This window comes from Macaca thibetana, chromosome 1 (genome assembly GCF_024542745.1).
Source record: "Macaca thibetana thibetana isolate TM-01 chromosome 1, ASM2454274v1, whole genome shotgun sequence".
Classification (NCBI taxonomy): Eukaryota; Metazoa; Chordata; class Mammalia; order Primates; family Cercopithecidae; genus Macaca; species Macaca thibetana.
The window spans coordinates 26,608,692-26,893,737 of NC_065578.1; the positions used below are offsets into that span (position 1 = coordinate 26,608,692).

General features: G+C 45.6%; 7 protein-coding genes, 1 long non-coding RNA gene, 1 other non-coding gene and 7 pseudogenes across 18 annotated transcripts in view; 12 read left to right on the forward strand and 4 right to left on the reverse strand.

The window, feature by feature from the left end:
- Window positions 1-4,826: 4,826 nt before the first annotated feature.
- On the reverse strand, window positions 4,827-16,849 carry IFI6 (interferon alpha inducible protein 6). 3 transcript variants are annotated; one of them, XM_050796727.1, is made up of 6 exons: window positions 16,696-16,849; window positions 13,839-13,940; window positions 13,025-13,102; window positions 12,793-12,942; window positions 6,587-6,672; window positions 4,827-5,221 (listed from the first exon to the last, which is right to left on the reverse strand). In XM_050796727.1, exons 2-5 carry the CDS (start codon window positions 13,906-13,908, stop codon window positions 6,623-6,625), a joined length of 348 nt encoding a protein of 115 aa, XP_050652684.1. In that variant the 5' UTR covers window positions 13,909-13,940; window positions 16,696-16,849; the 3' UTR covers window positions 4,827-5,221; window positions 6,587-6,622. The 3 variants fall into 3 exon arrangements, with proteins under 3 accessions (XP_050652684.1, XP_050652674.1, XP_050652664.1); XM_050796717.1 differs by lacking the exons at window positions 4,827-5,221; window positions 6,587-6,672 and adding exons at window positions 10,633-11,048; window positions 15,449-15,524 and having other exon boundaries at window positions 16,696-16,818; XM_050796707.1 differs by lacking the exons at window positions 4,827-5,221; window positions 6,587-6,672 and adding an exon at window positions 10,633-11,048.
- PPP1R8 (protein phosphatase 1 regulatory subunit 8) lies at window positions 13,198-196,619 on the forward strand. Its single transcript, XM_050795795.1, has 8 exons — window positions 13,198-13,201; window positions 175,657-175,730; window positions 177,588-177,648; window positions 184,002-184,155; window positions 186,608-186,828; window positions 188,782-188,926; window positions 192,564-192,628; window positions 195,192-196,619. The coding sequence occupies exons 2-8, from the start codon at window positions 175,675-175,677 to the stop codon at window positions 195,543-195,545; spliced, it is 1,056 nt and encodes a 351-aa protein (XP_050651752.1). The 5' UTR covers window positions 13,198-13,201; window positions 175,657-175,674; the 3' UTR covers window positions 195,546-196,619.
- On the reverse strand, window positions 20,170-20,269 carry LOC126944511 (uncharacterized; annotated as a pseudogene).
- Window positions 31,383-32,028, reverse strand: LOC126939149 (charged multivesicular body protein 1a-like; annotated as a pseudogene).
- Window positions 39,565-39,664, forward strand: LOC126944597 (uncharacterized; annotated as a pseudogene).
- Window positions 68,619-107,356, forward strand: FAM76A (family with sequence similarity 76 member A). Of its 4 annotated transcripts, XM_050795842.1 has the most exons (10): window positions 68,619-68,759; window positions 70,078-70,142; window positions 72,829-72,930; window positions 75,457-75,511; window positions 76,859-77,011; window positions 87,860-88,017; window positions 91,980-92,066; window positions 99,079-99,214; window positions 103,775-103,876; window positions 104,735-107,356. In XM_050795842.1, exons 1-10 carry the CDS (start codon window positions 68,679-68,681, stop codon window positions 104,819-104,821), a joined length of 1,026 nt encoding a protein of 341 aa, XP_050651799.1. In that variant the 5' UTR covers window positions 68,619-68,678; the 3' UTR covers window positions 104,822-107,356. The 4 variants fall into 4 exon arrangements, with proteins under 4 accessions (XP_050651799.1, XP_050651803.1, XP_050651787.1 ...); XM_050795846.1 differs by lacking the exon at window positions 91,980-92,066; XM_050795830.1 differs by lacking the exon at window positions 72,829-72,930.
- LOC126958429 (thioredoxin domain-containing protein 17-like) lies at window positions 82,119-82,504 on the forward strand (annotated as a pseudogene).
- LOC126958138 (ribulose-phosphate 3-epimerase-like) lies at window positions 83,343-87,853 on the forward strand (annotated as a pseudogene).
- On the forward strand, window positions 118,058-170,089 carry STX12 (syntaxin 12). 2 transcript variants are annotated; one of them, XM_050795982.1, is made up of 9 exons: window positions 118,058-118,328; window positions 134,576-134,645; window positions 138,487-138,586; window positions 146,446-146,583; window positions 155,087-155,130; window positions 157,001-157,106; window positions 163,125-163,197; window positions 165,558-165,640; window positions 167,883-170,089. In XM_050795982.1, exons 1-9 carry the CDS (start codon window positions 118,211-118,213, stop codon window positions 167,979-167,981), a joined length of 831 nt encoding a protein of 276 aa, XP_050651939.1. In that variant the 5' UTR covers window positions 118,058-118,210; the 3' UTR covers window positions 167,982-170,089. The 2 variants fall into 2 exon arrangements, with proteins under 2 accessions (XP_050651939.1, XP_050651948.1); XM_050795991.1 differs by lacking the exon at window positions 167,883-170,089 and adding an exon at window positions 165,803-166,527 and having other exon boundaries at window positions 118,074-118,328.
- Window positions 170,176-170,276, forward strand: LOC126944843 (uncharacterized; annotated as a pseudogene).
- LOC126945413 (small Cajal body-specific RNA 1) lies at window positions 179,569-179,734 on the forward strand. Its single transcript, XR_007722441.1, has one exon. It is a non-coding gene; the product is annotated as a small Cajal body-specific RNA 1 (non-coding RNA).
- A 22,553-nt stretch (window positions 196,620-219,172) lies between the features above and the next one.
- Window positions 219,173-233,911, forward strand: THEMIS2 (thymocyte selection associated family member 2). Of its 2 annotated transcripts, XM_050794957.1 has the most exons (6): window positions 219,173-219,303; window positions 222,837-222,977; window positions 227,214-227,624; window positions 229,515-230,590; window positions 232,845-233,001; window positions 233,417-233,911. In XM_050794957.1, the coding sequence occupies exons 1-6, from the start codon at window positions 219,210-219,212 to the stop codon at window positions 233,470-233,472; spliced, it is 1,935 nt and encodes a 644-aa protein (XP_050650914.1). In that variant the 5' UTR covers window positions 219,173-219,209; the 3' UTR covers window positions 233,473-233,911. The 2 variants fall into 2 exon arrangements, with proteins under 2 accessions (XP_050650914.1, XP_050650920.1); XM_050794963.1 differs by lacking the exons at window positions 229,515-230,590; window positions 233,417-233,911 and having other exon boundaries at window positions 232,845-232,981.
- LOC126958304 (uncharacterized) lies at window positions 230,605-232,734 on the forward strand (annotated as a pseudogene). The gene has a single exon (XR_007727160.1). The product of XR_007727160.1 is annotated as an uncharacterized LOC126958304 (transcript).
- Window positions 233,912-238,420: 4,509 nt separating the features above from the next.
- On the forward strand, window positions 238,421-240,096 carry LOC126958531 (uncharacterized). Its single transcript, XR_007727212.1, has 2 exons — window positions 238,421-239,009; window positions 239,341-240,096. It is a non-coding gene; the product is annotated as an uncharacterized LOC126958531 (long non-coding RNA).
- The window catches only part of RPA2 (replication protein A2), a 342,664-nt gene continuing 297,245 nt past the window's right edge, over window positions 239,628-285,046 (reverse strand). Inside the window, exons 2-10 of one of the 2 annotated variants that reach the window (XM_050795800.1) lie at window positions 260,543-260,601; window positions 260,176-260,282; window positions 252,997-253,098; window positions 252,750-252,863; window positions 245,621-245,695; window positions 244,998-245,114; window positions 242,316-242,423; window positions 242,038-242,132; window positions 239,628-240,336 (exon numbers count right to left, since the gene is read on the reverse strand). In XM_050795800.1, coding sequence (XP_050651757.1) covers window positions 240,252-240,336; window positions 242,038-242,132; window positions 242,316-242,423; window positions 244,998-245,114; window positions 245,621-245,695; window positions 252,750-252,863; window positions 252,997-253,098; window positions 260,176-260,282; window positions 260,543-260,601 — 862 coding nt within the window. In that variant the 3' untranslated portion in view covers window positions 239,628-240,251. Of the gene's footprint in view, window positions 240,337-242,037; window positions 242,133-242,315; window positions 242,424-244,997; window positions 245,115-245,620; window positions 245,696-252,749; window positions 252,864-252,996; window positions 253,099-260,024; window positions 260,124-260,175; window positions 260,283-260,542; window positions 260,602-285,046 lie in introns of those variants that run through there. The other variant, XM_050795801.1, reaches the window with a different exon arrangement.
- SMPDL3B (sphingomyelin phosphodiesterase acid like 3B) overlaps window positions 270,408-285,046 on the forward strand; it is a 22,062-nt gene continuing 7,423 nt past the window's right edge. Inside the window, 3 exon segments of the mRNA XM_050795766.1 lie at window positions 270,408-270,642; window positions 277,178-277,391; window positions 281,128-281,225. Of these exon segments, the coding sequence (XP_050651723.1) occupies window positions 270,582-270,642; window positions 277,178-277,391; window positions 281,128-281,225 (373 nt within the window). The 5' untranslated portion in view covers window positions 270,408-270,581.

A 285,046-nucleotide genomic window follows, 5' to 3' on the forward strand; every position in this document is an offset into this window, starting at 1 on the left:
GGCCTAGCTTCAGGGGCTTGGCCTCTCCAAAACCCCTCCTTAGCCACTGCCTAATTTGGTCTGGGTCCCCCTGCAGTTTTAGGGAGTGACCAAGTACAGATGGAAGGGATGACTCCTGTTATTCAGCCAGCTCTTAGCTGCTGCCAAAGCACAGCTGGTGAGTCCTCACTGTGGGCGGGACCCAGCCTGGGGAACAAAAGCCATAGGACACTTCAGGACCTCATGAGGCTTAAGAAAGAATTGGCCTGGAAGTACGGCAAGTAGACAAGAGGCACCAAACTGAGGGGCAGAGGAAAGAGGTCAGGCTTTGAAGTTAGACCTGGCTTTGCCACTATCTTGCTGTGTTATCTTAGGTAACTAGCACCTCAGTTTGTGCATCTGTAAAATGGGAAGAGCAACTCCTGTTTTATAGGGCTGGCATGGGGGTTGAATGGGGCAACAGAAGTCCAGTCTGAAAGTGCTTCGTTCTTAGCCTCCCCACTCCCAGACTGGGGACCTGCTATCCCTGTATTCAGCAGATGCTGGTTGGCTGCTCCTGGGCAAAAGGGAAATGGGCTATGATGGTGTCTCAAGTCCCAGGCCTACAAATAGATCCAGGCTGTGGGGGATCTGGCCAGTGCTGACACCTAGGGGCTCTTTCAGGGCCAGGTGAGCCTGCACACGCCCTCAGGACAGTTGAGTAAGTCCTGGCTCTGCACCAAGTACCTCAGGCAAGGTAATCACTCTCTCTGGGCCTCAGCTCCTGGGAATCTCTTGGGCAATGGTTGGGGGTGGGCAGGAATCAGAGGTCTTCTAATTGCAAATGGAGTGGGCTGCTTCAAGAGTAGTGAGCTCCCGGCCGGGTGCGGTGGCTCAAGCCTGTAATCCCAGCACTTTGGGAGGCCGAGACGGGTGGATCACGAGGTTAGGAGATCGAGACCATCCTGGCTAACACGGTGAAACCCCGTCTCTACTAAGAAATACAAAAAACTAGCCGGGCGAGGTGGCGGGCGCCTGTAGTCCCAGCTACTCGGGAGGCTGAGGCCGGAGAATGGCGTGAACCCGGGAGGCGGAGCTTGCAGTGAGCTGAGATCCGGCCACTGCACTCCAGCCTGGGCTACAGAGCGAGACTCCGTCTCAAAAAAAAAAAAAAAAGAGTAGTGAGCTCCCTGCTTCTGGAAGTATGTAAGCAATGTAAGCAGGGACTGGACAAGCACTGGGTAGAGATTCACTTGCTCATTAATTCAATAAACTCCTATTGAGATTCTATTTTGGCCCAGGGCCTATGGCCATCGTTGTCATTAGGAGATATAGTGACAAGGCATCTTTACCCTCCTGTAACTTACATTTTTTTTTTTTTTCAGACAGAGTTTCCCTCTTGTTGCCCAGGCTGAAGTGCAAAGGCACGATCTTGGCTCACTGCAACCTCTGCCTCCCAGGTTCAAGCGATTCTCCTGCCTCCGCCTCCCAAGTAGCTGGGATTACAGGGATACGCCACCACGCCCGGCTAATTTTGTATTTTTAGTAGAGACGGAGTTTCTCCATGTTGGTCAGGCTGGTCTTGAACTCCTGACCTCAGGTGATCCGCCCACCTCAGCTTCCCAAAGTGCTGGGATTACAGGTGTGACCCACAGCACTCAGCCCTTTTTTTTTGAGATGGAGTATCACTCTGTCGCCCAGGCTGGGGTGCAGTGGTGCAATCTCAGCTCACTGCAACCTCCGCCTCCCACGTTCAAGAGATTCTCCCTCCCTCAGCCTCCTGAGTAGCTAGGATTACAGGCACCCACCACCATGCCTGGCTAAATTTTGTATTTTTTTAGTAGTGATGGGGTTTCGCCACGTTGGCCAGGCTGGTCTTGAACACCTGACCTCAGGTGATCCACCCACCTTGGCCTCCCAAAGTGCTGGGATTACAGGCGTGAGCCACCACACTCAAGTTTTTTTTCTTTTCTTTTTTTAAAGACAGGGTCTTGCTCTGTTGCCCAGGCTGGAGTGCAAATGGCTTGATCTTGGCTTAACTGCAGCCTCAACCTCTTATGCACAAGTGATTCTCCTGCCTCAGCCTCCCGATTAGCTGGGACTACAGGTGCATGCCAGTATGCCCAGCTAATTTAAAAAAATTTTTAGTAGAGGCCAGGCATGGTAGCTCATGCCTGTAGTCCCAGCACTTTGGGAGGCTGAGGTGGGTGGATCACCTGAGGTCAGGAGTTCAAGACCAGCCTGACTAACATGGAGAAACCCCGTCTCTACTAAAAAAAAATACAAAATTAGCCAGGCGTGATGGTGCATGCCTGTAATCCCAGCTACTTGGGAGGCTGAGGCAGAAGAATTGCTTGAACCCAGGAGGCGGAGGTTGCAGTGAGACGAGACTGCGCCATTGCACTCCAGGCTGGGCAACAAGAGTGAAATTCCATCTCAAAAAAAAAAAAATATTTTTTTTAGTAGAGATGAGGTCTTGCTATGTCGTCCATGGTGGTCTTGAACTCCACGCCTCAGCAATCATCTCACCTTGGCCTCCCAAAATGCTGGGATTGCAGGTGTGAGCCACCACTGCCAACCCATAACTTACATTCTAATGGGGAGACATTAAATACTGCCAAGAAAGTGTGTGCTCCATATTGCAAGGGCTGCTCATGAAACTCCAACCTCCAACCCCTAGAGAAACTGACTTCTAAACTGATTTTTTTTTTTTTTTTTGATATGGAGTCTCGCTCTGTCACTCAGGCTAGAGTGCAGTAGTGCAATCTCGGCTCACTGCAACCTCTGCCTCCTGGGTTCCAGCGACTCTCCTGCCTCAGCCTCCTGAGTGGCTGGAACCACAGGTGCATGCCACCATGCCCGGCTAATTTTTGTTTTATTTATTTATTTATTTGAGACGGAGTCTCGCTCTGAGGCTGGCTGGAATCTCACAGCAAGCTGCATGCCACCCCGAGTGCCTACAGGCTCGCCCGGCTAATTTTTTGTATTTTTTAGTACAGATGGGGGATTTTGCCATGTTGGCCAAAGGCTGGTCTTGAACTCCTGTATTTTTACCTCAGGTAATCTGCCCGATTTGGCTTCCCAAAGTGCTGGGATTACAGGCGTGAGCCACCACGCCTGGCCCTAAACTGAGATTTGAAGGACAAATACCAGTTAAGTAGGGAAGGGATGAGTATTTAGGTCTGAGAGAACAACAGGTGCAAAGGCTCAGAGGCAAGAGAGACATGTATTTTCAAGGAGCTGAAAGTTCAACATGGTCAGAGGGAAGGAGGTACGAAGGGGAGTGGCTGCGCTGAGTGAGGTCAGCAGTCACTCACCAGTCCTCAAGTGAACTGAGACCCACATTAGGGGTCAGGATCCACCCTCTTCCATGATGGTCAGGGATGAGGAGTTAGCCAGGTAAAATTTGTGAGGGGATGACTCAGGGAAGAAGTGATCCCAGCAGAGGTTTGTGTCACTGGGAGAGAGGAAAGACAGCTGAAAGTTGAGTCTGGCTAGAGCCTGGCTGGGGGCTTGGCTGAGAAGAGAGACCTTGGTATTGTGGCCTGTGGGCCTTGCCAAGTGGCCTGAGGGCCATACGGAGCCACTGATGGTTTTGTGCAGGGGAGTGACTCAACCTTGGTAGGAACATGCAGGAAGGTTGTCCTGGGATGCCCTTTAAGGTCTCAGCAGACTGAAACCTCACAGAGCCTCTGGGGAGCCCAGCCATCTTAGGCACAACCTCATTCGAGCCATCAGGGAGGATAAGGAAACTCACTTGTCAGAGGAACTTCAGAGAAGTGAAGAGACAGGTTAGAGGGCCCTGAGCTGGGAGGTGGGGAGCATGGGGAAAGAAGAGGGTGAGGGCTCAGAAAGGCAAGAGCCTGGACACCAGGAGGCGGTGCCTGCTCTTAGCTGGCCACTGACTCCATGATTTAAGAAGGCCCAGCCCCCAGGACCCTGGAGCTGGAAAGACAACGGATTCATCCTAGGATGGGGGAAGCCTCGCCCCCTGAGGTTAAGTGAAATTGCTGTAAGACACAGAGCACATCAGTGGCAGGATTAGGAAGAAACTAGTAACCCTGGAGCACCTAGCACTAGCACCCCTAGTGCAGGGTACTTCCTACCGCGCATCATCTAACGCAGGTGTCGCTTCATTTTACAGATAAGCGGACTAATGTCCAGGAGGCATGGACTCCTGTTCTGGGTTACACAGAGTTAGGGCCAAGAAACCAGGTCTGCAGGCGCCTAGTTTCCCGCAGTTCCTCTGGGTCTGAGTTTGGGGTGGTGGGGAAGAGGCGAGCGTGTCAAGGAGGGTGCGGGGGAGGGTGGGGCTGTGTTTCTGGGACTTTCCTCGCTGAGGTCAGAGGCCCCGAAATAGACGCGCTGCAGCGAGCGCCCGGAGGCCCGGTCACACCCTGTGCCCGGCCCGCCGCGGGGAGCGGTCCAGCCGCAGCGCACTAGCCCTTCGCCGTCCCACTGACCCCCAGAACCGCGCGAGCCTCGCGAACCGCTCGGCGCCCGGTCTCCACCTCGCCGGTTTCATGAACGTGACCCGAACGACCCTGACGCCCTGAAGCCCGCGTGGCCGCCCCACCGCGCCACCGCCGTCTGCGCGGAGGCCAGGCCTCCCCCTACGCCAGCCGCTGCCACCATCTCGACTCCGACGGCTGCGGCAGTGGGTGTAGCCACCGCGCTTGCCAATCAGGAAGTCAGGGCCGGCTCCGGACTCGCCCCTCTGTGACGTCACTCAGCCAGCCCCGGATGCCCCGCCCAGTGGCCTTGCCTGGGAAATGCGACGGGGTACCAGTGGGTGCTGGCCCTCAAAGGGTGAAAATAACTCCCAGGTGAATTGCGCGCATTATAACTGCTCTAAGAAACGCAGCCAGGGCATTTTGAAATGTATTTATTCAATCACTCCTCTTCCAGCCATTTATCTGTCTGTCTGTATGTATGTCTGTCCACTCAGCCAAAGTAATTGGGCGCCTCCTGTGTGCCAGGCGCTGTACTGGGCTCTGGCTATAAAGAAAGATGAACCCTCTGCTTGTCCTCAGGGAGCTCATAATCTAGGGTGGAAGCCTGATGGTAACAAATGCTCATGCCATCGTTTTTATTGCAGTCATGATTAATTCTGGGACGGCGAGATACAGGCTGCTACAATAACCAGGTGTCTAATTTGGATTGGGGCTCAGGTCCCTGGAGAAGTTACATCCAGCCTACTCCTGAAGCAACAAGTGTTCCAGGCAGAGGGAAGAGCTTGTGCAAAGGCAATGAGGCTAGCAGGCTGGAAAATAAGGGAAAAGAAACGGAGTGAGATGAAGCTCTGGAGGTTTAGGGGAGCGAATTATTGAAGACGTTGGAGGCCATAGTAAGGAAATAGAATTTTCTTCTAAGTGCTATGGGCAGTCACTGGATACTTAGTGTTTTAAAATCTCCCTACCTCTGTGCGGAGAATAGACAGGAGCGGACATGGGAGTAAGAGTGGACACAGGGACACCTAGGAGGTGCCCTCCAGCATGGAAGGTAGTAAGCTAGATGAGAGGGAGGCTACCGTGGGTGGGACATGAACAGACTCAATAAATAATTAGGAGATACAATCCTCAGGCAGGTGGGTTGATGGATTGAAAATGGGGGTGGGTGAGGCAGAGGGTGTTAAGATTAAGTCATTTATTCATTGAACAATTATTTATTGAGCCCCTCTGGATGCCAGGCACTGTTCTACAGAGGCAGACTCTGGGTTCAAATCCTTGTCCTGTCACTTGCTAGCTGCTTGCCTTAGGGAACTTATTTAACCTCTCTGTACCTTGATCTCTTCATCTGTAAAATGCAGATCCTAAGAACACCTGAGAGAATTATTGCAACGATGAAAAGAGTTAATATATGTAAACCTTTGGACCTGGGTATTTGGAGTTGGGCTCTGAGGCTGAGGACTTGGACTTGGGTACTTGGGGTTGGGTACTTGGGTCTACTAGTTCTTGGAGTCACCAAGTCTCTATGTCTTTACTGGCTTTATACAGAAAATTAAAAGGGTGACATGCTAGAGCAAGCTGTTCCCACACCGTGAGTGAGACACAGGTATCAGTACAATTTTAAGCTCTCAGGTGATTCCGAGGGGCAGACAAGTTGGCAATTACTGTGGTAGAGAGAAACAAGGAGGCAATTTTAAAGTAGGTGGTCAGGGAGGGCTTCTCTGAGGAGGTGACATTTGAGTGAAAACCAAAGAGGGCAGAAGGAGCCATCATTGAAAAGTTAGGGGGAAAAGCCTTTGGGAAGGTGTCTGGCCTAGGCACCTGCATGCCTGGAGGTGCCTTTGAGCCAAGTGTGAAAGACTGAAGGAGAAATGGGCTTAGTTTGGTGGATTCCAAGGATGAGTGATCATGGCCGAGTGAAGACCCCCACCCCTTCTGCAGATCAGAACCTGGAGCAGCTAAACCACGCTGTGCCCTGGTAGCTGTGGGTGCTGGGAGGCAAGCTCTACTGGTTCCTCAAGAATTTGTGGTCAGGCTGAGGCAGGCAGATCACCTAAAGTCAGGAGTTCAAGACCAGCCTGGCCAACATGGCAAAACCCCGTCGCTACTAAACATACAAAAATTATCCAGGCATGGTGGCGCATACCCAGCTACTCAGGAGGCTGAGGCGGGAGACTCACTTCAACCTGGGAGGTGGAGGTTGCAGTGAGCCGAGATCACGCCATTGCACCATTGCACTCCAGCCTGGGTGACAGTGAGACTCCATCTAAAAAACAAACAAACAAACAAAAAACAAAATAAAAACAACAAAAAAAACTAGCTGGATGTGGTGGTCCATGCCTGTGGTCCCAATTGGGAGGCTAAGGTGGGAGGATCACTTGAGCCCAGGAGGTCAAGGCTGCAGTGAGCCATGATTGCACCACTGCACTGCAGCCTGGGTGACAGAGCAACACCCTGTCTCAAAAAAAAAAAAAAAAAAATTTCTCCCGTGGGGCCACGCCATTTGTTGACACAGATAATGAACCGCTGGGCCCCTGCCAGCTTCTGACTTGGCACTGGACGTTTCTCTGGGAACTGGTGCTTGGAGCGGGGAAATGGGAGCTGGATATTTGAGGCCAAGTACTTGGGGCTGGACTTCTGGGGCTGGGTTCTGAGACCGGAGACTGGGACTTGGATACTGGGGGGTAGGTGCTTGGACTTGCTTTTTGGAATAACCAAGGCTCCATTTCTTTACTAGCCTCTACAAATGAGCCTGTCCCCTAACCTGACTATCCTTTCTGTGGCTTCACGGCACAGAACTTCACAGTTGTGACCTTACCTTGTCTCAGCTGTCTGTTCCATGGAGACCCAGAAGGAGGGAAAGAGAAGTCTGTTGTGGGCCTCTTCAAGGGTCCTTCCTGGGACCCCTTTTCCTCCCGCTAAGCCAGGAAGCTCATGCTCCCTCATCTTCCACCCCTCCCCCAGCCATCTGCTTAAAGGAAGTGGCTCCTCTGTTCTTCACAGGAAGCCACAGGCCTCCCCTGCCTCGGCAGCCTCCCGCTACTGTTGCCCCAGGCCCTCGGCTGGCCCAGACCCCCCTTTCCAGGCAGAATCTAGTGATGCCTCATTCCCAGCAACCCCCTCTGCTGCCCAGCCAAGAAGTGCGTGTGGCGTGCTCCTCTCGTTAACTTTCATCCTTGTGACTTGGGTCTGGGAGCGCAGGCAGTGAGCCTGGAGGTGAGACCTGACTGCAGAGAATCCTGAGTGCTGTGCTCGGGAGTTTGGAGATGCCCAAATTGTAGGACTGAGGACTTGGAGAAGAGAGGAGGAGGTGGGCTCTGGAAGGATTCTCTGATGGACCACTCGTGAGCTTCAGGAGCTCCTGCTGCTGAGCAGGGGCAAGGTCTACTCATTTCCGTCTCTAGCTAACCTTGGTGGGGCCTGCCCCAGGGAGGGCTGTTGGTAATTGTGGAGCTGCTCAAGGCTGATGAGGGCTGATGGATTCCAAGATAGGACTGTACTGCCACCTGGTGGTCAGATAAGCACATAGCACCATGAAATTTTGAGTGCCCCTACCGGGAGAATGGTGATTCAAGGGTATGGGGGTCCTGAAAGGCTCTTAAAGAACAAGGAAATCCCTAGATTAAAATATTTTATTTAAGAGCAAGACACTCCTAACTTGAGCACTTGAGCAAGACATTCTAGGTCTGGACGAGAGTCCAACTCCTTCCCTTCTCCATTTTACAAAGTGGGAAACAGGTCCATAGGAAAGTGATGCGATCAGAGGGCCTCTACATTGGCAGTCAGAGATGGGATCTATTTTTGGATTCTTTTTTTTTTTTTTTTTTTTTTGAGACGGAGTCTCGCTCTGTTGCCCAGGCTGGAGTACAATGGGGTGATCTTGGCTCACTGCAACCTCCACCTCCTGAGTTCAAGCGATTCTCCTGCCTCAGCCTCCCAAGTAACTGGGACTACAGGCATGCACCACCACGCCCGGCTAATTTTTCTATTTTTAGTAGAGACGGGGTAGAGACAAACCCTGCTAGTTTCTGGTTACCCTCATTTGTGACCAAACATGGGCATCACCCCACACCGTCACCCACTTTAGTCACCAAAGTTGGCACTACAGAGTGGCTTTTGGCTGCTTCCAAAAATAAAATTCATCCTCAGAAAGCCAGGATCTGACAGGGCTGAGGGGACTCAGAAGCATGTGCTTCAGGCTCAGCAGATGTTTTAGAGGAGGAAGCTCTGGAGACCACGATATCCAACACCCTCACCCTAGTTTCGAAATCAAGGAAGAAGGCCAGGCGCGGTGGCTCATGCCTGTAATCCCTGCACTTTGGAGGTCGAGGTGGGCAGATCACTTGAGGTCAGGAGTTCGAGACCAGTCTGGCCAACATGGTGAAACCTTGTCTCTACTAAAAATACAAAAATTAGCAGGGCATGGTGGCACACACCTATAATCCTAGCTACTTGAGAGGCTGAGGCACAAGAATTGCTTGAACCCAGGAGGTGGAGGTTGTAGTGAGCCAAGATCGCACCACTGCACTCCAGCCTGGGCAACAGAGCAAGATTCTTCGTCTCAAACAAAAAAAAAAAACAAGGAAACTGTACTTAACTTGTCTGAGGTGACTCAGTCCTGGAGCTGGGCCGGGACTCAGCCATGTATCTCTCTGAAGGTTGCTGCCAGGGAGGCATCTAAAAGTGTATTGAGGCCAGGCGCTGTGGCTCATGCCTCTATTCCCAGCACTTTGGGAGTGATCCTCAGGTGGATCACCTGAGGTCAGGAGTTCAAAACCAACCTGGCCAACGTGGCGAAACCCCTTCTCCACTAAAACTACAAAAATTAGCTGGAGGTGGTGGCAGGTGCCTGTAATCCCAGCTACTTGGGAGGCTGAGGCAGGAGAATCGCTTGAACCTGGGAGGCAGAGGCTGCAGTGAGCCAAGATCACGCCACTACACTCCAGCCTGTGCAACAGAGTGAGACTCCGCCTCAAGAAAAATTTTAATTACTTAACAGTGCATTGAGCATCTCTGGACTTGTGATAGTGAATTCTGGTGTGCGTTCACCCTTCTGCCACAGGCTTTGTAGATGGGATGATTGTGGTCCCTGAAAGCTGGCAAGGGTGAGGGTGGGTGAAAGGAGATAGGGGTGGGAGGTGGTGACAGGGAAGGAAAAGGTGGGGTCCTCAGTGCACCATAAGCCCCAAGTAGGTAGGAACTGGGTTCCATCCACGGTGGTGTCCTTAGCCCCCGCAATCACTTGAAGAATGAAGGCAAGGAGTTATCTCGCACAGGCCGGTCCCAAGGGATCCTGGGGAAGGTGGAATCTCCCTATAAAGAACTGGTCATTTCCAGTGTCATTCAGCCTGAGGCCTGCTGAGGCCTCAGATCTAAAATTCCGGGGCAGAGCTGTCCATCTCTCTGGCCTTGATGCTGTCCAAGGGAATAAGTGGAGGGGGCTTCTTCTAAGGGCAGAGACCCTAATTTGGTGCCAACTTTGGAAGAAATGAAGAATATGGTCTGTGAGCCCCAGAGAGTAAACCCTGACTCCAAAGTCATATGATCTAATTCCTGGTTGTCACTTGGCTGTTTCCTCTTTGTTTTAGGCAAGTCCTTAATCAATCATAACTGACATTTACAGAATGCTTCCTATGTGTTTGGGTTGTCCTTTACTTCCTATTCAGAAGGGCTATGAACTCCATATGCAAACTGTTCTCCCTATCCCCAGAGTCCTATGAGGAAACGGGGGCCTTGCCGAGCCCTCGAAAAGCTGCTGTTACACCCTTTCCCCAGAGCAAAGGGCTGAGTTTATTCTCCATCTGAGGGTGATCACTAGCACTTCTTGAGAGAATAGAGACCTGGCTTCTCCATCTCTGCCTAATCAGAGAAGTACCTGGAAGCTTCTCTCAGTGAGAAGAAACTGAGTTCTGCCTCCCCAAGCACCCTGTGGAATCGAGTCTGTCCATTTAAACAGGAGGCCCTGCTAGGCAGGAGTCCAGAGAAGGGGATGTCTGAACAGAGTCTGGAAGGATAGAAAGGAGTTTTTCAGGCACATGAGCTTCTGAAGACATTCCGGGTAGAGAGACCAACATTTGCTAAGGCCCAGAAACAAAATCAACTGGTTGTGTTCCAGGAGCTGTGGTTGACTCGAAGGGAAAATGGGAATGGGGGTGTGTGGATGGCACAGGCCAGAGCCAGATTGTTTGGGTTTCTCACTGCAAACATGATTGACAGCAGGACAAAGTGTTTTCTGGAAGAAGTTTATTCTGTTTTCTTATCTAGGTTGTTGGGGACAGTGATAGAGAAAGTTCTGGATACTGGGCATGGTCGGCACATGCTTGTAATCCTGCTTGGGAGGTTGAGACAGGAGGATCACTTGAGGCTAGGAGCTGGAGGCTGTAGGGCACTGTGATCGCATCTGTGAATAGCCACTGCACTCTAGCCTGGACAACATAGTGAGAACCCATCTCAAAAAAAAAAAAAAAAAAAAAAAAAAAAAGCAAAGTTCTAGATCCTAACTGGAAGAGTTAGGCTAAGAAGGAAGAAGAGTTCTGGGAGCTGCTGGCTACTCTTCATCCTCCTCACTATCGAGATACTTGTGGGTGGCGTAGCCCAGCAGGGCACCTATTTTACCCATGGCGATGCTGCTGCCGCCAGCCCCTGTAAAGCAAACACAGATGAGTCAGTGGGGCCCAAGCGCCAGGCCCCGGAATCCAGATGTCTGGAAACCATTGGTTGAGTCCAACTCCTCATTTCTAGATGGAGAAACAGAGGCCCTGAGAGGGGATGGCACTACCACAAAGTGAGTCCCATTTTTACCTTGCCTTGACATCCCACATCACAGATGTGTTTCTGTGATGAAAAAGGCAAAAATAATGGCTCCTTCACTGGATGTCTGCCATGGAAATGCCATGTTATTAATCATGTCAACAGCCACCTTCATGGAGCTCTGTGTGGGTGTGGGGGGTTCACAAGCCGGGGATCATTTCATCTTGTCACAGCTACGTGGCATGTGAGAGGACAACTATTTTATAGCCCAGAGGTGTCCCTGGGCTCGCCCACACTCTTCCCCTCCCATTGCAGGGGTGTGGCCCCCTCTGAGCAGGGCTCTCTTATTTTGGGCTGGTTCTTTGGGCTTTTGCCATTCAGAATTGAGAGAAGAGAAAATGCAAGGTTCAGAAAGGCAGAGAGGGAAGTTTGTCGGGGGCAGGTTTTCTCCAGGATTTTGGAGGCCTCAGAGCGAGAGAGAGTGGTGGGGGTAGGCTGGGGAGAGAGGACAGAGAGGGAAGTGAGGCCATTTTTTATGAGTCACTCTGGGCCGGCACAGTGGCTCATGCTTGCAATCTCCCACTTTGGGAGGCTAAAGTGGGACGATTGCTTGAGCCCAGGAATTCAAGACCACCCTGGGTAACACAATGAGACCCTGTCTCTAAAAAAAAAAAATCTGGTGTGGTGGCGGTATGCGCCTGTAGTCCCAGCTACTTGGGAGTCTGAGGCAGGAGGATAGCTTGCACCCGGGAGTTCCAGGCTGCTGTGAACTGTGATCATGCACTGCATTCCAACCTGGCTGTGTGAGACCTTGTTTTGACCTTTATCTATGATAAGTAGATCAATAGACTGATCAATCGATAGATAGAAGAGTCACTGTGAGCTCTATCTGTTCCCTCCATGGTGTTCAAAAAGTGCAAGTCAAGACCACGTTTGGTGTGAGATTGATTTGAGTTACTCTACCACATTTCTTTGCTACTGTGGTCTCTGAGATTGAGCAGATTCAAAATACGTTAAACTGAGGATGATCACCCCAACGCACCGCTGAGAGAACTGAGGCTTGTTGTGATTTGGCCAAAGCATCAGTGAGGCACCCAGCCTTTGAGACTGAGAATGGGGTTTCTGGCATCATACTGACTGGGTCAGAATCTAGGCTGTGGTCTAAACTAGCAGGGAGACTTGAGTAAATTACTTAATTCCTGGCCGGGCACAGTGACTCACACCTGTAATCCCAGCACTTTGGGACTCCGAGATGGGCGGATCAGCTGAGGTCAGGAGTTTGAGGCCAGCTTGGCCAACATGGTGAAACTCCATCTCTACTAAAAATACAAAAATTAGCCTGGCGTGGTGGCGTGTGCCTGTTATTCCAGCTACTCAGGAGGCTGTGGTAGGAAAATCGCTTGAACTCGGGAGGCGGAGGTTGTAGTGAGCGAGATCACACCACTGCACTTCAGCCTGCCTTGGTGACACAGCCAGACTCCGTCTCAAAATAAATAAATAATCACTTAATTCCTGGTAAACTACTTAATTGCTTGAGTAAATTACTTAATTCCTGAGTGCTTCAGTTTCCCCATATGTATGATGAAAATAATAATATTAAAGAACGTTCTACCAGGGGCCCTGGCCCCGCACTCACCAACGCTCTGCAGCGTGGCCACTAGCCCCCCGGCGGGGACGCCGCCCCCATTCATGATCGCAGACCAGCTCATCAGCGAGGCAGCCACCGAGTTGGCCGCGATGCCGGCGCCGGTGAAGCCCAGCGCAGGCAGCCCGGCGACCGCGAGTCCTGGAGGAACAGGAGCGGGTGAGAGAGGGCCCTCGGCAGAGGCCCGCCCCACCTGCCCGAGATTCTCCCCCTCCAGACCCACCTCCTCCGATGGCCATGAAGGTCAGGGCCTTCCAGAACCCGGAGCCGCTGTCCGAGCTCTCCGAGCGCTCTTTCTTGCCTGCAGGAGAGCAGACAAAGCGTAGTGGGGGTGTTGGGGTGGAATGCAGGGGTCCCCTGCTCTGTGTCTGATGCTCAGGACCACTCCTGGAGGCGGGGGCCACCGCTCTCCTACTCAGAGAGCCTCACAGAGCGGAAGGGACTTTTCCCTGGGTGCCGAGCCTGGCACAGAACTAGCATTGAATAAATTTCGGTAGGATGGAGGAATGAACAGAGTAGTGGGATTTGAATCTGGGACTCTGGCGACACCAACCCTGCACTGTCCGTTGAAATGAACCCTGCCAGGGTCTCTACAGAAGCACGCCAGAATCTCTACACTCGGGACCCTGAAACTCTCTCCCTTATCCCACCCTCCTCCCATCCCCCAGCACCCTTATTTGCCTCCTTACTTGTCCCCTTACCTGCACCCTTATCTGTTCCCTTACCTGCACCCTTACCAGCAACCTTACCCGCATCCTTACCGGCATCCTTACCTGCACCCTTACCTGCACCCTTACCGGCATCCCTACCTGCACCCTTACCGGCATCCTTACCTGCACCCTTACCGGCACCCTTACCTGCATCCTTACCGGCACCCTCACCTGCATCCTTACCGGCACCCTCACCTGCATCCTTACCGGCACCCTCACCTGCATCCTTACCGGCACCCTTACCTGCATCCTTACCGGCACCCTTACCTGTATCCTTACCGGCACCCTTACCTGCATCCTTACCTGCACCCTTACCCACATTCTCACCTGCCTCCACCCCGCTGCAAGTGAAGAGCAGCAGGTAGCACAAGAAAAGCGATACCGCCTTCTGCCGCATGGTGGCGCCGCGCGCAGGCTCCGTCGCTAGACCTGCGAATAGGCGAGAGGGAGATGGTCACCGGAGCATTTTTGGAGCTCATCAGCTCCGTTGTTTTCCCTTCCAATTCGGACTGAATCAGTAAAAAGCAGCGAGGTGCGGTGAACGGAATCCAGGATCCCTCTCAGGAGCCTCGGGAATCCGTTTCCTCTCCGCATCAGTGGCAGAGATGTCCCTGCCCCAACCGGTGGGTGTGCGGATTCGCACGGTGTTTACCGCAGATGTCAATATCATGACTGTGGTTGTTCTTGGCCTTGTACCCAAGTGACCTTGGGCAGGATACCAGGGTACTTTGCTTCTCTGGGCTTCAGTTTATTTATTTCTAAAATTAGGGTATTAATAGAGTCTATTTCAGAGGGTACTTGTGAATTTAGTAACTGTTCCACGCTGTATCCCCGGCACTTTGAACAGTGCCTGACGCATTGAATTTGCTTAAAAAAATTTTTTTTTAAGATAAACTCATTCTTACAATGCATTGAATATCTACAGGCACCAAACATTGGCCTCACATCGATTTAATTTTTTTCAGAAAGAAAGTACGGAAGGGCGTGTGGAAAAAGAAACTCAGTTTCCCTCACTGTACAAGAGGCTTCTGATAGCAGATGTGTGGAGGTTCCTCCCCACCAGCAAGCAAGCAATCAGTCCTCTGGTGAACACCAGCTGAGGGTCCCCAAATTCCATTCTGACACCACTATGGGTAGATAGTGGCCGATCGCACATGTTGAGGGTTCAGTCCCCCAGACTGCCCATTGAAAGCCCTAGGTTGTTTGACCTGTGCTTCTGACTGACTATAGATTGGGGTTCCCACAATTCCCTTCTGCAGTTTTATTAATTTGCTAGAGCAGCTCACAGAACTCAGGGAAACACTTTGCTTACATTTACTGGTTTCTTTCTATAAAAAAAAAATTGATCTTGTGTTGTTTTGAGACAGGGTCTCACTCTGTTGCTCAGGCGGGTGTGCCGTGGCCCCATCTCAGCTCACTGCGACCTTCGCCTCCCAGGCTCAAGTGATCCTCCCACTTCAGCCTCCAGAGTAGCTGGGACTACAAGTATGCACCACCGCACCCAGCTTTTTTTTTTTTTTTTTTTTTTTTTTTTTTTTTTTTGAGACAGAGTTTCACCATGTTGCCTGGTCTTGAACTCCTGAGCTCAAGCAATCTGCCTGCCTCAGCCTCCTAAAGTGTTGGGATTACAGGCGTCAGCCACCACACCCAGTCACATTTACTGATTCCTTATGGATATTACAAATGCTGCAGATGAAGAGATGCACAGGGCAAGGTATGGGAGAAAGGGCATGGAGTTTTCATTCCTCTCCAGAAGCACCACCCACTGGGAGCCTCTTTGTATTCCGCTATCTGGAAGCTCGTCAAACCCTGTCCTTTTGTGTTTTTGTGGAGGCTTCATTACATAGGCACGACTGATTAAATCATTGCCCATTGGTAATCAGCTTTACCTTCAGCCCCTCTCCCCTCCCCAGAGGAAATGCCAGCCATCACTCAACTTATTAGACAGTTAACACTCAAAAGATATTTATCACTTTGAAGATTCCAAGGATTTTAGGAGTTGTATGCCAGCAACTGGGGGATGAAAAAATATATTTTACAATATCACAAGGGATAAAGGTCACACAGCAAATTGTGCAACATGGGTATACATTCAAGACTGTCAAAATTCAGAACCTATGCTCTTTCCTTTATACCACAAAACTGGAAAATGCGTATGCCCTCAGACTCACCTCTAACGCGACCTTTGTCAGCTCAATGCCATTTCCTTAAATTAAAAAGAAAAACAAGAAACTCCTCTCAAGTATTGAGTACTTAGCACTTTATGGCATGCAGTCCACGTGTATCTATAATGATACCATGAAGTCGGTACCATTGTTATCAACCACATGTTATAGGTAAGGAACTGAAGCTCAGAGAGGTTAAGTAATATTCCCAAGGCTGCCTAGCCAGGTCATGGAAAAGTCAGGGTTTAAACCCACAATTGGCTAATACCCAAAGCCCACTTTTTTTTTTTTTTTTTGGAGACAGAGTCTCATTCTGTCACCCAGACTGGAGTGCAGTGGCGTGATCTCAGATCACTGCAACCTCCGCCTCACAGGTTCAAGGGATTCTCCTGCCTCAACCTCCTGAGTAGCTGGGATTACAGCCATGTGCCAGCATGCCCGGCAAATTTTTGTATTTTTAGTAGCGACGGGGTTTCACCATGTTGGCCAGGCTGGTCTCGAACTCCTGATCTTGTGATCTGCCCACCTTGGCCTCCCCAAAGTGCTGGGATTACAGGTGTGAGCCACCGCGCCCGGCCCCGGCCCCAAAGCCCACATTTTTAACAACCATTCCAGATGGCTTCATCTATCCTCAAAGATGAACTCACTGTCACATTTGATCCTATAATAAAGGGGCTTCTAAAATCATCCAGTCCTTTGAGCAGGTAAGGCAACTTAACCTTCCTTCTACAGAGGAAGCAATTAAGGTTCCAAGAGGTGACAGGGCTAAGGCCACAGATGGCTGATATTGCACCTGTAACCTGGGTCTCATGCCTCTTGGGGTTTTGTATCCAGTCTCCCTAAAATCTCCAACCCATCCTCTTAGACAAGTCCCAGCCCAGGGCACTAAAAGGGACCCAGGGATGCTGCTCCCTGGAGAAGGGGCCTCCTGGCTCTCAGAACATGAGATTTACAGGCAGGCAGGCAGCCTGGCAGAGGGTGGCAGCTTGATGCCCACACTTCATAGCTCCTGAGTTTACCTTGGAGGACAGAAGAGAAGCAATCTTCAGCCCGGAGCCTGCTGATAGATGGGCACAGCGGCGAGTAAACGGTTCTCTGGCTGAAGGCTGGCTTTTTATCATCACTTGCGGATCCTCCCACGTCTCACCCCAGGCAGCCAATCCCTGCCGGAGTTTCTATTTCTGCACTCTGCAGTTTCCTTTTCCCCTCTCTCCCAGCCCCTGCGCTCTGCAGTTTCATTTTCCCCTCTCTCCCAGCTCCGCCCAGCAGAAGCATTTGTGTGCTGCCTGCTGGCAGAAAAATACACTTCAAGCTGAGGACTTTTGGAGCCCCTAAGGGTATTCAAAGCATGTCACACTATGGTGACAGCTACGGCCATACTGGGCTTAGTGAAGCCTGATCACCAGCTCTCCCTGGGGCACACAGGCCTTTCACCCTTCAATCCAACTGATAAACAACACCTACCATTTATTGAGCACTTGCTGCATGCCAGGATCTGTGCAAAGTGCTCTATTTACATGATCTTTTTCCAATCCCACAGTAGTCATGTGACACACCATATGCTGTTTATAATCCCCCAGAACTTTAGAAATTAAGTCACTTTGTTCCATTGTCTCTCAGGCTGGCTGCTTCTGCGGCATGGGCATATGGTAAGACCAGTGAAGCCTGTGTTCGTGTGGCCATCATGATACATCTTGAGTTTCAAGATGGGTCCTCTGGCCCTAGGTAATGAACTGAGCATTCTTTAAAGCCTTTGGCTGGTGATGCTTGAAGCACTATAGGTCAGAAATGCAACCTCCATTTGGAAAACATAGAAATTCCGGTAAGGATGAATCATTGCCTTCTCCCAAGTGGAAGGGGTCTGAAATAATTGACCTGCCACCAGATGGCTGGCTATTCTCATTGAGCAATTTTGCCATATTGCTACCTGCTGCTGGAAGATTGGCTACATTTTGGCAATTGCCAGATCAGTTTTTGTGAGAGGGAGCCCAAGTTGTTGGACTCATTTCTAACCCCCATCCTTACCTTGCAATAGACACTCATAGGTCCATTGCAAGGCAATAGTGGGGCTAAGTTGAGAGGCTGGCTGACGTCCACGGGATGGGACATCCTGCCCATCGGGCTGTAAATCTTCCTCTGCAACAGGTGATCTCTGGTCGGCATTAACATGAGACACAGAGATCCACGTGCTTTATGTCCATTCAGAGTTCATTCTTATGCCCCAACCCACACCTGCTTATTCCCAATCTTCCAATCTTGTTCCATCCATGCCTTTGACCGACCAGCCAAGACACTGGCCACTTATTAGGAATTGGTGTATGCCTGTACCTCAGTCCATCTCTCTCTCTCTCTCTCTGCATACAGAGGGAACAACACGGTATACTGCTCCTAGTTCTGCCCCCTGGGAGGATTCACTATTATTCAGGGCCACCCCCAACTGGAGCTGTAATAGAGTGGTCCATTTCCAGCTGGTACCAAAATATTATACTGACTTATCTGTGAATTGGGTTCGACTCCTTTCCTCCATTATCTGTTGGTTGCTGGGAACACTCCATGAGGCCATATATGTGGGTCAAGGAGAAAACCCAGAGAGACAGAGTTGGGTGCCACAGGACTCTGAGCTCCCCGTTTATTTAATTTACTCATGCCTTTTAGACCCCTTTTGCTCAGCCTTAAATATACCATTTCCATCATATATTTTTTGTTTTGTTTTGTTCTTTGTTTTTTGTTGTTATTGTTTTTGTTTTTGAGACAGTCTTGCACTGTCCCCCAGGCTGGAGTGCAGTGGTGTGATCTCGTCTTACTGCAACCTCTGCCTTCCGGGTTCAAGCGATTCTCCTGCCTCAGCCTCCCGAGTAGCTGGGATTACAGGCACGCACCACCATGCCCAGCTAATTTTTTTTGTATTTTTAGTAGAGATGGGGTTTTGCCATGTTGTCCAGGCTGGTCTTGAACTCCTGACCTCAGGTGATCCGCCCACCTCTGCCTCCCAAAGTACTGGGATTACAGGTGTGAGCTGCTGTGCCCAGCCTCTTTGTTGTTTTGTTGGTTTGTTTGTTCGTTTGTTAGAGACAGGGTATGATTGTATCACTCTGTTGCCCGGGCTGGAGTGCAGTGGTACAATCATAGCTTACTGCAGCCTTGACTTCCTAGGCTTAAGAAATCATCCCACTTCACCCTCCCAAGTATCTGGGACCACAGGCATGTGCCACCACACTCAGCTAATTTTTATATTTCTTTTAGAGATGGAGGTCTCACTACATTGCCCATGCTGGTCTCCAACTCCTGGTTCCAAGTGGTCCTTCTGCCTCGGGGTCTTAAAGTGCTGGGATTACAGGCATGAGCCAATGTGCCCGGCTTCCATCACATATGGAATTGCTGCTCTACCCTTCTGATCATACCCAACTTAAGATGTATAGCTACCTGGCATCCAGTGGTGAGATGCATAGTCACTACTGGGGCTCAGTGGCACATCAGGGCCTCTTTTCCCAAAGGGACCACAGTAACCATAGCCTTACTCCAGAATCCTAAGAATCCTAACTGCAATTCTCCTGTGTGGACTTCCAGAGACTCTCTACAGAATCCTATTTTTTTTCCTCCCTACAGAATCATTATCCGTCTTTACACAGATACATCCAGCAACGCTGCATCTTTGGATCATATAATCAGAGGTGGCAGCATAGCTTGTTTTGTGGCCTGAACCTGCCACACAGTTAAGAGGAAAGAAAAAACCAAAACGACCTAATGTGCCTTTTTTTTTTTTTTTTCCTTTTTGAGATGGAGTCTCACTCTGTCACCCAGGCTGGAGTGCAGTGGTGCGATCTCGGCTCACTGCAAGCTCTGCCTCCCAGTTTCACGGCATTCTCCTGCCTCAGCCTCCTGAGTAGCTGGGACTGCAGGCGCCCGCCACCATGTCCAGCTAATTTTTTGTGTTTTTAGTAGAGATGGGGTTTCACTATGTCAACCAGGATGGTCTTGATCTCCTGACCTCATGATCCACCCACCTCGGCCTCCCAAAGTGTTGGGATTACAGGTGTGAGCCACCGCGCCTGGCCCGCTTTTTCTATTCTCTCACTCAACGCAACAATCACCACAGACCAGATGTGTGGGTGGGGTTTTTTCCCCACACCCCAAGCAGCAGACACCAGCTGGGTGTCCTCTGATTCAATTATTATTATTATTATTATTATTTGAGATGGAGTTTCACTCTTGTTGCCCAGGCTGGAGTGCAGTGGTACTATCTCGGCTCACCGCAACCTCCACCTCCCCGGTTCAAGCGATTCTCCTGACTCAGCCTCCTGAGTAGCTGGGATTACAGGCTTGCACCACCACACCTGGCCAATTTTGTATTTTTAGTAGAGACGGAGTTTCTCCATGTTTGTCAGGCTGGTCTCAAACTCCCAACTTCAAGTGATCCACCCAAAGTGCTGGGATTACAGGTGTGAGCCACCTCGCCCAGCCTCAATTCTTTTTTTTTTTTTAATTATTAAAATAAAAATATGGAATGCTTCATGAATTTGCACGTCATCCTTGCACAGGGGCTATGCTAATCTTCTCTGTATTGTTCCAATTTTAGTATATGACGAAGTGAGCACTTTTTTCTTTTCTTCAGACAGGGTCTCACTGTGTCACCAAGGTTGGCTCAATCACAGCTCACTGCAGTCTCGACCTCCTGGGTTCAAGCAATCCTCCTGCCTCAGCCTCCCGAGTAGCTGGGACTATAGGGGTGCACCGTCATGCCTGGATAATTTTTGTATTTTTTGTAAAGATGGGGTTTTGCCATGTTGGCCAGGCTAGTCTCAAATTCCTAGGCTCAAGGAATCTGCCTGCCTCAGCCTCCCAAAGTGCTGGTATTACAGGCATGGGCCACTGTGCCCAGCCTCCAATTCAATTCTGACATTGTCTACCTGCAGAGAGCATTGATCCTACAAGTTGAGGGACTCCTCAACACTGACCCTCAAAGACACAAATCAGGGCTTCTGTAACTTCCGACTGGTTGCAAGTTGGGATTCCCATAACCCCTTCTTTGGGTTCGATTAATTTGCTAGAGAAGCTCCTAAAGCACAGGGAAACACAGTTAGCAGTTTACCATACAGGAAATTACAAAGGCTACATGAAGAGATGTATTGGGTGAGGTATGAGGGAATGGGCACAGCGTCCTCTAGGAACATCCATGTGTTCAGCAATTGGGAAGCTCTCAGAACCCTGTCTTTTTTTTTTTTTTTATGGAGGCTTCATTACATAAGAATGATTGATTAAACCATTGGCCACTGGTGATCAACTTAACTTTCAGTCCTTCTCCCCTTCAGTGGGTGGAGCTGAAAGTTCCAGCCCTTTAACCCTGCCTTGGTCTTCCCAGTGACCAGCCCTATCCTCAAGCTACCTAGGGACTGCTAGCCATCAGTCAATCATTAGTATACAAAGCATGGTGGCATACACCTATAGCCCAAGCTGTTCAAGAGGCTGAGGTGGGAAGATTACTTGAGCCTAGAAATTCAAGTCCAGCCTGGGCAACACAGTGAGATTCCATCTCTAAAAAATAAACAAATACGAAATCATTAGTATACAAAAAGCATCACTTTGGAGACACCAAGGATTTTAGGAATTGTATGCCAGGAAATGAGGTGTGGGGGAATGGGCACAGCGTCCTCCAGGAACATCCATGTGTTCAGCTGTTGGGAAACTCTTGGAACCCTGTCTTTTTGGTTTTTTATGGAGGCTTCATTACTTATTTCAAATATCTATTTCACAATATCACGGTCCACCTCTGGTTTTCAAACACCACCCCCCCCTTTTTTTTTTTTTTTGAGATGTGGTTCTGTCGCCCAGGCTGGAGTGCAGTGGCATGATCTTGGCTCACTGCAGCTCCACCTCCCAGGTTCAAGTGATCCTCCTGCCTCAGCCTCCCAAGTAGCTGGGATTACAAGCATGTGCCACCATGCCTGGCTAATTTTTGTATTTTTGGTAGAGACAGGGTTTCACCATGTTGGCCAGGCTGGTCTTGAACTCCTGACCTCAAGTGATCCACCTGTCTCAGCCTCCCAAAGTGCTGGGATTACAGGCATGAGCCACTGCACCAGGCCTTCAAACCTAAATTTCTTTGTTTTTTTCTTTTTAATTTTAATTTAGGTTCTGGGATACACGTGCAAAGTGTGCAGGTCTGTTACATAGGTATACGTGTACCATGGTGGTTTGCTGCACCTATTAACCCATCCTCTAAAAACCTGAATTTCTTACATCAAAAGTACATACAACTTCCCAGCTACTTGGGAGGCTAAGGCAGGAGGATTGCTTGAACTGGGAGGTGGAGGTTGCAGTGAGCCGAGATTGCACCATTGCATTCCATGCACTCCAAAACAGAGCAAGACCCTGTCTAAAAAAAAAAAAGGACATACAATTCAGAAGATACTGCCATAATTAACCAAGCATGGTGGTGCCCACCTGCAGTCCCGGCTACTCAGGAGGCTGAAATGGGAGGATCGCTTGAGCCTGGGAGGTCGAGGCTACAGTGAGCTGTGATTGTACCTCTGCACTCCAACCTGGGTGACAGAGCAAGACCCTGTCTCAAAAAAAAAAAAAAAAAAAAAAAAAGGAATTAAAATGAAATAATAATAATGGGCAGAGAGATATCCTCCTCAAAGTAATAGTTTGATAGAGAAGTGGAGTGGGTAATTGAAACATTTCTTGTCTAAAATAGGGGGAGATGAAAGCATGAAAGACTGGCTTGCATGTTGCTCACACAACACAAGTGGAGACTAAAGGAGTGCCCCTGCTAGATTTTCCTCATTGTTTCCAATAGACCAGGAAAAAAGGGAGTGAGGAGGATGCTGTTATGATTATTCAATTCTTGCCAAGGGAGGAATACACTGGTACAATGGCCATAACTGTTTTTCTTTCTTCCCCAAATCACTTCAAAAACATTTTTTTCCCCCTCCTCTACCTGATGTAGTCCTAGGATCAGGGCTGCAGCTACGATATCACAGTCCCCACTTGTAGTATCCCTTATAATAAACTGGTAAATATAAGTGTTTCCCTGAGTTCTGGAAAGTGCTGGCAGCAGGGATGATTCCTAAGCAAAAAACTAGAACTACCTTTTTAAACTTTATGTCACAATTCCTAAAGGCCTGATGGAGGTAGGTTGTGCAAAATTGGAGTTAACAATGAATGCAGCCGTACTGCCTGGTGGTAAAAATCGCCTGCAAGTTCTACACTTTTGCTATCTTATCCTATTCGAATTGGAGTGAACTAAGGAAGAGTACTTACTAGACTAGTATTGCTGGCTGCAATGTAGACCAGCACAGTGGCAATCCTAATGTCCCTTCCAAAGGTAAACTCTTTGGATATTAATGGAGAGAAGGAGGAATAGTAGCTGAGGGTAAAGAAATTAATAAATGGCCGGGCGCGGTGGCTCAAGCCTGTAATCCCAGCACTTTGGGAGGCCGAGACGGGCGGATCACGAGGTCAGGAGATCGAGACCATGCTGGCTAACACGGTGAAACCCCGTCTCTACTAAAAAGTACAAAAAACTAGCCGGGCGAGGTGGCGAGCGCCTGTAGTCCCAGCTACTCTCGGAGGCTGAGCCAGGAGAATGGCGTAAACCCGGGAGGCGGAGCTTGCAGTGAGCAGAGATCCGGCCACCGCACTCCAGCCTGGGTGACAGAGCGAGACTCCGTCTCAAAAAAAAAAAAAAAAAAAAAAAAAATTAATAAATGGACTATGAATTGAGGGAAACCCAATATTACATTATCACCTCAAAAGAGTCTCAGAGCAAGAGATGACTTTGTCTGTGGTCAGTTATCCCAGATGTCAGAAAGGGTGATATATATTTGCTGAGATCACTCCTGCTTTTGGAACCTGACAAGATTGAATGGAAGCCTGCAAACCTGAATGACGTCACCGTGGGAGACATTCATACAATATGATGGATGGGACTAACTATTAATGATTGAATAGGATTTTAATAAAGTGGCAGTATCTTTTTTGCAGGGACAGGGGACAGGGTCTTGCTCTGTCACCTAGGCTGGAGTTCAGTGGTGTGATCACAGCTCACTGTAGCCTCAACCTCTCAGGCTCAAGTGATCCTCCCACCTCAGCCTCCCAAGTAGCTGGGACTATAGGTGGGCACCACTATGCTCAGCTAACTATGGCAATATCTTTTGAGTTGTATGTCTTTTTTTTTTTTTTTTTAAGACAAGGTCTCACTTTGTTGCCCAGGCTGCAGTGCAGTGGCATAATCTCGGTTTAGTACAATCTCCACCTCCCAGTTCAAGTGATTCTCCTGCCTCAGCCTCCCGAGTAGCTGGGATTACAGACCCGTGCCACTGTGCCTGGCTCATTTTTGTATTTTTAGTAGAAATGGGGTTTCACCATGTTGGCCAGGCTGATCTCAAACTCCTGACCTCAGGTTATCTGCCTCCTAAAGTGCTGGGATTACAGGCGTGAGCCATCACGCTCAGCTGAAACTCCCATTTTTAAAGCCATCAGATCTCATAAGAGCCATTTACTATCACAAGAACTGCAGGGGAAAGACCTGCCCCCATGATTCAGTCATCTCCCACTACGTCCCTCCCGCAACATGTGGGAATTATGGGAGCTACAACTTGAGATTTGGGTGGGGACACAGAGCCAAACAATATCATTCAACTCCAGCCCCTCCCAAATCTCATATCTTTACATTTCAAAACCAATCATGCCTTCCCAACAGTCCCCCAAAGTCTCAACTCATTTCAGCATTAACTCAAAAGTCCACAGTCCAAAGTTTCATCCTAGACAAGGCAAGTCCCTTCCACCTATGAGCCTGTAAAATCAAAAGCAAATTAGTTAATTCCTAGATACAATGGGAGTACAGGCATTGGGTAAATACAGCCATTCCAAATGGCTGGTTATTTCCATTTTGTATTGGCCAAAACAAAGGGGCTACAGGCCCCATGCAACTCCGAAATCCAGTGGGGGCAGTCAAATCTTAAAGCTCCAAAATGATCTCCTGTGACTCCATGTCTCACATACAGGTCACACTGATGTAAGAGCTAGGTCCCCATAGTCTTGTGCAGCTCCACTCATGTGGTTTTGCAGGGTACAGTCTACCTCACGGCTGCTTTCATGGGCTGGTGTTGAGTGTATGTGGCTTTTCCAGGTGCACGGTGCAAGCTGTCAGTGGATCTACAATTCTGGGGTCTGGAGGATGGTGGTCCTCTTCTCACAGCTCCATTAGGCAGTGCCCCAGTAGGGACTCTGTGTGGGGGCTCTGACCGCACATTTGCCTTCCGCACTGCCCTAGCAGAGATTCTCCATGAGGGCCCTGCTCCTGCAGCAAACTTCTGCCTGGGCATCTAGGCATTTCCATACATCTTCTGAAATCTAAGCAGAGGTTCCCAAATCTCAATTCTTGACTTCTGCACACTTGCAGGTTCAACACCACATGGAAGTTGCCAAGGCTTGAGGCTTGCACCCTCTGAAGCCACAGCTGGAGTGGCTGGGACACAGGACACCAAGTCCCTAGGCTGCACACAGCATGGGGACCCTGGGCCCAGCCCATGAAACCACTATTTCCTCATAGGCCTCCAGGCCTGTGATGGGAGGGGCTGCCACAAATGTCTCTGACATGACCTGGAGACATTTTTCCCATTGTCTTGGTGATTAGCATTTGGCTCCTTGTTACTTACACAAATTTCTGCAGTCAGCTTGAATTTCTCCTCAGAAAATGGGATTTTCTTTTCATTTATTTGTTTATTTATTTTGAGACGGAATTTACTTTTGCTGTCCAGGCTGGAGTGCAATGGCATGATCTCAGCTCCCCGCAACCTCTGCCTCCTGGGTTCAAGCAATTCTCCTGACTCAGCCTCCCAAGTAGCTGGGATTACAGGCATGCACCACCATGCCTGGCTAATTTTGTATTTTTAGTAGAGTTGGGGTTTCTCCGTGTTGGTCAAGCTAGTCTTGAACTCCCTACCTCAGGTGATCTACTCACCTTGGCCTCCCAAAGTGCTGGGATTACAGGCACGAGTCACTGTGCCCAGCCTGGATTTTCTTTTCTATTGCATTGTCAGGTTGCAAATTTTCCAAACTTTAATGCATTCCTCAAATTTGGTTTACAGCATTTCCCTTTTGAAACTGAATACCTTTAACAGCACCCAAGTCACCTCAGAAAATGGGATTTTTCTTTTCTATTGCGTTGTCAGGCTGCAAATATTTCAAACTTTAATGCACCCCTTAAATTTTTTTACAGTGTTTCCCTTTTGAAACTGAATGCCTTTAACAGCACCCAAGTCACCTGTTGAATGCTTTGCTGCTTATAAATTTCTTCCACCAGATACCCTAAATCATCTCTCTCAAGTTTAAAGTTTCACAAATCTCTAAGGCAGGGGCAAAATGCCACCAGTCTCTTTAATATAACAAAAGTCACCTTTACTCCAGTTCCCAACAAGTTCCTTATCTCCATTTGAGACCACATCAGCCTGGACCTTATTGTTCATATCACTATCAGCATTTTAGTCAAAGCCATTCAACAAGTCTCTAGGAAGTTCCAAACTTTCCCATATTTTCTTGTCTTCTTCTGAACCTTCCATACTGTTCCAACCTCTGCCTGTTACCCAGTTCCAAAGTAGCTTCCACATTTTTGGGTATCTTTTCAGCAATACCCCACTCCTGGTACCAATTTACTGTATTAGTCCATTTTCATGCTGCTGATAAAGACATACCGAAGACCAGGCAATTTACAAAAGAAAGAGGTTTAATGGACTTACAGTTCTGCATGGCTGGGGAGGCCTCACAATCATGGTGGAAGGCAAGGAGAACCAAGTCACATCTTACATGGATGGTGCAGGCAAAGAGAGAGCTTGTGTAGAGAAACTCCCATTTTTGAAACCATCAGATCTCGTGAGACCCATTCACTATCATGAGGCCAGCACAGGAAAGACCTGCCCCCATGATTCAATCATCTCACACTAGGTCCCTCCCGCAACATGTGGGAATTATGGGAGCTACAAGATGAGATTTGAGTGGGGACACAGAGCCAAACCATATCACCTAGCTAATTAATTTTTTTATTTTTTGTAGAGACAGGGTCTCGCTTTGTTTCCCAGGCTAATCTCAAACTCCTGGCCTCAAGCCGTCCTCCCACCTTAGCCTTCCAAAGTGCTGGGATTACATGTGTGAGCCACCATGCCTGGCCTTACATTTTTCATACAAGATTGGTGCATAGGTACAGCAATTTGATTGGTTTATGCAGTGTTTCTTTTTGGGAAGGGTGCATTGAAAATTTTTTATAGAGGGTGTAATAGTCATGGGTTTTCTGTTATCTGGTCTAAGCAAAGCAGGACAACAACGGGGAAGTTAATCTACAAAAAGGGTCATTCATTAAGAAGGGGTGTGGTTTTTATCCCTGACATCATGTAATTTTCTCTAGTCATTGTACAGAATATGACAAATAAGAAAGCTAGTTAATCTATAATCTGAGAAACAGAAGTAGTAACCATATGTGACTCAGATTAAGGGAGGAGACTACCCCTCATATTGTCTTATGCTCAATTTCTGCCTCCAAAGAAAGAAGAAGTTAAAACTAAAAGGCAGAAATGAAATCCAGAGGCAGACAGCCCAGGGCTGTGCCCTGGGCCTGGTTAAAGATCGACCCCTGACCTAAACGGTTATGTTATCTACAGATTCCAGACATTGTATGGAAAAGCACCGTGAAAATCCCTGTCCTGTTCTGTTCCATTCTGATTACCGGTGCATGCAGCCCCCAGTCACGTACCCCGTGCTTGCTCAATCCATCACAGCCCTCTCACATGGACCCCCTTAGAGTTGTAAGCCTTTAAAAGGGACTGGAATTGCTCACTTGGGGAGCTCGGTTTTTGGAGACGTGAGTCTTACTGAAGCTCCCGGCAAATAAAGCCCTTCCTTCTTTAACTTGGTGTCTGAGGGATTTTGTCTGCAGCTTGTCCTGCTACTAGATCACAGTCACATCTCTCTCAAAGCTTAAGGTGTCTGTGGGGTTCCAACAAGGTTTACATTTTATTTATTTTCACACTTCTTTGATCAACAGAGCAGCCTTCCAAACAGGATGTTGTCCATTCACCTTGGAACTGCCATCCACAAACCGAGCTGTTTGCTGGCCAGTTGAGAGCCGTTATGGCACACTGTAGAAGCCAGCAGCTCCTCAGGCAAACCAGTCCTAGCAGAAAAGGGGCTCCTTGCTTGTATCTCCTCCTGGCAATCCCCAGGTAGCATGCTCCTGTAGAAGCCATTTCCATTTTATTATGGAACTCTTCTGGACACTGTTGTCCCTATTTGAGTGTTTCTGTGGCATCACCTGAGATGGCATTTCAGGTGTCAAGGTCAGTCACACGGGTAGCTTCAGTTGATGTCCCATAACAAGTTAGTAAGTGCCCCTCAGGTGGAAATTGTTTAGTCCAAAATCTCAGTAGTCTTTGCTTTCAGTGCTCACAGGATTTTCTCTTCTTCTTCTTTTTTTTTTTTTTTTTTGAGACAGAGCCTTGCTGTGTTGCCCAGGCTGGAGTGCAGTGGCACCATCTCTGCTCACTGCAACCTCTGCCTCGGGCTCAAGCAATTCTCCTGCCTCAGCCTCCCGAGTAGCTGGAATTACAAGCACCCACCACCACACCTGGCTAATTTTTGAATTTTTAGTAGAGATGGGGTTTTCCCCATGTTGGCCAGGCTGGTTTTGAACTCCTGACCTCAAATGATCCTCCTACCTTGTCCTCCCAAATTGCTGGGATTACAGGCGTGAGCCACCATGCCCAGCCACTCACAGGCTTTTGTCATAGCCCCAGCTAGTGCTCCGCAAAGAGCTATCAAATGGAGAATTTGTCCCTCTCAGCACTCCAGCTTCTACTCTACAATGTGGGCTTGGGTTTCCATTTAGCATGTCCAACTAAAATTGCCAGAAGGGCGGATTTACGTGCCTTCTGTTTTACAGTTCTAGGTAGTGGGAACAACCCTGTCATATACAATGCCTCTTTCCATAAAACATTTAGGTAAAGGAGACACAAGCACTTTATGTAAAGGCTTTAGGGAAAGCGTGTTTAGACATTCACACTTTCAGAATCCTATTGACCAAGTACGTTTTTTATGTCCCGGGAGCTTCTCTTCTCCACCTCTCCCCAGACCATTTTATTCTCTCTTGGGCAGTAAGTGTTTAGGTCCCTAGCCAGAGGCCAGGCCAGGAGACTCTGGCCTATCTGTCAATCTTACCTTGATTAACCAGTCTGACCATCACCCGAGGCAATTCCAGGTGGGGTTTCTCATTTTAAATCTTTACCTTCCTGCTTTTAAAATTCCTCCAAACTGGAGGAAGTAGAGCAAACTGGTTTTGGGCCTTTAATGTTGAAGACTATCGGAGTATCTTTTTGGTCCACCCAACCTTCAACATGTATTATGACATTTATTTTGGCCAGGTGCGGTGGCTCATGACTGTAATCTCAGCTCTTTGGGAGGCCGAGGCTGGCGGATCACCTGAAGTCAGGAGTTCAAGACCAGCCTGGCCAACATGCCAAAACCCCATCTCTACTAAAAATACAAAATTTAGCCGGGCGTGGTGGCAGGTACTTGTAATCCCAGCTGCTCGGGAGGCTGAGGCAGGAGAATTGCTTGAACCCAGGAGGCAGAGGTTACAGTGAGCCAAGATCGTGCCACTGCACTCCAGCCTGGGTGACGGAGCGAGACTCTGTCTCAAAAAAAAAAAAAAAAAAAAAAAAGACATTTGTTTTCACTGCATTAATTTCCTTTTTTAAAACCTCATTAATTTTTATTTTACTTATACCATTTCTTAATAACCATCTAAGGATTTCCATCCTACTTGGATGAGTCTCATGATTCTCCCCTTTCTTTTTCCTCTTAGTTTCACCCTTATCAGTGTTCTCTTCTTTCCCTCCCTCTCCTTTTTTCATTCCTTCTCCCTCCTTTCTTCTCCTTCCTTCCTTCCTTCCTTCCTTCCTTCCTTCCTTCCTTCCTTCCTTCCTTCTTTTGCTTCCTTGCTTGCTGGGGGACCTGTTTGTTTATTTACAACAGCATTTTAGGAAAGGGGCAAACATGGCTCTCTCCTTCAACAAACCCCTGCTTTGGTGCCCAAGGAGACAGGGCTGAGGTAGCCCCTGCCTCCCTGCCTGGCCCATGGCTCTGTGGAGCCCTGCACCCTCGGGAGGACAAGGTAGCTCCCCAATGCTGTTAATTCCAAAGCTGTTATTTGCAAGGGATAGAAGGACCTTCTTTCAACACCCAGCATGTGGGTCAATTTTGGGGGAAGCTGGAGAGGACCATGGCCAGATGGTGCCTTTGACCTCCACATGTCTAGTACCCACCAATGGGATCTCCTCCCCAGGGGCTCTGAAATCCTGAAAAGAAAACCAAATGCACTGAATGAGGGTCTTACACTTCCCTTCACAAAAGCCACGACACCCCGGCAGCCCTGGTGTGGGCCGCGTAGGTGCAGCGCTGGTGCTGAGGAGGGGCTGGGACTCACCCTCCCCGCCTGCCATCTGCCCTTTCTATTTTGGCAAACAACAACAAAACCCTGGAAGCATCAATAAAATGAAGTAAACTTTAGGGAACAGAAAAAACAAAACAGCAGGCTGTGCCCAAAGCCCTCTCTCTGCCATCCCCCTCTCCGAGTCCTCCTAATGAGCTGCTGCTGGTGGCACCCGCATGGCCACAGCACAGGTTTTCCTCACAGAGCCACTGGCCCAGCTGACGGTGACTCTCCCAAACTCCCTTCATCAGCCACTCTGGCTTCCACGCTGGGAAGGTAGGATGGGTGCAGTCGGGGGAGGCACCCAGGTATTTACAGAGACAGGAGAGAGTGGCACACAGGCAGCATCACCGAGGAAGCCCCACGCACATGCTCAATTCCGGCCAGCGCATGGACAGACGCCCTGCCTAGGGGACACAACAGCACAGCCCACGTAGCCCGAGGCACCCCCAGAGGTGGCAGCTGAGCAAGGATGAGGACCCCAGGGTGGAAATTCCTGGATTTGGAGCTGGGCAAGTTTCTGTCCCCATGGACTGGGCAGCTTTAAGAACCAGGGGAGCTGAGGGCAGGAGGCCCAGGGAGGCTTGGTCAGCTGTCAGGAGCAGCCCAGACCCCATTCCTAGAATGACAGAGGAGGAGGAGGAGGGTCATCATCTGTAAATGCCACCAAGGCAGTGTTGGTTGGCACCCGACATTCTCCAGCACACATGAGCCACTGGTGCCTCTTTAGGCTGTGTCCGTTCACATGGTGGGACCTCCTGCCCATTGGTGGTGGGGGCAGGGTGCATGGCGAGGCCTTCTCCAGGAGCTGCCTGGAAAACAGAGCAGCTCTGACCCCTACTGGCTGACAGTGAGCAGCATGTCTGCTATCACGGAGTCTGAAGGTCCCCGCAGTGTTGGGCAAAAGTTTACATGGAACCCACTGGCCAGAATCCATCGACTCCACAGAGGGCAGAAGAGAACCTGCTGACCTCCCAGCTGTCAGCCCCAGAGTCACAGAAGTCACCCCTACTCAACACCAGGACACAGACCCACCGCCCAACCTAAGAAAACAGGAACAACTCCAAGGCCGCCTAGGCCAGGCAGGTGAGAGGAGCTGGGTGGCAGTGGCTGCCAGCTGCAGCTCTGCAGGGTCAACAGAAAGGCAAGACGCGGTGGGGAGGAGGCCAGGAGCCTTGCGGCACATCACAGAGCAGAGGAGGCGGTGCCCACGGCAGGGTGCGGCTAATTCCTCAGGGCAGCCAGCGCCCTTGACAGCTGTTCCTCCAGGCTTCACACGCAGCTCTCAGAGGCAGAGGCAGCCTTGGGCAACTGGCTGAGCTGGTCTAGGACCTCCAGGCCATTCTCCTTGGCGTTTTGCACAATGGGGCTGTCCACCTGCTCCTGAGGCATGGTCAGTATGGTGGCCGAGCTCATGAAATCCTCCATCACTAACATGTGCATGGCCAGGTTTCACACTCGCTGCTCGAAACTGTCCATCGCTGCAGAGGCCTTCTTCAGCTCCGTGGTGTTCAGGGCCTTGTCTGGGGCTTTGGTTATCTACACCATGTTCTTGGTCACCGCCTTCATGGTCACAGCTGTCTGCACCTCGGGGGCCACTGTGTCCAGGCGGATGCCACGCGGAGCCAGTTCATGCTGCTGTTCTCCTTGCAGGTGGTGTTATTGGCGTACACACGGTGTACTCTACGTTTTTCTGCTGAAGGGACTTCTTCACTTTGGCCTGGTTGGCCTAGGAGTGCTTTTCTGCCTTCTTGTCTGGTTTCTCCAGCTGCTTCACCATAAATTTCAACTGGAACAGGGTATTGTCCGTGGCCAGTGTGACAGAAGCACCCCTTGGAAAGGCAGAAGGGACATGAACTCTGGGAGGCATCAGGTGCCAGTGGCACTTGCCTTATTTTTTAATAACCATTTAAAAATGTTTGCCTTCCTAGGAGAAATCCTTTGATTCTCCCCTCTCCCATGACCTATTCTCTTGGTTTATTGCCTCAATGTTTTTATTACCATCCGTAAGACCCAGGAGGGGAAATTGAGGCAGCAAATTTGATAAGGCTTCTCTGACTATAGCTCAATTTTGCAGTAGTAAGGTTACATGAGGTGCCCATGCAAAAAAGGCTGCCTGAACCACAGCATTTTATCATGACCTGGGAAATAGGCATTGTCATGCAGGACTCCTGTTGACTCCAATAGGGATGGCACTGTGTCCTAGAGGCCAAAGAGACCCGGAACCAGTGAATGAGACTTAGAGTTTACTGAGGGGAACTTACACACAGGGACGGTCCAGTGGTGGCGGACTGGATAGGAGAACCGCTACCTTTTATAAAAGGCATACAGTTGGCCGGGCACGGTGGCTCACGCCTGTAATCTCAGCACTTTGAGAGGCCAAGGCGGGCGGATCACGAGGTCAGGAGATCGAGACCATCCTGGCCAACATGGGGAAACCCCGTCTCTACTAAAAATACAAAAAATTAGCCGGGCGTGGTGGCGGGCGCCTGTAGTCCCAGCTGCTCGGGAGGCTGAGGCAGGAGAATGGCGTGAATCCGGGAGGTGGAGCTTGCAATGAGCCAAGATCGCGCCACTGCACTCCAGCCTGGGTGACAGAGCGAGACTCCGTCCCCACCCCCCCCCAAAAAAAGGCATACAGTTGATACAGCATTTTCACTCAGCACCTTCCACCTAGCAACCTCTACCCAGCAACCTCCATTTAATCCACACAAAGGGATTCCATTCCCTGTATGGCCTGTGTTCCAAGGAATGAGCCAGGGGCTCAGATGTCCCTGAAACTCTAGCCACTCCCGGATTCCTTAGCTCAGGACTCTGAACACACATTCTTCTTAGACCCTAGGATCATTCTCAGGGTATGCTTCAGTTAAGTTATTGCTGTCAGGTGCATCTGCCATACAGGCATCTTCAGTGGTTGAATGCCTGGTCATTGTAAAGCCAGCTCCACATGGCTTGCATATGAAACCGATCAACTGCTTCATCTGGGGTGTTCCATTTGACATTTATAGGGAGTATAGGGACCAAGTGAAAAACTTCTCCTTTGCCCTCTCAAGGATCACTGTAAATTCAACCCACAAAATGCAGATTAACAAAGAAATGTCATACAAATGTATTAATGTGTACATGAGGGAAAATCACGGAGTGATTACCCGACATCCCACTGAGGCCCAAATACTTCTATAGCCTTATTTCAGAGGGGTTGGGGGAGATGGGGAATATAGACAATTCTGCTGAGGGACAATTAATGATTATTAGGAAGAATGAATGGGTGGCGGTGGAGGAATAGAGATTAACTTATAAACGGGCTGGGCATAGTGGCTCACACCTGTAATTTTGATACTTTGGGTGATCAAAGCAGGAGGATTGCTTGAGGCTAGGAGTTCAAGACCAGCCTGGGCAACACAGTGAGACCCTATCCGTACAAACACTTTTAAAATTCGCTGGGCTTGGTGGTGCATACCCGTAGTCAGGAGGCTGAGGCAGGAAGATCTCTTGAATCCAGGAGTTTGAGGTTGCAGTGAGCTATGAATGCACCACTGCACTCCAACCTGGGCAACAGAGAGACACCCTGTCTCAAAAACAACAACAACCACCACAACAACAAACTTGTAAATGGTTCTCTTGGAAAGTGAATGAGCCTGAAAGAGATATTATCTCGTGAATGGGTCTGTTCAAGAATGTGCTTACATTCTTGGTCTTCTTTTCTGTGATAGATAATGAAATAACAGGGAGGAGAAGGAAAAACAATTGTTCTTGGAGAGTCCATTCAGTCTTTATGTAGATAGGGGGAAGTCTCTTCTAGTGTCTGTGGATCTCGAAAGACCTTTAATTAAAAATACTCGTTATACCAGAGGGAGCTATATTTTGGGGTGAAGTTCCCTGAGCTCCCTCAGGAGAGTCTCCCTTCTCAGGGTAAACAAATTTTACAGTGGCTTTTATCCAATCTACCGGGCTGGCTGTTCCGTTAGGAATAACCTCCTGTGTGTATGGATCACATGTAGCCACCTGCAATTGTTCTGTAGTGAGCTGTGGATCCTGCATCAACCTCAACATGCTCTTCCATTCTGCAGTATTTAAAATCTAGTTACTCTTGCAATCCATCTTAGTAATGATTCCTCAGGAAGCTGAAGATAGTAATCTACAAAATAGAACAATTCCTTCACATCGTACCCTCTAGTCTCATAGTGACTTGGTTTTGCCCTTCCTCTACATTGACTGTCTTCTTGGTAACCCAGTTCTGAGTTATTTTCTGTTTCCCTGCGTAAGTTTTCCCTTGTGGGCCGGGCGCGGTGGCTCAAGCCTGTAATCCCAGCACTTTGGGAGGCCGAGAGGGGTGGATCACGAGGTCAGCAGATCGAGACCATCCTGGCTAACATGGTGAAACCCCGTCTCTACTAAAAATACAAAAAACTAGCCGGGCGAGGTGGCGGGCCCTGTAGTCCCAGCTACTCGGGAGGCTGAGGCAGGAGAATGGCGTAAACCCGGGAGGTGGAGCTTGCAGTGAGCTGAGATCATGCCACTGCACTCCAGCCTGGGCGACAGAGCGAGACTCCGTCTCAAAAAAAAAAAAAAAAAAAGTTTTCCCTTGTGGATCAGTTTGCAGGCTAGTGGCTGAAGCTCAGACTCACTGAAATCTGAACTTGGTTTAGCACTAAGGTCTGACCCAGTACTTTCTTTCAATTTCATTTTAGCTATTATAGTTAACAGTAAACAAGAATATTTTTCTTTTTTGCGTATTAGTTTGCATTTCCTTATGCATCCAGTGAATCAACTCTCCAGGAGTTGGTTTTGTCTCTAAATTCCATTTTATCTTTAGTAACTGAGCACAGCACAGCTGTGGCTGTAAACCATGGGTGACCACATGGCTACTCAGGAATCAAAGATTCCTCACCCCCCACTCTCTCATCCTTTCTCTTCCCAAACGACAACTTTCCATGAGCCCAGGCCATTCTAGCAAATCCCACTTACGTGACACCAACTTTGCCAGGGTGGGGGGAAATGACACTCAATGTGCCTGTTCTATTATCTCACTTAACAACAACAATCAATACAGAAGACTTTTGTGACCAAATTTGTATGTGGAGATTTCCCCATACACCAAGCAGCAGTCACCAGCCGGGTGTCCTCTGATTCAATTCGGACACTATCTATCTAGAGATAGTGTTATCAGAAAGGGGTCCTGATCCAGACCCTGAGGGGTTCTTGTTGGATCTTATGCAAGAAAGAATTTGGGGCAAGTCCACAGAGTAAAGGGAAAGCAAGTTTGTTGAGAAGAAACAAAAGAATGGCAACTCCCTGAGGGCCACTGGGTGGCTATTTTTATAGTTATTTCTTGATCATATGCTAAACAAGGTGTGAGTTATTCATTAGGTTTTTGGGAAAGGGGTGGGGATTTCCCAGAACTGAGGGTTCCTCTTCCTTTTAGACCATATAGGGTAACTTCCAGACATTGCTATGGCATTTGTAAACTGTTATGGCACTGGTAGGAGTGTCTTTTGGCATACTAATGCATTATAATTAACATATAATGAACAGTGAGGACAACCAGAGGTCACTTTCGTTGCCATCTTGGTTTTGGCAGGCTTTGGCCAGCTTCTTTACCGCATCCTGTTTTATCAGTGGGATCAGTGAGGTCTTTGTGACCTGTATCTTGTGTTGACCTCCTCTCTCATCCTGTGACTAAGAATGCCAAACCTCATGGGAAAGTAGCCCAGAAGGTCCCACCCTTATTTTACCTAACCCCTATTCAAGATGGAATTGCTCTTGTTCGAACACTTCTGACATATTTTCCCCCTCCCTTTCACAAGGGAACTGTTAAGCCTAAGGGTTGTAGAGGGTTGTAGATCTATCCTCTGTAACTTCTTCAGACTGAATTATTAGGGTCTCTTGTATTCGGGGGAGAGAAGAGCTCAGTCAGTTATGGTGAAGGCCATTCATAACTCTTCCAGGTATCACCTTCTGTTCTGACAAAACGTGCTATGTGAAAGATAATTAATGTTCAATTTAAGAAAATGTTGAGTAGCCTTATTTTGCGTTTCTACACAGAGTACAACAACAATATATTCCACAGCAGTAAAGGAGATAAGTAAAATTATCCCAGTAAACCGAATAAGAAGACTTTTCATGAACTTGACTATTGTTGGAACCAAGTTGTTAGGGGATCACTAGCTGATTCTAATACATGACCAGAATCAGAATACTGATCTAGATTTTTACATTACCTATTTCCCTCTTTTCTTTTGAGCAGCAGCCAGAGATCAATAGTTGATTTACAGGAATAAGCAGGGTCAGTCTAAATTTAAAAAAAAAAAAAAAAAAAAAAAACAACCCTCAAAAACAAGGATGTGATTAGAATCTAGTAAGATGTACAATAGTTTTTGAAACGTAATTTTTTTCTCTCCAGTCCCCATTTTCATTAAAAACAAGTCAAGGTAGGACTGATTTGTTTGCAAAATAAGCTTTAGTCTCATTATGCATGTCCTGATTATTTATATAAAGTGCAGTAAGAATAATTATTTGCCATATAGGCTCCTTTTAAAATTGGCTTTGATGGAACTTTATTCCATAAGTAATCTTAGATTAGACTTTTTTTTTTTTTTTGAGACGGAGTCTCACTCTGTCGCCCAGGCTGGAGTGCAGTGGCCGGATCTCAGCTCACTGCAAGCTCCACCTCCCGGGTTAACGCCATTCTTCTGCCTCAGCCTCCCGAGTAGCTGGGACTACAGGCGCCTGCCACCTCGCCCGGCTAGTTTTTTGTATTTTTTTAGTAGAGACAGGGTTTCACTGTGTTAGCCGGGATGGTCTCGATCTCCTGACCTCGTGATCCACCCACCTTGGCCTCCCAAAGTGCTGGGATTACAGGCTTGAGTCACCGCGCCCGGCCAGATTAGACTTTTTAAAGCTTTGAGCCCAGCCATGAATTTGACTGTTTATTCCTGAAAATACCTGTATGAGTTGAGTGAATTTCTCTCCAAGTCTCAAGATAATTTGGGGTTCCTGGGCTTGTCAAAAAGCGACATTCTTTAATTACTACAGATCAGGAACCCTGTACAGGGATTGCATAAACAAGGTATAAGGCTAGTTTTCTCAAGGGGCTTTTCTTTTTTTTTTTTTTTTTTTTTTTTAACTCTGTAAGTCAGCTTTGATTCTTTAAAGCTGTCTGTATCTGAAAGCACACCATCTCAGTCAAAGCCTTGGTAAAATAATCAGTGTCTCCAACTGTGTCCTGTTATAAAAGAGAACAGATTCTTATTGCACTTATGCAAATAACTTAACTATAGTGCCATAAGTTAAGAGTACTCACAAATAGTTTCCAAATTCTGGTAAAATCAAGTAGAGAGAAAGAAATATGCTCAAAATTTTGCTCATAGGAGTATATTTTATTCAATTGTTAAAAACTATAGATCACTCAAAAGAAAAGTTTTCTTGACTCTGAAAAATAAAACAGAAAGGATAAGCAATATTTTAAGCAAAACATCATAAAAAGATTATTTTGGTCTTCTATCAGTTTAGTCTATGCAATTAATTCCTGTTTTGCTTGATATTTATAATCATATTAGTTTTCCAAGAAAGTCTTGTAAGTTCCTTCTCTCTATTTTAATGGTACACTTTCCAAAGCTGTCAGAGAGCTGCACTTAAGAGTACTTTTCAGTCCTATAACTGATTATAAACCACCCTTTAAAGAGGATCAAAACAAGACAACAATTGTCTGTGGATGACAAAGTCTTAGGGCAGCCACAATTAAAGACACAATTAATTAGGAATTTGGGTTACATCTGTGGCATACAACAATTTTATATAACAATTATAATTATTACTGATAATGTGAAATGTGTCTTATTAGAATTAAAGGGGTTTCCCATAATTTTGGAACACGTACCAATAACACATTTATACAAATACAGCCCAAAGAAAGCCAAACACCATTTCACATTTGACAATGCTGTATAATTTTAGTATACCACATAAGGCAAATATGTCATTTTTGAACTTTAGGAGGGCATATATCTAAAGGATTAATCTGATCATAAAAATATATAATTTAGAATTTGATTTTGGAGTTTGTCAAAATATCAAAAGTTTAAAATACTGATAATATAGAATTTCAGGTCACCATAGGCCGTTCATTTAGCCAAAATGATAACTCAAAGATTTTAAAAAATTGAAAACTTTTACTCATTGATAGAGGAAAGATTTTAGCTTTCTAAATAATCTGTTTTCTCTCTTTTCTTTTTCTTGTAGTTTGCTTAAAAGGCAAACAAAAATCTTTCATTTTTTCAATATTCCATAAAGATCCTGTTCAAGAGAGAAAGCCAAATTTCACCTTTGCATTAGTATACAATTAATAGCAAACCCAATTTTTTTTTTCTTTTCTTTTCTTTTCTTTTCTTTTTTTTTTTTTTTGAGATGGAGTCTCGCTCTGTCACCCAGGCTGGAGTGCAGTGGCCAGATCTCAGCTCACTGCAAGCTCTGCCTCCCAGGTTTATGCCATTCTCCTGCCTCAGCCACCCGGGTAGCTGGGACTACAGGCACCCGCCACCACGCCCGGCTAGTTTTTTGTATTTTTTTTTTTTAAGTAGAGACAGGGTTTCACCATGTTAGCCAGGATGGTCTCGATCTCCTGACCTCATGATCCACCCGTCTCGGCCTCCCAAAGTGCCGGGATTACAAGCTTGAGCCAACGCCCCCGGCCAAGCAAACCCAATTTTAAACAAAACCTTATAGACAAATCTATCCAATCTTAATCAGTTTGACCATAAGGTAAGATTCTCATAAACCTTTTATAATCTTTTATAATTTTCTGTTAAAAAGCAGATCAACAGTGTAAGAAAACCCTGTTGTGCTTTTATTTCAATGTTTGATTTATAGAAAAGCTGAATAATTAAATAATTATTAATTTAATTTTGACCAATAGGTTCACACACAGAATTTTTACAAGATTAATCTTTCACAAACCTTCCATAACTTGGCCAAACCTTCAGCTTTACCCTACCCAACATAAAACAATCCTTTAATCCTCTAAACCAGACCAGACCAAAAATCCCACATTCCCATACCTTCTTATACTTTTTTATCAGAAACATATTCTACTTTCCTTACATACCTTGCATGTAAAACTGTTTCTTCAGTAGTCTTGATTACATGTGTTAGAATGTTAACTCTTAGCAACTTTTATTTTTGGTGAAAAACCTGGTACGTAGGCGATTTTAATTATGTACCAGGTATGGAACCTAGGATACCAGACAAGTGCAGATAAGGTCCAACTCTTTCCAGCATAGCGAGGGGGCATGGCTAACTCCATACATCCCCAGGTCTTACCTAAAATCTAATGGCTCCAAAGTAGGTAAGTTGAACAATTTTCAAAGTCAAAGAAGCAATTTATGACCTTAAAGCATTTAGCAGTACTTGCTTTGGCAGCACAATACTAAAACTGGAACGATACAGAGAAGATTAGCAGGCCCCTGTGCAAGGATGACACACAAATTCATGAAGTATTTTATATTAAAAAAATAAAGCAGCCTCCTTTGTAGCTGGGATTACAGGCACACACCACCACAGCCAGCTAATTTTGTATTTTTAGTAGAGATGGGGTTGGCCAGGCTAGTCTCGAACACCTAACCTCAGGTGATCCACCTGCCTTGGCCTCCCAAAGTACTGAGATTATAGGCATGAGCCACCATGCCCCTCTTCCTTTTAGATCACGTAGGATAACTTCTAGACATTGCCATGGCATTTGTAAACTGTCCTGGTGCTGGTGGGAGTGTCTTTTAGCATGCTAATGCATTATAATTAACATACAATGAGCAGGCCTGCGCGGTGGCTCAAGCCTGTAATCCCAGCACTTTGGGAGGCGGAGAGGGGTGGACCACGAGGTCAGGAGATCGAGACCATCCTGGCTAACACGGTGAAACCTTGTCTCTACTAAAAAATACAAAAAACTAGCCGGGCGAGGTGGCAGGCGCCTGTAGTCCCAGCTACTTGGGAGGCTGAGGCAGGAGAATGGCGTGAACCCGGGAGGCAGAGCTTGCAGTGAGCTGAGATCCGGCCACTGCACTCCAGCCTGGGCAACAGAGGGAGACTCTGTCTCAAAAAAAAAAAAAAAAACACATATAACGAGCAGTGAGGATGACCAGAGGTTACTTTCGTCGTCATCTTGGTTTGGTAGATTTTGGCTGGCTTCTTTACCGCATGCTGTTTTATCAGTGGGGTCTTTGTGATCTGTATCTTGTGCTGGCCTCTTATCTCATCCTGTGACTAAGAATGCCTTACCTTCTGGGAGTGTACCCCAGCAGGTCTCGGCCTCATTTTACCCAGCTCCTATTCAAGAGGGAGTCATTCTGGTTCAAATACCTCTGAATATAGCATCTAATCTCACAGGTTTAGGGCTCGTTCCTCAGACTCCCCCAGCCAGTCACAAGTACAGCCTACAGAACTTCTAATGGACTGGCTTCAAGTTGGGGTCTCCATGATCCCCTCTTTTTGGGTTTGATTACCCCTCTTTGGGTTCAATTAACTTGCTGGAGCAGCTCACAGAACTCAGGGAAACACTTACTTATGTTTATCAATTTTTTATAAAGGATATTACAAAAGACACAGATGAAATGAGGGTGAGAAATGAGGGAAGGGATACAGAGCTTCTAGGCCCTTCCTGGGCACACACCTTCCATGAACCTCCACGTGTTCAGCTATCCAGAAGCTCTCCAAACCCTGTTTTTTTAGGTTTATTTGTTTGTTTGTTTTGCTTTTGAGACTGGGTCTTGCTCCATCACCCAGAATGGAGTACAGTGGCATGATCTTGGCTCACTATAGCCTTTACCTCCCTCCCAGGCTCAAGTGATTCTCCCATCTCAGCCTTTCAAGTAGCTGGGACTATAGATACATCACACTCAGCTAATTCATTTTATTTTAGTTTAGTTTAGTTTATAGAAAGGAATTCCCCCTAGTTGCCCAGGCTGGTCTTGAACTCCTGGGCTCAAGTGATCCTCCCACTTCAGCATCCCAAAGTGCTGAATTACAGGCATGAACCACAACACCTGGTCTCCTTTTTTTTTTTTTTTAATGAAGGTTTCGTGATGTAGGCATGATTGATTAAGCCATTGGTCACTGGTGATCAACTTAACCTTCAGCCCCTCTGGCCTCCCCATAGGGTAGGGGGTTTATGCTGAAAGTCTGAACTCTGTAATCCTGCCTAGGTATTTATGGTCACCAGCCTCCATCCTGAAGCTCCCTAGCAGCTGCTAGCCACCAGTCAATTATTAGCATATAAAAAGACATCACTTTGGAAATTCCAGGGATTTGGGGAGTTGTATGCCAGGAAACAAGAATGAAGACCAAAAACATATTTCACAGTATCACAACAGCCCTCTCTTGCTCTGGACACAGCTCACCATTGACAGCCTTCCAATAGAGAGCTGGAGAAGTATTTGTATGTGTAAATATTCTGCCTGTACAATCTAAAGAGACCCGAACTACTGAACTCCAGAAAATATTACCAATGTGGCAGGACCATGAACCTTCATGTACAGTAGCCCCCACCTTGTCTGAGGTTTTACCTTCCCAGACTTCAGTTACCTTCAGTCAACTGTGGTCTGAAAATATTAATAGAAAATTCCAGAAATAAGGCCGGGCGTGGTGGCTCACGCCTATAATCCCAGCACTTTGGGAGGCCGAGGCGGGCGGATCACGAGGTCAGGGGATCAAGACCATCCTGGCCAACGTGGTGAAACCCTGTCTCTACTAAAAATACAAGAAAAAAAAATAGCCGGGTGTGGTGGCAGGCGCCTGTAGTCCCAGCTACTTGGGAGGCTGAGGTGGGACAATGGCGTGAACCCGGGAGGCCGAGCTTGCAGTGAGCCGTGATCGCGCCACTGCACTTCAGCCTGGGAGACAGAGCGAGATTCTGTCGCAAAAAAAAAAAAAAAAAAAAAAAAAGAAAATTCCAGAAATAAATAATTCGTAAGTTTTAAGTTGTGTACCATTCTTAGAAGCATGGTATAATCTCTTGCCACCCCTCTCTGTCTGCCCAAGATGCGAATCATCTGTTTGTCCAGAGCATCCACGCTGTATAAATAACCTGCCCGTTAGTCATCCACATCATCTGCTCCTGACATCCAACCATCAACATCATTAGGCTCATGATCCAGGATCACCCGAAGCAGATGGTCCTCCTTCTGATGTATCATCAGAAGGTCAATGGTAGCCTAATGCTATGTTACAATGCCTGCACCAGTCACTTCCTTCATCTCATCACATAGACATTTTGTCTCCCCAAGAAGGGTGAGTACAGTATAATCAGGTATTTTAAGACAGAGAACACATTCAAATAATTATTATTACAGTACAACATTATAATTATTCTATATTATTATTAGTTATTGTTAACTCTATATTATTATGTTATTGTTAATCTCTTACTCTGCCTAATTTATAAATTAAACTTTATCATAGACGTATGTATGTATAGGAGAAACATATGTAGGGTTCCGTACTAACTGTGGTTTCAGGAATCCATTGGGGGTCTTGGAACATATTCCCCATGGATAAGGGAGACTCCTGTAATTTATCTCAGGCAAATATGGCGCTTACCATTTCTTGTTTGTGTCTAATTAGCATGATGTTATCAATATAGTTGGACAAGCATGAGGTTCTGTGGAATGTCAAGGCGATTGAGGTTCCTTAAGACTGTATTATAACAGAGAGCTGGAAAGTTAATAAAGCCCTGAGGGGAGAGAGTGAAGGGGCTATCACTGTAACATTGTGATGTAAAAGAAAACTGCCTTTGGTCTACTCTTCTCATGGGTATTAAAAAAACATTCATCAGATCAAAAATCATACACATCTGCTTGAGGTTGTGCTGATACCCTCCAGTACAGATGCCACATCCAGTAGAGAGGAGCTCTGACTGGGGCTATCACCTGATTAAGTTTACAGTAGTCCATCCATCATCCACCATAATCCATCTGTTGTTCCAGAGGCCAGACAAGTGAATTGAAAGGTATATGATGGGGAGCATAACCACAGCCAAAATATTAGATCAGAAATAACACTGTTAAAATAAACTGTAGTGTAGTGTGATGGTTAATTTTGGGTGTTAGCTTGGCTAGGCCATGGTACCCAGATATTTGGTTAAACACTAGTCTAGATCTTGCTGGGAAGTCAGTTTTTAGATAAGATTAACAGTTAAATAAGTAGACTTTGAATAAAGCAGATTACCTTCCATGATGTGGGTAGGCCTCATCCAATCATCTGAAGGCTTTAAGAGAAACAGGACTGACTCCCCCAGGGAAGAGGGAATTCTGCCTGCAATCTGCCTTCAGACCCAAGCTGCAACATCAACTCTTCCTTGGGTCTCCAGCCTGCCTGCCTATGTTGCATATTTGGAACTTACCAGCCTCCAGAATCGCATGAGCCAATTCCTTAAAATAAATCTATGTATTATTTGTGTTTACATAGGTGAGGAATCAAACCCTGAAATCATACCCTGAAGATCTCTTTCGGTGCTGGATGTCAGCCTACGTTCTCTAGAAAGCAGATAATGAATCAAAGGTCGTATGCTAATGCTTTTCTCAGGGTTGCAATCCTAAAGAAGTAAAAGTCTGACTTTGGGATTGTGTTAACTGCTTCCACTGGGCAGTTGCTGGGGAAATCAGAGCCTTCATATCCTTAGTTGGGTCAGACACAAGTGTGTAAGTTGCTGTGGTCTCATTATAGCAGGCTTAATCAAGTTCATGCCAAACACTAGCACTTGTTTCCCCATGAGGCTGAGGCAGCCAATAATATCTGGAGATGAGACAACTATGTTGGCTGCTGGGACCTTCCATTGGGAGGCATCTAAGCTGAGTCTGGCACAGTCAGAGTAAGTAAGGACTTCGGCATTTACTTAGAAGCTATTGGAGGTATTTGAGCAGAGAAGTAACACATCTATCTGCCCAGTGGAGCAAGGATAGAAGTAGGGAGATCAGTTAGGAGTCAATTGCAATAACCCAGTGTATTTGGGTTCTATCGGAGAAGCAGAACCATTAGAAGTTATATAGAATAAGGGATTTATTATAAGGATTTGATCTGATGCAGTTGTGGATGTTGGTTAAACAGTTTATGCACAGCTGCTTCTTGTGGATCTGGTATTGGACTAGAAGTCATCAGGGCAGGTAACTGGAAAGGAAAAATGGACATGAAAAGGGGGAGGACAAGGTCAAAATGGAACCCATGAAAACAAACTAGATCTCCTATTGGTCTCTTCCTACCCATAAGCCTCCAAGTTTGATGATGACCTACAGGAGAAGCTGATGACCTTCATCAACATATACCTAGCCCAGGAGTTTGGGAAGCTGAAGGTAGAAGTCCAGGGGGAGATGGAGTGGCTTTGGGCCCAGCTGCTGCCTCACACCAACAAGGGGAGCCAGCAGATTAATGAAACCATGCATAAACTGCAGTAGCATCTGACTCTATGTCGGCCTTCCAATTGTAAACATGGCTACATCCGAACATCTTCTTTCTAAATTGTGTCCACATCTTCTTCTGGTGGCAAATTCTCACCCAAAACTACACAGGAAAGGAATTTCTAAGAAACATAATTCCATCTTAGCTAAATTGACTACCAAGCCCACTATATCAGTTGAGAAATTAAGATGGCTTGGACCAGAGTATCAGCAACAGGGGTGTGAGAAGTGTTTTGTGAAAGTTGTCAGAATCCAAATAGAATCACCCATTTTGATTAAAAAACCCTGACAAATGGAGATGGGGAAGGCCAAAAAGGGAGTTTTCTTATGCACAAATGCCTGATAATAAGAAATATCACAGAAGACTCTGAAAAAACCACATGCTTGCACAAAGGCCACCACAAACTTATATACACACAAAGATATGTCCGTGAGAACATCTGTCAACTGCTGTCCAACCTCAGACTAGCACCACCCTTGTTATGAATATTTGATCATTGTAACCAAGGATAATTATCTCAAAACAATTATGCAATTCAAATTTTTCCTTTAAAAACCTTTGTCTTCCTTTACCTCTCTGAATATAGACACAGTTTAATATGGCATATGTATTCCCATTGCAAATCTCATTTTCAAATAAAAATCATTTTCTTTTAGAGAGCCTCTCTCTGTCTGTTGTTTAGGTTGACAAACATGGTGTCAGAAGTGGGATCTGAAGCATAATCACTTTCAGAATAAATTGGTGATTCTTGGAACCAGGGTGCAGTACTCCCTTGAGGCCTTTCAGCTCTCCACTTCCACAGCTCTCCTTTTTCTGCCCTGGTGAGTCTTCTCTCAAGCCAAGCCTCTCTCTTTTTGGTAGAAGCTCTTTAACTTTATTTGGGATGTGATTTGAGTAACGTCACCTTAACGAAGAGTGTTGCATCCCTTCTGGGATGATGAAAGACTCTTTGTCTTTTCTGATGAGCTCTTTCTAATGTAAAGACATTTTGTCTTTCTGGTGAGTATACTCTCCTACAGAGCTTATGTTCTGTCTGTGAGGACCTCATATCTTTTCTGGTGAATTCACCTGTAGTTCTGGAAGCCTGGTTTGATATTTTGTTTGGTCTGCATACCTGGCTTAAACCTTTTGTGAACACTCTTATTTTGGTTTGGCTATGCACATCTGTAAACAATTTGGCTCTTTTACTGCCCTCCCCTTAACCTCTGCTTATTTCTAAACATATTTCAAGAGCAAAAATAAACATTCTAAATATGGGCATAGGATGGCCAATTAAAACCACTAGAGCAGTCACCATCATCTAAAACACCAGCCCAAACCCCTGACATTTCTCTGAAAGGGCTTATGGAATTGTCTTTGCTGTTAAGAAATTAATAAGTAATTTAGCTGTCATTAAAAAAATAAATTAATTAAAGTAAATGTAAATAGGATAAATGTTTAGAAATAAACTTTTCATGTAATTTGACATCTTAAGGTTATTATATTTTAAATTAAGCAGTAGATATTCATAAAGTATCTGGATCATTTCCAAATAAGATAAAATGCTACACATTAATTGCTAAACATAGATTCAAGTGTATTTACCTTTGGCTTCCTAAATTTTACAAAAACTGAAAAGATATTTGTAGTTGTTAATAAATATGTCCTGCTCCACCTTAAAAATTATGTTATAAAAAATTTCTAAAAATTATAAAATATGTATTCATAAAATGTTAAGATAAAATTCATAATTTGCTTACTTTCTAGCTTTTCACTAAAAATTAAGGTTGCCAAGAGTTTAAAATTCGAATTAATGTATATAAATCTGTACACACAGTGTAGCAAACAAGTAAAATGTGTTCTTGAAAGTCGGGTGCAGTGCTGTAATCCCAGCACTTTGGGAGGCTGAGGCAGGTGAGTCAGGAGTTTGAGACCAGCCTGGCCAACATGACAAAACCCCGTCTCTACTAAAAATATAAAAATTAGGCACTCATGGTGGCGGGAGCCTGTAATCTCAGCTACTTGGGAGGCTGAGGCAAGAGAACCACTTGAACCTGGGAGGCGGAGGTTGCAGTGAGCTGAGATCGTGCCATTGCACTCCAGCCTGGGCAACAAGAGTGAAGCTCTGTCTCAAAAAAAAAAGAAAGAAAGAAAAAAAAAAAACTGTTCTTCATAAAAAAATTATTTAAAATACATAAAAATGTGTTCTTTATTCAAAAAATAATTTTGATCACTTGAGGTCAGGAGTTCAAAACCAGCCTGGCCAATATGGGGAAACCCTGTCTCTACTAAAAATACAAAAAAATTAGTTGCGCATGGTGGCAGGTGCCTGTAATCCCAGCTACTCGGGAGGCTGAGGCAGGAGAATTGCTCAGGAGGTGGAGGTTACAGTGAGCTGAAGTCGCGCCACTGCACTCCAGCCTGGGCAGCAGAACGAAACTCCATCTCAAAAGTAAATACATACATACATACATACATAATTTTGTATAAATACGAGATTATTTAAGGTTGTTTCAAAAAGTAAATAAATTAAAAAAACAGCAGCCAGGCATGGTGGCTCACGCTTATAATCCCAGCACTTTGGGAGGCCGAGGTGGGCGGATCACCTTAGGTCAGGAGTTCAAGACCAACTCGAGGAATTCAAAACCAGCCTAGCCAACATGGTGAAACCCAGTCTTTACTAAAAATACAAAAAAATTAGCCGGGCATAGTGGCGGGCACCTGTAGTCCCAGCAACTCAGGAGGCTGAAGCAGGAGGACCACTGAACCCAGGAGGTTGAGGCTGCAGTAAGCTGAGATCACACCATTGCACTCCAGCTTGCTGGGTGACAGAGCGAGACTTTGTCTCAAAATAAATAAATAAATAAATAAATAAACAAACAAACAAATAAGAGAGATTTAATTGGCTCCTGGTTCTACAGGTTATGCAGGAAGCATAGCAGCATCTGCTTCTGGGAAGGCCTCAGAGAGCTTTTACTCATGGCAGAAAGCAAAGTGGGAGCAGGCACATCACACATTCAAAGCAGGAGCAAGAGAGAGAGCCAAGGGGAGGTACACACACTTTTAAATGACCAAATCTTGTGAGAACTCACTATCATGAAGACAGCACACAAGCCATGAGAGATCCACCCCCATGATCCAAATAACTTCCACTAGGCCCCACCTCCAGCACTGGGGATTACAATTCAACATGTGATTTGGGCAAGGACAAGAATCTGAACTCTATCAACAGCAAAAGGTGAAATTCCAAGAGATGTACCTGAGAAGCTTCAAGAAGAAAACTCCACCTTGAGAAATGAAATAATCATTCTAAATGAAGAAGACACTATTTCTAACTGGAAACTAGGAAAATTAAATGGAATCTGGAAAACAAAAAAAAAGCTGTAGTTTGGAAGATGGCTGAAAATTTACAGAAACAGGTTTTAGAATTAAAAGTCAAAATCTTTTGCAATTTTACTGAAAGCAGATGAATACTTCAAGAAAAACTTATTGTTCTATCATATGGGACCAAAATTTTAGTTTTGTATCATTATATTTTTAATATTAAAGCTTATTCATTTTTTAATGTTTTAATTGTTAATTTTAATTTTTTTGGAAACAGGGTCTCACACTGTTGCCCTGGCTAGAGTGCAGTGGCATGATTACAGCTCACAGCATCCTTAAATTCTGGACTCAAGTGATCCTCCCTCCTCACCCTCCCAAGTAACTGGGACTACAGGCGCATGCCATCATGCCTACTTAATTTTTAAAATTTTTTGTAGAGACCTGGTCTCACTGTGTTGCCCAGGTTAGGCTCAAACTAAGCAGTTCTCCTGCCTCAGCCTCCTAAAGTGTTAGGATTACAGGGGTGAGCCACTGGACCTGGCTTAAAGCACAATCGTTAGAAAGACCTACAAATAATTCTCTTTTAAGTATATTCAACTTGATCACACATAAAATTTCTTTTATAAATTTATCCTTTATAAACCTTTTATGACTTACTCTGACCTTCCTAAACCTGCTCAGACCTTTTGTTTGTTTTACGTTTTTTCTTTCTTAAATAACCAGTCATTTGACTTTAGGACAAAATTCACTGTTTTAAAAAATTGTTTTGAATACTTTTTTTCTCTCTCTTTTTCTTTCCTTTTGTTCTACTGGAGTCTTCTCAGAAACTTTTCTCTTTTTTTAACCTTTCATAAGATAACTACATCTTTAATCTTCTTTTTTTTTCCCCCTGAGACAGGATCCCACTCTGTCACCTAAGCAGTAGTCCATTTGTAGCTCACAGCAAACTCAAACTCCTGGGCTCAAACAGTCCTCCCGCCTCAGCCTCCCAAGTAGCTAGGACTACAGATGTGTGACACAGTGCCTGGCTAATTTTTTAAAAAATATTTTTTGTAGATATTGGGTCTTACCATATTGCCCAGGCTATTCTCAAACTCCTGGCCTCAAGTGATCCTCCTGCCTCAGCCTCCCACAGCGTTGGGGTCAGACATGAGCCACCATGCCCAGTGATATCTTTTACATCTTTCTCTCCTACTTTCTGGTTTTTAAAAATCTTACTTTTTGCTTTTGTTGTTGTTTGAGAAAAGGTCTCGCTCTGTCACCCAGGCTGGAGTCACTGCACAATCATAGGTCACTGCAACCTTGAATTCCTGGGTTCAAAGGATCCTTCCATCTCAGCCTCCCAAGTAGCTAGGAATACAGGCACACACCACCACACCTGGCTAATTTTTAACTTTTTATAGAGATAGAGTCTCACTTGGTCGCCCGGGCTGGTCTCAACCTCCTGGCCTCAAGCAATCCTCCCACCTCAGCCTCCCAAAATTCTGGAATTACAGGCTTGAGCCACCATGCTCAGGCTTGTTTTTTTTTTTTTTTTTTTTTTTTTTCCCACTGATTTTATTTTATTTTATTTTATTTTATTTTATTATCTTGAGATGGAGTCTCACTCTGTCACCTAGTCTGGAGTGCAGTGGCTCGATCTCAGCTTACTGCAACCTCTGCCTCCCCAGTCCTGCCTCAGTCTCCCGGGTAGCTGCGTCTACAGGCACAAACCACCATGAAGATGAACTGGAATCTATGAAAACAAACCAGATCTCCTATTGGTCTATGCCACCACACATGGCTGATTTTTGTATTGTTTGTAGAGATGGCATTCTGCCGTGTTGCCCAGGCTGGTCTCAAACTCCTGAGCTCAAGTGATCCACCTGCCTCAGCCTCATAAAGTGCTGGGATTAGAGGCAACAGCCACCATGCCCAGCTAAACCTCTTTTCTTAAAAACTACTCAACCTCAGGTACTCTCACTCTGTCACCAGGCTGGAGTGTAGTGGTACGATCTTGGCTCACTGCAACCTTCACTTCCTGGGTTCAAGCAATTCTCCTGCCTCAGTCTCCTGAGTAGCTGGGACTACAGGTGCGTGCCACCATGCCCAGCTAATTTTTGTATTTTTAGTAGACACGGGGTTTCACCATGTTGGCCAGGATGGTTTCAATCTCCTGACCTCGTGATCCACCCGCCTTGGCCTCCCAAAGTGCTGGGATTATAGGTGTGAGCCACTGTGCCTGGCCCTGGCCAGGTATTTCTTTATAGCAAGGCAATAATGGCCTAATACAGAAAATTGGAGTAGGGTATTTCCATAAAGGTACCTGAAAATGTGGAAACAACTTTGAAACTGAGTAATGCACAGAGGTTGGAAGACTTTGGAGAGGTCAGAAGAAGATAGGAAGGTGAGGGAAACTTTGGATCTTCTCAGAGGGTGGTTAAATGGTTGTGACCAAAATGCTGATAGTGATATGGACAGTGAAGTCCAGGCTGCTGAGGTCTCAGATGGAAATGAGAAATGTATTGGGAACTGGACCAAAGGTCACTCATGTTATGCCTTAGCAAAGTCGTTGGCTGGATTTAATTCACGCCATAGAAGTTTGAACTTCACAGTGATGACTTAGGGTATCTGGCGGAAGAAATTCCTAAGCAGCAAAATGTTCAAGAAGTTGCCTGACTGCTTCTAATAGCCTATGTTCAGATGCAGGAGCAAAGGAATGACTTAAAGTTGGAACTTACGTTTAAAGGGAAACAGAGCGTAAGTATTTGGAAAATTTGCAGCCTAGAAATGTGGAAGAGAAAGGAAAAGCTTTTTCTTTTTTTATTTCAATCATTTTTGGGAAATAGGTGGTTTTTGGTTACATGGATAAGTTCTTTTGTGGTGATTTCTGAGATTTTGATACACCTATCACCTGAGTAGTGTACACTGTTCCCAATGTATAGTCTTTTATCCTCGCCTCTTTCCTACTCTTCCCCCTAAGTCCCTAAAGTCCATTATATCATTCTTATGCCTTTGTGTCCTCATAGTTTAGCTCCCACTTATAAATGAGATGTTCAATATTTGATTTTCCATTCCTGAGTTACTTCACTTAGAATAATGGTCTCCAACTCCATCCAGGTTGCTGTAAATGCCATTATTTCATTCCTTTTTATGGCTGAGTAGTATTCCATGGTGTATACATACCACATTTTCTTTCTTTTTTTCTTTCTTTCTTTTTTTTTTTTTTAAGAAGGAGACTCGCTCTGTTGCCCAGGCTGGAGTGCAAAGGTGCAATCTTGGTTCACTGCAACCTCCACCTCTGGGGTTCAAGCAATTCTCTGCCTCAGCCTCCCGAGTAGCTAGGATGACAGGCACCCACCACCATCCCTGGCTAATTTTTGTATTTTTGGTAGAAACGGGGTTTCACCATCTTGGCATGGCTGGTCTTGAACTCCTGACCTCGTGATCCACTTGCCTCAGCCTCCCAAACTGCTAGGATTATAGGGGTGAGCCACCATGGCTGGCCCATAACACATTTTCTTTATCCACTAACTGGTTGCTGGGCATTTAGGCTGGTTCTATATTTTTGTGATTATGAATTGTGGTGCTATAAACATGTGTGCAAGTATCTTTTTCTTTCTTTCTTTTTTTTTTTTTTTGAGATGGAGTCTTGCTCTGTTGCTCAGGCTGGAGTGCAGTGGCGTGATCTCAGCTCACCACAACTCCTGCCTCCTGGGTTCAAGTGGTTCTCCTGCCTCAGCCTCCCAAGTAGCTGGGACTACAGGCATGTGCCACCACACCCAGTTAACTTTTTGTATTTTTAGTAGAGATGGAGTTTCACCATGTTAGCCAGCGTAGTCTTGATCTCTTGACTTCACGATCCACCCACCTCAGCCTCCCAAAGTGCTGGGATTACAGAAGTGAGCTACCATGCCCAACCTATTTATTTATTTTTGAAATAGAGTCTTGCTCTGTCACTCAGGCTGGAGTACAGTGGTGTGATCTCGGCTCACTGCAACCTCTGCCTCCCGGGTTCAAGCGATTCTCTGGTCTCAGCCTCCCAAGTAGCTGGGACTACAGGCGCGTGCCACCACGCCTGGCTAATTTTTGTACTTTTAATGGAGATGGAGTTTTGCCATTTTGGCCAGACTCCTGACCTCAGGTGATCCACCTGCCTCGCCTCCCAAAGTGCTGGGATTACAGGCATGAGCCACCACGCCCAGCCTTGACAGTAACAATCTAGTCATTAACAAACTAGAGCCTGTGGGTCAAATCAGGCTTCGCTGCCTGTTTTTGTAAATAAAGTTTTATTTGAACACAGCCACATTTATTCATTTATGTATTGTCCATGGTTACCTTTGTCCTACAATGGCTGAGTAGTTGTGACAAAGACCATAATGGCCCTCAAAGTCTAAAATATTTGCTATCTGGCCCTTTACAGAAAAGTTTACTAGCCCCTGATCTAACGAATTTAAACTAAAGCCTGGGCACGGTGGCTCACACCTGTAATCCCAGCACTTTGGGAGGCTGAGGCAGGTGGATCATCTGAAGTCAGGAATTTGAGACCAGCCTGGCCAACATGGGGAAACCCCGTCTCTACTAAAACTACAAAAATTAGCCAGGCGTGGTGGTGTGTGCCTGTAATCCTAGCTACTTGGGAGGCAGAGGCAGGAGAATCTCTTGAACCTGGGAGGCAGAGGTTGCAGTGAGCTGAGATCGTGCCACTGTACTCCAGCCTGGGCAAAAGGGTGAAACTCTGTCTCAAAAAAAAAAAAATTTAAGCTAAAATGTAACTGTTTTAAAGTATATAAAATTTGAATATATTTTGATGAAAAAAATAAAAATAAATGTGAAAATTAACACTTAAAATGTTTCATATATTTTTAAAAATTTTTAATTTTTTATAGAAACAGGATCTTGCTATGTTGCCCAGGCTGGTTTCCAACTCCTGGCCTCAAGCAATCCTCCCACCTCAGCCTCCGAAAGTGCTGGGATTACAGGACAGAGCCACTTTGCCTGGCCTATATTTTAAAAATAACTCAAAAATATCTTAAATAATTTATTAAAAATTAAAAAGCAGATAGATGTGGTGTCTTGCACCTGTGGTTCCAGTTACTCTGGAGGGTGAAGCAAGAGGATCATTTGAGCCCAGGAGTTCCAGGCTGCAGTGAGCTATAATTGTGCCACTGTACTCCAGTCTGGGTGACAGAATGAGACACTGGCTCTAAAATAAATACATAAATAGGCCAGGCACAGTGGCTCACACCTGTAATCCAGCACTTTGGGAGGCCGAGGCAGGTGGATCACGAGGTCAGGAGATCAAGACCATCCTGGCTAACACGGTAAAACCCTGTCTCTACTAAAAATACAAAAAATTAGCCGGGTGTGGTGGTGGGCGCCTGCAGTCCCAGCTACTCGGGAAGCTGAGGCAGGAGAATGGCATGAATCTGGGAGGTGGAGCTTGCAGTGAGCCGAGATTGCACCAGGGCACTCCAGTCTGGGCGACAGAGCGAGACTCTGTCTCAAAAAAATAATAATTAAAAAAATAAATTAAAAAAACATAAATAGGCCAGGTGCAGTGACTCACGCCTGTAATCTCAGCACTTTGGGAAGCTGAGGTGGGTGAATTGTTTGAGTCTAGGGATTTGAGACCAGCTGGGCAACATGGCAAAACCCAGTATTTACCAAAAAATTCAAAAATTAGCCGGACTTAGTAGTACACGCCTGTAGTCCCATCTACTTGAGAAGCTGAGGTGGGAGGATCAATTGAGTCCAGGAGGTCGAGGCTGCAGTGAGCTGTGATCGTGCCACTGCACTCCAGCCTGGAGACGGAGCGAGACTCTGTCTCAAAAATAAAATAAAATACAAACAGAAATTATGGGCATTAAAAGGTTTTCAATCAATATTATTTTAAGCTGTTATTATTTTTGAAAATTTAATCAAATCTTATTAATTTAAAAAAATCTTGCCATTTTAGTGTTCAAGATCCATCTAAATGTCAATAGGAAGAATTTGTACCATGCTCCGCCCATATTACATATAGATCTATCCATACACAGATGAGAAAAGATTTGTTCCATTGGCCAGGTGCGGTGGCTCACGCTTGTAATCCCAGCACTTTGGGAGGCCAAGGCGGGCGGATCACAAGGTCAGGAGATCGAGACCATGGTGAAACCCTGTCTCTACTAAAAATGGAAAAAATTAGCCGGGCGCAGTGGCGGGCGCCTGTAGTCCCAGCTACTCGGGAGGCTGAGGCAGGAGAATGGCGTGAACCCGGGAGGCGCAGCTTGCAGTGAGCCGAGATTGCGCCACTGCACTCCAGCCTGGGCGACAGAGCGAGACTCTGTCTCAAAAAAAAAAAAAAAAAAAAAGATTTGTTCCATTGGAAAACATTCCATGCTGCCATGTCTAACTGTTGCTGTGAATACCAAGGTAATCTGCAAACACCTCCCATTTGGAAAAGTAATTGAAACTGAAAGAGAAGCAAGAAAATTGACACTGGGCTCTTCTGGGAAATGATACTCCGTTATGCCATAATTAATTGCATTCATGCTATTGGAAAGGATTTGGTGAATCAATTAATTTGTCTTTTCTCTTAACCTAAGCGTTTCTACCTCTCTGCCCTTCCCAGACTCCAAAGCGGTGTCTGTCTCTGATGTTGGCAGTGATAACAATCTGTAAACCTTTAGAGCAATCAACACAGTCCATTTTTGTTTCTAGAACATAGGGCAAGACATTTTAGAAGCATTCCCTGGGGACTGAATGGTGCAAGTCCTGGAGCAGATGCTTATGATAACGGGTTGTGCTAAATCAGCCCTGAGCTTCAGATGCCGGTGATAGAGACACTCATGTGATCCTTATTTTTTGTGTGTTTGTGATATGTAGAGTCCTCTAAAACACAGGGCCTAGGTCTAAGGATAATAGCAGTAGTAAGGGCTCGGATACTGAGGGATAGTTGAAACATTTTGTCTGCATCTCTTTGGTTTCTGAGTTTGCATAACAGGAGTTCAACTAGAGAAAGGTATCAGTATTTTGATAATGGAGCCAAAAGCTTTTACTGACAGACCAGATCTGGGATATGAGAGAAAAAGAGGAATCAAAAATAACACCAAGCTTTCCTGCCTGAACAACTGGAAAAATGGAACTGTCATTCATTGAAAGAGGGAGGACAACAGAAGGAACTGGCCATTTTTAGACATATCAAGTTTGAGATGGCTATGGACCTCCAAATGGGGATGCCAAGTTCAGAGGAGAGACCAGACTAAAGACAAATTTCAAAATCATCAGTGATAGAAAAGCCAAGAACTAGATGAGATCACCTAGCATGAGTCGAAAGACAGAAGAGGTCCAAGGACTTTTACTGTTCCTCCTAGCTGAACCCCACATGACCTAGCCTCAACCACTCCGAGAGTGGAAGGAATGTGGGTATTGACAGAGCAGGAGCACTGTCATCTTGGACAAACGCCGCCGCTTTAAGTTCCAACTCCCTTTCTAGCCTCATGCGTTTCAAGGAAATCACTTCTCTTCTAACTACAAGCAGCAGAAAGAGCAGACAGTAAACAACAGATAAAACAGCTTGGGCACAGAGGCAGGTGGGGGAAAATCTCTTGGGTAACAGCCAAACTTCACCCTCATACAATGGGCCCCAGTAAAACAGTGGGCCTTAATAAGCACATTCCTTTCCCTTCAGGCGCACTAAGGGAAGCTAAAAGCAGACTCCGGGGATATGCCTGCAGCTGCAGAAAGATGTATGGGAACAGACACACAACTCTCCCTCCCAGATAAGAACAAAGAGATACAGAAGCAGTTCGAGCCTCCGATAAACTCTCCCACCCTGAATCCTTAAAAACTCGTAGTCGGCGCCTCTCAGGTTTGTTTTCTCTAAAATAAATCTGTCTTGACTGGAGAGCCACCTTTTCGTGTTTCTTTCCTCTTTCTTTTTTTCTTTTTTGAGATGGAGTTTTTCTCTTGTTTTCCAGGCTGGAGTGCAATGGCGCGATCTCAGCTTACCGCAATCTCTGCCTCCCGGGTTCAAGCGATTCTCCTGCCTCAGCCTCCCGACCAGCTGGGATTACATGTATGCACCACCAAGTCTGGCTAATTTTTTATTTTTAACACAGACAGGGTTTCTCCATGTTGGTCAGGCTAGTCTCAAACTGCCGACCTCAGGTGATCCTCTCGCCTCAGCTTCCCAAAGTGCTGGGATTACAGGCGTGAGCCACCGCACCTGGCTTCTTTCCTCTTTCTTTAATTCTTACAGGTACCTGGATGACAACATGGACCACAGCCACCAGCAGACGTGGAACATTAGCCCTTAGACAATGATAGAAGGCAAAAGTCAACTTCTAACTTGTTCCAACCACTGAATGATTGTTCATTTTCTTTGTTACAGCAGCCCAACCTTACCTTGGGTGACAAACCTTATGGAGGTTCCCACACCCAAGATAGTTCAGGAGAAAAAGAGAAGGAACAGTTGAAGAGTATGACTCCTTCTGCTTAAGGGTGGCAAAGGGAGCAGCAAAACATTTTCCCCAATGGCCTTGAGCAGAGCAGGTGTGGCATATATTGCTGACAGATATGAAGAGGCCTTGAGGTCCAGATGAGACAGACACAACAGCAAACCACATGGACAGATGACCTTACACAAGATGGGAAGGAGGATGTCAGTGTGGTCATGTGATAAAAACTAGATACTCCTGGGCGAGGCATAGTGGCTCATGCTGTAGTTCCAGCACTTTGGTACGCCGAGATGGGAGGATCGATCACTTGAGGCAAGTAGTTCAAGACCATCCTGGACAATCTAGTAAGACCCTATTACTACAAAAAAAATTTTAAAATTAGCCTTGCATGGTAGCATGTGCCTGTAGTCCCAGCTACTCAGGAAGCTGAGGTGGGACAATCACCTGAGTCCAGGAATTGGAGGCTACTGTGAGCCATGATTGCACCATTGCACTCCAACCTGGGCAACAGAGCAAGACCCTGTCTCAAAATAAAATAAGCTGGGCACAGTGGCTTACACCTGTAATCCCCGCACTTTGGGAGTCTGAAGTGGACAGATCTCTTGAGCTCAGGTGTTTGAGACCAGCCTAGGCAACATGGCAAAACCCCATCTCTACCAAAAATACAGAAATTAGCTGGACATAGTGGTGTGCACTTATGGTCCCAGCTACTCAGGAGGCTGAGGTGGGAGGATCACTGGAGCCCAGGAAGTTGAGGCTGCAGTGAGCCGTGATTGTGCCACTGCACTCCAGCCTGGATGACAGAACAAGACTCAGTCTCAAAAAAAAAAAAAAAAGTAAAAAGGACTTACATACTCCTAACCCACTCCATTTCACCTCCTACACACATTCCCTGGGACTGTGGGACAACCTAAATTATCCCTATTTAAGACCAAATTTTCACTTATATACTAGATCCTATCCCCATTCACCTATCAAAGATTTCGCTCCCACAAGTTTTTCCTCTTTCTCTTGCACAATTTCCCCCTTTACTGTAATAGCCCCCACTTAACAAAAACAAAAAAACAGGCCAGGTGTGGTGGCTCAAGCCTTTAATCTCAGCACTTCGGAAAGCTGAGGCAGGCAGATCACTTGAGGTCAGGAATTTGAGACCAGCCTGGCCAACATGGTGAAACCCTGTCTCTACTAAAAACACAAAAAAAGGCCTGCCGCAGTGGCTCACGCCTGTAATCCCAGCACTTTGGGAGGCCGAGGCGGGCGGATCACCTGAAGTCGGAAGTTCGAGACCGGCCTGACCAACACAAAGAAACCCCAGCTCTACTAAAAATACAAAATTAGCTGGGCGTGGTAGCACATGCCTGTAATCCCAGCTAACTCGGGAGGCTGAGGCAGGAGAATTGCTTGAACCCGGGAGGTGGAGGTTGCGGTGAGCCAAGATTGCACCATTGTACTCCAGCCTGGGCAACAAGAATGAAACTCTGTCTCAAAAACAAAACAAACAACAACAACAACAAAAACACACACACAAAAAATCAGTCAGGCATGCTAGCTCACACCTGTAATCGCAGCTACTCGTGAGGCTAAGGCAGGAGAATTGATTGAATCCAGGGTGCAGAGGTTGCAGTGAGCCGAGATCATGCCACTGCACTCCAACCTGGGTGACAGAGTGAGACTGTCTCAAAACAAACCAACCAACCTTCCCCTGACCCTCACAGCCCCATTCAACTACTGCCCCATTTTTCTGTTTTCCTTTGTAGCAAAATTCCTCTAAAACTTTCTCTATACTTAATGGCTCCACTTCCACACTTCTCATTCTCTCTTTCTCCTCCCCACAACACCCATTCTATCTAAAGACAAAAATTAAAACCCATTCCAATCCTGCTTTTCTTTCTGCCAGGTCAGTGAAACCACTCTTACTAAGGTCAGCAAACACATCTATTCTACCAAAGCTCTAAGCAACCTTTAACACAGCCAATTATTTACTTTCTTCACCTGGCTTCTTAGACTCAAAGCTCTCCTAGTTTTCTTCCTACCTCACTGATTATACCTTCTATCTCATTTGTCAGATTACCAGTCCTCCTTCTGCCACCCCATCCTTGGTTCCCAATCTCCTAATGTTTGGAGTTTCAAGTTTAGGAGCTTACTCAAACTTATTCTGGTTTGAATGTCCCCTCCAAAACTCAGCTTGAAATTTAATAGCAATTGTGATGATATTAAGGGGTGGGTCATTTAAGAGGTGATTAGGTCATCATGATTTCACCCTCATCAATGGCTTATTGCCATTGTCACAGTAGTTTGGCCCCCTTTTTCTCTCTTTCCTGTCCTCTCTCACTATATGACATCTTCTGCCGTGGATGACCCTCATGAGGCTGGTGTCATGCTCTTGGACTTCCCAGCCTCCATAACCATGAGTCAAATAAGCCTCTATTGTTCATAAATTACTCAATCTGTGTTATTCTGTAATAGCAGCAGAAAACAGACTAAGAAAAACTCTTCTCTCTCTTCACTCACTCTCCAGGTGATCTCATGGCTTGTAAAACAATCTAAAATGTTCATGACTTCCAAATTACACCTCCAGCCCTGACTGCTGCTCTGCGCCCCAGGCGTGTATCTCTGTCTATTCATCTCACAGTCATTTCAAAAGTTTCATGGCCAAAACAGAAGCCTTGCTTTTCCCTTCCAAATCTGTCCCTCTACTGCTCTTCCCATCTCAGTAAATTCTATCACTGTTTACCCAGTTGCTTATGCCAACAACCTAGGATGCATCCCTGATTCCTCTTCACTGCTCGTACCAGATCCAATCCCTCACCAGCCATGTAAGTTCTAGTCTTAAAATGTATCCCATCTTCATAATCTTGGACTTGGCAATGGGTTTTTTGTTTTGTTTTGTTTTTTCTTTTTTAATGGAGTCTCACTCTGTCGCCCAGGCTGGAGTGCAGTGGCATGATTTCTGCTCACTGCAACCTCCACCTCCTGGGTTCAAGCGATTCTCCTGTCTCAGCCTCCTGAGTACCTGGGATTACAGGCTCTTGTCACTACGATCAGCTAATTTTTGTAATTTTAGTAAAGACGGGATTTCGCCATGTTGGCCAGGCTGGTCTCGAACTCCTGATCTCAGGTGATCTGCCCGCCTTGGCCTCCCAAAGTACTGGAATTACAGGCATGAGCCACTGCACCCAGACATGGTTTCTTAATTATAACACCAAAAGTACAAGGAAAAAGCAAAATTAAATTAGACTAAATTAAAATAAAAAATGTTTATGCATCAAAGGACACTATCAAGAGCATGAAAAGACAACTCACGAAATGGGGGAAAATATTTGCAAATAATTTATCTGACAAAGGATTAATATTCAGAATATATAAAGAACTCCTATAACTCAACAACAAAAAACAATTTAATTCAAAAATCAACCAGGCACACACTTGTAGTCTTAGCTACTCAGGAGGCTGAGGCAGGAAGATAGATTGTTTGAGCCCAAGAGTTTGAGGCTTCGGTGAACTATGATTGTGCCACTGCACTCCAGCCCAGGTGACAGAACGAGACCCAGTCTCAAAAAAAAAAAAAAAAAAAAAAAAAAAAAATTAAAGTTGCCCTGACCCCTGATTGCTAATATTTTCTAGCCCCTTCCCTGCTTTGCAGCCCTCACCGGACTACCCAACCTGCTGGCACCATGATCTTGGACTTCTCAGCCTCCAGAACTTTGAGAAATAAATGTCTATTCTTTATAAATTAGCCAGTCTCAAGTATTTAACCAGTCTCAAGTATTTTGTTAGAGCAACGCAAAACAGACTAAGACAGGTGGGACCAATCCAAGTGTCCGTCAACAGATTAAAAGATAAACTGTTTATACATACAATGGAATATTATTCAGTCATAAAAAGAATGAAGTTCTTATATATGCTTCGACATGGATGAAACTTGAAAACATGCCAAGTGAAGTACCCCAGACATAAAGAGACAAACATCATGATTTTAGTCACCTAGGAAGGCAAATTCACAGAGAAAGTAAAACAGAGCTTACCAGGGACTGGAGGCTGGATGTAGAGGGGAAAGGAGAGTTATTGCTAAATGGGTACAGAGTTTTTTGGGTTTTTTTGAGACAAGGTCTTGCTCTATCACCCACAGGCTGGTCTTGCTCTGTCACCCGCAATGCAGTGGTGTGATCTTGGTTCACTGCAGTTTTGACCTCCTGTGCTCAAGTCATCCTTCTGCCTCAGCCTCCTGAGTAGCTGGGACTACAGGCACACATGCCACCATGCCCAGCTAATTTTCTGTATTATTGGTAGAGATGGAGTTTCGTCATGTTGCCCCGGCTGGTCTCGAACTTCTGAGCTCAAGCAAGTTGCCTGCCTCAGCCTCCCAAAGTGCTGGGATTACAGGGGAATGAGGGCTAAAAATCTTCCTATTGTGTACTGTGTTCGCTATATGGGTGACAGGACAATAGAAGCCCATACCTCAGCATCATGTAATGTACCCTTGTAACAAATTGTACATGTATCCCCTGAATGTAAAAAAATAAATAAATAAAACAGAGCCACTCCCATAATCCTATGTTCCTTTTCCCTGCTTTATTTTTCAGAACTTAGCATCACCTGAAATTGTATTATTCAATTTCAAATAAATACACTTATTTATATGTAAATATTTATATTTATATAAATAAATATATGTATTTGCTCATATATAATCTGTCTCCTTATCCAGGAATGGAAGCTTTAGGAGGACAAGGTCTTGGTCATTTCATCATTGTGCTTCCAGGACCCAGCACTGTGCCTGATACTTAGTAGATATTCAGTACATGTTTATTGAATAAATAAATTAGAAATTAAATTTAGTTTTTTAAAAAGTTTTATTTCAGCCAGGCATGGTGGCTCACGCCTGTAATCCCGATACTTTGGGAGGTCGAGGGGGAAGGATCATGAAGTCAGGAGTTTGAGACCAGCCTGACCAATATGATGAAACCCTGTCTCTACTAAAAATACAACAAAATTGGCTGGGCGTGGTGGCGCACGCCTGTAGTCCCAGTTATTCGAGAGGCTGAGGCAGGAGAATTGCTTGAACCTGGGAAGTGGAGGTTGCAGTGAACCGAGATCATGCCATTGCATTCCAGCCTGGGCAATAGAGTGAGACTCCGTCTTAAAAAAAAAAAGAAAGAAGAAGAAGAGGCATTGTCTCTTCTCTCTCTGGGCTTCCAAGATACTATTATCCAGTCCCAGGGATTTAAATACCACATACCTGCTGACATTCCCCACAAAACTGTATCTTCATCCCAGAACTCACCTCTAAGAGATATACAGAATAGAGCCTGCTGCTTACGTGATGTCTCCCCCAGATACCCCACAGGCATCTAGAATTTAACATGTCAGAACAAAACTCTTGGTTTTGTCTCTGAAACCCATCCTTCTAGTCTTCTCTTTCGCTGGAAATACTACCACCATACACATAGCTGAACACGTTGACCATAATTTCTTCCTTTCCCTTACCACCTCCCAAGTTCAATCCACCCTTAAGTCCTGTTGATTCTACCTCCAAAATATAGGTTGAATCTGTTCACTTCTTTCCACTGCAAACTTTTAACCATCACCTCTCATTTAGATGCCTGCAATAACCTCCTAAATGATCTCGCTGTCTTTACTCTGGCCCCCTGCTGTCTTTTCTCCTCTTAGCAGTCAAAGAAATCTTAAACATATAAATCCAGACTGGGCATGGTAGCTCACACCTGTACATCTCAGCACTTTGGGAGGCTGAGGTGGGAGGATCACTTGAGCCCAGAAGTTCAAGAGCAGCCTGGACAACAGGGAGAAACCCCATCTCTGAAAGAAAAAAAAGCTTAAAACAAACAAACAAAAAACCCAATCATGTTACTTGCCTGCTTAAAAACTGTCACTGGCTTCTTTCCCATTGTACTTTGACCAAACTCCATATCCATGGCAGGGTTTACCAGCTCTGCACATTTGGCCCTGCTGTCCCTGGTGATGTTTTCACCCACCCTCAGTTATACTGGCCTCTTCTCCATTTCTTGAACATGCCATGTTCTATTCCATCTCAAAGTCTTCCCCTTCTCCTCTGCCCAGAACATTCTTGGCTAAGTCACATGGCTAAGTCCTTCTTGACCTTCAGGTCTTGGCATCTTCTCTGAGAGCTTTTTCCCTGACCGGCTCTATCTAAACGAGTCCCCCTGCCTTATAGCATTGTCTGTCCCTGTGGTGCATCTTTTAATTCACAGTCCTCGCTTCTTGGCTGTCTTTGCCATTACATTGTTGGCTTCACAAGGGCTGGGATCATGCCTTTTTCTTTTCTTCTCTTTTCTTTTCTTTTCTTTTCCTTCTCTTCTCTTCTCCCTTCCTCCTCCTCCTCTTCCTCCTCCTCCTCTTCTTCTTCTTCTCCTTCTCCTTCTTCTTCTTCCTCTCTCTCTCTCTCTCTCTCTTTCTTTTAATGAGGCAGGGTCTCATTCTGTTGCTGAGGCTGGAGTGCAGTGGTGCCACTGCAGCCTCTAACTCCTGGGCTCAAGTGATTCTCCCGCCTCAGCCTTTTGAGTAGCTAAGACTATAGGTGTGCACCAAGTGGTAGAGACAAGGTCTCGCTATGTTGCCCAGGCAGGTTTCAAACTCCTGGCCTCAGCAATCCTCCAACTTCGGCCTCCCAAAGCACTGGATTGCAGGTGAGCCACCATGCCTGGCCATATCATGCCTTTTTTTTTTTTTTTTTAGACTAGGTCTGTCTCTGTAGTTCAAGCTAGAATACAGTGGCATGATCTCAGCTCACTGTAACCACCCCCCTGGTTCAAGCCATTCTCCCACCTCAGTTTTCTGAGTAGCTGGGACTACAGTCCCATGCCACCACAACCACCTAATTTTTTTTTCTTTGTAGAGACAGGGTTTTGCCACGTTGCCCAGGCTGCTCTCAAACTCCTGGGCTCAAACGATCCTTCTGCCTCAGCCTCCCAAAGTGTTGGTATTACAGGCTTGAGCCACTGTGCCCAGCCCTCACGTCTTTTTTATATACCGGTGTATCCCCAATGCTTAAGCCAGAGCCTGGCACAAATGCTCTATAAAGATTTGTTGATTGAATGGACTGTTGATTGAATGGGCACACTCCAGCCTGAACGATAGAGCCAGACCCTGTCTTAAAAAAAAAAAAAAAAAAAAAAAAAAAAAAAGGAGGCATGATATGGCCAGGCTCCCCTGTAATCCCAGTGCTTTGGGAGGCCAAGGCTGGAGGATGCTTGAGGCCTATAATCCCAGCACTTTGGGAGGCTGACAGGGGCAGATCACTTGAGCTCAGGAGTTCGAGACCAGCCTGGCCAACATGGCCAAGCCTTGTTTCTACTAAAAATACAAAAATTAGCCAGGTATGGTGGCACAGGTCTGTAATCTCAGTTACTTAGGAGACTGAGGCATGAGAATCGCTTGAACCCGAGAGGTGGAGGTTGCAGTGAGCCAGAGTTCACGTCACTGAGCTCCAGCCTGGGGAACAGAGGGAGATTCTGTCTCAAAAAAATAAATAGGCTGGGCACAGTGGCTCATGCCTGTAATCCCAGCACTTTGGGAGGCTGAAGTGGGCGGCTCACCTGAGGTCAGGAGTTCGAGACCAGCCTGGCCAATATGGTGAAACCCCAGTCTCTACAAAAATCCAAACCATTTTTCTACTAAAAGTATGAAAATTAGCCAGGCGTGGTGGCACAGGTCTGTAATCCCAGCTACTTGGGAGGCTGAGGCAGGAGAATCGCTTGAACCCGGGAGGCAGAGGTTGCAGTGAGCCAAGATCACGCAACAAGAGCAAAACTCCCTCTCAAAAAAATGAATAAATAAATGAATTAATTAAATAAAAAATAAATATTTGTTTAATGAACGGATCAATTAGCCTTGCACTGAGTGAAGGGGTTATAGAGATGACCCTGATATGATGGCCCATAGTCTGATGAAAACCAATAGGTAATTGTAAAACTGGTAATAGAGTGGAGATCAGAACTGAAGACAGCGGGAACAAAGAGAGGCTCTTACCCCACTGTAGGGCTTGTGTGTGAAAAGGGAGGCTGTGTTTACACGATTCAGTTCACCAACATCTCTCTAGAAGAAATGCAGTTTTTTTTTCTTCTAGTACTAACATATACTAGTGTGCCAAGTTCCATGTACTGTTTCTTGTTTGTTTCGTTTTCAATGTGCTCAGTCATACAACTTCTAAGTAGTAGAGCTGGGATTCAAAGTCAGGCAGTCTGGCTCTGAGCTTGCATTTTTCTTTTTTTCTTTACTTCTTCTCTCTCTCTCTCTTTTTTTTTTTTTTTTTTTTTTTGTGGCAGAGTCTCACCCTGTTGCCCAGGCTGGAATGCAGTGTGGCACAGTATCAGCTCACTGCAACTTCCACCTCCCGGGTTCAAGCGATTCTCCTGCCCCAGTCTCCCAAGTAGCTGGGATAACAGGCACTCACCACGATGCCCAGCTATTTTCTGTATTTTTAGTAGAGACAGGGTTTCACCATGTTGGCCAGGCTGGTCTCGAACTCCTGACCTCAAGTGATCTGTCCCCCTTGGCCTTTCAAAGTGCTGGGATTACAGGCGTGAGCCACCACACCGAGTGGCTTACATTCTGTTTTTTTTTTTTTTTTTTTTTTTTTTTTTTTTTTTGAGATGGAGTCTTGCTCTGTCCCCCAGGCTGGAGTGCAGTGGCGCAATCTCAGCTCACTGCAGCCTCCGCCCCCTAGGTTCACGCCATTCTCCTGCCTCAGCCTCCCGAGTGGCTGGGACTATAGGCGCTCGCCACTACGCCCGGATAATTTTTTGTATTCTTTAGTAGAGACGGGGGTTTCACTGTGTTAGCCAGGATGGTCTCGATCTCCTGACCTCATAATCCACCCGCCTCGGCCTCCCAAAGTGCTGGGATTACAGGCGTGAGCCACCGCAACCGGCCATTCTGTTTTTAAAAAAAGTAATTTGAGGCCAGACGCAGTGGATCACAGCTGTAATCCTAGGACTTTGGGAGGCTGAGGTGGAAGGATCACTTGAGCCCAGGAGTTGGAGAGCAGCCTGAACAACACAGTGAAACCCCGCCTCCATAAAAAATACAAAAATTGGCCAGGCGCGGCAGCTCACGCCTGTAATCTTAGCACTTTGGGAGGCCGAGGCAGGCAGATCATGAGGTCAGGAGTTCAAGACCACACTGGTCAATATGGTGAAGCCCCATCTCTACTAAAAATACAAAAATTAGCTGGGCGTGGTGGTGCACGCCTGTAATTCCAGCTACTCAGGAGGCTGAGGCAGGAGAATCACTTGAACCTGGGAGGCAGAGGTTGCAGTGAGCCGAGATTGCGCCACTGCACTCCAGTCTGGGCAACAGAGTGAGACTCAGTCTCAAAAAAAAAAAAAAAAATTAGCTTGCCATGAAGAACTTGGTGGTGTACGCCTGTAGTCCCAGCTTCTTGGAAAGCTGAGGCTGGAGGATCACCTGAGCCCTGGGATGTTGAGGCTGCAGTGAGTTGAGATTGAGCCTTTGCACTCCATCCTGGGCGAGAGTGAGACCCTCTCTCAAAAAGTAATGATAATAATAATTTGAAATGAAATTCACATAACATAAAATTGAGCATTTTAAAGTGAACAATTCAGTGATAGTTAGTATATTCACCATGCTGAGGCTGGGCATGGTGGCTCATGCCTGTAATCCCAGATTTTGGGAGGCCAAGGCGGGCAGACTACTTGAGGTCAGGAGTTCGAGACCAGCCTGGCCAACATGGCAAAAATTGTCTCTACTGTGAATACAAAAATTAGCCGGCCATGGTGGTGCATGCCTGTAATTCCAGCTACTCAGGAGGTTGAGGCAGGAGAATCGCTTGAACCCAGGAGGTGGAGGTTGCAGTGAGCCGAGATCGCACTACTGCACTCCAGCCTGGGTGACAGAGTAAGACTCCGCCACAAGAAAAAAAAAAAAAAAAAAAAAGCTGGGCACAGTGGCTCATGCCTATAGTCCCAGCACTTTGGGAGGCTGAGGCAGGTGGATCACCTGATCCAGGAACTCCTGAGGTCAGGAGTTCAAGACCAGCCTGGTCAACATGGTGAAATCCGTCTCTACTAAAAATACAAAAATTATCCAGGCCTGGTGGCATATGCCTGTAATCCCAGTTACTCAGGAGGCTGAGGCAGGAGAATTGCCTGAACCCCTGGGAGGTGGAGGTTGCAGTGAGCCAAGATTGCGCCACTGCACTCCAGCCTGGGCGCCAGAGCCAGACTCCATCTCAAAAATAAATAAATAATAGAAAAAAAGTATATTCACCATGTTGAACAACCATTACCTCTATCTAGTTCCAAAACATTTTCATCACTCCAAAAGCCCCTTACCCATTAAACAATTTCCCCACATATTTCTCCATGTAATGTTTTATTTGTATTTGCATATATATTTTGAGACAGGGTCTCACTCTCTCACCCAGGCTGGAGTGCACTGGCACAATCACGGCTCAGGGCAGCCTCGACTGCCCAGGCTCAAGGGATCCTCCCGCCTTAGCCACTGAGTAGCTGGAACCACAGGCACGTGCCATCACACCCAGCTAATTTCAAAAAAAGTATTTTTTTTTTTTTTTTGTAGAAATGGGGTCCCACTGTGTTGCACAGGCTGGTCTTTTTTATTTTTGTTTTTTGAGACGGAGTCTTGCCCCGTCACCCAGGCTGGAGTTCAGTGACGTGATCTTGGCTCACTGCAACCTCTGCCTCCCAGGTTCAAGCAACTCTCCTGTCTCAGCCTCCCAAGTAGCTGGGACTACAGGCGCCTGCCACCATGCCCGGCTAATTTTTGTATTTTAGTCGAGATAGCTTGACCTTGTTGGTCAGGCTGGTCTGGAACTCCTGACCTCAGGTGATCCTCGGGTGATCCACCTGCCTCAGCCTCCCAAAGTGCTGGGATTACAGTTGTGAGCCATCCCGTCCCGACTCGTGTACTGGTTTTGATTCTCACAATGACCTAATTGTACAATTGAGAAAAATGAGGCCATGAGAAGTTCAGTGATAGATCTAAGGTCATGTAGTTAGTAATGGAACAGTGATTTTGAACCTTTGCTTTCTGATCCTAATGATTAATGCACATCTTTGGGGGAACCTACAAAGAAGCAGCCAGATGTGGGTTCAGAGACAGTAAATTTTGTTGAGGCAGGAAAATAGCCATAAGTCAGCTTTTAATTGTAAAAATTGCACGTTGAGGTAAAACTGCAATTAGTACTGTACAGGTGGTTGGCAGAGCCAATAGCAACCTAAGCCCAAGAGCAGCTACAAGGCAGGACTTGGATAGGTCAGCTGTGCAGGAAGCTTTGCCAACGCCTCAAGAACAAGAAGTCTGTCATTCCTTGGGCAGCTCCTATACTTGCCAAGCTGGAGCGAAAGAGAGGCAGAGGAGCCCGGAGGGCGTGGCTTGCCTTCCGGAAGCCAGGCCTTGCCAGGAATCACCAGGTGGTTGCTTGCGAGAGAAGCTCGGAGTGAAACCGGAGAAAACAAAGTAGGAAGCAGGCCTGGGCCAATTGCGGCCCACTCTGATCAGGGCCTGCAGGCCACCTGACGCCTGAGTATCTGTCCAATCCCTCCTAGAAGGATTGCCATCTCTTTAGTCCCTCTTCCGCAGCATAGGGGTGCCCTCTCTGGCGCTCTCCTTTTCTCTCCTAAGGCCCACAGCCCCACAGTTCCCTATTTAGGGGTCTTAAATTGAGGGCACACTTCTAAATTGTCCCTCAGAGTTTCCTCTCCTCCTTTGAGCGAGGCTGGGCGGGCTCCTCCAGCTCCGATTATGGGGAACTTCTTTCCCAAGCTCCCCACCTTCTTTGGGCTTGGGCGGCTGCAGAGTTCCAGTTAACTGTGCGCCGCCTTCGTTCCAATTGTACCCCTAGTGCTCCCAGAAAGCAGCTCCATGGAAACCAAAACATCACAAATCCCCTAAGGTATCGCGAGAAGCGCAGATGCGCCTGAGGCCGTGGAGAGGCGGAGCGAGGGCGGGAACGCCGAGCAAGTAGGGCGGAGCCTGAGCTCTTCCGAGGTCTAGCAGGCCGGGAGCCTGTCCCCTCCAGGCAGCGCCCCCGCGTGACTGCGCTTTACATAATCGCGGCTTCTAGCGTCACAGTGGCGTATTCCAGGCCAGACCGAATCAGAGTGGGCGAAAGCTCCGTGTTCCGCCCCTTCCCACTTGATCGACGTCAAAGCCCACCAGTGAGCGGGCGTCTAGAGTCGCCGAGCCCGCCCCAGCCCGCCCAGGTCCGCCCCGACCCGCCTGCGCCCGCCCGCCTGCCGCAGCCAGCAGCCTGCCGCCGCCGCCGGGTTGTGCCTCAGACTGTCAGATAAATCGGCGGGCCGGGCCGGCGGGTCGGTGAACGCGGCCCGGGCCGGACATGGCGGCGCTCTACGCCTGCACCAAGTGCCACCAGCGCTTCCCCTTCGAGGCGCTGTCTCAGGGGCAGCAGCTGTGCAAGGTGCGCGGGCTGGGGCGGCGGCCGGGAACTGGGGACGCAGGAGGCGCGGCCCGGAGCTCCTGATTCTGTGGGGACGCCCGGCGGGGTCCCCGGAGCAGGGTGTGGCAGGCCCGCCAGGCTGAGGACCCGCACCCACCCCGCTGGGGGCCGGAGGGGCACGTGCGGGAGCCTGGGCCCGGTCCACGCTCCCGCGGCCGGCGTGTCCGGGTGCTTAGCAACCGCGGGGATTGTTCTCGGACCCCGTGAGGTCGGGGGAGGGACAGCGGGTCCTCTGCTTGCCCTGACTGGTCGCCCTCGGGATGCCTTTGCGCTGCCTCCCCCGCCGCCGCGGTCTCCCTGGTCACAGACGAGGGGACCTCCTGCCCCTCCTGGGACTGAACTCCAAAGTTGGGTGCTGCCTGGGAGGAGTGTGTCGAACTCGGGCTCTTCACGGGCACTTCTCGACCAGTTACAGAATCGGAGGTAGCAAGGCTTGTTTTTTTTCTTTAAGCCCCGCACTTTTCGGCCAGTCTCAGAGTCGGAGGCAGCAAGGCTTTATTTTTTTAAAAACCCCACATTCTGGCTCACAGATCCGAGGGATTACTTCTCAGCATCCAATTGGTGGTCTTCGGTCTTCCCTAACTAGCTGCTGCTCAGTTTTTACTCCTGAAGGTCCAACTTCTTTTTCTTTTAAGTTGCTTCATCCCACTTTGACTTTTTAAGTGACTAGAGGTGCTGTGAGGCAACAGTTAAAAAGTCACTAAACTGTCTGAAGAACAATATTGGGGTATTCCCAATAATCCAGAGTTTGTGTCTCTGATTTGCATAACTCATAATTGTCACTTTTGCCTCAGATGGTCATGACTTTCCATTTGCCAGTCTTTATATACCAGGTCTGAGGGAATGCAAGTGCTTGAGTGCCCTTTTTGGCCTCAAAATATGTATATATGATTTTAAGGAAGTTATGTATATATAAATAATAATAATTTTAATCCAGCACTTTCATTTCACAAGTAAACCTCAAAATCACACAGTGGCAGAAGAACCAGGCCTGGAATTCAGGGCTTCTGATTCCCAGTCTGGGGGCTTATTCATATATATGTTTGTTTTACAATTTATGGCTAGTTCCATAAAATCCATGTAAGTTCTTACTTAACTCCCACATCAACAGTAGGGAGGTGATGCCAGTATTACAGAGGAGAAAAATAAGGCCCAGAAAGTTTAAGTGACTCACTCAAGCATAGTAGCTATGCTAGAAATAGTACCCAGGTCGGTTTCCTACTGAAGGCTGTTTCCATTTGTGACTGCCTTTTAAAATTATATCCTCATTTCATTTCAGGAATGTCGGATTGCACACCCTGTTGTGAAGTGCACCTACTGCAGGACTGAGTACCAGCAGGAGAGGTAGAGTTTTGTTGACCATGAAAGATATTATTAATAGGCTTTTTTCCTTTTAAAATCTATAATTGATTGCATTTCATGTACAGATCTGTAATCAGTTACATTGTAACATACAAATCTGTAATCAATCACATTATATACAGACTACAATTGCTAAATATTTAGGTCTGTGATCCATCTTGAGTTAGTTTGTGTGTGGGGTGAGATATACAAATGAAGGGTATATAATACATATATTGTTTCCTAGTTATTATCCATTGATTGCTTAAAACTTTTTTTTTTTTTTTGAGATGGAATCTCGCTCTGTCACCCAGGCTGGAATGCAGTGGCGTGATCTCGGCTCACTGCAACCCCTGCCTCCCAAGTTCAAGCGATTCTCATGCCCCAGTCTCCCGAGTAGCTGAGATTACAGGTGCCTTCTACCACACCCGCCTAGTTTTTTTGTATTTTTAGTAGAGACGGGGTTTCACTATCTTGGCCAGGTTGGTCTTGAACTCCTGACCTCATGATCCACCTGCCTCAGCCTCCCAAAGTGCTGGGATTACAGGCGTGAGCCACCACGCCCGGCCTGCTTAAATTCTTAAAGTTCTTTTTAAGACCCTTGATCATTTTATATTGTGGTTATAATCTTTCTGACAAGAAGAAATCAATCCCACAACATTAAAACATGAGCTTCATGTTTCAATATGTACATATACAGAGATTGAAGAGTGTATAAGCCCAAAGAAGATACTTTTGGAAATGTGACAATCCTGATAAGAGTTTGTTAGCTCTAGTCACATTTGAAACTCACTTGCCATTACACTTTTCCTTGGGCAAATCTCTTTTTTTGTTTGAAACAGAGTCTCTCTCTGCCAGCCAGGTTGGAGTGCAGTGGAGCCATCATGGCTCACTGCAGCCTGGACCTCCCAGGCCCAAGTGATCCTCTCACTTCAGCCTACAAAGTAACTGGGACCACAGGTGTGTGCCACCATGCCCAGCTAATTTTTTAATTTTTGTAGAGATAGGATTTTGCCATGTTACCCAGGCTGGTCTCTTACTCCTGGGCCCAAGTGATTCCTTCCTCCTTAGCCTCTCAAGATGTTGGAATTACAGGCGTGAGCCACCATGCCTGGACAAATCTCATTTTTAAAAGTGTGAAATGGGCCGGGTGCGGTGGCTCACGCCTGTAATCCCAACACTTTGGGAGACTGAGGCGGGCAGATCAGGAGGTCAGGAGATCGAGACCATCCTGGCTAACATGATGAAACCCAGTCTCTACTAAAAATACAAAAAAATAAGCTGGGCGTGGTGGCATGTACCTGTAGTCCCAGCTACTCGGGAGGCTGAGGCAGGAGAATTGCTTGAATCCAGGAGGTGGAGGTTGCAGTGAGCTGAGATTGCGCCACTGCACTCCAGCCTGGGTGACAGAGCAAGACTCTGTCTCAAAAAAAAGTGTGAAATGCAGGTATGAATGGTCAGACATCTTTAGGGGGCATTTCCATAGCAATAAAGTTATTTTTTGGTATAGCAAATTTGACTTTTGCGGAACTTTTTTAAGTGTAGGTGATCCTGCCTTGAGGAGGGTGGGGTCTATTTGTTAATTCATCCATTAGACCTAGAAGCCTATTTTTAATTAGTCATTTCAATTCTTAGAATATCTTCTCCAGGATTTTATCATGGATTTTTTTTTCTTTTTTGAGACAGGGTCTCTCTCTGTCACCCAGGCTGGAGTGCAGTGAGATGATCTCAGCTCACTGCAACCTCCCCTCTCCAGGCTCAAATGATCCTCCCACCTCAGCCTCCCATATAGCTGGGATCAGGGGTGCATACCACCACACTCGGCTATTTTTTTTTGTATCTTTAGTAGAGACGGGTCTTGCCATGTTGCCCAGGCTGGTCTAGAACTCTTGAGCTCAACCAGTCTGCCTGCCTCAGCCTCCCAAAGTGCTGGGATTACAGGCGTGAGCTATCACACCCAGCCTATCATGGATGTTTTCAAACAAAAAAAGGGTTAAAAGAATTAGTGAACACCCATATACCCTCTACTTAAATTCTATAATATACACTTTACTGTATATGCACCTATCCATCTGGTGCATCTCTCTGTCCATCACTATATCAATTCATTTTGTTTCCGATGTATTTAAAGTTGCAGACATCAGTATACATGATCCTTAAACACTTCAGCATGCACAGCATTATTTAGAGGTAAATATTTGTTTGCAGTTTTTTTTTTTGGCAAAATTGGCTTATACTAACATACTTAAATCTTAAATATATCAAGTTTTACAAACGTAGACATCTGTGTAGCCCCAAACCCTATCAAAATACAGAATGTTACTATCACTCCATAGAGTCCTCTCATGCCCCATCCTAGACAATCCCCACACCCTTGCTTCCTCCAGGCAACCACTGCTCCACTTTTCATTCCCACTATAAATTAGTTTTGCCTATTCTAGGACTTCATGTTAGTGGAATCATACAGAATATACTCTAGAAACTTTATATTTTAGTTCTTAAATTTAGGTCTGTGGTCCATCTTGAGTTAATTCACGTGTGGGGTGAGATAGGAACTTTGACCCTTTATTTAAACTATACATACAAATTAATTCAAGATGGATCATAGAGTTATTTTTTCTTTTTCTTTCTTTTTTTTTTTTTTTTTTAGTTGTTATTATTGAGACAGAGTTTTGCTCTTGTTGCCCAGGCTGGAGTGCAATGGCACGATCTCAGCTCACTGCAACCTCTGCCTCCCAGGTTCAAGTGATTATCCTGCCTCAGCCTCCCAAGTAGCTGGGATTACAGGCATGCGCCACCACACCCAACTAATTATGTATTTTTAGTAGAGATGGGGTTTCTCCTTGTTGAGCAGGCTGGTCTCAAACTCCCGACCTCAGGTGATCTGCCTGCTTTAGCCTCCCAAAGTGCTGGGATTACAGGCATGAGTCACCACGCCCAGCCTAGAGTTAGTTTTTCTTTGCATGTTTTTTAACATGTTAGGAGCATATGTATATATTGGCATCTACCCCATTCCTTCAGTAGTAAATCTAGGCGTAAATCGAATTGCTATTCAACATCACAGAATCACTGATGCTAATCCTCTTTCTAGAGATTTCTTTGAATGTCCTTCACTTCTTTTACTGTCTTTTAAAAGTAACAGAAAATTGCCCTGGAAAATAATTTTTAATTTAAATATTTTTTACTCTAAGGTTTTTCTTTTGTCTATTTTAACTTTGTAGTCACTTTCATAGGAATTGTATGGGAAAATGATCACAAAGCAGAGAATAGACTAGACTTTTTTTTTTTTTTTCCGAGACAGGGTCTCACTGTCACTCAGGCTGGAGTGCAGTGGTGAAATTGTAGCCCACTGAAACCTTGGACTCCCAGGCTGAGCCTCCTAAAGTGCTGGGATTACAGGCATGAGCCACTGTGCCTGGTCTTAGATTTTTATGTGATTTATTAGTTTTTAGCCCCAGAGTACTGTTTAAATTGTTCTTATACATAAGACATTCATTTTTACCTCCTCATATGAAGAGTTAGACTTTTTTTTTTTTTTTTTTTTTTTTTTTTTTTTGAGACGGAGTCTCACTCTGTCGCCCAGGCTGGAGTGCAGTGGCTCACTGCAAGCTCCGCCTCCCGGGTTCACGCCATTCTCCTGCCTCAGCCTCCCGAGTAGCTGGGACTACAGGCGCCCACAACCGCGCCCGGCTAATTTTTTGTATTTTTAGTAGAGACGGGGTTTCACCGTGGTCTCGATCTCCTGACCTTGTGATCCGCCCGCCTCGGCCTCCCAAAGTGCTGGGATTACAGGCGTGAGCCACCGCGCCCGGCCAAGAGTTAGACTTTTATTTGAAGATGATTTTTCCCCCAGGGCAGCTTTATTAATTCACACATTTAGGTAATATGACCTCTGGATCTTCACAAGGCAAAGGATATTTTTATTTTTGTCAGTGCTTAACTCTTAGAGAAATCAGAATTTTTTTTTTTTTTTTTTTTTTCTAGACACAGTTTTGCTCTGTTGCCCAGGCTAGAGTGCAGTGGCTCAATCTCGGCTCACTGCACCTTCCATCTCCCAGGTTCAAGGGATTCTTCTGCCTCAGTCCCCTGAGTAGCTGGGATTACAGGCACACGCCACCACACTTGGCTAATTTTTTTGAATTTTTAGTAAAGACTAAAAATATCAACATGGTTTCCCCATGTTGGCCAGGCTGGTCTCGAACTCCTGACCTCAGGTGATCTACCTGCTTCGGCCTCCCAAAGTGCTGGGATTACAGACATGAGCTACTATGCCTGGCCTAAATATTGACAAAGTATTTGATCATAGTGTCTTTTTCCCCACCTCTGGTGTTTTCATATGCCTTTACTTATGAAGGAGAACACAGAGTAAGGTTAGCAAAGATAGAATCTCTGAGTTTATATTCCAAACACACATACTTTATTTGTCACTTCAAATTTCCCAACTATTCATCCGAATTAAGGAGAATTTTTTTTTTCCTGCTAGTCCATTTTAGTATAATATTTTGAGGATGTTCTCTGTATCTGATAATTTTATTTAGTGATACTTGGGGATGTCATAATTAGAAATAACTCACTCTCCATTTTCGCCAAAGCCTTACTTTATTTGAGATTAAAAAATCCATAACCACATAATAATCTTTTTGTTTTTTTGAGATGGAGTTTTGCTTTTGTTGCCCAGGCTGGAGTACAGTGGTGCGGTCTCAGCTCACTGCAAACTCTACCTCCTGGGTTCAAGCGATTCTCCTGTCTCAGCCTCCTGAGTAGCTGAGATTACAGGCGTGCACCACCACGCCTGGCTAATTTTTGTATTTTTAATAGAGATGGGGTTTCACCATGTTGGCCAGGCTGGTCTCGAACTCCTGACCTCAGGTGATCTAACCCCCCTCAGCCTCCCAAAGTGCTGGGATTACAGGCGTAAGCCACCATGCCCAGCCATATAATAATTAAAAGAGTTATTAGAGGCTAGGTGTGGTGTCTCTACTAAAAATACAAAAATTTGTTGGGTGTGGCGGCACGCACCTATAATTCCAGCTACTTGGGAGGTTGAGGCATGAGAATCGCTTGAACCCGGGAGGCAGAGGTTATAGTGAGCAGATTGTACCACTGCACTCCGGTCTGGGGTACAGAATGAGACTCTGTCTCAAAGATATTAAATAAAAATAAAAGAGTTATTAGAAAGATACTCAAACTTCTGTTAACCAAGCATCCAGACCATATTTCACCTTGGCCTTTAGCAATGAGCAAATTCCTTGGACTTAAGGAGGTATCAGTTTTCAGATATTCTAAGAAAAGCCTGTATCTGTTTTTTCCTTAACAGTAAAACCAATACAATATGCAAGAAATGTGCTCAGAACGTGCAGTTGTATGGAACGGTAAGTAGGATATTTTCAAACCTAACAGTGAGTACTAGGGTCTTGTGGAACCTTACCTTCTGTGGCCTACTAATGTCTTTACAATATTTTTATTAGAAGAAATAGTTATGTGTAATATATCTGGTACTGATTTCAGCTTTCACATTTAGCTAATGCTTATTGTTAAGGAATTCCATGCTTATAGTCACACTGCCAGGATTATGATTATAATTTTCCTCGAGAGGCTTCAGTGACCAGTATGGAAAGAGAAAGAGAAAGATGAAATTTTTTTTTTTTTGGTGACCGGGTCTTGCTCTGTCACCCAGGCTGGAGTGCAATGGCGATCTAGTTCACTGCAACCTCCACCTCCTCGCTTCAAGTGATTCTCCTGCCTCAGCCTCCCAAGTAGCTGGGACTACAGGCACATGCCACCACACCCGGCTAATTTTGGTATTTTAGTAGGGATGGGGTTTCGCCATGTTGGTCAGGCTGGTCTCGAACTCCTGACCTCAAGTGATCCACCCACCTCAGCCTCCCAAAGTGCTGGGAGGCAAACTGCACCCAGCAAGATGAATTTTTATAACTTTGACCTCTTTGTTTGGTAATAGTTGACTAGTTATTTTGATGAATGATTCTCTTTTTCTCTTAGTGTTCAGGATGTTATGTGCTTGTAGGCATTCTCCCAACATGTTTATATGCTGATAATAGCAAAGAGGCCTTTTCAGAAATTTGGAAGCCCTTGCTAGTTTCTCCAAAGAGCTGGTTCTATTGAATGTCTCATAGAAGTCTCTGCATACATACTAATGGGTTTTTGTTATTTGTTTATTTATTTATTTAAAAATCAATAGTCCTCTGCAGAAAAACACTTCACATAGTGTTAAGAATTGGGCTTCATGGCCGGGCGTGGTGGCTCATGCCTATAATCCCAGCGCATTGGGAGGCTGACACAGGCGGATCACCTGAGGTCAGGAGTTCTAGACCAGACTGGCCAACATGGTGAAACCCCGTCTCTAGGAAATAATACAGAAATTAGCCAGGCATAGTGGCGGGCGCCTGTAATCCCAGCTGCTCCGGACGGAGGCTGAGGCAGGAAGAATTGCTTTAACCCGGGAGGCGGAGGTTGCACTGAGCTGAGATTGCACCTCTGCACTCCAGCCTGGGCAAGAGAGCGAGACTCCGTCTCAAAAAACAAAAACAGCAACAACGAAAAAGAATTGGGCTTCATTTGGTCAATATAAAAGCATATTTATGAAGTTGGCAATACATTTGTACCATGATTAATGAACTACAAAGTAGGAATTATTGCTTTTTTAAATGCAGTGGTATTTTATGAAAATAACACTTGACTCTTTTTTTTCCCCCTTTAAGCCCAAACCTTGTCAGTATTGCAACATAATTGCGGCATTTATTGGGAATAAATGCCAGCGCTGCACAAATTCAGAAAAGAAGTATGGACCACCCTATTCTTGTGAACAGTGCAAGCAGCAGTGTGCATTTGACAGGAAAGATGATAGAAAGAAGGTAAATTTCTGTGTTTTTCTTGATTTCTTTTCTTCCTTTCAGAGAAATTAAGTTGGGCTGACTGTGTTAAAAACACGTTTAATAGACCAGGCGCGGTGGCTCATGCCTGTAATCCCAGCACTTTGAGAGGCCGAGGAGGCGACTGGGTTATGAGGTCAGGAAATCGAGACTATCCTGGCTAACATGGTGAAACCGTGTCTCTACTAAAAATACAAAAAATTAGCCAGGCGTGATGGCACATGCCTGTAGTCCCAGCTACTCTGGAGGCTGGGGCAGAAGAATCACTTGAACCCAGGAGGCAGAGGTTGCAGTGAGCCGAGATCATGCCACTGCACTCCAGCCTGGGTGACAGAGCAAGACTCCATCTCAAAAACAACAACAACAACAACAAAGAAAAAACAACAACAAAAAAACACATTTAACAAAGAAAGATTTCTCAGTTTCTTTCCTGGTTCTATTATTGACCTTAAAGAAGATATTCATATTTTGTTCATAAAATGTGGACCATTATATTCTAACATTTCACAAGAATATGAATTACAGTGATCACATAAGTGAAATGGTGATTGGCAGAATTCTATAGAATTCTGTAAAGGAGAGATTATAACTTAAGCAAGATGGAGTGGCGTTACAAGTTTTACTATCTGGCTCTTTAAATGTTTCTATCTGTTGAAATTCAAGATTACAAGGTTACATTAGAGGGAAGCTCTATGTGGAAGGGTGTACCTTGATAGAATCAAAATTATTTAGAGCTTGGTCATATTACTCTCTTGCTTAAAATCCTCCAGGGGTTTCCAGTTGTGCTTATAATAAAACTCATATCCCTTCTATGGCCTGCAACCCCATACCCAGCTCTCAGCCTCATCTTGCATCATACTTTCTGCCTCTCACCTTGCTCCAGCCATACTGGCCACCCTGTAGTCTGTCTGACATGCAGATCTCACTCCGACCTTTGCACTGTCTATCCTTGTGCCTAATGTACCTTTCTCTAGGGTCTCATAACCGGCTCCTTATGTCAGCTCTCAGCTCAGATACCACCTGCTCATAGTGACCTGTTACTGACTCCCTCAGTCATTATTTACCATACTATTTTATTGTCTTCATAGCATCTCACATATTGAAAACTAGTCTTGCTTATTTGGTTACATGTTTGTCCACCCCCACTAGAATGTGAGCTCTTTCTCCATCTCATTCTCTGCTTTATTTCCAGTGGCCTGGCACATAGTAGCTGCTCAATAAGTATTTGTTGAATAAAAGATTGCAGTTGAGAAACTCTTTTTCAGTGGCCAGAGGTGCTTTTAGGAGGTGCCTGGGCTCAAGGGTTGATTCTCGCTTACCAAATTCATTAACTTACAATGGAAGGATATAACTTTCCATTGACTAGGATACTCCTGCCTGCCAACCTGGACACCTCTTCCCTGTATCAAGATACTGAAGAATCTGAATTAGTAATCAGGAGGTAGCACAAGCAGCAGTCCCCCCAACTCCTGGGACTAGCTGAATGACCCTGCCTACTTACCCTCATTATGCATCACTTTCTTCATCTTTCTCTGTGGGAATAACAATAGTTACTTCACAAAGACATGGGGAAATGTAATTCAGATAGGTATATAAAACAATGTTGAACCTGGTACATAAAATAACACAGTGCATGGCTCCTGTATTATTACTGATTGGAATAGTTCATTTTTATTAATCTGGTTATACTAGAATTTATTACCTTTCTGCTTTATAAATTACGATCCTGTCTTAAGTGTTTATAGATATTTTTAGACATCTACATGTTCATAAACTTTAGGAGAAAGCTAAATTTAGGGATTAAGAGTAAGGAATTTGGGCCAAGACCAGTGGCTCACACCTGTAATCCCAGCACTTTGGGAGGCCGAGGCGGGTGGATCACAAGGTCAGGAGTTCGAGACCAGCCTGGCCAACATGATGAAAGCCTGTCTCTACCAACAATATTAAAATTAACGGGTTGTGGTGTCTCACACCTGTAATCCCAGCTACTAGGGAGCCTGAGGCAGGAGAATTGCTTGAATCCGGGAGGCAGAGGTTGCAGTGAGCCAAGATCACACCACTGCATTCCAGCCTGGGCAACAGAGTAAGACTCCATCTCAAAAAAAAAAGTGGGGTATCTGGACTCAGAATGTGTGGATTGAAATCTTGGTTCTGTCAGTTATTAACTGTGTGACTTTGGACATGTTAATCTGTCAATGCCTCAGTCTCCACATCTGTAAATGGGGATGATCAGATCTCAGTGTTGTTACAAAGGTCAAGATATTAGTAAAACTCTTAGAATGGAATCTGGTACATGATAAATACTCAGTGTTATCTATGATGATTTGTTTTTGATGGTTTAATTCTCAGAGGATGCTATTTTATTTTATTTTATTTTTTTGAGATGAAATCTCACTCTGTCACCCAGGCTGGAGTGCAGAGGCATGACCTCAGCCCACTGCAACCTCTGCCTCCCAGGTTCAAGTGATTCTCCTACCTCAGCCTCCAGAGCAGCTGGGATTACAGGTGTGCACCACCATGCCTGGCTAATTTTTGTATTTTTAGTAGAGATGGGGTTTTACCATGTTGACCAGGCTGGTCTTGAACTCCTAACCACAAACTACTGACCTCAAGTGATCAGCCCACCTTGGCCTCCCAAAATGCTGGGATTACAGACATAAGCCATCACGCCTGGCCAGTGCTCTTTTATTTCTTTTGTTGTTGTTTGAGATGGAGTTTTGCTCTTGTTGCCTAGGCTACAGTGCAATGGTGCGATTGTGGCTCACCACAACCTCTGCCTCCCGGGTTCAAGCAGTTCTCCTGCCTCAGCCTCCCGAGTAGCTGGATTACAGGCATGCGCCATCGTGCCTGGCTAATTTTGTATTTTTAGTAGAGGCGAGGTTTCTTCATGTTAGTCAGGCTGGTCTGAAACTCCTGACCTCAGGTGAGCTACCCGCCTTGGCCTCCCAGAGTGCTGAGATTACAAGTGTGAGCCACTGTGCCTGGCCTGCTCTTTTATTTCTAAAGTTTATTTTTAAGAGAGAGATCTGAAAAACATGTCTTGTGAATCTGTGTGCAATTTTGATGTTCATTGTTTGCTCTCTTTCAGTGGAGTTGTATTGTTTTGAAACTCTTTAATGAAAGCTCTTACCTGGGGAAGGTCTTACAGGGTGTTTTAAAATTATGCCTTCAAGGCCAGGTGCAGTAGCTCATGCCTGTAATCCCAGTACTTTGGGAGGCTGAGGTGGGCGGATCCCTTGAGGCCAGGAGTTGAAGACCAGCCTGGGCAACATGGCAAAAACCCTGTCACTATTAAAAATATAAAAAACTCGGCCGGGCGCGGTGGCTCAAGCCTGTAATCCCAGCACTTTGGGAGGCCGAGACGGGCGGATCACGACGTCAGGAGATCGAGACCATCCTGGCTAACACGGTGAAACCCCGTCTCTACTAAAAAAATACAAAAAACTAGCCGGGCGAGGTGGCGGGCGCCTGTAGTCCCAGCTACTTGGGAGGCTGAGGCAGGAGAATGGTCTAAACCCGGGAGGCGGAGCTTGCAGTGAGCTGAGATCCGGCCACTGCACCCCAGCCTGGGCGACAGAGCAAGACTCTGTCTCAAAAAAAAAAAAAAAAAAAAAAAAAAATATATATATATATATATATATAAAAACTCAGCCAGGCATGTTGGTTCACGACTGTAATCCCAGCACTTTGGAAGGCTGAGGCGGGCAGTTGAGGTCAGGAGATTGAGACCAGCCTGGCCAACATAGTGAAACTTTGTTTCTACTAAAAATACAAAAATTAACCGGGCATGGTGGCATGTGCCTGTAATCCCAGCTACTCAGGAGGCTGAGGTGGGAGAATCGCTTGAACCTGGGAGGCAGAGGTTGCAGTGAGCTGAGATCGTGACTTTGCACTCCAGGCTGGTTGACAGAGTGAGACTCCATCTCAAAAAAAAAAAAAAAAAAAAAAAAAAAAAAAACTAGTCAGGGTTGGTGGTGCATGTGTGGTTCCAGCTACTTGGGAGGCTGAGGTGGGAAGATCATTTGAGCCTAGGAGTACAAGGCTCCCTCCAGTAAGCTGTAATTATACCACTGTGCTGCAGTGTGGGTGAGAGAATGAGACCCTATCTATAAAATAAATAAAAATAGGCCTTCAAGCCAGGCCTGATGGCATGCTCTGGTAGTTCCAGCTACCCTAGAGGCTGAGGTGGGAGGATCACTTGAGCCCAGGAGTTCGAGTCCAGCCTGGGTAACATAGTGAGACTTTGTCTTTAAAAATTAATAACAGGCCAGGCGCAGTGGCTCACGCCTGTAATCCCAGCACTTTAAAAGGCTGAGGAGGGCAGATCACGAGGTCAGGAGTTCGAGATCAGCCTGGCCAACATGGTGAAATCCCATCTCTACTAAAAATACAAAAATAAGCCGGGCGTGGTGGCACATGCCTGTAATCCCAGCTACTCGGGAGAATTGCTTGAATTCTGTAGTGAGCCAAGATCGCGCACCTGCACTCCAGCCTGGGTGGCAGAGCAAGACTGTGTCTCAAAAAAATAAAATAAAATAAAATAATAATAATAATAAACAGACTTTCAGGCCGTATCCCGTAACCGTGAAATGAACCAGATTGAAGTTTGGTTTCAAAGTTCATTGTTATGTTTCTTAACAAAAAATTAAATGCTTATCATGTACCAGACACTGTTCCAGGTATTAGAAATACACTAATGAACTGAACAGACAAGACCTTACTCTCACAGAGCTTACATTTATGTGTGCAAAAGAGAAATGGGTGAGGAGAAAAATAACATAAATTTTAGATATTAGTGCTATAAAGAAATAAAGTACATGATAGGGAGTGACTGGGAAGTCAGCCTATATTGGGCAATCAGGAGAACCTCTGAGGAAATAGCATTTGAGTGGAAACTAGGATGATGAAAAGGTGGTAGCCATGGGAAGCTCTGGAGGACAAAAATTCCAGGAAGAAGGACCAGCTGTGGAAAATCCGTAAGGCAGGAATGAGCTTGGCACATGATTAGAACAGAAAGAAGGTGGAGTGAACATGGGGAAGAGGAAGGAAACAAGGTTATAGAGGCAGGTAAGGTAAGTCAACATAGGCCATGAGGCACACTGCAGATAGCCCACTACACTACAAGAAGGTGAATGGGTGAAGCTTTGAGGAGTTCAACTGGGCTGTGGAACGCCGCAATGGCGTTTTCACCTACTTTATTGGTTCTAAGGATGCTGGAGGAAAAGCTGGTGCCCCTATTGTATGCATGCTGAACCAGTCGTACGAAAGGGGCTGAAGCACGTTAGTGAAGGGTGTGTGTTCGTCTGCTGCCAAGTAGAAGAAAAGCCTTATTGGAAAGATCCAAATAATGACTTCAGAAAAAACTTGGAAGCAACCACAGTGCCTACACTACTTAAATATGGAACACCTCAAAAACTGGTAGAATCTTAGTGTCTTCAGGCCAGCCTCGTGGAAGTGTTTTTCTCTAAGGATTAAGATTTGATGATGGCAATTATGTCTTGATTTTCTGATTTGTTCTAATGTAAAAAAAAAACTGCATATGGCAGGGTGTGGTGGCTCATGACTATAATCCTAGCACTTTGGGAGGCCGAGGCAGGTGGATCACTTGAGCCCAGGAGTTGGAGACCAGCCTGGACAACATGGCAAAAGCCCGTCTCTACACAAAAATACAAAAAATTAGCGGGGTGTGGTGGTGCGCACCTGTAGTCCCGGCTACTTGGGAGGCTGAGGTAGGAGGCTCACCTAAGCCTGGGAAGTCGAGGCTGCAGTGAGCCAAGATTGCACCACTGCACTCCAGCCTGGGTGAGATTGTGAGACCCTGTCACAAAACAAAAATGCATGGTTGCTTTGAATTCATGTTAGCAATAAATAAATAAATGATAATGTAAAAAAAAAAAAAAAAAAAAAAAAAAAAGGGCTATGGACCGGGCGTGGTGGCTCATGCCTGTAATCCCAGCACTTTGGGAGGCTGAGGCAGGCGGATCATGAGGTCAGGAGATTGAGACCATCCTGGCTAACACGGTGAAACCCTACTAAAAATATAAAAAATTAGCCAGGCATAGTGGCAGGCGCCTGTAGTCCCAGCTACTTGGGAGGCTGAGGCAGGAGAATGGCGTGAACCTCGGAGGCGGAGCTTGCAGTGAGCCGAGATCGCGCCACTGCACTCCAGCCTGGGCGACAGAGCGAGACTCCGTCTCAAATAAAAAAATGGGCTATGGTACAGAGTTTGAATTTTATGGTCTGATGAGAAATCATTGGGTTTTAAGGAGAGAAGATGGACTCATAGGGTAACTTACTCTTGGGAGCCAGTGCTATGGCTTTACCCTGCAAGATTGGCTCGCCCATCCTCAACAGCAACCTGGCCAGTTTAGGGGTCAAGTGCCTCCGTATGCTAGACTCTGGGGCCACCTGGATGTCATGGATGGGCACTTTGTTCCCAATGTCACCTTTGGTTATCCTGTGGTAGAAAGCTTTCAAGAGCAGCTCGTCCAGGACCCTTTCTTTGACATGCATGTGATGGTGTCCAAGCTGGAACAGTGGGTAAAACCAATAGCTATAGCAGAAGCCAGTCTGTATACCTTTCACCTTGAGGCTACTAAGAACTCAGAGGCTTTGATTGAAGACATTTGGGAGAATGGGATGAAGGTTGGCCTTGCCATCAAATCAGGAGCTACAGTTGAGTGGCGCCATGGACTAATCAAATAGATATGGCCTTGGTTATCACAGTGGGACCTGAGTTTGGAAGGCAGAAATTCATGAATGATATGGTGCCAAACATTCACTGGTTGAGGACACAGTTCCCATCTTTGGATAAGAGGTCGATGGTGGAGTAGGTCCTGACACTGTCCACAAGTGTGCAGAGGCAGGAGCTAACATGGTTATGTCTGGAAGTGTTGCTATGAGGAGGAGTGAGGACCCCAGATCTGTGATCAACTTGTTAAGAGATACATGTTCAGAAGCCACTCAGAAACGTTCTCTTGATCAATGAGACCATAAGGTGCCCAATGTTGCTGCTCATGAGATCTCCTTTTTACCAGAAAACAGGAATATTGACTACCAAATCATATTGCAGCTGAGGCAGTACAGCTTTTCTGAGCAATTATTCATTCTAATGATTAAAATTGATTGTGCAGAATATTCTAAGAGGTTAGAAATTGGCATGTCTAACTACATTTTTAGTGAAGCAATTTAATGATTCATGTGGTGAAATACTCAGTTTTTATTGGGAGATTTGATTTTTTTTTTTTTTTTTTTTTTTTTTTTTGAGGCAGGTTCTCACTCTGTCGCCCAGGCTGGAGTACAAGTGGTATAATCTAGACTCACTACAGCCTCAGCCTCCCGGGCTCAGGCGATCCTTCCAAGTAGCTAGAACTACAGGCATGTGCCACCACGCCCAGCTAATCTTTGTACTTTTTGTTGAGACAAGGTTTCACCATGTTCCATGTTGCTCAGGCTGGCCTCAAACTCCTGGTGTCAAGCAATCTGCCTACCTCAGCCTTCCAAAGTGCTGGGATTACAGGTGTGAGCCACTGTGCTCAATTGGTTTTTTATAAAGAGGAAAAATAGGGCTGCATTAAGGTTACAAACAGAAATGTGTCTTAATACCTAAGGAGGGCATATTAGCTACACTATAAAAAAAATTTTTTTTTCCATTTTACAGTAGAGAGAAAAAGAAAAACAGGCCGGGCACAGTGGCTTACGCCTGTAATCCCAGCACTTTGAGAGGCCAAGGTGGGGGATCACTTGAGGTCAGGAGTTTGAGACCAGCCTGGCCGACATGGTGAAACCCCATCTCTACTAAAAATATAAAAAAATTAGCCAGGCGTGGTGGTGGGCACCTGTAATCCCAGCTACTTGGGAGGCTGAGGCAGGAGAATTGCTTGAACCCAGGAGACGAAGATTGTAGTGAGCCAACACAGTGCCACCGCACTCCAGCCTAGGCGACAAAGTGAGACTCCGTCTCAGAAAAAAAAAAAAGAGAGGATGTAATCATTTACATTTAAGAAACCCTTTGGCGGCTATGGGGAAATGGCTTATTGGAGGTAGGGTGATCATTTGGGCAGCTCTTACAGCAGTGAGAGATGAGAATGCCAGCGGAAGCAGTGGAGTTAGAAAGAAGTGAGTAGATTCAGACTGATGGACTTGCTGATGGGTTGGGGGATGGGGAGCAAAGAGGCTTTTGCCGATGAGATAAAACACTTCAGGTAAATGATGATGTGGCCTACCCATGTTCAAGATGAAGCACAAGATCTAATTTCAGAAATAAGAAATGAAAACTGTAAAATTCCGTAATGTATCAGCATATTCCTTGCCTAACCTGAGAAATTCCAACCAGCCCTGCTGCCCTGTCATCTGTCCTACTGTGCCTCCAGTGGTTTTTCAGTCTGAATGCTGCACAGGGACACCACAGCTTCAGAAGGTGGCAAAAGCTACATTATGCTTCCTAGCTTTGGGCCCTGCTGCGTGGTGCAGTTACTTCTGCTCAAAGGAGTCAACTTTTTCTAATTCAAACAGCGCCATGGCAGGCCACCGCCAGGGACTAGGCCCTGGAAGCTGCTTACTCATTGTTCTTTCTCTGGGGACCCTCTTTCCATCTGAGAGATGGTATCCAGCATACCACTTTGTGAACCTTTTTTTTTTTTTTTTCTTTTTTGAGACAGAGTCTCGCTCTGTGGTCCGGGCTGGAGTGCAGTGGCCGGATCTCAGCTCACTGCAAGCTCCGCCTCCTGGGTTTACGTGAACCTTTTGTAAAGTACTAAAACTGAGGTATTGGAGGGTGGGTTTAGGGAGATGTTGGCCAAAGGATTTCAGTTACATAGGAGGAGTAAGTTGAAGAGATCCATTGTACAACATGGTAACTATAGTTAATAAAATGTACTCTTGAAAGTTGTTAAAAGAGTAGATTTTAAGTGTTCTCACCACAGGGAAAAAAAAAAAAAAAAAAAAAAAGTAGGCCAGGTGCAGTGGCTCATGCCTGTAATCCCAGCACTTTGGGAGGCCAAGGCAGGCAGATCAGGAGGTCAGGAGTTCAAGACCAGCCTGGCCATCGTGGTGAAACTCCATCTCTACTAAAAATACAAAAAAAAATTATCTGGGCATGGCGGCAGACGCTTGTAATCCCAGCTACTCGGGAGGCTGAGGCAGGAAAATTGCTTGAACCCAGGAGATGGAAGTTGCAGTGAGCTGAGACCGCACCACTGCACTCCAGCCTGGGCAACACAGCGAGACTGAATCAGAAACAAACAAAAGTTATATGAGGTAATCCATGTTAATTATCTTGATTTAGCCATTCCACAATGTATACATATTTTTAAAAATATTTATTCATTTTTGAGAAAGGGTCTCACTCTGTCACCAAGGCTGTAGTACAGTGGCACGCTTACAGCTCACTGCAGCCTCAACCTCCCAGGCTTAAGTGATTCTCCCACCTCAGCCTCCCTAGTAGCTGGGACTGCAGGCATGCACCACCACAACTGGCTAATTTTTGTTGTGTTTCTTTTTGTAAATGGGTTTTGCCATGTTGCCCAGGGTAGTTTCGAACTCTTGGGCTCATGCGGTCCACCTGCCTCAGCCTCCCAAAGTGTACATATTTCAAAACAACATGTTTTACACAATAAATATATACAAATTTTGTCATTTAAAAAAAAATGGCCAGATGCAGTGGCTCACGCGTGTACATCCAGCACTTTGGGAGGCCAAGACAGGCAGATCACTTGAGCTCAGGAGTTCAAGACCAGCCTGGGCAACATGGTGAAACCCTGTCTCTACAAAAAAAAATACAAAAATTAGCCAGGCATGGTGGTGCACACCTGTAGTTCCAGCTACTCGGGAGGCTGAGGTGGAAGGACTGCTTGAGCCCAGGCGATGGAGGTTGCAGTGAGCCAAGATCATAACACTACACTCCAGCCTGGGCAACAGAGCAAGACCCTGTTTGGGGGAAAAAAAAGAAAAAAAAAAAACCCAACAACTGATTAGGTGAGCTTGGTGGCATGTGCCTGTAGTCCTGGCTGCTCAGGAGGCTGAGGCAGGAGGATTGCTTGAGCCCAGAAGTTTAAGGCTGTAGTGTACTACAATGACACCACTGCATTCCAGCCTGGGTGAGTGAGATCCCATCACTAAAAAAAAAATCCAAAAAACTGTAAGGATGAATTTTATAATTCATCTTCTGTCTTCTCTTCTCCCTGCTGAGTTTTCCTTAATGAGAACCATGGTCTTGTGAGAATTTTACTCTTGTCTGTGTTTGCTAAGTTGAAGAGAAACAAAACAAAAAGATATAAAATTAGCAGCTGAAATTTATTTATTTAATTTAATTAATTAATTTATTTATTTTGAGATGGAGTCTCACTCTGTCACCAGGCTAGAGTGCCATGGTCTAGCTCACTGCAACCTCCACCTCCTAGGTTCAAGCGATTCTTCTGCCTCAGCCTCCTGAGTAGCTGGGACTACAAGTGCACGACACCATGCCTGGCTAATTTTTGTATTTTTAGTGGAGATAGGGTTTCACCATGTTGGCCAGAATGGTCTCAATCTCCTGACCTCGTGATCCACCCACCTTGGCCTCCCAAAGTGCTGGGATTACAGGCATGAGCCACCGTGCCCGGCCCCGCAGCTGAAATTTATTAAGCAACTTTTATGTGCCTGGCACCGTGTTAAGTGCTTTACCTACATTATGTCACTAGATCCTTGTAGCAGCCCCCTGTGACATGCCCAAAGTCACAGCTCATAAGTTTCAGAACTGGGACTGAACCCAAGGGTTCTAGCTCCTAATACCACGTTTGCAGCCACTGCACTAGATTCCCGCTTCTTTATCTTTATCTCCTCATCTTTCAGGTAGATGGGAAATTGCTGTGCTGGCTGTGCACACTTTCATACAAACGGGTCCTTCAGAAGACCAAAGAGCAGAGGAAACACCTGAGTAGCTCTTCTCGTGCTGGCCACCAGGAGAAGGAGCAGTATAGTCGCCTGAGTGGTGGTGGCCATTATAACAGGTAACCTCAAGATGCATGAGATAGGACTAGAAGTGCTGGTAGGTCAGACGTAATGCTCACACAACCATCATGGTACATACCATCTTATATGCATTTTCTATATTCTCTGTAGGTACTAGTCTGTAGGAGGAAACTCATTTGTCATATTTTATAATTCGTATATCTTCCAAGAACCAGAGAGATTTCCATAAAGTGTCAGGATTTCCTGACTTTGTATTGTGTCTGAAATGTTCGTGGAACTTACCCTACTTTGGTTTGTAGTGTTCTCACCCTTAGAGTGGATTCTCTTTCCAGAAGATTGGACATTTCACTTTCTGAGAGATACAGCTTTTCCATGCATATTTAGCCAGGAGGCTAATAGATGTTCTAGGTTTGTCCTGGTGGCACCTAGTCAAAAAGATGTATTTTCATTGTTGTTTTAAACTTACTTTCAGAGTATCTAGTATTGTTAACAGTTCTGGCTCTGGATGGAATCCTGGCTGTGCCAGGTTCTCTGTGGGGATCTTGGGCAAGTTTTCTCATCTGTAAAATGAGGGAAGTAATAGTATTACCTCATGGGGTTGTTGTGAAGATAAATTAGTACATGCACAGTGATTGTTTTTATAACTGGCATATAGGAAATATTCAGTACATTTCAGGTTTTTTGTTTGTTTGTTTGTTTGTTTTGTTATTACCATTATGACTTTGTTTAATCAGCAAGCATTAAGTACTCTCATGGGTCAGGGATGCTGGTGGGAATGAAGAGCTAAGTACAAGTCATGCTGCTCTCCAAGAGTATGCAGTCTGGTAGGAAAGACAGACTTATAAACAGATGATCTTAGTATAATGTAATGGGTACCACAGTGGAAACATGTCAAGAATGCAGACATGAGGGTAGTAATGAACTGCCTTGAGAAGTCGGGCAAGCAGGCTTGGAGAAGAGCTGGCATTAGAGCTGGATCTTAGGGTGAGTTGGAATCCTCAGGGATGGAATGGGCAGAGGCATTCTAGGCTAAGAGAATAGCATTTGCAAAGGCATGGAGGGCATGAGACCACATGGAACCCTGGAGAATTGTAAGGCCTTTTATATTACTGGAGCTTTTGGCTGGGAGCTGGGGAATGGAAGGAAAAAGGGGTCCTGCATCCTGGTAAGGAATGTAAACTTAATCCTAAGGTCAGGGTGTTAGTGGGAAGCTATTGAAGGGTCTATGCAGAGGAGAGACCAAATCTTCATTTAAAAAATTAACCCTGGCTAGTGTGGACAATGCATTGGAGGAAAAAGGGACTGGGGGTTAATTTATATATAAATATAAATTATATAAATTATAAAATTATATAAAATATAAAAGCCTTTTTTCTAAGAGTCTGGGTAAGAGATGTTAAAACAAGAACCTCACCTGAGGCAGTGGCAGTGGAAGATTGAAAAGGCTGATTCAGGAAGATGTTTTGGATGGAGAATTATCAGAAACTTAGATAATCTGATGAACAGACACATGGGCAAGAACTGAGTAAGTAAAGGATAATTCCCAGGTTTTTTATTTGGGTGAATAGATAGATCCTTAACTGAGAGACAATGTAGGAAGCGGAGAGAATATGTTTAGTTTTGAAAGGTTGAGTTTGAAGCATGAAGAATTACTTTTAGGAGCTTAGCCTAGAACTTAGAAGAGAGGTTTGGACATGGGCCATAGGTAGCACATAAGAATCTGGCTGGGCGCGGTGGCTCACGCCTGTAATCCCAGCACTTTGGGAGGCTGAAGCGGGTGGATCACGAGGTCAGGAGTTTGATACCAGCCTGACGAACATGGTGAAACCCTGTTTCTACTAAAACAAAAAATACAAATAGTGGTGCGTGCCTGTAATCCCAGCTACTCAGGAGGCTGAGGCAGGAGAATTGCTTGAACCCAGGAGGCGGAGGTTGAAGTAAGTTGAGATCGCGTCCCCACACTCCAGGCTGGGTGACAGAGTGAGACTCTGTGTCAAAAAGAAACAACAACAGTAAAAAGAATCACTGGGGGTAGGGATCATTTGAAAATGCAGATTCGGCCGGGCGCGGTGGCTCAAGCCTGTAATCCCAGCACTTTGGGAGGCCGAGACGGGCGGATCACGACGTCAGGAGATCGAGACCATCCTGGCTAACACGGTGAAACCCCGTCTCTACTAAAAAAATACAAAAAACTAGCCGGGCGAAGTGGCGGGCGCCTGTAGTCCCAGCTACTTAGGAGGCTGAGGCAGGAGAATGGCGTGAACCCGGGAGGCGGAGCTTGCAGTGAGCTGAGATCCGGCCACTGCACTCCAGCCTGGGCGACAGAGCATGACTCCGTCTCAAAAAAAAAAAAAAAAAAAATGCAGATTCTGGCCAGATACATTGGCTGGCTTACACCCGTAAACCCAACACTCTGGGAGGCCGAGGCGGGAGGGTTGCTTGAGGCCAGGAGTTAGAGACCAGCAGGAGCAACATAGTGAGACCCCATCTCTACAAAAAACAATATTAGCCAGGTATGGTGGCACACACCTGTAGTCCCAGCTACTTGGGTGGCTGAGTTAGGAGGATTGTTTTGAGCCTTGGAGTTCAAGGCTTGCCATGAGCCATGATTATGCCATTGCACTCCAGCCTGGGCACCAGAACAAGACACTCTTTCTAAAATTAAAAAATATTAAAAAGCAGATTCCTGCAGCAGTCCCACCCCATAATTTAATTCAGTAGGAACTAGGATGGAGTCCAGGAATCTACATTATTTTATAAACATCCCAGATGATTCTAATGCAGGTGATATAGTTAACACCATTTCCAACCACTATGATAGGTAGTTGTTAAAATCATGCTCTTAAATGATATAATTCAGATTCCGGGCTGAGAACAGAACTCTAAAAGCATTCAGTATTTAAGGATTAGGAACTAAGAAGCAGCTGTCACAAAAGTGGGCTGACCAAACCAGGAGAACATTTGAAGAAGGATGCAGTATCAGTGGTATCAAATGCTGAAAAGAGGTCAAGTAAGAAAAGGTCTGAGGAATCCTTTGGACTTCGCAGTTGAAAACCAATCAAAGTCAAAGGATTGCATAGCAGAGACAGACCTCCAGCTTTTGTTTCAAGACCAGTTTTGAGTGAACTTATTGGGGCTAAAACTGATTTTTAGTCTTGTAGTGTGACTGAAATACCAGTAGGTTAACACAAATATAGTGAAGAAGAACTAGACTGGCCGGATGTGGTGGCTCACGCCTGTAATCCCAGCACTTTGGGAGGCCAAGGCAGGTGGATCACTTGAGGTCAGGAGTTTGAGACTAACCTGGCCCACATGGTGAAACCCTGTCTCTACCAAAAAATATGAAATTAGCTGGGTGTGGTGGCACGCACCTTTAGTCCCAGCTGTTCGGGAGGCTGAGGTGGAAGGATCACTTGAAGCCAGGAGGCAGAGGTTGCAGTGAACCAGGATCATGCCACTGCACTCCAGCTTGGGTGACAGAGTGAGACTCCATCTCAAAAAAAAAAAAAAAAGTAGACTAGGAGTTCAAATATATTGACCTGGTTTCTTTACTTTACTACTACTAGCTATATGTCCTTTGGTAGATAAGTTGATCTTGAGCTATTTCTGCACAGTAGAAATAATAACTTACCTCTACCTCACAGAATTACAAGATGCATGTGAGACAGTGAATGTAAAAGAACTTTTTAAACTAGAAGACAGATTATACTTCTTATTGAAGTTTTATTGATTTTTTGTTCTCATGGTTATTAATAAAGCAGGTAATATTTAATTAATTAAGGCCAAGAATTTTTTTTTTTTTTTTTTGATCCTGTGGAAACTAGCTACCCATCCATCCAGGCCTACAAAATCATCACCTTGGTAGATTATTAATCGAGAATTATTAGCTCTTGCATAGTAGAGCTGCTATCTTACATTGGTCTATTTGACAGACTTTCATTGTGATGTTTTGTTAATCTTTGATTTCTAATGTGTGTCTCTCTATTTTTGCCATTAAAAGCCAGAAAACACTTTCTACATCTTCAATTCAAAATGAAATCCCAAAGAAAAAGTCCAAGTTTGAGTCAATCACAACTAATGGAGACAGGTGAGCCAGTTGGAGTATGTGTGCGCACACATTTGACATGCATACACAGTTCCTGAAACAGGAATACGTTTTAGGGTCTGCCTTGGAATTAGTCTATGGCTGTCAGTGCATCTTATAAGTAAGCAGTACTGATATTTGTTTATAAATCTAATCTTGTCATTAAAAGATAAGAACTTGTAACTTGATTTAATAGCAGTTGAATTCTGCAGTCCACTAAATTATTCCCCTACACTAATTCCTAATTCTTTTTGTTTTTTTTTTTTAGAGACAGAGTCTCACTCTGTCGTTCAGGCTGGAGTGCAGTGGTGCGATTTTAGCTCACTGCAACCTCTCTCCTGGATTCAAGCAATTCTCATGCCTCAGTCTCCCGAGTAGTTGGAATTACAGGGGTGCCACCATGCCCAGCTAATTTTTGTACATTTAGTTTCACCATGTTGACTCAAACTCCTGGCCTCAAGTGATCCACCCACCTCAGCCTCCCAAAGTGCTGGGATTACAGGCAGGAGCCACCTTGCCTGGCCTTCCCTACAGTAATTCTAAGAAGTCCAGAGCTGGATGCTTTTCTTTGTGATCTGTGCCCATGTCCTCCTGCAGGCAGAAGAGGAGTTGATCTTGAGAGGTAAAAACAGGTTGGGAATAAGGCAATGTTGCCAAATTTGTGAGGATCCATACTTCCTTAACATTCAGAAAGCCAGCCCAGCGCAGATTCTGGATCAGGAGAGAATGAGATTCATTTGCATATTTGTATTTCATTTCAAGCCAGTCTAAATGCATACTTTTAGTCCTCACTTCCCTCTCCCCTCCTCAGTGATACTTCCTCTTGTGAGCTGCTTGGGTCCTAATATCCAGAGTGTCCCATCTGTGTTGGTACAGTGGGCTGCTTCTCAACAAAAGTCTTGGGACCAACCATTTTCCTGTTCCTCAGGCCTGGGCATCCCGAAGTGAAACCACCTGACACACTTCCTAAGATCCTTGAAATCATCTCCATTCTGAAAACTCCACCCATTCACAGTTCTCTTTCCCAGCCAGTAGTGGATATAGGAGCAGACCAGCATATAGGCTTACCAGGACTGATTTTATTTAGAGGGAAACAAAAAATTCTTTCCCATTGCCTTTTTTGTTAACTTGCTTTCAGATTCTACAAGGTTTTTAGAACTAGTTTCATTGATTTTAAACTTCTTGAATTGAACCTTCTGGAATGCTTAATTTAGGTAGTCAGATTACATGGGGGGAGGAACCATAAAGATCATCTTTCTGGCCAGCTTTACTGTTCTCTCAGAAGCTAGTCTGGCCCTTGTGAAGAAAGAGATGTGGCACAGGTTGTCCATCACCTCTGCCAGCGCATGTGACCCTGCAAAAACTACTTCAAGGAATGAACTTTTTGAATGCCCTGCTTTATAAAGGCCTAAGCCAAGACCTATGCCTTTAGATTCATTTCTGTTTTGTGCTCATTTATGATCCAGGCTGTGTTTGAATGACCTGGAAAAAGCTCGTTCGTATCCTCCAGTTTAACCGACTAGTCCTTAAAGTTCACTTTTTTTTTTTTTTTTTTTTTGAGGTGGTGTCTCGCTTTGTTGCCCAGAGTACAGTGGTGCAATCTTGGCTCACTGCAGGCTCCACTTCCCAGGTTCACGCCATTCTCCTGCCTCAGCCTCCTGAGTAGCTGGGACTACAGGTGCCCGCCACCACGCCCGGCTAACTTTTTTTTGTATTTTTAGTAGAGACGGGGTTTCACCATGTTAGCCAGGATGGTCTCGATCTCCTGACTTCGTGATCCGCCCGCCTCGGCCTCCCAAAGTGCTGGGATTACAGGCGTGAGCCACCACGCCTGGCCAGGTTCACTTTCTATTAGCTTATTTTGTTTCTGAGATACTGCCGCTATTCTTGCTGTCCATTGCTATGGATACACCAAGCTAAAAACTCAAGTTTTCTGTTCAGAGTTTTATTGCATCCAGTCATCAGCAATGCTGTTTTCCTCAGGTTGGAAGCTGATCCTTGACATAGGTACATGGTCTTTCATGATGTCCTTCAGAAAAGATATTAAATGATCATTTTGACCAGGTACAGTTGTTCACACATGCAGTCCCAGCACTTTGGGAGGCCAAGGCTAGTGAATCACCCGGGAGTTTGAGACCAGCCTGGGCAACATGATGAAACCCCATCTCTACAAAACATACAAAGATTAGCTGGGCATGGTGGTGTGTGCCTTCCAGCTACTCAGGAGGCTGCGGTGGGAGGACCACCTGAGCCTGGGGAAGTTGAGCTGCAGTGAGCCATGATTGCGCCACTGCACTTGAGCCGAGGCAGTGAGACTCTGTCTCAAAAAAAAAAAAAGGTAGGAGAGATAAGTTTTTCCTTAAAATGACATGCTAATTTATTTTTCTAAGTAATTTATAATTTGAAAATTTGGAAATGTTTTCTGCTGTCACAAAAACTATTTTCATACCCATATAAATTCCATTTGAAATGTTCTGCATTAGCATTTTTAACATTCTATTCTACTTGTTTGCTTTTCTTGTTTTTAAATGTTCATAACACAAGATAAATTCCACTTTGCTGTCCTCTTTACTTTTTGTGGGTTTTTTTCCCTGCATTTACTTTGCCTTGAAAAAAGCATTCTGACTTTTTTTTTTTTTTGACAGTCCTTTTTTAATGTCATCCAAACCAAAATTTCACTGGCTACCTATTTCTTTTCTTTTCTTTTTTTTTTTTTTTTTTTTTTGAGACAGGGTCTCACCCTGTTGCCCAGGCTGGAGTTCAGTGGCATGATCTTGGCTCACTGCAGCCTCGACCTCCTGGGCTCAAGTGATCCTTCCACCTAAGCCTCCCAAGTAGCTGGGACTACAGACGTGCACCACCATGCCGCCTAATTTTTGTACTTTTTGTAGAAACAGGGTTTCAGCATGTTACTCAGGCCAGTCCTGAACTCCTGGGCTCAAGCGATCCTCCTACGTTGGCCTCCCAAAGTGCTGGGATTACAAGAATGAGCCACTATGCCTGGCTTTTTTTTTTTTTTCTTTTGAGACAAGGTCTCACTTTGTCACCCAGGCTGGAGTGCTGTGGCGCGATCATGGCTCACTGCAGCCTTGACCTTCTGGACTCAAATGATCCTCCCACCCCAGCCTCCCAAATAGCTGGGACTACAGGTACATGCCACCACACTCAGCTAATTTTTTTTTGTAGACAGAGTCTTAAACTCCTGGCCTCAAGTGATCCTCCTGGTTTGGCCTCCCAACATGCTGGGATTATAGGCATGAGCCACCACACTCAGCCCCTAAAATATTCATATACTTTTAAATTTATGCTCTTATTCTTTTATTTTTATTCCCCATGTTTTCTGCAAATTGCTGCCTAATGGTTTTTCATTGACTTTTCTATACTACCACATTATCTTCTCTTACTTATTTAATACTGAGGTATGTTTGATTATTTTTCCTCCTCTTTTTCTTTATCCATTAGCCTTCCATTTTGTTCAGACAGAACACATTTTAGCTTTCAAAAATGGCTTTATAATAAGATGCTTTAGTCTTTTTTTTCTAAGTATCCTACAAAATCCACAGTCTCTGTCTCAATGTGTCCTAATTTGTTTGTTGAAATTGTGACAAAAACTTTTCAATTTTAGGAAAATCTAAGTTAATTTCTAGTTTTCTTCCCTCTAGAAAATACACTGGCTACTTTTTAATCATGCTTGTTTGTTGTTCCATAGGCAATCAAAAAAGCAGCAGCAACAGCTGGTGGCACTCAGGCACAGCTTGTGGTTTACTGTTGCTAAAGGACATTCTTTTTTTTAACTCATAGTTTCATTTTATCCTCCCCTGAAATGTGCCTGGAAGATTAGACTTAATCTGTATAGCCTTTGAGGACAGTCTCAGGACCAATATGTAGGGTTATAGAGAGGCAGGTTTTGGCTCAACCCAAGAAAATTGTTCTTACATTATGAGCTTTTGTAAAAGACAGTTTTTCTGGAGAAGTAGTAGTTCCCTGTCATTGGAGCCATTAGGAAAGAGACTGGTTTTTTTGCCTTGTTACCCTAGCCATCTTTTTTCATTTCTAGCAGTTCTTACTGAACCAGGAATTAGAGAGTGAGGGCTGGGCGTAGTGGCTCACGCCTGTAATCCCAGCACTTTGGGAGGCTGAGGCGGGTGGATCATCTGAGGTCGGGAGTTCGAGACCAGCCTGACCAACATGGAGAAATGCTGTCTCCACTAAAAATACAAAAATTAGCCAGGTGTGGTGGCGCATGCCTGTAATCCCAGGTACTTGAGAGGCTGAGGCAGGAGAATCACTTGAACCTGGGAGGCAGAAGTTGTGGTGAGCCGGAGGTTGTGGTAAGCCGAGATCACACCATTGCACTCCAGCCTAGGCAACAAGAGTGAAACTCTGTCTCAAAAAAAAAAAAAAAGAAAAGAAAAAAAGAGAGAGTGAGGCCAGTTCCTAACACAGGATAGAAAGGATGGGTTTTGTCAACTATTTATTGGTATGGGGGGAATCCTCTCACAAGAAGCAGGAAGGATAGGGCATTAGGAGTTTGGGGACAGCAAAAAGTTACTTACGTTAGCTCATTACTCTAGTTATGGGTTTAAATAGACTCTATTCAGTTGAAGAAAGACAGGTCCTTAGCAGGTATTGAAACAGATGTGAGACTGCAGCTATAAGGGTGCTTCCAGATCTGAAACTAGTAGAAATGGTAATAGTTCCTTTCAGTACTTTCTCCTGCGTGCCTTGTTTTATGATTTTGCATTTATTTTTGTTACGCGGTAATTCCATCCATTCATTAGTAATGAGAACATTGATTCATTCTTCCTCTGACAGTCTTCTCATATGCTTCATGTAGACTGAGAGGAGGGTAGGAATATTCTTGTCGAATATCTATATCTTCCTATTCTAGCCATAGAAATGTTTGACTTGGTAACTGTGAGGTAGTTTGTCCACTGGTTAGGCTTGCTATTTGGAGTTTCTTCCTGTGTAGAGAAATGTTGGCTCTTAGACGTGGTTTAGGATATAAGAACTGTGAGTTGTTGCTATATCTAGGGAGTTGAGAATGAGTATTCCAGTGTCTGCTTAGGAAAAACAGGTTTGTGTTTTACTTCAAAGATTGTCCTGGGAAAAGTAAAGAGCGTTCTTTGGGAACTCTCTAGAGAACAGGATTTGACCCTCTTGGCAGTGATTCCTTAACTTGTTTTGAGTCTGAGGCATTTGTGACTGGCCATTGAAAGCTATGGATCCTCACTCTAAAAACCACCTATTATATGTGTAGACGAGATTGTACATATGATTTTGGGGTTTTGCAGATTTCGTGAAACTATCCCTTCTTTTTCTTTCTTTTTTTCTTTTGAGACGGAGTTTGCTCTTGTTGCCCAGTCTGGAGTGCAAAGGCGCAATCTTGGCTCACTGCAACCTCCGCCTCCCGGGTTCAAGAGATTCTCCTGCCTCAGTCTCCCGAGCAGCTGGGATTACAGGCATGCACCACCACACCCAGCTAATTTTGTATTTTTAGTAGAAACGAGGTTTCTCCATGTTGGTCAGGCTGGTCTCTAACTCCCGACCTCAGGTGATCCGCCTGCCTTGGCCTCCCAAAGTGCTGGGATTATAGGCATGAGCCACCGAGCCCGGCCTAAAACTGTCCCTTTTTATTTTTTTTGAGATGGAGTCTCGCTCTGTCCCCCAGGCTGGAGTGCAGCAGCGCGATCTCAGCTCACTGCAAGCTCTGCCTCACAGATTCATGGTCCACGCCATTCTCCTGCCTCAGCCTCCTGGGTTGCTGGGACTACAGGCGCCCGCCACCGTGCCCGGATAATTTTTTGTATTTTTAGTAGAGACGGGGTTTCACCCTGGTCTCGATCTTCTGACCTTGTGATCCACCCACCTCGGCCTCCCAAAGTGCTGGGATTACAGGCGTGAGCCACCGTGCCCGGCCATCTGTCCCTTCTTTTTTTTTTTTGAGACGGAGTCTCGCTCTATCACCCAGGCTGGAGTGCAGTGGCCGTATCTCTGCTCACTGCAAGCTCCGCCTCCCAGGTTTACGCCATTCTCCTGCCTCAGCCTCCCGAGTAGCTGGGACTACAGGCGCCCGCCACCTCGCCCGGCTAGTTTTTTGTATTTTTTAGTGGAGACGGGGTTTCACTATGTTAGCCAGGATGGTCTCGATCTCCTGACCTCATGATCCGCCCGTCTCGGCCTCCCAAAGTGCTGGGATTACAGGCTTGAGCCACCGCGTCCGGCCCCAAACTGTCCCTTCTTAAGAGGCTCTGCTAAAAGGACATAGAGTCCACCTGGCACTTGGACAAAATGGAGTGCTCCAATGCTGTTATTGGGAGGAATCTGTTGAAAGCCCAAGTTGTGGTGTGACTCTGGAATTTGCCACCTCTTGGTTCCTTTCCTAATGCAATGTTACCAAATTCCTGATATTGGAAATGACAATCTGCAGGCCATTTGTAGTGTAGGGGAAGCTGGCTTCATTCCTGTTTCATCTTTTTTGAAAAAGAACTGACTGCTCCTGGGTGGGAATCCAGCAGCTTCTCGGCAGATACACTGACTGCATTGTGGTGCTTTGAGACAGAAGACAAGGCCCTGAAAGACGAGCTCTGAGTGGAGCATTAAAGAAAAATGCATGAGCTCACAGTTTATAATTTATCTGGAATTCTAAGGAATTTATCTAATCACAAAAATTAGGATTGTTTTTCTAGTACATCATTGGGGATCTTCAAGGAACCTGAAACAGTATCCTTAGCTCTTGGGATGTGGCATTTATTTTAGTCCTAAATGTGAGAGAAGATGCTGCAGGGATGCTGCTGGGTTGTAGCTTTGGTTTGTAGAGTTATCTGATGGCCACCTTACCTCTGCAGTTCAGTTCAGCAAGTGCCGTTGAGCCCAGCATGTGTGGTGCAATGTGCTTGATGCTAGGATTCCTGCTCTTGAGGAGCTTGCAGTCAAGTAGTCTAGGATGCATCCTCAGGTAGGGAAAAGTTTATCCATCCAAGTTACAATATTTTCCCCTGATTTTCAAATCTAGCTTCTCCCCAGACCTGGCTCTGGACTCACCAGGCACTGACCACTTTGTCATCATTGCCCAACTGAAGGAAGAAGTGGCTACCCTGAAGAAGATGTTGCATCAAAAGGATCAAATGATTTTAGAGAAAGAGAAGAAGGTATGGTTTATTTTATTCCTCTCTGACCAGAATGATGTGAGGGTGAGAAATGTGGTATGGGACATGATGATAATTTTTTAAAACTGATGTTTGTTGGGTACTTAACATTGACACTTTGAGAGCCTATGTCAAGGTTGGGATATCCTGGGGAGAGGCTGGTTGTCTGCCAAGATGACTCTTGGGATGGCATTACTCCAGTCAATTGGGCTCAAAAAACGGATTTTTCTCAGTACTTGCAGCTTCCGTTTCTCAGAGAGGACATTTTATTTTGTTTTGTTTTGTTTTTGAGACAGGGTCTCAGCTGTGTCACCCTGGCTGGAGTGGCTGGAGTGCAGTGGCACGATCATGGCTACTGCAGTCTCTACCTTCCAGGCTCAGGCAGTCCTCCCATCTCAGCCCCCTGAGTAGCTGGGACTACAGGCATGTGCCACTGTACCCGGTCAATTTAAAAAATTTTTTTGTAGAGACATGGACTTATTATGTTGCCCAGACTGGTCTTGAACTCCTGGTCTTACGTGATCCTTCCACCTCGGCCTCCCAAAGTGCTAGGATTATAAACGTGAGCCACTGCCCCTGGCCTCAGAGAGGACATTTGTTAACTGAGCTTATAGAGACAATGTATTAAAAAAAACAGTGTTCACATCTCAGTTCACAGCGGAGCATGTAACAGCACACTGTTCTTGGCATGAGCTACCTGGAGAGGCTGTAATCAGAAGGTGCTGAATAAGCATAGAGTTGGGACAAGAGGAGGTAGTTATTAACTGGAATGTTCGATTCTGTCCAGCTAAAAGAACCTAATGTCTTCTTCTCTTATTATGGGGATGGCCATGTCTGTGGGACAATAATACGCAAAGTTCACGGGCCAGTTCTTCCTCTTCCCTGAACAGTGTTCACGTGGGCCTTCTGCCATGACTCTTACGTCACTGTGATTCCACTGCTAACAAGTCTGTTACTAAGTGACCCATCTTTAATATGTTAATATTTTAATCTTAATTTATCTTCAGTATTAATATTCTTTTTTTCATTTTTTGTTTTTTGAGACAGAGTCTCTGTTGCCCAGGTTCACTGCAACCTCTACCTCTCGAGTTCAAGCGATTCTCCTACCTCAGCCTCCCAAGTAGCTAGGATTACGGGTGCCCGCCACCATGCCTGACTAATTTTTCTATTTTCAGTACAGACGGGGTTTCACCGTGCTGGCCAGGCTGGTCTCAAACTCTTGATCTCAAGTGATCTGCCTGCTTCATCCTCCCAAAGTGTTGGGATTACAGGCGTGAGCCACTGCGCCTGGCCTCAGTGTTAGTATTTTATTTTCACATCAGAATATCTTCTACCTTATATTTCTAATATCTTCACATTAATATCTTCAGAATAAGACCAGTCTTATTACGGTCTGATAGTTATCTTCCTTTTTTACATTCTTACTCTGATTCATGTCTCTTATCTTGTTTTCAGGTTTTCTAAATAGTATCTCATTTTTAGGCTGGGTGCAGTGGCTCACACCTGTAATCCCAACACTTTGGGAAGCTAAGGCAGGCAGATTGCTTGAGCCCAGGAATTCAAGACCAGCCTGGGCCATTGGTGAAACCTCATCTTTGCAAAAAAATACAAAAATTAGCAGGGCTTGATGGTGTGCACCTATGGTCCCAGCTACTTGGGAGGTTAAGGTGGGAGGATCACCTCAGCCCGGGAGGTCAAGGCTGTGGTGAGCCGTGATCATACCACTGCACTCCAGCCTGTGGGTGACAGAGCCAGACCCTGTCTCCAAAAACAAACAAAAAATAATATCTCATTTTGCCTTAATATTATAATAATAATAGCTAACTTTTATTGGATATAACTTCATGCCTGACTCTGTTTTAAGTGCTTTATATGTATTAACTCATTTATTCCTTTTTTTTTTTTTTTTCTTTAAAGACAGAGTCTTGCTCTGTAACCCAGGCTGGAGTGCAGTGGTGCGATCTCAGCTCACTGCAACCTCTGACTCCTGGGTTTAAGCAATTCTCATTCCTCAGCCTCCTGAGTAGCTGGGACTACAGGTGCCCGCCACCATGCCTGGCTGGTTTTTGTTTTTGTTTGAGACAGGGTCTCTCTCTGTCACCCAAGCTGGAGTGCAGTGGCGCAATCTCTGCTCACTGCAACCTCTACCTCCTTGGGTTCAAGTGATTCTCCTGCCTCAACCTCCTGAGTGGCTTGGATTACAGGCACGTGGCACCAGGGCCAGCTAATCTTTGTATTTTTCATAGAGATGGGGGTCTCACCATGTTGGCCAGGCTGGTCTTGAACTCCTGACCTCAAGTGACCCGCTCGCCTCGGCCTCCCAAAGTGCTGGGATTACAGGCATGAGCTACCACACCCAGCCTGTTTATTCTTATAATAAGCCTTTGAGGCCGGGCTTGGTTGCTCATGCCTGTAATCCTAGAACTTTGGGAGGCCGAGGTGGGTGGATCATGAGGTCGGGAGATCGAGACCATCCTGGCTAACATGGTGAAACCCCATCTCTACTAAAAATACAAAAAATTAGCCGGGAGTGGTGGCAGGTGCCTGTAGTCCCAGCTACTCAGGAGGCTGAGGCAGGAGAATGGCGTGAACCCGGGAGGTGGAGCTTGCAGTGAACCAAGATTGTGCCACTGCACTCTAGCCTGGGCAACACAGCAAGACTCCGTCTCAAAAAAAAAAAAAAAGTCTTTGAGGTAGGAATTGTTATAATCATTTCATAGATGAAGAATGCCTCCAGTATTTTTCTTCTTAGGGGTTTCTAATTCCCTCCCCTGGCTCTTTATGTTTAGTCTTGTGCCAAGTTCAGAATGCTGTGATTCATTCTGAATAGCTAAGACATTGATGTAAATTCCTTTCTTGCATTCATGTAATTTCTACCTCATTTTACAGATGAGGAAACAGACCCAAAGAGGTTAATATGTCCAAACCATACAGCTAGTAAATGGCGGAACAAGAGACTGGAAATCTTTCTGACTCTACTGTTCTTTCTACTGTGCTATGCTTTCTCCTGCTAGGAAGGTGGAAATTCATGGGAAGAGATCTGTGTTCTTTCACATAACTACATGACTGTCAAGTGAAAATGGCCCAAGTATATTCTCTCTATGGACTAGATCAGAATGGCACATAAAAGGATTTCGGTAAAACAGGGACAAGATGAACACTTGTTTCTACTGCTTTGCAGAGATAGAGTTTTTATTTATTTATTATTTTTATTTTTTTGAGACAGGGGCTTGCTCTGTTGCCCAGGCTGTTGGGCAGTGGTGCAATCTCAGCTCACTGTAAACTCAACTTCCCTGGCTCAAGTGATCCTCCCACCTCAGTCCTCTAAGTAGCTGGGACTGCGGCGCACAGTACCACGCCCAGCTATTTTAATTTTTGTCTTTTTTTTTTTTTTTTTTTGTAGACATGGCGTTTCACCATGTTGTCCATGTTGGTCTCAAACTCCTGAGCTTAAGTGTTCCACCCTTTTGGCCTTCCAAAGTGCTAGGATTACAGGCATGAGCCACCGTGTCTGGCCCAGAGTTAGGGTTTTTAAAGGAGCAAAAACAAATAGATTGTTTCCCAAAGCTTTCAGGATCAAGGTCACACTCCTCAGCTTGGAATACAGGCTCTTTAGCATAATAGCTGCCCATCTCTCCAACCTCATCAGCCATCCAGATAATCTCTGTTATCTCACATTTATCTGTCTGTGCCTATACTGTTCTCTGTTTAGATGCCCTCCTGCTCACCTTATGTGCCTATTGTTACTACATCTCAAAGCTCAGCTCACACATCACCTCTCTGATTTAGAATTTCCTTGAATAGTAGTCAGCTATTCAGAAGAGGGTCTGGGATTTGAAATCTAGCTCTGCCCCTTGCTAACTTTGTATATGATCTTGGCCACATTACTTAACTCTTTCTTTTTTTTTTTTTTTTTTTTTTTTTTTTGAGGCGGAGTCTTCACTCTGTCGCCCAGGCTGGAGTGCAGTGGCACCATCTCGGCTCACTGCAAGCTCCGCCTCCCGGGTTCGCGCCATTCTCCTGCCTCAGCCTCCCGAGTAGCTGGGACTACAGGCGCCCACAACCGCGCCCGGCTAATTTTTTGTATTTTAGTAGAGCCGGGGTTTCACCGTGTTAGCCAGAATGGTCTCGATCTCCTGACCTCGTGATCCGCCCGCCTCGGCCTCCCAAAGTGCAGGGATTACAAGCGTGAGCCACCGCGCCCGGCCTACTTAACTCTTTCTAAAGATCAGTTTTCTCCTCTATAAAATGGGACTACTACCCTCACAATGTTATCATAAAGATCTGCTGAAGTAATCAGTTTTTCTACAACATAGTAAAAGTTCAGTAATTGGTAGCAGCTATTATTCTCAGATATTCAGAAATGTTAGTTCAGGACTTTGTGTAATTTTTAGGAAAGCTTTAGGAGAAAAGAGAGTGTGGAACTCCCTGGCTTTGATTTAGATATGGATCTGCAGGAGAGCCCTGGGTTTCATTAATTTGGGTGACCATTTAGCTCTCTGAAAGCAAATTTTTTTTATTGCACAGAAATTTATTCTGGTTACTCTGCCTTGTTTCCCTCAGATTACAGAGTTGAAGGCTGATTTTCAGTACCAGGAATCGCAGATGAGAGCCAAAATGAACCAGATGGAGAAAACCCACAAAGAAGTCACAGAACAATTGCAGGTGACTGCTTATTTTACATGCTAAAATTGTGTACCTACCTGGTATACCTAGCTGATTCTATTTTAAGTGATCATCTCATAGATTTATTTTTTTCTCAAAGTATTGACAAATCATGTTAATCCCCTTTTTAGATTTTTTTTTTTTTTTTTTGAGACAGGTTCTTTCTCTGTCACCCAGGCTGGAGAGCAGTGGCATGATCATGGCTCACTGCAGCCTCAACCTCCCAGGCTCTGGTGATCCTCCCACCTCAACCTTCCAAGTAGCGAAGACCACAGCCATATACCACCCTATCCCACTAATTTATTTTTAAATTTTTTTGCAGAGATGGGCTCTCGCTGTATTGCCTCAGCTAGTCTTGAACTCCTGGCTTCAAGCGATCCTCCCACCTCAACCTCACAAAGTGCTAGGATTACAGGCGTGAGCCACCATGCCCAGCCTGTAGATACTTTGTATTGTTTCACTCTTGGATGTGTTCTGATCTTTTCCCCCTCAAAAACAGTAGAAATATTAAGTGTGTTCTTTGATTTTTGAATAAACCAGATGTGATTCCAGATGTCTGAATTATAGATTCTGTTTATCCAGCTCATGAAGTCACTCCACAGTTTGTATTGCATAAAGCATCCCTTTGTAACAGTGGGTCCCAAGAGATTGAGGTACACTGATTAACCTCTGGCAAATACTTTTTTTTCCTGAACCAAGTGTCAAGCCCTAGAACTTCCTGTTGTTTTCCACCTCTAGAATTGTTTGTCTCTTTCTGACCCTCCACATCGTCTGCCTTAGCATGTGCACTTATTCTGCATGAAAAAACATTATATCCTGTTTAAAACATCCTTCTTACACTGATTTTTTTTTCTTTAGGCCAAAAACCGAGAGCTCCTGAAGCAGGCAGCTGCCTTGTCCAAGAGCAAGAAGTCAGAGAAGTCAGGAGCTATAACCTCTCCATGACACACCTCAAGGAGGCTCCATAGCAACAGCAAATGGAGTTGTCCAGGGTTAGGGTTGGAGACCTGGCTGTTCTGTGGGAATTGCAAGCTTTCTTAAGAAATCTCTATTTTATTACAGTTATCCTTCTTTGTGCGATTGCAGTGGGCTGAATGGAAACACCTGGTTTGTGCTGTGTTAGACTGCATGCTTGAGTGTTTGGGATTTCAAGCTCACTCTGTTTCTCTCACTATTAGGACTTTTCTTTTTCTTCTTCCTCTTCTCTCTCTATTTTGGTTCTTTTTTTTTTTTTTTTTTTTTTTTTTTTTTGTGGTGGTCACTGCTCAGTATAATGTGCAGAATGGTTTTTTGTTTTTTTTTTTGTTTTTTTTTTTTGGTCCATCATTGCATCCTGCCATACCCATGAGCAAACTGTTTGGCATTAATTATATATCACTGCCACCCTCTGAACTTTGAAAACTGCCACCTTCAGACTTGGTATAATGGAAGAGGCTTTCTCTCTCCAATAAACCTTTTGCTTCAGGGTATACTCTTGGGTTTTTTTCCAGATGTATTATGTATGAACTTTGTACTATGTATAGCCAGAGTTTTATTTATTTTTTAAAAAAGAAACTTTTTCTTGATAAAGGAATAATGGTAGCCTAGCTAGTTCTTGTAAAAGTGATGCCTCTTGAAAAAAAACAGTCCTATTCACTAGCTTTTAGTAAAATAATCAGATATTTTCTTTTTTGTTACCTTGGAGTCTTAAAAACATTGCTAAGGTGAAACAATTCAATGCATAAGTATGGAGCTAAGTGCCTTTTGGAGGATTTCTTGGAAGAGCATTTATGGAGATACTTAAGGGAGGTAGCAAAGATTTGAACCGTCTGTCTTTTTAAGTAAGGGCAGAAAGCAAGGTTGTCCAGGTTGTACTGGACACTTCTCTCCCCACCCTTTTCCTGATTGTTTTATGTGATTGATTTTAAATTTGAACACTGCCACTTCTTTAAAAAATAAAATCCTTTATTTGCTTATATCAGTTGTCATACTGGGCTGCTGTCAGAGAACTTTTTTTTTTACATGAACAGATTAAAAATGGAATAATATGGCCAGGCGCAGTGGCTCACGCCTGTGATCCCAGCAATTTGGGAGGCCGAGGCGGGTGGATCATTTGAGGTTAGGAGTTTGAAACCATCCTGGCCAACATGGTGAAACTCCATCTCTACTAAAAAAAAAAATACAAAAATTAGCCGGGACTGGTGTGCGGACCTGTAATCCCAGCTACCCAGGAGACTGAGGCAGAAGAATTGCTCGAACCCAGGAGGTGGAGGTTGCAATGAGCTGAAATCGCAACACTGCACTGCAGCCTGGGCAATGGAGTGAGACTCTGTCTCAAAAAAAAGAAAAAAAAAAAAAAATATTATTTGAACTACAGAGAATTTTGGGGGTCAGCATGAGCTGCTCTAGTAAGGACTCTGAGTCTGATTGGGAAAAGTGGTATCACTGTACCTTCTCCCCACTCCTCACCCACCCGAGCCCATACACTCCCTGCTTTTCATGGATATGTATTGAAAACAGGTGCTTCTCAGAAGCACTTTGCCTCAAGCAGAGTTATGTGTGCCCTGCCTGTCTTCCCTTCTTAACCCTGTAGGCACATGGATTTACTTTTCCAGGAAAGGGGATAGATTTACATTTCTAGGCATACTCTCAGGTCCTCTTTGTGATGTTTGTGAAAGGAATTAGGGTGTGTCATGTGTGCCATGAAACAACAAAACCAACTATCCTAGAATCATTTATGCAGGGGGTACTAAAGTTAGAAATAATAATAAGGGCAGATAACATTTGTACCTCAGTCTACCAAAAAATTGTAGCACTAAATTTAACTTCTAGGCGTTTCCTGGAAGCAGATGCTCTATAATTTGTGATAGCATTCTCATAAATGGAGTCCTACACATAATTGGACAGAGATGTGGAAATGGTGGTTTCCTTCTGATAAGGGATACAGTGGACCATGTCGCTTATATATCACCCTACTAGGGGATATAATTTTCCCTTCTAAGCAAGGGAAATGGCAGTGCTAAATAGTTTTGTAAAGTTTTTGAATGAGAAACTTTTAGGTAAAGATAAACTGTCATAATATTTTTCAGATGCATTTGCACTGACTATGGGAGAAAAATTTGGGGGAAATGACAGTCATGGTGTTTTTTTTTTTTAATTTTATTTTGAGGACTGAAATTCTGTTACATGATGTATGACAATATAAAAACATATTTAGTTTTATACTAAATCTTTTTTTAAGGTCTTGGCATTTAATATAAAGTAAATTCACACATTTTCTAACTTTCCATAAGTTCCAAAAAGGGAAAGAAGAAACCTCAGTCTTGAAATTTTGATTTTTAAAGATCATGACACTGTTTTACCATGAAATTGAGTAGCTAACTTTTGGTAACACCTTTTGTTTCTTTGTATGTTTGTAATAATGGACATTTTAAAACAGGAATGTTTTGGTTTGTACAGACTTTGACAAATGTGTGTTAATAAAAATTCATATTGACTCAAGTGTAATTGTTGGGTTTTGTTTTTATTTCTTGCTGATTTACCAATAGACATACCCCATTATCCCCTTCAGCCTAGAAAAGTTTGTCTTGCTTGTAGACTTAAAAAATTAAAAGCCTAACTGCTAATTGGGAATTTCCTGTCCATTAGAGAATAAACTCATTCTCTTTCTCTCTTCTATGACTTTGTTTTGAGACAAGAGTCTCCCTCAGTCATCCAGGCTCGAGTGCAGTGGCAAGTGGATCACTGAGCCCTGACTTCCTGGGGATTCTCCCACCTCAGCCTCACAAGTAGCTGGGACTACAGATGCACACCACCATACCCAGCTAATTTTTGTATTTTTTGTAAAGATAGGGTTTTGCCATCCAGGCTGGTCTCCAACTCCTGGGCTCAAGCCATCCGCCCACCTCAGCCTCCCAAAGTGCTGGGATTGCAGGCATGAGCTACCACACTGAGCCTCTTGGTGATTCTATTTACCCAGTTTAAGTGCTCATGTGATAGGCACTGTGCTAGGCAATGCAGTTACAGCAGTGACAAAAACAAGTTACTGTCTTTATGGGGCTTCCATTTAGTGGAATATTGGACACCACCACACCACCATTGTTCCTTGATTTAAAAAGAAGAAAAAAAATTTTTTTTGAGACGGAGTCATGCTCTGTTGCCCAGGCTGGAGTGCAGTGGCATGATCTTGGCTCACTGCAACCTCCACCTCCCGGGATCAAGCGATTCTCCAGCCTCAACCTCCCAAGTAGCTGGGATTACAGGTGCGCACCACCACATTTGGCTAATTTTTTTGTATTTTTAGTTGAGACAGGATTTCACCATGTTGGCCAGACTGGTGTCGAACTCCTGACAGGTAATCCACCTGCCCTTGGCCTCCCAAAGTGCTGGGATTACAGGTGTGAGCCACTGCACCTGGCCAAAAAAAATTTTTTTGAGACAGCCTTTCTCTCTCACTTATGCCAGAGTTCAGTGATGTGATCTCGGCTCACTGCCGCTTTGACCTCCCAGGCTCAATTGATCCTTCCACCTCAGCCTCCCAAGTAGCTTGGACTACAGGTGTGTACCACCATTCCTAGCTAATTTTGTTTATTTTTTGTAGAGATGAGGTCTCAGTATGTTGCCCAGACTGGTCTTGAACTCCTGGACTCAGGTGATCCTCCCACCTTGGCCTCCCAAAGAGCTGGGATTACCCGGGTATGAGCCACCATGCCCAGCCATGTTCCTTGATTTTTATTCTTATTATTCAAAACATAATACAGAATGAATCTTCATGAAGTATGAGTGAAAGCTTTTTGAAATGTCATCTCACAAGGAGAGGAATGCATCCCTTTGAAACCCTAGAGCCAGTAGGTTTTAAAATGAGAAGTGCCTTTCAGACACTGTCACTGTTACATCCTGGTCATTCTATAAACTCAAAGCTAATTTTCTCAGAATAAGTTGAAGATAGTTTTATTTTGTAGGTTATGTTTTTGTTTTTGTTTTTATTTTAGTTTGAGACAGACTCTTGCTCTGTCACCCAGGCTGGAGTGCAGTGGTGCCATCTCGGCTCACTGCAACCTCTGCCTCCTGGGTTCAAGTGATTATTGTGCCTCACCCTCCCAAGTAGCTGGGATTATAGGCATGCGCCACCATGCCCAGCTAATTTTTGTATTTTTAGTGGACACAGGGTTATGCCATGTTGGCCAGGCTGGTCTTGAACTCCTAACCTCAGGTGATCCACCTGCCTTGGCCTCCCAAAGTGCTAGGATTTCAGGCATGAGCCACTGTGCCTGGCCTGTTTTTGTTTTTTTGTTTTTGGTTTTTCTGAGATGGAGTCTCGCTCTGTCACCCAGGCTGGAGTGCAGTGGTGCAATCTCGACTCACTGCAACCTCCGCCTCCCTGGTTCAAGCAATTCTCTAGCCTCAGCCTCTCAAGTAGCTGGGATTATAGGTGCCCGCCACCAAGCCCGGCTAATTTTTGTATTTTTAGTAGAGACAGGGTTTATCATGTTGGCCAGGCTGGTCTCGAACTTCTGACCTCAAGTGATCTGCCTACCTCGGCCTCCCAAAGTGCTGGGATTACAGGTGTGAGCCACCACACCCCGCCTATTTTGTAGGCTATTTTTATGACTACCTTTATTGTGTGAATTATCTTAATTGACTCATTTACTCAGCCTTTAAAACCACTTAGGGTAAGAAAATAGTATAAACAGGCCAGGAGTAGTGGTTCGCGCCTGTAATCCCAGCACTTTGGGAGGCCGACGTGGGCAGATCACGAGGTCAAGTGTTCGTAGACCAGCCTGGCCAACATGGCGAAACCCCATCTCTACTAAAAATACAAAAATTAGCTGGTTTCTACTTTATTTACTGTCCCTGGTGTAAGAACATGTCAGCCTTGATGTTAATTGCACAAATTATGATGCATATGGCACTTCTGCCTGTCCTGGAGGATTGCCTTTAATTAACTGGCTTCCTAGAACATGTATACCTATTCACTACGGCATATAAGCTTTGGGTCTGGGGAGTAACAGCACAGAAATCTACCTGTCTTGTGGCTGCCCAAGACTATGCGTTTGTCTGTAAGTTCCCTCAGTAAATCAACCAATACTGACAAATTGGATTTGTCTGCCTCCTCCTTTGGCTTCTTGGCTTCTTGGCATTTGGAGGTCACTTTGCATATACGGCCGTTTCACAGGACAGAGGACAACAAAGTAGAAGAGCATATGAGGTGGAGGCTCTTGTGCTGACCATCTTATAAAATACAATCTGCCACTCAGGGAATGGGTTTTGGAACTAAGCCAGATCACAGAGAGCAAGCTATAATGTCCTTCATGTCCTACCTTCAGACATCACACTCCATAATTTCTGCAATAGCCTATTGGTTACAGTGGTCAAGTTACTGACACTTTGATGTGGGAAGAGACTGTCCAGGTACATTAATACCAGAAGATGATATCAAGGGTCCACCTTGGAGGCTAGCTACCACATTGACTTTTGGCCAGCAGGATTGAGTAACGATTGTGTGAACCTCTGGATTTTGAAGATAGCAATAAAAATTACCTTTTGGGGGAAAGTAGTTCATACTTCTTAGCTATTACTGGAATCCATGACTTCTCCGACTACCAGGGCTTGCCAGGCTGTCCCTCCAGCAAATTATCAACCCTATTTGAAAAGTGAGACCATGTAGTGCTATGATGTCAGGCTGCCTGAAGTGGAAACTTCCTGTCTCTACTTACCTTAGAGTTGCTGTGAGGATTAAATAATACATATAGAAGTGTTTTTGTTTTTGTTTTTTGTTTTGTTCGTTTGTTTGTTTTCAGAGTCAGATCTCAGCCAGGCGCGGCGTTTCACACCCGAAATCTCAGCACTTCAGGAGGCTGAGGCAGGTGGATCATGAGGTCAGGAGATTGAGACCATTCTGGTCAACGTGGTGAAACTCTCTCTCTACTAAATAAACAAAAATTAGCTGGGCGTCGGCTGGGCGCGGTGGCTCACGCCTGTAATCCCAGCACTTTGGGAGGTCGAGGCGGGCAGATCACAAGTTCAGGAGATCGAGACCATCCTGGCTAATACGGTGAAACCCCGTCTCTATTTAAAAAAATACAAAAAATTAGCTGAGTGTGGTGGCGGGCGCCTGTAGTCCCAGCTACTCAGGAGGCTGAGGCAGGAGAATGGCGTGAACCCAGGAGGCGGAGCTTGCGGTGAGCTGAGATCGAGCCACTGCACCTCCAGCCTGGGCGGCAGAGCGAGACTCCATCTCAAAAAAAAAAAAAAAAAAAAAAAAAAAAAAAATTAGCTGGGCGTGGTGGCACATTCCTGTGATCCCAGCTACTCAGGAACCTGAGGCAGGAGAATCACTTGAACCAGAGAGTCAGAAGTTGCAGTGAGCCCAGATTGCGCCACTGCACTCCAGCCTGGTGACGGAGGGAGACTCAGTCTAAAAAAAAAAAAAAAACAAAAAGTCAGATCTCGCTCTGTTGCTCAAGCTAGAGTGCAGTGGCATGATCATAGTTTACTGCAGCCTCGAACTCTTAGACTCAAGCAATCTTCCTACCTCAGCCTCTCGAGAAGCTGGGACTACAGGCACAAGCCACTATGCCCAGCTACATGTAGAAGTCATGTAGCTGCCAGGCACACCAGCCTGGGCGAACAGTGCTTGGCACGTAGTATGCACTCAATTTTGTAAGCTATTGTCACCTATGACTTCTACAGAATCAACATTTTATGTTTTCTAAGAAGGAAGGTGATAGAGGGATAAATTAGAATGAACACGTATGTTTACTTGTTTTTTTGCTTCCAAAGTCACTTTATTCCTAGGTCACCTCTAGGCCATCAGACCATTATTGCAACCCACAACTTTTATAACCTCTTTTTCAACTCCACATTACCTACCTCATATATGCCATTTTATTGCATTGATTTCTAGAGTGCCATTTAAGTATGTGTGTATCTGTGTGTGTGTGTATAAAATTGGCATACACTAAAATAACCCTCCTTAGTGCACAATGAGTTTTGACAAGTGTATAAAGTTGTGTAATCACCACCATAATCAAGATATGGAACATATTCATCAACCCCAAAAGTTCCCTTGTGACCTTTGGTGCCCTTCCCTCCACACCAGCCTTTATGCAACCACTAATCTGATTTATATTCCTATACCTTTGCCTTTTAGAGAATGTCATATAGCCAGGTGCGGTGGTTCACGCCTGTAATCCCAGCACTTTGGGAGGCCAAGGTGGGCAGATCACCTGAGGCCAGCAGTTCAAGACCAGCCTGGCCAACATGGTGAAACCCCATCTCTACCAAAAATACAAAATGAGCTAGGCATGGTGGCACATGCCTGTAATCTCAGCTACTCGGGAGGCTGAGGCAGGAGAATCGCTTGAGCCTGGGTGGCAGAGATTGCAGTGAGCCGAGATCGTGGCATTGCACTCCAGCCTGGGTGACAAGAGTGAAACTCCATCTCAAAAAAAAAAAAGAGAATGTCATATAAATGGAATCACATAGGATATGGCCTTTTGTGTCTGACTTTTTTCACTTAGCATATGTATTCGAGATTCATCCGTGTTTTTGCATGTCTCAGTAATTTATTCCATGTCTCAGTAGTTTCTTTTTATAGCTGAATAGTTTTCCACTGTATGGATGTACCACAGTTTATCTCTTCAGCAGTTGATGGACACTTGAGCTGCTTCCAGTTTTTGGTTATTATGAATAAGGCTGCCTTGAACATTTGCATACAGGTCTTTTAATAGAAATGTGTTTTTATTATTCTTGGGTAAATATATAGCAGTGGAGCTGCTGAATTGCTGGGCTGTAAGGTAAATTTATTCTTAACTGTATAAGAGCCTGTAAAACTATTTTCCAAAGTGACCGTACCATTTTGCATCCCCACCAGCAATATATGAGCGCTAAGTTTAATACAGTATTATTTGCAATCTAAGTGAATTTCCCCATTAACTCCTCCCTAACAGTCCCCAGGAAGCTCACCATACTGATAGTGATAGTGATACTTTATGATCTTGGATTACTGCCACCTCTACCTCCCAGGTGCAAGCCATCCTCCCACCTCAGCCTCCCGAGTAGCTGGGACTACAGGCATGTGCCACCATGCCCAGCTAATTTTTGTATTTTTTGTAGAGACAGGGTTTCACCATATTGTCCGGGATAGTCTCAATCTCCTGAGCTCAAGTGATCCATCCTTTTGGCCTCCCAAAGTGCTGGGATTACAGACATGAGCCACTGCACCTAGTCCTATTCCGACTTTTTTTTTTTTTTTTTTTTTTTGTTGAGACGGAGTCTCGCTCTGTCGCCCGGGCTGGAGTGCAGTGGCCGGATCTCAGCTCACTGCAAGCTCCACCTCCCGGGTTTACGCCATTCTCCTGCCTCAGCCTCCCGTGTAGCTGGGACTACAGGCGCCCGCCACCTCGCCCGGCTAATTTTTTGTATTTTTAGTAGAGACGGGGTTTCACCGTGTTAGCCAGGATGGTCTCGATCTCCTGACCTCGTGATCCGCCCGTCTCGGCCTCCCAAAGTGCTAGGATTACAGGCTTGAGCCACCGCGCCCGGCCCTATTCCGACTTTTAATAACACAGATTTAATTTGGCCAGTTTTGAACTTAATAAAGATGAAATGATACAGATTGTACTCATTTTATGTCTGGCTGCTTCTTCTCCTTTTTTTTTTTTTTTTTTTTTTTTTAAGAGACAGGGTCTCGCTCTGTTGCCCAGGCTGGAGTGCAGTGGTGCGATCATAGCTCACTGCAGCCTTGACTTCCTGGCCTCAAGGATCCTCCCACCTTGATCTCTCAGGTAGCTAGGACTACAGGTGTGCACCACCATGCCTGGCTAATTTGCATCTGGCTCCTTTAGCTATGCATTGTTGGGAAGAGGTCACCTATGTTGTTCACACAGCAGTAGGCCATTTATTTTTGTGCTCTATAATATCTGTTTATACAAACCTCTGTTGATGGATATTCAAGTTGTTTCCAGTTTGGAACTAGTAAAAATAAATACTGCTATGAACTTCATAATAACACCAAATTGGAAACAATGCAAACATCCATCAATAAGAGAATGGATAAGTAAACTCTAAGTATATTCATATGAGGAAATACTAATCAGTAATAAAAAAAGACCAAACTACTGATATATGCAACATCATGGATAAATCTCAAAAACATTGTCTTAATTGAAAAAAGCCAAAACTAAAGAATATAAAAAATATGAAGTCCAAGAGCAGACAAAGCTAATCTGTAGTGATAAAAATCAGGAAGTAAAGACCGGGTGCAGTGGCTCACGCCTGTAATCCCAGCACTGAGAGGCTGAGGCAGGCGGATCATTTGAGAGGCCGAGGCAGGCGGATCATTCGAGACCAGCCTGACCACGGTGAAACCCTGTCTCTACTAAAAATACAAAAAAATTTTGTATTTTTACAAAAAGCATGGTGGTGCATGCTTGTATTCCTTAGCTACTCGGGAGGCTGAGGCAGGAGAATCGCTTGAACCCAGAAGATGGAGGTTGCAGTGAGCCGAGATCGTGCCACTGCACTCCAGCCTGGGTGACAGAGTGAGACTCCATCTCAAAAAAAAAAAAAAAAAAAAAAAAAAAAAAAAATCAGTAAGTAACTTCCAGTGATGAGGGAAATGGATTAGAAAGGAGCATAAGTCAAGGAAACTTTCTGGGGTGATGATGAAAATGTTCTGTCTCTTGGTTTGGGTGTGGAAGTAACATGGGTGTGTCAAAATCCATTGAGCTGAACACTTAATATCTGTGCATTTGATTGTATATCAATTATAACTCAATAACAATCAAATGTAAGGGCTGGGTGTCATAGCTCACTCCTGTAATCCCAGCATTTTGGGAGGCCGAGGTGGATGAATCGCTTGAGCCCAGGAGTTTGAGACTAGCCTGGGCAACATGGCAAGACCACATCTCTACCAAAAAAAAAAAAAAAAAAAAACGAAAATTAGCCAAGTGTAGTGGTGCGTGCCTGTAGTCCCAGCTACTTGGAGGCCTGAGGTAGGAAGATGGCTTGAACTAGAGAGATTGAGTCTGCAGTGAGTTGAGATCATGCCACTGCACTCCAGCCTGTCTCAAAACAAACAAACAAACAAAAAAAGTAAATAAGTATAGAAAAATGCTGCTTGGTCCTAAAAATGCTCCTGTGGACTATACCTGGTTTTTGGAACACATATAGTTGGGTATATAGTTAGGAGTAGAATTGCTGGGTCATAAGGTGCATGGGAATCCTGGCTCTGTCACTTAACAGCTGTATGACATTAGGCAAGTACCCAGAAACTCCAGTTTCTTTATCTATACCAAGGAGCTAATATCACCTTGATGGGTGCAAACCCATGAAGACTACCTTCGTTAATTAACAAAAGTATGTAGTGCTAAGATACATTTTCTCTAAAGCCATAGATTTTTAGAAAATGTGTTGCTCAAATTATCAAGAAGAATGGAATATACCACTCTTACCTGGAGGATCAGTTACTTTGATGCAGAAGAGCAGCCTCAATTTCTAACGCAGGTGCAGAGCTTCAGATAAGGGGTTTCCAGACACAACATTCCACATTTATCTTGGCATCATGGTTTCCAAGGAAACAGGATCTTGTTAGCTAGGGCCTGATGATAATCCCTTTACACATAGCCTGGTGTGTTTAGGGGCTATCAAAACACTGCTTCTTTAAAAATTTATCTACATTTCTTTCCCCCAAATCCTGGAATAACTCACTGTCTTCCTGTGTTTTGTGACACGCTGCATGATTCCTTTGGCGTGCAGTTTCCCTTGCAGCAGCAAGTTAATAAACTTAACTTTTTCTGACTACAGGTGGTCTTTATCAGATGGGTTTTATCTTGGAGATTACTGATAATGTACACAAAATGTGTTCATACTGCCTGGCACCTAAGAGGCATTTAAGAAATGATAAAATTATTATTTTTATTATTCATGTGTTAATCCAACAAATGTTTGTTTGACATCCAGTATTTGCAAGGCACAGATTTACTGCTATGAGAGATGATCGCTACAACCTCCGCCTCCCAGGCTTAAGCTACACTCCTGCCTCAGGCTCCGGAGTAGCTGGGACTATAGGCTCAGGCCTCTGTGCCCAGCTAATTTTTGCATTTTTGGTAGAGACATGCTTTCGCCATTTTGCTCAGGCTGGTCTCGAACTCCCGAGCTCAAGCAACAATCAGCCTGCCTCAGCCTCCCAAAGTGCTGGGATTCCAGTAGTGAGCCACCGCACCCAGCCTTAAAACGATTTTTATTGTACATGGAGAAAGAAAACAATATTTTTAATTCCTATAAGAAAAATACCTTTACTGAACTTCACTTTATATAGTGTGAAATGTAAATTTAAAAATTATCAGGACTATCATATAGGTTAAAAAGTGCAATTTACATGACTTGCTATAAGATTTGACATAAAACTACAGATTCTAAGAAACAGTAAGGTTGTATAATAATAACCAAAACAGGCCGGTGCGGTGGCTCACGCCTGTAATCCCAACACTTTGGGAGGCCAAGGCGGGTGGATCACCTGAGGTCAGGAATTCAAGACCAGCCTGACCAACATGGTGAAACCCCATCTCTACTGAAAATACAAAAATTAGCCGGGCTGTGGTGGTGCATGCCTGTAATCCCAGCTACTTGGGAGGCTGAGGCAGGAGAATTGCTTGAACCCAGGAGGCAGAAATTGCAGTGAGCCAAGACTGCGCCATTTGACTCCAGCCTGGGCAACACAGCAAGACTCCATTTCAAAAATAAAATAAAATAACCAAAACAAGAGCCCCCAGATGTCATCCATCTCTTTCTAGAGAGAGGGAAAAAAATGCTCTCAAATTCTCCAACGAAAAATAGAGATAGCCACCCTTAAAAAATCCTAAGGCTGGTGGTGATCACTTGAGCCCAGGAGTTCGAGACCAGCCTGGACAACATGGCCAAACCCCCTCACTACAAAAAATATAAAAATTAGCTGGGCGTGGTGGCGCACGCCTGTAGTCCCAACTACTTGGAGGCTGAGGTAGGAGGATCTCTTGAGCCCAGGAGAAGGAGGTTGCAGTGAGCGGAGATCATGCCACTGCACTCCAACCTGTGTGACAGAGCGAAACTCTGTCTCAAAAAAAATAAAATAAAATAAAGAAAAAACCCTAAGGCCATATACAGGCTCATTCACTTGGGGTCTCCTTTCACCCAGGCAAGCAGCTTTCCGTCTTTGCATTTTTCAAAGACTGCAAAGCAGGCTGGGGTGGGGTGGAGAACACAGGAAACAGCCAGTTCCCCTTCACTTCTCACCATCTTGATCTCCTCCCAAACCAAAATCCTATGTCTTTCCTTTTAACATACGCTTACAGAAATGCAGTCTTCTGTAGGAAAATTGAGGTCATGCATTCCAAAGTATTTAAGGGTATGATTTTTAAATTTTAGGAATCTAGTTCTCCAAGAAATCCCGGTTTGGGATATAGATGAACGAGCTATTTGGGAGAGATTTCGATGAGAATGAATTTTAGAGAAGTAGCAAGGTGAGGAGAGAGTCAGCTTAGCGTTTGGCTTTTGCAGTCAAACTTCAGCAAGGCGAAGTAACCTCGCTGGTCTTAATTTTCTCATCGGTAATAGGGAAAATAATAATGCTAACATTGATGAGTTACTTTACTTCAATATTTAAAAAACCGACTCTCCGTTATCTATTCTAATGATAAAAATGTAGATAGAGCATCGTCCCTTGCTGTGAAAAATCTTATGAACAAGTGAATTGCGGTGAGGATTCACACATAGTATGTGCTTAATAAACATTATTATTTTATTGTTTAGATTAGAAGAGGGGTGGAGGGAGAAATGAAAGCGGTTTGGAAACCCCAAATACTACCAAAACCCTGGGGATGGAAGTAGAGAGGAATTTCGGGTTACGATTTGGTTCCTGGTCTGAGTTTCAACGTTGAATACTCCCATATTTGGGCCTGAATTCTCAAAACAGAATAGGATGTAAGGGCTGAGATCATCTGGTACAGTTTTATGCAAATCGAAAATTCTTGCCTCTTGTCAATGTGCCCTGGCGAGAAACAACACCTCCACCCAAGCTCATCCAATCTCAGCCCCAACTAGGTGACGTCATCTCTCCGCCCCGCAACCCCCAAGCCCCGGGCAGTCCTGTCTCTAAGATACAGTCCCAGCCCCAGTCCCAGCGGCGCCTGCGCACTTTGAACAGGGGCGGGGAGGACGCGTGCGCGCTGCGTGGGGGCAGGACTAGTGCGCACGCAGCCTTAGCTTCTTCCCCGCCCTTGCTCTTCCCAGTTTCTCCGTCAGCCTGCGGGTCCCGGCTGGCGGCTGCTTCCGGTAGGAGAGTGGTGTAGGGCGAGCAGGTCTCAGCTCCTCGTCATGTCATACGGTCCCTTAGATATGTACCGGAACCTGGGGCCCTCGGGGCCCCAGCTCCGGGACTTCAGCAGCATCATCCAGACGTGCAGCGGCAACATCCAGCGGATCAGCCAAGCCAGTGAGCCGGGGTACCGAGCTGGGGGGCGGGAGCTGTCCCCGGGACAGGCCTGGGTGAGACTGCCGGGTCGCGGAGCCCGGCTGGGACTACGGCCGAGGCCACACCTGGGGCTGTCTCGGGCTGTCCACCCTGGGGGCGGTGGGCTTGCCTCCGCCAGTCTGTTAGGCCCGGGCTGCCCGAGGGTCCCCGGCCCCAGCTGAAGCTTGAGCTGCTTCTCTGGAGTTCTGCCCCCACGGTGCTGGGACCAAAACAGCCCGAGGGTGGGAAGGGGAGTGTGTGTCATCTCGAGAGCTGTGAGTGCGTTGACTTGGCGCAGTGGTCAGCCGAGTTTCTCCTGTCATCCACCTTCCTCCCCACCCACCTCGCTTTCCTCTTAGGCCAGTTTGGATGGGGTTGTTTACGATTTAGGCTTTAGGTTTACATTCTGCTCAGCCCCTGGCTCCTCGGAAATCAGCAACTTTCAATTAAGGGAAGTGGAGAGTGCATGTGTTTGGATGACTTCATACACAGTTCTTCCTGTAATGAATTCGGAAATCAGACACAATGACTGGTATTTGAGAGGTGGGATGACTTCTGTTTTAATAAAGATAATTCACCAGCAACATTTCAACTTACATTATTTTGTCTTTTGTAACAAAGCATTGGGGTGTATTTTTGGATTTCAGGCAGATGAGGCTTTTGTTTTCCTTCCCTACTTAGCTGCTCTTGAACAAATCTGGTACACAGGGAAGCTAAGAGACTTAGCCACAACCACAGAGCAAGTAATGCATGGTAGAGTTGTTGGTGGAATTCAGAATGGTATTGCTTGTCTTAAAACTCCCTCCTCCCCATTAGGGTCTGAGTGAAACTGTAGCTGAATGAGTCAAATACAGGGTGTTTCTTGGGCTTGAAAATCATCTTGGAGCCTTATAAACAGGAGATCAGCAACAGCTTTACTTGGAAAGAATGGTGGTCATCATCCTTATTGTTTATTATTGTGTTTTGTGAGCTTGGTGTACTCTGTTAATAGGTAGAACTAGTTAGTCCTGAATTACAATTCTGTATTTTAAATAATATCACTTTGCTTTAGTTTTTAAACTTTAAAAAATTTTTCTTTTTTGTAGAGATGAAGTCTTGCTGTGTTGGCCAGGCTGGTCTCAAACCCCTGGGCACAAGCACTTCTCCCACCTCAGCCTCCCAAAGTGCTGGGATTACAGGCATGAGCCACTGTGCCCAGCCTAATTTTTTTAATTTTAAAAAATTAAATATTTTAAATTTGTTTTTAAGAGACGGAGTCTAGCTCTGTCACCCAGGCAGAGTGCAGTGATCTGAGTGAAGTAGAGCGATCCTAGCTGGCTATAACCTTGAATTCCTGATCAGCTTGCTGAGTCGCGAGGACTACAAGGATGCATCTACCATGCCAGGCTAATTTTTAAATTTTTTGTAGGGATGGGGTCTCACTATGTTGCCCAGGCTCACTTTGCTTTTAAATCTAAATGTATATTGTAGAATTTGAGAAGTTTCTGATCAAAAGCAGTTGAGACTCTGGAAGTGAAAGGAAGGGTATGTGACCTCTTAAAATCCAGAACTAAAAAAAAATAATATGACCACTGGTTAGAAAGTGTAGTACTTTTTGTTCCAGTTTCCTTTTGTGAAGGAGCTGTAATACAGGTTAGATCAGAAAATTCTAGTTCAAGGCTGAAATTTTCTTGTTGAAGCTAAATCTGATTTTAATATCTATTTGCAAAATATTCATTCAACTTGTATTCAATATTATATATATCATATATAATATTATATTTAATATATAATATACACATGAAGATGGATAGATGGATACATGTTGAATGAATATTATATACATGCTGATATATATATATATATATATAAAACCAGAATACTCCCAAAGGTAGATCCGACATACATTTTTAAATTTACATTTAAATTTTTGTTTTGAGACAGGGTCTCACTCTGTCACCCAGGCTGGAGTGCAGTGGCATGATCTTAGCTCACTGCAGCCTCAACTTCCCTGGCTCAAGCAGTCCTCCTGCCTCAGCCCTACAAGTAGCTGGGACTACAGGTGTGCACCACCATGCCCGGCTAATTTTTTTTTTTTTTTTTTTGAGATGGAGTCTTGCTGTGTCGCCCAGGCTGGAGTGCAGTGGCTCAATCTCCGCTCACTGCAAGCCCCGCCTCCTGGGTTCACACCATTCTCCTGCCTCAGCCTCCTGAGTAGCTGGGACTACAGGCGCCCACCACCACGCCCGGCTAATTTTTTTTTTTTTTTTTTTTTTTTTTGAGACGGAGTCTCGCTCTGTCGCCCAGGCTGGAGTGCAGTGGCCGGTTCTCAGCTCACTGCACGCTCCGCCTCCCGGGTTTATGCCATTCTCCTGCCTCAGCCTCCCAAGTAGCTGGGACTACATTCTCCTGCCTCAGCCTCCCAAGTAGCTGGGAGACGGGGTTTCACCGTGTTAGCCAAGATGGTCTCGATCTCCTGACCTTGCGATCCGCCCGTCTCAGCCTCCCAAAGTGCTGGGATTACAGGCTTGAGCCACCGCGCCCGGCCAATTTTTTGTATTTTTAGTGGAGACGGGGTTTCACCGTATTAGCCAGGATGGTCTCGATCTCCTGACCTCGTGATTCACCTGCCTTGGCCTCCCAAAGTGCTGGGAATACAGGCATGAGCCACTGCGCCTGGCCCATGCCTGGCTAATTTTTATATTTTTTGTAGAGATGGAGTTTCACCATGTTGTCCAGGCTGGTCCTGAACTCCTGTTCTCAAGTGATCCACCCACCTTGGCCTCCCAATAGGCCAGGATTACACATGTGAGCCACCACGCCTAGCCTTCAACATACATTTATTTGAGTATGTAGTAAGTGTAAGAACTGGCATGGATCTTTCAACAGAGAACCTGCAGAGTACATAAGCAAAATATAAAGTTAAAAGGGATTGGTGCTATAAAAGACATATAAATAACATGAAGGTATTCTGGGGAGAGAGAGATTGTTTTTAATTGAGAAGGCATTATGGCATTTGAGTTATGTCTGGAAAGAGGATGGAAAGATTTGGACCTTTGAAGGTAAAGAGAAGAGCATTCCAGGAGGGAATAAAATGAACAGGCATCATAGTGGGGAAGCATAGGGTATATCTAGAAGAGTAATTTAATTTGGCTAGAGTGGTGGATTCCAGAAAGTAGTGGGAAAAAAAGGACTGAAAGGTAAATTGGGGCCCAAACATGAAGGACGTTAAATGCTAAGCTAAGGGGCTTGGATTTAATTCTTTAGGAAAGTGTGAGTTGAATTCAAAGGGAGAGAGACTGGAATCAGAGATACCAGTTAGGGCTGTGAACATGAAGAGAAAGGAAACGATAGGAGAGGTTTCCTTGGTGATAGAATTGGTAAGATTTAGCTATTGATTGGGCATTGGCCCCAAGGGGATCATTTAAGTCAACTATTAGTAATATTAATAGCTAACGTTTGAGTACATACTGTGTTCCAGGCAGTATGAAAAGTGCTTTATATGCATTATCTTATAACAACTCTGAAGCACCAGGATCATTTCCATGTTATGTATTAGGAAACAAACTATAAAGGTTAAGTAATTGCCCTGCTAACAAATGACAATATCTGAATTTGAAACTAGGTCTGTCTCTTATGACCAGCAATTTGTCTTTTTATAACTTTTTATTAATATTACAGTTCTGGGCTGTGCTCAGTGGCTCACACCTGTAATCCCAGCACTTTAGGAGGCCGAGGAGGGAGGATTACTTGAGGCCAGGAGTTTGAGATTAGCTTGGACAATATAGCGAGACCCCATCTCTAAAAAAAATTTTTTTAAATTAGCCAGATGTGGTAGCATGTGCCTGTAGTCCTAGCTACTTAGGAGGCTGAGGCTGGAGACTCTCTTGAGCCCAGGATTTGGAGGCTGCAGCGAGCTGTGATTATGCCACTGTACTCCAGCCTGGGTGACAGAGTAATATTTTGTCTCTAAATAAATAAATAAAATTAAAAATAAATAAATCAATAACAGTGCTATAGCAGTTAACACTTCAGGTTTACAAGTATGCAAATAACTTGTTTTTTCACTCTCCAGAGGACACTCTGTGGGGGAAATACCTGAAGCCGTGGTGCTTTCTCTTCTTGTGGTGTGTTCATCTCTTCCATCAGTTTGTTAGCTCCTTTGAGTCAAGGGGCATGACTTATTCATCTTTATATTTCCAGTACTTATCTCAGTCCCAAACATATGAAAGATTCATTGATCCACTATGCAACAAATATTCCTGGAACTCTTGCTATGTGCTGGGGTAAAGCAATGAACAAGAGGTAAAATCCCTCCCCTCATTGCATATGTATGTGTATTTGTGTGTGGAGGGGTATGTATACACACATATGTACACACACATATAAATAATGTCAAGTAATAATAAATGCTATGAAGAAAAAGCAGGGTAAGTAGATAGAGAGTCAGGGAAGAGGGAGGGTGGGTGCACTATTTTAGTTGATCAAGGAAGACCTCTCTGAGGAGGTAACATTTGACTGAGTAGACGTGAATGAAGTGAGCAAGAGAGCTGTGTGAGTAGTTGGGAAAGGCGTTCTAGGTATAGGGCAAGAGCAAAGACTTTGATGTGTTCAAAGAAGAGCAAGGAGGCTCGTGTGGCTGGAGCACAGTTAGAAAAAGGAGGCAGAATAGGGAAAGAGGCCAGAGAGGTAACCAGGGATCATATTATATAGGATCTTGATGCATAATAAATTGTATCAAATTGATTTGAATGAATGAGGCATTTCTACCATTTTGGAACTCTTCCTGCCTCTTTCCCCTTGTACTGTGTGGTACATACCATATTGTGTGACCCTAGGCAGTGTGAGCTGAAATTCTTCCAGGCCAGGCATGGTGGCTCATGCCTGTAATCCCAGTACTTTGGGAGACTGAGGCGGATGGATCACAAGGTCAGGAGTTTGAGACCAGCCTGGCCAACATTGTGAAACCCTGTTTCTATTAAAAATACAAAAAAATTAGCCAGGCGTGGTGATGCATGCCTGTAATCCCAGCTACTTGGGAGGCTGAAGCTGGAGAATTGCTTGAAGCCAGGAGGCAGAGGTTTCAGTGAGCCGAGATCGTGCCACTGCACTCAGGTCTGGATGACAGAGCGAGACTCCCGTCTCAAAAAAAAAAAAAAGGAATTCTTCCCTTGGAATTGTTTGGGGAGAAATGGGATGTCTGAAATTGATGGGATGACATTGCATCTACTCAGTTATCAACCTAGTACCCATCCCCAAACCTTGCCAAGAGACCAGCACACCCAAATATACCTTAGAATGTGGGCTCACAGACATACATATACCCACACACCCATACAGTCCTGCAAGGACTTGTACCCATTAAAAGTTTGAGAGAACAGTTATTCTTTTTTCTAAACTGTTGAGCCACAGATGTGGGGTTGGAATTGCTGCACATATCCAGCCTGAGATAAGGCAGCTCACTGCGTGGGTTGTTACAGGTACAGCTAAGGCTGACTGCCCGGTACAAGTGGTGGTTATCAGTATGCATTGGGTACAGAGGAAAAATATTTGACTTACTGTGGAACAAAGTGTCTAGGCAAGTATTGCTGAGGCAGATATAGCTAAAAACCTATTAACCTCAAAGTTAACTCTGAAGGGATTGAAGAACAGCATTTCTGGCCGGGCGCGGTGTCTCATGCCTGTAATCCCAGCACTTTGGGAGGCCCAGGCAGTCGGATCACCTGAGATCAGGCATTCAAGACCGGCCTGGCCAACATGGCAAAACCCCGCCTCTACTAAAAATGAAAAGGTTAGCCGGGCGTGATGGTGGAAGCCTGTAGTCCCAGCTACCCGGGAGGCCCAGGCAGGAGAATTGCTTGAACTGGGGAGGCAGAGGTTGCAGTGAGCCAAGACCAAGATTGCTCTGCTGCACTCCAGCCTGGGTGACAGAGTGAGATTCCATCTCAGAAAAAAACAAAACAACAACAACAACAACAAAAAACCCAGCAGCATTTCTGTTGTTTATGTTGCTATTGATGTGATCTTGTTTACTAACAGAATAAGAAGAGTGGAGGTCTCACCGTGTCACCCAGGCTGGAATGCAGTGCTGCAGTCGTAGCCCACTGTAACCTCAAACTCTTGGGCTTCAGCGATCCTCCTACTTGAGTCTCCCAAGTAGCTAGGACTACAGGCATGTGGCACTGCGCCTGACAAGTTGTAAAAGTTTTTTAGAGATGGGGGTCTCACTCTGTTGCCCAGGCTGGGCTTGAATTCCTGACCTCAAGCCATCCTCCTACCTCAGTCTCCCAAAGCAAAAAGAGTTTAACTTTTAAATTGATTATTATGAAATCCTTGGGGTTCTACTTTCAAAGTTATTTTCATGTTTGCCCCTTACTTTTTATGTTTCTTTGCTGTCCTCTTAAGTCTTCATCAGCTCAACATCTGTATTTCAGCAGCATATTCATAGTGTCTCTGATTATGGTCTCGCCCCATTCTAGTTTATACTGATAATGCTATCAGCACTATGTCTAAAGTCCTGTTTTTATTATACTGCTCACTTCCTCAAGAGCCTGAGGTGGCTCTCTGTTGTCTACTGAATCAGATGTTTTGTTTTGTGGTTTTTTTTTTTGAGCCAGAGTCTCACTTTGTCACCCAGGCTGGAGTGCCATGGTGTGATCTTGGCTCACTGTAACCTCCACCTCCTGGGTTCAAGCATTTCTCCTGCTTCAGCCTCCTGAGTAACTGGGATTACAGGCACACGCCACCACACCCAGCTAATTTTTGTATTTTTAGTAGAGACAGGGTTTCACCATGTTGGCCAGGCTGGTCTTGAACTCCTGACCTCAGGTGATCTGCCCATCTCGGCCTCCAAAAGTACTGGGATTACAGGTATGAACCACCACGCTCGGTCTGAATCAGATCTTAATATTCCACCTTGCTTTCACTCCCTGCGATCTTAACCCAAATTAGCCATATTTTCTACTCTTCTTTACTCTTTGCTAGGAAGGCTATTGTCTTTACGTTCCTCAACTCTATCTTTCGGTTTATATTTTGCTCATTTGGTTCCTCCTTTTTTTTTTTTTTTTTGAGACGGAGTTTAGCTGTTGTTAACAGCCGAGGCTGAAGTGCACTGGTGCAATCTTGGCTCACCGCAACCTCTGCCTCCCAGGTTCAAGCAATTCTCCTACCTCAGCCTCCCTAGTAGGGATTATAGGAATGTGCCACGACGCCTGGCTAATTTTATATTTTTAGTAGAGACCGGGTTTCTCCATGTTGGTCAGGCTGGTCTCGAACTCCCGACCTCAGGTGATCCGCCCACCTCAGCCACCCAAAGTGCTGGGATTACAGGCGTGAGCCACTGTGCCTGGCCTTTGGTTCCTCCTTTTTTTAGTATATTTTCTCTCCCTACCTCATTGGCTATCTAAATTATACAAATCCTCTCAGTTGTGCATAAGTCCTGCTCATAGCAACTAAGTTTTTCTTTGCATTTTTTTTTTTTGAGACAGAGTCTTGCTCTGTTTCCCAGGCTGGAGTGCAGTGGGACGATCTTGGCTCACTGCAACTTCCGCCTCCTGGATTCAAGTGATTCTCCTGCCTCAGCCTCCCCAGTAGCTGGGATTATAGGCGTGCACTACCATGCCTGACTAATTTTGGTATTTTTAGTAGAGACAGGGTTTCACCATGTTGGCCAGGCTGGTCTTGAACTCCTGACCTCAGGTGATCTACCCGCCTTGGCCTCCCAGAGTGCTGGGGTTACAGGCACCCAGCCTTCCTTTGCTTTTGAAAGATAAAGTGAAGTCAGAAAGATCATGGACTCTGCAGCGTGAGCACATCTGTGACTGAATCCCTCCTCTTCCGTGTATTAACCTCGAGCAGGTTATTTTCCCTTTCCGTGTCCGTGTGTAACCCCATTTATAAAATGAGTGAAATTATTAAAAAGGGATGTTTGAGGCTGGGCGCAGTGGCTCACACCTGTAATCCCTGCACTTTGGGAGGCTGAGGCGAGTGGATCTCTTGAGCTCAGAAGTTTGAGACCAGCCTGGGCAACTTGGCGAAACACCGGCTCTACCAAAAATAAAAAATTAGCTGGGTCTGGTGGTGCACACCTGTAGTCACAGATACTTGGGAGGGTGAGGTGGGCAGATCGCTTGAGCCTGGGAAGCAGAGGTAGCAGTGAGCCGAGATCACGTCACTGCGGAGGTTGCAGTGAGCTGAGATTGCGCCACTGTACTCCAGCCTGGGTGACAGAGTGAGACCTTGTCTCAGAAAAAAAAGGGGGGGATGTTTGAGAGTGTCTAGTATACTACCTGGCACATAGTAGGCATTCAGTAAATGGTGACATTATTATTTTTATTATTTTGAGATGGAATCTCACTCTGTTGCCCAGGCTGGAGTGCAGTGGCGCAATCTCAGCTCACTGCAACCTTCGCCTCCCTGGGTTAAGCAATTCTCATGCCTCAGCCTCCTGAGTAGCCGGGATTACAGGCTCGTGCCACCACACCCAGCTAATTTTTGTATTTTTAGTAGAGACAAGGTTTCACCATGTTGACCAAGCTGGTCTCGAACTCCTGACCTCAGGCGATTTGTCCACTGCAGCCTCCCAAAGTGCTGGGGTTACAGGTGTGAGCTACCATGCCCAGCCCCAGTGGCGACATTATTAATACTTGTTGAATTCCTTGCCCCACTATAGTTTAATAGTTAGGTAGGCAGACTCAGGAGTCATGTTGCCAGGATTTGAATCCTAGATCTGCTTCTTACTAGCTGTGTAAACACATTGCTTTACCTATTTCTCAGTTTCCTCATTGTTAAAATGGAGTTAATAATACCTATTTCATAGGGTTGTGATGATTAAATGAGGTAATTCATGTACAGTACCTGCTACATAGTAAGTGCTTAAGAAATGTTAGCTCTCATTTTGGTGTTTTTCCTTTGAATTTATATTACAAGCAATTTTCCCTCACAGTTTAGCACTTATGTTATATATTCTTTAATTAATTCAAGCTTTTTAACATTGTCACCCCAAGCAGAGAGATCACTGTTAGTTTTGTGGAGACCGTGCATTATACATTTATCTTTAGCCACAGTGCCTGGAACAACATTGGATATATAGTTGGCATTCAATATGTACTTAATTGATTTTATCACTGCTAAGTACATTTTTCTTGGTCTTGCATTTGATAATAATAGCTATCTTTAATTGAGTGCTTTTATGTGCAAGACATTGTTCTAAATTTAGCTTCGTATCATCTCATTTCATCCTCACAACAACCATATGAAGATTCTCTTATTATTTTCATTTTTTAGGCAGGGAAACTAAGGCATAGAGGAATGGAGCCTTTTACTCAATATCACTCTGCCAGGAAGTAGCGGGACCAGGATAAGCATAGGCATAAGCAGTGTTTTTTTTGTTTGTTTTTTGTTTTTTTTTTGAGACAGGGTCTTGCTGTGTCACCCAGGATGTGCCAGTAGTACAGTGGTGCCATCATAGGTCACTGCAACCTTGAACTCAAGGGATCCCCCCACCTCCACCTTCCAAGTAGCTAGGACTACAGGCACGCACCACCACATCCAAGTAATTTTTAAATTTTTTGTAGAGACTGGTGCACTTTGTTGCCCAGGCTGGTGTCAAACTCCTGGGTTCAAGTGATCCTCCCACCTTGGCCTCCCAAAGTGCTGGGATTACAGGCATGAACCACCATGCCTGGCCATATAGGCAGTCTTAATTCAGAGCTATGCTGTTAACCGTTGAATATTCTGAAACTGGTATGGTTAAAGGGAAATTATACCTTTGATATTTAGTATCCATTTTCACTTTAGTCTAGAACTTTACTGTTATAGTACAGTGGCTATTTTTTAAAGTCAGGTTGAGGGACACGGTGACTCACACCTGTAATTCCAGCACTTTGGGAGGCCAAGGTGGGCGGATCACCTGAGGTCAGGAGATTGAGACCAGCCTGACCAACATGGTGAAACCCTGTCTCCACTAAAAATACAAAAATTAGCAGGGCATGGTGGCGGGCATCTGTAATCCCAGCTACTTGGGAGGCTGAGACAGGAGAATCGCTTGAACCCGGGAGGTGGAGGTTGCAGTGAGCTGAGACTGCACCATTGCACTCCAGCCTGGGCAGCAACAGCAAAACTCTGTCTCAAAAAAAGAAAACATTTTTTTAAAAAGGTAATTTTCATTGCAGTGATATAAAAGCAGAATGTAGGCCGGGCGCGGTGGCTCAAGCCTGTAATCCCAGCACTTTGGGAGGCCAAGATAGGCGGATCACGAGGTCAGGAGATTGAGATCATCCTGGCTGACACGGTGAAACCCTGTCTCTACTAAAAAATACAAAAAACTAGCCGGGCGAGGTGGCGGGCGCCTGTAGTCCCAGCTACTTGGGAGACTGAGGCAGGAGAATGACGTAAACCCGGGAGGCGGAGTTTGCAGTGAGCTGAGATCCGGCCACTGCACTCCAGCCTGAGCGACAGAGCGAGACTCCGTCTCAGAAAAAAAAAAACAAAAAAAACAGAATGTAAACATAATTTTCAGAGTAAAACACTGAGATGACTTCATTTTATAATCACCACATTGGCTATCATTTTCTCATTTGGTGTAAATAATGATTTTTGGTGTTGAATTTGTTTGTTTTTTAAAATACTGACCTCCCAAAGTGCTGGGATTACAGGCGTGAGCCACCATGCCCAGCAGAGTCCTAGTTTTAAAAAGAACAAAATTGCTTACACAGAACTGAAGGACTTGTCTTTACCTTTGGCCTAGTCATCTGGTTTCTAGGATTATGTAACATTTCATAGGAAAAAACCAATTATTTTCCTCCAAAAAGTTATAGCACATAGATCTAACATAAAACCTTCATTTACTAGGATGCTTGGAAAAGGAGTTTTCTCATTAACCAAGTTAGCCAGAAGATTCAACTCATCCTGGTAAAAATATTTCCAAAAAGCATCACTTGGCCAAGCACAGTGGCCCATGCCTATAATCCCAGCACTTTGGGAGGCTGAGGCAGGTGGATCACCTGAGGTCAGGAGTTTGAGACCAGGCTGACCAACATGGAGAAACCCCATCTCTACTAAAAATACAAAAAGTTAGCCAGGTGTCGTGGCACATACCTCTAATCCCAGCTACTCGGGAAGGTGAGGCAGGAGAATCGCTTGAACCTGGGAGGCAGAGGTTGTGGTGAGCCGAGATTGCACCATTGCACTCTAGCCTGGGCAACGAGAGCGAAACTCTGTCTCAAAAGCAAAAAGTGTCACTTTACTTTTTAGATTTTTATTCATTTGTCTATTTTTTGAGACAGAGTCTTGCTCTGTTGGTTAGGCTGGAGTGCAGAGACATGATCATAGCTCACTGCAGCCTCAAACTCCTGGGCTGGAGTGATCCTCCTCTCTCAGCCTCTTGAATAACCAGGACTACAGGCATGCGCCACCATGCTTGGCTGATTTTTAAATTTTTTGTAGAGGCAGTTCTCACTATGTTGCCCAGGTTGGTCTTGAACCCCTGGCCTCAAGTGATCTGCCCACCTTGGCCTCCCAAAGTGTTGGGATTGTAGGTGTGAGCCACTTTGCCTGGCCTCACTTTTCTTTTGATATTTTAAGTATGCTCAAGGGCAAATAAATGTATGTGTAAACATATTATTCCTTTGTGTGCTTTAGGTTTACTGAAGGATACATCTCTTAGATATACAATACATGAGTCACTGAGTTACTAGTTTTGAACAAATCCCTGATGTTAGTGATTATAGAGGGCAATATACAAAAAGTTCTGCTTCTCTGGGTTCCAGTAAACTATGACACTGTTGTCCTTATGATTTGAGTTTTAGGGTGTCTGATACCTGAGTCTTGCTCAAAAATTTAAAGAAAATATCTTAATATTTAGGAATTTAGAAAGTGTTAAGGCTTAGATTCGTTCTGGTGCTTAGCTAGCAAATGACCCTATAATGTCCCCAACACTCCCACTTCCTCAACCCCTCCCTATCTCTACCCCCCAAATTCAGGTCATCCCAACAAAGGAAATCAGAAAAGTCTAGATGAAGAAGAGTTCTCCACTGAGAATACGCAGAGCACAGCTGATTATTAATTGATTTTTTCATATTCTATAAAATTCCCATAGCTCTGTAGCTTATTTAATAAATTTTGATAGATGATTAATAACTTTAGCATACTTCTAAAGTTTCCAAGGAATGCTCTACTTTTTAAAGACAGTCAGTAAGACGAGACCTATTTCCTTGACTTTTTTGTCAAGTCTACCTTTATGTGTCATCATATATTCAACTATTTTCTGGATGGGTGTGTGTGTTGGGAGGAGTTATACATACACAAAAATGAGTAGAATGCGGTCCCTGCCTTCTAGAGGCATATAGTCAGTCCAGTCCTGTTTGTACCTTGCATTCACGAAGTTAAGAAAGTCACAGGTGGAACCTTTCTAAGCCAAACTTCTGGGTTGCAAAAGTACTCATTGGTTACACAGCATAATTCTGCGACTGGAGCTATTTCACTGTTACTGAATTTTGGAATTGAGCAGTGGTGGGTGTACTTAGAGATCATTTAGTTCTCACATAGTTGTAAGGATTTAATGAGAGAAAATAAAAACCTTACACAAATGGTTTAAGTATTCAGTAAATGTCAGTGAAATCTGAATATCATCTATAATTGGTGAAAAAGAGACCCAGTCAAAAGAAATGACTTGCTTAGTGCCATGCATCTAGTTAGTCGTCAAGTCTGGCTTAGATTTCAGGCCTCATTATTCCTAGCTTATATTCTTCATTCATATCTTCTGCCTCAAAGAGCTTGCCAGAATGTAAAAGGGAGGCTAACTCAATTAATCAATAATTAATTATGTATCACCTGGGTGCCTGGCACTCTGCTGGACTCTAGTGAGTACGGAGGAGTATTCCCATAGATGCCAGGGAGCTGGAGAAGGGAGCAGGTTAGAGGAAGGACATCAGCCTATCTGGAGCAGAGAGCTATTAAGTTAGGGAGGTATCAGATAAGTAGGGTGGGGCTAAGTGGAACACTGGGAAATCTAGGACTGCCCTGTGTGACTACATTCTTTTTCCTGTAAGAGTCAGCCTTTTGAGAGAATGTAATGTGCCACATTCCACTGGAGTTAGCCCTGGGTTTGAATTCTGCTTGTAATGACACTCTGCTCAAAACTTACCAGTGATTTCCCATTTCATTAAAATTCAAAGTCCTCATAATTGTTTGCAAGGCCCTATACAATCTGGGTCCCTACTACCTTCTTGGCCACCTCTTTACTGTCTCTTGCTTACTCTACTCTAGCCACCCTGGCCTCCATCACATCAAGCACCCTTGCTTTGGGGACTTTGTACCGATTACTCTCCTCCTAGAATGCTTCTCCCCAAGATAGCTGTGTGGCTTGATCTTTCACTTTGGATCTCTGCTCAGTGTCACCTTATCAGAGAGGTCTCTCTGACCACCGTATATAACTAGTATCCTCTACTCACCACTGTCACTTCAGCCCTTACCTGAATTTATTTCTCTTTATACTCTGACCACTCTGTATAACTAGTATGCCCACCGCTGTCACTTCAGCCCTTACCTGAATTTATTTCTCTTTATATAACATCACTACCTGATATGTTTATTACCTATCTCTTTTCCTTAGAAGACTCTCGAAGGCAAGTGTGTTCTAGGACATGGAATAGTGTAGAGTAGGTCCTCTACTCTGAATGAATGAATGACTGAGTGAATGAGTTCTGTTAACTCTCACGAGCCTCATTGTGCTCATATGCAACGATGGAATAATAATGCTTACTTAAAGGATTGTTGGAGTCAAATAAGTTAATGCTTGTCAAACCCAGTGTCTAGTACATCATAGTAGATGCTCAGTAAATGAAAATCCATGCCCTCTTTCATACATTATTTTTATGGCTGTCCAGTTAATAGCTTTAGTGGTGTCCTGATTCCCATTTGACTTAGATAGGAAGGACATACCACATGTTAGTGATGAAGAAAAGTGGTTGTCACACATAATGCTATCTTAGCAGAATGCAATAATTATAGTGCTTATAATTAGAACCATGGAACCACTGAGCTATAGGTAACCCTCACTTAGTAAAATAGATATATTTTAGAGAAGTCTTGTCAAAAGGCAAATTTTGAATTAAGTGAATCCTATATTTCTGTTATAAAACGGGAATCACATTTTTGTTAGGAAAACATGGTCTCAAAATAAGATGAAATCATAATCTGAAGTGCTACCACCCTATATATACTTGATTCTGGAAATGTTTGCTTTGTATCTCCAACAATGCAGTAATTTTGGCTAGGGAGAAATAGCTTGTATTTACTACTAAGGACTGAGCTGTTCCATTTCTGTTTAGGAACAGAAGCACCCATCAATCAGTTAGAAGATTTTTGCCTAATTGTTGCTTCTTATCAGATTTAGGGACTATTAGCATGTCATTAGTATTGTAAGGTAACTGGTACTTAATAAATTTTAGCTTACTTTTTTACTAATCTTGGTGACCAAATTGGGGACAAGATTATGACTGTGTCCCCCAAATATTTTTAAAGAGTACCATTACCAAAAAGTGAATTTAGAACAATTAATTTTTAAATTTCAAAATTCTAGTAAGTGAGGGTTCTTTCTTGTTGGACATGGGAGCATTATATGTATACTGTTTCTATAATATTCACAAATTATACAATATACATCGGTTTCCTCATTTTCTTCCACTGAACCAGTCATTTAGCAGGCTGATGTTTCACAAGTGAAACTGGCATTAATCCAGAGAGGATAGAAAGGGCTCTCACAAAGAAGGCTGAATGGCTGGAAGAGCCATTATGTTATGTTATTTCTTGAAGTTCTATTGAAACTTGATGGTAAGTGTGTTACTTCTGGGCAATGAGTACTCTATTCCTATGTTCTGTACTCCAGCTACTTGTAATAGAAGACAGTGAATGCTCTTGGAAAGCAAGGAAGCAAACAAGAAATCATGTAACAAACTTCCAACCTCTGTGAATGAATAAATCTCCCCATCCTCACCAGCAACCAGAAAAAGCAAATAGAAAGTAAGGCATAAAAGAAATGAAGGGCTCTATTGTTGTTGCAGAAATCAGTAAGGGACAGGAGTGTTCAGAGTCCCAGGTAGGCTGGTATTAGAGTATTCCTCCTTTTTGATAGATGATCAGTTCCTCTGGACCTCTGCTTTCTTGGTCTAGGATAGGAGGTAAACATCCAGGATTCAAACATTACCATTCCTAGTCTTAGCAAATATCTAGGAAAAGGTAGAGAAGGCTGAACAAAACCATATATTTGACCGTATGATGGATAGACAGCGCAGTTGAAAGAACATAACCATTGGAATCTGATGTACTGGGCACTGAATTTTTGCTCTGCTACTTATTAATTGTATATGCTTGTATAAGGTACTCAACCTCTCTAAATAGACTTCCTTACCTGCAAAATGAAAGTATATCTATTAAGGGTGGCTCACGCCTATAATCCCAGGACTTTGGGAGGCCGAGGCAGGTGGATCACAAGGTCAGGAGATCGAGACCATCCTGGCTAACATAGTGAAACCCCGTCTCTACTAAAAATAAAAAAAAAATTAGCCGGGCGTGGTGGCGGGCGCCTGTAGTCCCAACTACTCAGGAGGCTGAGGCAGGAGAATAGCATGAACCCCAGAGGTGGAGCTTACAGTGAGCCGAGATTGTGCCACTGCACTCCAGCCTGGGTGACAGTGAGATTCTGTCTCAGAAAAAAAAAAAAGTATATCTACTTGAGATTGCTGTTGTGAAAATTAAAAACAGAATGTATACAAAGCTCTTAGTATATAGTGCCTGGCACTTAGAGGTGCTCAATTGGTGGCAACCCATTATTAGTAATAAGTATACATTGTCTTTCCAAAAATATTTGCTATAGAAAAATTATTGTATTTGATTTGATTTTTTTTTTTATTGTTGCAAATTGATATCTGGCCTAGAGGCCCTGCTAAAGGTGTTGAAATTTTTAACCATTGCAATAGGAGATCTAGGAAAACTAGCAAATTTTGGGGGGACAATAAACAAAACCACCACCTTCTACTTAGTGACATAGTTACTCTATAGGTGAAAGGTGAACCTTATAATTAGTTTTTGGAGGAATGTGTGTGTCAAGGTTTTGATCATAGCGTGGTCTCTGTTAGTTGCATGTATTAATACTTACTCTGAATGTGAAGAGACCAGGGATCTTAGAAGTAGGGTACTCATGATGAATGTATTTTTCTTTTAAATAAATCTTTTTCTTCCTATCTCCCCAGCTGCTCAGATAAAGAATTTGATGAGCCAGCTAGGAACTAAGCAGGACTCAAGCAAGCTACAGGAAAATCTGTGAGTAACTTCCTGACAAGGTTGGGTTTTGTGAGGGCCATTTGAGGACACAGCATCCTTGCTGCACGGCAGCTTAGGTTTCACGTCTGGGAAGTCAGAATGAGAGGCGGTGGGTCATGAGATAATAGTCGGATCTAAAAGAGGGGCAACAAAGTATATTAATGGATTGTGATTTCCACTGCCTTTCAAAGTCCTTGAACTCTGGTTCTTTCTCCTCTTGGGCAGTTTAGCAGAACAATTTAAGGAAGTAGAAAAGGGAATTTGTACCGCTATTAAACTATATTCTGCTCACAACTCTGCCTAAATGAGCTTCCTCGTTGGCGTAGGACTCCGCATGATCTAGTCTAACTGGATTTCCAACTACAGTCAGCCTTCCATATCCGTAGGTTCTGCACCTGTGGGTTCAACCAACCACAGATAGAAAATATTCAGAAAAAAGGTCTCTACTGAAGATGTACAGACTTTTTTCCTTGTCATTACTGAAACAATATAGTATAGCAATTATTTACCTCGTATTTACATTGTATTGTGTCCAGAGGTGGTTCCTTCTGATGGGTGCTTGGTCTTGCTGACTTCAACAATGAAGCCGCAGACCTTCGCAGTGAGTGTTACAGCTCTTAAAGGTGGTGTGGACCCAAAGACTGAGCAGCAGCAAGATTTATTGTAAAAAGCAAAACACAGCTTCCACAAGATGGAAGGGGATCTGAGCAGGTTGCTGCTGCTGGCTGGTGTGGCCAGCTTTTATTCCTTTATTTGTTCCCACCCATGTCCTGCTGATTGGTCCATTGTACAGAGTGCTGATTGGTCCATTTTGCAGAGGGCTAATTGGTCCATTTTACAAACCTCTAGCTAGCCACAGAGAGCTGATTGGTGCATTTTACAGTCCTAGCTGCAGAGTGCTGATTGGTGCATTTTACAGTCCTCTTGTAAGACAGAAAATTTCTCAGAGTTCCCACAATCCAGAAGTCCAACTGGCTTCACCTCTCAGTATTAGGTAGTGTAATCTAGAGATAATTTAAAGTATATGGAAGGGGGTGCCAGGTGTAGTGGCTCACGCCTGTAATCCCAGCACTTTGGGAGGCTGAGGGAGGTCAGGAGTTCAAGACCAGCCTGGCCAACATGATGAAACCCCGTTTCTACTAATAATACAAAAATCAGCTGCTCGTGGTGGCAGGCACCTGTAATCCCAGCTACTCAGGAGGCTGAGGCAGGAAAATAGCTTGAACCCAGGAGGCGGAGGTTGCAGTGAGCCGAGATTGCACCATTGCACTCCAGCCTGGGCAACAAGAGTGAAACTCTGTCTCAAAAAAATAAAAAATAAAGTATACAGGCCGGGTGTGGTGGCTCATACCTGTAATCCTAGCACTCTGGGAGGCCGAGGTGGGCAGATCAACCAAGGTTGGGAGTTCAAGACCAGCCTGACCAACATGGTGAAACCCCATCTCTACTAAAAATACAAAAATTAGCTTGGCATGGTGGCACATGCCTGTAATCCCAGCTACTCAGGAGGCTGAGGTAGGAGAATCACTTGAACCTGGGAGGCAGAGGTTGCAGTGAGCTGATATCATGCCATTGCACTCCCAGCCTGGGTGACAAGAGTGAAACTCCGTCTCAAATAAATAAATAAATAAATAAAGTATATGGAAGGGTATAGGTTCTATGCAAATGTTTTGCAATTTTATATCAAGGATTTGGCGGGAGGAGGCCCTGGAACCTGTCCCCCATGGATACTGAGGGACTACTGCATATATATTATTAGCAAAATGTAATCAGAATGGCCCAAGGGGAGCCTGAGGGAGAGAATAGTAGACTGATAGTAGGGACTCCTGATTCTTTTTATCACATCCTCTTCTGCACCATTTCTGCTTTTAGTGCTGTTCTTCATCTTTAAAATGTACTGAGCAAGCTGGGAGCAGTGACTCACACCTGTAATCCCAGCACTTTGGGAGGCCGAGGCGCGTGGATCACGAGGTCAGGTGATCGAGACCATCCTGGCTAACATGGTGAAACCCCATCTGTACTAAAAATACAAAAAATTAGCCGGGCATGGTGGCACGTGCCTGTAGTCCCAGCTACTTGGGAGGCTAAGGCAGGGGAATCGCTTGAACCTGGGAGGCGGAGGTTGCAGTGAGCTAAGATCACGTCACTACACTCCAGCCTGGGTGACAGAGCAAGACTCTGTCTCAAAAAAAATATATACAAAAATTAGCTGGGTGTGGTGGTACGCACCTGTAGTCACAGCTGCTTAGGAGGCTGAGGCAGGAGAATTGCTTGAACCCGGGAGGCAGAGGTTGGAGTGAGCCAAGATCGTGCCACCGCCCTCCAGCCTGGCGACAGAGCAAGACTCCGTCTCAAAAAAAAAAAAAAATATATATATATATATATAAAATATACATATAAAATAATATATAATATATAAATGTATAAATATAAAATATATATCTGTGTATATATCTATATATGTATGTATCTATATATGTATGTACATATATATGTGTGTATATATATATCGAGCATTATTTTTTGTTTCCTACCCTAGACAATGTGAGGTGAGAGAATGACTATTATTGGTGAGCTTTTTCCAGGGAAATGTGAAATATCTCTGGGTATTTTAGCACTACCTGGGATATTCAAGCCACTGATTGAGTCCCTCTTGCTTTTGACTCCTTTTTTTTAAATCCTAGAGGCCCATTTGCAGTACAGAAAAAACATTAATAATTAGTAGTGTGGTATGTTAGCCCATTTGGGCTACTATAACAAAACACCATAAACTGAGTAGTTTAGAAACAACAACTTTGTTTCTCATAGTTCTGGAGGCTGGGAAATCCAATGTCAAGGTGCTGGCAGATACAGTCAGGTGAGAGCCCACCTTTTCATAGGTGGTGCCTTCCTCTTGTGTCCTCACTTGGTGGAAGAGGCAAGGCAGCTCTTTGGGGCCTTTTTCGTAAGGACACCAATTCTGTTCATGGGGGCACCACTCATGATCTAATCACCCTCCAAAGGACCCCATCTCCTAATATTATCACCTTGGGAATTAGGATTTCAACATATGAATTTTGCAGGGACACTAACATTCAGATCATAGCATGTGGTTTCACTGTTGTCCCAGAAAGCCTTTGTAGAAATGGCTGGATACTAGAGGAAACCACAAATGAAAGGAGTACTTTTTGTATTTCTACTACTTTCAGTTCCACTTAATATATTACATATTCTTTCCTCTTCAATTCCTCTTCCTCCTTACTCCTTTTGTATTTTTAACAGGTAGGGCTTCTTTGTTTTGGAGGGAAGAGCCAGAAAGTTAGGTATAAAGAGTAGGTAGGAAGCCAAGGATAAGGCTAGAAAAGAGCCAGCTTTTTAAAGCAGGACCATGGGATTAGATCTTTGGAGGTTGTTCCCTAGGGTAGGTAGGAAGCTATGCTTTTAATACACATTTCATCTAACTGTCTGTGCCTAGATTCTAGCCAGCGGACTATGGCAGTAATAAGAGAGTTCAGTATGTTTAAACTACTTGATGTAGGTGTGGGCGGCAATTATTCTTTTTATATTTTTTATGAGAACTGCTGATAGCTTTTCTTCTCTTCCCAAAGAGTTAAAATTCCTAATCTGTGCTTTCTTCAGCAGGTTATTAAAGCAGGTTGTTTCTGCTCAGTGAAGGTACCTTAAAGTGGGTTTGCCTGGGTAATATTTCTGGAATTTTGTTGTGAACCTGGGCATCTAGGGACTCATTTCTTCAAATGGCCCTTCATTCCCTACATTATGAGACACTTTGAGAACAAAGTGGTTCTGAGTATAACCCTCTCAAGAAGTGACAACATCCTGAAACATATCTTTTCTCTCTCAGGCAACAGTTACAACACTCTACAAATCAGCTCGCCAAGGAAACAAATGAATTGCTGAAAGAATTAGGGTCCTTGCCCCTTCCCTTATCTACTTCAGAACAGGTTGGTATTTTCTGTTTTGTTTATTAATAGGAAAGGACTTTGTGTTAGTAGAAAGGCAGTATGTAGAACAAAAAAAAAAAAAAATAAGTTGGCCTTTGGTGCTAGATTGATAGATGTCCTCTGCACCTTAGTTTCTTATCCATAAAGTGGGGGATATGTGACTGTTGGGGCAATAGAAAGAATGTATGCACCATATGTGGCAAAGTGCCTGCGTTTAGTAGGTAATCAATATGTGGTGGCTGCTGCTATTATTAACAACATATTATTAATATATTAATAAAATAGAGTTAACTGAAGAGGAATCGCAACGTTTACATCTCTTTGGGGTTTGGCTAGCAGTTTTATGTTTGTAGGCTTGCTCCTTTCTCCTAGTTTTTTTTTTTTTTTTTAATTATTATTTTTATGTTGTTGTTGTTTTAGAAACAGGGTCTCCCTCTGTCACCCAGGCTAGAGCACAGTGGTGCAATCATAGCTCACTGCAGCCTCCCACTTCTGGGCTCAAGCAATCCCGTCCCCTCAGCCTCCTGAGTAGCTGTGACTACAGGCATGTGGCAACGTGCCACCACACCCAGCTAATTTTAACAATATTTTTGTACAGACAGCATCTTTGTTTCCCAGGGTAACTTGTGGTTTCAAGCAATCCTCCCGCCTCTGCCTCCCAAAGTGTTGGGATTACAGGCGAGAGCCACCATGCCCAGCCTTCCTAGTTTATTTTGTATCCATTATCTATAAATTTTAATGAAACATCTTTCTTTCATGTTTTGCAGTTACCTTCAGGTTCTGTCATGAGTTATTCACAGGTCTCACTCAGGTTAAGGAACTGCTCAGGGAAAAAGGGTTCTCTTTTCAAGTCATTTTCTTCAGTGGCCATTTAAATCCTTTAGAAACACACAATTTTTACTGAGATTCATTGTTCCCTTAATATGCCACATTCCTGAAGTCAGATGTGTCCCTTCTTCATCATGGCTTGACTTGTCATTCATGATGTACCTCAGGTCTCCAGTAAAAAAAAACTTTCTGCGTCTACCTTCCTATTATGATTCTGTTTTGCTTTTAGCTTCTGTACCATTTGTGGTGGCACTTAACTTTTATTGCTTTTTTAGTTTTATTTTATTTTTGAGATAGGGTATTACTGTGTCACCCGGGCTGAGTGCAGTGGCAATCGTAGCTCACTGCAACCTTGAACTCCTGGGCTCAAGGGTTCCTCCCACCTCAGCCTCCTGAGTAGCTGGAACCACAAGTGTGCACCACCACACCTAGCTAAATTTTTAAATTTTTTGTAGAGATGGGGTCTTGCTATGTTTTCCAGGCTAGTCTCAAACTCCTGGGCTCAAGTGATCCTCCTGCCTTGGCCTTCCAAAGTACTGGGATTACAGACATGAGCCACTGTGCTTGGCCTTTATATTGCTTTTTATTACTGAACTTTTAAAATGATAATGCCCTATATCTGATGGCTCTGAAGACAAAGCCTTTCAACTTCCCTGTCCTGGGTTGTTTTTCAAAGTATGGGTTGTGGGTAGTGGAACATGAAGTCATTTTAGTGTATTGAGATGAGCATTTAAAAAAACTTAAATGGAGTAGAAGTATCAGAGTCTATACTATGTACTAATGGTAAATATTGTTATATGAGACTTTTGTTTCATACATACATATGTGTATGTATGTATGGATCATGATGTCAAATTCTTTTTTTTCTTTTGAGACGGAGTCTTGCTCTGTTACCCAGGCTGGAGTGCAGTAGCACAATCTTGGCTTACTGCAACCTTCGCCTCCCAGGTTCAAGTGATTCTCCTGCCTCAGCTTCCCAAGTAGCTGGGATTGCAGGCACCCACCACCACGCCTGGCTAATTTTTGTATTTTTAATAGAGACAGGGTTTTGCCATGTTGGTCAGGCTGATTTCGAACTCCTGACCTCAGGTGATCGGCCCAGCTAGGCCTCCCAAAGTGCTGGGATTACAGGCGTGAGCCACCATGCCTGGCCCATGATGTCAAATTCTTATTGTAAATCTCTGTAAAAAAAAAATTGAAAATCACTAATTTAACCTAATAAACTGTTCCATGTAGCATATCTGGAGTTTTGGCCCCAACTTGCAGAAAAGAGAGGAGGACAAGATGCTTTGTCATCCTGCTACAAAGTAGTTACCCTTTGGTTGTCTATATATGTTATTCTAATTGTTACTCATGCTGATGTTTCAATTATGGGCCATTTCTCCCTTGCCATCCGATATCTCCAAACTGCTGCCAGGTTACCCATTTCTTCCTCCTAACCATGCACTTAGGGAATACACACTTGTAGATAGTTTTCATAGTAACAAAAAAGGAATCGAAGGGTCTAATGCAGAGTAGTAGAAGTATTTAAGAGTTAAGTAGTAGCCTAAGCAAAATATAAATAGAAAATCAAATATGCTACCAAAACAAAATTCATCAAATGTCTTCCAAAACCAAATAGAAGTTATTTTTGGATTATGCATGCTGTTGTTCCTTTCCATTATCTTGGATCGTTAAGAACATGAAATAGATCTACAGACATACTCTCTTGGTGAAATATAATTCCTTGATTCCCCTCTTGTTACGCTCAGTATCCTTTTGTTTTTCTTCTCTTTTCTCATCTAATTAATCTTAATCCCATCACCCATCTTTTCACTACTGTTTTATACATCAAACCATACTCCTACTTTCAGTTTTTTTCCATACTTATATACTTTCATCAGTGATCGAGTTACCCAGTCCCGTGGCTTTTTAGGTTTTTTTGTTTGTTTGTTTGAGACAGGATTTCACTCAGTTATCTGGGCTGAGGCGCAGTGGAGTGGCACAGTCATGGCTCACTGTATCACTGTAGCCTCAACCTCCCAGGCTCAAGTGATCCTCCCACCTTAGCTTCCCGAGTAGCTAGGACCACAGGCATGTGCCACCACACCCAGCTGCTTTTTAAATGTTTTATAGAGACAGGGTCTTGCTATATTGCCCAGGCTGGTCTCAAACTCCTGGGCTCAAGCAATCCTCCCTCCTTGTCCTCCGGAAGTGCTGGAATTATAGGCATGAACTACCACACCTGGCCCTTTGTAGAGTTTTTTTTTGTTTTTTTTTTTTTTGGAGATGGAGTTTTACTCTTGTTGCCCAGGCTGGAGTGCAAATGGCGCAATCTCAGCTCACCACAACCTCCACCTCCCGGGTTCAAGTGATTCTCCTGCCTCAGCCTCCCAAGTAGCTGGGATTATAGGCATGCGCCCCCACGCCCAGCTAATTTTGTATTTTTAGTAGAGATGGGGTTTCTCCATGTTGGTCAGGCTGGTCTCGAACTCCTGACCTCAGGTGATCTGCCCGCCTTGGCCTCCCAAAGTGCTGGGATTACAGGCATGAGTCACTGCACCTGGCCATAAAGAGTTTGTATTCACTTTTTTTTTTGAGACACAGTTTCACTGTGTCACCCAGGCTGGAGTGCAGTGGCGTGATCTTGGCTCACTGAAACCTCTGCCTCCCATGTTAGAGCGATTCTCCTGACTCAGACTCCCAAGTAGCAGGGACTAGAGGTGCACACTACTACGCTAATTTTTGTATTATTAGTAGAGACAGGGTTTCACCATGTTGGCCAGGTTGGTCTTGAACTGCTGACCTCAAGTGATCTGCCTGCCTCGGCCTTCCAAAGTTCTGGGATTACAGGCGTGAGCTACCGTGCCTGGCCTGTTCACTTTTTTTCTGTTTCCTTTGATCCTCTTGCCGATCTCATCTGCCTTGAAACTTTCCTCTTGCCATGACTGTCTTTCATTCTGTCCCCCAACTCTGGAGATCCCCAAGTTGAGTCAGCCTCCTTCCTGGACTCCATATCCTCCTAAGAGTGGGCATGCCCCAAGGTTGTGCCATTGATCCTCGAATTATTTCACTCTATGCTTTCTCCTTAGCAGTCACCTGCTTTTATGACCTCCCTTTCAACTTTGTGATCATGACCTCCAGATCTTTTTCCAATCTAACCCTTTCACCTCTGAGTGCTTGGCCCATATCTTCAATTCATGTTCTGACATCTCCTCTTGAAATAAACTATCTTCATATAAAACTTGTCTTATACTGAGTTTCTCATGTTTCACCCAAACCCCTTAACTAAGTTCATTGACAATACTTAACATCACAGAAAAGTTTGTGCCTTTTGACTTAATATTCTCAGTCATGCTAATTAGCCCTAAGGGAAAAAAAAAATTCTGAAGGTAAACACACACACACACACAAACACACACACACACACACACACACACACACAGTCTATATACTCTGGAGCCAAATTTCCTGAATTTAAATCCATCTTTGTCACTTACTGTGTGATCCTGGGCAAATTACATAGCTTCTGTGGTGCTTTGGTTTTCTGAAGTGTAAAGTTGGGACTATAATAATGCCTAATTTATAGGTCATTGTATAGATAAATGAATTATTATGTAAAGCACTTACAGTAGTACTGGTACAATGTAAGCACTATATAAATACTAGCTATTACATTGGAGCTCACTTTAACTTTATAATATTTAATAACTGTGAAAAATCTAGAAGGAATATTTACATAAAATATAGGTCAACTTGATGGAATATATGAAAGCGATTAAAGATCATGGCCAGGCACAGTGGTTCACACCTGTAATCCCAGCACTTTGGGAGGCTAATGCGGGTGGATTGCTTGAGTACAGGAGTTTGAGACCCAGCCTGGGCAACATCTCTACAAAAATTAGCTGGGCATGGTGGCTCATGCCTGTAATCCCAGCACTTTGGGAGGCCGAGGCGGGCAGATCACCTGAGGTCAGGAGTTCGAGACCAGCCTGACCAACATGGCAAAACCCCATCTCTACTAAAAATACAAAAATTAGGTGGGCGTGGTAGTGGGCACCTATAATCCCAACTACTCAGGAGACTGAGGCAGGAGAATCGCAGGAACCCAGGAGGCAGAGTTTGCAGTGAGCTAAGATTGTGCCATTGCACTCCAGCCTGGGTGACAGAGCGAGACTCCATCTCAAAAAAAAAAAAAAAAAAAAAATTAGCCAGGCATCGTGGTACACATCTGTAGTCCCAGCTAGTCAGGTGGCTGAGGTGAGAGGATCATTTGAGTCTGGAAGGTCGAGGCTGCAGTGAGCTGAGATCACATCACTGCACCCCAGCTTGGGTGACAGAGCAAGACCCTGTCTCAAAAACAAACAAACAAAACATAATTGTAAAGTGTATGCTAACATGGAAAATGTTTATGGTGTACTTAAAAGTTATGATAATATTTTGCATGGTGAGGTTAGGGAATGATATCCTCCCTGTTATTGTTATAATTTTGTTTATGCAAAAATAAAAATCTCAGAAGAAAAAGGTTGCTCATCTAAATTTGCTTTTAATATTACCATCACTCTTCCAGGTTTGAAATTTCAGTTGTTCTTGACATTATCTCTCTTTCCCCACCACCAGTCAAAATGTTTCTTAAATTCGTTTCTTTATGATTTTATTACTGATACTGTGTCCTCCTAACCTTCAACCTAGACTATTGAATTAGTGATCTGTTTGACTTGTTTCTTTTTTCCATTCCACCTTTTACACCATCACAGACTAATTTTTTTAAGTTACTATTTTGTACCCATGATGTTTCTTGCTGAAAAATCTTCATTGCTCTTTGTTCTTTAGAGGTTGAACCCCAAACTTATTAGCTTGGCTTTTTTTTTTTTTTTTTTTCCCTGAGAGGGAGCCTGGGTCTTTCACTCAGTCTGGAGTGCAGTGACGCGATCTCAGCTCACTGCAACCTCCACCTTCCAGGTTTAAGCAGTTCTCCTGCCTCAACCTCCCACGTGGCTGGGACTACAGGTGTGCACCACCACGCCCGGCTAATTTTTTGTATTTTCAGTAGAGACACAGTTTCACCATGTTACACAGACGGTCTCCATCTCCTGATCTCATGATCTGCCCACCTCAGCCTCCCAATAGCTTGGCGTTTTGTTTCGTTTTTTGAGACCGAGTTTCGCACATGTTGCCCAGGCTGGAGTGCAATGGTGCGATCTCAGCTCACTGCAACCTCTACCTCCTGGTTCAAGCAATTCTCCTGCCTCAGCCTCCCAAGTAGCTGGGATGACAGGTGCCTGCCACCATGTCCAGGTAATTTTTTCTATTTTTAGTAGAGATGGGGTTTCACCATGTTGGCCAGGATGGTCTTGAACTCCTGCCCTCAAGTGATCCACCCACCTTGGCCTCCCAGAGTGCTGGGATTACAGGCGCGAGCTACTGTGCCTGGCCTAGCTTGGCATTTAAAACCTGCTACGGTTGGCCCCTTTCTTACCTTTCCAATTTTGTATTTTAGCTACTCTCATTACTAAACCTGTAGTTCCAACCAAACGGTCTGCCTAGAGATCCTCTTCAAGTTCTGCCACCATGCCTTTGCTCACACTATTCTCTTGCTTGGATTTGCCTTACCCCTTCTTTCTGCTGATTCATTCCTTCCTCTTACTTCACTGTCCACCTTCTCTTGAGGCCTTTCTTGACCACTTGAGTTCTTACTGAGTGTTCCTGCCTCTGAACTCGTGTAGTAGTAATTGGATATAGCAGTTATTTATAAATGACTTTGTTACATGTCTGTCTATATCCTTTATTTACAAATAGATAGTAAGCTGTTTGACGTCAGGGGTGAGTTTTCACTTCTGTGTTCTTAGAACAGGACAGTGCTGTCAGTATATGGTGTATGTGTGTGTGTTTTGTTTTGTTTTGGTTTTTTTGAAACAGGGTTTCACTCTGTTGCTCAGGCTGGAGTACCTGGCATGATTTCAGCTCACTGCAGCCTCAACCTTCCAGGCTCAGAAGATCCTCCTGCCCCAGCCTTCTGAGTAGCTGATGTGTACCACCACAACTGGCAATTTTTTTTGTTTTTTGTAGAGATAGGATTTTGTCATGTTGCTCAGGCTGGTCTTGAACTCCTAGGCTCAAGTGATCCTCCTGCCTTAGCCTCCCAAAATACTAGGACTACAGGTATAAGCCACTGTGCCCAATCTCAGCATATGTTTTTTGAGACACAGAAGTAACAAGTTTAGTAGAGGTAGTCTGTAGATAAACAAAGTACTTATCAAGTCTCAAAGATTTTAAACCTCACTAAAAGCCTGTGAAATCCTTCTATAGTTTACGGGGAAGCTGTGAATTCATTATAGATGGATAGGGTTTTAACATTTTAGCTAAAACCCATCTCTATTTGGGTTCAATTGTAGTCCAGAGGTATTTATTCTCTTTTATATTCTCCAGGGCACCAAAATTCTGAATTGCAGTTCTTTGGAGATTACTTTAGAAGTTAAATACGGGCTGGGCACAGTGACTCACACCTGTAATCCCGACACTTTGAGAGGCCAGGGCAGGCAGATCACCTGAGGTCAGGAGTTCTACAATAGCCTGGCCACCATGGCAAAATCCCATCTGTACTAAAAATACAATAAAAAAATTAGCCGGGCATGGTGGCGGACACCTGTAATCCCAGCTCCTCAGGAGGCTGAGGCACAAGAATCGCTTGAACACAGGCGGCAGAGGTTGGCAGTGAGCTGAGATCACGCCACTGCACTCCAGCCTGGGCGACAGAGCGAGACTCCGTCTCAATAAAAAGGAAAGAAAGAAAAAAAAAAAGAAGAAGTTAAATGCAACCCAGTTCCCAGGTTTGTCAGAATGAAAGAAGAAAAATTCTGACTTGGTCTATAAGTATTAACGAGGGACTTGAGCTAGCAAAGAGCACATTTATTAATTTAAAGAAGAGACTATTTCATAATAATGTTCCTAGTTGGAAATCTTTAAGGGGTATAATTTTGCTTTTAAGGTAAATTAAAACCAAATGATTCTGGGTTAGTATGAAATCTCAAGTTCTTGCTTGATTTCCTTAGCGCCAGCAGAGACTTCAGAAGGAACGCCTCATGAATGACTTCTCTGCAGCCTTAAACAATTTCCAGGCTGTGCAGAGAAGGGTATCCGAAAAGGAAAAGGAGAGTATTGCCAGAGCAAGAGCTGGATCTCGTCTTTCTGTAAGTTGATTCCCAAAAGACCTTTGCAATATCAGAATGTTCTTTCCCAAGTTTGTGTTTTTTTTTTCTTTTTCTCTTAGACCAATAAACATATAAGTTAACTGCTGTGAAAATGGCAGGTTGGTGTAACCTACGTAAAAAATATGTATGCATGTGATCAAACCCTAGACAGGAATCTGAATGAGGGTTAAGAGAGATAGGAGGAAGAACTATGTCTAATTTTCTTTTTTATTTTGATATGTTGGTTTTAACGTTAAAAACTTGAAAATAAAAATAATGAATCTGTGTCCTGGAATATAATGGGCCAGTTTATTTGGACTAGCCCTCTGTTTTTGAAAAGGATGATCAAATACTGGATTTTAAAAATCCAGCTTCTCAAAAGTATCAAAGATTTATGAAAATATTAAGATAAAGCCTGAGAGGTCAGCAGAACACTGAAACTGCTTTTGCATTGAGTGTCTTTACTGAAGGCAAACTTGAACTTCAGTTTTGATATCCTCATGGCATGAGGAGGATAAAAGTCAAAGCCAAAGGTCCACGCAAGATAGAGAATATAAAAGAAGGTACAACTCAAATTGAACTGGGCCATAAGAGACTATATCCTTAGAATATTAAGTCAAAAGTAAGCTCTCCTATCCCCCAGCAGATTGCAAAAAGATTGCATTAGCACTGAACTGAGCAGATGGAGGAAGAGGGCATGAGGGAGGAGAAATCCAGACAAGATTACCACAAAGTAACCTTCTTCAGGCAGATTTTCTGCTCAAATTCATCCTACCTGAATGGTTCAGTGGTCCTGGACTGGTACAGTCACCTATGTGCAGGGTAGAAGCAAACACAAATTCCTCCTGTAGAAAGACGCCTCTATCCTAGCCCTGAAATAATATTCTCAAATAATTTTTCTAGGGCAGTAAGTACCAGTCACTAAAAATAACCATGTGTGCAAAGAAACAAATTACTCTGAACAAGAATTAGTAGAAACAACAGTGAAGTGAAATATACCTATGAAGACTTTGTATATTAGAATTATAAGACAACTATACTTACTGTGTTTAGAGACATAAAAAGCTGAAAACCTCTGCAGGAAACTACACAAAGCTTTGAAAAAGTGTCAAAAGAATGTCTAAAATGGAAAGATATAATACAGAAATTTAGAAACTTAGTGGATGGGTGGTTTAACTAGAAAATTGGTTAGAAGATATTATCCAGCATGTAGCATAGGGGGTTAAGAGGTTAAATATGGAAGAAAGATTATGAGAAATGGAGAATGGAGAGAAAAGATCTAGTGTAGTTTTAACTGGAGTTATAGAATGAGAATAGGGCAAATATAGAACAGAGGTGATATCTGAAGAAATAATTACTGATAATATTCCAGAACTGATTAAAAACACTAGCCTACAGTTTCAAGAAGACTAACAAATCCCAAGCAGGATAAATAAAATCTCCAATGTAGATACATCAAAGATAAACTTCAAACCAGGCCGGGCGCGGTGGCTCAAGCCTGTAATCCCAGCACTTTGGGAGGCCGAGGCGGGCGGATCACAAGGTCAGGAGATCGAGACCACAGTGAAACCCCGTCTCTACTAAAAATACAAAAAATTAGCCGGGCGCGGTGGCGGGCGCCTGTAGTCCCAGCTACTCAGGAGGCTGAGGCAGGAGGATGGCGTGAACCCAGGAGGCGGAGCTTGCAGTGAGCCGAGATCGCGCCACTGCACTCCAGCCTGGGCAACAGCGTCAGACTCCGTCTCAAAAAAAAAAAAAAAAAAAACAAAAAACAAAAAACAAAAAACTTCAAACCAGAGACAAAGAGAAAAGTCACAAAGATAGCTGGAGAAACATTAGAATACCTTCAGAGATACAACAGTTAGATTGACAGTTGACTTCTCAACAGCAGTGGAAGCCAGTAGAGTGCTATCTTGAATGTTGATGAAGGACAATAACTGCCAACCTAGGATTCTAAATCCAGTGAAAATATATGTCAAGAATGAGGGCTAATTAAAGACATTGTCAATCAAAAGAGAGTTTTCTATCAGCACCTTATTGAAGGAAATTCTAAAGAATGTATTTCGGCCGGGCACGGTGGCTCAAGCCTGTAATCCCAGCACTTTGGGAGGCCGAGACGGGCGGATCACGAGGTCGGGAGATCGAGACCATCCTGGCTAACACGGTGAAACCCCGTCTCTACTAAAAAAATACAAAAAACTAGCCGGGCGAGGTGGTGGGCGCCTGTAGTCCCAGCTACTCGGGAGGCTGAGGCAGGAGAATGGCGTGAACCCGGGAGGCGGAGCTTGCAGTGAGCTGAGATCCGGCCACTGCACTCCAGCCTGGGCGACAGAGCGAGACTCCGTCTCAAAAAAAAAAAAAAAAAAAAAAAAAAAAAGAATGTATTTCAGGTGGAAGGAAAGTGATCTCAGATGGAAAGTCTGAAAAGCAGAAAGAAATGAACAAAAAAAGTGGTAAATATGTGAAAAGACAAGTCACAGACAGGAAGAAGACATTGCTGTATGTTTAATAGCAAAGGACTAGCATTTAGAAGATATAAAGAATTCGGCCAGGTGTGGTGGCTCATGCCTGTAATCCTAGCACTTTGGGAGGCCGAGGCGGGCAGATCACGAGGTCAGGAGTTCAAGACCAGCCTGGCCAACATGGTGAAACCCTGTCTCTACTAAAAATACAAAATTATCTGGGCGTGGTGGTGCATGCCTGTAATCCCAGCTACTCTGGAGGCTGAGGCAGGAGAATCGCTTGAACCCGGGAGACAGAGGTTGCAGTGAGCTGAGATTGTGCCACTGCGCTCCAGCCTGGGGGACAGAACAAGACTGCATCTCAAAAAAACAAAAAACAAAAAACAGAATTCCCATGAATCAATATGAAAAAGAAAGATACAACTCAATAGAACAAAAGTTATCAAACTTTTGATCTCAGGAACCCATTACACTATTAAAAATCATTAAATTCTCTGGCCAGGCGCAGTGGCTCACACCTGTAATCCGGCAGTTTGGGAGGCCGAGGCGGGTGGATCACCTGAGGTCAGGGGTTCGAGACCAGCCTGGCCAACATGGTGAACCCCTGTCTCTACTAAAAAATACAAAATTAGCTGGACGTGGTGGCCAATGCCTGTAATCCCAGCTACTCGGGAGGCTGAGGCAGGAGAATCGCTTGAACCCGGGAGGCGGAGATTGCCGTGAGCTGAGACCACGCCGCTGCACTCCAGCCTGGGCAACAGAGTGAGATTCCATCTCAAAAAAAGAGAATGAGTGCTGAGAGAAGGGTGAAGCCCTTTATAAAACCATCAGATATTGTGAGAACTCACTCACTATCACGAGAACAACATGGGGAAAACTGTCCCCATGCTCCATCTGGTCTCACCCTTGACCATTGACCATCTCACCTTGGATTATTACAATTCAAGGTGAGATTTGGGTGGGGACACAGAGCCAAACCATATCAGACCCCAAAGAAATTTTGTTTATATGAGTCATATCTATTGATGTATACTGTATTAGAAATTAAAACTGATAAAAATTTTAGATGTTTATTCATTTACAAATAATACACTTATTATGTATTAACATGAATATAAATTAGATTTTTTTATGCACATGGGGAAAGAAGGAATTAGATTTTTAATTAAAAACAAATTGTTTTTCCAAGAAAAAAATTAGTGGGCATAGTAGCATTGTTTTCATTTTTGCAAATTTTTTTTTTTTAATGTCTGACTTACCAGAAGGCAGCTAGATATTCATAGCTGCTTTTGTTTTTTAACCTCCATACTAAAGATGTAAGTGATTTATATACCACCATTATAGTATTAGAATATTCTGAATTTGACTATTTACTTATTTTTACCAGTGCATGTTATACTTTCATATATTCTCATGTTACTAATTATTACGCTTTTCATTCAGCTTGAAGAACTCCCTTTAGCATTTCTTATGAGGCAGGTCTAGTGGTGATGAACTGTCTCAGCTTTTTTCGTCTAGGATTATATCTGCTTCTATATTCAGTCTATTGTGATAGGTTGTTCTGGTTGAAGTATCTGAAGAAAATACAAGCTGGCAGAAATATACAATTGAAAAAGGAATATTTTTATAACCTTTTCAGATCATTTTTGATACTCTTCTTTTATACTACATCAAAACTTGACAAAAGTTAGTTGTATTGTAGAATCTAAAACCATTATACTGACTTCATGCTCTGTTACATTAACATCTGTTGGTCTATGTTATACTTTGATTGGATCTTTTATCCAGGCATGATTTTTATAGCATCATGCATTTATCATTTGGATAGTATTGGTTCGCTGAGTTAGGCAGCTCTTCCAAATATCGATACATTTCATTTTACAATATTAAAAAAAAAACACATTTCCATCAGTTTCTCCAGAAAAGTCTTTAAATATTCGGAAACTCTTACAGTGGTAGATACAAGTCTTCCAAAATTCTATTTTTATTTTTACTTGAAAGCTACATTTTTATCATTGGCAACAAACACCCTCTGTTGTTTTCCTTGAAGTGACAGGCTCATGTTATTTTCAACAAGTTGTCTGCCAAATACCCATCTGAAAAGTTTATATGTTTACATTTATAAAAGTTTTAAAGCGTTTAAATAAGTTTTTAGTAAGTTCTTATAAAACTATATTGAATAAGTAAAAATGGCATTCCCTAAAAAAAGTGGCTAGTTCAGCCTGCAGTTCCATTACACAAGTGCTTTTCCTAGAGACAAACATTGTATTTCTTTATGCAGCAGAAGTACTTTATGTGCACTTCCCATTTCACAATATAGAATAGTAGAAAGATGTGTATTGAGGGGTCAAGGTTTAATTAATAATTTTTATGGCTTCGAGGACACATTGACTTTTAAAATACTGTGTGTGGTGACGAAGAATACAATAATACTAGGCAATTCAGTGCCACTGCCTTGAGCCATTTTATCTACGTGTAGTAGGCCATTTTCACACTGCTGTAAAGATACTACCTGAGACTGGATACTTTGTAAATAAAAGAGGTTTAATTGACTCACAGTTCTGCATGGCTGGATAGGCCTCAGGAATCTTACAACCATGGTAGAAAGCCAAGGGGAAGCAAGGCATGTCTTACATGGTGGCAGGAGAGAGAGAAGGAGAGTGCAGGGGAAATACCAGACACTTAACAAACAACCGGATCTCATGAGAACTCCCTCACTATCATGTGAACAGCATGGGAGAACCACCCCCATGATCCAGTCACTTCCCACCAGGTCCCTCCCTCTGCACGGATTACAATTTGAGACAAGATTTGGGTGGGGACATAGAGCCAAACCACATTACTACCATTGCCTTTTTTTAATTTTTAATTTTTGTGGGCACATGGTAGGTGTATATATTTATGAGGTACATGAGATACTTTCATACAGTCATGTATAATAATTACACCATGATAAATGGGGTATCTGTCCCGTCAAGCATTTATCCTTTATGCTACAGACAATTAAATTATACTCTTTTAGTTATTTTTGAATATATAATTAATTATTATTGACTATAGTCACCCTGTTGTGCTATCAAATACTAGGTCTTATTCATTCTTCCTATTTTTTGTGCCCATTAACCATCCCCACTTCCCCGCCACCAGTCCCCCACCATTGCTTTTGCTCCATCCTGTTGATATTTACACTCATGGAGCAAATAAACACATTAGTATTATTTTGAGTAATGGTCAAATGAAAAGGTACTCAGCTTCTTTAGTAATGGTGAAATTACAGATTAAAATAACAATGAAATACTATTTCATGCCCACAAGGAGGGCAGAAGTTTAAAATTCTGTGAACACTGGGAGTTGTCGTTATGGATATGATGCAACGGGAACTTTTTTATCTGGCCAGTGGTATAAATTAGAACAACTACTTTGGAGAACATTTTGGCTGTTTTTGGCTGTATCTTCAGAACACATGCAGACCTTGTGATCCAGCAATTCTACCCTAGAAAAACCTGTATGTGTTATACCAGGATGTATGTACAAGAATGTGCATAGCAGCATTGTTTGTAGTAGTCAAAAATTGGAAACATCCAGATGTCTGTCAACAGTTGAATGGATAAATTGTGATATGTTCATACACTGTAATATCATACAGCAAAGAAAATGATTGAACCACAGTTACATTCAGTATCAGAGATGGATCTGGTATAATCTGAAATGATTCAAAAAAAGCACTAAAGAATATAAACAGTATAATTCCATTTATGTAAAGTTCAAAAACAGGCAAAATGTTATTGAATAAGGATATATCTCACTATTCTTAAAATGCAAGAAGATGATTTTCACAAAGTCAGGATAATAGATACTTTAAAAGGGAGGGATGGAGTTGTGATTGGAGAAGGGCACATGGGTGGGCTTTTAGGACTCTGGCAGTGTTATTTCTTGATCTGGGGAAAAGGTAAAGTAAAAAGAAAAAAAAAAAAAACCCAAAAACCCACAGTGTTCCTCTGAGTGGATAGAAATTTGAAATTCTCTTCATTTTGCTTGTCCTGTATTGCTATTATAAAAGGGGTAAGCTTTTTAAAAATGAAAATACGTTGATTTTTACCATTTTTGCTTTGTTTTATTTTAATTTTATTTATTTATTTTTTCTGAGAGGGAGTCTCGCTCTGTCGCTCAGGCTGGAGTGCGGTGGCATGATCTTGGCTCACTGCAATGTCTGCCTTCTAGGTTCAAGCAGTTCTCCTGCCTTAGCCTCCTGAGTAGCTGGGATTACAGGCACCTGCCACCATGCCTGGCTAATTTTTGTATTTTAGTAGAGATGGGGTTTCACCATGTTGGCCAGGCTGGTCACAAACTCCTGACCTCAAAGTGATCTGCCCACCTCGGCCCCCCAAAGTGCTGGGGTTGGGATTACAGGTGTGAGCTACCACATCTGGCCTGTTTTTAAAGTATAAAAGTAATACATTCATTAGACTGATTTTTTAATAATAATGATATTTATTCTTATAGCTTGATTAGAAAGCATACTTTTTCCTCATCAAACAGTAACACCTGAAAGACTCCATTGCTAGTCTTTCACCAAATGCCAAAAATCCTGGTAAATTCCCTTTTAAAGTAACATTATGTGCTTGCCTAACTTTCTTAATTCAATAGTATTAGATAAATTACCATTGGAAAGACTATTTTTCAAAAAATGTTATTATGTGCCAAAGAGGAGACAATGATAAATCAGAGTTATTGTAAGAATTAAACAAAATAATGTACAGAATAATAAGTTCTCAATAAATTCTGTTAAGTCAAAATCTGCCACGATTTGAAGCAGCCTTCTTGAAAATAAAGGTTAGTGGGCTGGGCACTGTGGCTCATGCCTGTAATCCCAACACTTTGGGAGGCTGAGGTGGGCAGATCATGAGGTCAGGAGTTTGAGACCAGCCTGGTCAATATGGCGAAACCCCGTCTCTACTAAAAATACAAAAATCGCCAGGCATGGGGGCATGCACCTGTAGTCCCAGCTACTCAGAAGGCTGAGGCAGAAGAATCACTTGAAGCCGGGAGGCAGAGGTTGCAGTGAGCCAAGATCACACCACTGCACTCCAGTCTGGGTGACAGAGTAAGATTCCGTCTCAAAAAAAGAAAAGAAAAGAAAGGTTAGTTTATGTGTGTTTATGCCAAATCCCATGTCTTCAGAGTTTAATATATATTGATGGTAGATTGATTAGCAACTTTCTCAAAGATCTCATATACTCTTTTTGTTTTCTTTTTTTTTTTTTTGAGACAGAGTCTTGTTCTGTTGTCCAGGCTGGAGTGCAGTGGTGCAGTCTCAGCTCACTGCAACCTCTGCCTCCCGGATTCAATTTTCCTACCTCAGCCTCCTGAGTAGCTGGGACTACAGGTGCCCGCCACCACGCCCGGCTAATTTTTTTGGTATTTTTAGTAGAGATGGGGTTTCACCATGTTGGTCAGGCTGGTCTTGAACTCCTGACCTTGTGATCTGCCCACCTCGGCCTCCCAAAGTGCTGGGATTACAGGCGTGAGCCACTGCGCCTGGCCAGATCTCATATACTCTAGACCACACATCAGTAAAAATCAAAAAACCTTAGGAGAAAAAAAGGTAACACCATTTACATTAGACTGATTTTTGAGGTGAGTCTGCTTTAGTGCCTAATATGCTATGTCCATTTAAAAAATTTTTACATGTTCTGAAATTTTGTTTTCTTGCAACTTTTCAACTTCTCTTAATCTACCTCCCCCCAAATTTTAAAATATTTTGTTGTTATTTTTATTGTTAGCCCTCTCTCCTACCCTTATTATTCTCTACCCTGTTCAGTATGGTTTCTGTTCAGGACTCAAACTGGAATGCAGATTTTCTTCAACCACTTTACACCCACTTCTTAGTTGAGACAGATTGCCAGAGTCCTATGTAATCTTACAGATTCTGTGGGTGTCAAAGGATATTGCTTCTTTATACTATGCTAAGGAAGCCCTTGTTTTGTGTGTCTGTGACGTGTTTCTGGATGACAGCAGCAATAATGCCATCTACTTTCTAGGCAGAAGAGAGGCAAAGAGAGGAGCAGCTGGTCTCATTTGACAGGTAATAGAATTATTATACAACATGCTGGATAGTTGAAATGGGACTCTTATCTTGTTATATTTCTTTTAATTGTAAAAATCAATGAAAAAAAATAGAGGACAAAAATAAGGGGGTACCTGGGGTAGATAACATAATCCACAGAATAAAATTAAAAAGTCAAAACCATGGGCTTTTCCAAGTTTTTTGAGTTATGGAAGGAATAATTTCAAGATGAATAAAAAATTCCAAGAAACCATTGATGTCTGTGTGTTAAGCAGAGAGCTTGACTCCCTAGAAATAAGTATGAACCCACATGTCTACAGATTAGGAGGTCTAAGTCATCTTACCTCTAATTCAGATTTAAACCTATCAGAGTTCTTGGGTCTCTGTTTACTCATTTATAAAATGGAAGCAACTCATCCTTCTAGGAGTATTAAGAGGGAAACCAGACAATTTGCATCTGAATGATGTTCTTAACTTCTCCAGAGTAATCCTATAGAGGTGTATTTGTGGTATTAGTACAGCACTTGATATGTTTTAGCATAGATACACATCCATTCCTCCCCACAACACTATGAGCACCTCAAAGGCCTGGGGACTCTGTCTTACTTAGTTTTGTATCTGTAGCATGTAGAGGACGTTAGTTAAACATTGTAGAGGTGAAGTATGATTTATGATACTGTTGGGGAAATGTATAAAAATGGAATTTCAAAGTCTTTTATATCTAGTATAATAAGTAATATATTTTCCTTTTAAATGCTTGAAAATAAAGAGGCGGTGGGTCATGGTGGCTCAAGCCTATAATCCCAGCGCTTTGGGAGGCTGAGGCGGGTGGATCACCTGAGGTTCAAGGAGTTCAAGACCAGCCTAGCCAACGTGGCAAAACCCCATCTCTACTAAAAATACAAAAATTAGCTGGGCGTAGAGGCAGGCGCCTATAATCCCAGCTGCTCTTGAGGCTGAGGCAGGAGAATCGCTTGAACCCAGGGGCCGGGGACGAAAAAGCGAAACTCCATCTCAAAAAAAAAAAAAAAAAAAAAGAGGGCAGGCATGGTAGCTCAAGCCTGTGATCACAGCATTTTGGTAGGTTGAGGGAGGAGGATAGCTTGAGGCCAGGAGTTTGAGACCACCCTGGGCAACAAAGCAAGACCCCTGTTTCTAAAAAAAATAAAAAGAAAAAAAGAGTTATAACATTTCACTAGCTTTCTGTTAAGAAGGTTTTTTTATGGTTTTTTTTTTAAATAGAGATGAGATTTGTGCTATATTAGCCAGGTTGGTCTTGAACTCCTGGCCTCAAGCAGTCCTCCTGCCTCAGCCTTCCAAAGTGCTAGGATTATGGGCATGAGCCTCCATGCCTGGCCTGTTAAGAGGTATTTAACCCAAAGCATAACCTCAAGGAAGTTTCTGAAAACCAGGAGGTGTGATTCTGTTGAACTAACTGGCAAAGCACTGATAGGTCACTTAGCTTGCTCTTCTCCACCCACTTGGTACTGAAGGTACCAATGCAGCTTGCACTTTGAGAGTGCTCTGGAAGATGATGGGGCAACATAATTCAATGAGTTCAAATCTCTGGCTACTTTCCTTGTCTGGCAAGCCCCAGTGAGATTACAGAGCATACCCCTAAATGGAAGCAGCCAGGAGTCCCATCCCTCATAATTCTGCTACATGTCAGCTTCGTCCATGGAAGCTGAGTCTTTGTTTTCCTGGTATAATCAGTTCTTTGCTTCCGGATATGAAAAATGTGGCCCTCCAGTACTTTATTGATAGCAGAGGAGTGGAGCCCTGGTAATGTCTTTGCATAGGTTCTGCTGGCAGTAGAGATGCTGGCAGTAGAGATGTCTTGTAATGCCTTTGAGAGGAGAAATCACCTAGTGTGCTTGTCTGCCTGCAGCCATGAGGAGTGGAACCAGATGCAGAGCCAGGAGGATGAGGTGGCCATCACTGAGCAGGATTTGGAACTTATTAAAGAAAGAGAGACGGCAATTCGGCAGCTGGAGGTGAGAGCCAGGTCATGTTTTTTGTTTGACTCAGTGTATCTGCAGGTATCTGGACTCGTTAGTTCACTTTAATTCTCTTAGTGATTATGAAAAAGCATAAAATGTGTCATTGTGTGATTTGTATTTTTTCTGTCTCTGTGTAATCATGGTGGGTTTCAACTACTGTTTTTTTGTTTTGTTTTGTTTTGTTTTGTTTTCTTGGACGGAATTTCGCTCGTCGCCCAGGCTGGAGTGCAATGGTGCAATCTTGGCTCACCGCAACCTCTGCCTCCTGAGTTCAAGCGATTCTCCTGCCTCAGCCTCCTGAGTAGCTGGGATTACAGGCATGTGCCACCACGCCCAGCTAATTTTGTATTTTTAGTAGAGATGGGGTTTCTCCAGGTTGGTCAGGCTGGTCTCAAACTCCCGACCTCAGATGATCCACCCACATCGGCCTCCCAAAGTGTTGGGATTACAGGCGTGAGCCACTGCACCCGGCATGAACTACTGTTATAACGGTATTGGCTTTGGTGCCCAGGAGTACTCAAATCCTTTCTTCAATCACCACGTCTTATATGGATCACCACATCTTATTTCTCCTGGAGAGATGTACATGGAGAACAGAACAAGGCAGACAGATATTTTATTGCTCATTAGAACTTTGACCTCAAATCTCAGTGCCAACCTCTGGTTTAGGCAGGACTCCATGGAGAGCCCCTTTGCTTAGTCTGAAGAGCCCAGAATAAAGGCAGGCCAAAAGTCTTGCTCCATTTTTATGTATCCTAAAGTCTAATCCCAAGTTGTAAATCTTATCCCTTCAGTGGGTCAGAGAAATAGGAACAGTTTTTGAGGTGGAGGTTGAGGGAGAAGTCTGTAGGCCTTTCTTACCTAACTGAGCTTTCAACTTTAATTTTGCACAGTGACTAATAAAAATATCCTTTTTTTTTTTCCCAAACTGAGTCTCGCTCTGTCGCCCAGGCAGGAGTGCAGTGGCGCTATCTCAGCTCACTGCAGCCTCCCCCTCCTGGGTTCAAGCGATTCTCCTGCCTCAGCCTTCTGAATAGCTGAGACTACAAGTACGCGCCACCACACCCAGCTAGTTTTTGTATTTTTAGTAGAGACAGGGTTTTGCCGTGTTGACCAGGCTGGTCTTGAACTTCTGACCTCAAGTGATCTGCCTGCTTCAGCCTCCCAAAGTGCTGGGATTACTGGCATGAACCACTGTGCCCAGCTAAAATATCCTTAACCCTGAGTTTTCTCCAGTTTAGTTTTCTCTGAAGGTAGAAGGCTGCCATTGCTGGGATTGGGGGAGGAGAAAAGGAGAGAGGGAAATTTTGAGCAGTGGTTCTGAATGGTGACTGCATGTGAGGATCACCTGGAGAAGATTTTTTTTTAATGCCCAGCTCTCATCTAGCACTAATTATTTGATGGAATAATGTGAAATTCCTGTTTATTATATGTTAAACATGGGCAAATATCCATTATTTTATATGGTTCAAACTAATAAATCATAATTTCTGGGCATGAGGCCCTGGGCATGGGTGTTTTTTTAAAAAGTTCCCCCAGGTGATTATAATGTGCAGCCAGGGTTGAGACCCACTGTCCTAGAGGCCATCAATATCTGTTTTAATTTATTTATTATTTATTTTTTGAGTCAGAGTCTTACTCTGTCACCCAGGCTAGAGTACGGTGGCGCATTCTTGGCTCACTGCAACCTCTGCCTCCTGGGTTCAAGCGATTCTCCTGCCTCAGCCTCCCAAGTAGCAGGGATTATAAGTGCCTGCCACCACGCCTGGCTAATTTTTGTATTTTTAGTAGAGATGGGGTTTTGCCATTTTGGCCAGGTTGGTCGTGTCTGTTTTTAGATGGGATAGTTTATCCTTAAGTTATGATTATTTTATTGCCTTCAAAAATGTCGTATCTTTACTCTTTTTCACCTACTGCTACTACTAATTGAATTAATTGTCTAACATTAGAAATACGGCTAAGTGCAATGGCTCATGCCTGTAATCCCAACAAGTTGGAGGCTGAGGCAGGATGATTGCTTGAGCCCAGGAATTCAACACCAGCCTGGGCAATGTAGCAAGACCTTACCGCTACATAAAATAAAAAATTAACTGGGTGCTGTAACATGTACCTGTGGTCCCAGCTACTCAGGAGCCTGAGGTAGAAGGATCACTTGAGCCCAAGAGATCAAGGCTGCAGTGAGCCACGATCATGCCAGTGCAATCCAGCCTGGGCAACAGAGCAAGACTCTGTCTCAAATAATAATAATAATCCTTCCTTTAAAAAAAAATTACTGGCCAGGTGCAGTGGCTCATGCCTGTAATCCCAGCACTTTGGGAGGCTGAGGTGGGTGGATCACTTGAGGTCAGGAGTTCAAGACCAGCCTGACCAACATGGTGAAACCCCGTCTCTACTAAAAATACAAAAAATTAGTCAGGTGTGATGGTGCATGCCTGTAATCCCAACTACTTGGGAGGCTGAGGCAGGAGAATCGCTTGAACCCGGGAGGCAGAGGTTGCAGTGAGCAATTGCACTCCAGCCTGGCAACAGAGCGAGACTCTATCTCAAAAAAAAAAGAAAAAATACAGTCAGCCCCTCGATATATGCAGGTTTTGCATCCTCAGACTCAAGCAGCCTTGGATTGAAAATATTTTTTAAAAAAAGTAAACTAAAAAATAACAATACAACAATAAAAAATAATACAAATGTAAAAAGCAATACAGTGTAACAGTATTTTACATAACACATTGTATTAGTTCAGCACATTACTAATACAATGTAAGCGCTATGTAAAATAGTAATATAATATAGTAATGTAACATTATGTAAGTAATATAGAGATGATTTAGAATATAGGAGAGAATGGGCATAAGTTATATGCAAATACTATGCCATTTTGTATCAGGGACTTAGAGGGAGGGAGTCCTGGAACTAATCCCCTGTGAATACCAACGGATGAATGTACTGTTATAGCAGAGTGGAGTGAGACATATGGAGCTAAGGAAAGAAATGTAATGGATACCAGGGTATAACGGATCACTTCATATTCAACAGAGGAAAGTCCAAATTTCTTAGCCTAGGTTCAATTTTCATATCTAGTAATTTCCAAACTCTGACATACAAATTCTACGTTATGGCAAAGCTAGGTTATTTCTCTTTAACTGAGTTGCCTTTCTGTTTATATGACCTCTCCTTTCTTCACGGCACGACTCATGTCCTACCTCTTCTGCAAAGTCTTCCTTTACTCCACACCTTTCTATACCATTAATTCAGTAATTTCCTATACAGTACTCTTTCTTCTTATTTTATTGTGCACTTATTCCCCACCTCCACCCCAGTTAGCTGTATTCACAGCAACTAGTAGACTGCCTCAACTATGGTAGACTCTTAGCAAGTGACTGAAATGCTGACAAGACTTGCTTTAGCAGATAGTCCACTATAGTAGACTCTTAGCAAGTGATTGAAATGCTTGCCAAGTTATGATTCCAATTACCCTTCAAACTTGGAAGGGAATTGCCCTCAAATTTCCATAGGGTCATGCCCCATATGAGCATCCCTTTAATAAGACAGGTTTCCATTGTCTTTCCTTTTTTTTTTTTTTTTGAGATGGAGTCTCGCTCTGTTGCCCAGGCTGGAGTGCAGTGGCTGGATCTCAGCTCACTGCAAGCTCCGCCTCCCGGGTTTATGCCATTCTCCCGCCTCAGCCTCCCGAGTAGCTGGGACTACAGGCGCCCGCCACCTCGCCCGGCTAGTTTTTTTTTTTGTATTTTTTTTTTTAGTAGAGACGGGGTTTCACCGTGTTAGCCAGGGTGGTCTCGATCTCCTGACCTCGTGATCCGCCCATCTCGGCCTCCCAAAGTGCTGGGATTACAGGCTTGAGCCACGGCGCCCGGCCTCCATTGTCTTTCTTCTGCCTGATCATGAGTCAGAAAAACTCAAATATAGGCCAGACGTGGTGGCTCACACCTGTAATCCCAGCACTTTGGGAGGCCAAGGCAGGCAGATCAGTTGAGGTCAGGAGTTCGAGACCAGCCTGGCCAACATGGTGAAACCCCATCTCTACTAAAAATACAAAAATTAGGGCTGGGCACAGTGGCTCACGCCTGTAATCCCAGCACTTTGGGAGGCCAAAGCAGGTGGATCACTTGAGGTCAGGAGTTCGAGACCAGCCTGACCAACATGGTGAAACCCCATCTCTATTAAATATAAAAACTTAGCCAGGCATGGTGCTGCATCCTGTAATCCCAGGTACCTGGGAGGCTGAGGCAGGAGAATTGCTTGAACCCAGGAGACGGAAGTTGCAGTGAGCCGAGATTGCACCATTGTACTCCAACCTAGCAACAAGAACGAAACTCCACCTCAAAAACAACAAAAAAAATAGCTGGGCGTGGTGGTGCACGCCTGTAATCCCAGCTACTGGGGAGGCCGAGGCAGGAGAATCACTCAAACCCAGGAGTTGGAGGTTGCAGGGAGCTGAGATTGTGCCACTGCATTCCAGCCTGGATGACAGAGTAAGACTCTGTCTCAAAAAAACAAGTAAAAAATAAAAATAAATTAAGAAAAGAAAAGGAAGGAAGGAAAGAGGGAGGGAGGGAAGGAGGGAGGGAGGGAGGAAGGAAGGGAGGGAGGGAGGGAGGAAGGAAGGGAGGAAGGGAGAGATAGAGAAGGGAGGGGAGGGAGGAGGCAGTGGCTCATGCCTATAATCCCAGCACTTTGGGAGGCTGAGGTGGGAGATAAGGAAGGAATGGAGGAAGGGAGGGAGGGAGGGAAGCTGGGCATGGTGGATCATGCCTGTAATCCCAGCACTTTGGGAGGCCAGGGTGGTGGATCACAATGTCAGGAGACCAGCCTGGCCAACATGGTGAAACCCTGTCTCTACTAAAAATACAAAACTTATCTGGGCGTGGTGGCACACACCTATAATCCCAGCTACTCAGGAGGCTGAGGCAGGTGAATTGCTTGAATCTGGGAGGTGGAGATTGCAGTGAGATGAGATTGCGCCACTGCACTGCAGCCTGGGTGACAGAGTAAAACTCCACCTCAAAAAAAAAAAAAAAAAGAGAGAAAAGGAAAGAAGGAAGGAAAGAAAGAGAGAAATGAAGGAAGGAAAGAGGAGAAAGAAGGAAGGGAAGGAGGGAGGGAAAAAAGGAAGGAAGGGAAGGAGGGAGGGAAGGAAAGGGAAGGGAGAGGGAGAGAAGGAAGGAAAGAGAGGGAGGGAGGAAGAAAAGAGGAAGAAAAAAGGAAGGGAGGGAGGGAGGGAGGAAGGAAGAAAAGAAGAGGAAGAAAAAAGGAAGGGAGGGAGAGAGGGAGGGAAAGAAGGAAGGAGGGAGGGAGAAAGACCCAAATATAGGGGATTTTGCCAATGTTAAATTCTTTCACTGCTGTTAGGAAAATAAGCTGCAGTTCAGCCCACCGAGCTGATTTGTTTTTCCCTTCTTTGATCACAGTAGTAAATAGGATGTAGTCCATTCACTTTGGAAATGCTATCCACAAACCATCAGCTTTTTGTCAGTCAGCTGGGAGTTACTATAGGGCATTGTCCAGTGATGATAGAATCCAGCAGCTCCTCACACAGTTCCAGAGACAATCCCAGGGGAAAAGAGGCTCCTTGCATTCCTCAGATAGCATGATCTTGTATAAACATTTAAATTCTGTAGTCCAAAGTCCCAGTGGTTGTCGTCAGGAGGTACTCACAGGCTTTTGTCACAAGGCCTAGCAGTCTCCGCATAGGGCTGTCACACCAAGAATTTGTCCATATCAGCACTCCAGCCTTCTGCTGTACTGTTTTGACTTGGGCACTCTTACTGGTTCCCATGTAGCATGTCTAATTAATGTTGCTTGAAGGGTGAGTTTATGTGCCTTCTGTTTTACAATATTGGGTAGGCAGCAATAGATTATTTTTTGTTTATGGAGAAAGCATGCTTTATACAGCCTTAAAAACACACATGTTAATAGATAAAACTAGGTATGTAAGGGAAACAAATCTTCTAACATGTTGCTTAATGTTAGTTAATTGTTTTTTGTCTTCCTTAGGCTGACATTTTGGATGTCAATCAGATATTTAAAGATTTGGCCATGATGATCCATGACCAGGGTGATCTGATTGGTATGTATTATTGATACCTTTAACCTCAAGGTGAGTGGATAGTATTTGGCATGCATCTGTAATCCCAGCTACTCAGAACGCTGAGGCTCAAGCATCGTCTAGGAGTTTGAGGCCAACCTGGGCAACATAATGAGAATTTGTCTCTTTAAAAAAAAAAAAAAAGAAAAGAAAGAGAAAGGAGTTCGGCTGGGCGTGGTGGCTCACACCTGTAATCCCAGCACTTTGGGAGGCCATGGCGGGCAGATCACGAGGTCAGGAGATCGAGACCATCCTGACTAACACTTAGTGAAACCCGTCTCTACTAAAAATACAAAAAATTAGCTGGGCCTGGTGGCACGCACCTGTATTCCCAGCTACTCGGGAGGCTGAGGCAGGAGAATTGGTTGAACCTGGGAGGCGGAGGTTGCAGTGAGCCGAGATCGCGCCACTGTACTCCAGCCTGGGTGACAGAGTGAGACATCGTCTCAATAAAAAAAAAAAAAAAAAGGAGTTAGTCATATCAGCTATAGAATTAAAGTACATTTAGGAATGCCATTTTAAAAATTGCCAACTTTATTTTTCTTAGCAATATTCTTATGTTATCAAATATAGAAATTAAATGAGGCCTCATGAATACTCAGTCCCACTGACTTCTCTTTAAGTCTTTGTTTAGAGAAATAGCTCTCAGCTTCCCAGCTCTTCTTATCTCTATAAACTTGCAAAATTATGGGGTTAGTAACTCTTTTTTTTTTTTTTTTTTTGAGACAGAGTTTTGCTGTGGTTGCCCAGGCTGGAATGCAATGGTGCGATCTTGGCTCACCACAACCTCCGCCTCTTGGGTTCAAATGATTCTGCTGCCTCAGCCTCCCAAGTAGCTGGGATTACAGGCATGTGCCACCACACCTGGTTAATTTTGTATTTTTAGTAGACAGGGTTTCTCCATGTTGGTCAGGCTGGTCTTGAACTCTTGACCTCAGGTGATCTGCCCACCTTGGCCTCCCAGGTGCTGGGATTACAGGCTGAGCCACCACGCCCGGCCAGCAACTCTTTTTTTAAAGCTTTCTATATGGAAATAATTTCAAGTTAATCAAAAGTTGCAAAAATAGGCTGGGCATGGTCGCTCACACCCGTAATCCCAGCACTTTGGGAGTCTGAGGTGGGAGGATCACTTGAAGCCAGGAGTTCAAGACTAGCCTGGGCAACATAGTGAGACCCTGTCTTTGCAAAAAAAATTAGCCAGGAATAGTAACATGCACCTGTAGTCCTAGCTACTCAGGAGGCTGAGGTGGGAAGATCACTTGAGCCCAGGAGTTGGAGGCTACAGTGAGCTATTACTGTGCCACTGCACTCTAGCCTAGGCGACAGAGTGAGATTTCGTCTTTAAAAAAAAAAAAAAAAAAATAGGCCGGGCGCGGTGGCTCACGCCTGTAATCCCAGCACTTTGGGAGGCCGAGGCGGGCGGATCACAAGGTCAGGAGATCAAGACCACGGTGAAACCCCGTCTCTACTAAAAATACAAAAAATTAGCCGGGCGCGGTTGTGGGCGCCTGTAGTCCCAGCTACTCGGGAGGCTGAGGCGGGAGAATGGCGTGAACCCGGGAGGCGGAGCTTGCAGTGAGCCGAGATCGCGCCACTGCACTCCAGCCTGGGCGACAGAGCGAGACTCCGTCTCAAAAAAAAAAAAAATAAAATAAAAAAAAAAATAAAAAAATAAAAAAAAAAAAAAGGCCGGGCGTGGTGGCTCAAGCCTGTAATCCCAGCACTTTGGGAGGCCGAGACGGGCGGATCACGAGGTCAGGAGATCGAGACCATCCTGGCTAACACAGTGAAACCCCGTCTCTACTAAAAAATACAAAAAACTAGCTGGGCGAGGTGGTGGGCGCCTGTAGTCCCAGCTACTCGGGAGGCTGAGGCAGGAGAATGGCGTAAACCCGGGAGGCGGAGCTTGCAGTGAGCTGAGATCCGGCCACTGCACTCCATCCAGCCTGGGTGACAGAGCGAGACTCCGTCTCAAAAAAAAAAAAAAAAAGTAGCAAAAATAAAAATATCACAAGGACCTTCTTTATACCCTTTACCCAGATTTGCCTCTTGTTAACATTCTACCCCATTTGCTTTATTATGTATTGTTTCTCTCTTTATGTGTATATACATAATTTTTTATGAATCATTTATGGGTAAGTTAAATACTTCATAACCCCCCAAAATTTATTGTTTTTTCCCCAAAGAATAGGGCTAGTCTCTTATCAAGGTAGTAACTCGATTTCATGGCTGGATAGTTTGGATAGTGGTAGTGAAACCAGAATCCATAACATCAGAAATCTGTTCAATTTGCAGTCTTGAAACATCTGGTTGTGTTAAAACCTCTGTCCTTCCTTTTGCAGATAGCATAGAAGCCAATGTGGAAAGCTCAGAGGTGCACGTTGAAAGAGCCACTGAACAGTTACAGCGAGCTGCTTACTATCAGGTAAAAGTGGGTACCAAAGAAAGTCACTGTGTTGCAGACTTTTTAGGCCATCAGAGTACATTGACATATTGAGAACAGCTACAACCTTTTGCTTAGGTTTAAGCTAAAGGAAAGTAGTCATAATTGCAGTTCCAGTTCTATTTTTAGTATTTTCCTTTGCAGATAGATCTACAAGAGAAAATCACAGCTTGAATAAACTTACCAGAAGCCTAGTAACTGCAAAGCTAACCCTATAAACTAATATGATACCTAAATCTGCTATGAGGCGATTTTATATCCCGAACAGCTGAATGTATTTCAATTAGGATAGTAAGAAGTGCAGTTCAAGTAGAAGACTTCATAGATACTTTATGTTGACTGTTGCCATAGAGCATGGACATAGAATCAACTTCAACTGCTATTTATATATGAATAAATAGGGGTAATCATTCTGGAACTATTCCTGTAAAGTGAAATCCTTCTATATGTTAGTCGAAACTCTGTTTTTTTTCACTTATCCAGATCTTTATCTCAGTGTACAAATAGTGTGAATGAAGTCCTTCTTACTTACCTTCAATTTGGTGTCACATGGCTTTTTAGAAATAAATAGCATTTCAGTTATTGTCCGTGTTCCTGGGATAGCTGTGTTTTACCTGGGAGTGCTCGTAAAGAAATTTGTATTTAATAATAGTGTTTCCTTTAAAAACTATGTGATTGGGCCGGGCGCGGTGGCTCACGCCTGTAATCCCAGCACTTTGGGAGGCGGAGGCGGGCGGATCACGAGGTCAGGAGATCGAGACCATCCTGACAAACACGGTGAAACCCCGTCTCTATTAAAAATACAAAAAATTAGCCGGGCGCGGTGGCGGCCGCCTGTAGTCCCAGCTATTCAGGAGGCTGAGGCAGGAGAATGGCGTGAACCTGGGAGGCGGAGCTTGCAGTGAGCCGAGATCACGCCACTGCACTCTAGCCTGGGCAACAGAGCGAGACTCCGTCTCCAAAAAAAAAAAACTATGTGATTAATTTAGTGTCCAACAATAAAGGAATAATTAAGTAAATTATATATATCCACTCATTGCATATGAGAATTAAGAGATGTTATGAAGAGTTTATAACAGAAAAATGTTTATACTAAACATTAAGTGGGGAAAAACATCAGACATCATACAGTGTGATCCCAGTTAGGTCAAATAATATACATAGATAACAAATCAGAAAGAAATACAATCAAAGTGTTGACAGTGTTATCTATGGGTGATTTTTTTCTCCCTCTGCTTGATGTATTTTTTTTTTTACAAATGAACATGACAGTTTTATACGTATTATAAAATGTTATTAAAATACACATGTACAAATAACTTATTTTATTGCAAATAATGCCTGGCAGCACAGGTATAGCTCCTTTGCAAAATTGTATGTGGGGACTTGGAATTAAAACTTTAAAACCGGCCGGGCGCGGTGGCTCAAGCCTGTAATCCCAGCACTTTGGGAGGCCGAGGCGGGCGGATCACAAGGTCAGGAGATCGAGACCACAGTGAAACCCCGTCTCTACTAAAAATACAAAAAATTAGCCGGGCGCGGTGGCGGGCGCCTGTAGTCCCAGCTACTCAGGAGGCTGAGGCAGGAGAATGGCGGGAACCCGGGAGGCGGAGCTTGCAGTGAGCCGAGATCGCGCCACTGCACTCCAGCCTGGGCAACAACGTGAGACTCCGTCTCAAAAAAAAAAAAAAAAAAAACTTTAAAACCTGCACTACTCAGCTGGGTGCGGTGGCTCACACCTGTAATCCCAGCCCTTTGGGAAGCCAAGGCAGGTGGATCACTTGAGGTCAGGAGTTCGAGATCAGCCTGGCCAACACTGGCGAAACCCTGTCTCTACTAAAAATACAAAAACTAGCTGGGCATAGTGGCACATGCTATAATTCCAGCTGCTCAGGAGGCTGAGACATGAGAATCACTTGAACCTGGAAGGCGGAGGTTTCAGTTAGCCAAGATCACACCACAGCACTCCAGCCTGGGTGATTCCAGCCTGGGTGACGGAGTGAGACTCTCTCTCAAAAAAAAAAAAAAACACCAAACAAACAAAAAACATTTGCACTACTACCTAATGCTGCTGACGTAAGATTTCTGGGAAAGCCTCTGCATAATTTTGCATGGATAGAGTTAATCTTTAATTACAAGGAGACAGATTTATGAAGCATTCTTGGAGTCTTACACATAAAAATTTTGTTTCACGAGTGTCTTGTTTACATATTTCTTTCCTCAGAAAAAATCTCGCAAGAAGATGTGTATCCTGGTGCTTGTCCTGTCAGTGGTTATTGTAATCTTGGGACTTATTATCTGGCTAGTTTATAGAACGAAGTGATTGCCTCCGATTGTTCTCCCGCTGAGCTGTTTTCAAGGGCAAGTGCTTGGTGAAGTCTTGCCAGAACAAACTGATCACAAGAAGACAGCATACACCAGAACGTCCTGTAATCATTTAGTTAGAAACTAACTACTAACTAGTCTTTGGAATTAGTGACCTATGGAGACAGTATTTATCAATTTATTGATTCTATTGATTTCTCAAATTAGGAATTAACTTATGTGGATTTTGCTTCTCTTGTATTCTGATTGCCCTTCATCCCAAGTGTTTACTGAAAATTCCATTCTAGATATTCTTGTTTTGACAAATGACACTACAGTCTCGTAATATTGTCTTTTATGTATATACAAAATTTACCTTTTTACTAGCAACTGAGATAGAGTTACTTTCTGGCACCCAATATATTGGAGTCTGTCAGAAACTGTATAATAGGCCACCAGTTTTTATTATTTAACATTTTAATTTGAATTTCTAAGAAGCCTATTCTCTATTTGTAAAGATTCTGGCACTATATTTAATTGGAAGTTAAAAAAATTGTACATGTGATCCAGAGTAAATGAGAAGTCTCTATCTGAGCTGGTCAGTTACTGGAGTACATGTTACTAATCTGGGTTTAAAGTTTACTTCATTATCTGCTAGTGTCATCCACAGCAGTTCATCCTCATCCACACTAAGCCATCTTGTTAGCTTTTAAAAGAAATTAATTTAATTAACATTAATACACTCTATGGGCTCCCTCTCCCACCTGTCTGCATAGAAAGGCAGAATTAGACATAGCATGCTTTGGAAAAGCAAATAGGAATGGTTGGGAATGATTTAATCTTGTTGTTGTTGTTGTTGTTCACTTGTGGCTCTACATTCCTGGTGAATGATGAATGTTGCTGTCAAAGGGCTGCCCCCTACCTTATAAGGGTTGCTGGGCATTTGAAGGCAGGAAGATTTTTAAAGATAGATTGAGGTTGGTTTAAAATTATTCCTGTGAAACAACAATAAAGCAAATAAGAGGTTCATTTTTGTAAATAATACTGGTTTCAAATAGTGATGTTAGACTTAACCTAATTTATAAACGAGATTAATATCTCCATGCATAGTTTTAGACAAAAAAAGGTGTTTCAATAAAATGACTGTCTTGTAATATAAATGTTGTCCACTTCCCTTTTCCACAGGCCTAGAACAGTTAAAGGGAACATAGTTTGTTTAGGCTCCCACATAAATGTGAATCTGGCCAACAACTTTGGTTCACCCTGAAGTGAATTAAGAGGATTTGGCTACCCTGAGTATATTTATATTCATTTCTTCCATTCTTCTTCTGTTGTTATACTTAATCTTCTAAACTAAACTAATGTGAACAGTAGGGAAACAAGGGCCCAAATGCATAAGTTTCTTTGCACTCTTGCACTTACTTAATACAAATAAATGTTTTTTAAAGCTTTTGTAGTATGTTTTTATGAGTTAACATCCTAATGAGGTAGGTATTAAGTAATGTGCTGTCATGAGAAAAATTGAGACTTCCAAGAAAACTGGAGACCAACTGTGGGTTGGTTTGGGGATGGAATAGGTGTAGCTGCCTTTCCTTGAAAAACAGTGTAGAGATGGCTGGGCGCAATGGCTCACACTTGTAATCCCAACACTTTGGAAGGCTGAGGCAGGAGGGTCAGTATATCGGTATGTCTGAGCCCAAGAGTTCAAGACCAGCCTGGGCAATATAGCAAGACCCCATCTCCATTTTTTTTTAATGAATTTTTAATTTTAAAAAAGTACAGGATAGAGCTGTTGGGGTAGCACAGTGGCCCAAAGAGCAGCTTCAGAGATAATTCCTTGGTTCTATGATCACTTTTTAACTCCAAATTGCAGTCAGACTTGGACATATCATTTGTAACATTATAGGAAAGAAAAAAGTCTTGGTTGTGAAAAACTATTGCATTTGGGTAAAATAAAGTGACCATGCTTCTGTTCTGTAATACTATGTGATCCGTGGTTGTTGTAATGGTGATCATGGAGAGCAAATATGAACTTGGCCTAGATTTTAAATGCCCTAGAATTTGTGGTAGTTGCCAAAGACGTTCTCCTAGGTGGTCCTAATAAACCTATTCACAGAATTCTCCTTATCTGTGCCTTGATTATCATTGGGAGCATCATGATCTAGGACAGCAGTTCTTAACATGGCTTCACATTAGAAACTAAACAATATATAGTGCCCACTTTGGCAGCACATATATAAACTGGGAACAATACAGAGAAGATTAGTATGGCACCTGCACCAGGATGACATGCAAATTCTCTCTCTCTCTCTCTCTCTGTGTGTGTGTGTGTGTATATATATATATATATATATATATATATACACCTTTGTATATATATACCTTTTTTTTTTCTTTTTTTTTTTTTGAGACAAGGTCTCACTCTGTCGCCCAGGCTGGAGTGCAGTGGCACAATCTCAGCTCACTGCAACCTCCACCTCCTGGGTTTAAGCAATTCTCATGCCTCAGCCTCCCGAGTATCTGGGATTACAGGTGCTCACCACGATGCCCGACTCATTTTATTTATTTATTTATTTTTATATATATATATATGTATGTTTTTTTTTGTTGTTTTTTTGTTTTTTTTTTAGTAGAGATGGGGTTTCCCCATGTTGGCCAGGCTGGTCTGGAACTCCTGACCTCAAATGATCCGCCTTCCTCGGCCTCCCAAAGTGCTGCAGTTACAGGCGTGAGCCACTGGCGCCTGGCCAAAGTGCTCTATATTTAAAAAAAAAAAGATTCACAGCCGGGTGCAGTGGCTCACGCCTGTAATCGCAGCACCTTGGGAGGCCGAGGTGGGTGGATCACAAGGTCAGGAGATCAAGACCATCTCTGGCTAACACGGTGAAACCCCATCTCTACTAAAAATATTAAAAAATTAGCTGGGCGTGGTGGCGGGCACCTGTAGTCCCAGCTACTCGGGAGGCTGAGGCAGGAGAATGGCGTGAACCCAGGAGGCAGAGCTTGCAGTGAGCCAAGATCGTGCCATTGAACTCCAGCTCTGGCCAACAAAGCAAGACTCCATCTCAGGGGGGAAAAAAAAGAAAAAAGAAAAAGTAACTTAACCTTTAGGCCCCAAGTTTTCTCGGTAGCTCTTTTCCAGCTACAAAAGTATCTGATTATAAGGACCCAAGGCAGTTTAGTGTGAACATACAAATTGTATTTTTGCTTCTGTCTTCCTTTCATTTTCTCACCCCTTTTCTACTTCTTTTATGGAATATCCCAGGAGTACTGAGTAGATCTAGCATTCTCTCTTCCAATGAATTATTAATAAAACTATGGGCTGGGCGCAGTGGCTCACGGCTGTAATCCCAGCACTTTGGGAGGTTCGGTGGGTGGATCACTTGAGGCCAGGAGTTCAAGACCAGCCTGGACAACATGGTGAAACTCTGCCTCTACTAAAATTACAAAAATTAGCCAGGCATGGTGGCGCACGCCTGTAATCTCAGCTACTTGGGAGGCTGAGGCATGAGCTTTGCTTGAACCTGGGAGGTGGAGGTTGCATTGAGCCACGATCGCACCACTGCACTCCAGCCTGGGCAACAGCAAGACTCTGTCTCAAACAAAAGAAAAAAAAACTATGGTACTGTATAAGGCATAAGGTAAAGTAGAAATGTGACTGTGGCTACTTAATCTGGGAATGTTCCAGAATAACAGCTTGCTAAATGCTAGATAGATACTCCCAGGGGAGCATGTGTGTGCGCGTGCGTGCGCGTGTTCGTTTTGCTAAGGGATAAGGATGGGAGTGTTCACCCACTGCAGTGCAAAATATCAAAATGAAATTACCGTTCAGTCTATGCAAAGTAAAACATTCTGAGCCACCTCTATTCAATATTTTTTTTTCTATTCAGAAACTGTCCTCAGTCATGGGAATGCAGCTTTTGCTTTTGGTCACTAATTGCAGACCAGAGCCCAACTCAGATCTCAGTCCATCCTGTTCCCTAAGGCTGGGAATCACCTGCTGCTTCCCTACTTTACAAAGCATAGTTAGGGCCGGGCACAGTGACTCATGCCTGTAATCCCAGCACTTGGGGAGACTGAGGCGGGTGGATCACCTGAGGTCAGGAGTTCGAGACCAGCCTGGCCAATGTGGTGAAACCCTGTCTCTACTAACAATACAAAAATTAGGCCGGGTTTGGTGGTTCGTGCCTATAATCCCAGCATAAGCCCAGCACTTTGGGAGGCCGAGGTGGATGGATCACCTGAGGTCAGGAGTTCAAGACCAACCTGGCCAACATGTTGAAACCCCGTCTCTACTAAAAATACAAAAATTAGCTGGGCATGGTAGCAGGCACCTGTAATCCCAGCTTCTCGGGAGGCTGAGGCAGGAGAATCGCTTAAACCCGAGAGGTGGAGGTTGCAGTGAGCCAAGTTTGTGCCATTGCACTCCAGCCTGGGCAACAAGAGCGAAACTCCATCTCAAAAAGAAAAAAATAATAAAATAATAAATAAGAATACAAAAATTAGGTGTGGTGGTGTGTCCCTGTAATCCCAGCTACTCAGGAGGCTGAGGCAGGAGAATCGCCTGAACCTGGGAGGCGGAGGTTGCATTGAGCTGAGATCACACCATCGCACTCCAGCCTGGGAGATGAAAGCAAGACTCCATCTCAAAAAAAAAAAAGTTTTTAAAAAGTTTTCTGGGCTGGGCACGGTGGCTCAAGCCTGTAATCCCAGCACTTTGGGAGGCCGAGACGGGCGGATCACGAGGTCAGGAGATCGAGACCATCCTGGCTAACCCGGTGAAACCCCGTCTCTACCAAAAAATACAAAAAACTAGCCGGGCGAGGTGGCGGGCGCCTGTAGTCCCAGCTACTCGGGAGGCTGAGGCAGGAGAATGGCGTAAACCTGGGAGGCGGAGCTTGCAGTGAGCTGAGATCCGGCCACTGCACTCCAGCCTGGGAGACAGAGCAAGACTCCGTCTCAAAAAAAAAAAAAAGTTTTCTGGCAGGGCATGGTACCTCACACCTGTAATCCCAGCACTTTGGGAAGCTGAGGCAGGTGGATCACCTGAAGTTGGGAGTTCGAGACCAGCCTCATTAACATGGTGCAACCCCAGGTGTGTGGTGGCACATGCCTATAATCCCAGCTACTTGGGAAGGTGAGACAGGAGAATTACTTAGACCTGGGAGGTGGAGGTTGCAGTGAGCTGAAATCCTGCCACTGCACTCCAGCCTAGGTGACAGAGTAAGATTCCATCTCAAAACATAATCAAAAAATTTAAAAAAGTTTTCTGACCTCAATATGCTCCTAATGTCTTTAGATCTTATTCTAAGGAAATCTATCAAAGGCCAAGATACTAATCTCTTTATTGAGATACCAAAATCCAAAGGCAGCTAGTGCGTCAGTCTATTTTAAAAGGTTAAGGACCTAGATTGCTGTCCTCTAGTTTGCTGGTCTATACTGACATCATTGGTGCCCAAACAAAGAGCATTTTGCTTTATGAGGGCCTAGGTAAGCATAAGGTGCCATGTGTGAGTATCTACTGTGCTAGAAACAGAACATGGCCAAGGAGTAAAGAATTAGAAGGGTAAGATGTAGCTTTTAGGTTTCCTGGGTCTATAGTCAGCAATAGAAGGATCACACAAGCTGAGAAGTTGAAAGACAAAGTTGCCATAAGATGCTATCAGGTCACTGCTAACTAGGAATGGCTTCAATATCATGTTATGCCTAAAAGGAGCATAGAACCTCAAAAGGCTCACACGATTTCTGTAGATGAAAGTATCTTGTTCTTTTCTGTTAGATTCAAAAGCTTTTGGGACTAATTCCTTCTCAAAAATCATGCCCTGTATTCAAAAGAGGGGGACATAGGATTATTTCTGTTTTCTTGAAACCAAGTTTAGAATTTGAATTTTTCCAGTCAGCCTAGTCTTACTTTGGAATCACAAGGCTGAAAAGGAGGATATTAACAGGCCATTTGATAAGTGATCTGATTAGTCACCATCCTTGCTGGATAAGTTTATCGTGCTTTAAAGGCCAGAGGAAAAGGGGTTTCTCCAATCTACCTAAGAGTTGATCATCTTCAAATCCAAGTTAATGTTATATTGCTGTTACTTTTTGGATCATCTTGCTCCTTCTAAGTTATATTGCAGTTACATTTTGAGGGCTGGAGACTTCATCAAGGGCAAAAAATCTTTTGAATAGGCTGATTTTCTACAGAACCAGTGGCATGGAAGCAAGAAAAGAACTACTTTCATCATAGATTCCTTAACTTGCTGAGCAGTGCCTCTTTCTGGATGACAGGAACTTAGCAATTGATTTATTTAAAAAAGGAAAAACCAGTCAGATAATCCTCCCAAGGCGTCTACAAAAGTGAAGAAGAGGGGCATCAGTTGCATGCTAATAATAAACATAATTATACCAACATCAAAGTGTGAGAGAGAATAGTGATTCATGAGCATGGCCTTTGGCATCATACAGGTTTAGGTTTTTTTATCCCACTCACCACTTGTTCTAGGGTGAGGCTGGGCAACTCAATCTCTCTGAGCCTCTCCTCTGGAATTATAATAATACCTAACTCAAGAGCCTTGTCAGGATTAAATGAGATGATCCATATAAAATACATACTTGCCAAGGTAAGTGCTCAACAGACAATGCCATTACAACCAGAGGCCCTGCTAATGGTCTCTTTCAGTCATCTGGTGATCTAGGGCAAGCCAGCAATCCTAATGCTTCCTTGCACTATAACCAAAAGCAAAAAATCCTTTTTAAAAAAATTAACCATTTGAGCCAAGCACAGTGATGATTTGGACCCCTGCTTTCTGACTGGACCTGCTCCTGGCTCCAGCTTGTCCAGAGTTTTCATAAACAGACCAGGTGACCCCTAATGCAGATTCCCTGATAATCTACAGGCCTAGACGTGGATTAGGAAAAAAGTGAGTAAAGTGCCACTTTTTGGAGAAGGGCTGGATAAGTAGAAACAATAATCACTCCAATCTCCAAGTTTTGCCCTTTAGCTTCTCTGCTTTGAGGGCAAAAGGCTGACGGTCTTAACCTAAACGTTGGAGGAGGATGCAGTCCCCAGATTTTTTCCTTCTCTTTTTTTCTTTCTTTTTTTTTTTTTTTTTTTGAGACGGAGTCTCGCTCTGTTGCCCTGGCTGGAGTACAATGGCGCGATCTCGGCTCACTGCAACCTCCGCCTCCCGGGTGCAAGCGATTCTCCTGCTTCAGTCTCCCAAGTAGCTGGGATTACAGGTATGTGCCACTACCCCCGACTAATTTTTGTATTTTTAGTAGAGACGGGGTTTCACCATGTTGGCAAGGCTGGTCTCGAACCCCTGACCTCAAGTGATCCGCCCGCCTCAGCCTCCGAAAGTGCTGGGATTACAGGCGTGAGCCATCGCGCCCGGCTTAGTCCCAAGATTTTAGAGCCCAGAAGCGTTTGCAGGAGGACGCAGGGAGAGACTGACTCCCCTCCCTACAAAGTCGCTTTTCCTTTGATACCTCCTGGCCAAGGAAAACCATACACTGGAGACTTCCAGAGACGGCCAACTCGCACAAACGGTGGAAAAAAAACCCAAAACCTACACTGTCCCCACTAGAAGCACCGCCCCCCGTACGCGCGTGCGTGCGTGAGCGTGCGTACGCACAGGCTGCTGGGATGCCGCTTTTCCCTTTTCGGTCTTCCAGTTTCCCGGCGTGCTTCGGGCCCGCCAAATGGGAGGGGGAGACGCAAGATGGCGGCAGCCGCGAACTCCGGCTCCAGCCTCCCGCTGTTCGACTGCCCAACCTGGTGAGTGGCGGGGCGGCCAGGGCTAGAGTGGCCTGGCCGGAGCTAGCCTGGGCTGGAAGGGCGGCTCTTTTTTTACTTTTCTGCTGCGAGCCGAACGGCTCAGAAACCCTGGAATGGTTGAGGAAAAACTGTTCGCTGCACCGGGCCGGGCGACGTGTTGAAGAACCGAGAGCCTGGAGCCCAGGCCCAGGAACTGAAGAAACACGGGGTTGGGGGCTCAAAGGCGCTCACTTAGGCAGCCCCTTTGAGCGATTAGCCAGTCGCTGGAGCGCTTTGAGGCCTTTGCCCGAACTTACGCCCAACTCCTGACTGAGTGCCTGATGCTCTCATGGAGCATCGTACCTGGCCCCTTCCTGTACGTCCCGAGCGCTCTCGAGCCAGCCTTTGCCCCAACCCTACGTCTGAGCCCCGCATCCCTCTTTGGTTGCTGCATCCCTCGTGCGGCACTTTTCTGTCTGCCACAGAGAACACGAGGGTAGGTTAGCGCCCTCCCTGCCCTCAGGGAGCTCCCAGTCTGTGGCACGAGTAGGCATTAGTAATGGCTGGCATGAACCCTTTTTATCCCTTCGAAAGTTCTTGGGAATAATGAAATAATTTGGCCTTTGAGTAGAGTACAAGTTGAATAAATATGAATTACCTTACAAGGAAACGCTTCTGAAATTAAGAGTTTTTTTCTGCTGTAGCTCATCGCAGTGTATTGTTTGTTACTTGTCTCTGTCTCCCGTTATATTGCCATCCTCAAGGGCAAAGACTGCATCTTTGTATTCCCAGCTCCAAGGCCTGAGTCAGGCACATACAGAAAGTATATTTTGGATGTAACATTCCTCCTTTTTCGTGGACAAAATGGCCTTTTGTCCGGTGCACTGTCCTTTCCATAGAGGAGGGGTTGGGGCAGGATTGTTTGAGATGACTGTGTTGCATCTTCAGTTAGCTAGACAAGGATACGTTTTTTTCGTGTGCAAATCTAGAGGTTCTAGTGAGGTGGTTCTTTTTTCTAACTTCAAATTAGCAAACCCAAAAAGCAAGCAAATGTGTGGCTATTTTCTGGATCGCTTTGCACTTTTGTAATGGTTGCTTAAGTCTACAAATTCTATATCCGTTTTGATCCCTCGCTGTATTGATTTCAAACTTGGACCAATACAGCAAACGTAGTTAGAAAGCACTGCTTTGGGATGACCTACCCTTTCCTTAGGGTCTGGTAGGTACCAGGCACTGTTAGGTGCTTTGACATATGTGAGTCTCCCTTGAATGATATGGCTGTAGGAGTATAGAGGAAACGTCCCTTAATCATGCTGTTGTAGAAAGACCTGTTCAAGGGTAACATATTCATTTGGTACCTGGTTTCATGGGGCATGATTTTGAATTGCCCTAGTTCCCTAATTATGCACCTCTGATTTGGTCTCAGAGCTCAGGACAGTACTCTGCTTACTCTGTGATGAGACTAATCTTGATCAGCCCCAAACAGCAACTAATTTATTCGATCTTTATATGATATTGGAGTAGGGGTAAATTTCAGATTCAAACTCCAGGTGACCAGACCACTCCAGCTATCGTACTTACACTCTCTATGCAGCTCTTTCTCTGAGGTGAAGATCCAGTGTTAAAATATAGGTTTCTTGGTGGTGCTCTAAATACAGATCCACTAAAATCTGTTTCAGAGCAGTTGAATCACTAGGGAAGTAAGTGTCAAACGTAGAATGGAGCTGTAATAACAGTGAAGTGGATGACATTTCTGCTTGAACATGAACTAATTATAGGCTGGCTGGTAGGAGAGCTGCAATGTTGAATGGGACAGTGATTGTAAATTGCATTTATAAACTCATCGTGAAAATGCTTTTTTCTATTTTTATTTTTCAGGGCAGGTAAGCCCCCTCCCGGTTTACATCTGGATGTAGTCAAAGGAGACAAACTAATTGAGGTATGGAAATACATGTCTTCCTTTTTTGCCCACCACACTAAAGATTTTTGCCAGTGACTCACTTTTCCACCCCCTCTCCTGTGCTTTGTTTTCCAGCAATGCTACTTTCTTTCATCCTGATTTTTTTTTCTGTTAAAAGCACATGGTGACATCACACACTTAAAGCTTGTATCTACCACAGACACTCACTTTTTTGTGACTTCTCTCAAATGAATGGTTTTAATAGGTCATGGGTCCTGTGGGCCCCAGTCAAACTGGAAGCCCTGTTAGCTTGGTTAATTCCCTCTCCCTGAGTACATGGAGTTGTGTAAACCGTGCAAGGTGTGCAGTAACTGAAGAAAGTGAATGATATATGTTGAGTTTAACTTTTAAGTTAATTTTAAGAGATTCAGGCCCAACTCCTTATAAGAAATATGGTAAACTAAGACGACACTTACTCAAAAAGATAATGGAATTGTGGTGAAATTCATTAATTGATTCTTTGAAAACATGTATTGAGTGTTTACTATGTGCCAGTTACAGTGCTTGGCTTACAGATTGCAGCAGTAAGCGAAACCAACATGATTTCTCTCCTCAAGTCGTCCAGTGGAAGAGACAGAATCACACCAAAAAATTACATAGTTATATTTGAATTAAGTACTATAAAAGTTTAGCAGAATTCCAGCTTTTATACAAGCCTCTAGAGAGAACACCACATAGGAGTTCAAGAGAACATGAGTTTTTATTAGCTATTAGTTTACGTAAATTTTTTATAATCCTTATGGTATTATTTACCAAGAGATGGATATTAAGCCCACCATGACCATGTAGCTGTGAGTCTCCCTGTATTAGACCAATTTTATATTTGCTTGCTCAGCTAGAATTTAGGTTCAAGGCCCCATTATTGAATGCAGTTTTTTCCTTGTGGTTTTTTGGTATTTAATAAAAATGTTGCAGTTCCATGGTTGCTAGATTGAAAAGCTATCTGAGATCTTTTGAAGGTTACTCTGTAAATATATTGTTGTCACTTTTGGGATTTTGTAGAGAGGACCAGGTATTTTGCAAAGTATTAAGGCATGCATGAGTCTTAATGATTTCTCCTGTTTTTTTTTTTTTTTTTTTTTTTTTTTTTTTTTTTTTTTTGAGACGGAGTCTCGCTCTGTCTCCCAGGCTGGAGTGCAGTGGCCGGATCTCAGCTCACTGCAAGCTCCGCCTCCCGGGTTCACGCCATTCTCCGGCCTCAGCCTCCTGAGTAGCTGGGACTACAGGCGCCCGCCACCTCGCCCGGCTAGTTTTTTGTATTTCTTAATAGAGACGGGGTTTCACCGTGTTAGCCAGGATGGTTTCGATCTCCTGACCTCGTGATCCGCCCGTCTCGGCCTCCCAAAGTGCTGGGATTACAGGCTTGAGCCACCGCGCCCGGCCCCGATTTCTCCTGTTATGAATACATCATGGACTCAGCCAGTCACAGAGAGCCGCTTTATCATGGGTTCTTCAATCTTAAAGATTTAAAACTTCAAGATTATTCAAAGAAATAATTTAGCTAAAATATCTGTAAAACTTTTTTTTACTACGGATTGTTCCACAGTTACAAAATATTTGTTGCTAAATAGCACAAAGCTTGAAGACATATAGAGATTTGTTTTATTACTAGAATTTAGCAAATCTTTAGTTTGCAACAGGAAGAAACAGACAGGGTTGCCTAGTCTTAATGATAACATCACATTCCTTTGTGGAATAATTGGTATTATATTTTCAAAACACTCTAAACTTGCTAGACACTCCCCTGATCATTGGTTTCTATTAGCTGATAACGTTCTCTTTCGGTGTTGTTAAGTGTGCTGAGTTGCCACAAACTTGTCAAGTTAAAATCCTCAGACATCACTGTATTCTTGAGAGGTGTAGACCTGAGATGTGCTTATTTTTAGATTTAAACTTAATCAGCACTTGATACTAACCTAGCTATCTATATCCTAGCTTTGTATCAAAGGCTTGTGATGTGTTGTGATAGCTGGGTTTAAGAAGTGCAACATTAAAACAAAAGCCATGAGTCTTTTAAGCCCAGTGTGTAAAGATACACTCTGAGTTATAACTCAGAGGCACAACTGGATAGTGGTACTGGCCATAGCTAGTCAAGAAGCTATGGCTTTAGTGACTGTTGAAAGCCAGTGCATTATTTCAGTCACTTGGACAGAAGCAGCACATTGTTCAACATCTGACACATTTCCTTGGTTCTGAGACATACGGTTTTCTGTTAAAATTCCGTTCATTTTGGCCAGGCTCAGTGGCGGCTCACGCCTGGCCTCCCAGCACTTTGGGAGGCCGAGGCGGGCAGATCACCTGAGGTTAGGAGTTCAAGACCAGCCTGGCTAGCATGGCAAAACCCCGTCTCTACTAAAAATTAAAAAATTAGCCAGGTGCAGTGGCACGCACCTATAATACCAGCTACTTGGGAGGCTGAGGCAGGAGAATCACTTGAACCCAGGAGGCAGAGGTTGCAGTGAATGGAGATTGCACCACTGCCTTGAGCCTGGGCGACAAAGCAAGACTCCATCTCAGGAAAAAAAAAAAAATTCATTTTAACATTTCTGTAATTGGGATGCCGGCCGGGCGCGGTGGCTCAAGCCTGTAATCCCAGCACCTTGGGAGGCCGAGACGGGCGGATCATGAGGTCAGGAGATCAAGACCATCCTAGCTAACAAGGTGAAACCCCATCTCTACTAAAAATACAAAAAATTAGCCGGGCGTGGTGGCAGGCGCCTGTAGTCCCAGCTACTCAGGAGGCTGAGGCAGGAGAATGGCGTGAACCTGGGAGGTGGAGCTTGCAGTGAGCTGAGATCGCACCACTGCACTCCAGCCTGGGCCACAGAGCCAGACTCGGTCTCCAAAAAAAAAAAAAAAAAAAAAAAAAAAAATTGGGATGCCTTTAATACTGAATGTGTACATTTAATTTGGAGGCCCTCTCTTTTTTCCTCTCAAATCCCTAAATCTATAGTATGTCTATTGGCACCCTAGATTCATAGAAATTTAGTCATTGTTATTTTAGAGCCCAAGAGCTGGTGGTCTTTCATGTTCCTTCAGCCCAATCTGTGAGCACTGTGGTTAGCAAATTTAAGTTTGTGACAGCATAATCCATGTGCATATAAATATGAATGAGAAGTGCAATGAGATTCAGCTTGAATAGCTATTAGAGAGAACAAGTTGTTGAAATTTCTGGGCTCTCTCTTAATCCTGAAATAATGTCTTATTTTTAACTCAAGTCTTAAAAACCTTGGGTCAAAGCAGAGATGAAGGGGACTGACTGATCTCCTGTCAGGCTGTTGTTAAATCTTGGTTCCCCATAGTAGTATGGGCCCAGAACAAGCTCTTCCAGCAGCAGATGGGCACTGTTAGATAGGGTTTCCCAGAGGTGACCCACATACCCAAGCTAGCCTGAATTAATTGAACCTTAAGGCTGAACTTGAAAGAAACTGGCTAAGTGATTGTTTAAGGAAAGAGTGTGACCCACAGTACTTATTCTCTTCTTAAAATACTCCTTGCCATATGGTGCATTTTTTGATGTAAGCAGAATGAAGAAAATATATAATGTAGTGGTTAAAACAGCTTAGACTCTGAAGCCAGACAAATCTGAATTTCTAACCCAGCCCACAAGTATCTAACTGTGTGAACTTGAGTATGTTAATTTCTTTATGCTTCAATTTTGTCATTTATATAAATAGGAAGAGAATAGTGTTACCCACCTCATAGGGTGGTTGTGAGGATGAAATGATATAACATCAAACTCATAGCATAGTGTGTGGCATAGAAGTGCCTAGCAGTTGTTACTATAATCAGTGTTGAAAGTGTGCTTGCATGAGGTGTATCTTTTGGTTTTATAAGGCGAGAATAGTAGCCCATTGTGAGTTAAAGGACTTAGCCAGGAATGAAATACAAGCTTCTTGATTCCCAGCCTGGTACTAACTTGACTGTACTCTACTTAGCTTTGTGCTATATTTTCTCAGGAATTTTAGGAGTATAGTGTGAAATGTGAACTAGAGTTTAATGAGACCTCATATTTAAAGGAAAAACACAGCATACTCAAATGACAGTTATTCCTCAAGTGCTCACACTAGATTACTAGACCACTAGCAGTGGAAGAAGCGTTAGCAATAATTCATCTAGAGTCCTTCATCTATAACAGTCCAGTTTATAACCGATCTGTGGCAAAGGCTTTACAGATCCAGGATTAAAAGAAATATAAGGACAGGTATAGCAAGTTTTTTATTTTTATTTTTTTGTTTGCTTGTTTTTGTTTGTGAGACAGGGTCTCGCTCTGTCGCCCAGGCTGGAGTGCAGATCTTGACTCTCTGCAAGCTCCGCCTCCCGGGCTCATGCCATTCTCCTGCCTCAGCCTCCCGAGTAGCTGGGACTACAGGCACCTGCCACCACGCCTAATTTTTTTTTTTTTTTTGTATTTTTAGTAGAGACGGGGTTTCACCATGTTGGCCAGGATGGTTTTGATCTCCTGACCGCCTCAGCCTCCCAAAGTGCTGGGATTGCAGACATGAGCCACTGCGCCTGGCCAGCAAGTTTTTTATAAAGCTAAATTCAGCTCAGGTGTAGCACAGTGGCTAACACCTGTAATCCCAGCACTTTGGGAGGTTGAGGCTGTCAGTTCACCTGAGGTCAGGAGTTCGAGACCAGCCTGGTTTCACATGGTGAAACCCCATCTCTACTAAAAATGCAAAAATTAGTCGGGTGTGGTGGTGGGCGCCATTAATCTCAGCTACTCAGGAGGCTGAGGTAGGAGAAACGCTTGAACCTGGGAGGTGGAGGCTGCAGTGAGCTGAGATTGCACCAGTGCACTCCAGCTTGGATGACAGAATAAGACTGTCTCAAAAACAAACAAAAATACTTTGGGGCTATAGCAGCATGATTAGAATAGAAATAGGTGTTTACGCTTCATTCCTTTCCCAAATACACATTTGAATATTTTCTGAGAAGCAATCTTACTACATTTTTTTCAGTTTCACTAGGCTAAAAGCAATCTTGTTCCTTTATAGACATGCATTGTGCTTCTTGTTTCCTAATTGATCTAAAATTAAGATCCAACAGAACCTTTTTTCAGAAGCCAGCCACTCTTAATTCAATTGTCGATCTCAGGCCAGGCACAATTCAATTGTTGATCTCAGGCCGGGCGCGGTGGCTCACCCCTGTAATCCCAGCACTTTGGGAGGCTGAGGCGGGCGGATCATGAGGTCAGGAGATCAGTACCATTCTGGCTAACACAATGAAACCCTGTCTTTACTAAAAATACAAAAAATTAGCTAGGCGTGGTGGTACGTGCCTGTAGTCCCAGCTACTCGGGAGGCAGGAGAATCGCCTAAACCTGGGAGGCAGAGGTTGCAGTGAGCCAAGGTCACGCCATTGCACTCCAGACTGAGCGACAGAGCGAGATTTTGTCTCAAAAAAAATAAAGTTGGCCGACCACGGTGGCTTACACCTGTAATCCCAGCACTTTAGGAGGCTGAGGTGGGCAGATCACGAGGTCAGGAGTTCAAGACCAACCTGGCCAGTATGATGAAACCCCGTCTCTACTAAAAATACAAAAATTAGGCCGGGCTCGGTGGCTCACGCCTGTAATCCCAGCCTTTTGGGAGGCCGAGATGGGCAGATCATAAGGTCAGGAGTTCGAGACCAGCCTGGCCAACATGGTAAAACCCCCATCTCTACTAAAAATACAAAAAAAATTAGCCGAGCATGGTGTCATGCACCTGTAATCCCAGCTGCTTGGGAGGCTGAGGCAGGAGAATTGCTTGAACCCAGAAGGTGGAGGTTGCAGTGAGCCGAGATTACACCATTGTACTCCAGCCCGGGTGACAGGGTGGGACTCTGTCTCAAAAAAAAAAAAATTAGCTGAACTTGGTGGTGCACGCCTGTAGTCCCAGCTACTTGGGAGGCTAAGGCAGGAGAATTGTTTGAACCCAGGAAGCAGAGGTTGCAGTGAGCCGAGATCGTGCGACTGCACTCCAGCCTGGGCAACAGAGCGAGACTCCATCTCAGAAACAAAAAAGAGAAAGAGAAGTTATTTTCATACCAACACTAGACAATTAAACACTATATTGAGGAGATGAATTACCATCCATTACCATCCATTCTCCAAAAAAATGTTATTTTAGTAAATTATTCTGAGTGCTTTATGTTGAAGAATAACGGGAGATATTTTTTTCTCCTTGGAATGGATTTTCCTTTTTTTGATACAAGGAAATGGAGTTATTACTCAAATCAATCTAATGGAAAGGAATTTTATCAAGATTCTCTATTTGATTGGAAGAGCTTTTGGTAAATGCTGTTGAAACAAGATTTAAGTAATATTTAATTTAATATTTATTTAGAAACTGATTATTGATGAGAAGAAGTATTACTTATTTGGGAGAAACCCTGATTTGTGTGACTTTACCATTGACCACCAGTCTTGCTCTCGGGTCCATGCTGCACTTGTCTACCACAAGCATCTGAAGAGAGTTTTCCTGATAGATCTCAACAGTAGTAAGTAACTCCCTCCCAATTCACATGTTATCTTTGGGCAATATGAAAATGCTCTTTGGGTTCTTTAGTTTGGAAATTATGTTTTATGGAAAAAGTTAATATTTGGTTTTTAAATCCACCCTTCTCTATTTCTGTGATTTTTCTGTTTTCCTGAGATAATTGATAACTGACTGTGGAGAGAAGAGGGGTTTGGGGAGCTGTCCTGGGGGCATCAATAAGCAAATATGAGCTGAGTGTGGGGGCGCACACCTGTAGCTACTCAGAAAGCTGAGGCGGGAGGATCACTAGAGCCCAGGAGTTCAAGACTGCAGTGAGCTGTGATCACACCACTGCACTCCAGTCCGGGTGACAGAACAAGACCCCATCTCTTAAAAACAAAGAAACAGGCCAGGCGCGGTGGCTCACGCCTGTAATCCTAGCACTTTGGGAGGCCGAGGTGGGCGGATCACGAGGTCAGGAGATCGAAACCATCCTGGCTAACACGGTGAAACCCCGTCTCTACTAAAAATACAAAAAAATTAGCTGGGCTTGGTGGCGGGTGCCTGTAGTCCCAGCTGCTCGGGAGGCTGAGTCAGGAGAATGGTGTGAACCCGGGAGGCAGAGCTTGCAGTGAGCCGAGATCGCGCCACTGCACTCCAGCCTGGGTGACAGAGCAAGACTCTCTCAAAAAACAAACAAACAAAAAAGAGCTGGGTGCAGTGGCTCACTCCTATAATCCCAGCACTTTGGGAGGCCGAGGTGGGCGGATCACCTAAGGCCAGGAGTTTGAGACCAGCCTGGCCAATATGGTGAAACCTCGCCTCTACCAAAAATACAAAAATTAGCTGGGGGTGGCGGCGGGTGCCTGTAATTCCAGCTTCTCAGGAGGCTGAAGCAGGAGAATCGCTTGAACCCAGGGGGTGAAGGTTTCAATGAGCCGAGATCGCGCCACTGCACTCTGGCCTGGGCAACACAGCAAGATTCTGTCTCAAAAAAAAAAAAAAAGAAAAGGAAAAAGGCACCCAGGGACTATCGACCATGCATGTTCAAGTGTTTATAGAACCATAATAAATTGTGATTCCGTTTAAGCAGAAGCTATGATTAGCTCCATTAATGTAATAGAGCAGCAATATAGGGCATTTTAAGAATGCTTATCTTGAGGAAAATTTCATTATTCTGGTTCTTTATTCCATCTCTGTTTTGTTTTGACTGTGAATAATACCAGTTTTAATTCCATAAGCAAGGCCAGGCATGGTGACTCACACCTGTAATCCCAGCACTTTGGGAGGCTGATGTCAGTGAATCTCTCAAGCCCAGGAGTTCAAGACCAGCATGAGCAATGTAACGAGACCCCCGTCTCTACAAAAAATACAAAAAATTAGCCCTGTATTGTGGAGTGCGCTTATGGTCCCAGCTGCTTGGGAGGCTTAAGTGGGAGGATTGTTTGAGCCCAGGAGGTGGAGGTTGCAGTGAGCCATCGTAGCACGACTATACTCCAGTCTGGGTGACGGAGTAAGCCCTGCCTCAAAAAATAAAAATAATCCATAAGTATTAATTAATTGGAGTATCCATAAGCATACACCAATTAATAAGAGTTTAAACTTTGCGTAGATAATCCACAGAAATGCAATTGAGCTTTAACTGCATGGGGCCCTGAAATTTGTTCATTTTGCCCATGTGTGAATACAGTGTAAAATGTAAAGGGTCCTGCTTCCTGGGAATATCATGTTGGATTCCACCACTCTCCTACTACCACACACAAACATACACTCGCACATCACCCTCATCTGCTTGTGTAACGGTCTTGGAGAGCTTTGTCTCGCAAATACTTATCTTTTCTCTCCCATTTTATAACATGCAGAATGCCAACAGGGGAAAATATTCAGAATCTATAGTAGGATTTTGGCTTGCTTTGGCATTGATATTGCACCTGTTTCAGCCAAGCTCTTTCTTGTCCTGGGGAAAACCTAAGCATAACTGCCACCAGGCCAGCAGTTTCTCTATTCCTTTGACTTGGGGCTGGAGAGGGAAAACTACAGTGAAGCCCAGCTCCTGCTTTGGGAGGCATGGCTTCTGCTGGGTTGGAGCCATTCTTGTTTGACCTAGAATGGAGCCAAGCCTATGTGGCAGCAGAGAACGGGCAGTGGTATTTGTTATTTGGGGGAACAACAGGTCTGAGGATATAAGAAACCCACTGAGGAGATTCAAGGCTCAGTGAAGGAGTTTCCTTCTCACTGTAACACATGATGGATGTGGTGGACCCGGTGCCATTTTCGTTTTTTAAAAAGCTGGAGTTTTCTGACCACGATCCTGACTATGGCATTTTTAAAATAAATTAAAAACAGACAAAAAGGCAAAACTGATGTGCTTGGGGGAAGCTGACCTCATAAGAGAGTTGGCGATCATACTCTCCCTTCTAAAACTCGGGTTGTTTTTGTTTTCCCCCTTACGTTTCTGATTTGGTTGTTCCCAGCACACGGCACTTTCTTGGGTCACATTCGGTTGGAACCTCACAAGCCTCAGCAAATTCCCATCGATTCCACGGTCTCATTTGGCGCATCCACAAGGGCATACACTCTGCGCGAGAAGCCTCAGACATTGCCATCGGCTGTGAAAGGAGATGAGAAGATGGGTGGAGAGGATGATGAACTCAAGGGCTTACTGGGGCTTCCAGAGGAGGAAACTGAGCTTGATGTAATTCCCTGTTTATGTCATTGTTTTGTCTTTGGGGACCCTGGTTTTTGGAGTATATAGCTGTTCTCTGTAGCTGGAAATGCCATTGACTTAGCAGCAGGGGTTCTCTTGAGTCCAGTAATGGGCCTTTGGCAATCTGATGTGGCCAGGTGTGACACCTCTCAGAGAGCCACATTGTATGGATTTGGTTGTGTATCACCAGGCCTAACAAGGAGGCTGGATCACAGCCACTAGACCTCTTGAGCTGTTTTGTGCACTTTCACTGGCTGTTACAAGCTAAGACTAGAAGCTACATTTCTCTGTCCCTTGACTGCTTAGAGCTAATGCTGACCAAGGTGGTAGCCACTAACAATATTTCAAGTATTATGTAGTCACATAAGGCTCTAGTGGCTGCCGTGTTGCGTAGTGTAAAGAGAGAATGTTTTCATCCTCACAAAAAGTTCTGTCAGACAGCACTGGCTTGGAGAGACTGACACTTTCATTCATTTATATAGCTTTTTTTGGTGCTATCTGAACAGCTCAGGAATCTTCTGAATAGAACCAGACTGCTTTTGTTCTTATGGGCCTCGCTGTCCTGAGGGCCATGAATTTTATAAGATTTAATTTTAAGGTGGTGGAAGTTTTCCTTTTTTGAGGCTGACCCCAGTAGTTTGGTGTGGCTATGGTCCTTTACATGTCTGTCACTGCACTGGTGTGATTGGTCTGTTCAGATAGACCAAATGCAATCATGTCCTTAACCACCGACCCGCATTTACTATTCCTGTACACCAAGGCAGTTTCCTAGCTCTTAGGAAGAAAAGCACAATAGAAATTCTACAATTTAGGCCGGGCACAGTGGCTCATGCCTATAATCCCAGCACTTTGGGAGGCTGAGGTGGGCGGATCACCTGAGGTCAGGAGTTCGAGACCAGCCTGAGTGACATGGAGAAACCCTGTCTCCACTAAAAATACAAAAAAGTAACTGGGTGTGGTGGCGCATGCCTGTAATCCCAGCTACTCAGGAGGCTGAGGAGGAGAATCGCTTGAACCCAGGAGGTGGAGGTTGTGGTGAGCCAAGATTGCGCCATTGCATTCCAGCCTGGGCAACAAGAGTGATACTCCATCTCCAAAAAAAAGAAAAGAAATTGTACAATTAAGAAGTCGTTTTGTTTTGAAGAAGTGGCTTCATAGCCAGGGACCTTGCTGGCAGTCACTGTTGCCCATTTCCCCTTGAGGCCGCCTCTATCCAGGCTGCTGCTGTGCTTCCATGGCTTTTAGTTCAGTATGTTAGGTACTCCCTGGATCTTCATTCTTAAGACATTTAGAATATCTCAAACTGGTGGTTTGTACCAGAAAGGAATAATTTCAGTGGATTGGGAAGAGGCAAGCAACAGAGCTAAGGTCAAGTTAATTATTGAGATAGTTATTTATAGAACTGGGGCCAGACACAGGATGGGGAATGACAAAATATTAACGCCAAAAATTAAGTGCACTAGCAGTGTCCATAATTTTAAAGGAGAAAGCTACTAGAAAAGAAACAGCCAATTGTCCTTTTTCATCTCAATTTTGTTACTTAAAAACAATTCTTGGCGTTCTAGCCACATTTCCTTTTAATTCTCAGCTGCTTGTGGGCATGAAGACATGATAGCCTTTCTTCAACAACAGCAACAAAACACAACTCAAGGGTATTTGCACAGATGACCTGTTCTCAGCTCAAGGCCCTTTACCTTCTTTTGAATATCACTGCCCCACTAGTCAATGAGGATGTCCCACATTCTTTCTAATGAGACTTGAGACTTGTTAGTATTAGTAGTCTCAGGACAGTATAATCTTCTCTAAATGCAGAAGAGTCTCAACTCCCTTTGGAGGTCAAGATTAGCCCCTCACGTCTTCCTGACCTTTATTTAGTATGATTTTCTCCATCAGATTCCCTTTGTACTGACTGCTGTCTTTCCTGTATGAACCCTGGCTTAGAATCTGACAGAGTTCAACACTGCCCACAACAAGCGGATTTCTACCCTTACCATTGAGGAGGGAAATCTGGACATTCAAAGACCAAAGAGGAAGAGGAAGAACTCGCGGGTGACATTCAGTGAGGATGATGAGATCATCAATCCAGGTGAGGTATCTTCCTAGTTTATTCTGATGAAAAAGCTATGGTTGGCCCGGGCGCAGTAGCTCATGCCTGTAATCCCAGCACTTTGGGATGCCGAGGAGGGTGGATCACTTAAGGCCAGGAGTTCAAGACTAGCCTGGCCAACAAGGTGAAACCCCATCTCTACTTAAAAAAATACAAAAATTAGCTGGGCTTGGTGGTGCTCGCCTGTAGTCCCAGCTGCTTGGGAGGTTAAGGCAAGAGAATTGCTTGAACCCAGGAGGCAGAAGCTGCAGTGAACTGGGATTGCACCATTGCACTCCAGCCTAGGTGACAAAAAGAAAAAGCTGTGGTTGGTCAGGCGTAGTGGTTCACGCCTATAATCCCAGCACTTTGGGAGGCTGAAGTTGGTGAATTGCTTGAGGCCAGGATTTCGAGACCAGGGTGGCCAACGTGGCAGAACCCTGTCTCTACAAAAATACGAAAATCAGCCAGGCATGATGGCACATACCTGTAGTCTAAGCTACTCGGGAAGCTGAGGTGGGAAAATCGCTTGAACCTGGGAGGCAGAGCTTGCAATGAGCCAAGATCGTGCCACTGCACTCCCACCTGGGTGACAGAGTGAGGCTGTCTCCAAAAAAGAGTTTCCAGGGTTGGACCTAGAAATGTATGTATTTTTTAGTTTTTCTTTGGTGTGTGTGTAAGAGACAAGATCTCATTTTGTCGCCCAGGCTAGAGTGCAGTGGCACAGTCATGGCTCACTACAGCCTTGACCACCCAGGCACAGGTGATCCTCCCACCTCAACCTCCTGAGTATCTGGGACAACAGGTGCATGCCACCACGCTCAGCTAATTGTGATATGTTTTGTAGAAATGGGGTTTCATCATGTTGCCCTGGCTGGTCTTGAACTCCTGAGCTTAAGTGATCCTCCTGCTTCAGTCTCCCAAAGTACTGGGATTATAGGCATGAGCCCCCGTGCCTGGTTGAAATTTTTATTTTTTATTTTTTATTTTTAGGTATTTATTTTTCGAGACGGAGTCTCATTCTGTCACCTAGGCTGGAGTGCAGTGGCGCAACCTCGGCTCACTGCAACCTCCGCCTCCTGGGTTCAAGCGATTCTTCTGCCTCAGCCTCCCAAGTAGCTGGGATTATAGGCGCCTGCCACCACGCCTGGCTAATTTTTTTGTATTTTTAGTAGAGACAGGGTTTCACCATGTTGGCCAGGCTGGTTTTGAACTCCTGACCTCAAGTGATCTGCCCTCGACCTCCCAAAGTACTAGGATTACAGGCGTGAGCCACCATGCCCAGCCCAAAATTTATACTTTTTAATGAGCTCCTGTTTGTACAACAGCCAGCAATTTGGGAACCACTGGACTAGACAAATTTCTTAAGTCTCTTTCAGGAGTGAGGATCTGATCTGCTGTTTTTCTCATTGAAAATTAGTGCCCTCAAGCTTTCTTAGGGAATTGTGTTCAGTCAATGTAGCATAGTGGTTAAGAGCACAGGCTCTGAAACCAGAGGGGCCATGAGAGAAGATTGGGATACCTTTTTGGAGACGTTGTCTCTTTCTTTTTTTTTTTTTTTTTTTTTTTTTTGAGACGGAGTCTTGCTCTGTCGCCCAGGCTGGAGTGCGGTGGTGTGATCTCAGCTCACTGCAAGCTCCGCCTCCTGGGTTCATGCCATTCTCCTGCCTCAGCCTCCCAAGTAACTGGGACTACAGGCACCCGCCACCGTGCCCAGCTAATTTTTTGTATTTTTAGTAGAGACGGGGGTTTCACCGTGTTAGCCAGGATGGTCTTGATCTCCTGACTTTGTGATCCGCCCGCCTCAGCCTCCCAAAGTGCTGGGATTACAGGCGTGAGCCACCGCGGACATTGTCTCTTTCTTAATGAGCTTGGATATTTTTTTCCTTTCTCTTCTATGTAGAAGCCATTTGTTCATAGAGCAGAGATTGATAGTGAACATACTACCAGAGTGTCCTCTTTAAAGTCATGGATCCTAATACGTGAAAATCCAGACTTAAAGCAAATAAACCAGGGGCTAATTATAATTACTCAAATTAAATAACGATTCTTTTGTCTTCCAAGGGGATTTCTGGGAGTCTGTCTTTCTTTCCCTCCCTCCCTCCCTCCCCCTCCCTCCCTCCCTCCCTCCCTCCCTCCCTCCCTTCCTTCCTTCCTTCCTTCCTTCCTTTTTTTCCTTTCTTTCTTTCTTCTTTCTTTCTCTTTCTTTCTCTTTCTTTCTTTCCTCTCTTTCTTTCCTCTCCTTCCTCCCTTCCCTTCCTCCCTTCCTCCCTTCCCTCCCTCCCTCCCTCCCTTTCTTTCTTTCTTTCTTTCTTTCTTTTCTTTCTTTTCTTTCTTTTCTTTCTTTTCTTTCTTTTCTTTCTTTTCTTTCTTTTCTTTCTTTTCTTTCTTTTCTTTCTTTCTTTCTTTTCTGATGGAGTCTCGCTCTGTTGCCCAGGCTGGAGTGCAGTGGCGCAATCTCGGCTCACTGCAAGCTCCACCTCCTGGGTTCATGCCATTCTCCTGCATCAGCCTTCCAAGTAGCTGGGACTACAGGTGCCCGCCACCATGCCTGGCTAAGTTTTAGTATTTTTTAGTAGAGACGGGATTTCACCGTGTTAGCCAGGATGGTCTCAATCTCCTGACCTCATGATCCGCCTGCCTCAGCCTCCCAAAGTGCTGGGATTACAGGCGTGAGCCACTGTGCCTGGCTGGGAGTGTTTCTTTCAGTAACAAGCAACCTCATAGAAAATAAGGTTACAATACCTATTAGGGAAGCGATTCCTTCTCTATCGCTATATTAAGTTAACTGGGGCTTGGAGTAGTTTTCTGTAGTAGTGGTACATAAGTTGGTGCCTCTGCCTGTTTCCACACATTCACCCTTCAGTGAGAAAACTCCACCATCCTTGGCGATCCAGCCTAGTCATCCCCTCTGCTCCAGAAACACTGTTGTGTACTTCTCTTGAAGCACCTTTGTGTGTTGTAGCCTATCTGGCTCTGTAACTGTGAGTTCATCAAAGATGGGACAGCATCTTGCTCTTTATTTCCTGTGTAGACGGGGGTATCGGAGCCTTTAGTGTAAGTCTTGCTTATATGCAGTTCAGGCCATTCAAGTCAAAAGGCCAGGTTCAGTTTGAAGCCCTGGCTTTGAATCCAAAATCTTTTTTTTTTTTTTTGCTAATAAGCAGGCATTAGCAAGGCATTTGATATGTAACCTCTTGACATGTCATTGTTTTGTCACTGATACGGAACTGATAATGTCTACTCTTTTTTTCTTTCCCCTCAAAAGAGGGAAGTATAAAGAATGGGAAAGAACTTGGGGGAAGGCAGCACAGCACAGTGATGTAGATCACAGGCCTGATTCGAAGTACTTGGACTCAAGTGCTGGCTCCTGTCCTCTCCACCAGAGCAACTGGGCCAGTCACTTTACTCCTCCAAGCCTCAGTTTGCTTTCTCGTCTACTGAATGTTGATTGTGGTAGTACCTACATCACAGGGTCTTTGTGAGGATTTAGCACAATGCCCAGCACCCAGGAAGCACTCTCTCTGTTTTACAATTTTAACATGAGTTGTTGTGGTGGTTTGTTTGCAGTGACCCCTGTGCTCTTATTCCTCCCAGTAAAGTACCAACCCAACCCTGCCCTCTTCTCTTTTTGCAGAGGATGTGGATCCCTCAGTTGGTCGATTCAGGAACATGGTGCAAACTGCAGTGGTCCCAGTCAAGGTAGGAAGCACATGAAATGCCATACAGTCTGTGTTTAAAAACCTGTTCTTTAGGCCAGGCGCGTTGGCTCATGCCTGTAATCCGAGCACTTTGGGAGGCCGAGGCGGGCAGATCAAGAAGTCAAGAGATAGAGGCTGGGCACAGTGGCTCACACTTGTAATCCCAGCACTTTGGGAGGCCAAGGCAGGCGGATCACCTGAGGTCAGGAGGTCGAGACCAGCCTGGCCAACATGGTGAAACCCTGTCTCTACTAAAAATACAAAAATTAGCTGGGTGTGGTGGCACGTTCCTGTAGTCTCAGCTACTTGAGAGGTTGAGGCGGGAGAATAGCTGGAACGTGGGAGGCAGAAGTTGCAGTGAACTGAGATCGCGCCACTGCACTCCACTGCACTCCACCCTGGCAACCGAGGGAGACTCTGTCTCAAAAAAAAAAATAACCTGCTCTTTATGTGCTATTGAGTGAGTGCTTAATTTTAAAATACATACCATACTCCTCTCCCATTTCTCATTCTGTGGAAATGAAATCTACGTTTAGGGAATCCTGGAGTACCACAGAAAGGCTGTAGGTAACTAGCCAGCTTGATGTTTCATGTAAATCATGTGCAATGTGAATCTGTAAATTCATTTTCCAGAGGGGTGCAGAGAGAAGCCCACCTTCTTTTGTCCTTTCTCTTTGGCCTAAAAGTAAACTGTTAGGTAGAGGAGATGCATTATTGCAATACCACACGGTTTGTCATGCCTTTATTTTATGAGTGGCAATGGCACAGATAGGAATGTCAGCCCAGATGTGGATTAAGTTTAAAGATCAAGTATGTTGAAGAACCAAGAGGTAGAAGTTACGGAGATCTTCTAAGAGTTACTTCTAAGAGTAACTTCTAAGAAGTTACAGAGATCTTCTAAGATCTACCAAGAGGTAGAAGTTAGATCGTTCAACATGTGGAAGAACTACCGAATAGCAGAACAATCCAAACGGCAACACACTTCCCCTTAGAGTAGTGAGATCCCTGTTAATATTAAGAAGGTGATTAGAAGATGCTGGTTAGAGATGATATAGAAATTGTTTTACTTTTTATTAAAAAAAAAAAAAAATCTGTAGAATATGCTAGACTAAATAAGATCTGTCAGAGTTCCTGCTTAGACTTTGTTTAATCCAGAAGGAGTATAGGAGTGAGGAGGATGTTTCATGAGCTTTAGTCTAGTGTGGAAAAGTAGAAGATGTTTTTCTGTGGGACTCCATAATGCCCCTTGAGCTCTTTTTGTTGTTGTTTTTATCCTTTGGAATATTTTCTTGTCATTAAAGTATAAAATCATCAGGTACATAGTTTTATGTCAATTTTATTGCAGTACAATTTACATATAATAAAGTCTACACATTTAAGTGTATAGTTTTGGCAAATACATGTGTAACCGCCACCATAATTAAGATAGAGATTTTCCTCACTCCAAAAAGTTGCCTCGTGGCCCTTTGCAGCAGTCCACTCCTAGGCCCAGGCAGCCAGTAAATATTTTCTTCACTGTAGATTGGTTTTGCTCTCAGATTAATGTTTAAAAATTGGACACCAGGCCAGGTGCGGTGGCTCATGCCTGTAATCCCAGCACTTTGGGAGGCCGAGGTGGGCGGATCACCTGAGGTAGGGAGTTTGAGACCAGCCTGACCAACATGGAGAAACCCCGTCTCTACTAAAAATACAAAATTAGCCGGACGTGGTGGCGCATGCCTGTAATCCCAGCTACTCCAGAGGCTGAGGCAGGAGAATGGCTTGAACCCGGGAGGCGGAGGTTGCTGTGAGCTGAGATGGCACCATTACACTCCAGCCTGGGCAACAAGAGTGAAACTCTTGTCTCGAAAAAAAAATTGGACATCAAATATGAAGATACCAAATTTTTCCCCCTCAAAAAAAGGAAAAATATCTATTGCCATCTTTTATTGTTTCCATTTCCTAAAAGGGATTTTTTTTTTAATGTTTTTTATTTTTGAGACAGTCTCACTCTGTCACCCAGGCTGGAGTGCAGTGGCACCATCTCAGCTCACTGCAACCTCTGCCTCAAGTGATTCTCGTGCCTCAGCCTCCCGAGTAGCTGTGATGACAGGAACCTGCCACCACGCCCGGCTAATTTTTGTATTTTTAGTAGAGATGGGGTTTTCCATGTTGGCCAGGCTGGTCTCGAACTCCTGACCTCATGTGTTCCTCCTAAAAGGTCATTTTAATATGAAAATAAGAAAGTGAGCTATGTGACTTCAGGGTAAAGAATAGTCATTAAAATTGATATGTTTTACTTTATGTAAAACTCACAGTACCATCCTTCTTGGCTGATATAGGATGGTGAAAACTTTGTTATGGAGCAGTGTTGGGAACCATCATAGATGACTGGGAAGGTCTCTTCAAACCGTAAGATTTTAACACCATGAAATAGGTTGTCAGTAAAGGAGAACAGGCTAGAAGTTAGGAACCTTTCCCAAAGCCATTTTTCTAAGGCTGGAATAGAAAAAGCTGACCACTCATGGGCCTCACCGCTTGTCTTCTCTCTCCAATCTCTCCCCTCTCCTCATCGTGAACTGTAGAAGAAGCGTGTGGAGGGCCCAGGCTCCCTGGGCCTGGAGGAATCAGGGAGCAGGCGCATGCAGAACTTTGCCTTCAGTGGAGGACTTTACGGGGGCCTGCCCCCCACACACAGTGAAGCAGGCTCCCAGCCGCATGGCATCCACGGGACAGCACTTATCGGTGGCTTGCCCATGCCATACCCAAACCTTGCCCCTGATGTGGACTTGACTCCTGTTGTGCCGTCAGCAGTGAACATGAACCCTGCACCAAACCCTGCAGTCTATAACCCTGAAGCTGTAAATGAACCCAAGAAGAAGAAGTATGCAAAAGAGGCTTGGCCAGGCAAGAAGCCCACACCTTCCTTACTGATTTGATATTTTTGGTCATGGAGAGGGGTGGGATTGGGTGGGAATGGGGTGGAAGGGTGATGGGGAGCTAATGAACTAGGGAGAAAAACTTTCCATGTGTGCGGTATCGTCTTTCAGAATGTCTCCTGGCATCCTAACCATGTAATATGAAAATTGGGGGTGGGGTTGAAATAGCCCATAAAGACCTGTCTTCACAACACTCGCAGTGTAAGAAAGGCTCCTTATATCCTTTTCAATAGACTGCCCTGGCTCTTTCCTAGGCCTTCCACTACCTCCTTTCTCCCACTTTCCAGGATCATTTTTATGTAAAGTCACATATCCCAGGCCCTCAGGTTGAATCCAGAGCTGTCGAGGTTACAGTAGCATCACCAGCCTTGGGGGTCCAGCAGCCTGATTTATATTCACTACCTTTGCAAGTCCCAGGTAGCAGAAGGGTTGCCATGGGTCTCAAATTGATCAAAAAGAAGACTTAGAAGTCTGCAGTTGAGGTTTAAACTAAAAAATGTTTCCTTGGGTCAGTGGTTTTGAGGTCCAATAGTTAGGCTTTTCTCTTTTGTCCTTCCTCTTTTGGAGTGAAAACAGTTCAATTTTCCTTCCTCTGTGACTGGTGCCATAGACACAGGTTTATAGTTTTAACTTACAGTATTGTTTGAACTCTACCTGTTTTTCTTGTCAAACCTGAGCACTCCACTTGCTGAAGTTTCTTATTTAATTCCAGAGTACTGTCCTCTACTCTAAGGCATTACTTTTAAGTGTATTATGAAGGCAATTTTCAAAGGATATAACCGGTTGGGGTAATTCAAAATAAAAAGGAAAAGATTTTTTTGCAAGTAACTGGTGTCTCTAAGAGGAATTTTTAGATGTCAGTTTGGAGGCTCTTTCCCCCCCAATTGAGAGCTCTTGTTATTGAGAGCTCTGAGACTAGACCTGGCTAACAAACATAGGAGACAAAGTTAGGAAACATTGATACAAGCTTTGTACAGAGATTTGTACATTTGTGTAATAGGCCTTTTCATGCTTTATGTGTAGCTTTTTACCTGTAACCTTTATTACATTGTAAATTAAACGTAACTTTTGTCATTTGGGTGCAGTCTGTGAATTTGTCTCTCAGTCACTGATTGCCACTGCTGTCGGGGAATGTTTGCTAAAGGCACGGTCACTGAGCTTGGGAGGCAATGCTCCATCCCCATTTTATTACAAATAAAGATGCCCCTAAATGAGTGTGGAAATTCTAATGAGAGAATCTAGTCCCCAGACTGAAGCATCACAAAGCAGCATCGGTTCGGAAGTGCGTGGTGCCCTTCATCAGGAGACCTCATGACAGGAGACCGGGCTTAGGGCATTTGCATAAGCCCTGTCACCCACCCTGAAGTCAGAGCTCTGTGCATTTGAGCCATAGCTTGGTGACACAGGAGCAAACGGAAGCTAAAGGTGAGTAAGTTTAGGAGGGATTTCAGCAAGAATTTGAATTGAAGGAATATGCCTGCATACAGAATCTGATTTGCAGTAAGTACAGTGTGTGTGTGAGACTTACATGTGGCTTTGGAATGAAGATGCCCACTAGGTTCCAGATCCTTGGGTCCAGTGCAGACTTGTAGCAGGAGCAGCCTTCTGAAGAACAGAAATTCATAACATCAGCTGTGCAAGAATTGACTTCCCAGAGGGTTTGTAAACATGAGGATCCTCATCAGGACAATACCTTCCTCTCATGATAGTGAAGATGGTACTGTTGGTAGTGCTGAACAATCACTGAGCACCTGCCTGCCTACCTACCGTGTAGGTAGGTACATTCACAGCATGTCATCTAGTTCTCATAGCCCCGAGAGGAATTCTATTTCTGTCTGCATTTTATAGATGAGAAAACTGAGACTCAGACAAAATAAACTTCCCTATGAGCCCCCTGTACTGAAGACAGGATTGAAACTAGTCTGAATCCAGAGTTTAAGGTGGGGATATGCTTGGTCCATGGGTGGCACACCCTTTAATTTTCGTATTTTTAGTGGAGACAAGGTTTCACCATGTTGGCCAGGCTGGTCTCAAACTTCAGTCCTCAGGTGATCCAACTACCTTGGCCTCCCAGAGTGCTGGGATTCCAGGCGTGAGCCACCGAGTCCGGCCTGTTTTGTAGTTCTTTAAAAAATGTCCAAATTGGGCCGGGTACAGTGGCTCATGCCTGTAATCCCAACACTTTGGGAGACTGAGAGGGGCGGATCATGAGGTCAGGAGATCGAGACCACCCTGACTGACACGGTGAAACCCCATCTCTACTAAAAATACAAAAAATTAGCTGGGCGTTGTGGTGGGTGCCTGTAGTCCCAGCTACTTGGGAGGCTGAGGCAGGAGAATGACCTGAACCCAGGAGGAGGAGCTTGCAGTGAGCTGAGACTGCGCCACTGCACTCCAGGCTTGGCAACAAAGCGAGACTCCGTCTCCAAAAAAAGAAAAAAGTCCAAACTGGACAACTTATTGGAAGTATGTTAAAGTATGTTAGATATAGTTGAGATAAAATCAGTCCTTCCTGATGAGAAGGTTATGCCATGCTTTTTTTTTTTTTTTTTTTTTTTTTTTTTGAGACTTCTCTCTTTGTGGCCCAGGCTGGAGTGCAGTGGCACAATCTTGGCTCCCTGCAACCTCTGCCTCCTGGGTTCAAGCAATTCTCCTGCCTCAGCCTCCCGAGTAGCTGGGATTACAGGCGTCTGCCATCGTGTTTGGCTGATTTTTTTTTTTTTTTTGGTTAGAGATGGGGTTTCACCATGTTGGCCAGGCTGGTCTTGAACTCCTGCCCTCAGGTGATCCCCCCGCCCCGGTCTCCCAAAGTGCTAGGATTAAAGGCGTGAGGCACCGTTTTTTTTTGTTGTTGTTTTATTTTTTTGAGACAAAAGTCTCACTCTGTCCCCCAGACTGGAGTGCAGTGGTGCGATCTCAGCTCACTGCAACCTCCGCCTCCTGGGTTCAAGCGATTCTACTGCCTCAACCTCCCGAGTAGCTGGGACTACAGGCGCCAGCCACCATGCCCAGCTAATTTTTGTGTTTTTAGTAGAGGTGGGGTTTTGCCATGTTGACCAGTCTGGTCTCAAACTCCTGACCTCAGGTGATATTCCTTTCTCAGCCTCCCAAAGTGCTGGGATTACAGGCATGAGCCACCGCCCCTGGCTGATACTTCGTGTACTTTAAGGGCCCAATTAAGCAGAAGCAGAACTGGGAAGGAGGCATGTATGTGTGGCAGCCTGGCTTAACTGGCGCCATGTTTCTGATTCCAATTATGTTTTATGTGCCCATCAGAGATAAGCACCCCAAGATGGGGCTCACCTGCCTCTTACCCTAATCAGCTCTGGATGACAAACAAATGGATGAGCCCCTCCTGTCCGCTACCAGGATTGGCAGTGGCCTCACACTCAGGTGGGCACAGTGCTGCTGAGGGATGCAGCCTGTCCCCATCTTGGGATGCAAACCCACCCCGGATGGGAAGTGACTGCTGGTTTCCCCGAAATCCTGTGCCCATTGATGGGCCACCTGCTAAGGAGGGAAAGTAGACCCGTGTTCCCCTCCCCGGGGCGGGTGAGGTGATGAATCCTGTGGAGAAAGACATCTGCCGACAGAACAGCCCGTTCCCCAGGGGATCCTGGCCCAGGATCAGCTATTTGATGACCGTTTGCCTAAAATATGTTCACTACCACATACAGGTCAGAATTTCAGAGTCAAAAAGACACCTGGGAGGTTCCGTCTAGACCCTTCATTTTGCAAATGAGCAAACTATGGCAGTGAGGACTTGCTTCATTCAACTTGCGTGGGTCGGACATCCGTGACTTGGGCCTATGGAAGCGCACCACCCCTGCTACCCCAGCTACTACAAGAGGCTCACCTAGAGGGAGACAGCCACGCACTCATGATGCTGTCCAGACCCTTGACAGCTCGAGTGGAAAGATGGGGTGGGTGAGAATAGCAATTATTACCAGAGGCATGTGGACCATGGTTTTCCCAGCAGAGGGGCCACCATGAGAGGGGTCTGAAAAAAGGACATGGGATGGGGGTGGCTGGTGAGTGGGAGCAGGGAGGAGAGCCTGCCCTGTAAGCCTTGCTAGGGAATTACCAGGAAGGCACTGAAGGATATTTTTCTTTAAAAAAAAAAAAATATATATATATATATATATACACACACACACACACACATACATATATACATACATACATACACACACACACATATATGCTCAGGTAGATACTTTGGAAAATGCAGAGAAACTTACAACACACACACCCTCACCCAGAGTAGGGGAGGCTTCCTTGGGAAGGTCTCAGGCACTGGCAGTGACTGGTCAGGTTCAGACGATAGAAAATCCATGGGGTAGCAGGTGAGTAAGGGGGTCCATGGCCTCTCATGAGTCTCTCCACACAAGGAGACAAGCAGGTGTTCTAGTGCTCTCTTTCTCACAGCTTAGCAAATCTAGAGAAAACACCAGGTGTTTCAAGAAGACTGAAGACGGCTGGGCTCACTGGCTCACACCTGTAATGCCAGCACACTGGGACGCTGAGCTGGGCGGATCACCTGAGGTTAGGAGTTCGAGACTAGCCTGGCCAACATGGCGAAACCCCCATCTCTACTAAAAATACAATAATTACCCGGGCATGGTGGTGCACACCTGTAATGCCAGCTACTTGGGAGGCAGAGGTTGCAGTGAGTGAGATCGTGCCACTGCACTCCAGCCTAGGTGACACTGTGAGACTCCATCACACACACAAAAAAAGACTGAAGAGAGAGTTCCCCGTTAGTTCTGCCTGTGGGAGGGGAGGGGGGCTTCAAAGAGCATGACATTGGATATCTCCACGTGGTGGAGGGGAGGGCGCTCCACGCAGGGGCTACCGTGGGAGCACAAATGGGGCAGAGTGGACTAAAGTCTGGCATGTGCCGGGGTAGAGGGAAGGCCCTTGAATGCCTGTGGAGTTGGATGTTCTCTGTGGTGAGGGAATAAAACCATTGCCTGTTCCATGGAGGGAATTGGATGCTGAAGCTTCTACCTTTAACGGGGGCATGGGTGCAGTTCCAGCTTCTGCCAGCAGGCTGGGCCCTGTGCCCACTTTTGAAAGACCTCCAGGGCTGTGGGGCAGGAGATGAGAGAGGGAAGGAAGAGAATCTGGCTCACTGCCGGGCACTTTATGAGAGTTACCTCCTTAATTCCTTTCACAGCCCTGAGAGGAGGTTGGCCGTGTCCTCATTTTACAAATGGGGAGCTTGAGGCTCAGGGTACACAGTCCCAGGTCACAGCCCTGGCAAGCCATGCAGTGGGCGTTCTAGCCCGGCCCTGAGGTTTTGGAGCAGGGACAGTGCAGGGGACCCCCCAGCCCAGGCTGCCTCCCCTGCCCTTTCCACGTCTGTGATAGGCTCTGATTTTGTTCCCTTTCTGAGTTTTTTCCTTCTCGATGTCCTGTCCCCTCTGTCTCTATCTCTGTCCCCTTTGTGGTATGTGGGGCTTCTTCAAGTACTACTGAGTCTCCACAACTGTGCCAGGTTGGGCCTGGGCAGCTCCCCATAGAGGCTGGCACCCATAGCCAGGGGCAGGGTTACCAGCAGGAAGTGCACCCCTGAGCCCCTCACCCCAGCTCCCAACCTGCCTGCCTCAGCGGCCCCACATCCCCACCTCCCCCATCAGGGCACCTGCTCCCACTGTGCCCCATCCTGCTGGCGGCAGTCCTCTCTCTCCTTTGGGTCACTGGCAGCAGCATCCAGGCTCACCATTACTGTCCTCTCCTTCATGGAAAATTAAGCAAATCCTCTTGATTCCACTCCCCGCCAGCTGCCCCAGATGCCCTCCCATTTCTCTGCTCCACTTGCTGTCCCCAGTTGCTCTCCTCCATCTGCTGTTGAACCCACTCCAGGCAGGCTCTTCCCCCAGCACTCATTCCCTCTGCAGTCGGTCATGTTTGCTTCTCTCCTCGCCCTGCCCTGCACACCCTCGCCCTCCCATCACCTCTCTGCTTCCCCCTGCTCGCGCCCCTATAGCCCATGGGCTTCTGGCTGCTCCTTCCACCCTCAGGTCCCATGCCCGTCCTGCCCCTGTGACTGGACCTCTCTCCCAGGCATCAGCAGGGCTCCCTCGCTCCCTGTCCCTATGTTGAGAAAGAGAAAAGCAGGCCCTGACCTGGAGCCGGCCTGGAGCCCAGCGGGGCTGGGATTCCCGGTATTCTCCAGCTGAACCTAAACGACTTCACAGGACATCAGCAGCAGACAAACCACCCTGTGACCATGATGGATCACAACACAAACAGGGCCACTCCACAGTCATGTCTGAGCACAAATAAAACATGAACATTGTCCAAGCCACAAAAAGGACCAATCATCCCTGCAGTGGGTGTTGACTTGTAGGCTCTAAAACATTCATCCAGGACCTCAGAATGTCACAGTTGAAGTAGGATCTTTGCAAATGTAATGAAGGTAAGGATCTTCAGATGAGAACTTCTTGCATTAGGATTTGCTCTAATCCAGGAATGATCTAATAGGAGACAGAAAAGGAGGCCAGGAGTGGTGGCTCACACCTGTAATCCCAACACTTTGGGAGGCCAAGGCAAGTGGATCACGAGGTCAGGAGTTTGAGACCAGCCTGGCCAACATGGGGAAACTCCATCTCTACTAAAGATACAAAACAATCAGCTGGGCGTGCTGGTGTGCACCTGTAAGCTACTTGGGAGGCTGATGCAAGAGAATCGCTTGAACCGAGAGGCAGAGGTTGCAGTGAGCCAAGATCGCACCATTGCACTCCAGCCTGGGTGAAAGGGCAAGACTCCATCTCAAAAAAAAAAAAAAAAACGGAAAAGGAGAAGACAGGGACACGGAGGGGAAGGCCATGGGAAGATACGGAGGTTAGAATGATCGATCTACAAGCCAAGGAGCACAGGGATTGCCTCAGAGCTTTCAGAAGGAATCAACGCTGCAACACCTTGATGTCTGGCCTCTAGAACTGTGAGAAGATACATTTATGTCACTTTAAGCTGCCAAGTTTGTAGTCATTTGTTACAGCGGACCCAGAAACAAATACAACCCCCTGTCCTGGCTCATAGGAGAAGCTGTTGCTTCTTACTGATCACAGCTCTAGCCTTGGTCTAGTCTTGCCTCCCTCTAGATAAAATGTATTAATGTCCTCAGCCATGGAAATACCCTTGCTTCTGCACAGCATCCCATCCAGAGGGAAGCCCTGCTTTCTTTTTTCTTTTTCTTTTTTTCTTTGAGATGGAGTCTCACTCTGTCACCCAGGCTGAAGTGCAGTGACATGATTTCAGCTCACTGCAACCTCCACCTCTCGGGTTCCAGTAGTTCTCCTGCCTCAGCCTCTAGAGTAGCTGGGATTACAGGCACGTACCCCCATGCCCAGCTACTTTTTGTATTTTTAGTAGAGACGGGGTTTTACCATCTTGGTCAGGCTGGTCTTGAACTTCTGACCTCAAGTGATCCACCCTCCTTAGTCTCCCAAAGTGCTGGGATTACAGGCGTGAGCCACCACGCCGGGCCTGAAGCCCTGCTTTCTTAAGCACTCCAAAGTTATCTAACCCAAATTCTGTAAGTCCTTTCTAACACAGCTTACTGAGTTTCCCATGGCGTGTGCTATCCGTATGAGTCACAAACCCAACTTATTCAGATGTCCCTGTGTTCCTAGGAGTCTGTGGCTGGAGGGCATTGACAACGTCTTGGCCCCAAGGCCACCATCTCAATGAGGCCAACCCTCTTCACTCCCAACTCCTTATCCCTAACCTCCCCACTCGCTCCACTGTTCCCACAGCACCATCCCCTCTACCACATACCACCCCTATGGTGGAATCCTTTACTTATTGACTGCATATTGTTTACAGTCCGCCTTCCCCCTTCCCTCGTTTGAGTGTAAGCTCCACTTAGGGGCAGGGGCTGTTGTCTGTTTTGATTCCCAGTGTATTCAAAATGGCTGGAACAGCCTAGCACATCGCTGGCACACCACAAAAATTTGTTGAATGAATGAATCAATGTTGGGACAGGAGCAAACCAAGGAAGTGCCTAACCAGCCTGGCCACCAGGAGGGCTTCGCTGGAGGAGGGCTGTCAGGGCTGGGATCTGAGGGATAAATAAAGGTTATCCAGGCACAAGAGTGGGGAGGAGAGGCCGGGCGCGGTGGCTCACACCTGTATCCCAGCACCTTGAAAGGCTGAGGTGGGTGGATCACTTGAGGTCAGAAGTTCAAGGCCAGACTGGCCAACATGGTGAAACCCCGCCCCTACTAAAAATACAAAAAATAAATAAGAAAGAGTGGGAGGAGTATTCCAGCCATCTGCAAAAGGTTGGGGAAGCGAGGAGGTGTTTCAGGATTGAGGAAATGCAAGTGATTTGATGCGGCCGGAGAGAATGTTCTGGAAGGGGAAGGCAATAGATGAGAATGGCATATTGTCAGGGGCCAGGACACGAAGGACCATGTCATCAGGAGCTCAGACTTCACCTGAGGGTCATGGGGAGTCCTGGAAGTGTTGAAGCAGGAGGTGACATGTCAGAACTGCATTTAGGAAGAGCAGAGGGGCCAGGTGTGGTGGCTTACACCTGTATCCCAGCACTTTGGGAGGTCGAAGCAGGAGGATTGCTTGAATCCAGGAGTTCGAGACCAGCCTGGGCAACATGGCAAAACCCATCTCTACCAAAAATACAAAAATTAGCCAGTCTAATAACCCAGTCTCTAAATAAATCAATAAAAATATACAAATAAATATGTATGTATTTTTTGTTTTAATAATAATTGTAATTTCCAATATGTTGTGCAAGGAGATTAGAGAGGAAAATCATATTAATTTGATATTTGTGGAAGAATTGTGCAAATCACATTTAATGTCACCACAATGTGAGGATGAATTTTTTTTTTTAAGGAAGAGCGGATGGGAGGGAGGGGACAGTCCTGGAGAGGCGAGGCTGGAGGTGGGAAGACTAGCAGTGAGATGGTCTCAGGGCAAGATGATGCGGCCTGGACCACGCTGGAGAGTCTAGGGAGAAGGAAGAAGACCTAGGGTGCTTCTGAGGACTCTGGCTGGGCATCCAGGGTTTACAGGTGTCATCCACTGTGGAGGGGAACACAAGAGAGGGGCAGGTTATGGGGAAGGTGCTGAGAGATTGAGGCCTTTTATGCCACAGAAATCAGGGCAGATGTGTGCACACCTGGGGCTCAAGGCTAGCCTGGACACAGTCTTGGAAGCAGGACAGAGTAAGGCCACATCCCCCACATCGGGGAGGATGATTCTGAGGACTTCTACTTACAAAACTGTAAGAAGAGGGGGCTCGCCCGGGCACGGGGGCTCACGCCTGTAATCCCAGCACTTTGGGAGGCCAAGGCAGGTGGATCACAAGGTCAAGAGATCAAGACCATCCTGGCCAACATAGTGAAACCCTGTCACTACTAAAAATACTAAAATTAGCCAGGCCTGGCGGCACATGCCTGTAATCTCAGCTACTCAGGAGGCTGAGGCAGGAGAATTGCCTGAACCCAGGAGGCGGAGGTTGCAGTGAGCCACTGCACTCCAGCCTGGCAACAGAGTGAGACTCCGCCTCAAAAAAAAAAAAAAAGAAGAAGAAGAAGAGGGGGCTCAGGTGGCAGGGTTTCAGGGAAGGGCAGAGGGTGACCCACTCCCCACCTCTCCTCCTCTCTCTGTCCTCTGGGTGGTCTCTAGGTCTCCACTGGCCCCTGCAGCCCCCAGTGGCTGGAATCACTCCCTTGGACAGAGGCCTCTTGTCTCTCCTAATAGCTCACTGCTCCAGGCTTCTTTAGAAAGCAGGGAGGAGGCCCCCCGCACAGATGGCTGCAGCAGTAGCCCCTCCGGAAGCCAGCACCCACCTGGAGGGGATGACAGCCTGGACCTGGCACTCAGGCCCTAGTTATTCTAGGAAGGCTCAGGACTGGGCTCCAGGTATGTCGTGGTGCACATGGTCCCAGCAGGGCTGCAAGCAAGTCCAGCACAGCCTGGTGGGCTCCCTTCCCAGCACACGGCCCCTCAATGATCCCTACCTTGGACTCGGAGCAGAACGAGAAGCACCTTACCCAGACAGGAGAGATGAGCCCCTTCACCTAGACCCCACGGGCTTCGCCCCTCACTCCATTCTGCCTCCTACCTGCCTCTCCCCTCGGCCTTCCAGGCTGGGTTTCCATCCTCTCCTCTGAGCAACCTCACCAGCCTCCTAACTGCCCCTCCCTGCCCTGCCAAGCCATCTTCACACCTCAGTAGAGTCTTGCTAAAATGCAAGTCACACCACATCCCTCATTTGAATCAATCAAGAACTCATCCCTAAAGACCAAACTCCTTACTGAGGCCTCTGGGGTCCTGCATGCCTGACTGCTCTCTGCCTCCTACTCTAAATCTCTTTCAGTTTCCCTGTATGCTCGCCTCTGTTCTTAGCTCCCCCTCTGTCTCCCACTCACCCTTGGCTCACCCATGACTTCCTCTGGGCACGCTTCCCTGGTCCTCAAGCTGTGGAAGGAAGATCTGCTTGAGCAGTCCTCACACACTGGATCCGCCCTGTGTGAGTGCTGGGAGGACACTCACCACTGTTGCCTGGCAACCCCACAATGTGCCCTAAACAGGCAGGCCAGCAATATGGACAGAGTTGAATTGAAATGCATTAAGATTAAGAAGCTCCTTCTTCCTTTCCTCTCCAGGTCCTTGGATCCTGCCCCATTAGGTGGGCAGGTATTATTACCCTCTGCTGAGGTTTGAATGTGTCCTGCAAATTTCAGGTGTTGGAAACTTAATCCCCATATTCTTATGTTAATGGCACTTGGAAGTGGAACCTTTGGGAGGTATTTAGGATTAGATCAGGTCATCCGGGTGGGGCCCTCATGGTGGTTCTGGTGGCTTTACAAGAAGAGGAAGAGATGCCTGAGTTGACATGCTCTTCCCTCTCACCCTGTGATGCCCTCTGCCATGTCACGACACAGCAAGAAGGTCCTCACAAGATGCAGCCCCTCAGCCTTGGACTTCCCAGCCTCCAAAACTGTAAGAAATTTAAAAAAAAAAAAATTTTTTTTTTTTTTTTAGAGACGGAGTTTCACTCTTGTTGCCCAGGCTGGAGTGCAATGGCACAATCTTGGCTCACTGAAACCTCTGCCTCCCGGGTTCAAGCAGTTCTCCTGCCTCAGCCTCCCGAGTAGCTGAGATTACAGGCACCTGCCACCACACCCAGCTAATTTTTGTATTTTTGGTAGAGACAGGGTTTCACCATGTTGACCAGGCTGGTCTCAAACTCCTGACCTCAGGTGATCCACCCACCTCGGCCTCTTAAAGTGCTGGGATTATAGGCATGAGCCACCATGCCAGCCAGAAATAAATTTATTTTCTTTATAAATTATCCAGTCAGCGGCATTCTATTATAGCAACAGGAAACAGACTAAGACACCCTCCACTTCCTCCCAGCTAGAAGGAGCAACCCAAGTCCAGAGGCTGTTCCTTCATCTGTGCTACCCACATGGTCTCAGCCTTGAATCCAGTGACTCAGTGGTACCACCAAACTGAAGTCATGTTTCAACAAAATTCTCAAACCCTTAGGGGAAGTAACAGCAGTAAGGAAATACAAGCAGGGATTTCATATGGGGAGGGCTCCAGAGGCCCCATTAGAAAGGGAACTTCCCCAGGCCTTCCCGTTCTGAGGAGCACTGTGGGTGTCGGGTTCCACCTTGACTAAACCCAGGTTCAGCCTTTTCCTGGCTGGAGGACTTTGGGCACACAGTTTAACCTCTCTAGGTGGCAGTTTTCCTATACATAAAATGGAAAGAACCAGATAAACCCACATTTCAGGGTTGCTATGAACTTAATGAGCCAGCCAGTTACAGCTCCCCTTCCCAGAGTCCCAGGCCTTCCCATTGCCTCTGCATGTGTGGAGATTCAACTCTGGGCCGGGCATAGTGGCTCATACCTGTAATCTCAGCATTTTCAGAGGCTGAGGCAGGCGGATCACTTGAGGTCAGGAGTTCAAGACCAGCCTGGCCAACATGGTGAAACCCTGTCTTTACTAAAAATACAAACATTAGCTGGGCATGGTGGTGTACACCTGTAGTCCCAGCTACTTGGGAGGCTGAGACAGGAGAATTGCTTGAACCTGGGAGGCGGAGGTTGCAGTGAGCTGAGATTGTGCCATTGCATTCTAGCCTGGGTGATAGAGCAAGACTCCATCTCAAAAAAAAAAAAAAAAAAAAAAAAATCTAAAGATGAAAAAGTTAGCCAGGCAAGTGGGAGTGTGCATTCTATTCAGAGGCACTGGCATGTGCAGAAGCTCTGTGGTAGAAGACGCCCCAAATATGTCTTTCAGGAAGGTGGAGTAGAGGCAGCTTTTTCCCATTTTCTTCTCCCAAATTACCCCCTCACAAGGAACGAGAAACAGAAACTCCATCTTCTAAGAAAATATTTCTGACGTTGAACTACAATATTGTAGAAAATTTCCAATGCTCCTGATTCCAATATGGTCAAGTCACAGAATTATCAAATAATTTTATCTTTTGTCTACTTTTAGAACTTGGCCTCCTCTGGGTGCAGTGGCTCACGCCTGTAATCCCAACACTTTGGGAGGCCGAGGCGGGCGGATCACCTGAGGTCGGGAGTTCAAGACCAGCCTGACCACCATGGAGAAACCTCGTCTCTACTAAAAATACAAAATTAGCCAGGTGTGGTGGTGCATGCCTGTAATCCCAGCTACTCAGGAGGCTGAGGCAGGAGAATTGCTTGAATCCGGGAGGCGGAGGTGATGGTGAGCCAAGATTTCGCCACTGCACTGCAGCCTGGGCAATGAGAGCAAAACTCTGTCAAAAAAAAAAAAAAGAAAAAAGAAAAAAACACTTGGCCTCCTCATACCAGCTCTTTTTTATTTTTTAATTTTTTGAGACAGAGTCTCACTCTGTCACCCAGACTGGAGTACAATGATGTGTCCTGGCCCACAGCAACCTCTGCCTCCTGGGTTCAAGCAATTTTCCTGCCTCAGCCTCCCGAATAGCTGATTACAGACGCACATCACCATGCCCGGCTAATTTTTTTTTTTTTTTTTTTTTTTGACATGTAGTTTTGCTCTTGTTGCACAGGCCGAAGTGCAATGGCGCGATCTCAGCTCACTGCAACTTCTGCCTCCCGGGTTTAAATGATTCTCCTGCCACAGCCTCCCAAGTAGCTGGGATTACAGGTGTGTGCCACCATGCCCAGCTACTTTTGTATTTTTAATGGAGGCAGGGTTTCACCATGTTGGTCAGGCTGGTCTGGAACTCCTAACTTCAGGTGATCTACCTGCCTTGGCTTCCCAAAGTGCTGAGATTACAGGCGTGAGCCACGGCGCCCGGCCTTAATTTTTTAATTTTTAATAGAGATGGGGTTTCACCGTGTTGGCCAGGCTGGTCTTGAATTCCTGACCTCTCTGCCTGCCTCAGTCTCCCACAGTGCTGGGATTACAGGCATGAGCCACTGCGCCCGGCCAGGCCAGTTCTTTCTTTGAGTACTAACTGATGAAATTCTAATGCCTGGACCTTAGAATTAAACTCTTCCTAATAAACAACCTCTATGAAACAAGCCTCAGAAAGATGAAGAGGTATCCTTTCTCCCTTGAAGCTAAAAAAATCAGAAATACTTGCTATTCTCCATCATAAAAATGAGTTTAAGAATCAGACATAATAGGGGTCAAAACAAGAACTTTTTTCCTTTTTGAGACACTGTCTCGATCTGTCACTCAGGCTGGAGTACAGTGGCACAATCTCAGCTCACTGCAACATCCGCCTCTCAGGTTCAAGCAATCCCCCTGCCTCAGTCTCTGGAGTAGGTAGGGTTACGGGCGTGCACCACCACACCTGACTAATTTTTGTATTTTTAGTAGAAACGGGGTTTCACCATGTTGGCCAGGCTGGTCCCAAACTCCTGACCTCATTTGATCTGTCCGCCTCCTCCCAAAATGCTGGGATTACAGGTGTGACCCACCACGCTCAGCCAAGAACTTTCATAAGAGCATCAATCTTGCCTTCCTGGCCAATGTGGGAATTTGTGGAACTATTCATAAAACAAGTTAGCTCTGTTAATAGAAATCTGTCCTGGAAAGAGTTGTTTGCACAAGAGTCTTGAAAGACAACCAGACCTCAGATGGTATGACCTCCTACGGAAGCAACTTGTAAATTCCAGAAATAAGTCTGGGAGGGCAATTGTTTATTTTGATCAACAATTTGAGTCATGATAATATGTTAAATTGACATTTCTTAAGTACTTCTAGGCTTTTTGTTTTTAGAGGGGTGGGTCAAAGCAGAAGATGCTCTTGTGGTAGGCTAGTTAAAAGAAATCTATGAAATCTCAACCGGGTGCTGTGGCTCACGCCTGTAATCCCAGCTCTTTGGGAGGACAAGGCGAGTGGATCACTTGAGGCCAGGAGTTCGAGACTAGTCTGGCCAACATGGCGAAACTCTGTCTCTACTAAAACTACAAAAATTAGCCGGGTGTGGTGGTACATGCCTGTAATCCCAGCTACTCGGGAGGCTGAGGTAGGAGAATCACTTGAATCCGGAAGGCAGAGGTTGCAGTGAGCTGAGATGGTGCCACTACACTCCAGCCTGGGTGACAGAGTGAGACTCCGTCTCAAAAAAAAAAAAAAAAAAAAGAAATCTCGAAAGTGGAACAAGAGGAAAGGAAATGAAGAATTGGTCTAGAAGATCCAATATCTGACTGAAAGCTGTTCCCCAAAGACAAAACCAACCAGAGAGCCAAAAAACAACCAAGGAAGTTTCCAGAACTTACTCAGAATGAGTTTTTAAATTTAAACGATCCATAAAAGCCCAGAAGCAAGAATGTAAGACCCACATCTGGTTAAGGGTGTAGAATACTAGAGTACCAGGTCCAAGGGAGAAGGCTCCCAGCCCTCACATGCGAGGGGTCTGCAGTAAGAATGGCATCGGACTTCCCAACTTGAAAAATAGGACTGCAGCCTCTCAAGTAGCTGGGATTACAGGTGTGCACTACAGCTACTTGCGAGGCTGAGGCAGGAGAATCCCTTGAATCCAGGAGGCAGAGGTTGTGGTGAGCCGAGATTGCACCACTGCACTCCAGCCTGGGCAACAAGAGCGAAACTCCGTCTCAAAAAAAAAAAAAGGGAAAAAGGACTGCAAGATCATGGAACCAATGCTTCCAAATTTGTAGGGAACATTGTTTCAACCGGGAACTCAATACCAGCCAGACCACAGATCACTGCTGAAGAATAAACAATGCTATGCTTTGGGTTTAGGGTTAGAAGCAGTCTTTAAAAAAAAAAATGTGGTAAAATACACATAACATAAAATTTACCATCTTGACTGGGTGCAGTCGTTCACACCTGTAATCCCGGCACTTTGGGAGGCTGAGGCAGGCAGATCACCTGAGGTCAGGAGTTCAAGACCAGCCTGGCCAACATGGCAAGACCCCATCTCTACCAAAAATACAAAAAGTAGCTGGGTGTGGTGGCGTGCACCTGTAATCCCAGCTACTTTGGAGGCTGAGGGGGGAGGATCACTTGAACCTGGGAGGCAGAGGTTGCAGTGAGCCGAGATCGCATCAGTGCACTCCAGACTTGGTGACAGAGCAAGACTGTCTAAAAAAAAAAAAAAAAAAAAAAAAAAAATTGCTATCTTAACCTTTTAAAAAAAAAAATCATGACACAGTCCTCAGGAGACCTTGAGAAATGTGCCCTTAATCATTTTTAAGTATACGGTTGAGTCGTGTTAAGTATGTTCACATTGTGCAACCAACCAATCTCTAGGATATTTGCATCTTGCAAAACTGAAACTCTTCACCCATTAAACAACAACTCCCAATTTCCCCCTTCCCCTAGTGGCTGGGGAAAAGCCACCCTTTGACTTTCTTCTTTTTTTTTTTTTTTTTTGAGATGGAGTTTTTGCTCTGTCGCCCAGGCTGGAGTGAAGTGGCTTGATCTCAGCACATTGCAACCTCCACCTCCCAGGTTCAAGCGATTCTCCTGCCTCAGCCTCCCAAGTAGCTGAGATTACAGGCACCTGCTACCATGCCCAGCTAATTTTTGTATTTTTAATAGAGGCAGGGTTTCACCATGTTGACCAGGCTGATCTCGAACTCCTGACCTCAGGTGATCCACCCGCCTTGGCCTCCCAAAGTGTTGAGATTACAGGCGTGATCCACTGCACCAGGCCTCCCTTTGACTTTCTATGAATTTCACGACTCTAGGTTCCTCATCTGAGTGGAATCATACAATATTTGTCATTTTGTGATAGGCTTATTTCACTGAGCATAATGTCCAGAAGTTTCCTCCATATTGTGGCATGTGTCATAATTTTATTCCTTTTGAAGGCTGAATAATATTTCATTGTATGGACCGGGCATGGTGGTTCATGCCTGTAATCCCAGCACTTTGAGGCTGGAGGATCGTTTAAGCCCAGGAGTTCAGGACCAGTCTGGGCAACATAGCAAGACTCTTTCTCTATAAAAAAAAAAGGTTTAAAAATTAGCTGGGCATGGGCCAGGCGCGGTGGCTCACGCCTCTAATCCTAGCACTTTGGGAGGCCAAGGCGGGTGGATCACGTGGTCAGGAGATCAAGACCATCCTGGCTAACATGGTGAAACCCTGTCTCCATTAAAAATACAAAAAAAAAAAAAAATATATATATATATATATATGTGTGTGTGTATATATATATATATATATATATCAGCTAGGCATGGTGGTGGGCGCCTGTAGTCCCAGTTACTCGGGAGGCTGAGGCAGGAGAATGGCGTGAACCCAGGAGGCAGAGCTTGCACTGATCTGAGATCTCGACACTGCACTCCAGCCTGGGTGACAGAACAAAACTCTGTCTCGAAAAAAAAAAAAAAAAAATTAGCTGGGCATGGTGGCACACACCAGGCTTAGGTGGGAGGATCGCTTAAGCCTGGGAGGTTGAGGCTGCAGTGAGCTGTGATTGCACTACTGCACTCCAGTCTGGGTGACAGTGTTGCTGGATTTTTAAGGAATCAGAGAGACTGGTGGGGTTCAGGAGGATATTTATTAATTATTTCGGTGCACTGGCCCAGTCAGATTAACATGCAAAGGACTGAACCCTGAACAAAGAGTTAAGTTACCTGTTAAGGATTTCATGGGGCAGGGGGAGATCTGTGCAGGGGGAAGCATACTACAGAAGCGAGAAACAAAGGCAGTTATTTAATCAATTGAGACATGTATTACATCATTTCTTACTTTTAAAGGAAAAACATGTTTTGCAACTTGAGTTTATCTGTCTAGTGACCTTGCAGCTGCACAGCTAGAGAAACAGTCTTCACAATGCCTGGGAAAGGGAGAGAGAACACTCACTAGCCACAGAGAAATAGGCAGTTAATTTTTTTTTTTTTTTTTTTTTTTTTTGAGATGGAGTTTCACTCTGTCACCCAGGCTGGAGTGCAGTGGCGCAATCTTGGCTCACTGTAAGCTCTGCCTCCCAGGTTCACGCCGTTCTCCTGCCTCAGCCTCCTGAGTAGCTGGGACTACAGGCACCCGCCACCATGCCTGGCTGATTTTTTTTTTTTTTTTTTTTTTTTTAGTAGAGATGGGGTTTCACTGTGTTAGCCAGGATGGTCTCGATCTCCTGACCTTGTGATCCGCCCGCCTTGGCCTCCCAAAGAACAGGCAGTTAATTTTTAAAGGACTCCAGCTCTTTCTTTTCCTCAGGGGAATTAGGTTTTCTTACATATAACTGTATTTCTGCTTACACACTCCTTAAGTTTTTAAAATTCCTGTTCCAACAGAGCAAAACCCTCTCTAAAAAATTTTTTTTTTTTTTTTTTTTGAGACGTAGTCTCGCCTGTCGTCCCAGCTGGAGTACAATGGCATGATCTTGGCTCACTGTAACCTCTGCCTCTTGAGTTCAAGCAATTCTCTGCCTCAGCCTCCCAAGTAGCTGGGATTACAGGCGCCTGCCACCACGCTTGGCTAATTTTTGTATTTTTAGCAGAGATGGGGTTTCACCATCTTGGCCAGGCTGGTCTTGAACACCTGACCTTGTCATCCACCTGCCTCGTCCTCCCAAAGTGCTGGGATTACAGGCATGAGCCACTGCACCAGGCAAAAAAAAAAATTTAAAAAAAAAAAAAATAATAAACTGGGCTGGGCACAGTGGCTCACGCCTGTAGTTCCAGCACTTTGGGAGTCTGAGGCGGGCGGATCACCTGAGGTCAGAAGTTCAAGACCAGCCTGACCAACATGGAGAAACCCCATCTCTACTAAAAATACAAAATTAGCCAGGCATGGTGGCTCATGCCTGTAATCCCAATTACTCAGGAGGCTGAAGCAGAAAAATTGCTTGAACCTGGGAGGCGGAGGTTGCAGTGAACCAAGATTGCACCATTGCACTCCAGCCTGGGCAACAAGAGTGAAACTCCATCTCAAAAAAAGAAAAAAGAAAAGAAATAAAAGAAATAAAAGACAAGACAAGACCAAGAGAGGAGTTGAACTAATTTTCCACCACATAGGAGCATGAGCCAGCCCTCTGAGGCTTTACAAGCAGACACACCTGCCTCCTTAAAGATACGCTGAGCATTGGCCGGGTGCAGTGGCTCATGCCTGTAATCCCAGCATTTTGGGAGGCCAAGGCAGGTGGATCACCTGAGGTCAGGAGTTCAAGACCAGCCTCCCGAACATGGCGAAGTCCTGTCTCTACTAAAAATACAAAAAATTAGCTGGGCGTGGTGGTGGGCGCCTGTAATTCCAGCTACTCTGGAGGCTGAGGCAGGAGAATCAGTTGAACCTGGGAGGCGGAGGTTGCAGTGAGCCGAGATAGTGCCAGTGCACTTCAGCCTGGGTGACAAAAGCGAGACTCAGTCTCAAAAAAAAAAAAAAAAAAAAGGCCGGGCGCGGTGGCTCAAGCCTGTAATCCCAGCACTTTGGGAGGCCGAGACGGGCGGATCACGAGGTCAGGAGATCGAGACCATCCTGGCTAACACAATGAAACCCCGTCTCCACTAAAAATACAAAAAAATTAGCCGGGCGTGGTGGCGGCGCCTGTAGTCCCAGCTACTCGGGAGGCTGAGGCAGGAGAATGGCGGGAACCCGGGAGGCGGAGCTTGCAGTGAGCCGAGATCGCGCCACTGCACTCCAGCCTGGGCGACAGAGCGAGACTCCGCCTCAAAAAAAAAAAAAAAAAAAAAAAAAAAAGATATGCTGAGCAACTTTTCCCAAAAGTGACCTATTTTACTCCCTGTGAAAACCTGCAATGGGGGAGAACCCCTCCCCCGTGATCTCCACAGTCGTCTCAGAGGGGCCATGCAGGGGCTGCTCATGTTGTTTTTGTCAATATAAAAGTAATTCAAGGGTGGAGTGGGCAAAATAGCCAGACCCTGTCTCTAAAAAACATTCTAAAATTAAAAATAAGACAAGGCTCCAGACTGGAAGAAAAAAATGTCTTGTAAGTACTCAAACTGTTCTGGAAAATCCAGAAAACAGTTAAAAGACAAGACATGCCCTTTTGCCACCGTCATGCCTGGGACCTGTGAGCGCTTCTGCAGGAGGCCTGTGGGCTGCTGTGGTGCTGTCTTTGCACTGTGGTCATTGCGAAAGGGCGCCGTGAAGCCTCTAGGCAAGGGGGTGGATCTCGCTCTCCCAGGGAGGAAGCAACTCGACAACTTCAGGACCCACAGGCCAGGCATGTATCTGCTCTGGTGGGCAGCCTAGGTGCATGGAGGATCATCGAGTGGCAAACTGCTTGGCAGCATCACACGGTGGGGACACTGGTGACTTCCCTCCAGCATGCAGAGGGCTTCGAGCCCTTCTGCAGGCTCAGGGATGTGCTGAGCCTCCATCCTTCACCCTTAGAGCACAGGCATTCTCCCTGTCCCCGCCACACTGCCCTCGACCCTGCTAGCTGCTGGGATGTTTCCCACTGCTTTGGGCAAGCGGGCCACGCCAGTGGGAGTTGAAGTGGATGGCAGGACACTGTAACAACCGCCGACCGGTGCTGTGTCAGTGTTAGGCCCTTACCTTCCTCTACAGGGGGAGGAAACACGGGAGGAGAGGGAGGACCCCACCTCCTGCCTTGCAAGTTGCTGAAAAACACCAAGTCACGTGACACGCCAGGTACCGGAGTGTGTGGTGCCACGCAGCAGGCCCGGGTCTGACCCCTTCCTGTCACCCTGCTGCTGTGGCCAGCTGCCTCCTGCACTATCCATAGGAGGTCCTGAGCCATCCACCTTCAGACTCCAAAAGCTGACAGAGATGGGTTGCTGAAACGAGGAACTTCTCTTCCCGGTGGCTGGAGGCATCCTCCTCACAGCGGTGGGTGGATGGGGGGACTTCCTTTCTGCCCCTGCCCTGCTGTGGGAACCTGAGCTGCATTCTCCGCACCATTCAGCTCTTGAGGAGCCAAGGAGAGATCCCCAGGCTGGTGCTCCCAACCTGGGGAAGTGAAAAGGGCTTGGGCCGTGACCACCTGCAGGCTCAGTTCAGATTTTAGTTCCTCCATTACATGGGCAGCCGCAAGGAAGTCAGGTTCCCATTGTCTTATTTCTTCAAATAGAAAGCAGAGTGTTTGGAGAAATAAAGACAATGAGAGCTAGTGTCAGAGGCACAGGAGGTCTTGGGAAAGAACGATATCATGTAATGATCGTAGATACGGGGCACTGGGCATGTTCCCATGTGCCTGGGTTACACTAACATTTTTCCCAACACCTGGCTCCTGCCAGCCTTCGTTGTACAGAGGGAGAGGAGACGGCGGCTCAGAGAGGGTATGGAACTTGCCCAAGGTCACACAGCTAAGAAGTAGTGGAGCCAGGGTTTGAGCCCAGCTCTATCTCCAAAACCCATCCACTACTGAAATTCTAGACATAACTGGGCTGAGCCGAAATCCATCAAACTGCCACAATTTGCTTAAACACCCGGGAAAGAAATGAAGAACTGACATTTTCTCTGGCCTGCAGGAGGAGCCTAGCAGAGCCGGGTTAAAATCCCAGTGTCTCCACTTGGCATGACCTTAGGCAAGACCCTTCACTTTTGTGAAGCCTGAGCCAGGAGGTTGGGGGCTACAGTGAGCTGCGTGCGCACCACTGCACACCAGCCTGGGTGGCAGAATGAGACCGCCCACCCGTCTCCCCCCAAAAAAAAAAAAACTAGAAAGAAACACAACAAAATGTTAGTGGTAAGTATTTTGGGTGGTGGGTAAAGACTGCCCGCTTTTAATTTATGAAATGTTCTTTAGTTAGAACGTATTCATTTTATTTTAAACTTTTGTTATTATCTCTGATTAAAAGTCTTCTGTTACTTTTACAGTGACAAAAAAACTAAAGCATTTTGCACAATACCTATGTCATCTTATTCAATCCTCACAATCTGCTGAGATATAATTCTTTCTCCCATTTTATTATTTTTTATTTTTTTAGAGACAGGGTCTCACTCTGTTGCCTAGGCTGGGGCTGGAGTACAGTGGCATGATCATAGCTTACTGCAGCCCCTCCTGCCTCAGCCTCCTGAGTAGCTGAGATTGCAGATGCATGCCACCATGCCTAGATATTTTATTTATTTATTTATTTATTTATTTTGAGATGGAGTCTTGCTCTGTTGCCCAGGCTGGAGTAAAGTGGTGTGATTTCAGCTCACTGCAACCTCTGCCCCTCAGGTTCAAGCGAGTCTCCTGCCTCAGCCTCCCAAGTGGCTGGGATTACAGGCATGGACCACCATGCCCGGCTAGTTTTTGTTGTTGTTGTTGTTGTTGTTGTTGTTGTTGTTTTTCAGACGGAGTTTTGCTCTTGTTGCCCAGGCTGGAATGCAATGGTGCGATCTCGGCTCATCACAAACTCCCCATCTCGGGTTCAAGTGATTCTCCTGCCTCAGCCTCCCGAGTAGATGGGATTACAGGCATGTGCCACCACGCCTGGCTACTTTTGTATTTTTAGTAGAGACAGGGTTTCTCCCTGTTGGTGAGGCTGGTCTAGAACTCCCGACCTCAGGTGATCTGCCTGCCTCGGCCTCCCAAAGTGCTGAGATTACTGGTATGAGCCATCGTGCCCAGTAACTTTTTGTATTTTTAGTAGAGACAGGGTTTTGCCATATTGGCCAGGCTGGTCTTGAACTCCTGACCTCAGGAGATCTGCCCGCCTCACCCTCCCAAAGTGTTGGGATTATAGGCGTGAGCCACCATGCCTGGCCTTATTTTATTTCATTTTTTAAGAGACAGGTTTTTTAAGAGCTAGGTTGCCCAGGGTGGTCTGCGACTCCTGGTCTCAAGTGATCCTCCTGCCTCGGTCTCCCAAAGTGCTGGGATTACAGGCGTGAACCACCACACCCAGCCTTTTCTCCCTGTTTTTTTGTTTTTGTTTTTGTTTTTTTGAGACGGAGTTTAGCTCTTGTTGCCCAAGCTAGGGTGCAATGGTACAATCTTGGCTCACTGCAACCTCTGCCTCACAGGTTCAAACGATTCTCCTGCCTCAGCCTCCCGAGTAGCTGGGATTAGAGGTGTGTGCCATCACGCCTGGCTAGTTTTTTGTATTGTTGTTGTTGTTGTTTTTTTTGAGACGGAGTCTCGCTCTGTCGCCCAGGCTGGAGTGCAGTGGCCGGATCTCAGCTCACTGCAAGCTCCGCCTCCCGGGTTTGCGCCATTCTCCTGCCTCAGCCTCCCGAGAAGCTGGGACTACAGGCGCCTGCCACCTCGCCCAGCTAGTTTTTTGTATTTTTTAGTAGAGACGGGGTTTCAATGTGTTAGCCAGGATGGTCTCGATCTCCTGACCTCGTGATCCGCCCGTCTCGGCCTCCCAAAGTGCTGGGATTACAGGCTTGAGCCTAGGCCTGTTTTTTGTATTTTTAGTAGAAATGGGATTTCACCGTGTTAGCCAGGCTGATCTCAAACTCCTGACCTCAGGTGATCCACCCGCCTTGGCCTCCCAAAGTATTGGGATTATAGGTGTGAGCCACCGCACCTGGCCCTCTTCTCTCTGTTTTAGAGAGTAGGAAACTGAGGTTCAGACAATCAAAGTGATTTACCTAACGTCATATAACGAGCAAGAGGAGACCTGGGATTTGAACCTATGTTGGTCTGACTCCTGAGGGACAGGGAAATGGAAAAGGCTTATCCCGAGCCTGTGGGGTCAGGATAAGTGGTTGGTCCGGCCCCTAAGCAGATTTCTCTTTAGCCTTAGGAAGAATTTTTAACTAGAATTGGCGAGGCCTGGCGCGGTGGCTCACACCTGTGATCCCAGCACTTTGGGAGGCCGAAGTGGGAGGATCACTTGAGTCCACGAGTTTGAGGCCAACGTGGGCAATAATTATCGAAAGAGTTTGGGAGTTCTGGAGAGGTATTGAGTTCCGCTTCACCAGGAGGTTTCCGATAGAGGACCATGGAGTGTCCTGGAGGGACATTCCGGAGCTCTGACACTACATTTCCCTCCTCAAACCCAAAGGGCAGGGGCATGTCCCTCCTATGAGACGCAGAACAAGTCGGGCCGTGTCCCATTTTTCTAACCGGGAGCACTGCTGAGGGGGCGTCTGGGACTTCATCTTCATCATCGCCCCTCCCCCATAGGGTACTGCAGGGGCAGGGGCGGGGCTTCGGCGGGGCGGGGCTTCTGCGGGGTCGCGCTGCAGGGCTCCCGCGGGCTGGCGGGGCGGGGCTTCGGCTTGCGGGGCGGGGTGTCGGTGGGGCGGGGCTGCAGGGCTCCCGGGGATCGCTCGCCGGCCCCTCAGTCTGCGCCCAGAGAGCCGTGGTGACCATGGAGCCGGTTCCGCTTCAGGACTTCGTGCGCGCCCTGGACCCCGAGACCCTCCCGCGCGTGCTGCGGGTCTGCTCGGGGGTCTACTTCGAGGGTGAGCGGGGGCTGGAACCCTTCCGAACACTCCCTCGGTGTGGGGCGGGGGCAGAGACCCCGAGAAGGCGTTAGCAATCTGGGAAAACTGCCGCCGGGTTCAAATCCCGACGCTGCCACTGGCCAAGCTGTGTGATTTGGGGCCACCCTCAACCTCTCTGGACCTCGGCTTTTGCTTTCGTGGAATGGGGACCGCTGACCTGCCCCGCAGGGTGGTGAAAAGTTAGTGGGTTCAGGCGCGGGAGGTGGATGCAGCCGGGCCACTCCGAGGTGGCCTCGCGGTGCGCATGGGACGGAGGTCCGACCGCTGAGACACATTAGGGCGCTGGTGGTCGTGGCTGCGTCTTGATTCTGAAGTGCAGGGTCAGTCTTCCCGTCTGTGGCCTCCCACTCCTCCCCCTGGCCCTCCTCTACACTGCCTTCCTTCAGTCCCTGCGTCCACCTTGGCCCTCTTTGACCATGGGCAGTACTTGATTTGATCAACTCTTCAGTTCTCAGCTTAAATGGCCCTTCCTCCCTGAAGCCTTCCCGGCTCTATGCTCCTTGCACGCCCCGGTACATCTGCTGCCTGCCCACAGCGCCCTGGTTCACAGGGATGGGCACGCAGGAGGCGCACAGTCACTAGTCATTGCCTGAAGGAGCAAGAGGTGAGGCACTAATAGACAGTGGAAGGCAGGGGAGGACAGCACAGTGGATGGGTGGTCAGGGCTGTTCTGTGGGGAGGGAGGACCCGTGGGCCACCGAGCAGGGGAGATGGAGGTGGAGGTGAGAGATGCTGTGTGGGGGTGCGGGTTCCTTCCTTAGAGAGCAAACTGAGGCTTGAGGCCTCATCCTGTTTCCTGGCTGCAGGAAAACGCTGTGTCTCACCAGCTTCCAGCAATGTTTTCGGTCCCAAGTGGGGTCCTAGACCAAGGAAGTCCCACATGGAGGGTCCTGCCCGGGGCCACCACCTCGCAGTGGATCTCTCCACGTCCTCTTGGGAATCTGGCAGATCTGGGTTCAAATTCTGACTCTACCTCCAGGGGCTTTCTGCAGGCAGGCACCTGGGATCTGTTTGCTCTTCCCCCAGCCCAGGACCAAGTGTCTCCGTCCTCCCAGCACCCCTTGCCTGCTGGTGTTACAACACCTGTTTCCTCATCCTGCCTGATACGGGGTGGTGGAAGTGGTGGAAGTCAGAGTGATAATGACTAGAGAAGGCCATGATAGGGTGTGGGTGTGTGGGTGGGGTGGGTGAGTGTAGAGGACAGATGGCCTTGCCAACAGGGGCAGGTGTCTGGCAGGGCACTCGGATGTGCTTGGCTGCGTGGTTAGGAGCACTGGCTCTGGAGGCAAACACCCTGGGTTCAACCTAGGTTTTTTAAAATTTTCTGAGACAGAGTCTGGCTCTGTTGCCCAGGCTGGAGTGCAGTGGCACGATACAGCTCACTGCAGCCTCGACCTCCTGGGCTCAAGTGATCCTCCCACCTCAGCTTCCTGAGAGGCTGGGACCACAGGCATGCACCACCACGTCCAGCTAATTTTTGTATTTTTTGTAAAGATAGGGTTTTGTCATGTTGCCCAGGTTGGTCTCAAACCCCTGGACTCAAGTGATCTGCCTGCCTCAGCCTCCCAAACTGTTGGGATTATGGGCATGAGCCACCACATCAGGCCCTGTTTTTTGTTTAATAGAACATAGGTTGTGTGTGATAGCTCATACTTGTAATCTCAACACTTTGGGAGGCCGAGGTGGGAGGATTGCTTGAGCCTAGGAGTTGGAGATCAGTCCTGGCAACATGGTGAGACCCCACGTCTACAAAAAATTTTAAAATAAAAAATTGCAGGGTGTGGTGGCTCATGCCTGTAATCCCAGGACTTTGGAAGGCTGAGGCAGGAGGATCACTTGAGCTCAGAGGTTCAAGACCAACCTGGGTAACATAGTGAGACTGTGTCTGTACACAAAATAAAAAAATTAGTCAGGTGTGATGGCACATGCCTATAGTCTCAGCTACTCGGGAGGCTGAGGTGGGAAGATTGCTTGAGCCTGGGAGGTTGAGGCTGCAATCAACTGTGATTGCACCACTGCACTCCAGTCTGGGCGACAGTGAGACTCTGTCTCAAAAAAAAGGACGAGGCCTGTGTTGCCCAGGCTGGTCTTGAACTCCTGTCCTCAAGCAGTCCTCCCACTTTAGCCTCCCAAAGTGTTGGGATTACAAGCATGAGCCACCGCACCCAGCCATAACTTCTAGTTCTGCCTCCTATTACCTGATCATCATGTACAACCTACTCAACCCCTGCGAGGCTGTTTCTTTTTCTTTTTCTTTTTTGAGATGGTGTCTCCCTCTGTCACCCAGGCTGGAGTGCAGTAGCCTGATTTCAGCTCACTGCAACCTCTGCCTCCTGGGTTTAAGCAGTTCTCCTGCCTCAGCCTCCCGAGTAGCTGGGATTACAGGCGCCCCCACCACGCCGGGCTAATTTTTGTATTTTTAGTAGAGACGGGGTTTCACCATGTTGGCAAGGCTGGTCTCGAACTCCTGACCTCGGGTGATTCACCCGCCTTGGCCTCCCAAAGTGTTGGGATTACAGGCGTGAGCCACCACGCCCAGCCAGCCGTTTCATCATGTAGGAAATTGAAACTGCCTGTCTCCGCAAGAGCAGTCATGGGTCTTAAATACAGTGACGCATCAGTAGCCCTTGGCGTGGTGCTGGGTATCTGTAGCACCACAGTTGCTGTTCTCAGCAGTCTGGAAGGCCCACGCCCTGACATTGTAAACGCACTGTGATTTATGACCAGGGGGTGTTTTCCTGGGGGTACATGGGGAGGTTTTCATCAGTTTCTCAGGACTGATGTTGGGGCTGCCCTGTGGGTGGGGCTGGGGTCAGGTGGCCTCAAGGTCCTGCCACGTAGTCTGTTGTCCTCCATTAGCTGGACGGAGAGACTGCACTCCGTGTACGCAGGAGAGAGCTTTATTGAGCACCTTCTGTGTTCTCGACACCACTTACACACTTTAAACCAGGAAAGCAGAGCTTTGCCCACTAGCCTCACTCTGTCAGTGTCCCTCTATTTTCCAGGGTGCTAGGAGGGCTGGGTGCCGGCTCTGGGCCCCGGTAATCTCCAGGGAGCCACTGACCCCTCTCTGAGCCTGATTTTTTAGCTGTACACTAAGGGAATCCCAACTCCCTCAGGCTCAGAGAGGGTGATTCACTGAGTTGTTTATCGATTTGTGGACTTAACACATACTCAGAGGCCAAGCCCTGTGCTGGCTGCAGTGATGTTGAGACAGATCAGCCCTGCCTGGGAACTCAGTGAAGGAGGCACAGGGGTGAAAAAGGCCAGAGAAGTGTGCCACAGTGGGGCGTACCGATGCTAGGAGGGGCAAGAACAGCTGAGGATGAGTGAACCTGTGGGAATGAGGCAGGAACGACAGAGCAGGGCATGCCAGGCAGCAGGCACCATGTGCAAAGGCATGGCAGAGCACAGCTTCTTGGGCCCCAGGTCACAGGCTGCCCAGCGCTTGGCCCTTGTCCAGCGGGGAAACGGAGTCCCTGTCTCCACAGGCTCCATCTATGAGATCTCTGGGAATGAGTGCTGCCTCTCCACAGGGGACCTGATCAAGGTCACCCAGGTTCGCCTCCAGAAGGTGGTCTGTGAGAACCCGAGGACCAGCCAGACCATGGAGCTCCCCTGCAACTTCCAGGGTAAGGTGGGCACCTCTGCCTCCCCACGTGCCCCAGCACCCTCCTGGCACATCTGCCAGCTGCTCGTGGGCTTGCCACGTCCAGCAGTCACTCCTTCCCCTCTGGGTTTGCTCCCAAGGCCCTCATATCCACCACAACCCAGCCTCAAGGGTGGGGATGTCCTCAGAGGGTCTACAATGCCCTGGACTCAGAGAGGTTGCGCCCTCTCCCTCTCGGTCTCTGGTCACACCTGCCTGTGTTCCAAGCCCTGTCCAGGTGCCTGTCTCTGTGTTCACTCACACATTCACTCCCCAAACATTTGCAGACACCCATGTGTGCCAAGCTTTGTGTGGGGGGCTGTGGGTGTGGGACTCAGGATGAACCAGGTGCCACCCTCTCCAGTGGAGAGCTTCCGGGATGACAGTGAGAGGAGGGCAACAGTAAAAGGAGGCATAAGCTTTAGAGGGATCTGAGCAAGAGTAACCTGCCTCAGGGTCTGTGAGGGCTTCCTGGAGGAGGTGGCATATGAACCAGAAGAAAGATCCCAGCCACAGGGAGTAGCACGTGCACATTTGGTGCTCAGGAGACCCCAAGGAGCTCAATTATTATTATTTATTTTTATTTTTTGGAGATGGAGTCTCGCTCTGTCACCCAAGCTGGAATGCAGTGGCGTGATCTGGGCTCACTGCAAGCTCCGCCTTCTGGGTTCACGTCATTCTCCTGGATCAGTCTCCTGAGTAGCTGGGACTACAGGCGCCTGCCACGATGCCCAGCTAATTTTTTTTTTTTTGTATTTTTAGTAGAGACAGGGTTTCACCATGTTAACCAGGACTGTCTCGATCTCCTGACCTTGTGATCTGCCCGTCTCAGCCTCCCAAAGTGCTGGGATTACAGGCGTGAGCCACTGCGCCTGGCCAGAGCTCAATTATTTTAAGAGGCAAGTAGTGTGGTGGGCCATGGCATGGACCCTGAAGCCAGAGGCCTGGAATTGAATCCCAGTGGCCTTGGGCAAGCTAGGCAAGTTCCTGGGACCTCTCCGGGCCTCAGTTTCCTCTTCTGTAATGAGGGTGATTAGGCTTGATATGAGGATGAAATGAGCTGATATGTATGCAGCACTTAGAAAGGGGTCTGGGACAGGCTGGGTACGGTGACTGGTGGCTCATGCCTGTAATCCCAGCTGTTTGGGAGGCTGAGGCAGGTGGATCACCTGAGGTCAGGAGTTCAAGACCAGCCCGGCCAACATGGTGAAACTCTGTCTCTGCTAAAAATACAAAAATTAACTAGGTATGGTGGGGGGCACCTATAATCCCAGCTATTCAGGAGGCTGAGGCACGAGAATCACTTGAACCTGGGAGGTGGAGGTTGCAGCCTGGGCAATAAGGCGAGACTCCGTCTCAAAAAAAAAAAAAAAAAAAAAAAAAAGTGGGGGGGGGCACCTGGTACAAAGCAGGCACACTCTGAGGACTGGCTGTTATGTGACTGCCTGCCCAACACCGGAGAGTGTGGCTTCTGGGTTAGGGGCACGTTGTGTGGGGAGCCGCAGGAGCCACACCACCTGGGGGCTATGTGGTGTGCTGACACTGTTCTTTATTTTGAAGGCACTGAAGAGCCAATGAGGTTTTTTTGTTTCTTGTTTTTAGTAGAGACAGGGTCTTGCTATGTTCTCCAGCCTGGTCTCAAACTCTTAGGTTCATGCGATCCTCCTGCCTCGACCTCCCAAAGTGTTGGGATTACAGGTGTGAGTCACCATGTCCGGCCCCAATGATGTTTTTAATATGGAAGCGATGTATTTTATATTTTGAGTTTTTTTTTCTTTTTCTTTTGAAATAATTTTAAACTTACAGACCTAGAATTTGCTAGAACTCCTGTACATCCTTTATCCAGATTCATTAATTTTTTTTTTTGAGACAGAGTCTTGTTCTGTCACCTAGGCTGGAGTGCAGTGGTGTAATCACGGCTCACTGCAACCTCTGCCTCCCTGGCTCAAGCGATCCTCCCACTTCAGCTTCCTGAGTAGCTGGGATTATAGGCCTGGGCCACCACGCTCAGCCAATTTTTTGTTTGCATTTTTATTTTTTTGAGACTTGCTCTGTTGCCCAGGCTGGAGTGCAGTGGCATGATCTAAGCTCACTGCAACCTCCATCTCCTGGGCTCAAGCAATCCTCCTGCCTCAGCCTCCCAAGTAGCTGGGACTACAGGTCTGTGCTGCTGTGCCCAGCTCATTTTGTTGTTGTTGTTGTTGTTTGTGTTTTTTTTTTGAGATGGAGTCTCGCTGTGTCACCCAGGCTGGAGTGCCGTGGCATGATCTCGGCTCACTGCAACCTCCACCTTCCAAGTTCAAGCAATTCTCCTGCCTCAGCCTCCCGAGTAGCTGGGATTACAGGCATGCGCCACCACACCCAGCTCATTGTTTTGTATTTTTAGAGACAGGGTTTCACCATATTGGCCAGGCTGGTCTCAATTCCTGACCTTGTGATCCGCCCGCCTTGGCCTCCTAAAGTGCTGGGATTACAGGCCGGGTGCGGTGGCTCATGCCTGTAATCCCAGCACTTTGGGAGGCCAAGACGGGCGGATCACGAGGTCAGGAGATCGAGATGTCTCTACTAAAAATACAAAAAATTGGCCGGGCGTGGTGGCGGGCGCCTGTGGTCCCAGCTGCTTGGGAGGCTGAGGCAGGAGAATGGCGTGAACCCGGGAGGCGGAACTTGCAGTGAGCCGAGATCACGCCACTGCACTCCAGCCTGGGCAACGGAGTGAGACGCTGTCTCAAAAAAAAAAAAAAAAAAAAAAAAATGGTGCTGGGATTACAGGTGTGAGCCAGGGCGCCCGGCATTTTTTTCCGTATTTTTGGTAGAGACAGTTTCACCATATTCCCTAGGGTGGTCTCCAACTCCTGAGCTCAAGCAATCTGCCCGCCTCAGCCTCCCAAGTGCTGGGATTACTGGTGTGAGCCAACGTGCCTGGCCAATTTTTAAATTTTTTGTAGAGATGAGGTCTCATTATATTGCCCAAGCTGGTCTGGAACTCCTGGGTTCAAGCAGTTCTCCTGCCTCAGCCTCCCAACGTGTTGGGATCATAGGTGTGAGCCAGTGTACCTGGCCAAAAACAGCCTCAGGTTTCCTTTTTTCTCCATCAAGTGTTAAACATTTGTTACATGTGTTTCCCTCTCTCCACACATACACACACACATATGAACATATTACTATATGTGTATATATGGATATGTTTTTTCTGAACCATTTAAGAGCAAATTGCAGACATGATCCCTTTTACATCTATATATTACCCCTAAGTATTATAGTATCTCCCCAAAACAAGGACATTCATTCACATGGTTCAATGATCAAATTCAGGAAATTTAATTTTGGTACAGTACTACTGCCTAATCCACAGTCTATATTTGAATTCCAGCAACTATCCTCATAATATGCTTTATAGCAGTTTTTCCCCTCAATCCAGAGTCTAGTCCTAGATCACACATCATATTCAATTGTCCTGTTTCTTCATTCTCCTTCAGACTGGAGCAGTTCCTCTGCCTTTGTCTTGACGTTGACATTTTGAAGCATCTAGACCAGTACTTGTGTAGAATATCTCTCAGTCCTGGCTTGTGCGGTGTTTCCTCGATTAGCTTCAGGTTGTAGGTTTGGGGCAGGAAACACCTGCTTCCCCAAAGAGGTATCATGTCCGGAAGCGAGGTGTTTAGGCCAGCTGGTGGTGGAATGGGTGGGGGCTGGAGGAAGGGAGTGAGGGGCAGTTGGGCAGTCAGTAGTGGCAGCCAGGATGCAGGGGGTACAGTGGGTGGTCTGAGGTGGCTCTGGCCAGCACCTCCTGGGATGTTAGTTTGGGAGAGAGGGATGGTAGGTTTTGGATGCGTGAGATCGGAGCTATGGGGAGGCCTCTGGAGGAAAGGCTAAGATGGCAGTTAGAGGCAGGTGGGGTCACGAGCTAGGAGAGTGTGGAAGTCTAGTGTGTCTGTCAGGGAATGTGTCCCTCTTCCATTCTCTGTGTCTCTGGTGACAAGTCTCTCTCGGTCCCTACTTCCTGTCTCTCCCTGTCCCTTCATGCACCGCCACTTTCTGCCCTGTGTCCCTCAGCCCTGCAGCCCAGATGTCCAGATGCAAATCCCTCATTGACACCTGTTCCCGGGGGATTCTGGCTGGGTCATCTGCAGGGCCAGACTGGGGTCCGGACTTGGCAAGGGCCTGCCCCACTCTGACACCCCACAATGACCCACCTGCTCTCTGCTGTCCCCCACAGGCTACTTCACTCCCCTCAACACCCCACAGAGCTACGAAACCCTGGAGGAGCTGGTCTCTGCCACAACTCAGAGCTCCAAGCAGCTGCCCACTTGCTTCATGTCGACCCACAGGATTGTCACAGAGGGCAGGGTGGTGACTGAGGACCAGCTCCTCATGCTTGAGGCTGTGGTGATGCACCTCGGGATCCGCTGTGCCCGCTGTGTCGTGGGCTTGGAGGGTCAACAGGTCATCCTGCACCTGCCCCTATCCCAGAAGGGGCCCTTCCGGAAATGGGAGCCCAGTGCCCCTCGAACTCTGCTCCAGGTCCTACAGGATCCAGCCTTGAAGGATCTCGTCCTCACCTGCCCCACCCTGCCCTGGCATTCCCTGATCCTGCGGCCCCAGTATGAGATCCAAGCCATCATGCACAGTGAGTTGCCTGGGCAGGTGGATGGGGGCAGCTGGGGGAGAGAAAGAGGGGTGCCCCCGGGAGCTGCTCTGATGGAAGACACCCCCACCCCATCCCTGAGGATCAGCTGGAACTTCAGGTTGCTTCCTCTGTATTACACTGAAGTTATTCTTTTTTTTTGAGATGGAGTTTCGTTCTTGTTGCCCAAGCTGGAGTGCAATGGTGCGATCTCGGCTCACCGCAACCTCTGCCTCCCCGGTTCAAGTGATTCTCCTGACTCAGCCTCCCGAGTAGCTGGGATTACAGGCATGCACCACCACACCCAGCTAATTTTTTGTATTTTTAGTAGAAACGAGTGTCACCATGTTAGCTGGTCTCGAACTCCTGACCTCAGGTGATCCACCCGCCTCGGCCTCCCAAAGTGCTGGGATTACAGGTGTGTGCCACTGTGCCTGGCCAGTTATTCTTATTGATGCTCAAATTATCTCTGCTGGGCCAGGCGCAGTGGCTCACGCATGTAATACCAGCACTTTGGAGGATCGCTTGATCTCAGGTGTTCCAGACCAGACTAGGCAACATAGCAAGATCCCCATCTCTACAAAGAATTTTTTTTTTTTTTTTTTTTGAGACGGAGTCTGGCTCTGTCGCCCAGGCTGGAGTACAGTGGCGCGATCTCGGCTCACTGCAAGCTCCGCCTCCTGGGTTCACGCCATTCTTCTGCCTCAGCCTCCCGAGTAGCTGGGACTACAGGCGCCCACAACCGCGCCCGGCTAATTTTTTTTTTTTTTGTATTTTTAGTAGAGACGGGGTTTCACCGTGGTCTCGATCTCCTGACCTTGTGATCCGCCCGCCTCGGCCTCCCAAAGTGCTGGGATTACAGGCGTGAGCCACCGCGCCCGGCCTACAAAGAATTTTTTTAAAAAATTAGCTAGGCATAGTGCTTGTAGTAGTAGCTACTCGGGAGGCTGAGGCAAGAGGATCACTTGAGCCCAAGAGTTCAAGGTTGTGGTGAGCTATGATCACACTGCTGCACTCCAGCCTGGGCAACAGGGCGAGACCTCATCTCTTTCATTTTTTTCTGAAGCAGAATCTTGCTGTCACCCAGGCTGGAGTACAATGGTTGATCTCAGCTCACTGCAACCTCCATCTCCTGGGTTCAGGCGATTCTCCTGCCTCAGCCTCCCTACTAGCTGGGATTATAGGCGCCTGCCACCATGCCAAGATAATTTTTTTGTATTTTTAGTAGAGACAGGGTTTCGCCATATTGGCCAGGCTGGTCTGGAACTCCTGACCTCAGGTGATCCGCCCACCTCGGCCTCCCAAAGTGCCAGGATTACAGGCGTGAGCTACCGAGCACAGCCTAAAAATAATAATTTTAAAATTTGTTTTTATTTTTTCTTAATACTTGGAGGAAGAAAAAATAAAAATAAAAATTTTTTAAAAAAGGATGGGCCAGCCGGGCGCGGTGGCTCAAGCCTGTAATCCCAGCACTTTGGGAGGCCGAGACGGGCGGATCACGAGGTCAGGAGATCGAGACCATCCTGGCTAACACGGTGAAACCCCGTCTCTACTAAAAAATACAAAAAACTAGCCGGGCGAGGTGGCGGGCGTCTGTGTTCCCAGCTACTCGGGAGGCTGAGGTGGGAGAATTGCTTGCATCTGGGAGGCGGAGGTTGCAGTGAGCCGAGATCGTGTCATCGCACTCCAGCCCATGCAACAAGAGTGAAACTCCAGATCGAGCGAAACTCCATCTCAAAAAAAACCACAAATAAATAAAATAAATAAATGAATAAAAAGAAAGAAAAGGCGGCAGTGGGAAGGAGGCCAGCCGGCCCAGCCGATGCTCTATGCCTGGGGTGGGGGCCACTCCTGGGGTGGCATGCAGTGCCACTGAGCTGCCCCTCTCCACAGTGCGCAGGACCATTGTCAAGATCCCTTCCACCCTGGAGGTCGATGTGGAGGACGTCACCGCCTCCTCCCAGCATGTCCACTTCATCAAACCGCTGCTGCTGAGCGAGGTCCTGGCCCGGCAAGGCCCTTTCCCCCTGTCCACGGAGATCCTGGAGGTTCCTGAGCGCCGTCCCATCTTCCTCAGCCCGTGGCTGGGCTCCTTGCAGAAAGGCCAGAGGCTTTGCATCTATGGCCTAGCCTCACCACCCTGGCGGGTCCTGGCCTCAAGCAAGGGCCGCAAGGTGCCCAGGCACTTCCTGGTGTCAGGGGCCTACCAGGGCAAGCTGCGGCGGCGGCCAAGGGAGTTCCCCACGGCCTATGACCTCCTAGGTGCTTTCCAGCCAGGCCAGCCACTCCGGGTGGTGGCCACTAAGGACTGTGAGGGTGAGAGGGAGGAGAATCCCGAGTTCACGTCCCTGGCTGTGGGTGACCGGCTGGAGGTGCTGGGGGCTGGCCAGGCCCATGGGGCCCAGGGCAATGACCTGGACGTCTTGGTTTGCCAGCGGCTGAGTGACCAGGCTGGGGAGGATGAGGAGGAAGAGTGTGAAGAGGAGGCAGAGAGCCCAGAGCGGGTCCTGCTGCCCCTCCACTTCCCTGGCAGCTTCGTGGAGGAGATGAGTGATAGTCGGCGCTACAGCCTGGCGGATCTGACTGCCCAGTTCTCGCTGCCTTGTGAGGTCAAGGTGGTAGCCAAGGACAGCAGCCATCCCACTGACCCTCTGACCTCCTTCCTGGGCCTGCGGCTGGAGGAGAAGATCACAGAGCCATTCTTGGTGGTGAGCCTGGACTCTGAGCCTGGGATGTGCTTTGAGATCCCTCCCCGGTGGCTGGACCTGACTGTCGTGGAGGCCAAGGGGCAGCCAGACTGGCCAGAGGGGTCTCTCCCCATGGCCACAGTGGAGGAGCTGACAGACACCTTCTATTATCGTCTTCGGAAGTTACCAGCCTGTGAGATCCAAGCCCCCCCACCCAGGCCCCCTAAAAGTCAGGGCCTCAGCAAGCAGAGGAGACACAGCACCCAGGAGGGAGGCGTCAAGGTACCAGTATAATCCCAGAGGGCAGGGAGGGGTCACCTATTGGGATCACTGCTTCTTTGTCACATCTGTCATGTTTCTCTTGCAAATGTGTAAACTTGTAGTTTATAAACTTGCACACTTTGCACCCATTATTCTCATTCCACCTCACAATTAATCCCGAGGTTGGCGTGATTATCAGTATCTTACGATTGAGAAAACGAGGACTCGGAGACCCTGAGACTCGACCAGGGTCCCTGTTAATAAGTGGGAGGACTGAACTTGGCCATGGACAGTCCAACTCCAAGTTCATGGTGCTTTCCTCTCTCCACTACTGCTGCCTTCACTTCCTAGTTCGAGCCTCATCATTTTTCTCCTAAACTGCTTCAGCAGCCTCTGAAAGCTGTCAGAAAGGCCTTCTAACTCCTTTCTTAGTCACTGATGGGCCACAGCTCCATCTTCTGGAACCTTCTGTGGCTGCCTATCATCGTGGGATGATGCAAACCCCTTAACATGGCATCCAGGGTCCTTTATAAGCTGACTTGTCGCACCGCCCCTGACCCATCTTCCTCCACCCACTCTGCTGTCCACGCTCCAGCGAGAGACGTGCCCGCAGCTCCCCCATGGCACTGGGACTGCTGCTTCCCAGCCCCACACCCGGGCCTTCTGCCAACAGTGTTCTTCCCCCTCTAGGCTCACAGGCAAGGCAGGACTCGATTTCCCACTCAGCAGCGGTGGTCCTGCCTCCTCTTCTGTACTCCCACTGCATGCTCTGCATAGCTCAGAACACACTTTTACTGAGTCCTACCTGAGTCTCTGACTGGAAAGAGTTCTGTGGGGGCAGGGACCTTCCCTGCTCCAAGGCCAGAGAGTACCTGCTAAACGGGCCAAAGAGAATCACAGATGAGCGGGAAAGAGCCAGGCATGGGGCCAGAAAGACCAAGTTTATATTCCGGTTCCCTTACTCTGTGCCTGTGCTGGGTACTCCTCCGAGCGTCCTTTTTCTCACCAGTAGACCGGTGATAGATATCCTCTGCAGCTGCTGTTGTGCTAGCTGCTTTCTGTGACTTGCTTACTCTGTGGCAGGCCCCTGATACGCTTTGTCCCAACCAATTCTCACAGTGCTTCTGAGTTACACACCGGTGTCTTGCTTCACAGTTGAGAAGGTCAGAGGCACAGAGAGGTAAAGTAGTTTACCTGAAATCACACAGCCAGCAAGTGGCAGGGCCAGGGCTTGCAGTTAGGTCTGACCACACAGCCTGAGCTTCTAACTACTGTGGTCTGCTGAGAACGGGAGGGGATGAGACAGATCAAACAACTTTACTATCACCAGCTCTTGTTTTGGGATCTTGGGTGACTGTATTCAGTCATGTGTGGTAGGCAGCAGGTGGCAGTGGAAGTTACAAGATGACTCCTGAGTGGTCTCAGCCCCAGAAGAGGCTTTTATCTGTGGGGTGAGCATGGGAAGTCATTTTCTGACAATGGCTGGACTGAGACATCCGAAACACAGGCCTTGTGCCAGTGCTGAAAAGTGTACTTTCCAAAACCCACAGACCTCAGCCCGCTTCTTGGCTCCCGATGGAGGGACTCTGGGCCCGGTCACTGCTGTCACCCTGGAACAACTTTTCCCCTTTGTGTGTCGAAATCTTGGTGCTGATCAGGGAGCTGTGCCACACGCTCTGTAAAGCATGGTGTGGCGCCAAGACCGCTGCCTTTACAGGTCACAGGCGTGGCCCTGGGTCCAAACCTTGGCCCTGCTGTGGATCCCCGTGTGACCTTTGACAAGGCACACTTTCTCTCCTACATAAACTGGGAATTGAAACCAGAGGGTGACTTGAGGATGAAAGGGCAGACGTCACGTAGCATCTGGCACATGGGGGAGCGCAGTGGCAGTAGTCTTCCTTCTGGGCCTCCTCAGCTCAGGCGCCGTCATGAGGCTTTGCGGCTGCTTTCTTAAGGTATCCCCACTTTGCTTTTTTCCCCTTCAGCAAGAGAATTAAAGGACATTGACCGAATTCCTAAGTGGGGAATCCCAGGAACACCCTGTCTCCAGCCCCCAACCCTATCCTCATTTTCTACCCTGATCCCTTTCTCCCTTGCCAGAGAATATTTCACATGCGTGTAGCAAAAACACCAGGGGTCTCGAGAAGTCATAGCCTGAAAAGGAAGTAGAGAGAGAAGCAGAGGAAGTGACACTTTTAACGTAAATGACCGTTTTTCGTAGACTCTGCTTCCCCATTTCTTGAGACCCTGCTGATTTCTGCTTTTTCCCCCAAAGTCTTCTCAAGTCTTAGGATTGCAGCAACACGCTCTGCTGCCCAAACCCAAGGCGAAGACCTTGCCAAAGTTCACCAAGGATGGCTCCAGTACGTACAGGAAGATTCCGGCCCACAGGAAGGGCCACAGGCCCGCTAAGCCCCAAAGGCAGGATCCAGGTGAGTCCCTGTGGGCGCTGCTCACCCTTGTCCTTGTGTCTCCCCTCCCTACCTTGCTGCTTCCTTTACCTCTGATGGCCCTGCCTGGGGACAGACCCTTCTGTGGTCCCAGTTTGATGGACAGGCCTCTATGGGGTGGGCTCGGGTAGAAAGGTTCCTACTGTCTTTCCCATGGGCTCTAGGGCTTTGGCAAGGAAAATGAGTTCAGTCCCCAACAGACTACCCTCCCTGCGGCATACAAGAAAATGAAAGGGTTGCAAACTGTTGAGACAGAACAAATTGTGGTTTCTAGGCTAGCAAAGACCGCAGAGCATTCAGGCCAACTCTTACCCTGAACAGCTGAGGAAACTGCCCTACAGAAGGGAAGGAACTTGCCTAATGCTAAAGATCCTCATTGACTCGGACTCTTTTGCAGATGATGATGAACATGATTATGAAGAAATAGTTGAGCACTTTCAGAAAACCATCTAAGTGCTGGAGGAACCATGCTTCCTAACTGCTGCTTCTCAGGGAATCCGACGGCAGCCAACCGTTTTCAGCCTCTAAAAGACCTCGGGCAAGGTCTCACAGAAACTGAGCTGCAGACGGATGGGGAGTAGCTTTGTGGAAACAGATTTAATGGACACTGCACCAGCTTCCTTCAGGTTCTAGATTCTTGCTACTTAGGGCGGGCTGGTTTGGACCTAACATCTCCCACGTGACTCCCTCAGTCTCAGAGCCTTGGGATGCAGAGCAGCCAGCAGGGTTCCTCTCAATCCTGCAACCCCAGCTGTCCCACTGGTGGGTGCAGAGGGGAATCCGAGGCCATCAACCTTGGTGATAGCAGCTCCGTGCCAATGCCTCTCAGTGAAAGGGATTCCATCCTGATCACACTGCATGGGAGATTTTGTCAACATCTGCCACCCCCACTTTCACCCCCAAACTCTAAGCCCCCGGGAGGCCCGGACTGTCTTCCTCATCTCTGTAGCACCTAGCCTGATAGATCTGCACGTAGTAAACAGGGGTCATATGGATTAATGTGAGAACTTGGCTTCAAGAGCACAATCTTAGGACCTTGGGCCCCAAAAGCTGGTGGTGAAATGAGAGGAGCCAATTTAAGAAGAACTTTATGGAGACCTGAGGCTACAGAAAACTGGCAGGTTTCATCAGGTGGTTAAAGTCGTCAAAGTTGTAAGTGACTATCCAAGATTATTTCATTTTAAAACTATAGAATAGGCCGGGCGCGGTGGCTCAAGCCTGTAATCCCAGCACTTTGGGAGGCCGAGACGGGTGGATCACGAGGTCAGGAGATCGAGACCATCCTGGCTAACACGGTGAAACCCCATCTCTACTAAAAAATACAAAAAACTAGCCGGGCGAGGTGGCGGGCGCCTGTAGTCCCAGCTACTCGGGAGGCTGAGGCAGGAGAATGGCGTGAACCTGGGAGGCGGAGCTTGCAGTGAGCTGAGATCCAGCCACTGCACTCCAGCCTGGGCGACAGAGCGAGGCTCCGTCTCAAAAAAAACCAAAAAAACAAAAAAACAAAAAACTATAGAATAAAAATGACACCTGAGCTTCTATACAAATGAGAACGGTATCATTTATTAAGTTCCGACTGTGTGCCAGGCACTTACAAATCATATCCAAATCCTCAACTTTCTAGAATGGCCTGATTTTAAAGATTAGGGAACAGGTTGCGTGGTCAAGTACCTTAGGATGCTGACCAGTTGCAGTTAAGGGTGAGGACTTGGAAAGTATGAGACTGGGTTAGGATCCCAGCTTGCTACGTACCAGCCAGGGCTGAGTTATTTTAACCTAAGTTTCAGTTTTTTGACATGTCAAATGAAACTATAGTTACTACCTCAGAAGACTGACTGGTTTAAGGATCAAATGAGATAATCTTTGTAAAGCATTTAGTACAGTGCCTGGCACATAGTAAACATTCAACAAACATGTATCATTATTGAGCAAGATCGTGTAGCTGTCCTGCTTCTAAAGTCTATACTCTTTCCACCCCTCCACAATGTTTCCTAGTCATAGAATACATCCCAGTGTTAAAAATATACCATATCCCTAGACTGTGGAGATAAGAGTACGGTGACTGGTTGACGGGCCTCCTTTTCTTTAGTGGAGATAATACAAGCCTTTGTCCATGTAGAGACTAACTCAGTTTTCAGAGGCAGTCAAGGCCTGTTCAGTGAGACAAGACCACAGGCCACATTTCCTCTTAAGTGGTGGGACTTTGGTTTATGGATGATGCAGTTGCAGACAGCAAAGACAGGAGACAAAGAGGTGATCTGAGACTCCAGCTGAGATGGGAACTTAGAGGGTGAGGTGCCCACTTCCTGGTTTCTAGGGAATTGCCCCTGGGTGTGTCCTTCCTTTGCGTAACATCTCGCTGAGCTGTCTGGACTCACTGGCACTTTCTAGGCCTCCGGGCCTCCATACTCCAGCGTGGAGTTCTCCAGGTGACTAGTGAGTGGCTCCTACAGGCTGCTGGGCCAGTCCCCAGGGTCTGACACCCCATCCTCATCTGCTCATCAGCTCCCATGCCTTTCTCCAGAGAGGTCAACCTGCACTGCAAAGGAGGACCCTGAGGAAGAGAGCACTGTAGGGAAAAGCAACGGGCAAGAAAGTCAGACAGAAAGTTCCTCCTTGGCACAGAATCCCCAGGGGCTAGGGTGATGTGCAAAATGCCAATAGTTTTCACTTCCATATTTGCATTTACTCTTGGCACAAAATTGAGCAAGATGAGTAATAAAGCGACAAAAGCAGGGGTAAAAGAGGGCTACCAGTTCCTATAAAATGAGCTCAATAGGCTGGGTGCAGTGGCTTACACCTGTAATCCCAGCATTTTGGGAGGCCAAGGCAGGCAGATCATGAGGTCAAGAGATTGAGATCATCCTGGCCAACATGGTGAAACCCCATCTCTACTTTTAAAAATACAAAAAATTAGCTGGGTGTAGTGGCACACACCTGTACTCCCAGCTACTCGGGAGGCTGAGGCAGAAGAATCACTTGAACCGGGGAGGTGAAGTTGCAGTGAGCGGGGATCACACCACTGGTGAAAGAGCGAGACTCCGTCTCAAAAAAAAAAAAAAAAAAAGGGCTGAGTAGCCAAATGCTGCAGTGAGAAAAATTTCACAGCAGCAAAAGCTGGGCTTGAAAGCCACACCTGTGAATGTTTTCTCTTGTTTCTTGTTTTTTTGAGATGGAGTCTCTGTGGCCCAGGCTGCAGTGCAGTGGCACCATCTTGGCTCACTGCAGCCTCCGCCTCCCAGGTTCAAGCGATTCTGACTACCAAGTAGCTAGGACTATAGGTATGTACCATATCCAGTTAATTTTTGTATTTTTAGTAGAGACGGGGTTTCACCATGTTGGCCAGGCTAGTTTCTTTTTTCTTTTTTTTGAGACGGAGTCTTGCTCTGTCCCCTAGGCTGGAATGCAGTGGTACCATCTCGGCTCACTGCAAGCTCCACCTCTTGGGTTCACGCCATTCTCCTGCCTCAGCCTCCCGAGTAGCTGGGACTACAGGCACCCACTACCACGCCCGGCTAATTTTTTGTATTTTTAGTAGAGATGGGGTTTCACCGTGTTAGCCGGGATGGTGTCGATCTCCTGACCTCGTGATCCACCCGCCTCGGCCTCCCAAAGTGCTGGGATTACAGGCGTGAGCCACTGCGCCTAGCCCTTTTTTTTTTCTTTTGAGACTGAATTTTGAGCCCAGGCTGGAGTGCAATGGCACAATCTCAGCTCACTGCAACGTCCGCCTCCCAGGTTTAAGCAATTCTCCTGCCTCAGCCTCCCGAGTAGCTGGGATTACAGGCATGCACCACCATGCCCCGCTCATTTTGTATTTTTAGTAGACATGGAGTTTCTCTATATTGGTCAGGCTAGTCTCGAACTCCTTTCACATTTATTATTTAGAGATGGCGGGTCTTGTTATGTTGCCCAGGCTGGTCTCAAACTCTTGGCCTCAAGTGATCCTGCTACTTCGGCCTCTCAAAGTACTGAGATTATAGGTGTGAGCCACTGTGCCCAACCCCATATTGATTTTTAATATTCTTTCTCATTTCTTTGAATCATTATATTTAACATACCAATACAGTAGTAGACATAATTGCTATACAAATGACTATAACCTGGAGATGGATGCTCAAAAACTTATCAATGGGTTGGACTTCTGCCAACTGCATTTTTAAAATCAAATCTATTAATCCACACCAGACACTAATTCTTAGTGGTTTTCCTCTAGTTAAACCCAATAAAGTAGTACGATTCTCCAAGGAGCCTCATTTCCCACCTGTATATGTAGGGATTCTTCCATGAGCAGGCTGGCCCCATTGCTAGGCCGTGACACTGGCGGCTTCTAAGAACCTGGGTCACACGGCTATCTCAACAATGGGCCAAGAGAACACTGTACATTTGACCTATCGGGTGGATCACAAATGCCCAAGATGCAAGTTTGTCCTGCCTGAGCAGAGCAGAAGCTCTACAAAGGCTAGAGTTTCATTCTGAGAAGTGGCAGGCTCTCCTGGCTGTGCTCATCCCACAGGTCCCAGCAGCGGTCAGAAATCACACAACTCCGGTGAGACTGTGGAAATGGCGAGATGGCAGGGAATCCAGCACTGCCGAGCAACTACTCTGTGCTGCTGGGAATGCTGAACCAGCCGGTCCCGTGACGCCAATCTCTTATTGTGCTTGATATTCCTAGTACCTGACCTACAGGTTGATACAGCAGGTATCCAACAAGCACTAAATTAACAAGCAGTTGCTAACTGCTAAGTTGTCATCAGATTTTTATAAAAATATAACCAGTCAGGCGCGGTGGCTCATGCCTGTAATCCCAGCACTTTGGGAGGCCAAGGCAGGCGGATCATGAGGTCAGGAGATCAAGACCCATCCTGGCTAACACGGTGAAACCCCGTCTCTACTAAAAATACAAAAATTATCTGGGCATGGTGGCAGGCGCCTGTAGTCCCAGCTACTCGGGAGACTGAGGCAGGAGAATCACTTGAACACGGGAGGCAGAGCTTGCAGTGAGCTGAGATCCGGCCACTGCACTCCAGCCTGGGTGATATAGTGAGACTCCGTCTCAAAAAAAATAAATAAATAAAATAAAAAAGAAAACCACTTCCACCTATAGAAGTACTGCTACTGCTTTGCCCATTTGAGGGCACCAGCTTGATAACTAGAAAGAGAAGTTTACCAGCCATGAAAGTATCCTGTCATACATTCCAAATTCAAATATATATGATTTTACTTGTTTTTAGCCAATGTTCTTTCTTTGAGAACATAACCAACAACGAACACACTTGCAAATGAACTGCTGCTGCGTTTCACACATTTGCATAGTTCCGCAGATGTTAACAACTCTGCATGTATAGAAAACAACCACACATTCATTCACTCTTAGAAACCAAGTAGGTGGGGCCTTCTCTACACAGCTGCTAGATCTCATTTAGAAAGAGTTAAAGCAGAGAATTCTTTATTTTTTTTTTTTTGTGAGACAGTCTCACTCTGTCGCCAGGCTGGAGTGCAGTGGTGTGATCTCCAATCACTGCAACCTCTGCCTCCCGGGTTCAAGTGATTCTCCTGCCTCAGCCTCCCGAGTAGCTGGGACTACAGGCAAGTGCCACCACGCCCGGCTAATTTTTGTACTTTTAGTAGAGACGGGGTTTCACCGTGCTGGCCAGAATGGTCTCGATCTCTTGATCCGCCCGCCTCCACCTCCCAAAGTGCTGGAATTACATGTGTGAGCCACTGCGCCCAGCCTAAAGCAGAGAATTCTTATTTGGATGTTACACCTTGCTAACTTTATCTCAAAATTGGTTCTTTTATTCAAGATGTAGATTACTTTCAGGAGTTGTCAAAAACATCTTTGAACTAGTTTCTTTTTCTGTAAGAAACAGCCGATCAAGTTGGCCAAAAAATGACTATAGGCTTTTGGAAAGTCTCATCTTGAGGTCAAATGGGTAGCTATTTGATTCAGTTACATGATCACACACTGCCAAAGAGTTCACATTAAGGTCCATTCTCAGGCCGGGCGCGGTGGCTCAAGCCTGTAATCCTAGCACTTTGGGAGGCCGAGACGGGCGGATCACGAGGTCAGGAGATCGAGACCATCCTGGCTAACACGGTGAAACCCCGTCTCTACTAAAAATACAAAAAATTAGCCGGGCGAGGTGGCGGGCGCCTGTAGTCCCAGCTACACGGGAGGCTGAGGCAGGAGAATGGCGTAAACCCGGGAGGCGGAGCTTGCAGCGAGCTGAGATCCGGCCACTGCACTCCAGCCCGGGCGACAAGAGCGAGACTCCGTCTCAACAAAAAAAAAAAAAAAAAAAAAAAAAAAAAAAAAAGGTCCATTCTCTAATCCCTTTAAGTGGCAATGCTAGATGTAGACGCTTTACAGACTATGTGTTTTATTCAATCTTCATAACAAACCCAGGGGAAATGACGTTGTTTTCTTTTTGTAAACCAGGAAATGGAGGTTCTCAGAGCTGACATAGCCTGCTCAAGATTCTAACTAAAAAGTGGGAAAGCCAGAATTCAAATCCAAGTTTCACTATGTTACACTGCCTCAGATGATAAAGTAGTCACTACACTGCTCAGAAAGAAAAAATGAGAACATTTTTACAAGTTGCTATAATAGAACTGTTTTATTAAACATACGAATGTACTTATTTTGTACAAAATGCAGTAACACTTCTTCCTTTCCTCTGCCCCTGGAGGCCACCACCGCAGAACTTCATGTTCACAGAAACACATGTCATGACAAGTGTGTCAAGCAGTCATGACAAGCAGGAAAGTGCAATTCTGAAAGTAATGCCACACAACCAAAGTGGGAAACAAAAACAGGCAGAGGCCAGCAGGTTTCTCAGCTAGGGCTCTGCCTATAAGGCCCTGGTCCTGCTCATCTTTCAGCAGCAAACATTTTAAGAAGAGAAACTCCCGAGCACTATGTAAGTACTCTCCTGGTAGCATCCTTCCAATTCCACCTATCTTGCTGTGGTAACAAGCTTATTTGTAACTTCCTCAAGAAATCCCACCCTGGATTGCATCCCTGTCAATTGCCCATCTCCCTCTGAGCTTCAAACAAAACAAAACAAAACAGAAGAGCAGTAAGTTTCAAAAGGATGTCAGAGGAGACCTTTAGATAGATGAAACCTACTTCCTAGAAGCCACGTGGCCAAACATATGCAGAGCCGGAGACAATAGATTTTGAAACTAGGTCCAGCTGTAAAATATCTCAGGTACCCAATTAGATCCAGTTATTCTGCATCTGTGGATTTAAAATGGTCATCATCCACAGTAGAATAGATGTGCCCCTCATTGCTCAGAAAATCCACAGCTTGCCTAGAAAGAAAGAAAGAAAAAAAAAAAGTCATTTTCAGGCCAATTCAGAAGGAAATTGCCTTTTGGATATGGCCAAATATGCAAACTTCGCTTATCTCCCAACTCTCTACCTTAGCTAAGAATTCACAAGTATTTTGTACACAGAAAGCTCTCACAGGGAGAAATGCCAGTAAAATAGCAAAACAGAGCTTATTCATGGAGACACTGGCTATTAGGGCTATCTTGGATCCCTCTCCCAAACTGTGTAAAGGAAAGACAACAGGGCCTCACTTAAACACAGTCTAAGCAGGAAAACGAGGATCTAAAGCTGTAGTCACACTTGCACACAAAATCTCCTGGTAAAAAGAGCTGTCTTTAAAAGTTCCCCTTTTCCAGCCACACACTGAAATCCCTTTGGTCCCCCTCTGGGAAGTCAAGTTGTGGGAAGCAAAGGAAACACTGAAACCTTCAAACTCTTCAAGGTCCTCAGGGTTAGTGTCAGTAACGTATTTAATAGCCACAATCTACGGAGCACCTAAGTGACAGCAGTTCTCTACCTCATCAGCACAGTAACTCTGAGATAGGAATTATTATCCTTATTTTACAGGACAGGAAATGGAATTAGTCCTGAGTATTCCTTTTCTATCTAGGCCTGGCAGGTCAATTGATTTATAGTAACAAATAACTATCACAAGCACCATCACCATAAGTCAGTGTGTTTGACTGGTTTACTACACTGGAATCAGGAGGCTGCTTGTCTAAGATGGAATCAGGATAAGGGTGTTGGAAGGACTGGTTGTTTAATAAGGTCCAGATAGTGTAATACACTCATGTCCACAATGGGGACAGTAACAGCAACAGGACTGTACACCTGAGGACCAGGAGCTAAGGACTTCCCTCCTCCAGTCTAAATCCCATAAGGAAATCAGGTCAACTTTTTGCTCAGAATTATTATATATCCCTTACATATAATGGTCCTTAGTGTCTGCTGAATGAAAAAATTTGCTGAATAAGTGATGTGATGGGTAGCACCATTTTGGTGCATAGTCTTTTTCCTGTTTTTCCATAGCTGAACAATTTCCATTCTGCCACCAGGGTTGTAGTTGTTTTTGTGTGACAGTCTCATTCTGTCATTCAGGATGGAGTGCAGTGGCACAATGATGGCTCACTGCAGCCTCGACTTTCTGGGCTCAAGTGATCCTCCCACCTCAGCCTCCTGGGTAGCTGGGACTACAGGCATGCGCCACTGTGCCCGGCTAATTTGTTTTTATTGTTTTTGTAGAGACAAGGTTTTGCCACGTTGCCCAGGCTGGTCTTGAACTCCTGAGTTCAAGCAATCTGCCCATCTCAGCCTCCCAAAGTGCTAGAACTATAGGCATGAGCTAGTGCCTGGCGAACTTTTACTTTTTTTTGAGATGGACTCTCACTCTGTCACCCAGGCTGGAGCGCAGCGGTGCGATCATTGAGGCCACCACGCCCGGCTAATTTTTGTATTTGTAGTAGAGACAGGGTTTTCACCATGCTGGCCAGGCTGGTCTCAAACTGCTGACTTCAGGTGATCCACCTGCCTCGGCCTCCCAAAGTGCTGAGATTACGGGCGTGAGCTACTATGCCCGGCCGCCAAGTTTTACTTTTAAAACTCACTTCTCACTATCAGGAAACACTTGTGAGGGGAAACAGGTACAATTCCAGAGCCTGAGCTCATGAAAATCAAATACTTACTTGATTGAAGATACAGACATGTGTTTCAGCTGGTTCTTGAGATCCTGAAAGTTCAACCCTTCAGGTCTTGGACAAGCCTTAATCAAATTCAACACCTGAAGATTCAAATCAGAAAGATTTTCGCAATTATTTTGGATCAGCCACCCCTTTGCAAACCTGAGTCCCTTTATAGGAAAGAAATAAACCAGGTATTCAAACAATCTTAGCTCATCAAGGAAATAACAAAATTTAAGACTGTCTGTGTTTTGTATTTCTGAAGCCACTCTGGTGGAGTTTACCTGGTTTTGGGCCACAGTGAGGCCATTTGCTGGCAGGAAGCTATTCCCACCGAAGTTCCCTGCTTCACTCATTCCTGGATTGCTGATAGGTGCTCTCCCTGCTGAGGGCTGAATTAAGAAATAAGTTAACAATATTAGAAAATCCATCAAGTTAAACAGTCTTTACAACTTCAAATAGCTCGTTAAGCAGCTTACAAAAAACAATTTATAAACAGTTTCCCAGTAACACTGCTTACATTGGAATGGATAGCTATTATCTAAAGAGTATTTCATAGGAAGATAAAGTAACTCCCCGAAGCACATAAATATCAAAAAGAGACAGATCCTCTTGGCTCCTTTTGTTTCTGATGTGAGAGGAACCAGAGAAGAGTAGCAGTGAGAAGAAAATTACCCAGAGTCTGCTATTTTGGTATCCATGTGGCCCAATCACTCAAGCATTCACTGAGTGTCTATAGGCATGAAGCACCACAGGCAGAGAAAAGGAGACACAGTCCCTATCGTCCTCTCTCTTTCCTTTTTTTAAAACAAATTCTTAAAATGCTCTGCAATCACTATTTTCATTTCCTTTCTCCCCAGTCACTCCTCAGCCCACCATATTTGGGTTCTCCCCAAGTACACCTCTGAAACTGTTTTCACCAAAGTCACCAAAGACTCTTCAACCAATTATCAAAGTCTCTTTCAGTCCTCCTAATACTTGACCTCTCAGAAGCAGACACTGCTGACCACACTCCTCTTGAAATGTGTTCCTCCCTGGGCTTCTTGACACCACATTCTTCTGCTTCTCCATCTGACTCTCAAACTGAACCTTCTCAGTATCCCTCATTAGCCTCTTCTATCTGTCTCCCAAAAGGCTGACAGAGTCCCCAGGATTTCATCCCAGACTGCCTCCTAGGCCACAAATCCTCACTGCCAGCCGGATTGCTAACTGGACGCCAACACGGTGAAACCCCGTCTCTACTAAAACTACAAAAATTAGCTGGGTGTGGTAGTGCGCACCTGTAATCCCAGATACTGGGGAGGCTGAGACAGGAGAATCGCTTGAACCCGAGAAGCGGAGGCAGCAGTGAGCTGAGATCACGTCATTGCACTCCAGCCTGGGTGACAGAATGAGACTGTCTCAAAAAAAAAAAAAAAAAAAAAAAGGCTGGGCGCAGTGATGAGTCACTTTAGGAGGCTGAGGCGGGCAGATCACGAGGTCAGGAGATTGAGATCATCCTGGCTAACACGGTGAAACCCCTTCTCTACTAAAAATACAAAAATTAGCCAAGCATGGTGGTGGACGCCTGTGGTCCCAGCTACTTGGGAGGTTGAGGCAGGAGAATGGCGTGAACCCGGGAGGTGGAGCTTGCAGTGAGCTGAGATTGCGCTACTGCACTCCAGCCTGGGCGAAAGAGTGAGACTCCATCTCAAAAAAAAAACAAAAACAAAAACAAAAAAACCGCCAAATAAACAAAATTTTAAAAATTTGAATAAAGGCAATCCTTACTATGGCCTCCAAAGCCCCACATAATCTGGGCCCTGCCTCCTTGTCTACAACCCTCTCCCTCTCCCGTCATTTGCTTCACTCCAGACTCTGGCCTTGCTGGTTTCAGAGATGTCACGCTTACTCCACACTCCTGCTTCTTGCACTTCCTAGTCCCTCTGGTTTGGAATGTTCTTCCCCATCTAAAATTGTACCATTCTTGGTTCCCTCCATTACCCTCTTCTCCTATTTTGCTTTATTTACTTCAGAGCACCTATATAACTACCTAAAATTATATATATTTTTTGTTTATTGCTTCTTTCTCCCAAGAATATAAGTATATCGTGTTCACTGCTAAACTCGAATGGGGACTAGAATGATTGGGACTCTCAAATCAAAGTAGGCGCAATAAATATTTTTCTTTTTCTTTCTTTATTTTTTTGAGACAAAGTTGCTCTGTTGCCTAGGCTGCAGTGAGTAGCACAATCACAGCTCAATGCAGCCTTGACCTCCTGGGCTTAAGTGATCTCCCAAACTCAGCCTCCCAAGTAGCCCATCGAATTCTTTAATTTTTTTTCTAGAGACAGGGTCTCCCTATGTTACCCAGGGTGGTGTCTCGAACTGGGCTCAAGTGATGCCCCCATACCATCCTCCCAAAGTGCTAGGATTTCAGGCCATGAACCACCACACCTGGCCCTGAGGGCTTTCTAATACTAGAGTCAACAAACCTTTTGTGTGGTCCTAGATGGACTTGCCAAAGTCAATTCACACAATGGAAAATACTATGGAGAAATTTCAATACGAATCAATAAATATAATTTCAGGGAAAAAATATAATAGTACATAATTTTTCCTACTTAGCCAGTAAGTTGGAAGGAAGACAGCAAAATGCTGTCCTGAAGGGGGCTACTCTCTGAATATGCACTGACAATCCTTGGAGCTAAGAGCTCAGCCTATAATTACATGTCTACACCTAAGGGTTGTCACAGGCCCCAGCTGTCCAGGCCAGTGTCAGAGGAACTCTTAATTCTGAGAGAAACATCAGTGTTTCATCTGAAATAAAATACGGTGACAAAGCTAATGGAGAAAGTGTTCTGAGGACTTAGTGATGTCTTTCTCTGGCTCGGCCTTCGAAATGTCAAGGAAATCAAAGCTGGAACACAAAAGTAACCTGTGTTCTTCCAGGGAAGAGAAAAAGCTAGGAAAGTGAGGCTACTCACCTGGCTGTTGGCTTTGCTTAGTACCATGTGTGCATTGATCACTTCCAGAATATGTGTGGTGAACTCATTCATATCCTCCAGAGGCATGATTTTAAAGGCTACCAGGCTCTTTTTGTTCTATCAAAATGAATAAAAAAATGTGAATAAAATATGAACATACATTAATTTCAGGTCAACAATGTGGCTCTTTTCTTGGTTATAATATTAATATTTTGCCAATATGAGAGAAATGTTATATACTCTCAGCAGTAATCCAAACACGGTCAAACATGAGAAAAACACTAAAATTAATAGCTAAGGGACATTAATAATTTTCCCAAGGTTGCATAACGGAGCAAAATCTAGACTCCTGACTCCGAATCTAGTGTTCTCCTTTCTCCAACTAATGAACGCCACAGATGGCAATTGTAGGAGATTCTGTTCTTTCTTTACTATTCTGTCAATTTCATGTTAAGGTAAAAAAAAAAAGAAAGAAGAGTTATTTCCTTTTGAAGAAGAGAGTAAGAAATAACTTCCCATTAAACAGGGGGACTTAAGTATTTTAACTATCCAAAAGCCATGACATGAATCTAGAAACTGCTTCATGCAAAAACACTTTAACTGCTATTTTATTCTGACTTTACCTGAAAAGATCTCAGGTGGCCTGCCACTTTCACATATGTTTCTGGAGGAACCACAGTGTTTTCACTGCTGGCATCCTAACATAAAATACAAACATGTCATTAAGGTTTTAGTGATGCTGGTGAAAGCCTCTTTAACATTTCTATATTATGTAGAGAAAGAGAAAGTTACAAAGTAGAAGAGTTAAAGGATCCTAAAATGGCATTAAGGAGTTTGCCCTGCCTTTTACAACTTACTTTTTTGTAAAACCAGGAATTAGAATAAAAATATCTCTAAAGGTAATTCTCAGTTCCAAAGTTCTGTAGCACATCATAAAAAAGTAAACAATTATGACACTCTCATTCAAGCTCTTAGGCACACAATTTTCTTTTTTTTTTTTTTTTGTGAGGGAGTCTCGCTCTGTCGCCCAGACTGGAGTGCAGTGGCATGATCTTGGCTCACTGCAACCTCCCCCTCCCAAGGGAGGGTTTGAGTGATTCTCCTGCCTCAGCTTCCCCCACAGCTGGGATTATAGGCGCCCGCCACCATGCCCCGCAGGCACACAATTTTATGGTGGATATACTTACTGGCAAAGCAATTCTACTTTTGGGAATTTAAGGAAGTAATTAAGAACATGCATTAAGATTTAGATTTATCATAGTACAGAATATTAAAAATTGTAAAACAACCTAAATATGCAACATAAAGTACACATTTCTATATGATAGGATACTCCACACTGTTGCAAATGATAACACAGAATTCTATTTACTGTCTGGAAAAACAAGTCATGACACATGGAAAAAAGCTGATTTCCCATTTGGGACAATATACACTAAACTGTTTAATGGTTGACTAGGATAATTACAAACTATTTTAATATTTATCAGTTTCCTAGAATATGGACACATTATTTATAAGAAAAATACATTAGTTCACTTTGGGAGGCCGAGACGGGCGGATCACGAGGTCAGGAGTTCGAGACCATCCTGGCTAACACGGTGAAACCCCGTCTCTACTAAAAAATACAAAAAACTAGCCGGGCGAGGTGGCGGGCGCCTGTAGTCCCGGCTACTCGGGAGGCTGAGGCAGGAGAATGGCGTAAAAACCCGGGAGGCAGAGCTTGCAGTGAGCTGAGATCCGGCCACTGCACTCCAGCCTGGGCGACACAGCGAGACTCCGACTCAAAAAAAAAAAAAAAAAAAAAAAAAAAAAAAAAAAAAAAATACATTAGCTGATTTTTTTTTTTTGAGATGAAGTGTCTTGCTCTGTCACCCAGCCTGGAGTGCAGTGGCACGATTTCAGCTCATTGCAACCTCTGCCTCACGGGTTCAAGCAATTCTCCCGCCTCAGCCTCCCGAGTAGCTGGGGCTACAGGCACGCAACACCATGCCAGGCTAATTTTTGTATTTTTAGTAGAGATGGGGTTTCACCATGTTGGCCAGGCTGGTCTCAAACTCCTGACCTCAGGTGATCCACTCGTCTTGGCCTCCCCAAAGTCCCGGGATTACAGGCATGAGCCACCGCACCTGGTCAAAAAGACTATTTTTTTAAAACAACTATCATACTGGCAAAAATTTAAGACAAAAACCCATTGTTAGGCCGGATGTGGTGGCTCACGCCTGTAATCCCAGAACTTTGGGAGGCCAAGGCAGGAGGATCACCTGAGGTCAGGAGTTAGAGACCAGCCTCAACATGGAGAAACCCCATCTCTACTAAAATTACAAAATTAGCTGGGCATGGTGGTACACGCCTGTAATCCCAGCTACTCGGGAGGCTGATGCAGGAGAATTGCTTGAACCTGGGAGGTGGAGGTTGCAGTGAGCCGAGATTGCGCCATTGCACTCTAGCCTAGGCAACAAGAGCGAAACTCTGTCTCAAAACAAAACAACAACAAACAAAAAAACCCATTGTTAGAAAGGGTATGGAGGATGGGCACAGTGGCTCACACCTGTAATCCCAGCATGTTGGGAGGCTGAGGTGGGAGGATTGCTTGAACCCAGGAGTTTGAGACCAACCTGGGCAACACGGTGAGATCCTATTTCTTAAAAAAAAAAAAAAAAAAAAAAAAAAAAAAGTTAAGGGTATGGAAACTAACTGGGCACTCTCATGCATGATTGAAGTGTAAACTGGTACCTTTATAGAAGACAGTACAAAAATGCAAAAATTAAGATGTTAAAAAAAAAGTGAAGTGTGTATTTCCCCCCAGAAAACCTACTTTTAGGAATATATCATTATTTTATTTTTTTGAGATGGAATTTTGCTCTTTTTGCCCAGGCTGAATGCAATGGCACAATCTTGGCTCACTGCAATCTCTGCCTCCCGGGTTCAAGCGATTCTCCTGACTCAGTCTCCCGAGTAGCTGGGATTATAGGCATGCGCCACCACGCCTGGCTAATTTTGTATTTTTAGTAGAGGTGGGGTTTCACCATGTTGGCCGGGCTGGTCTTGAGCTCCTGACGTCAGGTGATCTGCCTGCCTTGGCCTCCCAAAGCGCTGGAATTACAGGCGTGAGCCATGGCGTCCAGCCTTATGATTATTTTATAATCATGAAGAAATGTATGCAAAGATACTCACTGGTGCATTGTGTATAATGGTGAACGACTGAAAAGAAGCTAAATGCTGTTCCCTGATTGGGTCTACTGTTAAGTAAGGAACGATGTATTCTTACAATGGAATAGGTGGTCATTTAAAATGACAGATGTAAATCTTTACAGATAACATTAAAAAATCAGTTCCTGGCTAGGCCATGGTGGCTCAAGCCTGTAATCCCAGGACTTTGGGAGGCCGAGGCAGGCGGTTCACCTGAGGTCAGGAGTTCGAGACCAGCCTGGCCAACATGTTGAAACCCCGTCTCTACTAAAAATACAGAAATTAGCCAGGTGTGGTGGTGCACGCCTGTAATCCCAGCTATTCGGGAGGCTGAGGCAGGGGAATTGCTTGAACCCGAGAAGTGGAGGTTGCAGTGAGCCAAGATTGCGCCAATGCATTCCAGCCTGGATGACAGAGTGAGACTCAGTCTGAAAAAAAAAAAAAAAAATCGGTTCCTCACCAGGTATGGTGGCATCAGTCTATAGTTCAGCTACTTGGGAGGTTAAGGTCAAAGGATCACTTGAGCCCAGCTTTGAGGCCAGTCTAGGCAGCAAGCCAAGACCCTGTCTCTATTTAAAAAAAAAGGGCCTATGATTCATGCCTATAATCCTAGCCCTCTGGGAGGCTGAGGCGGGCGATCACCTGAGGTTGGGAGTTTGAGACCATCCTGACAAACATGGAGAAACCCCGTCTCTACAAAATACAAAATTAGGTGGGTGTGGTGGCACATGCCTGTAATCCCAGCTACTCGGGAGGCTAAGGCAGGAGAATCGCTTGAACTTGGGAGGCAGAGGGTGCAGTGAGCCGGAGATCGTGCCATTGCACTCCAGCCTGGGCAACAAGAGCAAAACCCCATTTCAAAAAAAAAAAAAAATTCAGTTCCACAACATAATTTCAAAAAAAAAAAATTCAGTTCCACAACATAATTTTTAGTGAAAAGAGCAAATTACTTAGCAGTTGCATAGCATATTATCCCTTTTACAGTAAAAGAGGTATGTGGACATCTGTATGTACATATAGGCAGAGACAGATGCCTGAAAGGATATTTCCCAAAATGTGTTATAACAGTTCTTTAAGGGACATGAGATTTCAGGTGATTTTTAAAATGCTTGATGGCAGGGACTGTGTCTACTTCATTCTTTTTATACCTGGAACCAGGCACAGTCTGGTTCAGAATTGGTACTCCAACAATAACTGCTGAATGAATTATCCTTTATTTTTCTGAGAAGCAAAAAATTAAAAAATTACATAACTACCAAGTTATTTCTCTATGGTAACTTGTGGTTTTTGAAGGAAAACGGTCTTTTTTTTTGAGTCAGAGTATCACTCTGTTGCCCAGGCTGCAGTGCAGTGGCGCGATCTTGGCTCACTGCAACCTCTGCCTCCTAGGTTCAAGCAATTTTCCTGCCTCAGCTTCTGCGTAGCTGGGATTACAGGTGCCCGCCTCATTTTTGTATTATTAGTAGAGACGGAGTTTCACCACGTTGGCCAGGCTGGTTTCAAACTTCTGACTTCAGGTGACCCGCCCGCATTGGCCTCCCAAAGTGCAGGGATTATGGGCGTGAGCCACCATGCCCAGCCTAAAACAGTCTTTATTATTCAAATTTTGTGTAATGAATGTATTTCAAAAACAAAATACAAAACACCAAGAGGCCTTCTGCACAATTAAAAATATAAAAGGATAAAAAGTATATACTGTATTTCAATCTATTTTATCCATGTTTATAAAGACACTTATATACACATGCTGCTGTGTAAAAATTGGGTCAAATCCTGCATACCATATTGTAATATGCTTTTTTCAACAATTTATGGCAAACACTTCTTTGTGACAATACACGCTTTTCTATATCATTTGTAGTATGTTATAAATATGTCATGGTTTACTTAGTAATCCTTTATTGCTAGTATTTTGAGATTGCTTTATTTTTATTTATTTATTTTGAGACAGAGTGTTGCTCTGTTGCCCAGACTAGAGTGCAGTAGCATGATCTCGGCTTACTGCAACCTCCGCCTCCCAGGTTCAAGTAATTCTCCTGCCTCAGCCTCCTGAGTCGAGTAGCTGGGATTACAGGTACGCACAACCACGCCCGGCTAATTTTTGTATTTTTAGGAGACAGAGTTTCACCATGTTGGCCAGGCTGGATTTGAACTCCTGACCTCAGGTGATCTGCCTGCCTTGGCTTCCCAAAGTGCTGGGATTACAGGCGTGACCACTTCACTGGTCTAAATCTTTGTACGTGTCTGTAATTCTTTCCTTGATGTAAACTCCTAGGTCACCATTGTTTTTTTTTTTTTTTTTTTTTTTTTTTTTTTTTTTTTTTTTTGAGACGGAGTCTTGCTCTGTCTCCCAGGCTGGAGTGCAGTGGCACGATCTTGGCTCACTGTAAGCTCCGCCTTCTGGGTTCACGCCATTCTCCTGCCTCAGCCTCCCGAGTAGCTGGGACTACAGGTACCTGCCACCATGCTCAGCTAATTTTTTGTATTTTTAGTAGAGACGGGGTTTTACTGTGTTAGCCAGGATGGTTTCGATCTCCTGACCTCGTGATCCGTCCACCTCAGCCTCCCAAAGTGCTGGGATTACAGGCGTGAGCCACTGCATCTGGCCGTTAGGTCACCATTTTTGTGACTGATGCTTTTGATACAAGCTGATGTTTGAGAAAGGTTATACCAATTTATACTCACACTATAAGCCTACTTTCTTGGACAATAACAAATCACTCAATATTTATTAAGTGCCTACTACTAAGCTAGGGCACTGTGTGGTAGCTGTTGCTCTTACTAGAACTAGACATTGTCATTCTTTGTTTTCTTTGCAAACTTAAGCTAAAAATGATATCTCAATGTTTGTTAAGCCTGCTTTAGTTACTGCCACTACCATTTCTACTGTCTTTTATGAATTATCTGTGCATCTTGTTTGGTCATTTTTCTAAGGTGCAGTGGTTTTCTGGTTTTATAAGAGCTTTTTGGCTGGACGCAGTGGCTCAAGCCTGTAATTGCAGAACTTTGGGAGGCCAAGGTGAGCAGATAACTTGAAGTCAGGAGTTTGAGACCAGCTTGGCCAACAGGGTAAAACCCTCTCTCTAGTAAAAATATAAAAATTAGCCAGGCATGATGCCACAAACTTGTAATCTCAGCTACTCAGGAAGGTGAGGCGGGAGGGTTGCCTGAGCCAAAAAGGTGGAGGTTGCAGTGAGCTGATATTGAGCTACTGCACTCCAGCCTTGGAGACAAAGTGAGACTCTTTCTCAAAAAACAACAACAACAAACAAAACAAAACTCAAAACCAGAAACAACAAAAAAGAGCTTTTTTTTGTTGTTGAGACAGTCTCAGTGTGTCACCCAGGCTGGAGTACAGTGGCACAATCTCAGTTTCACTGCAACCCCTGCCTCTCGGTTCAAGCAATCCTCTTGCCTCAGCCTCCCAAGCAGCTGGAATTACAGGCGCCCACCACCACGCCTGGCTAAGTTTTTATATTTTTTAGTAGAGATGGGTTTTACCATGTTGGCCAGGCTGGTCTCGAACTCCTGACCTCTAGTGATCCACCATGCCAGGCCAAAAAGGAGCTTTTTATTAACTAAAAATTTAAATGTTTGTAGTATGTTGCAAATATTTTCCACACTCATTTAAACAATATTTATTCTAGGACCACTATGTGACTAGCACTGCTCTAGGTGCTAAGGCTACAGTGATGACCAAGATAAAAATCTTTGCTCTAGGCTGGGCGTGAGGGTTCAAGCCTGTAATCCGATCACTTTGAGAGGCTGAGGTGGGTGGATCACCTGAGGTCAGGAGTTTGAAACTAGCCTGTCCAACATGGCAAAACCCCACCTCTACTAAAAATATAAAAAATTAGTCAGGTGTGGTTGCAGGCGCCTGTAATCCCAGCTACTTGGGAGGCTAAGGCAGGAGAATTGCTTGAACTTGGGCCGCAGAGGTTGCAGTGAGCTGAGATTGTGCCACTGCACTCCAGCCTGGGCAACAGCGCAAGATTCTGTCTCAACAACAAAAAAAGCAGGGGCCGGGCGCAGTGGCTCAAGCCTGTAATCCCGGTGCTTTGGGAGGCCAAGGCGGGTGGATCACAAGGTCAGGAGTTCAAGACCAGCCTGACCAAGACAGTGAAACCCCGTCTCTACTAAAAATACAAAAATTAGCCAGGCATGGTGGCAGGTGCCTGTAATCCCAGCTACTTGGGAAGCTGAGGCAGAGAATCGCTTGAGCCTGGGAGGCAGAGGTTGTAGTGAGCCGAGATCCCACCACTGTACTGTACTGCCTGGGCGACAGAGTGAGACTGTCTCAAAAAAACAAAACAAAACAAAAAAAGCCTTTGTTCTATTGGAACTTAACATTCTACTGTCTCCTGTCATTTGACTTTTAATTCTATTTTTGGTATATCGGGAAGGTATATAATCAAATCTATTAACCTTTCACTTTAGGGTATCTGTCTTTGATGTCTTTTTGTATTATTTTTATAAGAAAAAACTTTAAAAAGACTAAAAAAGTTCAACATCTCCACAGTTCCAAAGTAACCCCATCATGATTCAAAAACAGCCACTTACATCTGTGTCAACCCACTGGCGAACGTCCATGGGTGCAGCTGTCATGTCATCTATTTTGTAAACAATGTTGGTTGGAGCCTTCTCTGCATGTCTGATGATCCCCACAATAGTGACCTAGGTTAGAAGAAAGAAAAAAAAAAAAGGCTGTTTCCCCTGAAACCAAGGCTACATTTTTGTATTTTTAAACATAGTCTTATTTCATTCTTTATTATGAGTAAGTGATTCCTTTACAAATTATTTGACATACCTGTGAAATCTCAACATTCCCAATTCTGAACACTTCATCAACCAAAGTGGCAGAAAGCAGCTGAGATATAGTACAGGGTACAATGTGCTGGGCTCGGGCTCTCTAAAAAGAAAAAGCATGCAAAATTCAATTAAGAAAGTAATAACTACCACTCATTTGACACCTGCCATGTGCCAAGTACTTTAAATATATTCGAACATTGAATTTCAAAACAAATCTCATTATCTTTGCTTCAGAGAGATGGAAACCAAGGCCATATAGCAAACCAATACCACACTTTTAGAATCCAAACCCAGGTTTGTCTAACTCCAGAGTTCCTGCTGAATACATGTGTTGCCCTGAGAATTCACCAAAATGAGGTCAGAGTGGGGGACAGGATAAGGAAGAACGACCTGCTGCTGCCAGAACAGACCTTCAAGAGGAAACCCCAGCTTTAGGGTGTAGACAGGCTGGTGCTGCTGTTCAGGTCACTGACAAAATGAGATGGTATTGGGAAAAGGTCTGAGAAATGACTAATGGAGACAGAACTCTGGAATTGCTTGTAGGTCTTGTGATGAACTATAAAAGGTAGAAGAATAGCTTCTTGTAGGACAGATTTTTTGACAATCAAATGGAGCTCCAGGGGAAATGGAATAAGAGCTTGGACATGTTGGACATCTTTTTAAATTTTTTTTTTCTTTTGAGACACAGTTTCGCTCCTGTTGCTCAGGCTGGCGTGCAATAGCGCAATCTCAGCTCACTGCAACCTCTGCCTCCTGGGCTCAAGCGATTCTCCTGGCTCGGCCTCCTGAGTAGCTAGGACTATACGTATGTGCCAGCATTTTGCATTTGTAGTAGAGACGGGGTTTCTCCATGTTGGCCAGGCTGGTCTGGAACTCTTGACCTCAGGTGATCTGCCCACCTCAGTCTCCCAAAGTGCTGGGATTACAGGTGTAAGGCCACCGCCCTTGGCCACATTTTATGTTTTGAGATGGGGTCTTGTTCTGTCACTCAGGCTGGAGTGCAGAGGCATGATTATAGCTCACTGCAGCCTCAAACTCATGGGCTCAAGCAATCTTCCTGCAATAGTCTCCTGAGAAGATGGGACTACAGGCACACCACCACACCCAGTCAATTAAAAAAAAATTTTTTTTTTTTTGTAGAGATGGGGCTTTGCTATGTTGCCCAGGCTGGTCTTAAACTCTTGGTCTCAAGTGATCCTCCCACCTTAGCCTCCCAAAGTGTTAGGATTACAGGCATAAGCCACTGTGCTGGACTTGTGTTGGACATCTTAGGGGGAAGAGGCAGGATAGGGTAGGCAGAACAGTATCTAGTGAGTACACTCAAATCATATCCTTTTTTTCGAGATGGAGTCTCACTCTGTTGCCCAGGCTGGAGTGTGATGGAGCGATCTTGGCTCACTTCCATCTCCTGGATTCAAGCAAGTCTCCTGTCTCAGTCCCCCAGGTAGCTGGGATTATAGGTGCACGCCACCACACCCAGCTAATTTTTGTATTTTTTCTAGAGATGGGGTTTTGCCATGTTGGCCAGGCTGGTTTCGAACTCCTGACCTCAGGCAATCTGCCCACCTTGGCCTCCCAAAATGTTGGGATTACAGGCATGAGCCACTGCACCAGGCCCAAATCTATCTTAAACCAGCCACACAACAGTGTAAACTTATTTTTGCCTGCCAGTGGCAAGACGTAGTCTGGGTGACATAAAGATGAATACAATGGGACAGGATTTACCCTCAACATATTCCTAATCTAGGGGAGGTACAAAGGTAAACAATAAACCTGATCTTGATATACCATAAAATGAAATGTGCCATGTGGGACCTCAGAAAAACTTATTGGCAAAAGAGGGAGGCTTTAGGCTGAACTCCGAAGCACGAGAATTTCAACAGTGAAAAAGTAGCAGGTAACAGGCTGAGGGCAAGTACGTACTCCCAGTCTCCCAGAGGGAATATGTACAAGGCGGAAAAACAATGAGAGCTCTTCCTGTCAGAAGCCAAGAGGAAGTGGACCAATACCTGTACTGCACGGAAGACTTAGAACACAGTAGACTCTTGGCCTTCATGGATTTATCAGTTGCAACTCTGACCTGAACATCCATGACACTGCCAATATTTCATTTTGCTGAAGCATGATTTTTAAACGGTTAGTATTGCCACAAAGGGATAAAGCAAGCTCAGTCAACCGCTGACATATATGCCACAAAAGGCAGCAGCCAAGCTTGAGGGTTAAGACTGTGGCTCTATTCTCAAGAGCAGTTGCTCAGCCAGGCGTGGTGGCTAACGCCTGTTATCCCAAGGCCGAGGCGGGCGGATCATTTGAGGTCAGGAGTTTGAGATCAAGCCTGGCCAACATGGCGAAACCCTGTCTCTACTAAAAATTAAAAAAAAAAAATTAGCCGGGTGTGGTGGCGTGTGCCTGTAATCCCAGCTACTGGGGAGGCTGAGGCAGGAGAATCACTTGAACTCGGGAGGTGGAGGTTGCAGTGAGCCAAGATCTTGCCACGGCACTCCAGTCTGGGCAACAGAGACTCTCCTCAAAAAAAGGAAAAAAAAAAAAAAAAAAAAAAAGAGCAGTTGCTCTTGGTCACATTAACTCATTTGTACCTTGGTTTCCTCATCTGCAAAACTAGGAATGATAAATTATAAAAATTAACTACATGGTAAGGGCTCAGAATACTACCCAGCACACAGTACTCAATAACAAATGTTAGCTATTATTATATTAGCTATTGTTCCTCATTCTTTACATCTGCAATAGCTTTTAATAACAATGTGATGGGATCAACTGTTTTTCAATTTTACTTTATGATATTTTATAGGTAAAGTTACATGCTATGTTAATATTTATAGTTTTAAAATTTGCAGGGGTCCCAGGATTTACCTCTCACAAACTACTATATTTCTGTTTTTACCTATCACAGCTGAGATTTTCATTGTATCTTCAGCATAAGAAAACTTAAGAACCAGTAAGGTAAGTGGCAAGAACATGAGGTTTGGAGCCAGAGAGTCCTATAGACCCATGCTCAAATCCCAGCTCCAAAGCCCTGGACACAGAACCACCTTTTCTGAAAACTGGGGATATATACCTCTTCAGTTGTAAATGAGACACATAATATATACGAAGTGCTAATACTAACCTCTGCATGCAGTGGATGTTTGACAAGTATTATTACCTCTCAGGTAAAAAAGTTACATATGGATAACAATTGAGATGTTAACAATGCCTTCGAATTCATCTCAAATCAAGTATTTAGTTTTTATTGAGCGCATATTTTATGTAGGAATTGATCGCAAGGAATTCCTAGTTTGCTCCGAAGAGATTCACAGAGTGTCAATACAAGTATGCTTAATTTTGGGGAAAATAAAAAACCATTTTCAGAGTAAAAAAATTTTTATAGCTGACTATGAACTACAGGCTACTCTGACAGTACTTCATGAAGGTACCATTATTACAGATTAAAAATGGGTCACTATTTGAAACTTCACATAGTTCAATCACATTGAACAAATATATAATCAACAGGAAACATTTTGGATAGAGTTTTTATCAACCAGGGATGGTGCTGCACACCTGTAATCCTAGCTACTTGGGAGGCTGACGTGGGAGGATCCCTTGATCCCTGGAGTTAAGAGTCTGCAGTAAGCTATGACTGCACCACTGCACTCCAGTGGGGGTGAAAGTGAGACTGTCTCAATTTTAAAAGAAAAAAAGAATAGGGTGTTTACCTAACTTTTAACTGTGGAAAATACTAGATTTAAAAACAAAACAAGGCCAGGTGCAATGTCTCATGCCTGTAATCTCAACACTTTGGGAGGCCAAGAAGAGCGGATCGTCTGACATCAGGAGTTTGAGACCAGCCTGACCAACGTGGCAAAACCCCATCTTGACTGAAAATACAAAAATCGGCCAGGCATGGTGGCATGCGCCTGTAGTCCCAGCTACCTGGGGGGCTGAGGCAGGAGAATCGCTTGAACCCAGGAGGTGGAGGTTGCAGTAGAGCTGAGATCGTTCCACTGCACTCCAGACTGGGCAACAGAGCAAGACTCTGTCTCAAAAAAATAAAAAATAAAAATAAAAACAAAAAGACTGTTCAGGCATGGTCGCTCATGCCTGTAATACCACCACCATGGGAGGCAGGGGTGGGAGGATTGCTTTAGCCCAAGAGTTTGAGACCAGCCTGGGCAACATAGTGAGACCCTGTCTCCACAAAAAGAAAAAAAAATCCAGAGACTGGGATTGAGTCTCCAACTTACAAGCATTCTTCTCTGAAAAGCTATCTTAATACCCAGCTTTTAGGAATTATGGGATAAAAATTCTAACAATCAGAATGGAGAAAAATAGTTAAGCTTGGGAAGAAAAGATGAGAACCAATCATCTACCTTGTTTTCTCCTTCACGACCTCAAGAAAATCAAAATGGAAAACTAAAGTCCCTTGAGATCTTCTAGGAGAGAGAAAATTACAACAGGGAGAAGTTGTTGCTCATCAGATGTTGGATTTGTTCAGCATCATGTGTGTACTGTCTGATTCTAGTTCCTTATTAGCTATGTAAGCTTAGGCAGTCCCTTAATATACCTGAGTCTCTGCTGTATGCTGGAATAAACAATAAATTCCTTACAGAATTACGTAAAATAATTTATATGAAAGTTATAAAGTGGCCAGGCGCAGTGGCTCACGCATGTAATCCCAGCACTTTGGGAGGCCGTGGCGGGTGGATCACAAGGTCAGGAGATCGAGACCATCCTGGCTAACATGGCACAACACCGTCTCTACTAAAAAAATACAAAAAATTAGCCAGACATGGTGGTGGGCGCCTGTAGTCCCAGCTACTTGGGAGGCTGAAGCAGGAGAATGGCGTGAACCCGGGAGGCGGGGGTTGCAGTGAGCGGAGATCGCGCCACTACACTCCAGCCTGGGTGACAGAGCTAGACTCCGTCTCAAAAAAAAAAAGAAAGAAAGTTATAAAGCAATGTTCAAATATACCAGAATATCAATGAATGTTTTAACCTGCTCACACTGAATCTTAACACATCTGAGTGACTCCTAAAGAGAAGTCAAATTAACCCCACATTTATAGAATGAAATTGCAGTTGTTAAATGCAAACTTGCTGGGAGTGGTGGCTCACACCTGTAATCTCAGCACTTTGGGAGGCTGAGGCAGGTGGATTGAGGCTAGGAGTTTGAGACCAGCCTGGCCAACATGGCCAAACCCTAACTCTAAAAAAAACCACAAAAATTAGCCTGACACGGCAGTGCACATATGTAGTCCGAGCTGCTAGGGAGGCTGAGGTGGGATGATCACTTGAGGCCTGGAGGTCCAAGCTGCCGTGAGCTGTGATCACGCATCACTGCTCTCCAGCCTGGCAGACAGAGACCCTGTCTCAAAAAAAAAGAAAAAAGGCAAACTCATTTCTGAGTGACTAATCAACGTTTAGACAGCTTTCTATAGATTGTTTTCCTACACAATGCCTTACTTGTCAATTCTCAGAACCACCCTATGACATGAGTACTACTAGTATCATCAGATGAGAAAAACCAAGGGCCACAGCCTTCAAGCTGCTTTCCTGAAATCACAATGGCAGTTAAAAGGCAAAACGGATTCTGGAGTCTCCGTGTTCTGGCTCCATAGCCTGTATTCTTTGTATATAAGATAAGTCTCACAATGACATTTTAAGGTATGTTAGCCCCTCTTCATAGGTGCAAAACTGACTCCCAAGCCAGTTAAGAAATGTGTCCAGTGACACCCTGCAAGTAAAGCAGCATGGCAATAGCAGAACACGTCTATGACTTCAAAGACCGCATTTCTTTTTTCGAGACAGAGTCTACTTCTGCTCTATTGCCCAGGCTGGAGTGCAGTGGCACCATCTTGGCTCACTGCAATCTGTCTCCCGAGTTCAAGTGGTTCCCTTGCCTCAGCCTCCCTAATAGCTGGGATTATAGGCACCCACACCACGCCTGGCTAATTTTTGTATTTTTAGTAGAGACGAGGTTTCACCATGTTGGCAAGGCTGGTCAAGAACTCCTGATCTCAGGTGATCCACCCGCCTCAGCCTCCCAAAGTGCTGGGATTACGGGCGTGAGAAACCGCGGCCGATCCAAAGATCACACCCTTTTTTTTTTTTTTTTTTTGAGACGGAGGAGTGCAGTGGCCGGATCTCAGTTCACTGCAAGCTCCGCCTCCCGGGTTTACGCCATTCTCCTACCTCAGCCTCGCAAGTAGCTGGGACTACAGGTGTCCGCCACTTCGCCTGGCTAAGTTTTTTGTATTTTTTAGTAGAGACGGGGTTTCACCGTGTTAGCCAGGATGGTCTCGATCTCCTGACCTCGTGATCCGCCCGCCTCGGCCTCCCAAAGTGCTGGGATTACAGGCTTGAGCCACCGCGCCCGGCCAAGACCACACTCTTGATGTCGCCTCACATTTAATTTAAAAGCGACTTTGGGCCGGGCTCGGCGGCTCATGCCTGTAATCCCAACACTTTGGGAGGTCGAGGCGGGCGGATCACCTCAGGTCAGGAGTTGGAGACAAGCCTGACCAACATGGAGAAACCCCGTCTCTACTAAAAGCCCAAAGTTAGCCGGGCATAGTGGCGCATGCCTGTAATTCCAGCTACTCCTGAGGCTGAAGCAGGAGAATCCCTTGAACCCGGGAGGCGGAGGTTGCGGTGAGCCAAGATCGGGCCACTGCACTCCAGCCTGGGCGATAGAGCGAGATTCCATCTCAAAAAAAAAAAAAAAAATGTAAAAGAGACTATTAATACAAGTACAGGCCAGGAGCAGTGGCTCATACCTGTTACCCCAGCACTTTAAGAGGCCGAGGTGGGAGGATGGTTGAGCTCAGGGGTTTGAGACCAGCCTGGGCAACATAGTGAGACCCCATCTCTATTTTTAATAAAAATAAAAAAAACAAGTTGAGAGCGTTCACACAAGACTGATTCATTGGCTACACTAATCAATTTCAAAATAAAGCCAATGAGGGGAAAAGCCAGGGCAACAGGAGGTGCAAAATTTGGCAAGATTTCATTTCTGAAACTTACAGCACTTAATTATGAGAGATGCGGATAATAATAGATCATTATCGCAACAGTTCATGTTGAAATCTTCCTTCAAAACATAAAGTTTCTGTCATAGATGACTTAGGGACTTCAGCACAGGATAAAACAAAACCAAATACTCCTTTCAACCTACTGATTTCTTTTCGGCCTGAGAAGGTGCGGGCGATCCAAAGCCCCCCGGGGACTGCGTGTAGCCGCCGGCTCCCCCATATGAGGAGCTGCCATAGCTTTCGAATCCACCTGTTTTGAACAACAGGATTAGTGCCTGTGCCACGTCCCGCGCCTCCGAGAAACCTGCAGGCTCCCCGAGGCTTCGCCCCTCCAAATACTGCCCGCGTCTCCCTAACCTTCCTCGCCGCCTTCCTGCGACCCCCAAACGCCCCAACTCCGCTCCCGCCCTTCCTCTCCGGCTGCCACACGCCTCTCGGACCCCAGGCTCTCCCTCTTACTAAAACCTCCTGCGATTCTCTTCCTCCTCCACCCCGCACCCCCATCATTACTGTTCCACATCTTGGTCGCGATTTTCCGCAAAGAGGCCGAGAAGGTTCGGGTCTGGGGGAATCACGGAAAACCACAGAACGCGGCCCCTACTGCGCCGCTCTAGCTACTTTTCTCTGGCGCCACAAACTCCTTCGCGCGAATGACGGAGCCAGTCAGCTCCCGGGGAGCTTCTCGCTTCAGCCAATCGGTGCTCACGAATGCTACGCTTGTTCCTGTCTTCTCTGCCCATGCTCCAGAAAACGCACACTGCGCTCCCACTTGGCTCCAAAAGCCTCCGCGGCCATCTTTACGAAGGGCAAAACCCTCCGCACTAGCGGAAGCAAGGAGCTGGCAGGGCGGTCTCGCAAGAAATCAACCAATCAGAGCAATACTACCGCGACGCAGCGCCGCGTGATTCCACCCTCGTCAAGTGCGCGACTTCTGACGTCACTTCCTTTGTTCGGCGTGCTCGGGTTCCCGCCAAACTATCACCAATCAGACGACGCCTTCAGCTAAAGTGCCGTAGTGGGGTTTTTGGCTTCGGTGTTCCCACCCGCGGTCGCGCGGGAATTGCGCACCTCAGGGACTCGCAGCACTAGCCGCACAGCACCGCGTGGAGTTGCTTATTCTTTTATATAGGAAGTCCCATTCTCTTCGTGTAATGCCACCAATGGTCCCGATTCTCCCCAGTGGGGCTGTGAGACTCCTACGCCCTCTTGCCTATGACGGACTTGTAAAGATCTGAGGGTGGCACCCCTCGTCCCCCACCTGTCCCCACCCCAGTCTCATCCAGGCTTGGCCTCTCCAGTCATTTCTACCATTTTTCTTAATTCTTCATATGACGTGCTGGTCTTTTCCTCCCATAGGGAGTGGAGCCTTTTGTCAGTTCCTTCCTCAAAATATTAATGCATTGTTAGAATTTTATGTTCATTTGTGTATTTAAGAAAAATTAGCAGGTGCTGTGGCTCATGCCTGTAAACCCAGCAAATGGGGTCTGAGGTGGGAGGACCTCTTGAAGCCAGAAGTTTGAGACCAGCCTGGGCAACATAGTGAGACCCCCTCCCAAAAAATATTTTTTAAAATGTCTGGTGTGGTGACCAGTGTCTGGGGTCCCAGCTACTGGGGTGGCTAAGGTGGGAGGATCACCTGGGCCTGGGGTGTCCAGGCTGCAGTGAGCTGTGATGCAGCCACTGCACTTCAGCCTGGGTGACAGAGACTGCGACTCAAAAAAAAAAAAAAAAAAAAAAAAAAAAATTGTTGATGCTTTCTTTGTTCCTGGCCCTGTGCTGATCACTGGGATTCAATGGTAAGTAAGATAGACATGGCCCTTGGGCTCCCGAACTGTGTGTTTTTTCTTCTCTTTTTCCTTTTTTTTTTTTTTTTTTTGGAAATGGAGTTTTGCCCTTGTTGCCCAGGCTGGAGTGCAATGGCGCGATCTTGCCTCACTGCAACCTCCGCCTCCTGGGTTCAAGCGATTCTCCTGCCTCAGCCTGCCGAGTAGCTGGGATTACAGGGATGCGCCACCACGCCCGGCTATTTTTTTTTTTTTTTTTTTTTATTTTTAGTAGAGACCGGGTTTCTCCATGTTGGTCAGGCTGGTCTTGAACTCCCGACCTCAGGTGATCCACCGCCTCGGTCTCCTAAAGTGCTGGGATTACAGGCATAAGCCTCCGCGCCCGACTTTTTTGTTGTTGTTGTTTTGTTGTTAAAAACAGGGTTTCTCTCTGTCACCAAGGCTGGAGTGCAATGGCGCAACCTCTGGGATTACAGGCCCAACTCCCTCCCCCTTCCTTCTTTTTTTCTCCACATCTCTCCTCCTCCTCCTCCTCTTTCCCCCTTCTGCCTCCTCCTCTTTGCTCCTCCACCCTCCTCCTCCTCTCTCCTCTTCCTCCTTTCTCCTGCCTCAGCCTCCTTCGTAATGCTTCTGGGATTACAAACCCAACTCACTCCCTCCCTCCCTCCCTCCCTCCCTCCCTCCCTCCCTTCCTTCCTTCCTTCCTTCCTTCCTTCCTTCCTTCCTTCCTTCCTTCCTTCCTCTCCTCCCTCTCCTCCTTCTCCTTCTTCTTCTCCTCCTTGTCCTCCTCCTCCTTCCTCCTTCCTCTTCCTCCTTCCTCTTTAAAAATAAATCAGATGGTGGTGGGCCCCTGTAGTCCCAGCTACTCCGGAGGCTGAGGCAGGAGAATAGCATGATCCTGGGAGGCAGAGCTTGCAGTGAACTGAGATCACATCACTGCACTCCAGCCTGGGCGTCAGAGTGATACTCCATCTAAATAAATAAATAGATAAATAAATAAATAAATAAGAAAGAGCGAGCCAAGTGCAGTGGCACACCATGCAGTCCCAACTACTTGGGAGGCTGAGGCTGGAGGATCGCTTGAGCCCAGGAGTACAAGGGTACAGTGTGTGATGATCTTGCCTGTGAATGGCCAGTGCACTCCAGCCTGGACAAGGGAGCAAGATCCTATCTCTTAACAAAATAAAAAAGAGAAAGAATTTAAAATGTCTTAAAATATAACACAATGCCAAACATCAAAACCAGATTTTTGCCCAGAATTTCAAGACCTGGGTGATCTGATAAATCAAATGGAGGAGTCAGTTCCCAGTAAATGCGAAAGTAATTGGTATTTACTGTGTGTGTGGATGTGGTAGTAAATTCATCTCTTAATTTAGTTTTGTCGAGTTGAAGTCTTCCTGTCACGTAAAAGGAATTTCTGGGAGGTCTTCCACTTCCCTCTCCAGGTAGGTTGTACACTTTATTCCCAGACTGGGGGCTGTCAGGGAAATCTAAAGTAAGACTGAGAAGAAGAGAAATCGTCATCTTTTTTTTTTTTTTCTGAGTCTGGGTCTTGCTGTGTTGTCCAGGCTAGAATGTAGTGGCACGATCACAGCTCACCACAGCCTTGACTCAACCTCTCTGGTCTCAGGTGAACCTCCCACCTCAGCCTGTTACATAGCTGGGACTACAGGTGTGCGCCACCACACCTGGCTAATTTTTGTATTTTTTTGTAGAAACGGGGTTTTGCCATGTTGCCCAGGCTGATCTCGACCCCCTGGGCTCAAGTGATCCACCCAGCTCGGCCTCCCAAAGTGCTAGGATTACAGTTGTGGTCCAGCCGAAATCATCCTTTAAGACCAATCTGGTGACACGCCCATTAGGATTGCCACTCTCAAACAAAATAGAAAACAACCAATGTTGGTGAGGATGTGGAAAATCGAAACTTTCGTGCACTGTTACTGGGAATGTAAAATGGCACAGCAACTATGGAAAACAGTATGGTGGTTCCTCAAAAAATTACAAATAGAATTACCATATGACCCGGCAAAAGAACTGTGTCTATACCCAAAAGAACTGAAAGGGAGGACTTGGAAATATTTGAACACCTGCGTGCATAGCCACATTATTCATGATACCCAAAGATGGAAGCAGCCCAAGTGTCCATTGACACATAAAAGGATAAACAAAACAAAATGTGGTATAGATATATAGTGAATTAATATTCAGCCTTAAAAAGGAAGGAAATTCTGAGACATGTTACAACGTGGAGAACCTCAAAAACTGCAAAGTTAAATAAGCCAGTTACAAAAAGACAAATATTATTTGATTCCACTTATATGTGGTACCTTGAGAGTCTAATTCATATGCACAGAAAGTCAAAGGGGCACAAAAATTAACCAGGCATGGTGGTGCCCACTTGTAATCTCAGCTACTTGGGAGACCTGAGGTGGGAAGATGGCTTGAGCCCGGGAGGTGGAGGGATAATGCCACTGCTCTCCAGCCTGGTTGACAGAGCGACCCTGTCTCAAAACAACAATGACAACAACAAGAGAGTCAAATAGTGGCTGTAGAGGGCAACAGAGAATTAGTATTTAATGAGTGCAGAATTTCGGTTTGGGAAGATGGAAAAGTCCCAGAGTTGGATAGTGGTGATGGTTGTACAGCAATGTGAATGTATTTATTGCCACTGAACTGTACACTTGAAATGGTTAAAGTCCTAAATATTATGTATATTTTACCACAATTAGAAACATTATTTTTTAAAGAGAGAGGAAAAAATAGCCCAATCTGCTATTTGTTGAGTACATACCACCTGCCAGGTGCCTGCATTATGTGCTCTGCTAAGTGTTTGATATATGTCTCAATGTTTTGGACCTGCCATTTTAACCTCCAGTATCATTTTGCCTCCATTTCCTAAATATACATATTTTAATTGGATATGACCCAATATTGGTGAATTTCCATTTATACTTGATTCTCTGTTCAATATTCGGTACAGTGTAAGTTATCCATTTCCAATTTTTGCCATTTTAATTCTGCAGAAATCATTTATGTGTAGTATTTCCTGGGCAGAGTTTACAGCGAAGATTTATTTTGTCAATAAAAATTAGATCCCGATCAAATTTTACAGACTTTTTACGTCTGCCACTGTCACTTTATGGGTGCTCCTTATTTGTGTCAAGTATAATTTGATTTGGAGTGATTTTTTCTTTTTTTCTTTTTTTTTTTTGAGACAAGGTCTCACTCTGTCACCCAGACTGGATATCAGTGGCACAATCTTGGCTCACCCTGCCTCTCATGCTCAAGCAATTCTCCTGCCTCAGCCTCCCGAGTAGCTGTGAGTACAGGTGCGTGCCACCACGCCCAGCTAAGTTTTTTTGTTTTTTTTTTTTTTTTTTTTAATAGAGATAGGGGTTTCACCATGTTGGCCAGGCTGGTCTCAAACTCCTGACTTCAAATGATCTACCCGTCTCGGCCTCCCAAAGTGCTGGGATTACAGGTGTGAGCCACCATGCCCACCCGACTTTTTTTTTTTTTTGAGAGGGAGTCTCATTCTGTCCAGCACAGGCTGGAGTGCAGTGGCATGATCTCAGCTCACTGCAACCTCTGTCTCCTGGATGCAAGTGCTTATCCCAGCCCAGTCTCCCAAGTAGCTGGGATTACAGATGCCTGCCACCACGCCTAGCTAATTTTTTGTAGTTTTAGTAGATGTGGGGTTTCACCATATTGTCTGGTCTTGCACTCCCAACCTCAGGCAATACACCTGCTTTGGCCTCCCAAAGTGCTGGGATTACAGGTGTGACCGACCGCACCTGGCCTGGGGTGATTTTTTAAAATAGTTTTCAGTGTTAAACACATGTGATTTTCCAAAAATTTTTTTGGTCTAAGATAATTTTACTAGATGGAGTTTTAGCTGTTTTCAGTTTTAAATGACACGGATTATTTCTACTAGTAATACTCATTACAAATGGATAATACTGATAGAATTACTTTCAGTATCAGAGAGGCCTTTTTATGTGGAGCAGAACATTTCATTCACAACTACATTTGTTCCTCAGTATACACAAGGGATCAGTTCCAGGACCACCAGTATACCAAAATCTGCCCATATTCAAGTCCCATAGTTGGCCCTGTGGAACCCGCTAATATGCAAAGTCAGCCCTCCTATACTGGGTTTCACGTTCTGAAAATACTATATTTTCAATCTGCGATTGGTTGAAAAAAATCCGTAAAAGTGGATTGGGGCTGGGAAAGGTGGCTCACGCCTATAATCCCAGTACTTTGGGAGGCTGAGATGGGTTGATCATGAGGTCAGAAGTTCAAGACCAGCCTGGCCAACATGGTGAAACCTCGTCTCTACTAAAAATACAAAAAATTAGCCAGATGTGGTGGCAGATGCCTGTAATCCCAGCTACTCGGGAGGCTGAGGGAGGAGAATTGCTTGAACCCAGGAGGCGGAGGTTGCAGTGAGTGGAGATCCTGTCATTATACTCCAGCCTGGGCAACAGAGCAAGACTCTGTCTCAAAAGAAGAAGAAGAAGAAGGAGAGGGAGAAGGAGAGGGAGAGGGAGAGGGAGGAGCAGGGGGAGGTGGAGGGGGAAGAGGGGAAGAGGAGGAGGAGGCCAGGCGCGGTGACTCATGCCTGTAATCCCAGCACTTTGGGAGGCCGAGGCTGGCGGATCACTTGGGGTCAGGAGCTTGAAACCAGCCTGGCCAACATGGTGAAACCCCGTCTCTACTAAAAATACAAAAAACTAGCCAAGCGTGGTGGTGGGCGCCTGTAATCCCAGCTACTTTGGAGGCTGAGGCAGGAGAATCGCTTGATCCAGGAGGCAGAGGTTGCAGTGAGCCGAGATTTCGCCACTGTACTCCAGCCTGGGCGACACAGCGAGACTCCATCTCAAAAAAAAAAAAAGAAAAGAAAAAAAAACCATGTAAGTGGACCCGTGCAGTTCAAACCTGTGTTGTTCAAGAGTCAACTTATTGTTCAGTGCTGAATTTATTAAACTCTAATAGCTAATAAAACTTGAAATCAAACCTTTGGGTATTTAAACATTGCTTACACATTTAATTAAATATGCTTAAAATTTTAAAGTGCAATTAAAGTTTTAGGATGGCTCATTCTTATGAATACTTCACATATCTTAAAGAGCAGACAAAACATACAGAAACAATGGTTTACTGGGAAGCTGGTGAGGTTTAAGCTTCAGGGCCCCTCACTTGCACAGCCTCTTCCAAGGGTCTACATTCATACTTACATTTGCATCTTATTTTGCGTTCTTTTTCTTAAAGAAAGCTGCCCAAATTATGTAAGCTTCCAGCCCCACAAAATCTAGGTCCTCATGTCCCATTCTTCTTTGAATCCTCGATCTCCTGACCTCATGATCTGCCTGCCTCGGCCTCCCAAGGTGCTGGGATTACAGACATGAGGTCACCACGCCCAGCCTATTTATTTATTTATTTATTTATTTATTTATTTAATGAGATGGAGTCTTGTTGTGTTGCCCAGGCTGGTCTTGAACTCCTGGGCTCAAGCAATCCTCCCATCTCAGCCTCCCAAAGTGCTGGGATTACAGGTGTGAACCACTGTACTCGGCTGGAGGCATCTTTATCTAATTCACACAAAGGCCTAGAAGAGTCCCCTTTTCTACATTCACAAAGATATCTTCTTGGTTACTGGTGGTGGTGATGATGGTATCTTCAGGGGACACTGACCAAAAAACTGAGGTATTTAAAAGAAGCCCTTGCAGGCCTGATGCGGTTACTGATGCCTGTAATCCCAGCACTTTGGGAGGGTGAGATGGGCGGATCCCTTGAGCCCAAAAGTTTGAGACTTACCTGGGCAACCCAGCCAAACCCCCTTTTTGCTAAATATACAAAAATTAGCCGGGCGTGGTGGTGTGCGCTTGTAGTCCCAGATACCTGAGAGGCTGAGGTGGGATGATTGCTTAAGCCTGGGAGTTCAGGGCTGTAATGAGCCATGATAGGGCCACTGTACTCTAGCCTGGGTGACAGAGCAAGACCCTGTCTCAAAAAAAAAAAAAAAAAAAAAAAAAAGCAGCAGCAGCCCTGCATGCAGTCAAAAGCTGAGTAAGACTCTAGCATCCGTCAGATGGGTTTATGGGAGCTCCAGTGCCCTCCCAGGACTCTCTCCCTTGTTCCAATTTCAAGTGTAACCATTGCCAACTCCCTGCCCAGCCCTGGGAGCGCTGGCTGCCCTAGACTCCTTGCCTGCTCTCCTTCCCCACCAGTCCCATAGGTTACCTTCCACACATACCTCGACATGCCTTGGATTATAAATCGGGCCACAGGCTCAGGGGCAAGAAAAATCACATGGCTTTATTTTCATTAAATCCATAGCAGTGGGTCTCTGAGCCTTCTTCCCCCTGGACTGGCAGAAGATTCAGTCTTGGTGATTATTTTGATGCCCCTCACTTCCTTGGGGTGACCTAGGCCCTAAACAGAAATGGGGTTTAGTCTGTAGTTGTTTGTGGGCATAATATACTCATTGGCTAAGGTTGCACAGTTCCTAGGGGCTGGAAATTCTGCTGCATCTCTGACCCCAGGGACTTGGCTAGGCCAGGAGCCTTGTTGATTGATTTGTGTAATGCCCATGTTTTCCACTGAATGTAAGCCCTATGAGGGCAGAGGCTTTGCATTGTTCACCACTTTCTTTTTTCTTTCTTTCTTTTTTTTTTTTTTTAGATGGAGTTTGCTCTTGTCACCCAGGCTGGAGTGTAACGGCGCGGTCTCTGCTCACTGCAACCTCCACCTCCTGGGCTCAAGAAATTCTCCTGCCTCACCGTGCCTGGTGGAATTACTGTTTTTTTTTTTTTTTTAAATATCTGATAATGTGTTAGAAAAAGAGAGTCCTAACCGGGCGCAGTGGCTTACACCTGTAATCCCAGCACTTTGGGAGGCCAAGGCAGGCGGATCACCTGAAGTCAGGAGTTCGAGACCAGCCTGACCAATATGGAGAAACCCCATCTCTACTAAAAATACAAAATTAGCCAGGCGTGGTGGCGCATGCCTGTAATACCAGCTACTCGGGAGGCAGAGGCAGAATAATCGCTTGAACCCAGGAGGCAGAGGTTGCAGTGAGCCAAGATCATGCCATTGCACTGCAGCCTGGGCAACAAGAGCGAAACTCCGTCTCAAAAAAAAAAAAAAGAAAGAAAGAAAAAGAGAGTCCTTATCTTTTAGAGATACATACTGCTTATGTTCAAAATGATATGATCACTGGAATTTAACATAATACAGTGGGGGCCAGGTATGGTAGCTCACACCTGTAAGCTTAGTGCTTTGGGAGGTTGAGGTGGGAGGATCACTTGAGGCCAGGAGTTTGGGACCAGAATGAGTAATGCAGTAAGATGCTGTTTATACAAAAAAAAAAAAAAAAAAAAAAAAAAAAAAAAAAAAAAAAAAGCTAGGTGAGGTGGTGAGTGCCTATAGTTCCAGCTATTTCAGAGGTTGAGGCGGGAAGATAGCTTGAGTCCAGGAGGTCAAGACTGCAGTGAGCTATTATCTTGCCACTGCACGCTAGCCTGGGTGGCAGAGTGAGACACCCCCCCTTTTTCTTTTTTTTTTTTTTTTTGAGACAGAGTCTTGCTTTGTCACCCAGGCTGGAATGTAATGGTGCAATCTTGGCTCACTGCAACTTCCACCTCCCAGGCTCAAGGGATCCTCCTGCCTCAGCCTCCCAAGTAGCTGGACTATAGACATGTATTACCACACCTGACTAATTTTTGTATTTTTTGTAGAGATGGCGTTTCACTATGTTGCGCAGGATGGCCTCAAACTCCTGGGTTCAAGCGATCCTCCTGCCTTAGCCTCCCAAAGTGCTGGGATTATAGACATGAGCCACTGCAGCCGGCCTGAGACCCCTTCTGTAAAAAAATACATAAATAAATAAAAGTTAAAATAATAAAAAATTTTAAAAGTTGTTTAAATAGGGCTGGGCGCGCTGGTTCATGCCTGTAATCCCAGCACTTTGTGAGGCTGGAACAGGCACATCATGAGGTCAGGAGATCGAGACCACAGTGAAACCCTGTCTCTACTAAAAATACAAAAAATTAGCTGGGCATGGTGGTGGGAGCCTGTAGTCCCAGCTACTCGGGAGGCTGAGGCAGGAGAATGGCGTGAACCCAGGAGGTGGAGCTTGCAGTGAGCTGAGATCGCGCCACTGCACTCCAGCCTGGGTGACAGCGAGACTGTCTCAAAAAAATAAAAAGTTGTTTAAATACATAAAATAATCAAATGGGAGTATAGATGAAATAAGTGTGGCCGTAAGTTCATAATTGCTGCAACTGGAGGAAGGTACTTGCGAGTTCATTCCATCATTCTCTCTCCTGTTTCTGTTTGACCGTTTCCATAATACAATGTTAAGAAAGGATTAAACATGTGTCACCTCCTCCTAGAAGCCCTCTCACATTCCTCAGTCTAAATTAGATCCCCCTTTCCGGGGCTTGCCAATTCACCTGACATGCTGACCTGCAGTTCTGTGGTTTGCCCCTCCCTCCTGGGGGCAGGGGCTGCACAGGCAGGAGAGGTGTGGCTTCCACTTAACGTCCAGATGCCCGCCTCCTCGGACTGGCACAGATCGCACCCTGCTGGGCAAAGGAGGAAGAGCCAGAGGATCCAGATGCCTTGGAGGACTTGGAACACCTGTAACAGGACAGGGAGTTCTGCTCAGGCACGTGGCCACAGAAAACTACTTGGGAAGCCTGCGGTGAGAACAACAGCTCCTGGAGAATCCCACCACTCTGGTGAAGTGAGCCCCGAGGATGAGGCTGCTCACCTGGCCGATTTTCCTGGCCCACTGGGGAGGTGCCAGGGCTGAACCAGGTATAGTACTGGGAATGTCTGCTATGCCTTTGTTTTGTACTATGAACTCTGGGGCTGCTGGAAGCTGCTCACAGCAAACTTGAAGGTGCTTCTAAAGACAGCAAGGCAGGAGCTAGGGTAGGGAGGCAGGGTGGGGAGAGCTAGTGGGCCTTGGCGAGTGCTGTTTGAGCCTGAAGATTTTAAATGGAGGTGACAGCTGGCCAGGGAGGGACACCGATGTTGCGAAGAGGTCTGGGTACATGAGAGCTAGCTAATTAGTAGAGGTAGGAGGTGGCAGGAAAGATTCGTGGACTCATTCAACAAATGAGGTCCTTTTCTGTACCACACATTATTCTAGGAGCCAGGGGTATATCAGAGAAAAAAACAAAGTCCCGGTCTTAATGAAGGTGGGAGAATGAGTTGAGCCCAGGAGGTCGAGGCTGCAGTGAGCCAGGATCACGCTACTGCACTCCAGCCGGTTTTTTTTTTTTTTTTTTTTTTTTTTTTTTGTAGAGGCACGGTTTTGAACTCCTGGCACGGTTTTGAACTCCTGGCCTCCCAAAGCACTGGGATTACTGGTGTGAGCCAATGCACGTGGCCCATGAAATTTTTAATATTGCTTTTGAAATGAATTGTTGATTGTGATGAATTACTTGATTTTCATAGTTTTTGTTTTTCCTGCACTTTTAGAGTCAATACATTTTTTTCCCCCAAGTCTCAGATATTTCTGTGGACCTTGCAGAGCTATGAGGCCTTGGGCCCTATGTCTGTTGTCCCTAGTGGGCATAAAGCCCTGGTGACCCCCTTTGGTGAAGGAGGAGGTGGGCCAGGACACCTTTTTGCTTGCCCAGGGATGCACTGTGCCCACCAGTCCTCCTCTCAGAGATGGTCATCTGGGGCAGACAGGCTCTATCTTCATCTTATTTCCCTTCAGATGTCCTGCCTGCCCCTGCACTTTACCTGTGGACAGCAGCCAAGGACACGCTAGGGCTGGCTGGGTAGGACGTGGCCACTCCCCACCTTGTCCTTCTCTCATGGTGAGAGGGGGCCTTGTAGAACCCCCCAGGAACCGAATGTGGAGTAACCACTGCTTCCCATTTACGGTGTTCTGTTCATCATCTCACATTTCTCATTTTAATTCTCACGAGGGCCCCAAGGGGTAGGGGGCGCTGTTATCTCGATTTTACGGAAGAGGAAACTGGCCCAGGGGAAGGTTCCGCTGTTCACACAGCTATGGGGTGGTGCAGCAGGATTCCCTCCCAGGTCTGTGGCCTCAGCTACTCACTGTACTCAATATCAAATTGATTTATCTTCTCAGTAATAAATGAATAATAATGATAACGGAGATTGGTATACCTTTCTAGAAAACTGCAGTTACAGATGAATACTGTCTTGCTGTGAAAGGTCCAAGCAGTGCGAATGTAGAAAGCCTCTTAGCTTTAACGAGATCCCCAGTGAAGCATCTGGACAGTAACATTTGAGAAGTTCCAGTCTAAACGGTAAAGCATTAAAGCGCCCAGGCCCCCACACCTCCCCAGTCTCACTCCTGGCCCCAGGGGTAATTGCAGGTAATGGTGTGGTGTGTTGGGATCGTCCTGTATAAGCCCTTTCTCCTTCACTATCTTATCTGATGCTCACTGAGAGGCAGGCCAGATGTCAACATCCTGTAGCTCAGTGAGGCCTGGTGGCTTGCCCAGAGCCCCTAGGAAAACACATGGAAGAGCCTGGATTAGAAACCAGATCTCCCACCTCCCCATCCATGGTCCCGACATGCTAATTAGAGCTTAATTATTTTGATGTAGGGCCTGGAAGCTGGTGGATCCCATATTCTTATGGAAAACATGTATTATTACAGCCACCTTCTGGAGGGGGAGTTCCAAGTCAACAGGCATGACAACATTGTGTCTCAGCTTTGGGGTCAGAGAGGTCTGGGTTTGAGCCTTAGTTTGCTCATCTATGCAGTGGGCATAAGAATCCCCATCTCACAGACTGGCTGCCAGGATGAAATGAGATCAGTGTATGAAAGCCCGGGCACCTAGCCAACACGGTTTGAGTGCCTACAGTTCTAACTGGCCTCCCCACAGCCTTGTTCATTCATTGAATGTGCATTTGCACGTCTTCCACATCCCAGACACCCTTCTAGGCACTGAGAACATAGAGATAAACAAGATGGGCTTGGTGCTCTCATGGAACTGACATTGTAAACAGGGAAGATGGACAATAAGCAAGCCAACATGGTAAGTTCACATGTGAGAGTGCTCTGAGGAAAAGGAAGCTGGGGGAAGCAATAGCTAGTGACCAGACAGGCAGGGGAGGTGGCACTTGAGGTGGTCAGGGGAGCCTTCTGAGGAGTGACCTTGGGGCAGAGGCCTGAATGAGGAGGAGACAGCCGCATGATGATATGGGAAGATTGGGTGATGCCATGGCGTAGTCAGGGAAGAGGCCCTGTGAGGAGAAGCAGCTTGGCTGAGGGTGGTGGGTTGGGCTGAGCTGACAAGGTCGCTGGGATCTGCACCCCCACAATGAGGAGGCTGGACCCCAAGGAGGTGGAGCTGCCCGCCTGGACCTCTAGCTCTCTCCACCATTCTGTCCACTAGCCTGGCCTCTCCTGGAGTCAGCACACGTACACACACAGACACACATGCACACACACATAAACACAATGCACGTACACACACCTTTCAGTAGGATGTGCCAGAGAGGCTGGAAAGTAGTTTCAGTTCTACACACTGGCTAGAAAACGACAACTGACACGTGAGATGAGGAGTTTCTGGAGTGTGGAAATGTTCCTGAATACTTTGGGGGCTGACGTCAAAGGGGCCAAACTGCTCAGTGTTTGTAGTTAACTGAGAAAGCCAGCTTGAGGTAGGGGAATAGCCTCTTTCTCTGTCTGCAGAGGAAGCGTGAAGACCATGTGCCTGAGAGAAAGGCAAAGGGTCTCCCACCACATCCATCCTGGCCAGCCTGGCTCTGGGCTTGGAAGCCGGTGAGAGCCAATCACAGTCTCAGCTTAGGGACTTGGGATGCCCACCAACTCTGCCCAACTCTGCCCACCAACTAACTGGTATGAGGCAGTTCATTCCTTTACTCTGGCTTGGGTTTTTGTCACTACAGGAATTATTTCTGTTCCTGATTTTTCCTTTTTTTTTTTTTTTTTTTTTGAGACAGAGTCTTGCCATGTCGCCCAGGCAGGAGTGCAGTGATGCAATCTCGGCTCATTGCAACCTCCGCCTCCTGGGTTCAAGTGATTCTCCTGCCTCAGCCTCCCAAGTAGCTGTAGCTGGGATTACAGGAGTGCACCATAGTGCCCAGCTACTTTTTGGTTTTGTTGTTGTTGTTTTTGAGACGGAGTCTTGCTCTGTCGCCAGGCTGGAGTGCAGTGGCTCAATCTCAGCTCACTGCAACCTCCGCCTCCTGGGTTCAAGTGATTCTCCTGCCTCAGCCTCCTGAGTAGCTAGGGCTACAGGCATGTGGCACCACACCTAGCTAATTTTTGTGTTCATAGTAGAGACAGGATTTCACCATGTTGGCCAGGATGGTCTTGATCTCTTGACTTTGTGATCCACGTGCCTTGGCCTCCCAAAGTGCTGGGATTACAGGCATGAGCCACCATACCTGGCCTTACTTTTTGTATTTTTAGTAGAGATGGGGTTTCACCATATTAGCCAGGCTGGTCTCGAACTCCTGACCTCAAGTCATCCACCCACCTTGGCCGCCCAAATTGCTGGGATTACAGGCATGAGCCACTCTGCCCAGCTGAATTTTATTTTCCGTACAGATGAAGTCTTGCTTTATTGCCCCTGCTAGTCTTGAACTCCTGGCCTCAAGCAATCTTCCTGCCTTAGCCTCCCAAAGTGCTGAGATTACAGGTGTGAGCCACCATGCCACCGTGCCTGGCAGGAATATATTAGTGATCACAATATGTGTGGAAAGGTTAAATTTTCCCCATTGTAAACAAAGACTCAGTTTGGATAAAAAATAAAAATGTGGGAATATGCTGTCAGCAAAAAGACCCATCTAAAATAGAAAGGCACTGGTTTTAACCCCTTTCGCCATCACATCTTTCTGGGAGGGATTGGAGCCCGGAGACCCCCATCATTTACCATGTGATCTTAGGCATGTTAACCTCCAGACCTTAGTTTCCTTATCTGTAAAGTAGGGATAATGTTCCCAGGGCTGTGCGGAGAACACTGTAACAATGCATGTGGGAGGGATAATGATTTGCTTCATCAGTCATTTACATTTTAGTATGAACATGTTTCAGATCCTTTCCTGAGACTCAGTTTAGATTAGGAGAGGTGGGGAAAAGCTCAAGAGCATCTGGGAGGGAAAGTCAAGGAGTGAGGGTCAGCGGCCAGCCTTTATCTGCAGGCCGTTGTCCACTAAATGTCCTGTGGCCTGAGTGGGGCCCTGGCTATCCCACCCTGAGATCAAAAGAAGTCCAGTCTCCCAGGCCCAGACACAGCTTCCTGGGGCCAGTGATGTTGACTTGTGGCTCTAAGTGACACAAGAAATGGAGGAGGAAGTGATTGCAACAGCAGAGGGTGAGGAAATCCTGGGCCTCACTCTTGTTTTAGTGAGAAACAGGATGAACAGAGGCCAGATCTTCTCAACTCTCCTTCAGTAAAGTCATTGAAACAACTTGTGCCGGCCAGGTGCGGTGGTTCATGCCTGTAATGCCAGCACTTTGGGAAGCTGAGGTGGGTGGATCACCTGAGGTTGGGAGTTCGAGATAGCCTGGCTAACATGGAGAAACCCTGTTTCTAGTAAAAATACAAATACAAAAAAAAAAAAAAAAAAAAATTAGCTGGGCCTGGGGGCACGTGTCTATAATCCCAGCTATTTGGGAGGCAGAGGCAGGAGAATCGCTTGAACCCAGGAGGCAGAGATTGCAGTGAGTTGAGATCACACCATTGCACTCCAGCTTGGGCAATAGAGGGAAACTCTGTCTCAGAAAAAAAAAAAAAAGAAAAAAGAAAAAAAGAAACTACTTGTGCCAGGCCCCATATGGGGTTCGCATGAGAAGTCTACTCCATCTCACCTGTTTCTCTGGATTCCTTTCTCTTTATTACACCATGAAGTTTTTTTGCCACTTCAGCCTCCTTTGGTTGGAAGCTGAGTCTAGCTTTTGGTCAATCACTTCAACAAGCAGGACCACTCCCAGCTGCTTGAGCCACACCCCGGATCCAGAATCACCAGCAAGTATACCTACCGGAGGAGGTCAGCCCAATCTGAAGTGGCGTTCCTTTTTCCCTGGTCTAGTACTCTTACACTCACTTCCACATGTAGTCCCCAGTTTTTGCTGTTTTTTTGTTTTGTTTTGGAGACAGGGTCTTGCTCTGTCATCTAGGCTGGAGTGCAGTGGCATGATCATGGCTCACTACAGCCTCCACCTCCTGGGCTCAAGCGATCCTCTCACCTTAGCCTCCTGAGTAGCTGGGACCACAGGTACATGACCCCATACCAAACTAACTTTCTAAATTTTTTGTAGAGATGAGGTCTCCCTATGTAGCCCAGGCTGGTCTTGAACTCCTGGCCGCAAGGAATCCTCTTACCTTGGCCTCCCAAAGTACTGGGATTACAGGCATGAACCACTGCACCCAGGCTTTGCTGGTATTGCTTAGCAAGGTTTTCCAGCTCATTTGGTGTGTAAACCTTCTCCATCCAGGTCAGACTTTTTTCTTTCTCTCTTCTTTCCTTCCTTCCTTCCTTCCTTCCTTCCTTCCTTCCTTCCTTCCTTCCTTCCTTCCTTCCTTCCTTCCTTCCTTCCCTCCCTCCCTCCCTCCCTCCCTCCCTCCCTCCCTCCCTCCTTTCTTTCTTTCTTTCTTTCTTTCTTTCTTTCTTTCTTTCTTTCTTTCTTTCTTTCTTTCTTTCTTTCTTTCTTTCTTTCTTTCTTTCTTTCCCTTCCTCCCTCCCTCCCCTCCCTCCCCCTCCCTCCCTCCCCTCCCTCCCTCCCTCCCTCCTTTCTTTTTTTTCTTTCTTTCTTTCTTTCTTTCTTTCTTTCTTTCTTTCTTTCTTTCTTTCTTTCTTTCTTTCTTCTTTCTTTTTTTCTTTCTTTTTTTTTTTTCTTTTTTAAATTTTGGAAGAAATTCCAGGACAGGTCAGATTTTCATATGTAGTTATATTTCCCTGCAGCTCGAGAGGATCGAGCTCTAGTTAATGGGCTTAGAAAAGTGACATAGCCCAGATTACACAGCTCCTAAGTGGCTCAGAGCCTGAGCACTTAACCCATACCCTCTCCTGCCTTTGCTTTAAAACAAGCCCCCTCACTAGAATGCCTGAGCTCTAATGCTGTGGCTGCCCATCAAACGTGGGGAGAAGGACGGGGCCTTGCCAAAGGTCAGGGGTCAGGGTTGGATCTGAGCCTGTTCTCTGCTCTGTTCAATGTGTCCCTGGGCAGAGCCAGCCTGTGGGCCTTTCTCTGAACCTGGGGTGCTCAGAGAAGACTTCCGTTTGCCTGTGGAATGCCCCTGCCCCAGCCCAGGGCTGGCCTGGACTTCCTTGCTTCCAGGCTGGGAGAGACCAGCTTTGAAGGAGGATGTCTTTTCTCCTGCAGGGAAGTTCTGGCACGTCACTGACCTGCACCTTGACCCTCACTACAAGGTATCCAAATACCCCTTCCAGGTGTACCCATCAGCTGGATTCCAGTCAGTGCCCAACGCAGGCCCCTGGGGTGACTACCTCTGTGATTCTGCCTGGGCCCTCATCAACTCCTCCATCTATGCCATGAAGGAGATTGAGCCGGAGCCAGACTTCATTCTCTGGACTGGGTGAGTACAGTCGAGGCGGCAGCTACCCTTTGCCGGGCATCTGCTATGTGCTACATACCAGTTGGCCCTTTGCCCACATTATCTCCTTTAATCCTCACATCAGTCTCACGTGAGGCTGAGGAACCTAAAGCTCAAAGGAGTTTTGTAACTTGCCTGGGGATCCCTGAGTCCAAAGATTCCAAAGTCTGTGTCCTCAACCTCCATGTCTCCTGGCTGTGGCAGAACGCAGCTCTCACTCAGGCTTTGGTTGTGGTCCTGGCATGCCTGGGCACCTGGAGAGTGCCCGGGTTTTAAGCTACGGGTGGACACTGGAGCCCTTCCCCCTGGGGCTTAGGGACTCTAAGTCTGAGAGGTCCAAGTGCAGGGAGGGAAGAAGTTATGAGGGCTGAAGTTGGCCCAGCCTGTGGTCCTCGTGTCCTGGCCGGCTGCTGGCCACCCCTGGGCTGCCCAGTGGCCCTGGAATGTCCTCAACGGTCAGAACTCTGCTCTACACAGTGACAGCTTGAGGGCCGATCCCACTCCTCGCAGAGACCCAGTTTCTGCTTCCTGTCCAAGGTTGCTGCTCTAATTCCTTCAACTTTCCTGGGAACTTGCCTCCTTATCACTCAAGATCCCCCGATTCTGGCCGGGCGCGGTGGCTCATGCCTGTAATTCCAGCACTTTGGGAGGCTGAGGTGGGTGGATCACCTGAGGTCAGGAGTTTGAGACCATCCTGGCCAACATGGTGAAACCCTGACTCTACTAAAAATACAAAAATTAGCCTGGTGTGGTAGTGCACGCCTGTGGTCCCAGCTACTCGGGAGGCTGAGGCAGGAGAATCGCTTGAATTCTTGAGACGGAGGTTGCAGTGAGCCGAGATCACACCACTACATTCCAGCCTAAGTGACACAACAAGACTCTGTCTCAAAAAAAAAAAAAAAAAAAAAAAAAGAAGAAGAAGAAAGAAAGAAAAGAAAGAAAAAAAGATACCCCAGTTCCCTCACTTGCTCCCTCACTTGGCAGGGCAACAAGTCATGCTCAGTTGTGGGGTAGATGCTAGGGATCTGAGATGATGGACACCCACACTTGGCTCCAAGGAGTTCACGGTCTTCTGGGCAATGCAGACAAACTCATTGACCTTACATCCCAGCAAGGAGAAAGGGTCACCTGGGGGGATGTGGGAGCTTCACAGAGCACATGATCCCATCTGGCAGGATTAGGGGAAGGACATCCTGCAGGAACTGGTGGAGCAAGGGAGCTCTCGAGGAAGGCTGGAAGGAATTCTGACTTTGCGCTTCCTCTACCAGCCTCAGTAGACGCTTCTATAAGGCAGGGTGAAACCCATGACGCCCCTAGCTGTGATGTGGTTTGTGGGTGTGACCAGGAAAGACCTTCAGATGAACCTGCCAGGCTGGACACATAAGACACGTGACATCGTCTCAGAAGGAGCCTGGACGGCTCTGGCTTCCTTGGGCTCAGGAATCAATCTAAGAAGAGAGTGAGCTTTGGTCCATGACCTTGGGCCTGCTCCCTCGAGGGGCCTCTCTGGGGGAGCTTCTGATTTCTCTGAGAAGGGAGAGCATATGTAGCATTCTGACAGATGACAGATGGGATCCCTCGGGAAATTCATGACCCTTTAACAGATGCACATTTTTTTTTTTTTTTTGAGATGGAGTTTCGCTCTTTTTGCCCAGGCTGGAGTGCAATGGCGCGATCTTGGCTCACCGCAATCTCTGCCTCCTGGGTTCAAGCGATTCTCCTGCCTCAGCCTCCCAAGTAGCTGGGATTACAGGCATGTGCCACTACGCCTGGCTAATTTTGTATTTTTAGTAGAGATGGGGTTTCACCATGTTGGCCAGGCTGGTCTCAAACTCCGGACCTCAGGTGATCTACCCGCCTCGGCCTCCCAAAGTGCTAGGATTGCAGGTGTGAGCCACCGTGCTTGGCCACAGATGCACATTTTTTTCCTGGGAAATCTCTGAGACCTTGAAGAGGTCTACAGCATCAGATAAGAAGATCTTTAGGACCCTTTACAATTCTTCAATTACAATGAAATTTGACTTCCTTTTTTTTTTTTTTTTTGAGATGGAGTCTCGCTCTGTCGCCCAGGCTGGAGTGCAGTGGTGCAATCTCGGCTCACTGCAAGCTCTGCCTCCTGGGTTCACGCCATTCTCCTGCCTCAGCCTCCTGAGTAGCTGGGACTACTGGCACCTGCCACCATGCCCAGCTAATTTTTTTGTATTTTTAGTAGAGACAGGGTTTCACCGTGTTAGCCAGGATGGTCTCAATCTCCTGACCTTGTGATCCACCCACCTTGGCCTCCCAAAGTGCTGGGATTACAGGTGTGAGCCACCACGCCCGGCCGAAATTTGACTTCTAAGAGAGCTGCAGTCCCTTTGAGGATGGCCATTAGAAATTAGGTGTGTTTTGCTACTCAGGAGGCTGAGGCAGGAGAATCGCTTGAACCTGGGAGACGGAGGTTGCAGTGAGCCAAGATCCCGCCACTGCACTCCACCCTGGGCGACAGAGTGAGACTCTCTCAAAAAAAAAGCACCTAAAAAAATTAAAAATGCACTTGGTGTGTTTTTTATCAGACAGAATTAGATTATCCAATCTAGAAATAAAAAATGTGAAATTTTGTCCCTTTGTCTTTGGGTTTCTGGCCTGTCCCCAGGGAGTTTTCAGGGCAAAACAGCCCCTCTTGCTGCCCTCATGTGGGTATCAGAGACACTGATAGGAGGCAATGGCTGTGAGCATAGACTCTGGGGCCAGGCTGACTGGGTTCAAATCTTGGCCCCACCACTTTCTAGTGGTGTACACTTAGCCACAAATTTTTTCTCCCCTGTCTCTGGTGCTTGATTTAGGATAGGCACAGTTCTTAATTTTTCTGTGTCTTGGTTTCTTTATCTGTCAAACAATAAAATCTAACAATAGAATTTACATTGCAGTGTTATTGTGGGGAAAAAATTAGTGGCTATGGCAACACCACACAGAAAGTACCTGGCAGAAAGTCAGCCAGTGTGAGCTTCTAGCGGCAGTATCAATACTATTATGCTAATTAGTTTCACTGGGGGAGTACCTGGGCAGCAGAGGCCTCAGAATTTTGATTGTCTGGACATCTCCGCATCCCTACACCCCACTGCCACCGTTTTCCTCCCCTTGCCGAGCATTTCTAAGGTGGACCCAAGAATTTAGATTCATGGCATGGGGGGCACAATGGTCCCGGGGCAGAATCAGTACCTGCCCTGGAAAAGATCTGAACCCCAGACTCTGAAGCCAGCTTCAAACTCTTTTGAACTCTTCGGGAAAGGAACATAATTCAGAGATGGCTTCTCAACCCTGAGCTCTCTTGGGGTTTGCAGATGGGACTGGAACTCCAAAGCTTTCCTCTCTAAATAATAATATTAATTACAACCTAGCAGCTACTCTTACTGTACTATATTATGTATATAAGTTTCCTCCTTGATGGATACCTAACAAGCACTCTGCAAGAACTGTATTATCCCAACATTACAGATGAGTTAATAGAGGCTCAGAGAGGTTAAACAACCAGTCAAGGGACCCACAGCAGGAAAATGGTGAAGCCTAGCTCTCAGCTTTGTCCCATCTGACTCCACTCTAGCCTGGCCATTCCCCCTCAAGGGGACATCTGAGGCCCAGGTCCACAGGTTTTCCTCTCACTGCAGAGCTGTCCCTTCCTTTTCTTCTGCCCCTTCCTGAGTTGCCTGCCCCAAATTGGCTTGGTGGTGTTTCGTAGTGATGACATGCCTCACGTGCCCGATGAGAAACTGGGAGAGGCAGCTGTACTGGAAATTGTGGAATGCCTGACCCAGCTCATCAGAGAGGTCTTTCTAGGTAAGACTGTGCCATCGGTCCCTCCACAGTGTTCTCTGAACTCCAGGCACTGTCTGGCACAGTGGGACAACAGCAGCAGCGAGTGTCCTGGCTGACCTTCATCCATGGACAGTGATGGCTGTTGGCCAGGTCTTCATGGTGACCATTTCTCACCTTCCTAACAAGCCGGAAGGCAACATGCAAGCCCATGGGCCTGTGGATACACACAGAATCCTATCAAAGGAAATGCCCTGCATTTCACTATCTTCTGCTCCTGCCTATCACCAGACCCATGAACCCTTCTCCAGGTGTCTAGAGTTGCACACAGGTGTCATCCTTGTGTGAGTCTCACACACAGCCCATGTGTCCTGCTCTGGAGTTGGCGAAAATCACCCTCAAACTGTCCTGGCTGCCAGGGTCTCTGGGAAATGCTAATTTCCAGCCAAGATGCTGTTTCCTGTTGCTTCCAAGGACTTCAGAGCCTGGCAGAGCAGGGAGGGACTGGGGGTGAGTGAGGCAGCAGCCCTACAGGACAGTGTAGGGTGAATAGGGTCTGCGTGCCCCATCTAATGGCCCTTGCAAATGTTTTAAAGCAGTCTGCACCGAAAACAACATCCTGGAGGCTAAATCAGGCTGCCAGGCTGACAACTGGGACCTGAGAAAGCAGCCCCCAGCCCCCAGCCCACCTTTTTTGGGTTCCAGTATATCTGCCCCCTCTACAGATCTTCATCATGCGCTCCCAGGACACAGATATGGAGTAATAATCAAAATAAATAACAGCACTAGCAGCAGTCATTCTGTGTCAAGTGTGAAGGGTCAGGCTGGCTCGAAGAATTTTCAAGCCTTAGCTCCTTCACTGTCACCATAAGCCTCGGGGGAGGTGCTGTGACCTCAGTTTTACTGATGAGGGGGGTGAGCCTTAGGGTTAAGCAAACTAGTGAAGGTCACATTTACTTACGGGGTCCAAATCCTGGTGTGGGCACTGCCCTTACTGTCTGTTCCTGCTGCTTCCTTCCCTCAACACAAGTCAGTCTAGGCAAAGAGATGCCTGGATGCTTCCAGTTTATCTAACCCAGCCCAACCCAAGTCAGGCTGCTTGGTTTCCTTTGTCTTCCAGCAGAGGTCACTAGTTAGGGTCAAACCAGGACATTCCCCCGACCCCAGCAGCAGGCACCATTATTCCCAATGTATAGTAAAGGAACCTATGGCTCCAAGCTAGTCATTTCCTAGGGAGGGACTCAACCTCAGATCCAACTGGGAGTACTTCTCCTTTGCTTCACATGGGACTTTTGGAACACAAGTCAAATATTGGGTAAGAAAATGCTTCCCTGACTGTTCTGTTTTTTGAGAGAAGGTCTTGCTGTCACCCAGCCTGGAGTACAGTGGCACGATCAAGGGTCACTGCTGCCTTCATCTCCCAGGCTCAAGCAATCCTTCCATCTCACTCTCTTACGTAGTTGGGATTAGAGGCACACGCCACCACTCCCTGCTAATTATTTTTATTTTCATTTTTATTTATTTATTTATTTTTTAAGACTGAGTCTTGCTCTGTCACCCAGGCTAAAGTGCAGTGGTGTGATCTTGGCTCACTGCAACCAGAATCAGAGGTGATTCTCTTGCCTCAGCCTCCCAAGTAGCTGGACTACAGGCGTCCGCCACCACGGCCTGCTAATTTTTGTATTTTTAGTAGAGATGGTGTTTCACTATGTTGGCCAGGCTGGTCTCAAAGTCCTGACCTCAAGTGATCCGCATGCCTTGGCCTCCCAAAGTGCTGGGATTACAGGCGTAAGCCACTGCGCCCGGCCTGTTTTCAATTTTTGTAAAGATAGAGGTCTTGCTGTGTTGTGTAGGCTGGTCTTGAACTCCTGGGCTCAAGTAATTCTCTCCCTCAACCTCCCAAAGTGTAGGGATTACAGGCATGAGCCACCATGCCTGGCCTATTGACTATGATTTAACACACAAATGTAAATTTTTTTTTTTTTTTTTTTTTTTTTTGAGACGGAGTCTGGCTCTGTCGCCCAGGCTGGAGTGCAGTGGCCGGATCTCAGCTCACTGCAAGCTCCGCCTCCCGGGTTTGCGCCATTCTCCTGCCTCAGCCTCCCGAGTAGCTGGGACTACAGGCGCCCGCCACCTCGCCCGGCTAGTTTTTTGTATTTTTTTAGTAGAGACGGGGTTTCACCGTGTTAGCCAGGATGGTCTCGATCTCCTGACCTCGTGATCCGCCCGTCTCGGCCTCCCAAAGTGCTGGGATTACAGGCTTGAGCCACCGTGCCCGGCCACAAATGTAAATTATAAGATTTTGTAGTTTCTACCACACTTGCCCATTTATTGAATTTCCTAATATCCAAGATGCCCTTGACTGAAAGATGCATCATTTTGTATAACTGAGAAAAAACAGCTACCAATTATAATCTGACACAGCCCTTTCTCATGGCCACACCTCACTTTTAGAGATGGTACTATGAGAACAAATGGGAAGGGATGAAATGAAGGTGTTATCTAACTGACAATTCTAAAAACACAAGTCAAGCAGGACACTCCCATTTTATAGATAATTAAACCGAAGTACAGAGAGGTCGAGGAAGTGGCCTAAGAAGAGGAAGGGACTGAAACTCGAGATTCAGGCTTCCACATCATGTGTTCTTCCTGCTGTGTTCAGCTTTACCCACCAGAGTCGGCCGTGAACACTGGTCCCCGCTCGTCAGCACAGTCAAGTGGTTGACAACACAGGCATGCAAAGCAAACAAATCCAAGGCCCTGGGCCAGGTGCAGTGATCATATGCCTGTAAACCCAGCACTTTGAGAAGCTAAGGCTGGAGGATCGCTTGAGGTCAGGAGTTTGAGACTGGCCTGGGCAACATAGTAAGACCCTGCTTCTACAAAAAATAAAAAAAATTAGCCATGTATGGTGGTGTGTATCTATACTCTTAGCTACTTGGGAGGCTGAGGCAGGAGGATCACTTGAGCCCAGGAATTTGAGGTTACAATGAGCTATGATTGTGCCACTGCACTGCCACCTGGGCGGCAAAGCAAGACCCTGTCATGTAAGGCCCAGTTCTAGCTCTGCTATGGTTTAGCTGGGTAATCTCATAAAGACTCAGTCTGCTGCCTGTGAAAAAGGAAAGTCATGGTACCTGTCCATAGGGTTGTTATGAGAATTAAATAAGGTAATTCATTCACTCATTTAGTCAATCAACTAGTAGTTATTGAGCATTGACTATGGTAGAGACACCATTCCAGGAGTAGAAGACGTGGCAATGAACAAGACACCAGGTCGCACCCCCGTGGAGCTTATGTTTGCGAGGAGCTGGGCACACAGAAGCAGTGAAAACAGGAGTGAGTCCCTCCCTTCTCAAATGCCCTTGGGATTCAGGGATTTTTTTTTTTTTTTCTTAAATGGATTCTTAATGGCTGCTGGCATTTACTTTAGAGAGGTGAGGTTCTTCCAGGCAGTTACAGTGATGCATTTCACAACCTCCTACTTTGGCAGAGTTCTCAGCATTTCCAGGTCTTGTAGGCTGTACCAGGCAAAGGGTGTGTTAGAGATATTTCCCAACCAGAATGGGAGACTCCAGCCTCCCTCATTTGTTCCAGGTCACTCCCTGTGATAGACCAAGCTCATATAAGGGCCCGGCCCTGTTCTGAGTCCAAGAGTTGTTTTTGTTGAGTGCCAAGTATTTATTGAACACCGATTAGGTACCAGACACTGAGCGTAAAATAAAAACAGAAATGAGGCTGTTCATGTGGAGGAAATGAGTCTAATGGGTTTCCCTATACCTCCAGGCCTCATTCACAGGCCCCTTCCTCAGGGAGGCCTCCCCAAACCCACTCCTACCCTCTGT

Coding starts and splice junctions, on each gene's coding strand:
- IFI6 (XM_050796707.1), bottom strand. CDS start 13,908: ATGCGGCAGAAGGCGGTATCGCTTTTCTTGTGCTACCTGCTGCTCTTC. Junction 13,103..13,838: donor TTGCAGCGGGGTGGAGGCAG/GTGAGAATGTGG, acceptor GCTCTCCTGCAG/GCAAGAAAGAGCGCTCGGAG. Junction 11,049..12,792: donor GGCCACGCTGCAGAGCGTTG/GTGAGTGCGGGG, acceptor TTTGCTTTACAG/GGGCTGGCGGCAGCAGCATC.
- FAM76A (XM_050795842.1), top strand. CDS start 68,679: ATGGCGGCGCTCTACGCCTGCACCAAGTGCCACCAGCGCTTCCCCTTC. Junction 68,760..70,077: donor AGGGGCAGCAGCTGTGCAAG/GTGCGCGGGCTG, acceptor ATTTCATTTCAG/GAATGTCGGATTGCACACCC. Junction 72,931..75,456: donor GTAGCTGGGATTACAGGCAT/GCGCCACCACAC, acceptor TTTCCTTAACAG/TAAAACCAATACAATATGCA.
- STX12 (XM_050795982.1), top strand. CDS start 118,211: ATGTCATACGGTCCCTTAGATATGTACCGGAACCTGGGGCCCTCGGGG. Junction 155,131..157,000: donor CAGCTGGTCTCATTTGACAG/GTAATAGAATTA, acceptor GTCTGCCTGCAG/CCATGAGGAGTGGAACCAGA. Junction 157,107..163,124: donor CGGCAATTCGGCAGCTGGAG/GTGAGAGCCAGG, acceptor TGTCTTCCTTAG/GCTGACATTTTGGATGTCAA.
- PPP1R8 (XM_050795795.1), top strand. CDS start 175,675: ATGGCGGCAGCCGCGAACTCCGGCTCCAGCCTCCCGCTGTTCGACTGC. Junction 184,156..186,607: donor CCTGATAGATCTCAACAGTA/GTAAGTAACTCC, acceptor GGTTGTTCCCAG/CACACGGCACTTTCTTGGGT. Junction 188,927..192,563: donor TGATGAGATCATCAATCCAG/GTGAGGTATCTT, acceptor CTCTTTTTGCAG/AGGATGTGGATCCCTCAGTT.
- THEMIS2 (XM_050794957.1), top strand. CDS start 219,210: ATGGAGCCGGTTCCGCTTCAGGACTTCGTGCGCGCCCTGGACCCCGAG. Junction 219,304..222,836: donor CTCGGGGGTCTACTTCGAGG/GTGAGCGGGGGC, acceptor CTGTCTCCACAG/GCTCCATCTATGAGATCTCT. Junction 227,625..229,514: donor GATCCAAGCCATCATGCACA/GTGAGTTGCCTG, acceptor CCCTCTCCACAG/TGCGCAGGACCATTGTCAAG.